Here is a 277,633-nt window from a genome sequence, read left to right on the forward strand (position 1 = left end):
CAGCAGTACAGAAATGGGGATGAAGCAATTTCAGCTTCCTCTAAGTTCCATGTGATGGTGATTTACCCACATTATTTAACAAATGCGTGTGTTTGAAAGGAAGAGAAGAGTCTCTCTAGGGATTGATAGGAAGCCTTTAGCTGTCTTCAAATTAACATCCCCCACAGTCTTAGTCTTGAGGCTTGTCAGAGTAATCTCATCCTTAGTGCAAGCCAACATCTTCCTGGGCTTCCCTCAGCCTCCTCCTCCTCCTCCTGTCCATGACTGGAATCTCTGCCCTGCTGGGGTGTTGTGGTGTAGGATTACAGAGGGGTGGGAGTTGGAAATGACCTTAAAGATCCTCATTCCCATTCCATCCATGCCCTTGTGGGCAGTGGTTTTGTCTGAGAGTCTCTAGATTCTCACCACTGGGCCTGAACTTCTTCCTTGCACGTGTTGTGGGTCACCCCTGACGGAATTCCTGGGAATTCTGGAGCAGTGGAGAGAATTTTCCCTGCCCAGGTATTGGCAGCAGCAGCTGCTCAACACCCCGAGTCCCAACGCTGTCCATGGTGGAAGATTTTGGAGACTCTCAGCCAACACTGGGGCCGTGGTTGGAATGGGAATGATGATCTTTAAAATCTCCTCAAAGCACTCTGTGATTCTACACCACAGAGACCGCAGCAGGGCAGAGATTCCAGACACGGACACAGCGCTGGGGAGGCTGAGGGGAGCACAGGAGGAGGTTGACCATGGACTTGCCCTAAAGATCAGATGACCCTGACAGCCTCAAGTCAAGAATAGACAGGGGGAGATGCACTTTGAAAAGAACCAAAGGCTTCCAAGTCTTTAATCCCTCGAGAGGGTTGGGGTTTCTCCCACCCACTTCCTCCTGCTGCTCCTACCAGGAAGTTTTTTCCATCAGCCTTTGCCTTACACAAAGAGTACACACCCGCTGCTCTGTACAAAAGGTAGGAAAACCCAATGTTTGGTGATTCCAGTGGATTTTTCCACCCAACTTGTGTCGGGGAAAAACATTTCAGGAAAATAAAACCACAACAAATCAAGGTCACAGGACAGCTCGCCAATTCAAACTGCTCACTGGCCTGGATTTATGATTTTTTTTTTTTTTCTTTTCCAATTAACTTCACCTTCCCTAAGTGGGGATTTCACACCCCTCGTGTTAAGTAAATTGGTGTCTGGATTTTTATGAGCTTTGGCAGGAAAAAGTAGTCAGTCAACCAAGAAAAATCCCGAGCTTTTGGATGTGGGGGTACCCACGATTTCAGGCTCACGTCTGAACCAAAGGAATGCTTGTGAGACGCCCTTTGATGAGTAAAGACAATCATTTTGATGCAATTTATAATTAAATATTGTTGTGTATCTCCGTTCTTCCAGAACCTCCCCCTGCCACTGGAGTTTCATGGGGGTTATTTATGCATCGGTGATATATTCTGAATGCCTCGCTAACATTGACGGATATTACACTTGATGTTTTTCCTTATGTCCCTTTGGTGGTGCAAATGTGAGAAAGGGCAATGAACTTTCGATGACTCTCTTGTAAAAAAAAAAAAAAAAAAAAAGATTTTTTCCATCGGGTTCAAAAGTTCAGCGCGTCAAGAGAAATCATCTTCTTGGCGCCATTGCGCGGGGGGCGGGCGAATTTTGGGGAGGTTTTTATCTTACAGTGAGAGATAATTATTCTGGGGTGCAAGTTTGGGGTAATTGCCACCCCCAATTGGCTTTCACGGGACCGTGTTGATAAATTATTTGTCGTGTTTTTATCGTTCTCCATCGCCCCGCGGGATGGGTTTGCCACGCTCGGGAGTCGCTCGCGTTGAAGGACAAAGAGCTCTTGGTGCGCCATTCATTGCGGTAAGAGCGCCTCGGGGTCCCTCAGTCTGAGCTTTGCTGAGGTTGGTAGAGTCATAAAAACAAGATCTTTGCCTTGACAGCAGCGGGTACGATGGGATGGAAGCGTGGAGAAGGAGCAGAGCGAAAAATCCCAACAATTCCGTCCCTCCGCGAATTCTCGCTGAACTCGGGGCTTGGGCCTTTCCAAAGGCAGCGTTTCCTCAAAGCACGCTCATCTTCATCAACTGAAGAGCAATTATGGCTAAAAATAAATGTGTTGGCAGGAAAAGTCCATTCTGGATAAAAGCCATCATTTTGGGTTGCCAAATAAAACCCCAACCAGGTTCTGTGCATGGGGAGGGGAAAAAAACCAACAGAAAACCCAAATGCCAACTGTGGTGTAGTTAATAGGATCAGCTTTTCATAGGAGGTGGCTTCTCTGGACGATGGGCCACAGATTTTAACAGAATCATAGAATCCCAGACCAGTTTGAGTTGGAAAGGGAGGTTAAAACCCATCTTGTTCCAGCCCAGGTTGCTCCGACCACCGTCGTTCTTAGCTGGCACTTCCACTCCACCTGCACCATTCCACCTGCCCACAAATCCTCACAGCCCCTGTGTTCTTTGCAGTGTAGGAAAACCTTGATCTTCTCCACCACACCACCAGTCAAATCACTCATCTAGGACTGCATGAACTCGGTGGAAAAATTTAGATGGGAATTTTTTGGCTTCAGGAGACGAGATTTCTCTGGGATGTTCTCTGTTGTGGCTGAGCAAGACATTTCACAAGTGTGTCGACAAGTGGTGTGTGGGGACAGCTGTCTGCTGGCATCCCTGGCACATTTGGGAAAGCTTTTCCTTGGAGAGAGGTTCAGCTGCTGGTGGTACCGCGCTGGCTCGGCAGAGCAGCAGATTGCCTCTGTTTGGAAAGTGGGAAAGTCGCTCCCAACACTTGCTGAGACATTTGCAAAACGATTGTGCTCGTCTTCATAAACTGAGCTTTGAAGGGTTTTTGGCTGGAACGAGCCAGTTGCAAGGGAATGTGAGAGCCAGTGAGGGAGATGGAGTTTAAAATTCGAGCAGCAGAGTGATTGGGCTAAAAAAAAAAACAAACCAAAAAAAAAAATCAAAACAAAACAAAAATATTGTGAAGACTGCATTTGCCATCACCCAAGTTTAGCAGTTTCAGAGCAACCTTTGTTGGTTGCTGTTCAGGGGCTAGCTCTGTCCCTGGTCATTTTTTTTTTTTCTTCTTGGTTAGTGCTCCGTGACTGATGAGGATCTCAGTAAAACACAAATTGATTTGCTTGGCTTTCATGGTCACCTCTGGACTGTAATTACTCAGGCAGGAAAAATTAATTAGTCCAGTGTGGGCCGACTGCTGCTCTCCAAGCGCTGCTGAATCTTAATTGGAGAGCTCCAGAGAAAGGTGCTGATTCACACCCTGGCATGATGGGGTGGGGATTTTTCCAGGGATAGAGGGTGGAGGGGTGAAGGGGGATGAAGGTCAAGAGGAGATATGTTGTCTGTTCCACCATCAGCAGCTGGACTTTCTTTCCTCTCCTCAACTGTGGTAATGAGCCTGTTAAAGCAAATTTTTCTCTTTCAAGCAACAGCTGAAACAAGAGACTGTGGATTTGGTCATAAAATATCTAAATGGATCTTTCTGGAGAATGCAAAGCTCACTAGCAGAAAAATAAAAACCCAGGACAACTCAGTGGGAGTTGATCTCTGAGACACAGCAGTGATTAATCTCTTACCAGTTTCCATGATGATGCCATTTGTGAGGATGGTGTAGCACTGACATCTCTTAAAATCACAGAATGATTTGTGCACCTTAAAGCTTACCCAGTCCCAGCCCCTGCCATGGCCAGGGACACCTTCCACTGTCCCAGGTTCCTCCAAGCCACATCCAGCCTGGCCTTGGGCACCTCCAGGGATCCAGGGGCAGCCACAGCTTCTCTGGGCAGCTGTGCCAGCACCTCCCCACCCTCACAGGGAATAATTCCTCCCCAATATCCCATTTAACCCTGTCCTTTCTCAGCACAAAGCCATTTCCCCTTGAATGGGCTTTTGAGGCTCACTCTGCTGTGGTTGGGGCTGTGCAGACACGAGCTGCTGGCACAAACTCCCAGTGGTTCACAACGAGCTCACAGCAATGGGAATGCCTTTGCTGTTGCTGAATTATTTTCATTTTAGCTCCTGCCTGCTCCTCCTCTCTATTCCACGATTGTTGGGTGCAATCTGATGCAGCAAGGTCGCCTTTAGCTGTGCACTGAAAAGAATCCTGAAGGAATGCTGGTTTGTGGAGGATCAGTGGAACTTTGCTCAGCCCTCACCTGAAAAGGGGCGTGGGAGACTGCCTGAGAAACAGATGGGGAAATGAAATCCAGCAAAGACAGTTTTCCAGACAGTTTTCAGCGATTACTGCAGCTTGGCTGTGGGCTTGCTTCACTTCCCTGGTGTTCCTACCCAACAGCAAACATCAGCAAAGCGAGAGCCAAACGGGATTTTCTCATAGCAGATCAGCCCTGCTCACAGATTTGCTAATTAAATGAAGTCTCGTTAGCAAAAAAATCCTTTACTAAGCTCTAAATATTTCCACTTTGGGTTTTGTTTAGGAGGATCTGAAGTTGGCTGGGCTGAATCTCTAGTGAGGATGTGGAGCACCCCTGCCTGGGTTCATGATCATGTTGCTCATTAGTGCAGCAGACACCTACATCACCTTTACTGCTCCTGTTCACTCAGAAATTTATTGTCTCAGAAGCACAGTTTTATTGAGAAAAGATAGAAATCCTGTTCTTCTGGCCAGCTCCACATCTAATTTACTGCTCCCAGGCTGACTGCTCGGGCTGCAATAGATAACAGGGCTTGTGTCCCTCTGCATTAAAGTAATTGCCAGGTGGGAGGAAGGGGTCACTCCTGGTTTGTCATTCACAACATTTCTGAAGTTCAAATCGTAATTGTTTTAATCCAGAGACCAAATCTACCCCTGGCTGCCCGTTTGCAGTTCAAATCTCCCACCAATGTCTTGCATTTTCCAAATGAGAATTTATCTTCAGCTAACCGGTGTCACCGTATCTTCCTCCACTGCCCACTCCTCTTGAAAAAAGGTGGGGAAAAAAGCTTAAAATTCAGCAAAACCCTGAAGAAATGAGAAAAGGCCCTGAAGAATGTAGGTGTGGTTTGATACACATCAATCCAACATCCTGTTCTTGCCAGGTAAGAATCAATATTCCAGAAAATGTTGGGCAGGACAAATGAAGCTTGGTGACAACACTCTAGAAGAGACCTGGGAAGCAGTGATGGGTCCTAAGGTGCATGAACACATTGCTGCTGGGAGACAACCCAGGGGAAAAACACATTTATATATCACAGAATCATGAAATCATAGAATCCCACAGTGCTTTGGCTTGGGTAAGAACTTGAAATCCATCTCATTCCACCTCCAGCCAGGGGCAGGGACACCTTCCACCATCCCAGGTGGGACAAACCCCATCCAGGCTGGCCTTGGACAATTCCAGGGCTGGAATTGTCTCATTCAATGCCCAGGGTAAATCTCTCTCTGCCTTTCTTTCAGTGAGTGCAGTGATCATCGTGTTGTGCTCAGAAAGGGCAGGATTGCAGTGGGAATGATATTGCCAGTTTAGAGAGCTGGGGAAGAGGCAGAGCAGTTGGATCGAGAGCTACAAGTGGGGAAAAAAGGATTTGAGGGGTTTATCCAGGGGAAGAGCTGATTTACACAAATAGCCTTGGTTCCAAACCCATTATGGAGAGGACAGAAGCGACTCAGTTTCATTTGCATAACAGGATTTAGGTCAGAGTCAGCAGGGAGATCGTGGAATATTTTGAAGTAGAGATTAGATGAATATTTATCCGGGGAGATGAATGTGCAGAGCTGGAACAACAGGCTACAGATCCCCACAGATTCCTGATCCCAGGGCTCTCCAATCCCTCGTAGGCTGGAACAGGAGCCCTGGGGTGGCTCAGCTCCTGTGGATGTGTTGGTTTGGCTTTGCCTTTCGCCAGTGACCTTCAGCTTCTCCCCCCAGCAAAGTCTGTCAGTCCTACAGGAGAATTTTCCAGGCAAGTTGGTGTTACTTGGGCATCACCCACATCATAAAACCCTCCTCGTGTGGAGGGGGATCCAGCCATATTTCATCTGGCAGAGATGGGCCCCTTTTCTGTCTTATAATGATCCAGCTGGGTCACCAGATTGACCTCAGTTCTGCTCTGGTTCCATTGTTTGAGTGCCTGAAATTTTTATATGAAAAGGGCTTTTCATTCCAAATCATTTGTGCAGAATGAAACTATTTCTTGAAGAAAAATTCATTATCATTTAAACACTCTGCTTTTCACAAACTTACTGGTATCTAAAATTGATATTTTAATCAAAGCATTACTAAACATCTATCAAACTAATTTAAATAATTACTGCTTTGCTGTCTTTACAGTAGACACAATTTTCTGTAAGCAAATGCAAATGAGCAAAGAGTGAATATTTCAAAAATGGTTTTATTAGCTTTAGAAGAAATCTTCCTTAAAATCTGATAGATTGTGTAGAACAAGGAGCATATGTTGGATCCAGTTAATGGAAAGCATTTGATAATCTTGATAAAGAGTAATTTTCCAATTTTTGCCAGTTTCCCTCTATCTAAAGCATTTTTTACATTAAGGATTTGATAATGGCCTAACCACCTTGTACCTCTTTCTAGTAGATAAAATGCCTCTCTATTATTGTGAGCATTTTCACTCAAACATTTGCTCCTGCTTCGTGACACCGAATGTGACTCAGGAGGGAAAAGCATTTTCTCCAGGTTGATGGGCTGAGCAGAACAGCTCCTGTAGCAGTTCCATAGCGATAATGAATTATAAAAGCTTCAGAAAATGCTCCAGTATCAAAATGAATGTTTTTTTTATTCCATCTTTGCTCTGCCAGGAGTTCTGCTTCCCTCGTATCGTGTGTGTCACAGAGGACGACTGAGCCACGCAATCTTAATGTGATTCATTAGGAAAAGGCACTAATTGTTCCACACGAGGCAGGTGGGGCAGAAGGACGAAGAGATGCTGAGGGAAGGGACAACCAAACCATCTGGGCCCCACAAGACACAGGGATTGCAGGATTCCTGCCAGGTTCCCTCCAGGAGGAGCTCACAGAGTCGTTAAGGTTGGAAAGGACCTCTAAGATCATCGAGCACTGCCCCCACAAAACCGTGTCCCCAAGTGCCACACACCACATTTCCAGGGGTGGTGACTCCAGAATGGTCCTGGGCAGCCTGTGCCAATGCCTGGCAGCCTTTTCCTGTGAAAAAAATTTCCCTAATATTCGATATAAACCTCCCCTGGCACAGCTTGAGGCCGTTCCCTCTCCTCCTGTCCCTGTTCCCTGGGAGAAATCCCGATCCCCCTGGCTGTCCCCTCCTGTCACGGAGCTGTGCAGACCCACAAGGTCCCACCTGAGCTCCTTTTCTCCAGGATCTCCCCCAGCTCCTCCTGGTTCCCCAGCTCCATTCCCTTCTCTGGACACCCTCCATCCCCTCAATGTCTTTCCTGTCATGAGGAGCCCAGAATTGACCCAGGATTTGAGGTGGGACCACCCAGCTGCCCTCCCTTGGCCTCCTTGGCTGTAATATTTTAGCCCTGTGATGAAGACCATGCTGCAAGAACACCCAAGTGCTTCACTGCCTGCCCCGAGACCTCTGCAGCTGCTCAGGGAGTTGGGAGATTCTTTGTGACTCTGACCCCAACCTTTGCCACTGGGGTGTGATGGACTGGCCACTGGATTTTAGGTAAATTTTAGGCTGAGTTGACGCCCTTGGTCTAATTTATTCTTGAAATGAGAAGGTTCTCCTAATTCCAGTCCAAACTGGCTCGTGATCTACCTCCAGCCATCGCTGCAGACCCAGCTCTCAGTTCCTACTGATGCACACGTGGGATTTATGTTCTGGCACATGAGCATTTCCCCCTGGAGGAATTCTGAACACAAGGGACAGAACAGCCTGGTGGAAGGTGTCTCTCTCTGTGGAAGGGGATGGAACAAGATGGGGTTTAAGGTCCCTCCAACCCAAACCATTCTGGGATTCTTTAACTGTACAAGAAGTCTCGGGTGAGTGTCAGAGCTGGTTGGTCCAGTGTTAAAAATAAAAAGACGTATGCAACCTATAAATGCTTAGAACTTTTCTACCTTCCTTATGCCTGTAGTTCATGTATTTTCATTTCTTAACTCCTGGCAGCCTATTTTACAGCGAGTATCAAAAAAGACAGCCTTGGTTGAGATGCTCTAAGGACACAGGTCTGCTTTGGGCTCCTGAATGTCTCCTCACTCAAAAGGTGACCCATTTCAAAGAGTGAGATCCAGCTCTTCTGCCAGTCTTGGTAGCAGTTCCCAGCTTGGTGTCACACTCCAGTCATGAAGCTCAGATCTAATCCTCAGTCCTTGCTCACCATCTCATACTAAAGAGATTTCCCTTTTTCTCTCCAGAGATCTCTCCCAGGAGACTTTTCCCCACAAGTCCATGTCCTGTTGGATTCTGAGCTGTCTCTGAGCACCACCATTTCTTTCTGTGGTAATTCCCCCTTCAGTGGGAACACTTGCAGCCTCCTTTTATTCACTTTCAGCTCCAGAGCCCAAATCCATGGCTAATTTATTAGGATCTCACAGAAAGTGAGAGGGATTTAGTCCATGTATGTCCTATGCATGGCAGCACTGATCCTGCCAGGAAATGCTGCTAAATTATCCAGAAACAATTTAGCTTTGTTCAATTGTCTTCTACTTTATGCATTTCTCCCTGCTGCCCTGGCTTTATCTGTTCTTCTTCCATAACTTTGACATCCAACCAAGAGCCCACACTTGTCTGAACAATGCTTCACCCTCCTCTTGACAGAAGAGTTTTACCTGTTACCCCATTATGGGGACTGTCCCCAGTTTCCATAATCATTATCCATAATGATAATAATAATCATTATCAATCTGTTGTTCTGACAGTGTTGTTGCTGGTCCAGGTGGAAATCACTGCTTTATTTTTCACTTGAATCAGGCCAATTTGTGGCTTCTCCTCAGATGACATCAGGCCTCGTGACCCACCCTAATTTACCCTGGGATTTCTGTTAATGCCCTTAATATCACCTTGATGCTGCTGTTAGTTGTGGTAAATAAGATTTTCAGGCTTGGCAACAGGTAACTTCTGATCTATTTTAGTCTCAAGTGTGCAACTGTCCTAATTTTCTCTTGGCTCCCCTTGGTTTCTATGGCTTAAGTGCCATTTACTATTATTAATTTTAATTTCCTATGTGAGGTGGGGTTTTGGTCATTCTAACTTTCTTTTTCAGTTTGTAACCTCTCACACATTCCTCTTCTCACTGCTCTCTCTCCCTTTTGAATTTTGAATTTTAAGTACCTGTGCCTTCTCTGCTCACAGATCCCAGAGCTGCTTAGTCAGACTCAATAATTCATTTCCTAAGATTTCAAAGTTTGCCTTTCTAAGCTTCCAAACCTCCATTCTAGACCTACTTTTTCCCATTTTGAAAGTTAAAGCGAGAGAAGGCAGCTCAAGATCACACTTTATTCAAATTTTACTACTTTTATAACCACACAGGAACGAGGTTTAAAGCAGTGTTATACTTGACTTTTGCGAAGAAATTCATCACCTAAAATATCTGAGCCAATATAAGCAGTAATTACCTTTCAATCCATTTTTGAAACGCTAAAGGCTCCCAGAATTCCCACCAATGCCCATGTATTTGATAACTGTAGGGGACTAATCATGATTAGGTTGGAGCTGGAGGTGCAGAGGAGGCTGTTGAGACTTTCCTGCCCTGTCCAGCCTTTCCCCCCTGGCCCTTTTCGCTCAATATTTCATTTTCCCACCTTCTTCTTGTTGGAGTCTGGAATACAGAGTGTGTGCCCTTGTTTCTGATACTTAGTTATAAGATCTAGAAAAACACTGAATTTCATATAACATGAAATTCATGATCATGTTTTCATGGTGATATGTGAGAACAAATGTTAAAGTTAGATAGAAAAAGCTAAAAGTGTAAGTGTGTAGATTAGAAAGTTTTTTAAATCGCTGGGTGAAAAAGATAGTTTAGAGAACAAGAGACAATATGAAGGATTTAGGGTGTTGTCCCTTGTCCCTTCTTCTTTCTTCTTCATCTTCTTCTCCTAGAGGTTTTTGGGTAATAGTCAGTGATTGGATAGAAAATGCCACAGTGCATCACAGAGGTGATGGGTCATTGGGTCATTAAGAAAAATAATATACATGTCTATTGTTAATTGGGTAAAAATAAGTATAAAGATAAAATAACTGCATGGTTTGGGGCCATTTTGTGCATCAGACATGAAGTGAGCCACAAGGCCTTGTTTGTACCATCAGAAGAAAGAAATGTTCCAAATTGCAAAGATTAACCTTGTAACCAGCCTGGTTAAGTTTTGTAAAGATCCTTCAATAAACACAAGAAACAAGATTCTAACGAGCTCGGGAGTTTTGTTCCAATCATAAAAACTGAGATAAGTGGAACTCCCCACGAGAGAGGACCCCAGAAGAATTCAGCCCAAAGGAGGCTGAGAGACCAGAGAAAAGTTGTATCCACAGAGAACTGAGCCCAAAGGAGGCAAGGAGAGAGAAATTACACTTCTGGCTGACACAAGGCACCACCTCCCTGCATCCACTGGTTTCCATCATCCCTGAGGTTCCTGTGACCTGTGAGCCTCCCGTGGCTCTGTCCCAGCCTTTCACCTGCCACAATCCCGTGCCAGGTGCTGTAGGATGACCCTGCTCAGAGGGAGGTTGGCCCAGAGGACCCCGCTGTGGTCCCTTCCAAAATGAGCCTCTCAGCAGTGACTGCCGCAAAGTCCTGAGCAGGAGCAGCTCAAAGTGTCCCTCAGGGTTGGGTCTTCCTTGTGTTGTGTCACTTTTAACAGTCAGGAGGTGCTGGGTTCACTTCTCGGCTTCTTTTTCGTGCTGGGGGTGCAACATCTCCTCAGTCCACACCATGGCCACCACCTGAGGCCTCGTTCTGCCCATTTACCCTCCCGGCAATCACAGAAACCTACAAGTCATTAAATGGTTTGGGTTGGAGGGGTCTTTGGGTCATCCAGTGCCACCCCCTGCCATGGCAGGGACACCTGCCACCATCCCAGGGTGCTCCAAGCTCCATCCAACCTGGTCTTGGACATTTCCAGGGATCCAGGGGCAGCCACAGCTGCTCTGGGCAGCAGCAGGGCCTCATGGGGCCCAGGAGACCACTTGGAGGCCTCATGGAACCTCATGGACCCAAGGCTCTGAGGAGACCTCGAGACCTCGAGGAGGTCATGGAGACCTCGAGGAGGTTGTGGAAGCTCCTGGAGCTGAGGCTGGAATCTGAAAGAGCGGCAGGAGACCACTGTGAGGTCATGGAACCCGACGGACGCAAGGCTCTGAGGTGACACATGGAGACCTCAAGGAGGTTATGGAGACCTCGAGGAGGTTATGGAACCTCCTGAAGCTGAGGCTGGAATCTGAAAGAGCAGCAGGAGACCACTGTGAGGTCATGGAACCCGACGGAACCAAGGCTCTGAGGTGACACATGGAGACCTCGAGGAGGTTGTGGAACCTCCTGAAGCTGAGGCTGGAATCTGAAAGAGCAGCAGGAGACCACTGTGAGGTCATGGAACCCGACGGAACCGAGGCTCAGATGTGACACATGGAGACCTCGAGGAGGTTATGGAAGCTCCTGGAGCTGAGGCTGGAATCTGAAAGAGCGGCAGGAGACCACTGTGAGGTCATGGAACCCGACGGAACCGAGGCTCAGATGTGACACAGAGAGGCCTCGCGGAACACAGGAGGCCACATGGAGACACGGTGGGATCTCATGGAACCAAAATGCTCAAGTGAGACCTCGGGGGCCCTGTGGAACCCAAAACCATAGTGAGGGTTGGGGATTGCAAGGAACCGAGGCTCCAAATGGACACAGCTCATGGAACCCAGGAGATGCTGTGGGGTTCTGCTCTCTCGGGGAACCAAGGCTCTTCTGTGTCACAGGGAGGCCTTGTGGAACCCAGAACTGTTGTGAGGCCGTGAAATCTCCTGGAACAAAGGCTCCAACGCGACACAGAGCGGCCTCTTGGGACCCAGGAGGCCACGGTGGGGTTTTGGAACCCACCTAAGGTGACTCAGAGAAGCCTCACTGAACCAAAGATACCACAGCGAGGGTGTGGAACCTCAGGGAACCAACACTCCAGGGTGAGGCAGTGCGGCCTCCTGAGCTCAGGAGACCCTGCTGAGGTACTGGAACCTCATGAAAGCAAGGCTCAGATGTGTGCTGCTCTCATGAGGGCCTCCCCACCCTCAGAGGGGAGGATTTCTCCCCACTATCCCATCTAACTCTGCCCTCTGGCAGTGGGAAGCCATTCCCCCTTGTCCTTGTCATTCCATCCCTTCTCCCAAGTCCCTCTCCTGCTCTGTTGGAGCCTCTTTAGGCTCTGGAAGGGGATCTAAAGCCTCCCTTCACTTCTCCACTCTGGACACCCCCAGAATTCCTCACAGGAGGGGTGTTCCATCTCTCCAACCATCCATCCTCTCCAAAAGACAACTTCCGTACCTTAAATTGCCACTGGCTTTAGAACATCATACAAAATTAAAGAACTTTTATCTTCTCATGCTCTTCTCGCTTGGAACAGGGAAGGATTTTCCTCAGCTTTCTAGCAAAGCTCTGAAATCCTGTGCGATCTTTCGCAATTTCATGGTCTGTTATATTCTTATTTCCAGTGCAGAAGTCACCATAGTGAATAGTGTCAAAGAACCAGAAACATGACCATGAAAATGGTATTTTGATGTAGAATGGATATAAGAAATGTTCACCTTTTCCAGTCAGAACAAGCAAAAAAAAAAAATATCTAAGCCATAAAATGTTAGAACCATGGCCAAAGACTTAGGAGAATTGGGGGGGAAAAAAAAAAAGATGGGATGTTGTCCATTCTCCCAGCTTGGTGGGCAGAGCTCTGGAGACCTGGATGGTTTCAGCTCACAGCTGACAGGAAGCTCTTCTTCCCTCTGTGCCTCGGTTTCTCCTCCCACTCTCCCTGTCCCCCTGTCCCTTTACATCCCAGTCTCTCAAAGAGGTTTGGACGTCACAGTGTGGTTCCAGGCTCCTCCAAGGCATGCCCACCCCTCAAACAATGAGCAGTGAGTGTAATTCCTCCAGTCAAGCTGCTGCAGCCCTGCATTTTTAGCTGATCCCTGAGAAAAAAAAACCTTTTAATCAGTCTGATGTATTCCCTCACTGTCACTGGAGATGTGACAAACCCCTCCTTTGTGCTGCTTGATCAGAAGCACCATGGCAGGCGCTGTGACTCGTGGCTCTAGGTCAGCAGGGAAGTGTCTCAGCAGCTCTCCTGTGGTCCATCCCTCAAGAGCAGAACGTCTGAAAATGTGTGAAATGCTTCGTTCCCTCATTGCTGGCTCCCAGGTTGCTCCATTCTCTTGGTGAACTCAGCTGAAGCTTAGTTTGGTGTGGGTTTAGTTCCAAAATTGTGTTACTTCTCCAGAGGGAGCACTTGAGGAAGTCACCAGTCTCTTTATCCTACTTAAAGTCCTCTTTGTCATCTAATATTGGGATCGTTCTGGTATCAATCACACTGCAGACGAAGTTTAGACATGAGATTTGCTGTAAAAAACATCACTGGAAAGGGGCTGGAGCTGCAGGTACTTCCTGAAATCACATCAACTCCTGGTTTCTCTAAATCCCTGTCATTTCAGCCTGCCAGGACCAGTGGGGAAGCAAAATCTGGCACCAGCACGGGGCTGTGGGATCTCTGTCACTGGGGGTGGCCAAAACATGACTGGACAAGACTTGAACAGCAGGATGGGTCTTTAAAGACCTGCTCAGACTGTGGGGTGACCACGAGATCTCCTGGAGCCCATTCCAACCCAGGATTTGTCTTTTATTATAAGAAATGAAAATAGATTGACCATTTGTCATTATTCCTGTCTCAGGAAACATCTGACACCTGGGAATTGTTATTACAGTGCTGACAACCTTCGCAGAGAAGGCAGGGGCCTCACATTTAAACCATTTCTACTGAAACATTTCTCAGATACATCTGTCATTTCCTAATTCTCCCCTGGGAGGGTGGGGAGGGCTGGAACAGGGTGTCCAGAGAAGCTGTGGCTGCTCCTGGATCCCTGGAAGTGTCCAAAACCAGGCTGGATGGAGCTTGGAGCAACCTGAGAGTGGAAGATGTCCCTGCCCATGGCAGGGGCTGGGAATGGGATGAACTTTATGGTCCCAACCCAAACCATTATGGGATTCTTTTCTTTTGTTTTGGTTTTGTCGCATTTTTTCCCCCCAGGAATTCCAAAAGTTGCACAACACCCCCCTGGATGGGATAGCTGAAATAATTCAGGTTCCTTGAGCTTTTGTTGTTTGCTATAAAAGATGCTGTGATTCAACATCTCCCCATCTTCAGTGAAGGTAAAAGGAAATTCACATACCAGCTCCTCTTTGAATCCTGCTTTTCTCCATGAGTGACCAGAGTTCAGACAATCACACATTTTCTTCCTTCTTTTCCCAATATTCAGAATATTCTGTTTGCTAAGTTGAACCCATGAGAAACTGCAGTACCCAGGACATTTTTGTGTGTGTCTTTCAATTTTCTTTAATGTGTGAATTCATGGACAGCCAGAGCTCCAGAAGCCAGAAGGGGACATCAAATTTAGTGGCTGCCATGACTTTTCCTGAGCAGGGATATTCCAGCCCAGAATAGCATCAGGTTGTTGGATCTGGCAGGCAGACTGGAAAAAAAAAATCCTCCTTGTTCTTATCCTTTTTCAGATAAAATCTCTGTGGTTTGTTGTTGGTTTTGATTTTAGGAGAAGTTTCTTTGGTTGTTTATGGAAAAGGACCAAGGAAATTAATTTGGAAGTTATGGAGAGTTCAGAGCATTGTTACAAAAGACAGTTGGATGTTTGGTGTTTCCTATATTTTAAATTAATGTTTTCCACTGACAATATAATTAACATTAGTTTTAATATTTAATAATTAATAATTAATATTCAAGTAAAGACTATAAAAACAATACTGAGAAAACCCTTTTCTTACCTCTCCTCCTCTGGGGAAAAAACTTCCATTGCATTTTTTTGATTTGTATCTTTTAATGAAATCAGTTATTATGACTCATTTCCTTCTTTACCTATTTATTTTTCCTTATGTCTTTTATGAGGGACCTTATAAAAAAATGTTTTCAAAATCCAAGGGAATGACACACACTTGGGTCACCTTGCTCTCGGATTTTATTAACTTTTCCAGGTTAACAAGACACGCTTCTCCCTTCAGCAGCTCTGATGGTTTGACCCAATCAAGCCACTCTGCATTTATCTAAATGCTGGATTATTTGATTCTTAATTAGACTGTTTCTCTGGGACTGCTGCTCCTGACACCAATGGGCAACTTTCTAATCTTCTTGGTAATTGCTGCTGCTTCGGATGCAAGGACTGATGCAAAGTCCATTGGAAAAGCAGCCCCAGGAACTACTTGAAAAATATATTTTGCTCCTTTCGCAGCTCCATAGCTTTGGCTTTAGTTGTTGAAAGTTTTTTCAAGGTCAGATTCGTTTTATTGGGAAAAAAATTTCCAAAATTTAAAAAAAAAAAACAACCAATAAACAGGACAAGAGCAACAAAAAAGCCCCAAACCAATCAACCAAAAACCCCCACAAAAATACCTGAAACAATCAAAACAGATCTCAAAAAACCCAGAAAGTTCTGCTTGCAAAGGACAATTACATTTTTTTTATTCCCCCTACAGACTGGGTGACTGTTTTTATGTTCCTTTCCCTCTCTCCAGGTGCACCTTTTGTTTGCAGAAGTCTCTTCCTTGTCCTACTTTTCAAAATGCACAGGGATTTTGGGGCTAAATATCCAAAGAAAGGAGACCAAACCCCCTGCACACCCAACCACACAGGGGATGGATGCAGCTTTCTGTGCGTGGTTTTCCCACCTGGAAGTTTTGCTGTCCTTGCATTTGCTGCCTTCTGGAATGTGCAGAATCATGGAATCACTGAGGTTGGAAAAGCCCTCTGAGATCAAGTCCATTTCCCCAGCACTGCCATGGTCACTGTTAGAGGTTCCCAAGTGCCACAGTTAATTTTTTGCACCATCCCAGTGACTCCACCACTGCCCTGGGCAGATTGTGTCAATTCCTGACCACTCTTAACCATGAAAATAATTTCCTGTTATCCAATCTGAACCTCCTCTGGCACAACCTGGGGCCACTTCCTCTTGTCCTGCCCCTTGTTATCTGGTGTGGTTCCTCATCCTAAAAAACGAGGTTTCAATGAACCAAATGAAACTTTTCCATTTCCCATTTCCACAATCTTATGCTTAAAGCTGTGGATAAACAGTCAGAAAACACAGAAAATAAGTAGCTGAAGGTGTTATTTGCATAACTCACTGTCTGGAGCTGTGCAGAACCAGGCACAAGGGGCAGCAGGGGCAGCTGGAACAACTCTGAACCCCCAGGCTTTGGCCACAGGTTGCAGTTTCTGGCTCAGTTCCACAAGTGCCACATTCCAAGCAGGATTTCCTGGCCAGAGGTGTCTGTCTGTGACAGGTTGTTTGGCTGGATCAGGGGCTCACCACCCTGGTGTTCCTCCCATCATCTCTCGTAAGGAAAATTGCAGGGGGATGTTTGGTCGCGGTGGAAAAGGGTGAGGAACATTGGTTGACCAAGGAAGGGGATTTGTGCAGGAGAGAGGAGCACCACAAGAATGTTCAGAGAAGTTGTTGCTGCTCCATCCCTGGAAGTTCCAAGGCCAAATTGGGCCAACCAACTCTGGAGCAAGCTGGGGTGGTGGAAGGTGTCCCTGCCCACAGCAGGGGATGGAATGAGATGAGCTTTGCTGTCCCTTCCAACCCAAACCAGTCTGGGGTTCTGTGGCTCTAAAGAGGAGAAGACATTAGGGAAGAAAACAGCCACTGGCCTCAGAGCATAAATTCCATCTTCCAGTGTGGGAAGAGGGGGATTGGAGTTCTGGGATCCACAGGGATGTGTTCCACATTTCGCTCAAAGTGCTGCAGTGGCTTCTCTGGCTTTGGGCTGAGGCTTTCCATCGTCTACGATGGCTGCAAAGACAATTTCTTTGTGGGGCAGGGAAAGGGAATGTGCTCCAGGAACCCAGAGAGGGGATTGTACAGGAGTTGCCCACCTCAGTCTCTCATTAGACGGGGGCATTAATTATTTTCAATTTGAAGAATGTTTTGTGGGCTGGGAAGGACACCATCGCTGGAGCAGTGTTTTCTCCCAGCCACCTCATGCTCCTCATGCTTCACTTCACTTTCTTTAACCTCTGGATAGCTCTCCTCTTTATGAGTCTTTCGTGGTTTTCTGTCTCCTTTCCTTGTGTCCAACACTGATTTTATTGCTCCTTGAGCATCTTTCTCCCTTCCCTCTCGTCCTTCCCCGTGCTTTCCTCCCTCCCCTGCACTGCCTTGATGGCTGAAGTGACAACGTGTCACCAAGCCCACAAACTGCTGAGCTCCAGAGTGGCCAGAGCAGCTGCAGACCAAGGGGAGACCACCCATGGCTCACATTTGTAAACTGCTTGTCACAGCTCCTCGCTCCCCAGCCTGTGATGCTGCCAAGAGCAATCTCATCTCTCAGGCACCCATCCATTTCCTCTCCTCCCAGACCCTCAAGGTATCCGAGTCAAACCACCCCCCTCCGTCCTGCCCCATCTGCCTGTCCCACATTCCGCTTTCCTCGGGGCCCATCTTTCCTTTCCAGCTCCTGCTGCTCGAGTCCCCCACCTCCCATGGTCCTGGGCTGAGCTATTGGAAAAGAAAAGCTCTAAATAACAGGTGGAGGGGGGTGAAACCTGACAATCTCCGAGAAGGAGACGCTTAAGGGAACAGAAAATTGATAAAGGGGTTTAAGGTCCTCAGTGGAAAATCCACAGCTGCAATCAATAGAGAAAAGAACTTTTTCAAGCACATTGGAAACCAAAATTCTGATAATGACACAGATCCAATGTGAGGTGAGAGCTGCTTAATAAGGGTGAAAAAAATGTGTGTGTGTGTACGTGCGTGTTTTGTGCTGTAATTTCAGGGAAAAAGCAGCTTGAAGAACACTCTGTCATTGATGAGATTATTGTTGGCAAAGAGGATTGTTTGTCTTTAATAGAGAGTTCTTAGAGAACTCTGATTTTGAATGAATAGCCTTGGTGGTAGAAAAGCTGCCTTTTTGTGATATTACTGGAATCTTCATAACTTTAGATTTTGGCCAGGTTGGGTGGGGCTTGAAACAACCTGGGACAGGGGAGGGTGTCCCTGCCCATGGCAGGGGTGGAAGAGGATGAGCTGTGATGCCCCTTCCGACCCAAACCAATCTGGGATTTTATGATTTAAACCAAGTTGGCATTTCCAAGTTTAATTCTCCAATAAAAACTGTGTAGGATTTTCTGCTGGACACCCTTGTGGTCAGCTCTGTGACCAGACAACTGAAGCCAAGCTGGGTGTTACAGCTCAGAGCTGTGGTGGTCTGTAGTGGTAATTAATTAATTACACATTGATGAGCAGATACAGGCAGAAAGGTGCAAATAACTCTTGACAAAGTCTAGTGAAAATTTTTTTTATGTTCTTACACCTCTGATAAGAAGGAGTGGACAAACAAGTGGCCAAACTCCTGCCCAGCTTCTCCCTCCTGCAGCGGGAGGGGAGAGGGTTTGGAAGATCAGGAATGAGAAAACTCATAGGTGAGATAAAGATGGAAGACCTCTTACCAAATATAATTGATATCATCCTAGAAATCATGGAATGGTTTGGGTTGGAAGGGACCTCAAAGATCATCAAGGAGGGATGGTCCCCACTAGATCTGATTTCTCAGGGCCCCATTGTTGTGGACTAAACAGACAGCTTGGGGAAATTAATTTAGTGCCAAATTATATATTAAAACATATAAATATACATATTTTAAACATTTAAAATGATTTATTCAGGCAGTGGGAATCAGAAAGACAATTATTAACCCACAAACGACCTTTCCTCCCTCCTTTCCTTGGCTGACCTCATTCCAAGTCCTGCTCTGCCCCTGCTGTTGCCACCAAAGGTCACACCCAAGCCCTTCACTACAGAACAGGCAGTGCAGGACTGGGCTGCAGTCAGGATTCAGAGGCTCCTTCCTCTCTCATTCTCTTCCTCTGCGCTGGCCTGGCTCCTCCACAGGCTGTGCTTCCTGCCAGGACCTTCCATCTGCTCCAGGGCAGGTCCTGCATGCACTGCAGGGAGCCCCTGCTCTGCCGTGGAGTTCTCTCCATCAAAACCTCGTCACAAACACCCCACACACACCTGTTCAAATGGGTTCTGTCTTTTGAAACAGCCATTTGGGATCCCAGTGAGGGAAAAGAGGTTTCTTTTTATGTTTCTGCAATGCTGCTTTGAGGGCAGGGAGAAACAAAAAGGTTCTCGTGGGTTCATTTGCTTCGGCCCAGTTCGCAAATTATCCCAAGTCCAGTCTAAATCTGTTTTGATTTCCTGGTACTAGAACCATCCATCAATGCAGACAAGTCTTGTCCAGTGTTATTAATGTTCAACTCCTTCTTCCTCCGCGTTCATCCCTCATCATGACAACGTTCTTCTGGCTGAGATTCGTGATGGACTCTGTGGTGTGCAGCAGCTCCCAAACTGAGGAGCAGCAGCCCAGCTCCAGGGATGGAATTTGCAGTTCTGAGCTGGGAACACACACTGGAGTGAAAATGGAAGAGCGGGGTTTGTGACGAGGATGATGCTGAGCACAGGGATGTCGGCGGCCCCGCGCTGGAGATGACAATGACACAGGTTGTGTGGAGTTTCTTCCACATGAGTTCACCTGTCTATCCAAGAGCAGCACTTAGGCAACTTGTGAAATTGGGATTTGGAGCATGAAACTTATTCCTGTGTTTAGACACTTAGAGCTCTGTCTTCTCATAAAACACGTACGGCTGTGTCGTACCCGGCAATGAGAGCACCTGCCCGGGAGAAAAAGGGCAAATCCTACATCCCTGCTGGGATCTGGAGGGATCACTGCAATTATTTGGGAAAGGGAGAGCTGAAGTACCTCCCCCACCACCCTCACTCCCTGTGAGCATTTGAAGTTGGAAAAGGAGCATCAATACGTTGTGTGTGTGTTTTGAAACTGAGCATAAAACCCACAGGTTGTGGAAAAAGCAGCTGGGAAATCTCTGATGTGGGACTTGCTGAAAAAAACCTTGTGCCTTGAGGTTCTGCTCTGACTGTTTAGGTGTTTTACATCTGACATTTGCTGGGTAAGGAAAAAAAAAACCCATAAAATCCAAAGGGCAGAGGCTTGACAAGAGATCTCTGGGCGAGCTCGGCTCGGTTCTGTGCTGTAGGGTGAGAGCAAGACACGTTCTGCATTCCCAGATCCCTGCCCAGCAGCACCAGCTCCCAGTTTGGGTCCAGGGAAGCTGGGAGTGGAGGATGTGCCACGGGATCTCTGTGTGGGGCTGCTCTCTTGCCCAGGGCTGGGCTCTGCTGTGGCTCAGAGAGGATCTGGGCTGCGTGCAGTGAATGAAACCAGGGCTCCAGGGAGCCAACAGCCCAACCCTCCAGGAGTGGAGGAGAAACACAAACATGGTGAGTACATTAAAGTATCATTTCAGCTCTTAGAGAGTGTCCAAAGGAGGCCACGAGGATGGGGAAGGGTGTAGGAGAAGCCTTGTAAGGAGGAGCTGGGGACACTTGGTCTGTTCAGCTGGAGGAGACTCATTCCAGTTACAGCTTCCTCGTGAGGGGAAGAGGAGAGACAGGCACTGATCTCTGCTCTGGTGACAGTGACAGCACCAAGGGAAGGGCTGGAGCTCTGTCAGGGGGGTTGAGGTTGGATTTCAGGAAAGGTTCTTCATCCAGAGGTGCTGGCACTGCCCCGAGGCTGCTCCAGGAGGGTTTGGAGAACACCCCCAGGCACAGGGTGGGATTGTTGGGGTGTCTGTGCAGGGCCAGGAGTTAGACTCAATGATCCCAGTGGATCCTTTCCATTTCAGGCCATTCCACGATTCTATCACCTCCTGTTAACAGAAGAAAATGCCTCTGCTCAGCTGTTTTCAGGGAAGGTTTATCCTAAAGGTTAATCTTGAGCGAGGTCATGGCATGAATGTAAAACAGGACATTGTGGTTTGCATCCATCTGTTTTGAACTCCCCCACCTCTCCACATGCCACAGTGTGGAATAACAATGGGAATGGCCAGCTTTCATGTGGGAGGAGGTTAGCTGAGAACACCTCTGCCCAGAAATAAACACCATCAGAGTCAGCAGCCCCAGCTCCAGCTCCAGCTCCAGCCTGAGCTCAGGCCCCTGTCACAGGTCTACTCTCAGTCCCAGTCCTAATCCAGTCCCAATCCCAGCCCCAGTCCCAGTCCCAGTCCCAGCCCCAGTCCCAGTCCCAGTCCCAGTCCCAGTCCCAGTCCCAGTCCTAATCCAGTCCCAATCCCAGCCCCATTTCCAGTCCCAGCCCCAATCCCAATCCCAATCCCAGTCCCAGTCCCAGTCCCAGTCCCAGCCCCAGTCCCAGCCCCAGCCCCAATCCCAGTCCCAATCCCAGTCCCAGTCCCAGTCCCAGTCCCAGCCCCAGTCCCAGCCCCAGTCCCAGCCCCAGCCCCAATCCCAGTCCCAATCCCAGTCCCAGTCCCAGCCCCAATCCCAGTCCCAGCCCCAATCCCAGTCCCAGTCCCAGTCCCAATCCCAGCCCCAGTCCCAGCCCCAGTCCCAGCCCCAGTCCCAGCCCCAGCCCCAATCCCAGTCCCAATCCCAGTCCCAGTCCCAGCCCCAATCCCAGTCCCAGCCCCAATCCCAGTCCCAGTCCCAGTCCCAATCCCAGTCCCAGTCCCAGCCCCAGCCCCAATCCCAATCCCAGTCCCAGCCCCAGCCCCAGTCCCAGTCCCAGCCCCAGTCCCAGTCCCAGCCCCAATCCCAGTCCCAGTCCCAGTCCCAGCCCCAGCCCCAATCCCAATCCCAGTCCCAGCCCCAGCCCCAGCCCCAGTCCCAGCCCCAGCCCCAGTCCCAGTCCCAGCCCCAGTCCCAGTCCCAGCCCCAATCCCAGTCCCAATCCCAGTCCCAGTCCCAGCCCCAATCCCAGTCCCAGTCCCAATCCCAGTCCCAGCCCCAGCCCCAGCCCCAGCCCCAGTCCCAGTCCCAGTCCCAGTCCCAGTCCCAGTCCCAGCCCCAGTCCCAGTCCCAGCCCCAGTCCCAGTCCCAATCCCAGTCCCAGCCCCAATCCCAGTCCCAGCCCCAGTCCCAGTCCCAATCCCAGTCCCAGCCCCAATCCCAGTCCCAGTCCCAGTCCCAGTCCCAGTCCCAGTCCCAGTCCCAGTCCCAGCCCCAGCCCTGGCTCTCTCTGCTCCATCCTGGGCTGCTCCAAAGGCTCCTCGGAGGCGCAGCCTCAGCGCCGTGACTTTATGGATGTGACACATCACTCAATATCATCAACCAAAAGCCACTCTGTTGCCATGGCGACTGCATCCTTAGCCCAATTCCTGGGGCTCCTCAGGACCGTTTGATATTCACCTTGGCACCTTGGGGAAGCACAGTGAGTGTGAGAACCCCTCGTGTTCCTGGGCCAAGCTGATTCCTCCCCAGCCACGGCCACGGTCCTGGGGGAGCAGAGGGGCTCCCACCCCTGCCTCCCATCCATCCTCCCCTTCCCTCTCTCCCTCCGTGGCTGATGAGCTGCAAATCCCAACCTGGGAAGAGCCTGGGCTCCTTTCTTATCAGAAATGCTGAATTCTCAGAGCTCTGCCCAGGCTCCTGCTGGAATATTGACCCCAGCCAAGATGATTTCCCTGGATTTTGAGCCCTGCATGTGACTGGCTCTCTTTACTTTGAACATTCCTCCTTTCTTGTCAATTATTCTTTTTTTCCTAATTTTCTGGGCTAGGCATTAAGTGTCTGATTCTCCATCCTTCCCAGGGAATTCTTCTGGTAACTTTTCCTCACACATTCCTTCACTCTGCTCCTGTATGTGTCTCTCCACTGCCCACAGTGTCCCAGTTTCCTAATTCCTGCCATTTTATGGGATTGGCAATTCCACACCCTGCTGCTGGATCCTGTTCCTGGCTCCTTACACCCATCGTGGGGAATCATAAAGGTAAAAAAAAAAGAGCTTTATAACAGGCAAGATGCTCAGTCAGGCAAATTGTGGCTGTCCTGTGCAGGGACTTGATGATCCCTGGGAGTTCCTTTCCAGCTCAGGATATTCCAAATTTGATGATTCTAAACTTTCAGGAGACATGGTCGGTGGGAATGAAGAATAAATTTGTTTACAGTCATTCCCCAGCCTTTTCCAGCAGCTATTACTGACAGGACCTGTGTCCTCCTGCTCCATCTCACCCTGCCAGGTGTCTCTCCAGCACTCCTGGATAATTTGTATTTCCCTAATGCTGTGCCCCCACTGGAGATTTCCAGAGATCTGCTTCAAAAACCAGTCCCAGAGTGAGAGAGAGCCAGAGCTTTGCTGCAAAGCAGAGATATTCTGGATAGAGGAAGGTTTTGTGTTGCTAGGAATGTTTTCTTTCCTTAGAGGTGGCCCTGGCAGTGCTGGGATAATGGCTGGGCTCAGTGGTCTTAGAGGGCTTTTCCCACCTAAGTGATTCTGTGATTCAAGATCTCATCCTGTTCCCTGTTTCCTCTTCATTTGGATGAGAGATCTCCATAAAAAGGCTCATGGAATCTAAATGGATCGTGAATCTGGATCTAAAAACCTCATGGGATCTACAGCAGGTGCCAGGGGGCTGCAGAAGGTGGGGTAAGGTTGAGTATTAGAGAAAAATTCATCACAGAAAGGGTGGCATTAGCACAGGCTGCCCAGAGCAGTGGAGAAGTGTTCAAAAATGTGGGGGTGGCACTTGGGGACATCATCTGGTGATGGCCTCTGCAGATCATCATCTTCAAGGACTTTTCCAACTTTCCTGGATTCTGTGAAAGGCAGAGGAGTTTCTGTCCCCAGGTTTGGAGCGCAGCACTGAGGCCAAACAAGGGTTTTGATTATTTTTGGGAGATCTGGAGTCCTCTGCGTGCCCAGCAGCCACTCCTGGTTATCTCCTGGAGCAGAAGGATCTTATCCTTATCCACTTGTTCCTCAGCCTGCAGGAAATTGGGAAACTGAGGCACAGGACACGTGAATAGCACAAAACGCTGCTGTGGAGGAGCTGGATCAGGTGGGGGACCATGGATGGAGGGCAGGGGGTGTTTGATGATTCCCAAATGCCCCCTCGTGCTCTGGGCTGCTGCTGGGAGAGGAACAATTGAAGCTCAGCACCGAGGAGATGGGGCTGCCCTGAGCTGGCCTCACAGCCAGTCCCACACTCTCCTCCTGTGATGTTTGGGCTTCTGCAAAGGTTTGCAGTTTGCTGGGAAATAATCAAGGAAACCTTTTTTTTTTTTTTTTATTTTTTTTTTTTTTTGATAGGAAATGCTATTTGAGCACAAAAACCCCGTGCTTTTGATGGTGCTCTCCCCAGGAAGGTGTCCAAGGGCAGGAGATCCTCCTCTGCTCTGTGGCTGTGTCTGCTGAAGCAGCAGGGGTGGCCAGGCTGGAGCTTGTTTTCCAGCTCTGGAGAAGGGAATATACATGAGCTTCCCTCCACCCTCCCATCCTGCTGCCAGCCCACTGCTGTTTCCTCTGCTTTCTGCTTCTGAGAGGTTCCCAGCCATGCTGGAGTTGTTTACTCATATTTCACCCATCCCAGGACAGTGTTTCTATATCCTCCTGTGTGTGGGACTCCCAAATTCCCAATTCCCAATTCCCAAAGCACTTTCAAGGGAGCTCTGCACCCTCCTTGGAGCTGGGGCTCTGTCCTGGGGAAGGGCAGCTCTGGATTTGGGGATCACACACAGCTTTTTTTGCTGTTCTTTCACACATTCTCCCCACTGGGCTTTTCTACAAGGCACTGGGTGCTGTCCCCACCTCTGGATCGACTTAAGTGAATCCCAGAGCCAAGCCCCGGCACCAGAGAACTCCAGCTCCAGGGGGATGTCTTAAATCCAGGCAGACAAGGATTTGAGCCCTGCCTGTGCTTACAGCTGGCAGGTTGTGCCACCCCCACACTCCCCATGAGGCTGCTGTGCCTCCCATCCCACACAACTCGCTTTTCCTGGCTGTGTGGAGCACAGAATTGTGGAATGGTTTGTGTTGGAAGGGACCTTAAAGCTCATTTTGTTCTGCTCCACCTGCCATGGGCAGGGACAGCTGTCACTGTCCCAGGCTGCTCCAAACCCCATCCTTGGGCACTTCCAGGGATCCACAGCTTCTCTGGGCACCCAGGGGCTCCCCACCCTCACAGGGAAGAATTTCTCCCCAGATTTCCATCAATTCCTTCCCTGTGGCAGTGGGAAACCATTCCCCCTTGTCCCAAGTCTCTCTCCAGATCTCTTGTTCCTTCCCAGACCCTGAGGACAGGGAAGTGCCTTGTCCGTGGCAGCCTGGGGACGGGCACAGAGCCTTGCAGGGATCATCCTGAGGAAACCCTTTGGTGCCTGGACTCTGGAAACTGCCCCCACAGGCTGAGAGCACTGGGAATGCCAAAATTCCAACAGCAGGACTACAGCAGGATGGGGAGATCACTGCTCAGCTTCTGCCCGGGGTGAGCTGGGAAATTCCTGCCAAAGCCTTTCTCCAGTGGTTGCTGGTGTTTGAAATGCTCCCTGTCCCTCTGAGAAGGTTTGATCTCTGGTAGCAGCAGGTTTTCAGGAGACACTGGGTGGAGCAGGGAGGGAAGCAGGCTGTGGGCACCGAGGTGTCTCTGCTGCCAGGACCGGTTTGGGCTGTGGTGAGATGTGAGATTGGGGAAGTGCTGGCGCTGGATCCCCGGCCAAGACAAGTTTTGAGCAATTGCTCAAGGGCATGTTTGAGCAAACAGAGGCAGTCTGGATCCAGAGCAGGCTCTGGGGCTGTACTTGCACAGCCAGAGGCAGTGTTCCTGCAGGTGGGAACACCGGCATGCTGGAGGCAGTTTGTGACCAGCAAAGGAGGTGGTAACACCCACCACACACCCCCTGAAAGCTTCTGGATGCTTCTGCTCTCACACCACATCCAGCAATGCCTCATGACCTTGGAGACAGCTGATTTTAAACCCAGACTCTGAGGATCCCCACCCCTGAGCTCCCAGCTTGGTGTGTGCAGGCACAAGAACTGACCCAAGACGGCACAGAAAAACAGAATATTCTTGTCACCTCCCCTTCCAACCTCTGCCTTCAGTCCATCTGCTCCCTCTTTTGGAGGAGGACTCCAAACTGTTGGAACCAGAGGGAGACAGGGATGTTCTTCCCAGCACTCCTCTCCTCTCAGGTGGGAAAACAGGGTCAGGCAAAGGTGTGGTGTGTAGGCAGAGCTCAGGATGGTCCCTGCAGGATCTGGCAGTTCCTGCTGGCACAGGAACCTTGGCAGGAACCGCTGGGAGAGTTGAGGAGAGGAATGCAAACAGCACATCTTGTAGGAAACAGGGAGACTCGTTCCCAGAGGGTGATCACCTGGCGCCTTCCTTTGGCTGAACTTGTCTGAGAAATGACAAATTGGTGCAATCCTCCCGCTCCTGCCAGCCCAGGGCTGTACACCTGAACTGAAACAGGAGCTCTGGAGCAGTGCTGGGTCACATCTCACACTCAGGGGGACAGATGGTGCTGGACCAGCTGTGAGCAAGCTCTGGGAAGGTGCATTTGCAGGGGCTGAGGAGTGCAGCGTGCCCTAAACATTGACTTTGACTTTCTTGGAGTCACAGAAAGGTGGGAAAACCCTCTGGGGACCTTGACCATCCCCAGGGCTAACTCCAAAGTCAAAGCAGGTTGCCCAGAGGAGCTGTGGTTGCTCCATCCCTGGAAGTGTCCGAGGTAGGGTTGGACAGAGCTTGAAGCAACCTTGGTGTAGGGGGTGCCATGACAAGTGGCTTGGATCTGCATAACCTTTCAGGTCCCTTCCAGCACAAGCTTTTCTCTGATTCTGTGATTTCTCACTATTTTTTCCAGTCGAGTTTTGAGAATTCCCAGGGCCAGAGATTTTTTGATCAAACCCACAGACCCTCCCCAGCCAGGCCAAGCAGCCCCAGTTCCCTCCCACACCCCACACTCAGCACTTTGTGACCCTCCAGTGGACTTTGCAGGCTTTTCTGACCTCCCAGAGTGTCCCCAAAGCGCCCACATCCCTCCAGATGCAGCCCCAGGAGTGGGAAGAACAGAACCCCTCCAGCTGTGCTCCTGCTGACACAGCTGGGGCATCTTTGTCACACATAAATCTGATTTTTTGTCATCTGCACCAGTGCAGGTGAGGATATCTCCAGCTCATCAGCATTCCCAGTGCATCTCCCACCTCGGAGACATCCCTTGGGAGGGCTGGAGGACACTGCCCAGAAACAAAACAGTGATCTGAAGGAGATCAGATCACTCTCTGTAAATATTTTGGGGGACTCAGACTGTCTGGAGAGGAGATGTTTCCAGCAATTGGATGGTTGTGGTGCAAGGAAACATAGAGGTGGATTCACAGACTAAGTTTGGACTGGAAACTTGAGGTGGTGGAAGGTGCAGTGGTAGCAACAGCTTAGAGAAAAACTCAAGTTTCGTGTCAGGAGGGAGAAAAATTCTGAGAAAGTTAAAAAAAAAAGGATGGCAAATTCCAAAGAGATCTGCCTGGAAGCAGGTGATTTTGGAAAAATCACAATTTTGGAAAATTGGAGATTTTGGGCTGGGTTGTCATGGGTGAGTGGGAGCTGGCAGGATTTATGGACAGACACCCAGGTGATTTAACAGAACCCAATGTGCCCCATTTGGCCCAAATTCCACCTCTCACACCAGAAGTGTGAGCCCCTGGGTTATTTGGTCTTTTTGGAGCTGCATGTGCAGGTTCCTGCAGGCTCAAGGGACCCAGCACAAATGTGGGAATTTGGGGTTTAATGGTTTTCTCTGATCCTGTAAGGCAGGAGTTTAAGGCAAGAAAAATGAAAGGGATATTCCATGGGTCACTGGGGTGACTCTGGCCAGTTCCCCAGCTGAAATTTGTAGATTCAAACTGGGGGGGAAATAGGAGAAGAATGAGAAAATCAAAGGCACATCTCCAAAGCTACATGAAAAAAAAAATATATATAGAAAGGGAAAGCATTTCATCCATCTGCTTGCATTTTCCTTGGTGCTTCTTTTGCAGTGCTTTGATAAGCAAGACTCTTAAAGAAATGCTATGGAAGAAATTTCCTTCCCCCAACAACCACTTCACCTTATCAATTCCCCCCAAATGAAAAGATTATTTAAAAAAAATAATAAAATAATGCTAGAGAAAGGAAGGTACGAAAGGAGAAAAGCCACGAAGGTTTCTGTGATTTAACCAGGCCATTGTGGGATATATGAAAAGAAACTGAGGAACCCACGGGCTGACTTTGATGTGGAGCCTTTGAAAAGCGGAGCAGGGAGAAACAGCCCTGACCCTGATGAAAGGGGGGAGCAGGACTCGTCACACCAGAGCCAGGACTGCGGAGCTGCCAGCTCCACACCAGCCTTTGCTGGCTCCATCCCAGGGGCTGGGATCGCCTCCCCTGCTCACAGCCCGGCCGGGGAGCGGGGAGAGGCTCCCGGGGCTGGAGGGACCTGCTGGGCTTGGCTGGGCTGAGGAGCCTCTGCTGGAGGAGCAGAATTCCCTGCGGGAATGATCCTGTCCCATCTGCAATGATCCCATCCCAGCTGCAATGATCCTGTCCCAGCTGCAATGATCCCATCCCAGCTGCGGGAATGATCCTGTCCCAGCTGCGGGAATGATCCTGTCCCAGCGGGAATGATCCTGTCCCAGCTGCGGGAATGATCCTGTCCCAGCTGCGGGAATGATCCTGTCCCAGCTGCGGGAATGATCCTGTCCCAGCTGCGGGAATGATCCTGTCCCAGCTGCAATGATCCTGTCCCAGCTGCGGGAATGATCCTGTCCCAGCTGCGGGAATGATCCCATCCCAGATCCAGGAATGATCCCATCCCAGCTGCAATGATCCCATCCCAGCTGCAATGATCCCATCCCAGCTGCAATGATCCCATCCCAGATCCAGGAATGATCCCATCCCACCTGCTGGAATGATCCCATCCCAGCTGCAGGAATGATCCCATCCCACCTGCAGGAATGATCCCATCCCAGCTGCGGGAATGATCCCATCCCACCTGCAGGAATGATCCCATCCCAGCTCCAGGAATGATCCCATCCCAGCTGCAGGAATGATCCCATCCCATCTGTGGGAATGATCCCATCCCATCTGCAGGAATGATCCCATCCCATCTGCTGGAATGATCCCATCCCATCTGCAGGAATGATCCCGTCCCAGCTGCGGGAATGATCCCATCCCAGATCCAGGAATGATCCCATCCCTGCTGCAATGATCCCATCCCTGCTGCAATGATCCCATCCCAGCTGCAATGATCCCATCCCACCTACAGGAATGATCCCATCCCAGCTGCAATGATCCCATCCCAGCTGCAGGAATGATCCCATCCCAGCTGCAATGATCCCATCCCAGCTGCAATGATCCCATCCCAGCTGCTGGAATGATCCCATCCCATCTGCAGGAATGATCCCATCCCTGCTGGAATTATCCCATCCCAGCTGCAATGATCCCATCCCAGCTGCAGGAATGATCCCATCCCAGCTGCAGGAATGATCCCATCCCATCTGCAATGATCCCATCCCAGCTGCAGGAATGATCCCATCCCAGCTGCAGGAATGATCCCATCCCATCTGCAATGATCCCATCCCAGCTGCGGGAATGATCCCATCCCAGCTGCAATGATCCTGTCCCAGCTGCAGGAATGATCCCGTCCCAGCTGCAATGATCCCATCCCAGATCCAGGAATGATCCCATCCCAGCTGCGGGAATGATCCCATCCCAGCTGCCAGGGGTGCCCTTTGGGGATGGAAGTCCCCCAGCTGCAGGTCTGTCTCCAGGGGAAGAGCTGGAGTAGCAAAGGCTTTGCATGGAAAATGTGTCAGGGAAACAGGGGGATGGAGGATTCCACCGGCAGAGCACGAGCAGGAAGCCACAGGGGAAATTTGTTGAGATAAGTGCCTGATTTTCAGGTACTTACACAGAATTTCTGTGGTGCCTCTAGCAGTGACTTTAACTCACAGATTGATTATGTGAGAGACAGCAAGGCTGGAAATATCACATTCACAGAAACACAGAATGGTTTGGGTTGGAAGGGACCTTAAAGCCCATCCAGTGCCATGGGCAGGGACATCTTCACCTCTCCCAGGTTGCTCCAAGCCCATCCAGCCTTGCCTTGGACACTTCCAGGGCAGCCACAGCTTCTCTGGGTAGAAATAAACCAAAGAAATCATCAGTGCCAAGTGCAGTCCCCTCCTGAGCCTCAGCAGAGAACAACCAGCTGTGGGAAATGTCAGGATCTGCACCAGCCAGGGCATGAGAAGGAGCCCTGTGCACTCCCAGAGAGCTCCAGTAAACATTAATATCGATTATCAATTTACAAACCACCCCAGGACACGGGATGAAACCCAGTGCTGGCAAAATCTCTGCTTCTCTGCAGCTCTCAGAGCTCCCTCATCTTCCCCACATCGCTTCCCACCCCTCACCCTCGGCACCCCTGGGTGTGCTGGGCAGCTCCAGGCTCTGTGTGTGAATTATTTGTCCACATCCTCACCCAGTCCCCCTGCAGAAAATAAAATAATAATTTAATAATTTTAATTTTAAAAAAAATAATAAAATAATATTTATTTATTTATTTATAAATAAATTAACTCCTTGCAGTTCTGAGGCATCCAACAGCATCCTCCCCCCTTTTTGCACCTTGTCTAGGGTTTGGTAAGCCAGTATAAAACTTTATTTCCTTAACAAATGATTTTGCATGATCTAAGGTGCCCTGGGTCTGAAATTCACCTGTCACAAGAAGAAAACCCACAATTATGTCACCCTCCTGCCTGCAGCGTGCAATTTATCCAGCAAATTGATCTCCTTTTGTCTTAGGCTGCTGCTTGCCAACGTGCCTTTGGAACTGGTTTCCTGTGGGAAATGGCTTGATGAGTTTGTTAGGAGAACAGTTTCCTCTGCTGAGTGAGCTGATTCCTGTCTAAATCTTTTCCCTTGACTGAGACAGATTTTATTAAGCCATAAGGCACTCCTGAGCTCCGTGATGAATATTAGAATTTGTGCAAGGCAGGGAGGGGTGGGAGGGACTGGATGCAAGAAACACAGTGGGGTCTGGGGGGATATTTAATAATATTTATTTTAGGGTTAAACAGAGGTTTAAAGGGTCTGTAGAGCAGGGAGGGGATCTTGAAGCTCTGTGCAAGCACCCAGAAAGGGTCAGAAGGAGCAGCAGCACTCACAGACAGGCTCCAGCCCCTCTGCTGCCATCAGTGGTGCTCTTTAAATTCCCAAAGGCCTCGTCCATTGACTCCAAAAGCGATTGAGAGCACGTCCAAATGATTCTCAGCAACTTTTCTGGGAAACAAACGGCCTGAGCAATCAGCTGGGCATTTGGGTAAGCCCAGGTGTGAATGGATGCAGTTCCATACTCAGCACCCATCTCTTTATTGCTGTAAACAGGAATTATTTGTCTCCCCTGTTCCCTGGTGCTGGCAGGTGAGATATTCACCTGTTCCCATTGTTCTGAGCCTCCTGGTCTTGGCTAACAGCTGAATTTTGATCTGGTGACCCCCCATCCTCAAGGGATTTGTTCTCCCGTGGTCTCACAGTGGTGGTGAGCAGCAGCATTTCTCATCTCACCTCTGGAGGAAATGCTATCTTTTATTTTTCACTCTTGCTGAACCCAGGATCAGGATTTGTGATGGGAACTTGTTTAGACAAACTCTTTTACACCCTGTTTTTTCCTCGGTGTTTTCCCTGGCTCTTGCATGATCCTTTTGGCCAGGACTGCAGTGTTGGGAAAGAGGGAAGAGTTTCACAACAAGGAGCTTCTGAGTCAGTGGGAAAGGCTGAGGTGGCCTTTATCAGAGTGCTCTGACCTGTCCTGAAAATGCAGTTCCTGGATGCCTCAAGCCCAGGTGAAAGCACCGTGTGACAGGTCAGTGTTTTCCCACTCCAGGGGTGAGGCTCAGCACAGAGACAAAATCCAGAGTTGGTTCTCATTAAACTGGGTGAGCAGCTGGTGACCAACTGTGGTCACCCATGGCTGTGTGACAAAAATCACCCAGCAGGGAGAAAGTGGCTGTTTGGGGCTCAAGCACAGAATCATAAAAATCACAGAATCCCAGACTGGTTTGGGTCAGAAGGGACCTCAAATTAATCCCATCCCACTGTCCCAGGCTGCTCCAAGCTTGGCCTTGGACACTTCCAGGGGATCAGCTGCTCTGGGCACCCTGTGCCATGATGGGAACATTCCAGGGGACATTCCCAGGGTGCAGCCAGGCTGATAATATAATATAATATAATATAATATAATATAATATAATATAATATAATATAATATAATATAATATAATATAATATAATATAATATAATATAATATAATATAATATAATATAATATAATATAATATAATATAATATAATATAATATAATATAATATAATATAATATAATATAATATAATATAATATAATATAATATAATATAATATAATATAATATAATATAATATAATATAATATAATATAATATAATATAATATAATATAATATAATATAATATAATATAATATAATATAATAATGTAATGTAATGTAATGTAATGTAATGTAATGTAATGTAATGTAATGTAATATAATATAATGTAATATAATATAATGTAATATAATGTAATAAAATGTAATATAATATAATATAATATAATATAATATAATATAATATAATATAATATAATATAATATAATATAATATAATATAATATAATATAATATAATATAATATAATATAATATAATATAATATAATATAATATAATGTAATAAAATGTAATGTAATAAAATGTAATATAATATAATGTAATATAATATAATGTAATATAATATAATATAATATAATATAATATAATATAATATAATATAATATAATATAATATAATATAATATAATATAATATAATATAATATAATATAATATAATATAATATAATATAATATAATATAATATAATATAATATAATATAATATAATATAATATAATATAATATAATATAATATAATGTAATATAATGTAATGTAATATAATGTAATGTAATGTAATGTAATGTAATATAATGTAATGTAATATAATGTAATATAATATAATGTAATATAATATAATATAATATAATATAATATAATATAATATAATATAATAACATTAACATAACATAATATAACATTAACATAATATAACATAATATAACATTAACATAATATAACATAATATAACATAACATAACATTAACATAATATAACATAATATAACTTCTATTCTATTCTATTCTATTCTATTCTATTCTATTCTATTCTATTCTATTCTATTGTATATATTATATAATACATTATATATATTTATATATCATGTATATTATATAATATAACATAATTATATATTATATATTTTATATTATATAATATTATGTATATATAATTAATATATATAAATATATATATATTAATATATATATATAATTAATTCTATATTATCCTGTGATGAAATCCTCCAGCCCCCTCTGTGCACCACTGTGGGAGGCTTTAGGGACACAACTGGGGCTCAGCTCTCTGGATTGCCCCCACTGAGGCCTTCCCACAGCAGCTTCTTCTTCCTCCCAGAGCATGCTGCTCCTTGTTGTGGCTCCTGGCGTTATTCCATGAGGAAGGAGGGAGTGCAGGAGGGAAGGGGACATGAGGTGAGAGCTGGGACACCTCTCCTGTGAGGAAAGGCTGGGAGAGCTGGGGGTGCTCACCTGGAGAAGGCTCCAGGGAGAGCTCAGAGCCCCTTGCAGTGCCTAAAAGAGCTCCAGGAGAGCTGGAGAGGGACTGGGGACAAGGGATGGAGGGACAGGACACAGGGAATGGCTTTAAGTGGACAGAGAGAAGGGTTAGGTGGGATATTGGGAAGGAATTCCTGGCTGTGAGGGTGGGCAGGCCCTGGCACAGGGTGCCCAGAGCAGCTGTGGCTGCCCCTGGATCCCTGGAAGTGCCCAAGGCCAGGTTGGACAGGGCTTGGAGCAGCCTGGGACAGTGGGATGGGATTAATTTGAGGTCCCTTCTGACCCAAACCAGTCTGGGATTCTGTGATTTTCATGATCCTGTGCTTTTGGAGTCAATGGACAGGCTGCCCCTGGATCCCTGGCAGTGTCCAGGGCCAGGTTGGACGTGGCTCTGAGCTCTCCCTGGAGCTTTGGGAAGCACAATTCAACACCTCCAGGTCTGTGACTTACAGCCTTTGGCCCCTTCACCACCTGCCAACTTATCACAGAAAATGATGTGTCATTCTCAGGTCTCAGCTTGTCCCTCCCTGCTGCCTGCAGACACAGCTTTTTGGCAGTGATTCCCTCCTCCCCAATCCCTCTGTCTCTCTCCCTGCTCCCCAACTCCTTGTCTCTCCCATAAGGCATCTGCTGTCTGCAGAGAAAGGCAAATAGGAGTTTGGAATTGGGATTTTTCTTTCCTTTTCATTTTTTTTCCCCCCCTAGGGATTGAGTTCTTCCCCCTGTGCTGCCAGGGTCCTGCAGAACATCCAGCCAGGCCTTTCCCCAACCCCTGTGAGGCTGCTCACCCCTCACTGTGCACAGAAAACACAAATCCATCCTCCCTGAGAGCCACATGCAAGCTGGGACAGGCACCCTGAGGTTCAGGGAAGAGGGACTGAGCTCTTTATTCAGGAAATCTCTCCATTCAGCCATGTAAAGGAGCCTCAGAATGCAGGAGAAAAGTTCCGTCCCACAAGGACTGACTGTGGAGAGTGGACCAAAACTCTGTGAGAAACTGTCAGGAAGCAGAAAAGGGTTTGATTTGATTTAATTTAACTTTCCAGGCAGGCTGATCCTGCATCCTCACATGCACAAACACCAGGATGTGGCTCACGGATGAGGCACACTGCAATAAATTGTTATCCAAAATCCATTTTTCACACCAATCCTGAGCATCCAGGGAGGGATGGGAAGGACACAACTTTTCCAAACACAGCCCAGAAAAGGTGCCAGCTGCTGTGTCCTTCCAATCCCTCCCTGGGTGCTCGTGATTGTCAAGGATAAGAGGTTTTTGGGCAGTAGCTTTGACCCAGAAGTCAACATTTATTGCAGTGTGATCTTTTGCTTTAGACTTTTTTCCTTGCCTCACCCTCAGTAAGCCTGAAGTGAGATTGATTTCTCTTGCCTGTGTTTGCTTGTTTGGTGGATCTGGGATAAGACGATGAGAAATAGCACAGGCACCGAGGTTTGGCTGCCAGAGCTGCTGGGGGACAGGTTTGTGCTGCCAAATCCCTCGGGTTTTGTACAAGGAACATTCTTTTTGTCACCCACGTTCCTTCAGCCGGCCTGGGCTCACCTGGAGACAGCTCTGTGAGCCAAGGCAGCACCAACAGCACGGATGGTGCTGGATCCTCATGGAATCAGGGAGTTATTAAGGCTCTAAAAAGACCTCCAAGATCATCAACCTTCACGTGATTTAACTCCCACGGCCACCAAACCACAGCACAAAGGCCTGCTGGTTTTTTTGAACACTTCCAGGGATGATGACTCCACCCTGGGCACCCTTTCAGTGAAGGATTTTTCCTTAATATCCAACCATTTCCTCTTGTTCCCTGGGAACAGAGCCCCACCAGCTGCTCCCTCCTGCCAGGGACACCCAGAAGATCCTCCTTGACCCCAGAAGGAAACAATTTGAAAATCAGCCTCTCATTTTCTGGGAGGGAAATGATGATTCTGGCAGGGAATCCCTGCTCCTGCCTGGAGTTTGGTGGCTGCTGGAGTATTTTTCCCCATGAGATGCTTTTGGTTCTCTGTGACTTTCGGGAGGAAGTTTGACAAAGGCTTTTGAAAGACTCGGTAAATTGCATCCTTCACAACGCCTTTGCTGACACACTTAAAGCAGGCAGAGGAACACAATTTTCCTTTAAAGAGGACATGCTGGGTTCTCTGTCTCGTGTGCCATAACCAGTAATGAAAGTCAAGCACGTCCCCTGCACACTCCCAGGCTCGTTTAACCCTTCTTGCTGCACTGCCTGCTGCGAGATGCACGAGAAAAGACAGCAAAATACTCAAAACCTGAGCAAATCTGCAGGGGAAATGGGGAGAAAAAAAAGTCAAATCCAAAAATGTCTGATTCCAGAAAAGCAGGAGGAATTGGATTTTTTTTTTTTTTTTTTTTTTTTTCTTGGCTTAGAGATCATATTTACAGTTTGCCCTGCTGGAGTTTTAAAAACAGCAGAACAAATTTCTAATTAAAAGATATAGCTTGACAAACTAACTCCAAACATCTGTTCTGTAGTGTTTGTAGCTGAAACTTGTGTAGTTAACAATAGGATGAGTAGATAACTGATCCATCAGGATCATCCCCTGTCCATCTGTGGCCGTGGAATAACTCAGCTTCTCCTGAGCTCCTCAGGTGAGTCCTTGCTCAGAATTCCCTGGGTTAAATCCCCTGGCTCAGAGGGAAATCCTGGCTCAGAGGGAAATTCTGGCTCAGAGGGCCTCAGCTCTTTCTGCTGGCATTGATTTATACGCCAAGTTTGGAGCAATGCTCAGGTTTTCCTCAGGTACAACTCAGGTACTTGATTAGATTTGTGGTTTGCAGTTAATAGTGAGCACAGCTACAAATAATGAAGTATTTCACCTGTGACTTAAAAAAATCAGGAGAAGAGCAACTCCTGGCGTGGCAGCGATGTTGTGTAAGGGGAAAAATGAGAGAAGCTCCCCATCTGTGTCCCCACTGGCTCTGAACAGTCCTGTCCTGGTCACTGAAGGAGATTTTCCCTCTCAGGTTGTCATGAACAAGCTGTGTGCATGTGCTTGGAAAGGCTCCTGCACGTAAATCGGTGTAAGGACGTCCTGCCCTGGCAAAGAACTGGGATGACACCACCAGAGAGAACAGATCCACACAGGAATGCAGCCCAGCTTCCCAAACACTGCCAGGGCTGGGCAAAAAACATCCCCCAGACCTGAGTGTGCCTGGGGACACCCAGGAGGGGAGGGAAGGGAAAGGGAAAGGGAAAGGGAAAGGGAAAGGGAAAGGGAAAGGGAAAGGGAAAGGGAAAGGGAAAGGGAAAGGGAAAGGGAAAGGGAAAGGGAAAGGGAAAGGGAAAGGGAAAGGGGAAGGGGAAGGGGAAGGGGAAGGGGAAGGGAAAGGGAAAGGGAAAGGGAAGCTTGGCAAACCCATCTCCTGCCAGGACAAACCATTCCAAAGCATTGGAATTAAAAAAATGATGAAGAGGCAGGGAGCCCAGAGGCACAGACCACATTCCAGTGATGCCAGGAGAGTCAGGCTCCAACCAGGAAGGGTCTCCAAAAGGTGGGAACTCGGTGAAGTGGAAGGAACTGGAGGTGGTAGAACAGAAGATTAATTTCAGGAAAGACGTGGAGTCATGGAATATATAATCATGGAATGTCCTGAGCTGGAAAGGACCTGCAAGGACCATCCAGTCCAACTCCTGGCCCTGCACAGACACCCCAACAACCCCACCCTGTGCCTGGGAGCGTTGTCTGAAGCCTCCTGGAGCAGCCTCAGGGCTGTGCCCATTCCCTGGGGAGCCTGGGCAGTGTCTGCACCCTCAGGGGGAAGAACCTTTCCTGAAATCCAAACCCCCTGGCACAGCCTGGACAGCAGTGAGTTAATACATGGAAAATCTTGGATTCAAGACCGTGGCAATGGAGCTTCCCTAAGGAAGGGTGGTGGGTGCAGTGGGACTGGAGCTTGACTAACTCCAGGTGACAATCTGAGCACCCCAGGGCCAAGCAGTGTCCTGGGGCAGCTCAACACCTCCATGTGCTCTCAGGGTGACAACTGAGGTGCAGCCTCATTGTGTTTGTAGGCAACACCAGAGATGAGGAAGAGGCTGGCAGGGGAATGGCAGAGATTTATCCCACAGGAACCTCAACAAACTTCAGATCTGGGCCAACAGGAACCTCTCAAACTGCTGGGGGCCAGGGCAGGGTGACTCTGGTCAGCGTGGGATGGGATGGGATGGATCAGGCTGCTGGGAAAGGAGCGGGAGGACAGATGGAACATGAGTCAACAGTGCACTCTGATGGCAAATCAGGGAATCCACAAACTGGCCTTCAGAAGGACCGGGAGCAGGAGGGAGGAGTTCACAGTTCCCTCTGTTTGTCCCTCTGTTCTTGTCCATCCTCCAAAGCCCCTTCCCCACCCAGAACCAGAGGGGGTGACAGAAACACACGGGGGATGTGGCAGGGGCTGGCTGAGGTGGCCCCAGGATGGGTGGAAAGAGTTGGTTTTGATGGTTTTGATTGGAAAGATGATGCTGAGGGGCTGGAGATCACAGCCCACAGCTGGAGAGCACTTAGGGAATGGCACCAAAGGGACAACAAGGCTCCAGGTGGGATATTGGGGGAAAAAAAAGCCAACAAAGCATTATCCCTCACTCCATCAGGTCCCCAGAGTGACCACATTACCCAAAATATCTGCTGCTCCCTGCAGGATGAGCATTCCCAGTCCATGATCTCCCACTCAGCTCCCTCATCTGCACAGCAAAGAGGCACCAGGATAATTGTTAATTATTAACTCAAGAGTTCATCGTGTGCAATTCTATTTACCCAAAACTTCTCAGCGAGCAGATGTCAGTGTTGAGACCTGTTCCTCCAGGAAAGGAAAGGAAAAGTGGAGGATATTAAAATCAATCTGTGAGCCACCGGTGTTGTGCAAATTGGACAGTCAGTGCCACAGTTTTGGATATTTCCTGCTTTGTGCACAACTGAGGGAATAATTTATGATAACAATTTTCATATAATGTAGAGATAAAAAAAAAAAAAAGAAGAATAGATCACTGTGGTAGCTGGAGGTGAGGAAAGCAAAAGAAATGGAAGAAAATAAATTAACCAGTAGCTGAATTTTTCACATTTGTGTATCAGCAAAAAACTAAACTAGAAAATTTGACTCATTCAGAGCAGACAATGTTTTACTTGTTCTTAAAGGCATCGCTGGGAATGAATGCAAACTGAGAGGGAGATGTATGCAAATTCATGCAAATTCATCTGCAAATCAGCACATACCATCAGTCTCTTGGCACATTCCCAGCGTCTCTGTGCCGGAGGGATTGAAGAGGATGAGGGGCAGTGGAAGTGTTGTGGTCCCTCCCAGCAGGACCCACAGCCCTGGCCTGGGGTTGGCTGCCCTGGGGCTGTTTTCCTGTTTTCCTTCCCTTTTCCTGCCCTTTTCCTGCCCTTTTCCTGCTCTTTTCCTGCTCTTTTCCTGATTTTTCCTGCTGTTTTCCTACTGTTTGTTTTCCTGCTCTTTTCCTGCCCTTTTCCTGCCCTTTTCCTGCTCTTTTCCTGCCCTTTTCCTGCTCTTTTCCTGATTTTTCCTGCTGTTTTCCTACTGTTTGTTTTCCTGCCCTTTTCCTGCCCTTTCCCTGCTCCTTTCCTGCCCTTTTCCTGCTCTTTTCCTGCCCTTTTCCTGCTCTTTTCCTGCCCTTTTCCTGCCCTTTTCCTGATTTTTCCTGCTCTTTTCCTGCTCTTTTCCTGCTCTTTTCCTGCTCTTTTCCTGCCCTTTTCCTGCCCTTTTCCTGCCCTTTTTCTGCCCTTTTCCTGCCCTTTTCCTGCCCTTTTCCTGCTCTTTTCCTGCTCTTTTCCTGCTGTCTTTTCCTCCCTCCTGCACTCCTGCATCTCCTCCTTCTGTCCAGGGAAAGCTCAGGAACAAGGCAGGGACTGACACCTGCAGTTCAATTTTCTGCCCATCATCCTTCTTCCTCCAATAATTTTCCCAAATTCTGTCTTGGCTTTTCCAAAAGAAGTGTGTGCATTCTCACACTCGTATTTCTTTGTACTTTGGATTTCTCTGTATTTAAGGATTCACCTCTTCTGTTTGCCGGCATCGTTCCTCACGCCCACGCGAAGAAACGCTCATCGTCGTTTATTCTCTGCTTTCCTTTCCAGATCACCTTTTTTTATTTAAAAAAAAATATTCTGTCAGAATGAAACATTTATGAGTGTTCTTCATTATAGGATTCATCCTTATCTCCTGGGACCAGTGGTCCTTACTGACATCCAAACAGTTGGACTAAATTATTTCTCTTTTTTCCAAAGGAAAATAGCAATTTATTGTGAGCTTTTGGGGTATTTTGTAGGGGATTATTTCTTTTTTCCCTTCTGTTTTGTTGAAACAGCTTTGTATGAATTGTTCAGGACACGAATAGTTCTGTGAAAGTATTAAAATGCATTAAGTTACTCATCATTTAACATTAAATCAAATCCACCAAGAGACATTTTTTGGGCAGTGTCAGTACCAACACCCAGCTTTGAACGTCTTCCCAATTCTTTCCACCATCCCAGCCTTACCTGTTGTGCTCCTCACCTGCAGAATTTTGTCTATTAGGACTGGAAATAGCACAGGGAAAAAAAACAGGATTTATAGTTGGACTATATTTATAGTTTAGATTTATATTATTTAGATTTTATTATTTTTTTATTATTTTTTTATTATTATTATTTAGATTTATAGTTGAAAAAATCAGTCAAATGTTGGACTTGACAGCCTTGGAGCTCTTTTCAAACCTTAATAATTCTGTGGTTCTATAAAATAATAATTACATTTTTAAGGCTATGTTTTTATATAGCCCCATACACATATATTTTATATATGTATTTTATATTTTTAGGGCTGTATTTTTAATAAATATGCTGTCACGCATTTAGGAGCCCCACAAATAAAGGAATAATGTGCAGCTGGGTTTATGTGTAGAATTAAATATCAGAAGAGTTTTTCCAGAGAGGCTGCTTGTGGAGGCCAAGGGAAGGTGTCAGCCAGGCTCTCCTGGTGGCCAAATTGGACCAAATTATTTTTAAGTCTTTAAAATTATTTTTAAGTCTTTTCCCCATCTTTGGAAATGCCTGTGAGTTCCCAGGTCAAGAGCCACAATCCTCTTTTTTCTCCATGTTTTTCTCTGATTCCAAATTAATTATGCCATGCTCAAACCCACCAAAACAAATGCTACGTGCTCACAATAGTAAAAATCACCACTAATATATCATTAAAATAAATAATAATGTAATATATATAATGTAATAATATTATTAATAGAATAGAATGGAATAAAATAGAATAATTATAAATAATGTAAATAATGTAATATGATATAATATAATAGAAATAATAGAAATACTATAATATAAAAATAAAATGTAATAAAATATAATGAATATAATATAATATATATAATATATAATATATAATAAATATAATAAATATACTATAATATATATAATATATATACTATAATAAATATAATATAATAAATATAATATAATAAATATACTATAATATACTATAATATACTATAATATACTATACTATAATATACTATACTATAATATACTATAATATAATATACTATAATATACTATAATATAATATACTATAATATACTATAATATACTATAATATACTATACTATAATATACTATAATATAATATAATATAATATAATATAATATAATATAATATACTATAATATAATATAATATAATATAATATAATATAATATAATATAATATAATATAATATAATATAATATAATATAATATAATATAATATAATATAATATAATATAATATAATATAATATAATATAATATAATATAATATAATATAATATAATATAATATAATATAATATAATATAATATAATATAATATAATATAATATAATATAATATAATATATCCCAGGGTCTGCTTGAGCAGCCTGCAGTGGAGCTGCTGCTGCTCAGAGCTTTTGGTGTTTGTGCCACCTGCATCGGGCAGGGATCTCTGGGCACCCAGCCTGCTCCTGGCCCATGGAAAACCTCCTGGAAAAGCAAATTTGTGTCACTGGAGCCCCATCCATGCCCCAGGGGGAGGGGGGAATCCTCCTGTCCCTGCCTCAGTTTCACCCAATGTGTCCAGCAGGATGGGTGTGGGACAGTGGTGCTCCCCCTCTTCCCGAGCTGGGAGCCAGGAGATGTCACTGCTTGAAGTGCTTAATTAGCAGATTTGTCTTGTCCTGGACCTGGACAAGACAATAAGATTCAAATATTTGAATATTTAAATGAGATTTTAAGTCCCTGAAGGCCAGATCAATGGGACACGGTGGTCATTGGCTCTCATTCACAATTCATCTTCCTTAAGGAACCTTCCAAAGAGCCAGAGTGACACAAAACCAGTTCACAGAGCCATAGAACGCCCTGAAATTCATCCCTGGAAGGGATCCACAAGGATCATTGAGCTCAACTCCTGCCCTGCAGGACAATCCCAGCAATCTCACCATGCTGGACTTTGTGGGTTTCCAACCATGACCTGACAGGAAAGAGCCTGGTGTGACCCCAGAGCTGATCTTTGTTTGAGTTGTAGCTTGGACTAAATCACCTCCTGACCTCAGGACATCCTTCCATTCTGAAGGGCATCCTTGGGAAAAATAAATGCAAAAATAAAAATAAAATCCCAAGCACAGCTGGTGGAGATGGAGTGTCTCTCCCACGCTGTCCCAGGACACGAGCAAGTTCATCCAACCTTTTGAACCAAAAGGAGTTTTCTTCTCTGGACTTAGAAGACCATTATTTGAATAATCTCACACCTGCAGCGTTTGTCCAGAGCTGCAGCTGTAAATCTGCTGTGACAGCTCAGCACAAGGGGGAGGTCTTGTCTTACCTTCCAGTGCTCCAGAGGTGCTCAGCACACACCTCAGAGGGGCTGGGATCTCCTGGCATGGCTCTGGGAGATGAAATCCCTTGCAGAAAGGTGAACAAACACAGGAGATCTGGAATGGCTCTGGGAGCTGAAACCCCTTGTAGAGAGGTGAACAAACACAGGAGATCTCCTGGAATGGCTCTGGGAGATGAAACCCCTTGCAGAAAGGTGAACAAGCACAGGAGATCTCCAGGCATGGGTCTGGGAGCTGAAACCCCTTGCAGAAAAGTGAACACAGAAGATCTCCTGGAATGGCTCTGGGAGCTGAAACCCCTTGTAGAAAGGTGAACAAACACAGGAGATCTCCTGGAATGGTTCTGGGAGATGAAACCCCTTGCAGAAAGGTGAACAAACACAGGAGATCTCCTGGAATGGCTCTGGGAGATGAAACCCCTTGTAGAAAGCTGGACAAGCACAGGAGATCTCCTGGAATGGGTCTGGGAGCTGAAACCCCTTGCAGAAAGGTGAACAAACACAGGAGATCTCCTGGAATGGGTCTGGGAGCTGAAACCCCTTGCAGAAAGGTGAACAAACACAGGAGATCTGGAATGGCTCTGGGAGATGAAACCCCTTGTAGAAAGGTGAACAAACACAGGAGATCTCCTGGAATGGCTCTGGGAGCTGAAACCCCTTGTAGAAAAGTGGACAAGCACAGGAGATACTGGGAGGACTGAGATTGGGGTCAAGGAAGAGTGGGGAAGGTGGGAAGAGGAACAAGGGGAGAGGATTGTCAGTGGCAGGAGCTGCTCCACCAGCTCAGTGATCCTTGTTTCATCCTCTGTCCTCTCTGCTTCGTGCCACTGTTGGCACCTGGAGTGTCCCAGCTCCAGGGACAGTGGATCAGCCCAGCTGCACTCACGGTCTGCTCTGGCACTGGGACCATCTCAGCACCATCACTGGCCCTGGTTCCAGCACAAACTGGGCTGCCCCACACTGTCCCTGCACTGTCCCTGCTTTGTTCTCCACAGCAGAGAGGAAAAAGCAGCTGCCTGTGTCAGCCCTGCCTCTCCAAAGGGAGACTGGGGGAAAGAGCAGGCGGATTTAACATCAGAACTCGGGCCAGAAACACAACTTGGCCTCTTTCAGTCCCACTGTGATGATTCACTGTCCTGCCCACTCCCTGAGCACCTGACACCACAAGCCAGCTCCAGCTCTGGGCTCCTTCTGAGCCCTCAAGCTGCTTTTTTTCCCCGTTGGAACAGCCCTGGACTCGTGTTCACCCAAGATCTGACATAATTTTTTCCACCACTCCATCCCCACCCCTGCCATGTCCCAAGTCCATACCCTGATGCTCAAGTCATGTCCTTTACCCTCTGACAAATAAAAGTCAGTTTATACCCAGTGACACGTGAAGAGCTGCGTTATTCTCTGTTCACCTCCAGAAATGGAGAGATTTTGTTCCCTGGGCTAAACTGGCACTTTGCTGTCACAGAGCTCCCCGTTGCTGACCCAGGGGAGCACAGAGAGAGAATTTGGGCTGTACACCAAGTCCCCAGAGATGTGTTTGTCCCACAGCAGTGTCTGGGACGTGTCCCTGTGCACGTTTAGAGCAGAGAAATCATCCCCCCGACCCGGCTGGCGCACGAGGAGTTAATGGAAACTGCTGGATTAAAATCATTACATTGTCCCTGGCAATCCCCGCTGTTAGCCACGGGGAAGGGCCTCGTCTGCAGCTCCCTTACAATAAAATGAAGGGTAATTTCATCCAGTCACCTGCTGCTGACCTATTTAAAGTCCCCGGAGCAGGGCAGAGCAGGTCGATGTCACCTCAGCCCAGGGCAGCCGGGTCACCCTGCAGGTGACACGTCCTGAGGTCACCTCTTGTGGGGCACAGGGCACCCACAGCACCCTCCCAGCGTGGGCAGGCAGAATACAAAACCAGTCCACAGAGCCAGAGAACCCCTGAGTTGGGATCCACACGGATCATTGAGTCCAGCTCCTGCAGGACAATCCTGGGAATCTCACCGTGCTGGACTTTGTGGGTTTCCAAGACCTGACAGGAAAGAGCCTGGAGTGACCCCAGAGCTGACCCTTGTTTGAGTTGTAGGTTGCACCAAATCTCTGGGTCCTTGGGCAGGCTCTGGGGTGGAGAAAATGATGTCAGATTTCAGTGAACATGAGTCCAGAGGTGCCTGGGGAGGGAAGGGGCTGCACAAACCCAGCTGAGCCCCAGCCCAGGGGTCACAGAGCCCATCCTGGGCTCTTGGGGAGCCCTGTGCCTCCCTCCTCCTGCTGCCCAAATCCCCCCATCCTCCTGTGGGCTGAGGAAAGGGAAGTTTCCCTGCACTCATTGCCACTGGAGCTGCAGCTTTCCAAACTTTGAAGACTCCACTCTTCCTTCTTGCAGCGATTTGGTTTGCACAGCCAAGGCAGTGCAGTGGATGCAGGGGAGAACTGCAGGCTGCTGGTTTGGAGGTCAGACAGCAGCTCCAACATCCTGGGACATGCCAGAGGATATCCCTGAGAGGCACAGACCCCCTCCCTGGGGTCACCCTGGTCCCCAGCAGGGATTGCCTGCCTTGGCTGGGTCACTCTACAGAGCTCAACCCTCCCATCCTACAGAGGATGTACAATAATATTAGAAAGTTTTTATATCTCTTATCATATTCTGTCTTTTCCAGCTCTTGGAATCCCTTGGTGACTATGAGAGAAATGCTGCTTTCATCAAAAAAATAAAATCAGAAAGTTTTGCAGCCCCACTGGCACAGAAAAAAAGCAGTGGATGCGATCCCAAGGGCTCCAAAAGGCAGCTTCAGGGGGTAAAAAATCCTAAAACCTTCATGGCCAGGCATGAATCCACCAGTATCTTCTCTGCTGGTTGCCCTCTCCAGGGTTTCTCTTATTCCTGCACACCTTCCCCTCAGGCTCCCATCTCCCTCCCACCCTGGAGCCTCTCTAACCATTTTCTCCCCACTCAAGCAAAGTGATATTCCCCTTTTCCCCGGGGGGAAATCCCAGGAGTTCCACAGCTCCAAACTATTCTGGTGTCAGAAAAACACCTGTCTGGTGGCAGGAAAAAGGAGAAACGGGGTGGGTGATGCTGGGATGGGCAGGGTGATGCCACCACCTGTCACTGGGACACCTGGGACCACCTCCAGTGTCAACTCATCCTGCAGATGGTCAGGGTCCCACCAAGCTCCTGCCCAAGGAAGCTCAAAGAAACCCACTCCTGGGTGGCAGGGGTGATGGAGGTGCTGGGTGGGTAGAAATCATGGGCTTAATTAATTAACTAATTAATAATTCCAATCATTAAGGTTGGGGAAGCTTGACCATCAACCCAGCACTGCCAGGTCTGCTCCTAAGCCACTGCTGCAGGCCATGTGAAGTGAGTCCTGTCCTTGAAAACAGGTTTCCCTTTTTTTTTTTTCCTTGTGAGGGAGATTAATACCTTTCAATTTTTAAAACACATAAAGGTTTCCTGTATGTTCACTGGACCCCATGAAAAAGAATAAAAAAAAAAAAAAACATGTAAAAACTCCATTATTTTGAAATGTTAAAAACTACTCTGCCAGGCCAGGCCGTGTCATTTTAATACCCTTGTGATTGTGTGTGTTTCCCTGCCTTACCTGCAAGGGGAAATCATCATTTCCAAGGGCCTTTGCTGGAGGCACGAGGTGGATTATCAGACCTGTGTCCTTCGTTTAGCAATAATAGCCATTAAACTCCTTGTTGCTATGGGGCTGCAATTTCCAGAGGCGATCCCCATTATGGGAGAGCTGGCTGCTGGCAAGCAGTTAATGAGAGAGCTTTGAAACAGCTCAGTGAAAACCCAGCTCCCTGCAGGCTTCAGAGCAGCTCTGAAAGAGGAGAGGGAGCCAAATCTGGCTCCAGCTGGGACAGCCCCGGTGTGGGGTGGTGGTGGATTTGCTGTTGCTGCACAGGCTGAGGGAAGCTCCTGTTGGAGGCACCAGAGAGAATTTTCTGCAGAGATTGGTCATAGAATTGTAGAATTCCAGACTGGTTTGGGTTGGAAGGGATTTTAGAGCTCATAAAGTCCCAGCCCTGACGTGGCAGGGACACCTTGGTGGCTCCAAGCCCTGTCCAACTTGGGCATTGGCCTTGGGCATTTCCAGGGATTCAGGAACAGCCACAGCTTCTCTGGGTACCTTCACAGCCAGGAATTCCTTCCCAAAATCCCACCCATCCCTGCCCTCTGGCAGTGGGAACTCATTCTCCCTTGTCCTGGCACTCCATCCCTTGTCCCAAATGCTTCTCCAGCTCTCCTGGAGCCACCCCATGGCATAGATATAGATATAAATATGAATAAATGAGAAATTAAAAACAAATGCACATGCTCTAAAAAGGCAGACCTGGGCTATGCAAACTAGTTCTTAGAAAAGTTGGAATACACATTAAAACCCCACAGCAAAATGGGATAAAAGGGGTGTTCCAAAGATACCAGGTGTGCTCCTGGCAGTGCTCTTGGCCATTTTAACCCTTTGCTTTATTATCTTTGTCTCCCAATTGTCTTTTTGTTTATATTAAACTTTTTATAATTTATTAAGGGAGTGAAGCTCATTTTTCACATTTCCTCTCAGGCTTCTGACTCTTGTTTTGTGATTCCCTGAGCTGGGCAGTGACAGCAATGGCACTGCTGGCCACCCCCTGCTCTGCCACCTGAGCCACTGCCACTAATCCTGGACACAGGAACGTGCAGCTGGAGCCCCTCTGGAACTCTGCTCCATCTTTTGACTTCCAAATCTCACTTCAACTGCACAAAAACCGTGGATAAAATGAGCCAGCTGGTAACGGGACACAAAGGCTGACAATGGTGCCTGGGAGGACACAAAGGACACCCAGGGGGACAACAAAGTCCTGGCTGGGCTCTGCAGTGTGGGGCCCTGGGAGGGGGAGATCCCCCCTCATCCTCATCATGGTTCAAAGGAGAGAAGGGCAATTAGAGCTGGAAATTGCCTTGCTGTGCCACTGTGAGAGCCTGAGAGCCCAAGGAGGAGGGGACAGCGCAGCCCAGCTTGTCCCTGGGATGTGTCACTGCTCTGCTGGCATCAGACAGTGCCTGGAACACTGAGAGCCTCCCTTGTTCATTTTCTAATTCCTTCTTTAACTGATTCATCTGCTCAGACTGTTTGGTTTGAGGTGCTTTTGCTTCCTGCCAATAAGAAAAATCTGAGCAGAAAATATCCCCATGGGTCCCCTCCAGCCAGCAAAACCAGACCTTGTTCCCTGTGTCCCCACCTGTGACCTGCTCTGAACCAGGGGCTGAGCAGCAGCTGGGGCCTTCCTGAAGATCTGTAAATGCATCTTTTTGGCAGGAAAATAGCAGGGATACCCTTCAGGGCAGAGAGATTGAGGATCAATACTGAGAGAAAGCTGTAGGGGAGAGTTTTTTCCTGTGTGATCATGGAATCACAGAATCCCAGAATTATTGGGGGTAGAAAGGACCTTAAAGATAATTTCATTTCAACCCTCTGTCATGGTTGTGGTGATGAGAGAGCCTTAGCTGGCAGCAGAACTCCCACCCAGCTGCCCACTTCCTCAAAAAATTGGGGAAAAAAGGGGGAAAGAAAACTGATGGGCTGGGATAAGATGGGGAAGTCACCAATTACTGTCACAGGTAAAAACAGACACAGTTTGGGGAAAGGTAAATTAATTTATTGCCTTAAAATTTGAGTAGTGGGAAACAAAAAGACATCAAACCAACATGTTTCCTCCTCACTCCCCAGTCCTTTCTCATATTCAGTTTTGCTTCTTCACTCCGAAATCAGCCCCCTCCAAGAAAAAATGGTGCAAGGGACATTGAGGGCAGCAGGTCAAGGTCAGCATAAAGTGATTTCTTCGTTTTTCTCCTTCCTCCTCACCTTTCCTGTGCTCCAGCACGGGAACCCCCCAGGCTGCAGGAAAACCTCCTGCAGTGTGGTCCTTCCTGGGCTGTGTTTTCTTCAGGAATATCCATTTGCCCTGGAGCGGTTCTCCATGGGATGCTGTGTGAGGATCTGCCATGGCATGGTCCCCTCCACACTGCAGGGGACATCTGCCCTGCTCTGAGTCCTCCTTGGGCTGCAGGGAAAATCTTCATCCCCATGGAGCCCCTCCTGCTCCTCTTTTCCCTTCCCACTTCACTTTTCCCTTCTCCTCCCATCTGGCATTTTCTCCCACACGTTTTCTTCACACATTTGCACGGTGAGGCTTCACTGGGGGGCTCAGCCTTGGGCTGGGAGCTGACTGGGACCAGCCCCCCACTGCACCCCACAAATCCTTCCTGTGCAAGCCCATGTGGGATGGCAAGCTGCATCCCCAAATTCAGCCAGGGAAATGGGCTGGGAGAGGGAGCCAAGGAGAAGGAGGAGTTCCTGGAAGCAGGAGAAGAGGGGTGAGGGTCCCAGCAGGTGCCACAGGAGGGAAGGGGCTCTGTGTGGGAGGAATTTCCCACACTGCTGATTTCCAAAGTGTCTGCATTAGTCACCTTCGTGCCAAAGGTTGCTTCTGGGCAGGGATGGAAAAATAATTCAGCTGGAGAGAGCCTGATGGGCATTCTGGCTCTCTGCTCCAGGACAAGCTGTGTAAAATACCTGGTGAGGCAGTGGAGACAGATGCAGCCAGCCTGGGCAGATTTTTTTGCTGATCTGCAGCTGAGGCAGGGGAGAAGCCTGAAAAGCCCTCAGCCAGCTGTTTGTTTTGGTCATATCCCACTGATTCCTGGTCAGAGCTATCCCACGGATTGACCTTTGGTGTTATGAAACACAAAATCCTCTGGCTGCAGTCCCTGTTTGATGTTCCCTCCTGGCTGTGGCTCCCTGGGTCACAGGGATGCCCTGGGAGCAGGAGGGAGAAGCTGCCCTGGGAACCACAACATCTTCTGAGGTTTCTCTAAGCTGGGACCCAGTGTAAAACCATTCAGTGGAGGCCACTCTCAGTCCCCCCCCTCAAAGGATGGGTTGAGAAATATCAGTTAATAAGTGAGTTTTAAATCAGAATAGGTCACTCAGAGTTCTAACATTGTGTGGTTTAGCTGCTTGCTTAGCTTTCCTTTCTTGGTCTGAGTAGCTGGATTTGCAGAAGCCTCAAGTCACAAGCTCTGAACTCTCACCCAGATGTGCTTTTGGGTGGAATGGAGTTCATTTTCCCAGTCTTTTCCCTCGTAGCTGGTAGAGAGCAGTGTTTTGAATGCAGGAGGAGAATAACACTGACAACACACTGATGTTTGAGCTGCTGTCCAGTGCTTTCCCTAAATCAGGAAGGCTTTGGGCTCCCGAGCTCTGCTGGCTCAGCGAGGGCTCAATAAACACAGAGCAGGAGATAAGGAACCTCCAGCCATCAGTGGCATCAGCTCCACAAGATAAGTCAATGTCCCGTGTGCATGGAGACAGAAAGAGTCCAGAAAGGTGTCAGAGGAGCCCAGACCAAAAATCACCACTGGAGGCACAAAGAGCACCAGCAGGGACAGAAGGAAATCAGAGCTCCCAGAAATGGGGGGGGACAAAACCGGCACAAAGAGCACCAGCAGGGACAGAAGGAAATCAGAGCTCCCAGAAATGGGGGGTGACAAAACCAACACAAGGAGCACCAGCAGGGACAGAAGGAAATCAGAGCTCCCAGAAATGGGGGGTAACAAAACCAACACAAGGAGCACCAGCAGGGACAGAAGGAAATCAGAGCTCCCAGAAATGGGGGGTAACAAAACCAACACAAGGAGCACCAGCAGGGACAGAAGGAAATCAGAGCTCCCAGAAATGGGGGGTAACAAAACCAACACAAGGAGCACCAGCAGGGACAGAAGGAAATCAGAGCTCCCAGAAATGGGGGGTAACAAAACCGGCACAAAGAGCACCAGCAGGGACAGAAGGAAATCAGAGCTCCCAGAAATGGGGGGTAACAAAACCGGCACAAAGAGCACCAGCAGGGGCAGAAGGAAATCAGAGCTCCCAGAAATGGGGGGTGACAAAACCGTGAGAAGCCTGAGCTGATCTAATTAGAGAGAAGGTCGTCAGCAGCTCCATTCACCAAAATTTGGGAACAGCTCTGGGGGCACAGGCTCCACTGGGTATTTTGGGCACTGGCAGGTTCTGGGATGCTGTTGGAGATACTGGAATGAGGGGATGGAACTAGAATGTCCCTGCCTATGAAGATGTGAAGGAATAGGATGGAAGGGCCCCTGAGGTGCATAATCCCCCTGGATCTGGAATGTGACTGGGTGCACAACCACACCTTCCTCTTTGGAGAGCATTTAGGATGTACTTTATAAATAATATAATATAATAAATTATAATGTAATGTAATGTAATATAATGTAATATAATGTAATGTAATGTAATACAATATAATATAATACAATATCATATCATATCATATCATATCATATCATATCATATCATATCATATCATATCTACAATAGATTTAATATAATATAGTAATAATATAGTACATATTATATAGTAAATATAATGTAAGTAATACATTCTATTATGTAAAGTATTATGTAATTAATATAAAATAGATAATATATAATTATATTATATTATATTATATTATATTATATTATATTATATTATATTATATTATATTATATTATATTATATTATATTATATTATATTATATTATATTATATTATATTATATTATATTATATTATATTATTAATATAATATAGTATAATATAACATAATATAATATAGTAAATACAATGTAATTATATAATATAGTAAACATAATGTCATTAATATAATATAGACTATATATATATTGATATGATATGATATGATATGATATGATATGATATGATATGATATGATATATAATATAATATAATATAATATAATATAATATAATATAATATAATATAATATAATATAATATAATATAATATAATATAATATAATATAATATAATATAATATAATATAATATAATATAATATAATATAATATAATATACAATATAATACAATATAATACAATATAATACAATATAATACAATATAATACAATACAATATAATACAATACAATACAATACAACACCATAGCATTTTATTATCAAGATTTCCAGCTCTCAGCATGTTATGCATGCCCACCCCACAGCTCCCCATCTCCCACTCTGCAGCTCTCCTGGAGCCAGGAGATCACCTCCAATCCTCCCTCTGGCTGCATCCCTGGCCAGATGCTGAGCTGTTTGTGGAGGGGTGAGGCCTGGCCCGTTAATCTGTGCTCAGAGAGGCTGGCAGCTGGATTAGTGCTTCAGCTGCTCTCAACATCTGCAGCTGCAGGACAGCCCCAAATTCCTCAGCTGGAAGCCGGAGGTAGCAGCAAGGCTGGTAAGAGCTCCTCTTGGGGGGTTGGGGGATTGGATTGCTGCTGCCAGGTAGATGGATGAGGGAGATTTTATGGGAGATTTTGTGGGGAAGATGGTGGTGATGTTATTATCCTGGCTCTTCCAGTCCTGTCACACAGTCCCTTGGCTGTGGGGGTGATTCCCGGGGGTAAGGGGGTGTTGTTGGCTGTGGAGAGGGAACAAGGAGAAGGAGCCTTGAAGGACCCTGTGGAGAAGCCACAGTGAAAATGTGTCAGCTCTGAAGGGCTCAAAGCTTCAGTTTCTTGTGTTTGGAGGTGAAAGGGAAATGGGAAGCTTGGGAGTAAACACAAGATGCTGCCAGACCAGAGGCAGACAGAGGCGAGGTGTTGCTGAGGACTTTTGTGGTTACTGTGGTTTATCTCATGGAATGGTTTGGGTTGGAAGGGACCTTAAAGACCACCTCATTCCAGCCCCCATGTCCCTGTCTCATTCCTGTCCCCATGTCTGTCCCTGCAGCCCTGCTTACCTGAGCTGGGCTTTGTTAACTGGGGCTTCATTACCTCTTTGCTCTGCTTTTTTCCTGCACCAACTCTGTTCTCTCCATCACAGGGCTTTACAAACCCTTGATTTGTGGGGAGCAGCAGCACAGGGGATGAGAAGAGCCTCCTGAGCAGCCATGGAGGGGTTACAGCTGCGGGTAAGCATCCCCTCCTGCACCTCCCACCATTCTCCAGGGCACCTGGCAGATCAGGGGGAAGAAATCCCAGCTCCATCTTCATCCTGGGAGCTGGGAATGACTGCCTTGTCTGTCACTGAGAGGGAACTCCAGGAGGCTTGCAGGATTAAGCCCAGAGAGTGCCTGAGCTCCCAGCTTAGCTCCCCACATCCCCTCCCCTTGAGCAGCTCCCAGGGCTGGCTGGAGGCACTCAGGGACTGTCCCTGTCCTGCTTAATCGCCTCCTGTTCAGATGTCAGGAGGAGATGAAGCTGCTATAAATAGATGGTGAAGCCCTCCTGGTTTCAGCTGTGATTCACACACATGGCACAGAAGCATTAGGAAGAATTAACATCCAATCTCTCGGGCACTTTCCTGTGCAAACGCCATCCTGTCCCTGTCACTTAAGCTCCTTTCCCGGGGGAGATCAGCAGCACTCTCTGGATGGGCCAAATGGATGGGGAAACCCAGAGCAGGACTCCTGGGGAGATACACCTGGAGCAGAACCCTTGTGGATAAACCTGGAGCAGGACCCTTGGGGAGATAAACCTGGAGCAGGACCCTCAGGGAGATAAACCTGGAGCAGGACCCTCAGGGAGATAAACCTGGAGCAGGATCCTTGTGGAGATAAACCTGGAGCAGAACCCTTGTGGATAAACCTGGAGCAGGACCCTCGGGGAGATAAACCTGGAGCAGGATCCTCAGAGAGATAAACCCAGAGCAGGACCCTTGGGGAGATAAACCTGGAGCAGGACCCTTGTGGAGATAAACCTGGAGCAGGAACCTTGTGGAGATAAACCTGGAGCAGGATCCTCAGGGAGATAAACCTGGAGCAGGACCCTCAGAGAGATAAACCTGGAGCAGGACCCTTGGGGAGATAAACCCAGAGCAGGACTCCTGGGGAGATAAACCTGGAGCAGGACCCTTGTGGATAAACCTGGAGCAGGACCCTCAGAGAGATAAACCTGGAGCAGAACCCTCAGGGAGATAAACCTGGACCAGGACCCTCAGGGAGATACACCTGGAGCAGGATCCTCTGGGAGATAAACCTGGAGCAGGAACCTTGTGGAGATAAACCTGGAGCAGGACCCTTGGGGAGATAAACCTGGAGCAGGATCCTTGGGGAGATAAACCCCAAGTCCAGTGAGGGAGCAGCACCTGCCCGTGACACGGAGCTGCCTTGGGGAAATGCTGAGGGCTCCTGCTCGCCCCTGCCCGAGGCTCAGGCTGGCCAGGATGAGGTTGTTGAGGTGCCCACACGCCTGGATGAGGGACGACAGCCTTTGGGACTGAGGCAGCTCCTGGATGTGGTAGGTGAGGGGCTGGGGGGTCTTCCTGGCTGTCCCCAATCCCTGCTGAGCTGTGCCTTGTGGGGCAGGGCAGTGGCCTGGGTGGTCCATGGGGAATCCCCGAGTTTTCTCCCCATCCCAATTTTGCAGATCTCAGTGGGGGGAAAGAGAAAGGTATCCTACTGCTAAGCTGTCCCCACGGGGAAGCCGCGTGCGCTCATTCCTGCATGCGTTTGCATTCATTTGCATGTGATTAAGTGCTCCCCCTCCCCCTGCCTTGCTGTGTCTGTGCTGTGAGCAGCGACAGTCACAGAGGCACGGAGTGAGGGGGAAACCATGGGAAGGTGAGAGCAGACAGGTCCTGGAGTGGGAATTGTGATGTGTGTTTGTAGGGATTTATCCATCTGCTCGCCTGACGGCCTCCCAGGTGCCGGGGAAAAGTGGTGTTTTCCCTGAAAAGTGGTTTGGAGGGCGTGGATGAATATTTCTCACACCTTTGGGTATCTGGTGTCCCATCAACGAAGGAGAGATCCGTATCTCTAGTCCGTGGTACTGCCAGGGTTTCTTTGCATTCCCACTGGATCACAGGGAAGGAAAAAGAGCCATTCAGAGCACTCAGGATCCACACGAAGTAAATGAGTGAAGGATGAGTTTGGGCTAAAAGATGAGCTCAGAGTCGGTATTTCTGTGTCCTCTGTTAGTGGCCCAGTGAGTCTGGAGTCTGTGAGGTGAGGAATGCACCAGAAAATAATCTTGTCACCTTGTTCTTTGGGACTCAGGAACCAGGGCTTCTCAGTGAGGCAGAAAAATGTCCAGAGGAACTGAAAATTGGTGGAGAAGTCAATGTTATTAAGATGTGGCTAAATCCAAGAAATCCCATGACCACTCCAGGGCAGAGGGCCCCGTCCCACCCCTCACTGCAGGAAAACCTCCTTGAACACACACTGAGCCCTGCCAGTGTGAGGGGATTAAAGAGATCTCAGCACAGGCTTTTCCTTGAGTGATGGAATCTCCTGCCAAGCTAATGCCCTGAAAGAGGTTGGTATATCCAAACAAAAGTGGGATTGCTGTCAGGATGGCATTCCCCTATTTAGAAACACGTCAGGAATATGGATCTGCAGCACCCAGACAGGCTCAGGTGTGACTGGGGTCTGCAGGCACCTGCACAGTCTTCAGCCATCCCTGAATTTTAATTATGTTATGGAAGAACCTGACATAAGCTGCTTTCAGAAATGCCTGGCCAGGCTGAGGGCCTTCAGGAAAAATTATGATGTATTTCTGTTATTATGCAGAAAGTGGAGCTGCAACCCAGAGTTCCAGTGAAGGCTGGAAAACCCAGCTGGATCCACAAGTCTGGGAGAGGCTCTGCAGATTCCCTGGCTGTGAGTGACAAGGCTCAGTTGATTTGCAGAAGCTTTTGCGTGAACTATCCTGTATCTCAAAAACGGGGGGGGGGGGGAGGAAAAAAAGAAGGCTGTGTGGAAATCTAAAGGGAATATTTCAATCTGTCTGTCCTACAAGTGAGTCCAGACAACCTGAAACAGCTTAGGAATGTGGAGCATATTGGATGCAAATGGCAGGCCATATGTTTTATAACATTAATTGCCAAACTTTCAAAAGCACCCTCCTGACCTCCTGCAGGCAGTGAAGGAGCACAGCTCAGGCTCAGGCACCTCCTCATTTGTCATCTGTTCCTTGTTTTTCTTCAACATTGATCTGGTTCTCTCACCAACCTGGATGGTCTCCAGTGTTTTGAGAGCTGCACACACTCAAATATCAGCCAGTTTCCTAAAACATGGCATCTGTAAATGCCAAGCTTACAGATGGTACGTGATGGAATGGGATTTACAGGCACAACAGAGAAGGGTAAGGGCAGCACGGAGTGAAAAATTCCATCATTCATCTAGAAAAGCTGGATCTGCTCAGATGGTCTGGCTGGTGGCTGCCATGAACAGATGCTGGACTCTGGAAAAGGGGGCTGGAAAGATATCCAGGGATAAGTGGTGGTGGTGAGAAGGGAGGAAGTGAGAGCTGTAACTGACACTCCTGCCAGGCTGGGATGATGAGCTTCACCCGCAGGGAGGGGAGAAAGCAAAAGGAGTGAGCAGGGTGCCACAAGAACCAACAAGGAAAGGTGAGTTAGCGGCTCAGAGAGCTCACTGAAAGCCAGAAGTCATTTCTGGTTCCATGGGCTGCTTTACCCTGCCCTGGTGCAGCAGTGGGACCGAAATCACCCCAGAATCCCAGAACAGTTTGAAGACACCTTCAAGCTCATCCCACTCCACCCCCTGCCATGGGCAAGGACACTTCCACCAGTCCTGTCTCTGCTTTATTCCCCAGCACAGGGGCCTCTCTCCCAGCTGACACACACACAGGTGTTTTCTCTCTCTCATAACCCATTCCTCTTCCATTCCCAGCAGGCGCCCTGCAGCCGGAGCTTCCTCAAACTCACTGCCATGGAGGTGAAGTGGATCCACGTCCTGGTCATCCTCCTCTTCCTCCTCTCCGTGGCCATGACCGGCTGCTTCCTGTGGCAGTACAGCCTCCCCAAGGTGGAGCCCGGTGAGTAGGGGGGTTTTAACCTTGCCCAGGGTGTGGCACAGAGATTTGGATGAGCAGTAAAAGCTTTCTTCCCCTTTCTCCCCTGAGGAGAGCTTCCCCAAACATCTTTCCAGGGGGGCTAAACCCACTGCCAGAGTCTTGTGCAGCCCCAGTTCTTCACTCTCCCAGGCTGCAGAGTTGGTTGAAGCCCATCCCGTGTCCATCCCACGTTGGAATGAGCAATAACAGGGCACCAGAAATAATTCAGCGTTGTCCCTTTCCCATGCAAAGCATCCCTTAGGCCAAGAAAGCTTGTGGTGGCTGCTGAGTGAGGTTCAGGCTTCTCCATGTGTCTGTTGGAGTCACCTGTGTCACCCTGAACTGTTTTCCAGGTCCATCCGTGATGGAAGTGAGGTCAGAAGCCGTGCAGATGTGTCCCCGCTATCCTGAGCCGGTCCCGCTGGACCACCCCCTCCCCATCCTGAAGGAAGCACTGGAGAAGGTCTGTGGGGCTGGAGGGACCAGAGGGACACACAGCTCTTGGCTGCTTTTCTCCAAGAGTGCAGGGGAGATGGAGGATTTTACTGTCAGCCTTCAGGAACACACATAACCACCAATGGTTCTATGAAGGTGCTTTATTTAAAGAGCTCTGGGTGTCAGGGGTTCACAGACCCAAATCTGACCCGATTTGGGTTTTCGAGTTGAACATATTTTATACTCTATCGTTATGCAACTTATATATTAATTATTAAACTTACATTGTTCTATTGTATGCATTGTTTTTACCCAAGCACGAATTTCTCGTGATTCCCCCTTAGCCCCCTAACATTGTTCCTCATGTTCTTTAAACAATAATTATATCTAATCACTTCTAACAATTGTATCATTTATCATATACTGACTACACAGGTGCAGCTTGACCTGGTCTTTAGCAAGCACAATGCCTAACATTTCCCAGGGCTTGCTTTTCCCAGGGCTTTCCAAACCTAATTTTCTTCCTAAGTCCCTGAATTTTCTAAGATTTTACGACCTTTTACTATCATTACCACTGAGCATCCCTGGGGAAGGAGGTGGGGAATTGAGAAGAACACGTGAAGCTAGAAATGGATGTGTAAAAGTCCTCCAGTGAGCAGTTCCCTTGCCCAGAGGGTGAGCTGGTTCATTCTTCTTCACAGTGAGTGAAGAGCACCTCATTCTTCTACACAGTGGTCATGTAGACTGAAAAAGGATAATTCAACAGCAGCAATTCTAGAAGAAACAGATAAACAAATATAAAAAAATACCTTTTTTTTTGCCAGAACACCGTTCATAGGATCACTCCTGAGTGATTTGGGGTGGATGATTCTATTGCTTGGTAGAGACTGGATGCGTTGTAAAACCTTTCTTTTGGAAGCCCATGGTTTCCCTTCCCTCCCCAGGTGGATCAGATGCTGCGGCAGAAGATGCACAGCTCCGGCCTCCCGGCCATGTCGGCCATCGTCATCTACAACGACACCGTGCTCTGGACGGGCAATTTCGGGAAGAAGAACGGCTCTGACCCCGCCTCAGGGCTGCCCAACGAATACACCATCTACAGGTGAGACACCTGGCACAGGTGGGAGAGCCAGGAAAGGAAAAACACACCAAGGGAGAGCTGATACCCGGGAACGCCGTCACGACCTGCAGGTCCATGCAGGGAGCTCTGCTGGATCATGCTGGAACTTTGTGAGGAAAAAGAGAATTCCCAGATTGCATGCTGGGGGTTTACTGAGTTACTTTGGGTTAATTTATGTATTATTTTCATTTCATCCTGGCAATATTTTGAATTGGAATAGCAGTGACCCTAAAGAACCTGAAAATTCCTTACATGGGAATGGCTGCATGTCCAGGGCACAAACCTGAAGACCAAGAGCTGGCACAGATTTGGAGATCAGGGAGGAAACAATGTCACAGGGTTCAAAAAATAACACTAAATGTCAGTTTAGGAAAAAACTGATTTTTGGGATTAATATAATATTCTTATATTTAATAATATAATATTATTTAATATAATATAATATAATATAATAATAATATAATAATAATATAATATAATATAATAATATTATAACATAACATAACATAATATAATATAATATAATATAATATAATATAATATAATATAATATAATATAATATAATATAATATAATATAATATAATATAATATAATATAATATAATATAATATAATATAATATAATATAATATAATATAATATATCATATCATAATAAAATTATATAATTATATCATATCATATCATATCATAATAAAATAATATCATAATAAAATTATATAATAATATAATATTATTATAATTAATAATACTGAACATGTAAAGTAGACCCATAAGCTTATTCATCGTTCCAGTGAGGTCAAATTCATATTGGCTGTTATTTTTTTAGGTTAAGACAGAATAAAGGTGTTAATTGTTGTGCTAAAAACCAAAAAGAAAGATGAAGGAAGTGCTTCCTCCCTCAGTCTTCAGTGAATTGTAACTGTGCTAAGAAACATGGGCTGCATTCTGACTATAAAATTTTCTCAGAGTGAACGATTTTGGACAGTTTCAGCAGCTGTGATTTTTTCCAAAATGTGTTCCTTCCCCATCTGTATAACAGTAAAATAACCTCGTGCTGTTTCTCCTCCAGAACCACGGAATTATTTGGATTGGAAGGGACAACCCAAGGGGGTTCCAAGCCCCCAGCAGGGTGCAGGAGTCAGGGCCACGTCCCTGGGTGGGCTCGAACCACCAACCTTTCGGTTAACAGCCGAACGCGCTAACCCATTGCGCCACGGGGACGGGCGGGGTGGCCACAAAAGTGGGAAAATCTGGAATTTTGGGACAGTTTGGTAGTGCTGGGTGAATGCTCCAGCTTGATGATCTGGAAGGTCTTTTCTGACCCAAATGGTTCTGTGATTTTAACCTTAAAATTCCAATGAACTGCTGGAGGGGTTTTATGGTGTTTGCTAAGCGGTAATTTACAATTTGTGTTGTTTTATGAATGCCAAGTGAATGGAAAGAGATCAGCAGCCCACTGCACTCCTGGGGACAGACAGAGGTTATGTTGCAGCTTATAAAGATTCAGATTTAAGGATATTAATCCAGACTTCCTACCTGTATTTTAGCAATTCCCTCTGGAATGGGCAAAAAATAAAATATAAATTATTTTAAATAATAAACATAAATAAATGTAAATATAAATGTAAATATAAATATAAATGTAAATATAAATGTAAATATAAATATAAATATAAATATAAATATAAATGTAAATATAAATGTAAATATAAATATAAATGTAAATATAAATATAAATATAAATATAAATATAAATATAAATATAAATATAAATATAAATATAAATATAAATATAAATATAAATGTAAATATAAATATAAATATAAATATAAAATGAAAATTAAAAATAAAATATAAAATAAAATATAAAATAAAATATGAATTATATTAATTAAAGATATAATATATAATATATAAATAAAATATAAATTTAAATATAAAATATAAATATAAATAAATCAAAACCAAAATCAAAATTAAAATTAAAATATAAAAATAAAATATTAAATAAAATATAAAATATATTAATTAAATATAAATATAAATATAAATATAAATATAAATATAAATATAAATATAAATATAAATATAAATATAAATATAAATATAAATATAAATATAAATATAAAATAAGATTAAAATAAAATATAAAATATAAAATATAAAATATAAAATATAAAATATAAAATATAAAATATAAAATAAAATACATAAATATATAATATATAAATAAAATATAAAATAAAATATAAAAAATATATATAAATAAATAAAATTAAAATTAACATATAAAATAAACTATTAAATAAAATATAAAATATAAAAATTAAATATAAAAATAAAATCACGGTGATCTTTTCTTTCCTCTTGATTCATGAGCTTCTTGAAGCTAAATTTCTCCAAATGTTTTTTTCCCTAACAGAATTGCCAGCGTCTCCAAGATCTTCCCCACCATCATGTTGTACAAGATGTGGGAGGAAGGAAAAGTGACATCCCTGGATGACCCACTGGAGCGTTACGCCCAGAACTTTGTCATTAAGAACCCCCTGGGGAGGCTGAAGGACTCGGAGCAGAGATACCCAGCGGACGGGCTGGTGTTTTTGGAAAAAGGCTCGATGCCACTGAAGCCATCCCCGGTCACCCTGCGCAGAATGGCCAGCCAGCTCTCAGGTGAGCTCCCTGAGTGTCCCTCTCTGCCCTGGAGACACCAAAGAGGGGGCAGAGCATATTGCAGCAGTTAAAAAATGCTGCTGGGAGGCTGTTCCCCAGTCTGGAGCCCGGGAAATTCCCAGGGAACAGGCAGGGCTCTTGGAAACAGGGAGTCAGCAACTTCAGGGGTGCTCAAAGGGAACCCTTCTCCAGGACACCTGCCAGGAAAGGGGCTGAGCTGAGGAGGTTTCTTTCCCCTGCAAGGTGAGCACAGGCTCCTTTCAGGTGAGCTCAGATTCCTTTCAGGTGAGCACAGATTCCTTTCAGGTGAGCTCAGATTCCTTTCAGGTGAGCACAGATTCCTTTCAGGTGAGCTCAGATTCCTTTCAGGTGAGCACAGATTCCTTTCAGGTGAGCACAGATTCCTTTCAGGTGAGCACAGGTTCCTTTCAGGTGAGCACAGGTTCCTTTCAGGTGAACACAGATTCCTTTCAGGTGAGCACAGATTCCTTTCAGGTGAACACAGATTCCTTTCAGGTGAGCACAGATTCCTTTCAGGTGAACACAGATTCCTTTCAGGTGAGCAGATTCCTTTCAGGTGAACAGATTCCTTTCAGATGAGCAGATTCCTTTCAGGTGAGCACAGATCCCTTTCAGGTGAGCACAGATCCCTTTCAGGTGAGCACAGATCCCTTTCAGGTGAGCACAGATCCCTTTCAGGTGAGCACAGATCTCTTTCAGGTGAGCACAGATTCCTTTCAGGTGAGCACAGATTCCTTTCAGGTGAGCAGATTCCTTTCAGGTGAGCAGATTCCTTTCAGGTGAACAGATTCCTTTCAGATGAGCAGATTCCTTTCAGGTGAGCACAGATCCCTTTCAGGTGAGCACAGATCCCTTTCAGGTGAGCACAGATCCCTTTCAGGTGAGCACAGATCTCTTTCAGGTGAGCACAGATTCCTTTCAGGTGAGCAGATTCCTTTCAGGTGAGCACAGATTCCTTTCAGGTGAACAGATTCCTTTCAGGTGAGCACAGATCCTTTTCAGGTGAGCAGATTCCTTTCAGGTGAGCACAGATTCCTTTCAGGTGAGCAGATTCCTTTCAGGTGAACAGATTCCTTTCAGGTGAGCACAGATTCCTTTCAGGTGAGCACAGATTCCTTTCTCCACGGTACCATGACCTGAAACCAGGCTCCAATTGCACAGCAATGTTTTGTACTCCAGCCCCGAGTGCTCTCATTTTGCTGAGATGTGGAGTTGAGGGTCAAACCTCTTTGCTTTGAATAGAAAGACTTGGATTGCTGAGCTAAATTTAGCTGTCAGTGTGGTTCCTGATCCGGGATTCCTGGGCTATTAATAGCTTGGCACTTGTCAGAGAAGTGTTAATCTGCTGCTACCTTCAGAATTGGGGAACTCCTACATGAAGGGAGAAGGGGCTCACAGGACTAAGAACTTTAACCTTCCTCAGAAACAAAGCTGCTAAGACTTGACTGAGGGATTACAAAATGTGGTGGCCAAAGACACAGTGCTGATATCACAGCTGTGGTATTTTGGTTAATCTCTGTAACACTTGCATTTTTCCAGATTGGGATAAATGCCCTAAAATTAGGATTTAAAGTCAAAATAGCATGTCTGCAACTTACAGGACCTCAGGATGGGGTATTGCACCATTTGAAGCAAGCCAATATGAAAATGAGGGCTCCCCAAGATGAAGTGAAACCTGGAAAGAAGCAGATGAACAACCCAAAGTGGCCAGTGGCCACATCCCTGCCCAGCCCCTCTCCCTGCAGTCAAGGTGTGGCTCTACCCAGCCTGATGAAGCAATTCTGCCTGGTAAAGCTGCTCTGACTGCTCCTGTCACCCAGGGAGGTGTGAAACGCACCCCAGAAATGTTGTAAGGAGCATAAATCGAAAGAGTAGCTGGTCATGGCATAATTTCTTGTACTGTGCAGCCCTTCCACTGCTCCCATCACCGTGCTGGACTTGTGCCCCTGCTCAGCTCCTTTTTATGCTTCTATGTATTTTTGGATTTTAGAATGTGGCCCAAATTTCCCAGAGCACCCCCACAGGACACACCAACCCTTGGACCTTGACAATTCAGCAGAAGGAGATGCACAGTTTCAACATCCCAGCTGCAAATCAAAGGAATATTCCAGTTCTGCTTTCAGTTTCCTGCGTGTCAAACCCCAAAAAAGGAAAAAGTTCTGCTCAGCACTGGGATCAAAGGCCCTGCATGACACGTTGTAAAGCAGGTTTCATCTAAATTCTTCCTGTGGAAACTGATCTGTAATAGATCCTCATTATCTGGTCTCTCCACTGCACATTACAAAAGTAACTCCAAAGGTTTTTCTCCTCAGCACTCGATGGGCCCATTGCTGGAGGGAAGCTCCAGCTTGTTAAGACCGTGATTTCCAAATCCACAGGAATGACAGGATGGGATGCGATTGTAAATTATTAACAACGTGCTTGTCACTTCAATTAGCAGCCCACGGGGTAGAAATCAATGGCTCTGGATTATATTATGCTCTGGTTTATCATTTCCAATGAACCTCAAGGAGACTGGTGAACTCTCCCACTGCTCCAGCGTTTTCTTTGCTGCCAATGGGGCAAGTATGAAATGAAGGAGCCCATTGTCCACGGGAAGATGTCAGTGCATCTTTTCTCTGCTCCTGCAGCTGCACAAATAACCCCAGAGCAGGGGCAGAAGCAGTGCTGTCACTCCAACTCAAACACCAAGCTCAGCTGAGGAAAACGAGTGTTGCTGCCAGAAAAAGAAATGGGCCTCGTTCAGCTTTGCCAGGATGCAGGACAAGAGCAGAAGGCCTCAAGCTGCACCAGGGGATGCTCAGATCCCATATCAGCAATCAGATTTTCAGAGGAAGATTTGTAAAGCGTTGGCAAAGATTGGGAAGAAAGGGAAGTGGTGGAGTCACCACCCAGGGAGGCATTAAAAAAATGTGAGGAGTGGCACTTGGGGACATGGGTTGATGGTTGGATTCCGTGATCTTGGAGGGCTTTTCCAACCTTAGTGAATCCATAATTAAGACACGCAATTGTGAGTCGTTTTTCTGTCAGAAACATTTCCCAATTCCCTGCCAAAACTCCGCATCAAAGCAAGTTGCAAATTGGCAGCAAGGATTCCATTCCAAAAGTGATCCAAGTTCTGGCCTAGGCAAGCCATAGATCCTGTGAAGAGGAGCTGAGGTGATTCAAAAATTAGGATTTTATCACAAAACTTGGCAGGTCTCTCCAGACTTTCTGCACAAGTTCAATTCACTGCAGTCTGGCTCATTTCTTTCTGATGGTACAGAATGGCCCTGTGGCTCACTTTGGCTTTTGAAGGCACAAAATGGCCCTGAACTACGCAGTTCTTTTATTTTTATACTTATTTTTATCCAATTAACAATAGACACGTATATTATTTTCCTTAATGACCCAATGACCCATCACCTGTGTGCTGCACTGTGGCATTTTCTATCCAATCACCTACTACTGCCCAAAAACCTTTAGAAGAAGAAAATGAAGAAGAAAGAAGAAGGAGAATAAACATTCTAAATCCTCCATCTTGCCTTCTGCTTTCTAAACTGTTTTAAACTCTAAACTTCAACTTTTTCACCCAGTGACTTAAGACTTTTCATCTGTCACCATGAAAACACGCTCATAAATTTCACATCATATGAAATTCAGTGTTCTCCTGGATCTCAGGTATCAGAAACGAGTGCACACGCTCCGTGTCTCAGGCTCCAGCCCACCACTGGGCGCTCCCATTTTGCCATTGAAGCTTTCCTTTGTTCTCTCTTCCCCAGAGCCATCATTTCCATGATTTCTCCCTCTCTTTGCCACAGGTCTGCCCAGGAGGCTGCGATCCACCAGCCTGCTCTGGAAGGGCAACACGCAGGACGCCCTTGCGCTGCTCAAGGACGACGTCCTGGTGGCTGACCCAGGAACCAGGTCAGATAATTTTATTTAGGAGCTTTTGGTCTGGATGTCTTCTCCACCCTCATCCCCAGCCCCCGTGGGCAGTGGGTAAAAGGCAGCCATTCCCAAAGAAACCTCCCAAATGACTGTCAGAGGCTGGAAAAAAAAAAAGACTGTTGGAGGTTGGATTAATTTTTTAAGCCCAGATGAGCCAAATTAAACTGCTGAAGTTCACTTAATGAGCCTAAAGTGATGCAAGTTTTCAAAAGTGGAGAGGCACTTTAATTTAAACGGTTTAAATCATCACAGGTTTCAGTTAAAATCATATCTGTGGTGAGCTGTGTGTCGCTAAATTATCTAAAAGGTCTGTGAATGCTTGTTTTAATTCCTGTAGCCTGTTAAAAGTCTGTTACCTGGGTTGCAAACACTCAAAATATCATGGAATCACAGAATCCCAGACTGATTTGGGTTGGAAGGGACCTTAAAAGGATCTTTTTCCACCCCTCTGCCATGGGCAGGGACACTTTCCACTATCCCAGGTTGCTCCAAACCCTGTCCAACCTGGCCTTGGACACTTCCCCACAGCCTTCAAAAGGATCCAGTGCTCAGCAGACGAGGGAAAGGATTCAAACTAACTGGGAAGAAACTTTCTAAGACTGCAAAACTGTTTGGTCATTAATTACAGTCTGAGATAATTTACCCAGGGTGGCTGAGGATCTGCCAGTCACTTATGTTAGTTCTGTCCCACGTCATTACAACAGATATTCCTTAAATGAGTTTAGGATTTTTAATACCATCATCTTCTTCGGGTTTTTTTTTAAATTTATTTATTATATTTATTTTATTTATATTTATTGTAACTTATCTCTAATGGTACCTTTATTTTATGATCCCCATAAAGATAAATAAAGATATCCCCTCAAAGTCTCCCAACACCTTATTAATTGATATGTTGGGAGTTTTCACTCTCTGTCCTTGTTCCTGGTTTTATTTCCCAGCTAACAGATCATTCTCCCCAAAAGAAGTTCCAATTCACTGATATAGATGTTTTAACACATTTTTCTCTGTTAAAATTCAGCTCCATTTCAGATGCAAGGTTTTACATACAGAATGTGCTCAGTCTTAGGGTAAGAATATATCTGCTCACCAAGCTTTTATTCAATTAAATGGGCTGGAAAAGGTTGAAGTGGTACCAAATTTATGATCTAAATAGGTCTCAATGAGATGTGTGGCTTCACACAATTAAAAAAACCAACAGGGTTGAAAATATAACGAATTTTGAAAACGTATTTTAAAAACATGACCCTTCATGTCTTCATGCCATTAAACTTCACTCAAGTGTGAAGACTTAAATCACTTCATGGTTATTAAAGACTGGAGTACTCGGGTTTCTTTAATGACTCCACGTTGCTGGATGCTGCTTTGTGGGCTTTTAAGTGCTTTTTAAGTGCTTTTACCATCTTAAGTTAGCTTAGGTATCTAAGTGATTATCCCATGGCAAATCCCCAAAGAGGTTTACCCGGGATTTTGAGACCTTTAAGGTGAGCACCTGGAACTCTCCATGCTGCTCTTAAAAAGAATGGATGGTGAACAATTATAAACAGCAAGTCAGGTTATGCAAATATAGAGGGGTTTTTCCATCTTCAGCTCTCTCTGTGCACCAGGGCTGAACAGCTCTGCTGATATTCCTGTAAAACATTTCTTTTCCTTGACTGAACAACAAATCATGGCAACAACACACGGCTTTTCTCTGTCTCCCTTTCATCTGCCATTCCATAAAATGTGAATTTTCCCCCTGAAGAAGAGAGACCCGGCCACTCGGTATCGTACCACCGGTGAAAAGCTGATCCCAATATATTCCTCTTCCTCCCCAGATGCCACTACAGCAACCTGGCCTTCTCCCTGATGGCTCACGTGCTGGCTGACCACGCTGCCGACGGGCAGTACCAGCGCTGGGTCTCGGAGAACATTCTGGACCGCCTGGGCATGGAGGACACCGGCTTCGACATCACGGCGCCCATCCGCTCCCAGATGGCCGTGGGCTTCTACGGCAGCCAGCAGCCGGCCCCGCTCTACGACCTGGGCTGGTACCGGCCCTCTGGCCAGATGTACTCCACGGCTGCCGACCTGGCCAAGCTGGCCATGGTCTTCTTGGGCACTTACCACCGCCGGCTGCTGGAGCCCGACACGGTGAAGACGATGCTGACGCCCCTGTTGAAGTGCTCCACTGAATACTTCGCTAACAAGACGGGCACACCTTGGGAGATCAACGAGCAGCTGGGGTATGATGTTGTCAGGAAGGATGGGGACCTTGATGGTTACTCAGCGACCTTCTCTCTCATCCCCAAGCTCCGCCTGAGCTTCATCGTGCTGATGGCGGGGCCCAGACCTCAGGGTGGGGACATTGTGACTCAGACATACGAGTATCTCATCCCTGCCATGGAGACAGCCTTCAGAGAGGCCGACAAAAGCTTGGTTCCTCCTCCAAACCCAATCCCTTATGTTGGCTACTACACCTATTCCAACCTGACTTTCTATGAGATCAAAGTTGGAATTGGTGGGGTGCTGGTCATGCAGCAGTTCGGGCCTCACGTGGAAGAGCTGATCCCTGAGAAGTATCGGACAATCAAGCTCCACCACCTGGAAGATCGTGTTTTCCAAGTCGTTTTCGACAAGGAATTCCCGTGTGTTCTGCACCTGGGCTCTGCCTCCATCTCACTGGAGACGCAGAACGGGCAGCTCTTTAACTTCTACCCCTTCGACCGCAAGGGTTTGTCCCCCGGCTTTGACGCCCCGGGGCTGAACACCTACAACGTGGTGCGTGTCCTGCGCAAGCCCGTGTTCTACAGCTAAACATTCCCTGCTCCTCCCTCCCCTCCTGGGAGCTGCCTCCAAATCTGTGTCTTACCAGACTCTCCTGCCCGCGTGGCTTTGTGGATGCCATTCCAAAGGGAAGGGTGGAGGCAAATGACTCTTTTGCCGAACAAATCCTCCCCCTTTTTAAGACTGCTTTTAATGACTTGTCACTGGACACCAGCAGTGCACGACAGGCCTGATGGCAGCTGGAGATACCTGCAGGAAAAAGAGGTGGGAATGTGCTGGATGGATATGTTTGTATGCCATTAAAAAAAAAAAGCCAAGCACTGAAGTGTCCACTCTTATATTGTCTGTTTGATGAGCACTGTGGTGATCAGCTGCTATCATCCAAGGGCTGAGAATTCCCTGGGTCTCTCAGAAAATGTCTCTTCATCAGCCCAAGGATTTTTCCAGGGCTTTTTTTTTTTATTTCCTGACTTGCAGCAAAGCTTATCTCAACAAAGCCTGGCTCACCCTGGGAAGGGGAACCCTTCCCTGATACAGGGGGGAAAAGGGGACCTTGAAAGATCTGTACAGAGGATTTGGGAGAGGTCATGCAGGGCAGACAGGACAAGGTGGAGTTCTGGGGTGGTCCAGTCAGTCATGGAAAGCAGCCAGCCACAATCCTGAGTCCAAACTTCTTTTTGTCACTCTGTGCCAAAGCAGCATCCTGAGAAGATCAGAACCAGCTCTGATCACCAGGAGGGGAGGGGGAACGGGTGACCTGATTAAATTAGCAGCTGTTTTACACCAGCTTTAACAGCATTTTGTGAATTTGCCTTTTTTTTTTTTCCTTTCCTATTTGAACTTTTATAGAATCTAAGTTACCGCTATGAATAATGTTTAAGCTTTTGTGTACGCTTGCTGTTCTGTTGAATTTAAAAATATCCCACTGTTATTTCACCCATGTCAGAGACTGGCTCCACAATCCGTACAACAAACATGCAAAATCTGCCCATCTGCTCACTTTTCACTGAATCTGTGCTTTAAAAAGTGACTCAATGTGTCTGCAACAGCCTATAGAAACACAGTGCTTAAAAATGTTTTTAGAATTACTCATCAGGGAACCAAACAAATAGAAAATGCTTCATTAACATTCCCAGCATCAAAAACAGACAAGAACAAAACTTACTTTATTGGTTTAAGAGACCAAATTCTGCCCCAAGGAGCACTAATGAAACCACATAATATTGCAATAGTGCCCCTTAAACTGTAGTTATTCTACATGTTAAAAGACTCTGGACCACTAAGAGTGAGAATAATCTGGAAAAATATAAACACCTACACCTCAGAACCCTTTGAACTCCTTTCTCAGTGAGTTTTAATGACTGCAGTCAGTGGTGTGGATTCATCTCACATCAAAGAGTATAATTGGAATAAATTGATGAATCACACTCCACAAATCCCCAGCTCCCAGCTTTCTGGGATGGACCCAGGTCACGAGCATCTCTTCAGTTGGAAGGGAAACACTTCCAGAATCTCCTCTCAGGTAAGGACAAGTTCTCAACTTGCTCATCACCTTTGCCCTGAAGACATGAAGTTCACAGATTAATAGCTGAAAACAAAACAAGGTGGTGCTTGTCGGGGTCCCATTCTAACATGACACTGGTGATGACAAATTCTTCTCCTTTGGAAGGACTCTGCCTCCAGGATCAGCCCAGGTGAGGATCACACTGATTTCTGACGTGCAGAAAGGGATGGCTGTGCTCCCATCCCACCTCATTTATGAGGACTTTGCTGCCATTCTCTTTTGCAGTTGTGTCCCATTTATCCCCAGCCCTCACTGCTCCAAGCTCCCTGTCTCTGATCACTCCCTCACCTCTCATCCCTCTGCTCTCAGAGCCTAAGGTGGAGCATTTCCCCCAAATTCACATTATCCACTCAAAAGTGCTTTTTCCTCAACATGCACACTCACCCAGCCCCTCATGGCTAATGAAAAAACGTTATTTAAATGGTCCAGGTAGAATTATAGCACAGACAGAGCTGAAATACAGTTATGTTACAGTCTCCAGCACTAGCAAAGTTGACCAAAAAAAATATGAAAATATAATAAAAATAAATTGATGTTTCATGCCCAAAATCACTCAAAGACATAAAAACAGAAAGAAAAAGAAAATCCCTTTTCCCTCTGGGCAGGATTCAAGGCCCTTTTGCAGATACAAACAGGAATTGTGGGGATACAGCATAGCTGTAGTCACCAGCTATCATTGAGATGGTGTGTGCAACCTGTAATTAAGGGTCTAATTAATCACCACAGACACTTGGGGTTCTCCCAGACCATTGCACAAAGATTCCTGGCTTCATGGCATTTTCAGAACTCTGGGCATTCACCCCAAGCCCAGACACAAAGATTGTCACAAGACAGAACACTTACACACCAGTGTAAGCTCCTGCAAACTTTTTTGGAAGGAATTTGGGTGGAGCTTGCAAGTCTGAAGTGCCCTGTGCCATGCAGCCTCTCACAGGGATGTCTCACAGCCCTTCTCGGTGCCATGGCCTGGGTGACAAGGTGGTGGCAGCTCCTTGGTTGGACTCAATGATCTCCGAGGTCTTTCCCAACCTATTTGATTCTGGGATCCTCGGAGTGTCTGTCTCTCACAATTCCTGCACTTCCCCCTCATTCCCACTCAGTTCTCTTCAGCCCAGGTGTTTCCCAGTGTCCCAGCATGGGGTAAGAGTCTTCTCCCCCTCCTTCCCACTCATGGTCTGGCTGTAACAGCTCCAGGCAGGTGCTGAGCCTCCCCTGGCAGCCATTCCCATTCCAACCCAATTATCGGGATTGTGGGCTGGTGCCAGCTCTGCCTGGCAGCAGCTCCTGTTCAGTTCCCAATTTATTCCTCCAAGGAGTGATATTTCTGCTAGGGATGGGCAGGCACATTTCATTTCATTTCAGCTCCACCTGAGCACCGTGGGTGAGATGTGAGAGCATCCTGCTGACAAAAGGTTGTGGGAAAACATGGGAAGAGAGGAGTCAGCAGGAGGATGGAATGAGCACGAGAGGGAGCCGAATATAAAAATGTCCAGCCTCAATTTCCAATCACTTCCAGCTAATTACCGGGTATACTGATGAAGATGTAAGAAAAGCAGTTGGTTAAATCGAAAATCTGAAAGATGGGAGCAAAGTGCTCCCGAAGAGGCAATTGGAAAATATTGTGCCCTGCAGCCCCCAAACTGGAAGAAACGTGGGAGAAACGAGCTCTGCTGGGAAGAGCAGCTCAGTTCCAGGGTGACAAATAGGCAACCTCTGAAATTCCTCAGCTGTGCAACACAGACCCTGGGCCAGGTCTCCACTCAGCCCCACAGACTCTCTTTCACCCAACAAGACACTGAAGACTGATTTTTTTTCCTCAGACTCTTTCTCATTTCCATCTCGTCCTCGAAAAATGTCCAGCACTAAATTCCCTCTCTATTTTTTGTGGTAAGAGACCACAGGAACTCCCAACCCTCTGCTTGTTGAGAGGGTTTCTCCACCCAGCTTTGGTGCAGACATTGAAATCATCTAGAGAGAGACACAGAATCGTTCTTCTCACCCAGCAGTTGAAGACTGGGATGGGGATTTCAGCCCTGCACAGCTTTCTGCAGTTTCTCCCTAAGAAATTCCCTCCTATTCCAGTTTCTGTGAGGAAATCCTCACACCTCACAATGCTCTGACTGATTATTTCGTAATCTTTGCATATCAGCACTGAAGTGCTACATCAGGGGATCCGTTGGGCCCAGTAGTTATAATTTTACAGCCCTTTTCCCGACAAATAACGTAACTCAGAATCCCAGGAAAGCACTAAGCAAATTAAAATCCGATGCACAATAAACAATTCAGCTTTAAAAAATACACAGTGCAATAAATGAACCAGAACTGGCCCCGTTCCCATCCACAGAAGAAGATTAGTGGGAGCAGTGTGACCTTTGCAAAGCACCAAAATATCCAGGAGTGCTTTATAAAAGCGTCCACCCCCTTTAATTGCTGGTTTGCCTTGATTGAAAAATATCAGATATTTCCTGAAAGGGACCATAAACCTCCTATAAATTTTGTTTCAGAGAAATGCAAATCCCTCCCCTGTCAGTAACCCAGCACCCAAAGTGTGCCCTGTGCAGAGCAGCTGAGTTCTTGTGGAGAAGAGATCAAGGCCACAAGATCTGACCTGGATTCATCCTCCTGCTCAGGACTGAGGGGTGCTTGGGCCAAGTTTTTCAGGAGAACACAGCCATAACTTCTCAGCTCTTTGAGAAAAACCTCTCATTGCCTCACCCCGTGTCCGCTGTGGCTTCTCTCCCTCTAGCCAGGAAGATCCTGAGATGCTGGAGGATGACCAAGACCATGGAATCATGGAATGGTTTGGGCTGCATCACAAAGCTCTTCTTGTTCCAAACACTTTCCGCTGTCCCAGGCTGCTCCAAGACCTCTCCAGCCTGGCCTTGGATGTCTGTTTTGGGACTTTTTGATTTGGGTTCTTTTTCCCTTTGAACTGAAGATTGATGAGAGGGAGGCGGTTTTTTCTCTCGTTCGGTCTCAGTTGTTTATTTTTTCTTATCAGCATTACAGGGTACAAGGAGCTGTGTGCACTATGATAGAAAAGGGGTAAAATGGCTCACAAAGATCTTCTTCAAGGTCTTTTTTATGTCCATTTACCCAATTAACAGGTGCCAACTAAATTATTTTTCTTAGTGACCCAATGACCCAACACCTGTGAGCTGCACTGTGACATTTTTTACCCAATCACTTAAAACCACCCAAAAACCCCCAGGAGAAGAAGATGAAGAAGAAAGAAGAAGGACAAGAGACAACACCCTGAATCCTCCACCTTGTCTCCTGTTCTCTAAACTACTTTTTCACCCAGTGATTTAAGAAACTTTCTAATCTACACACCCTACACATTTCCTATCTAATTTTAACATTTGTTTTCATGTATCACCATGAAACATGCTCGTGAATTTCATATTATATGAAATTCAGTGTTTCTTTGAATCTTGGAATTAAATATTAAAAGCAAGGGCACACAGTCTGTATCTCAGACTCCAACACCTGGACACTTCCAGGGATGAAGCACTTCCATGGTCATGCCTGGATCACAGGGAGGATGAGGAGAAGTGGTGGGATCTTGCTGGAGTGTGAGACACAGAGTGTGTGTCCTTATCTCTGATATTTAGCTCTGAGATCCAGGAGAACACTGAATTTCACAGAACATGAAATTTATGGGCGTGTTTTCGTGGTGATACAGGAAAACAACTATTAAAATTAGATAAAAAAACTAAAAGTGTGTGTAAATTTGAGTTTTCTTGAGTCAGCGAGTGAAAAAGTTAAAGTTCAGAGTTTAAACTAGTTTAGAAAACAGAAGACAAGATAGAAGATTTAAGGTGTTGTCTTTTCCTTCTTCTTTCATCATCTTCTAGAAGTTTTTGGGTAATAGTAGGTGATTAGACAGACAATGCCACAGTGCAGCTCACAGGTGATGGGTCATTGGGTCATTAAAAAAAATAATTTACGTGTCTATTGTTAATTGAATAAAAATAAGTATAAAAATAAAAGAACAGCGTAGTTCAGGGCCATTTTGTGCCTTTTGAGACGAAGTGAGCTGTGCAGTGGAGGGTTGAACTTGAACAAAAAAGTCTGGGGAAGACTTGCCAAGTCTTTGAATAAACATGAATAAACATGAGAGAAACAAGAAACTAACATGATTTTAGAGCATCCTTCCTGAAACAGAACTGAAATAAAAGGATGAGCTTAAAGGTCCCTTCCAACCAAAATCATTCTCCAATTCTGTGCAATTCTATTTATTATCCCTATTATTCATCATGAATCCAGGATAAACTTCGACATTTCTGGCAAAGGCATGCGTTTCCCTAAAAATTCTTAATTTTTATAAATATAAAAATATATTATATATAATATATTATATAAAAAAATATAGAAGAGCAGGAAAACCACAGAATTCGGGGCAGCCACAGCTCCCTCAGAGAGACAATTTGGATGGTGAAACCCCAAACAAATTACAGGAGATTGGTGAATTATGAGGAGTCCTTTGACTGTGTGTCCAGCAAGGCTGGATTTTTTCTGTTTTGCACATGGAAAAATCTATCACAGAAGTGTTTACAGTTTTTTCCCTGATTTATTACAATGGAAATTCAGGTGCCATCTGTGCCTATTTTTTTGGAATATTAGAAAAGAGCAGGTACTGAGGCAACAGAGCCAAACTTACTAAAATGGGAAATTTCAATTACCTTGCGTAAGGATGTATTTTTCTTTTTTTTGTTTAGGCTGTATCTTGCTAATGCTTATTTTATTTGAACAACTGGAAAGCATTTTCTGATCCTTATTTTTCATTTGGAAGCTGGGAACAAACTCAATTTTTTTCCCCTACACCGTGAGGTACTGTAGTAAATATATTTTTAAAATATTTTGTTTGTGGAGATAAATGCCTATAAAAACTGTAAATTCATGTAAATATATGCAAATATAGTCTCTTGAAGACAAAGAAAATGCTGTTTCAGGTGTTTGGGTGGTTTGGATGAACGGTGACATTCCCCAGGAGCTCCAGGAGGGTGTGGACACCAGCCAGGGTGGGGTTTTTGGGGTGTCTGTGCAGGGCTGGGGTGGGATTGAGGATCCCTGTGGTTCCCCAAGGAAGGTGTTGATACACCTGAGGGCAGGGAGTGGGAATGAGAGGATCTTTAAGGTCTTTTCTGTTGGAGTCTGAAATACAGACTGTGTGCCCTTGTTTTTAATATTTAGTTCTGGGATCCAAGAAAACGCTGAATTTCATATAACATGAAATTCATGATCATGTTTTCATGGTGATACATGAAAACAAATGATAAAGTTAGATAAGAAAAGCTAAAAGTGTAGGTGTGTAGATTAGAAAGTTTCTTAAATCACTGGGTGAAAAAAAATTAGTTTAGAGAACAGGAGACAAGATGGAGGATTTAGGGTGTTGTCCCTTGTCCCTTCTTCTTTCTTCTTCATCTTCTTCTCCTGGAGGTTTTTGGGTAATAGTCAGTGATTGGATAGAAAATGCCACAGTGCATCACAGAGGTGATGGGTCATTGGGTCATTAAGAAAAATAATATACGTGTCTATTGTTAATTGGATAAAAATAGGTATAAAGATAAAAGAACTGCATGGTTTGGGGTCATTTTGTGTATCAGACACGAAGTGAGCCACAAGGCCTTGTTTGTACCATCAGAAGAAAGAAATGTGCCAAATTGCAAAGATTAACCTTGTGACCAGCCTGGTTAAGTTTTGTAAGGATCCTTCAATAAACACGAGAAACAAGATTCTAACGAGCTCGGGAGTTTTCTTCCAATCATAAAAACTGAGATAAGTGGAACTCCCCACGAGGGAGGACCCCAGAAGAATTCAGCCCAAAGGAGGCTGAGAGACCAGAGAAAAGTTACATCCACAGAGAATTGAACCCAAAGGAGGCAAAGAAAAGAAAGAGAAATTACATTTTCCACCCAAACCATTCTGTGACCCTCTGGTTCCTCCTCCAGGGTGTGCAGTGACCCACCCTGACCCACAGTGACCTGCTCTGAGCTGAGGCTGTGACAGCCCCAGGGCTCTTCCTTCTCCCAAAGGTCACTTTTCTGCTCCTTTCTACCTTATCCCAAGAGCTGAACCCACCCTCACATCCCTGCTGGCCTCAAAAAGGGATGAACACTTCTGCTGAGCACCTTACGTAACCTCACAAAGGATTAAATTAGAATTTCAACCCTCACGGAGGAAGAGCTTTGCAGACCCTGCACCTGAAGCAGACCGTGGTGACCATATCTCACAGGGGTTGGGTGGATGGAAAAAAAAAAAACAACATAAAATCAAAGTTTAAAGCCCAAAACTGCTGAGTGCACTTTAGAGGATCAGGCAAGGGAGCACTGAAGGGGATGTGAAGGAATTTCAGCTCCTGGGATTAGGATTTGTGGGAGGGGGATTGTTGGAGTCTGAGATCCAGAGTGTGTGCCCTTGTTTTTAATATTTAGTTCTAGGATTCAAGGAAACACTGAATTTCATAGAATATGAAATTCATGTGCATGTTTTCATGGTGATACATGAAAACAAATGTTAAAGTTAGATAGGAAAAGTGTAAATGTGTAGATTAGAAAGTTTCTTAAATCACTGGGTGAATGGGTTGAGGTTTAGAGTTTAAAGTAGTTTAGAGAACAGGAGACAAGGTGGAGGATTTAGGGTGTTGTCTCTTGTCCTTCTTCTTTCTTCTTCATCTTCTTCTCCTGGGGGTTTTTTGGGTGGTTTTAAGTGATTGGGTAAAAAATGCCACAGTGCAGCTCACAGGTGTTGGGTCACTAAGAAAAATAATTTAGTTGGCACCTGTTAATTGGGTAAATGGACATAAAAAAGACCTTGAAGAGGATCTTTGTGAGCCATTTTACCCCTTTTCTATCTTAGTGCACTCAGCTCCTTGTACCCTGTAATGCTGATAAGAAAAAATAAACAACTGAGACAGAACAAGAGAAAACTTCCTCCCTCTGGTCAATCTTCAGTTCAAAGGGAAAAAGAACCCAAATCTAAAAGTCCAGTAAAGAGACAGGGGATGTTATCCCAAGCATCTCCCTCCGAGGGTTTTATTTACATCAGAACATTTGTGGGTGCAGATTCCTCTGGGAATTAGCAGGGCTTCCCACAGGGTGACAGAAGGTGACACAAATCACTGTGTGGAGCTGGATTTGGAGCTGTGTCCCCGTTAATCCCGGGGATTTTCACAAACAAGCCCAGCACAAGCGCTGTGCTCATCCTGGGAGCTCTGTGCTACAGGTGGAGCCACGGGGAGAGCAAAGAACACAGAGAACAGAACCCAGAAATCTTCCATTTCAGGTTTGTGGCAAATGTCATCTGCTGCTGGGTCAACATTATTTATAATTGTATATCTGCTGCTGGGTCAACATTATTTATAATTGTATATCTGCTGCTGGGTCAACATTATTTATAATTTTATATCTGCTACTGGGTCAACATTATTTATAATTGTATATCTGCTGCTGGGTCAACATTATTTATAATTTTATATCTGCTACTGGGTCAACATTATTTATAATTTTATATTTATATCATTTTTGGGTGGTTCCCCAGAGTGTAAATTGGGTTTTTTGTGCTTTGAATGAAGGTCTGAATCCTTCTGTTCCTTATGAGCTATTTGGGTACATTCTCCAAATATTCCTGCAGCGAATTCCCATGAAGTCTTGGAAGCTGGGTAACTTTTGTTATCATTTTTTATGTGTTTTTTGTTATAAAATGATAATTTTTTAAAATTATAAAAATTATGGTTTTGTGGTTTATGTTTTAAAAATTATAAATATATATATAAATATATAAATATATTTATATATATACATTTATATATAAATATATAAATATATAAATATATAAATATAAACATATTTATATATTTAACATCTAATTTAAATTTATAAATTTATATTATATAAATATATGAATATATAAATATAAAATATATAAAATATATAAAATATAAAAAATAAATATAAATATATTAAAAAATAAAATAAAAATAAAAATAAAAATAAAAATAAAAATAAAAATAAATATAAATATAAATATAAATATAAATATAAATATAAATATAAATATAAATATAAATATAAATATAAATATAAATATAAATATAAATATAAATATAAATATAAATATAAATATAAATATAAATATGTTTGTGGGGGTTTTTTTGCTATAAATCTGCCAGAGGGCAGGGTTAGATGGGATTTTGGGAAGAAATTCCTCCCTGTGAGGGTGGGCAGGCCCTGGCACAGGGTGTCCAGAGAAGCTGTGGCTGCCCCTGGATTTCTGAAAGTTCCCAAGGCCAGGCTGGACAGGGCTTGGAGCCACCTGGGATAAGTGGAAAGTTCCCCTGCCCATTTTTATTTTCAATTTCATATCCCACATCAAAATGTAATCCATAATAATCCCCAGGTTTTTGCAAAGCTGCTGCACTCCTGCTGCATTACCTGACATGTACCTGCTCGTGTTTATTCCTTAAAAAAAATACAGGACTGCACCTCCAGGCTCCAGAAGAGATTCTTCCTCTGAAACATCTCCCCGTACAAATCATCTCTCACAGCCTGGTTTCCTCTGCAAATGTCAGCAAAGTCTGCTCAATACAAGGTGTTAAATGGAAATATTGGATCGTGCTGGCTCCCACAGATTCCTGAAGAATCACACTTGATGCAACACCCTGCTTTGACAGGGAACAATTCCTAACTCCTCACTGAACGTGCCTTTCTCCAATCAGCTTTACAAGGATGTTGTGATTGCTCTGTGATGAGATAATTTTCTCAAAACAAGCACAATAAACTCAAATTATTCAGTTAAGGTTACACTTGAAAGACATTCAAATATGGATAAGTGGGAAGTACGCAATCCACACAGCCAGATCTGGCTTTTTTCACAGCTGAGTTACTTTTTTAGGCTCAAAATATTGCAGAACATGTGGGTTTGTTTTTAAAGATAGCACGAGTTGGCAGTAGAGCCACAAAAACACTTCTCATCACTTTTGGTAGGATTTAGGGCAATCTGAAGAGCTTGAACATCTTTCCTTCCCTAACTATGAGTGGATTATTTTGATGTGTAGTATTCCCTTGGAATTTCTTGAATTTATCACACACACACAACAATATCCCTGTGGTGGTTTTTAACCCTCCCCAACTGGTCTTTTCCTTCAGTCTGAACTCTGCTTAAATATAGGTTTAACAAATCTTTTGGAAGAGCTGCTCGTTCTCTCAGCGAGCAGATTTCAGATTTTAATTATTTAAGATTCCCCTTTCAGAAAGGCTCGTGGCCCTGGAGGAGCTGGGGAAGCAGGGCCTTGAATCCTGAACCTGGAATGGCTTCTTGCCCTTCTCCATCTTCACAAAAAAAAAAATTCACATTCTCTTCCCCATCTCTATTTTATGTCACCCTTCTTCAGAACAAAAATGCACCTTTCATCTCTCTTTCTACTCTTTAATAGCCCCGTGTTGAAATGACCCCACCATGGAGATGTAAATTATAATGTTGTCATCTGGAACAATTTTCTGCAAACCCCACCACAGGCCTGAGCCAAAGCTCCCTGGGATGCTCTTCCCAATTTCCCTTCGATTTTCTACCTTTAGTGAAATAAAGAGAATGAAAACAGCTACATCTCCAATATTTGTCAGCCTTTTTAAATTATTTTTTTGTTTTTTAATACAAGATCTTTGTCTTTTGAGAGGTCATCTCAGGGACCTGGTGAGGAGATGTGATGATATTCATTATCTCAGTAGACAGCAGCACAGGTGAAATCTCAGCTGGGGATTTTAACAGAAAAATAAAAACCCCCAACCTTGCAGATGAGCAGATCCTGGGTTTCTCCTTCCCTGGATGGTCTTGCAAGACCAAGACGTGGAAGGTGGGGTCAGCAGTGAGCACTGATGAGATATTTTGGAATAAATCTCCATTAGGAGAGAGAGAATTGTCAATATCCATCACCTGGAGGAGGGGGAAGGAGGAGGGTGAGGAAGACAAACCCCCAAACCAGATGTTATCTTGGTTTGTGCTAAAAGGTTCTGAAGGTTGCTGCTTGATTTTCCACACATTTGCTTGTGCAGGTGTTTCCCTCAGATCCCAGACAGGTTTTATCCCAGATTCCTGCTGGGGGGAGAAAGAAAAAGAAAGAAAGAAAAGAAAGAAAAGAACGAAAAGAAAGAAAAGAAAGAAAAGAAAGAGAGAAAGAGAGAAAGAGAGAAAGAGAGAAAGAGAGAAAGAGAGAAAGAGAGAGAGAGAGAAAGAGAGAGAGAAAGAAAGAGAGAAAGAGAGAAAGAAAGAAAGAGAGGAAGAGAAAGAAAGAGAGAAAGAAAGAAAGAGAGAAAGAAAGAAAGAGAGAAAGAGAGAAAGAGAGAAAGAGAGAAAGAGAGAAAGAGAGAAAGAGAGAAAGAGAGAAAGAGAGAAAGAGAGAAAGAGAAAGAGAGGGAGAAAGAGAGAAAGAGAGAAAGAGAGAAAGAGAGAAAGAAAGAAAGAAAGAAAGAAAGAAAGAAAGAAAGAAAGAAAGAAAGAAAGAAAGAAAGAAGAAAGAAAGAAAGAAAGAAAAGAAAAGAAAAGAAAGAAAAGAAAGAAAGAAAGAAAGAAAGAAAGAAAGAAAGAAAGAATAGAAATCTCCAAATTAAATCTAGAAATATATTTTTTCTAAGCAGAAAAGCCAAATGACTGGTGCAGCAAGAGAGTGCAGGGTTTACAGGGGAAAGATTGGACAAAATACTTTGATTCTGGTTTCTGAACACCCCTTTCTGCTCCCCACTGAGCTGTTTCCAGTGAAAGTCTCCCCTAACTGGGACAGAAGCCAGGAAAAGAAATAGCACAAATTAATCAAAACATGTTTTAAAAAGGCTCTATAAGTATATACAGAGAAGAGGTTTTCACTTCTAAGAGAAAACTATATTTTTTATATACTAAGCAGTTTATATTTCAGTTGTCCTTTTTACCCACTCAAAGATTCTCTTCATTGAGGTCTTTGGTTGATTGTTTCTTAGTGGGAGATGAACACAATTTTAAATTTCTTTAAACTTAAGAACTTTTTAGCAGAGATCGATCCAGGCTTTGTTAAATTTGTGCCTGTGGGTGCCAATCGTGTTCTGGCAGAAATATTCCCATGCAAAAGCCACACTCAATTGCACCTGAATCATGCAAATGCAGCTTGAAAATACCAAAAAATCTCTTTCTTCTCTTAGTTTTGGGCATTGCTTTGATCTGGGAGAGGGTTTGTGGAGGTAACTTCATGGCTTATTCACCCGCACAGGCAATTAATGGTGAATTCCTAAATGCTTGAAGAAATTCCTGGGCAGAGCTAATGGGTAACAACAAAAATCCTTCACTACAGCATTTTCAGGGTCAGAGACAGATTAATGTCCTTTTAGTAGTAATTTGGTTTCCACGGTAATCTTGGAAACAGTTACATAGTTTAGATTCTTGATCCTGGCAAGTGAGATTTTTTTTTTCCACACATGATCTTTATTTGCAGTGGTGTTATACTTCTCTATGACAAATGAGATGGAAGGTCTTTGTTAAAAATGAAAGGGCAGCTGTTTAGATACCTTGAAAGAAAAGATTTTTGTGCCATTCAGTACGTGCCTTTGCCTCTGATGTTCTGGAAAACTCTTGAATTCATTAAATTTAGACTCCAAGCAGAGTAAGGTGTGCAAAGACCTCAGGGATAAAACAAAATAAACATTTTTTAAAAAATAATGGGGCAGATAAGGCAACCTGGTTAAACCTTTTTTTAACAACCACACAGCAGCTCCTGGGAGTGCAGATTTTATAGTTTGGGATGAAGAAGGTTGGGTTGGCTCCTCCTCATCACAGGCCTCATTGGAGGGCAGGGTTAAGGTCCACTGATGAACTCTGCACTTGTCTAAAACATCCCTCGATATTTGGGGTCCTTATTTTGTTGGGAACTTCTCAAAAATCTCTAAGATCTGTAACACCAGTTCTGAACTGACTTTGGAAACTGCAGAAGACAATTAAGTTGTTCAGATTCAATCTTTGCTCCCCTGCACAAACCCCCTTGAACAGAAGATCTAAGACCTCTTACCATGAGCCTTTTCCTCTCCTGCCTCTTCAAGTTCTTCAGCTTCCTATGAAGTAAAGTTAAATATTCATGGAGCTAAAGGCTGTTCAGGCTGGTAGATCAAGAGCAACTTGCTGGAAAACAGCCTTTAAGTTGCAGAGGTGTGTGTGAGCAGGAGGAGGGACAGCTGGCTGAGGACACAGAGGGGGTTGAAGGAGTCTCTTGCAGAAGAAAAAGCTGCAGAAAAACAGCCCAGAAAAGGGAGATGTCCCTGCTCTTGTCATCTCAAATGCATTTGGGTTGTTGGTCATGTCATGTCTGGTGCCCACCTCAGCTCCATGGGCTGGGCACGATGCGCTGCCACGGCTCCTGGGTGGATGAAGGAGGGTTAGATGGGATTTTGGGAAGGAATTCTTCCCTGGGAAGGTGGGGAAGCCCTGGCACAGAGAAGTTGTGGCTGCTCCTGGATCCCTGGAAGTGTCCAAGACAGGCTGGACAGGGCCTGAAGCAATCTGGGAGAGTGGAAGGTGTCTCTGCCCATGGCTGGGGGTGGAAGGGAGATGAGCTTTAAGGTCCCTTCCAACCCAAACCATTCTGGCATCTGTGACCTTGCCTGATGCCTTCAAGGTACCTCCACATCACATTCCAGGTGTCATTCCCAAGCTGGAGCAGCTCCAGGTGGTTCTCAGCCAGTCCAACACACTCTGCCAGTGCTAAAACCCCTGTTCTCTGCTCCACAGCCCCACTCCACACACACACAGCCAGCTGCAGGAGCTTGGTGGCTCTCTCAGTCCCGGTTTCCATCCTCTCCCACACACAGATTTATAAAATTATGATTATGGTGATCTCATTTTGAGGAATTCAGCCCTCCAGTCCCAGTCCTAACCTCAAACCTGACACTGTCATCCCATCACTCCTGGCCCAACATCTCCCCAGCAGCTAACACAGCCCTTTCCACCTTGAAAAAAAGATGATTTTTCCCTTTGCTTCAGCCACAGTGACACGAAACTCAGAGCTGACACATCACTGTGTGCAGAGCAGGAGAATTTACAGACACCAGAAAAGGCCGTGGCTGTAAATCTGTAAGATTTTGATCATTTGGATCAGAGCTCAACAGCTCCCAGATTCTTTTTCCCGGTGTTTAAACATCCATCACCCAGCAGTGACTGTCCTTGACCATCATTGGGGCTCTTCTGCCATCTCCTGGGAGAGGTGGATTTTTACCTCTGTAAACCCAGAGTTACAGAAGGGAATTTGAATGTTTATTTCTGCCCTTTCCTTGAAAAGAAATAAATAAATAGCCCCAAAAACCCACCAATAACAAAACAGGCAAGGTGCTCCTCAGTCTCTCTTCAAAGGGGTTCTAACATTTAAATAATTTATTTGTGCTTCTTGGGTTCAAGGAGTTTGTTAGGTTATGGTACTTTTAAACAAAAATTAACGCCCAGATGTGCATGAAGTCCAGTCCAAATGTGTGAGCCACTCAGAAAGACATGGAAGTAAAATATTCTGGGAATTTTGTGGTTTTTTTCTTTACCCCAAACCTGTGCTAACACCATGCCCATCACTGGCATAATGACTGCCAGGATGTCTTTAAGAAAATGAGTGGATTTCTCACAAATGAGTGGATCTCTCACAAATTAATGGATTTCTCACAAATGAGTGGATTTCTCACAAATGAATGGATTTCCCACATTTGATTCAATCTAGACTGAGAGCACAGAGGCTTTCTTGGGCTCTCACCTCCAGGTTCCCAGCCTGCCCAATGAGGAGAAAGATTTGCAAAGCTATTAACCAGAAATAAGTGTTTGTTCCCAGACAGCTCCTCCAGCTCTTGCTCAGGCACTGTGAGAAATTTGTTGCTGAGATGAAATTTCACATTCATGCTGTAGAATGGTATCAGAGAATTATAGAGTGGAATTTGGGTTGGGAGAGACCTTAAAGCTCACCCAGTCTCACCCCCTGCCATGGGCAGGGACATCTCCCACTGTCCCAGGTTGCTCCAAGCCCTGTCTGACCTGCCCTTGGACACTTCCAGGAATAAAGTTTTTCTTGTTTCTGCCTTTCTGGCCAACACAGCAGTGAGCAAACCCCACCTGCTGATCTTTAAGGTCCCTCCCAACCTGAATTATTTGATGATTCCAAAGGTCATTGACTGACACCTCATTTCCTGGACCTTCCTTAGCTCTGTGATGCCCAAAAGGGATCCCTTCCTGTAGGGATTGATGCCTCACTTCCCATCTCCTGCTTCAGGCAAGGAAAAGTGAGGGAAAAATCCCTGATCCAGCAAGTTAAAGGCAGGTCCTGCTAAGCCAGGCTGTTCTCCAGGGATGTCTCTGCATTCCCAGGACATTTTTGGCTTGGTGTCCATTAGATTGACCACTGATTGTCCATTGATTGTCCAAACAGGGAATACACATCCATGGATCCACGGGAGATAAATGTGGTGATCATGGCAGAGCAGCACTTGCACACTTGAGGATTTTGGGATGCGTTTCCATCTTTATGAAGTGCAAAAGGGAAATAAAAAGGCTGGTGAAAGTGGAGTTTATTTAAGCCAAAGGGATTTGATCACAGATATCCCAGTCTGGGAGTTTGTGAGCTCAGGGGCTGCCACAGCAAAGAAAACTCCATCATACCCAGTCCCCAAACTTCAGTCAATCCCATAAAGAGAGGTGCAAATATTCCTTACCCAGCAGGGACACACATCAGGAATGTCTGGGACATCCTGAGCACAGCACTTTTAATTTCTAACAGCTGTAAATTGCATTTGTTTTATTAATCTGACTTCCTGATTAACTGCAGCCTCAAATCCATCTGGGGTGAGGATCCCACAGATAAAATCCTGCCTGGTCATGGGGTGTAATTATCCAGAGGTGTTTCAACCACATGCACATTCCCAAAGGAGCATTGCCCTGGGATTTTCCAGCCCTTGACAAAATCAGAGCTTTCCAGCAGGGACTGGACAATTTCACAGTTAATGCAGCAACTTGTAACTGTAGGTCAGAGCTTACCCAAAGGTTTTGAAGAGTTATGGAATTCAACATTTAACCCTCTTCCATTAGGCACAGGAAGAGATCGTTAAAAAGTCTAAATATCTCTTCCCATCTGCTTCTGTCTTTCCTTAGACTTTCTTCAGCAAAACCCATAATTAATGTGTGGAAAGGGAGTTTCTTCGTGGATTCACAGTGAAGCATCTTGTAGCACTCCCAGAGCTTCTCCAAGCTCCAGAAAATCTTCTGGAGCCCAGGATAAATTCAGCAGAGATGCTCTTTTCAGAGCATGGAAAATTCCCTTGGGATGGAAGTGAAAGGAAGAGTGGGAAAGAGCTGCTGATGGGCAATGGATCCCCAAGGTCAATTTGGAGCTGATTCAGAGATTAATCAGGTAATTCTGGATTCCCACTGTTTGCTCCTGGCTCCAGCAATATCTTTTACCCCACAATAATTATCACGCTCCACATTTTCACCAACCATCCTTTAATTCCAAACTGATTTAAAAAATTAAGTGAAACTCAGCACAGCTATTTTCAGCCAGAACTTGGCAAGAAATTTGCAGTTTCTGGTTAAGACTCAAAGAAGATTGTGAATTTCCAAAGCATTTCTCTTCTTTTTTTTTTTTTCCAGTTTTATCAGTTGGTTTAATAAAATTACCTCACTCTGCAAATCTTCACTTGCTGGCATGGGAATAGAGAAAGTGTAAAACTTCTCAGGGTATATGATATTTTTCCAAATACCATTAATCATTAAACACCTTCTATATGATCCATTGCTAAATATTATTGAATGCCAGAGGGTCTGTGAAGGAATTCTGGGGCAGCTGAGCTTGCAGGGGGAAGAGTCAGGTGCGAGCACCCATTTATGGAATCAGAGATTCATGGAATATCCTGAGCTGAAGGGGCCCACATGGATTGGGTTCCACTCCTGGATGCTGCAATTGCATTGAAAAAAAAGCAGGGAAATTGAGTCAAATTGGGGTGGGGAAAGGGAAATGATTAATGCAGAGCTCAAGACAGCATCTGGAAAGCTCTGAACAAAGTCACAGGACCCTCCTTTCTGGCACATCCACGGGGCTGTCTGGGGAATGTTGTTAAAATGGGCTAAAATAACATTTCAGGGGTTGTTTGGCATTCATTTGCATTGTGATAGGAAATCTTTAGCCTGGGCCCAGATAAGAAGATGTTTAATGGTTTATTAAATAATAATACTCTTAACCCTAATTTGTCATCCCAAAGGGTTTAAGTTTGCTCAGTTCAAAGCTCAGGTTACACTGAGAAATCCTCTGAGGGACATGTCAACAAAAATCCACTGAGGTGCCCATTAACCTCAAAGTCAGAGGGGGAAAAAAGAATATCCAGTCAGAATATTAAAATCTGCTGTGATGGGATGGATCACTGTGCTATGAACCCTAAAATAAATGCTTCATCTCATGAAACAGAAGGAAAAAAAAATTATAAATTTAACAATTGGAATAAGGCAAAGAAATTTAAGGTGTGGACTAGGTTAGACAAACCCAAAGCAGGTTTTGGGATCACTGAGATGCAATTGCTGGGCTTTTTATACCAAGCACAAAATAAGGAATACTAATAATGACCTTGGGCTAAAATTACATTTCACTTTTATTTAGAAAGATGTTCCACTCTGGGCACATGAATAAATCAACGTGCAGCACATCTGCTGCACGTAAGTGTAACCTGACAGTTTGGAGTGGCAGCTCCCCCCAAATTAAGAGTTACTCCAAGCCCTGGTAATGGGTTCATCAACAGCCCATCGCCAGGTTGTGCATATTCAACCCACTGATTTTATGACAAACCATTTGTCAAGGTCCCCGAAGGTGAGAACAGATTCTGAGTTCTCAGCATTTCTGAAAATGTACACAGATGTCTTTTTTATTTTAATTTATTTTTTATTTTTTTTTTAATAAGAGTCTACTGGGGATGATAATGATGTCACGGAAGTCAAAAAGCAGTGAGCTGACAAGAGATGCTTTAAATTATTTTATCATGTGAATAACAACAAGCTCTGCCTCCAGAACTGGCAGCTGTGGACTGGGTAAGCAGAGCAGACTCCCCAGGTGACTGGGGCAGCCAGCAGGGCTTTGTTAAGGAAAGATGCAAGGAAAAATGTAAAAAAAAAAACAACTTGTGTTATTATTTTCCTTCCAATTCTGAGTTCTGTTCTGCCCTTTAAGGCATCTCCAGTCCAAGAGGAGTGTTTCCCTTTGCACTCTCTGGTGGGAAATAGCTCTTGAGAGCCTCTTCAACCTTTATCAGGGAATTTGAGCTCATTTCCCACAAATGACAGGGTAAGATCGCCCTCATGAGGCTTAAAAGAAAAATAAAGGCAGGAAAAATAAATAAATAAGCAGAGATTGGAGCTGTCCCTTTAATCTCACTGTACAAATCTCTTCCTTCACTTTCCTCTGCCTCAGGTGCCTCTGTCACCAAGCCAGGGATTTTTTCTCTCTCCCAAGGATCTTTTTTTTTGCTGTTCTGATCCTCCCCTGACTCGTGTCCTGCAGTGACCCAGGTGTGGGATGTGCCCTTCCAGAGGATCCCCAAGGGGAGGGAAGGTGTCCATGGGCTGCTGAGTGCTGTGACACACCTGGACACAGCTCCTGTGACACACCTGAGCACAGCTCCTGTGACACATCTGGACACAGCTCCTGTGACACACCTGGGCACAGCTCCTGTGACATCTGGGCAAAGCTCCTGTGACACATCTGGGCAGGCACAGCTCCTGTGACACACCTGGACACAGCTCCTGTGACACACCTGGGCACAGCTCCTGTGACATCTGGGCAAAGCTCCTGTGACACATCTGGGCAGGCACAGCTCCTGTGACACACCTGGACACAGCTCCTGTGACACATCTGGGCACAGCTCCTGTGACACACCTGGGCACAGCTCCTGTGACACATCTGGACACAGCTCCTGTGACACACCTGGGCACAGCTCCTGTGACACACCTGGGCACAGCTCCTGTGACACACCTGGGCACAGCTCCTGCAACAGCCAGAGGTGATGGCACAGCCCTGTGCAGAGCTTTATCGGGCAATAAACATTAACAATGCTCAGCCCAACTGCCAGAGTGCTGCTGGAATGGATTTGTTGTTTTTATGAAGAAGTTTAAAGGTAGGAGAGAAGGCCCCAATGACCTGGATAGCACCTGAGTGAACACCCACATCCTCCCATAAAACTTCACCTTAAACAAAAGATGTTTTATACCCAGCCCTTTGTCGGGTTTGAGTGATCCAGCCTTGGGAACCAGGATCTGCAGCTGCCCCTATTTCACATGGAACAAACATTACTCCTGCCATAAACTCCTCTCCTGTTTTATTGGCATTCATTTGTCCAGACTCTTTTCCAAGCCAGCTCCTGACATCCTGTACTCACAAACCCCACAAATGACTCTCAGAGACAGTCCCTGTTATAGACACATTTTATATTGTTTGCCTTTTGCAAATATTAAAATGAATGTTATGTGTATAAGAATGAGAAATTTTGTTGTATTAATATAGTTTTCTTTATTTCTGTTATTGATGAAATTTAGAAATAGTAGTATAATACATATATGTTAGGCTATGGCATAGTATTAAAATAAAAACTGCTTTTGTTTGTATAACCCAAAGACTGAAAAAGATAGCTGGAGATCTTTTTTTTTCTTTTTTAAACTATCTTATCCAGATGAAGACAGCAGTGACCAGAACTCTGGCGGGGGGAATTTATTGCATTTCTGGTATCAGAGAATGTAAATCTCGATGGTGCCAAGAAGATTCATCTATTGGGAAGGGGACAAGAGAAAACTAAACAGAAGAACACCAAAGATCCTAAGAAGAATGGATGAATATGTATGAGAATTTATGGATATGTAGCAGGGTTCTGCTTTTAAGAGACAATCCTTTTTTAGTAAGGTGAATGCAGAGACACCCAGCTGTATCTGTATACTTAATTTTTTTCTCCTAATTGTATTTTTATTAAACTTTTAAACTCTATAAAAATTATGCGAACCTCGTTTTTCACAGTCCCTAATTTAATTGAGGGCTCTTTTTTGATGCTGCTTCTCGTGGGGAGCTGCAGAATGTGGGACCCCAAGAGAGGCGAGGCTGGGGCCGGATCTTCAGTAGCTGCTCATCAACCCCTGGATCCTCCCTGTTGACCCTTCCAGACTCCAAGATCTCTCTGAAACTCCGGCAGCCAAATCCTTTGGTTTTCTCAGCCTCACACACATGCAGACTCCTGGCACAGGGAATAAACAGCCCCTGACCCAGGAAAGGATTTAGGAATGGAAGTTCATGAGGAGCCACATCAGTGTGCTCATCAGGATCACACTGGACAGTAAATTCCTTACACTGGCCACTCTTGTCCCCTCAGCCTTATTTTTTTTCCCCCCCTGTTTGTCTCTCTCCAAATTCCATCTGTTGGAGTCTGAAATACAGACTGCGTGCCCTTGTTTTTAATTTTTAGTTCTGGGATTCAAGAGAACACTGAATTTCATATAATATGAAATTCATGAGCATGTTTTCATGGTGATACATGAAAACAAATGCTAAAGTTAGATAAGAAAGGTAGGTGTGTAGATTAGAAAGTTTCTTAAATCACTGGGTGAAAAAGTAGTTTAGAGAACAGGAGACAAGCTGGAGGATTTAGGGTGTTGTTCCTTGTCCCTTCTTCTTTCTTCTTCATGTTCTTCTCCTGGAGGTTTTTGGGTAATAGTCAGTGATTGGATAGAAAATACCACAGTGCATCACAGAGGTGATGGGTCATTGGGTCTTTAAGAAAAATAATATACGTGTCTATTGTTAATTGGGCAAAAATAGGTATAAAGATAAAAGAACTGCGTAGTTCGGGGCCATTTTGTGTATCAAACATGAAGTGTGCCACAAGGCCTTGTTTGTACCATCAGAAGAAAGAAATGTGCCAAATTGCAAAGATTAACCTTGTAACCAGCCTGGAGAGACCTGGTAAGTTCTGTAAGGATCCTGCAATAAACACAAGAAACAAGATTCTAACGAGCTTGAGAGTTTACTTCAAATAATGAGAACTGAGATAAGTAGAACTCCCCACGAGGGAGGATCCCAGGAGAATTCAGCCCAGAGAAGGCTGGGAAACTATAGAAAAGATGTATCTACAGAAAATACAGCCCAGAGGAGGCTGGGAGACTAGAGAAAAGATATATCCACAGAGAACAGAGCCCAAAGGAGGCAAAGAAAAGAGAGACAGAGGTAACACCATCGACCCCCTCAATTTCCCCACCTTTGCTTCCTCCCCTGAACATCCTATAGAAAATAATAGAATCTAGTATCTAGATTCTATAATCTAGATAATAATACTGAATAAATTGTACTAAATAATAGCAAATCTAGAATCTAAATATAATGTAATGTAAATCTATAATGGGATCCTGAACTTGCCTTCCCATGAGCTTTATAATGTTTCCTACATCCCTATACAGGGAATGAGAAAAGAGAGAAAATTCTGTTGGATTTGTGGCGATGGATTTCACACCTGGACTACAGAATTATGGAATATTCTGAACTGGAAAGGATCCACAGGGATGATCCATCCCACACAGACACCCCAACAACCCCACCCTGTGCCTAAGAGCATTGTCCAAAGGATTTTAAAGCTTATTTTGTTCCACCCCTGCCATGGAGCAGGGACACCTTCCACTCTCCCAGGCTGTTCCAAGCCCTGTCCAACCTGGCCTTGGGCACTTCCAGGGATCCAGGGATCTCCCCACTGGGCTGGGCTCGCTTTGGGCCGAGCTCGGGGTGAAGACGCCTTTGTGAGGGGAGCGCCTTCCACCATGGCTCCCCCACAGCGCATGCGCACCCTGCCGCCATCTTGGGAAGGACGGCCTGGTTCGCGCGCTCGCGCCGCCATCTTGAGAGTGGCGTGACGTCATTGCCCGCGCGTTGCCACCATCTTGAGTGCGGCGCCGCGAGTTTCCTCCCGATCCGCCATCTTGAGTGTTGTGACACGTCAGTTCCTGCCTCCGCCGCCATCTCCGCGTGTCTTGTCACGTGGTTTCCCCGCAATCCTCACCCGACAGTGCCACCACAGCCGGGACCCGCGCCTGGGGGTGCTCCCAGCGGTGTTCTGGGCACCGGGAGGGGGCGGCAGGCACGGAAAGCGGCGGCGCTCGGGCAATTCACTCTTGCGGTACCGCCTTGGGTGTGCGGGTGGGGCCGCGGAGCCGTTTGAGGCACTGCGCATGCGCGCCGGTACCGCCGCCAGGGGTCGCCCCTCCATCGGCCGCGCATGCGCAGTGCCCGCCCTCGGTGCAGGAGGCAGCAGCGCTTCCAGGCCCAGCCGAAATCTCTGATTTTGTGTTCCAGTGATGCACAAAAAACTTCTGAGCACACAAAGATGCTTTTGTTGCCTTCATAGCGGTCATCTTTTCTCTCCTTTTCAGCCCCTTTATTCTTTAGTTTATATATGCAAAGGTTATATTTATATTTTCAAGCCTTATATATCCATATTTTGAGTTCCTTATGCACTAAGATCTTTCACATAAAACAGTAGATATGGGGTTGCACCTTGAAATAAATTTTTATATATTTTTTCTACATACGTATAAAGAGGTAAGTTACAACTTTTAGTGTTTTTTGCACACAGTTCGAGACAAACACCCAGACGAACGCACTGCACACAGACAAAACCAATTTTATGAGCCAGAGATATAAAAACCTGTCTGAACTGTGAGGACAGCACCAGAGATGTCACTGGGGGCCGTCACCCCCTGCCCACGGCGAAGGGAGGGAAAGGGTGGTCAGGAAGGAATTATTCTGTCAGAGGATAGATAATTAATAAATAATAAATAATAAAGATAATAAAGAGGGAGAGAGAAGGAAAGAGAGAAAGAGAGAGAAAGGAAGTGAAAGAGAAGGAAAGAGAAAGAGAAGGAAAGAGAGAAAGGAAGAGAAAGAGAAGGAAAGAGAAGAAAAGAGAGAAAGAGAAGAAAACAGAGAGAGAGAGAGAAGGAAAGAGAAGAGAGGGAAACAGAAGGAAAGAGAAAGAGAAGGAAAGAAGGAAAGAAGAAAAGAGAGAGAAGAGGGAAAGAGGAGGAAAGAGAAGAAGGAATGAGAGAAAAAGAAGAGAAAGAGAAGGAAAAGGAAACAAAGAAAGAGAAGGAAAGAGAGAAAAAGAGAAAGAGAAGGAAAGATAAAGAGAAGGAAAGAGAAAGAAAAGGAAAGAGAAGAGAGGGAAAGAGAAGGAAAGAGAAAAAGAAGAGAAGAGAAAGAAGGAAAAAGAGAAAGAAAAGGAAGGAGAGAGAAGAGAGGGAGAGAGGAGAGAGGAGGAAAGAGAAAGAGAAGCAAAGAGAGAAAGAGAAGGAATGAGAAAGGAAAGAGAGAAAGAGAAGAGGGAGAGAGGAGAAAGAAAGAGGAGGAAAGAGAAGCAAAGAGAGAAGGAAAGAGGGAGAAAAGAAGAAAAAAGGAAAAGGAAAAGGAAAAGGAAGAAAAGGAAAAGGAAAGGAAAGGAAAGGAAAGGAAAGGAAAGGAAAGGAAAGGAAAGGAAAGGAAAGGAAAGGAAAGGAAAGGAAAGGAAAGGAAAGGAAAGGAAAGGAAAGGAAAGGAAAGGAAAGGAAAGGAAAGGAAAGGAAAGGAAAGGAAAGGAAAGGAAAGGAAAGGAAAGGGAAAAAAGAAAAAAGAGAAAAGAAAAGAAAAGAAAAGAAAAGAAAAGAAAAGAAAAGAAAAGAAAAGAAAAGAAAAGAAAAGAAAAGAAAAGAAAAGAAAAGAAAAGAAAAGAAAAGAAAAGAAAAGAAAAAAGAAAAGAGAAAAGAAAAGAAAAGAAAAGAAAAGAAAAGAAAAGAAAAGAAAAGAAAAGAAAAGAAAAGAAAAGAAAGAAAAGAAAAGAAAAGAAAAGAAAAGAAAAGAAAAGAAAAGAAAAGAAAAGAAAAGAAAAGAAAAGAAAAGAAAAGAAAAGAAAAGAAAAGAAAAGAAAAGAAAAGAAAAGAAGAAAGAAATAAGGAAAGAGAGAACAAGGAGAAGATGCCAGCTTGGTGAGAGGGTGCAGCGATAAAGCACAAGTCTGGGAATAGGACAGAGAAAAGACAGGGACAAGAAAAAGGAGAGAGGAAGAGCAGTGGAAGGGAGCAGGAGAGAGATAAAGAACCATAGAACCATTTAGGCTGGGAAAGAACTCTGAGATGTTTCCATTGACCAAAAACTGTTATGCAGATGAAATTCACCTCATCTTGTTTCTAAGTGCAGCCAATTTTGTAAGGAAGAGAGCTTAAATAAAGATATCTTTTCTATATCTGTAGTTTTTCATAAAAGGTGGTAAAAAAAACAGCTAATTGCACCTTCAGCTTTTTTCATTTATTTTTCACTTCCTCCTCCTGAAGAGGAAGGAGTTTGCCCACATGTTTTAGCAGGTTCTTTTGCTTCTTCTGCCTCCTTTTCCTGTGCATCACATGCCTGGGAGAAAGACCTCCAGAATACAAGAAATAATTATTTTTTTTAGTTAACAGCAGAAAAGCAAATTCAAATGCTTTAACGATGCAGATAATCTCTAATTTTAGACATAACAATGCATTCACTGTCAATTTAAATCTTCTCCCTACTTATCCTACCCTCTAATTAACAACTGATTGGAGAAATGCTGAGGGGTGACAGCATCCATCTGATAGCAATGTTTATCCCTTTGCCTGAGGTTGCAAGACCTGTTTCTGTGCGTGAACCTGATATGAAATAAAAAGTAAAATGAGGGGGAAAAAAGGTTCTTTGGCAGTGCTGGCGGGTGACACAGCCCCCGTGAGGTTTGGGATATTCATTCCCACGTGTGTCCCCAGCTGACGGGATCGCTGTGGCGGAGCTGTGTTGTGCTGCCAGGACAGTTGCTTGGAAAAAGGAAGGGAAAAAAAAAAAACAAAACCTAAACAAATCAAAGAGGAAAAACTCACCCAGGCAGGCAGCAGCAGGCTCTGGCGTGGCTGAGGTTTCCAAGGCTACTGCAGCCACACTTCCAGCTGGGACACGGCCGCTTTTGGGGCCATTTTGTAGAATTTTTAGTGTTTGGTAAAGCCACTCATGGCTCAGGTTGTGTGGTGGGGGGTGGGAAATTGAGGAATTATTTGGCACAAGCCTTGCAGGTGGCGGGGTTTGGGAAATGCGAGCTTTCCTAAAGAATTCAGAGCGGTGTTTCCAGCTGAAATCCGACACCACGACCATCGGGAGCCACAGAGGGGCCGACATCGTCCTGCAGGTAGGAACGAGGCAGCTGAGCATCCTAAAACAGGTGGAGGATGGAGGGAAGGGAGGAGGATGCACCGGAGGTCCCGCTTTGTGCTGGGATTGAGCACCAGAAAAGGGGTTTGGCAAAGCAGGGACCAACCTGGAGCCACCTCCAGCAGCGTCCCCTGCCTGCTCCCAGGCCGCAGGTGTGGCAGAACTTCACGCAGCCCTGGAATTCTCCGCCTCAGACAACAGCTTCATCCTTCAGGACTTCAACTCTCCCCACGGCACCTTTGTCAACAGCTGCCAGGTCCAAAACGCGGCCGTCAGGGTGAGCCCGGGGGATATCCTGAGCTTCGGCACGGCGGGAGCGTCCTTGGAGCTGGTGCTGGATGGGGCTGCCCAGGTAGGGCTGGGGATGCCCAGGGAAGGTGCCCAGGGAAGGGTTGGATGCTCTGGCCCATGGAAGGTGCCCAGGGAAGGGTTGGATGCTCTGGACCATGGAAGGATGTCCAGGGAAGGGTTGGATGCTCTGGCCCATGGAAGGATGCCCAGGGAAGGTGCCCAGGGAAGGGTTGGATGCTCTGGACCAGGGAAGGGTTGGATGCTCTGGTCCAGGGAAGGATGCCCAGGGAAGGGTTGGATGCTCTGGACCATGGAAGGATGCCCAAGGAAGGGTTGGATGCTCTGGCCCATGGAAGGATGCCCAGGGAAGGGTTGGATGCTCTGGCCCATGGAAGGATGCCCAGGGAAGGGTTGGATGCTCTGGCCCATGGAAGGATGCCCAGGGAAGTTGCCCAGGGATGGGTTGGATGCTCTGGCCCATGGAAGGGTTGGATGCTCTGGCCCATGGAAGGATGTCCAGGGAAGGGTTGGATGCTCTGGCCCATGGAAGGATGCCCAGGGAAGGTGCCCAGGGAAGGGTTGGATGCTCTGGTCCATGGAAGGTGCCCAGGGAAGGGTTGGATGTTCTGGCCCATGGAAGGATGTCCAGGGAATGTGGGTGGGTGGGTGCTGCTGCCCAGGGAAGGCTCCAGAAGCAGAAATTCACTCCTGGTTCATCTGGGAGATCCTGAGGAAAGGTGCCGAAGGTGGGTGTCAGGAAAATCCACAAACGCCAGAGGTTATGTCCAAAAAGGAGACAGAAGAGTCTGTCATCTTTAGTTAAATAAGCAGAACCCGTGGGGTTTTCTATCTCTCAGGGTTTTGGAGGGTGCAGCCTCCTTTTATCCCAAACTCCCATCCACATGGTGCCCTCTTCCTTTCCCCCTGGCCGAGGCACTAGGGAGGTACAGCCTTCCCAAAGCAGCACCTGTCCCTCCTTGAACCGTCTGTTTTACCCCAAAGCTCAGAAATTCAGCCTTGTCTTTTCAGGAGCCAGGCTGTCTGGGGTCTGTAACAAAGAGAACCATTTCAAAGGGTCTTAATTAACACCCACACCTTCACCCATCAAATTATTTGTAAAGACATTAGAACACATCGTTCCTGACACGGGGGAGGAGGAAATGAGAAGCTGGAGCTCCCTCTGCCGAAGAAACTCCTGCAGTTCGGTAGGAAAATGGAAAAGCACGGGACAGAGGTGCATTAGCAAAGGAAGACCTGGAAAATCTGCATTTTATAGACCTCTATTTGCATTTTATGTTTCCTCCCAAGCCACTTAACAAGAGAGAAGCTGAGTTTCGAATAAAACATAGAGGAACTGATAATCCCCAGCAGTATTTTTATTATTCTGGCTCTTGAAGAATGCTGCCTAGCTGAAGCTAGCTGGTGCTGGAGCAGTGAGAATTCCCAAAGGCAGGATGTGCACACAATCGAGCCTGTCCATGGGGTGCCTTTTCCCCACTCCAGGCTCTGTGATGCTCCTCTGGAGGGGCAGCTTTGAAGCCTGGGCTGCAATGTCTGACAAGGGTGGGGATCGCTCCTCTGGAGTCTTGGGGGAGCAGTTGTACAGAGGAGCAGCACCCAGGGGCACCAGAAGGTTTTTGGGCAATCCCAGCTCCACATGAGCAAAAGCAGCAGGGTTGGGATGTGCCCCAGGAGAAGGGAAGGTGCTGAATAATCCCTGGATTAGCAGGGAGCCTGCACTGGGGCTGGGGCTCTGTTAACAGCCGGGTGTTGAAGGACCCACAGCCAGGTCCCACCCACGCTGGCAGGTGTTTAATGCAGCCCTTGGAACTGAGACCTTGCTGGTGGCTTGTCCCCACTGTCCTGGAAGGCTCTGCTCATCAGGAGAACAGCAGGCTGTGCCTTAATTCCCATTCTGACAGCTGATGGGAAAACAGGAGCACAGTGAGAGGCTTTGGTTTGCCTGGGAGAAACGATGGGGTAGGACCTTGTGTGAGCTGTGAAAGGAGGGCTGCTGGATCGTGTGAATGATGTGCAGAATTGGGGCAGTCAGGTGGAGAGGAAAAAGCTCAAAAAGCAGAAAACCCCAATAATTCTCTTTGTTTCAGCAAAGAATCTGGATGCCCTGATTAAAATCTGATCCTTGAGTAATGGAAATGAGAAAAAACTAAAATTGTGCTTCTGCTGAGATCCGTGCCTGGGTTTTGTACAACACAGTGGGTGTGAATCCAGGGCTAAAATCCTTCCTAAAATCTTGAAGATAACATGGTGTTTTCTCACCACAGATGTCCTGTCCCCCCTTGAAGCGTCGCATAGGGTGGAGCAGGCAGCTCCAGGTGGGTGCAGAGCCCAAAGCCTGGACTCCTTCATCACCTCTGGGCCTGCCCTCGCTGCAGTGGCAGCTTCCCCCCAGCTCCCTGGGCAGGGGGACCCCCAGAGCCCACGGCCACGAGCCCCATCTGCCTGTGCCAAGGCGACCTGCGAGTGCCCGGGGCAGGAGCACGGCCGGTGCCACCTCTCTGGACACCTTCAGCAGGAGCTCTGCAGCCAGGCCAGGTACTCCACGATGCCAAACCCAGCCATTTGTGTCCTGCTGTCCTCACTCGGTGCTGAGTGGAGTTGATTGGAGCTGAAAAGTGATGAGTGTTGAGCGAGTTGTTGTCCCCTGGAGCTGATCAAAGTCCGTGGGTGGTCCTGGGTGGGTTTGGGTTGGGAGGAAACGAGCTGGCACATCCCAAGGGGAGGGAATGCTGTTGGCTTTGCAGAGGGACATTTCACCTTCCTTTCTCCTGGTGTGGGACTCAGAAGGGCCAGGACTGACTTTATCTGCCCCAGTGGCCCCTGTGCCTGTTCCTGACCCCTGTGTGGTGTTTTTCCCTCCTTTGGTGTGGCTGCCTCGAGTGAAGGCACCTGAAAATAGATCTGATGCACCTCTGGGAGCAAACTGTGATGGAGCAGGGCAGAGGTGAGGGTTTGGGCCAGCTGGAGAATGTGACATTTGCCATGAATGTTGTGGCCTGGTGCACAGTGCTGTGGTTTTCCTGCTGTGGGATTTTTGGGCTGTCATAAGCAACAAACTCCTCCTTTTGGGAACAGCCCAAAGGATCCCCATGCCCTAAAGGCAGCGAGCAGAGCTATTCCCATGTGGGAAGACAAAAAAGCACAGCTTTCTGAAGGGCTGGGCAGTGCTGGAAAATAAGGGCAGCCTCTCTCCTCTGTGTCTCTGCTGCTTTTAGGCTGTTTTGGTTCCCTGAGGTGAATTAACTCTCTCTTCTGTGCAGACTGTTTGCACTCTAAATGTAATTTTTTTTATTTTTCTGCTGGTTGTGAAGCAAACTCCCACCCTGAGTAGCGGCCACTGCCTTGGAGTAGTTTTGGGCCAAGGGAAAAGGATGCTGCAGGGAGCACTTCTGCTGCCTGCACCCACCTCTCCTGCTGATAATTTGCTTTCTTCCAGTCTCAGCCAGCTTCCCAGGGGATGGTGCAAAGGGGGGACCCCCTTCCCTGGGCACTCACCAGGCGAATCTCCTCCTGCAGGAGAAGGTAATGCTGGGGTGGGGGTGAGGAATTCCATCCCTGTCCTGGCCCTTGGCAGAGCAGCTGAATCCTCCCAAATGTCTGTGTCCCACCAGGAGTCCCAGCAGGGCGTGGGGGCCACCACCAAAGCGGGTGGATGGGGACAGGGGTGGCTGGAGGGTGTGGGAAGCCAAGGGACAGCGGGTTCCTTGCTGATGGCCATGAGCTGGAAGCCCTGGGCAGGTGGTGTGGAGTTTCTGTGGCTGCAGACTGAGCAGTGGCACCTGAATCTGCCAGCAGGGTGAGAAGCTGCTGGAGAAGGAGATGGGTCACCTTTTTGGTTTGGATACAAAGGGGAGGGATGTGGTGACAAGAGACCTGCAGGAGGAGATCGCAGCCATGGCAAAGAAACTGGCCCAGGCAGCAGTGAGGAGCGAGGCTGAGCTGACCCAGAAGCTTCTCACCTTCAACCGAGAGCTGGGAGCCCAAACAGAGGAGATCAAAGCCCTGAGGGAACAGGTACTGGGGGCTTTCATGGGCAGGGAAAACCTCTCAGGTACAGGTGTGCTTGTGGTGGAACAGCCAGGCTGGGGCAGGAGCAGTTTGTGTGGCTGAAATCAAGGGAAATGGGGGAGGGAATGTTTTTCCTTCCCATCCTTTTCCATCCTTTCCCATCCCTTCCTTCCTTCTTTCTCTAATGCCTCTGGCATTAGGATTTCAGCAGGAATAGCCAGAGGACATTTTAAAATGTCCTATATGGAATTCCTAGGTGGAATTTGAAGATGCTGAACAGTCCCACCAAGCCAGAAGTGCCAGATGTCCCTTTCCAAAGGGGCTGTAGCAGTCAGTGAATGTTCTGGTGAGGAGCATGGGTAAATCTGTGTTTTGCAGATCAGTGACCTGCAGAAAGGCTCAAACCAGGTTTTCAGCCATTCCCTTCATGAGAGAGACCTGGAGATCGGGAGGCTGCAGAGAGAAAGTGAGAAGTTGAAGAAGGAGCAGGCTTTGACTGCAGGTATTGACCCTGGAGCTCTGGGTCAGGGCATGAAGCAATTTGGGACTGGCTTTGGATGAGGAGGAAGTGTTGGTCAAATTGTACAGGCAAAAAATTATTCCTAGTGGCTTGTAGGAATCAAATCACAGAATGGTTTGGGTGGGAAGGGACCCTAAAGACCACCTCATTCCACCCCTGACATGGCAGGGACACTTTCCACTGTCCCAGACTGCTCCAAACCCCGTCCAGCCTGGCCTTGGACACTGCCAGGGATCCAGGGGCAGCCACAGCTGCTCTGGGCACCCTGTGGGAAGAATTTCTTCCCAATATCCCATCTAAATGTCACTCCTGGGTGACCTCTGATCAGAGTTGTTTTCCTCAGGTCTGATGAGCAACATGAAAAGGGAGCTGGTGCAAAAGGAGCAGAAAATCCAGCAACTCCAGCAAGGGACAGAAAAACTGATTAAGGAAAACCAAGAGAAGGACAATCAGCTGGCTGTGGCTTCAGCCAAGGTTGGCAGCACTAATGAGGGGCTCAGTGATTTATGATGTGGGGATTAAGGTGGAAAAACAGGTGAGAAGGGTCATGATTCTGAGGATGGCAGCAGCTGTATCACAGGGAGGTGATCCCATGACCATGGTGGTCCCATGGCCATGTCTGGGTGTGCCATGATGCCCACAGATCAGGGTCTCCTTCCCCAGCTGGATCTCCCTCCTCGCTCTGCATCAGGTACTGTGTTCCCCGGACTTCTGGGAGCACAGCAGCTGTTTGTACACACAAAATAATCCTGCCAAGGTCCTCCTGAGGAGCCACTGAAACCCTATCACTGTGCTGTGGGTCCAGCCCCACCAAGATCACCACTAAACCACATCCCCAAGTGTCTTTTAAATCCCTACAGGGATGGCACTCAACCCCTGTCCTGGGCAGCCTGTGCCAGTGTCCCATTCACAGCAGGTTTCACTGCCCTGCTGTTTTTTTCCTTGGTTGCCATTCTTTCTAGTGCTTGAGAATTAAAGAAGAAGCAAAGCATGAACTTGGAGAGGAGGAACTAATCTCCTGCAGAAATGTGAGTCAAAAGTCATTTTTGGGGTAGGCAGTGGCTGCAGGAGCACATCAGTGAGGGAATCATTAACTGGGCACTGTAAGGGAGTGGTTTGGAACTCAGCTCCTGTCCTGAAAGGCACAAAGTGGCCATCAGAGCTGGGGAAGTGGATCAGTCACTCTGATAATCAGTAACTCTGTTGGATCAGTAACTCTGAGTTCTGGTGTGAAGGGGAGGGCAGGGGAAAGGGGGCTTGGGGAGGTGTGATCAGAAATCAGATTGAGTTCCACTTGTAAGCTGATATAACCAAGGTAAATACAGGTTAGAAGAGAATTCCAGGGTAAACAAAGTGAGTTAGATGGGAAGAAAATCCTGCTGATCTGTGGAGGTCATCCAGAGGGGCGATGCCCAGCTGCCCTGGTGAGACCCCCGCCCTCCCTGGGCTCTTGCAGCGCATTGAGGAGCTGGAGCAGGACCTGGAGGGGCTGCAGGGGGAGATCCAAAAGCACGAGAGTGTCCAAAAGCAACTGGCTGAGAAAGCCAAGGTAGGCTGATGGTTGCAGGGGACACACAGAGGGCAGATCCCATCATCCCAGAGGGGTGGGACAGGGACCAGCAATCCCTGGGAGCACAGGCTGGATGGGCAGGGGCATCCAACTGTCCTGAGCTCGATCATGGACCCTGATGGAAGAGGAAAAAGAGATGGCAGAGTGCCCTGTGTGGGTGTTGGGTGAGGAAAGCAGGGATGGACACAATATTTCAGGGATCAAACAGACAAAAAGTGCCGTGAAGGGTCGATGCTGCAACCCCACTCCCTACAACAGGATTGCTGTCTGTCTCCTGGTATTCCAAAGGCACATTTGGACTTGTCTGATGGGAAGAGTGGTTGGAATGCCCATGGCATGGTGTTGGACGTTGCTGTGAGATGCCAAGGCTCTCGTTGCAGGCAGAGGAGGAGCTGAAGGCAGCCTGGTCCCAGCAGCTGCGGGAGATGGGGCACAGGGAGCGCCTGCTGAGGTCTGAGCTGCAGCGAGCTGGGGAGCAGGTAGGGAATGGCAGGGATGGGAACATCCCCACTGGGGCTGTGGGCAGGGATGCAGCTTCCCACGGGGAAGGATGTGCTGTGGAAATAGAAGTCCTGGCACGGTCATGGGTGAAGAATAAAAGGCTTATCCACAGGATTTGTGTGGGCAGCATGGACAACAGAGCAGTTTATTAGCATACAGAAAAGGAATCTGTAACCTTAGTTATGCTGTCTGGGAGCCACACCAGCCCTCCTCAGTGCCTGGGTAATTCTGCTCTGGGCAGGGGCAGCCCTTTGCAGATAACATCATGCCAGATATGGATTATCAGTGATCAGCAGAGCGGCTGTCAATGCTCGGTGGTGTTTGTTTCCATGTGTTGATGATCCCTGCTGCAGCTGGAGTCCTTCAAGACCCGAGTGATGCAAGTCTGTTCTCCATCAGCAGCTGGCAGCACAGGGAAAGCTGTAACGGAGCAGCAGGTGAGTTTGGACACCAGCTCACAGGGATGTTCAGAGCCACCAAAGCTGCAGGCAGCGGCTGCAGAGGTGCCTGCTCCATGTGCAGCAGGGCTGCAGCATCCAGGCTTCCCCAGATTTGTGCTGTGGCTGTCCCAGGGTGATGGCACTGCTCCATGACATGAAGGAGACACGGTCCTTTAAGCTTGGAGCGAGTCAGTGTCTGCAGCAGGGACAAGCCCAGGGGTCTGACGTGGCTGCCAGTCTGCAGCAAGTCTCAGCTGTGGCTCTCTGAGACCATCCCTGGCCCCTCAAAACAGTGTGAGCCTTATCCTCCTTCTTCACTCACTTTTGCCAGGTGATAGAGAAGGTCAGGCAGATCTCTGATGAGAACCAACAGAGTCACGAGAGAGAGAGGAGTCTGCAGAAGGAATTAAGCTCCAAGCTCGCAAAGGAGGAGGAGGTGTCTGCAAACATCGAGGTGTTCAAGAACTCCCTGCAGAAGCTCCAGGTCAGCCCTTTAAATACTGAGGACCAAGGGTGTTTTGTTGGCCTGAGGAAAGGTCAGAATAAAGATACAACCCTGAAACAAAGCATCATCCCTAAGTGTTCATGTGGTCCTTCAATGAGGAAGGAATCTCCTGGGAATTCTCCATAAAGCCCACCCTGTTCCACTCCATGACACCTTCCACTGGACCAGCTTGCTCCAAGCCCCATCCAACCTGGCCTGAGATGTTCAGAAATGTTGTTTTCATTTGCCAGTCCCTGAAGGCCACTGACAGTGGAGATTGGCTTGTTCCCCACTGCTTCCATTTGTTCCAGGCCTGCCTGAGGAGCTCCTGCAGCAGCTCCAGCCTGAGAGAGGAGCTGGGGCAGCTGGAGGTGTTGTGCCTGGATCCCTCTGTCTCAGCCATCAGGACAGCAGTGGTGGACATGGCACGTGGTCCCCTGGCCTGGCTGGAGGGTGCAGAGCAGCTCCTGGACAGCCTGGGGATGGACCTGCACACCTCTGGCAAAGGTCTGTGTCCTGCTGGGCATCCCTGGGAGTGTGGGGTGTCCCAGCAAGCCAGATGTAGAGGAGAAAGTCCAGCATGAGCCACTCCTGGGGGAGAAAATCACAGAGTCATGGAAATTTTAAGGAAAATACCTCCAAGATCACCGAATCCAACCATTAAGCCAACACTGTTCCCAAGTGCTCACACTTTTTGAACACTTCCAGGGATGGTGGCCCATTCCAATGCCTGAGCATCCTTTCCATGAAGAGATTTTTCCAGAAATCCATGATATGGTGTGTGAGCACCCCACACAGCGAGGCTCCGTTGACTTTTGCAGGGCTGTTGGCTGCTCTCGAGAGCTTGTCGGAGAAGATGCAGGAGATGGCCCAGAGCAATCAGATGTTGCAGGTACAGAAATATTTATGCACATAAAGCAGGTGGATTTGGACTCTTCCTATGGGTGAATATGATGGCAAACAAGCCAGAGTGGCACCTGGATTGGGGATGTGGCTGAGATCCCTGAGTGCAGGAAATGCAAGGTCAGACAGAGCCACTGTCAGTGTGTCCATATCCCCAACACAGCAAGGGTGGAGAGGAGATCTCTTGTGAATGTTTTTGTGAGTGAGTGTACACAGGAGGTTTATTTCTTGCCCTGCTGCTGACACAGTTCCTTTAATACCCCCGTGTCTCCCTGTAGGAGCAATTAAAGAAGCTCCAGGAGCTGCAGGCAGAGCTGCTGCAGGAGCACACTGAGGAGCTGGAAGCTAAACATGAGCAAGACTTAGAGATAAAAATCCAGCAAATCGTCCTGGAAAAGGACAAGGAGCTCAAACAGGTACAGTGACGTGGCTGGTGTTTCAAAAGAGGAATGTTATTCAGGAAAAATGGATAATAGTGTTGGATAACGAGAGGAGGAACCTCTAGCCCCGAGCTAAATGCAGTCCCAAGGGACTGGATATCCTCCCATATGGATCCAGGTGATGCAAACTCCCAAAAGTATCCGTGGTGGAACGGGGAAACACCTGCAGGTAACGTCAGGAGTTAACATCCCAGCCACTGGGAGAAAGGACAACACAAGGAGCATCCTCCATGAGCTGAGGGAAACACTGCATTGCTTCCTCTCAAACCTTCTCCCCCTCCCTCCCTCCCTCCCTGTGCTGGGCTCCAGTTGGCTCCTTTTTGGCTGGAAAAGGAAATCCCTGTGGAGCAGGGAAGGCCAGAGAAGCCCAGGCCATCCCCCCAGCAGCTCTGGTGTGGGATGCAGGGTCAGTCAGGGTGGGTGTGTCGTGATCATGGTGGCCTTGTAGGACAGTTTCCAGTCTGCCTGTGTGTCTGGCACCTTGGGAATGGTGTTTTTCCTGCTGTTCAGTTTTCTAAGGATTCAGGCAAGGAGCAGCCAAGCAGCTCCTACCCAGTCTCTCAGCTGTTCCTTTCCCCAGGTGCTCCCATCCTCTCCTTCACTGAGTTATTTCATGTCCTGCCAAGCTTTTCTCCCATCACCCACCCCTGCTCCAGAGAAATGACCCTTCCTGCTGCTTTTCTCCTTGGAGGTCTTTTTTTTTTCCCTGAAGTGAATCTGTGGGCTGTTGATTCACAGATTCTGGAAAGCGCTGTTGCTGAGGAGAAGGACAAGTGCAAGAAATCTGTGGAGGAAGAACAGAAGAAGATCCAGGAGTTGGAAAGCCACCTAAGAAGCATGGCTGAGGTGGGCATGGGGGGGTGAAGCAGAACAGCTCACTCCTGGAATGAAGAAAAGGGAAAATGTGCTGCAGTGTGGTGCTCCAGGGGCTCAAATCAGTGAACAGAGGGGTCCCCCTCTCCCCAAAACACACAGCTCTGCAGAAAGAAAGGTGGGTTCATGGCTAATCTAATTACTGCTAATTTCCTCTGGTAGGCAACAGCAAAGAAGGCAGAGGAGCAAGAAGTGACAGAGGGAAAGCTGAGAGAAGCTTTGCATGAGCTGAAGAAAATCACTGCACAAGAGGTATTTGCACTAACCCACGCAGGTGGAGGATCAGTGCTGGAGGAGAAGGCTTCCCCCACCCCTGAAACCCTTCCCTCCACCTTTGTGACCGCCATCCAGGAGAGATGAGGCCAGTGGTGATCCCAGAAGAAACCCCCAGCACTTCCAACCCAGCTGCCACCTCTTGTTTCCCAGGTGGTGCTACAGCAGCAGGTGCTTCAGCAGGACCAGCAGCTCAGGGCTGTCCAGGAGGAAAATGAGTCACAGAGACAGAAACTGCTAGAAGATGTAGCAGGATACAGGGAGCAAAGCAAGCAGCACTCCCTGACCATCCTGGCTTTAGAGGACAGGCTGCTGGAGGCCACTCAGCAGCAGAAGGTGCTGGAGGAGGAAAAGGCAGCACTTGTGGGAGAAATAGAAGGTAGGTAAGGGTTGTTTGGGATGCACCTGAACCAGCTGGGTTGACATGAAATGCGTGTGGAGATGGAACAGTGAATTTGCTGCTGTAGAAAACGTGGGGAAGATGTTGAGTGAAGGTTATTCCACCTGCAGGACGAGCTCTCTGTGAGGCCCTGCAGAAGCTGTTTCATTGTTTGGTGGTTTTGGAGAACAGACAGGGCTTTGCCACTGGAGAAGGGCTCTTTGCACTCTAAAATTACAAGTTTGGTGTGCTTTGGGCTGCTCTGAGACAGAAGCAAGTCTGGATGTCAAGATCTGTCCAGCTGGCCCTGGAACTGGGCTCTCAGGGACGTGGGTTTCCCAAAGAGACAGTCCTCAGCCCTCAGGAGGAGATGATTTGTGTAGAAAAAGCAACAAGAATGTGTTACCAAGAAGTGATTGGCCTTTTTCCTCGTGTCCTGTAGGGCTTCAGTGTGCTGCCCACAGGTCAGCACCGGGAGCTTGGCCGGGGATTTGTCCTGCCATGGAGTCTCACGTTTGTCTGAGGTGAGCAGCACTCGCTGATGGTGGTCAGAGAAGCTTGGAGAAGGGCAGGGACCACTTGGGACAGCCTAAGGAAGTCCAACACCACTTGCCCCAAGACCTTATGAGTCCTTTTAGGGTGGGACTCAAGTCCCTTTGCTAGGCTGAAGTGATCCTAAGGACATGGAGCATCAAAGTGATGCCAAATAGCACGTGAGGCTCTGCCATCCCACCTGGATGGCTCCAGGTAAGATCAATGGTGTGGCCAATCCCCACAGGGGACCAAAAGGCAGGTGAAAAAAGGAAATGTGTGGATTAACCAGGAATGCAGTACAGGAAGGTGTTCATGGGCGCCCTGCCACGAGGTTTCCCTCTGGCTGTGAGACCTGCACTGATCTTCCCCAGGAAACTGCGGGAGGAGCTGGCAGTGGCCCAGGGCACGCTCCTGGAGAAGAGGGCAGTCATCAGCAGGCTCAGCAGGGAGCTGTCAGAAACCAGAGCCAGGATGTCGGACATGAGAGGTGGGTGATGTGCGGCTGCCATCGTCCCCAGCCTCCTCCACGCGGTGGGGAGCACACAGATCACAGGAGAGGGGTGTCACCATTCTCAGGAAATGAGAATGGTGACACCCATTTGTCACCTGTCCTGCTTGGGGCAAAGCAGGCAGTCTGTTCTCTTTGGGAAGGTGAATTTCTCCCCATCCTTGGCTAGGTAGTAGCAGTGACAATGAGAGGGCAGAGTAATCACGGGGAGAGCAGGTAGACAAAACTCAGAATCACTCTGGTGAACTTCTTGGAGCTGGAGATGTTCCAAGGCTGGGAGGACTGGGAGAACCTTGCCTGGGATTCCTCCATGGGCTGTGAACATGGGGACAGAGCCCCTGAGGAGTGTGTGGAGTCAAAAGATGCAAGTCAGGAAATGCTGGTGACCTGTCCTTCTTCAATCTGAAGGAAAATTGCCACAGCAAGGAATTGCCCTGGCTTATACCTCCACAAAGAGACTGGGATGTCCTGTTGGCATGGCCCAGGACCTGAGGGCAGCTGTCAAGGGCAGGGATGAGCCCCGTTGGTGCTTCCATGAGGCTGCCCCAGCTGCAGATCCCCCAGGACTGGGTGATGAGCCAGCCAGCAATCCCACGGGGCTGTTCTGTGCTTAGGGGAGCTGAGTGAAGAGCAGAAGGTGGAGCTGGAGCACAGCCAGAGGCAGCTGAAACACCGGGAGTGGGAGGTGAACCAGCTCAGGGAGAAGCTATCCGAGATGTCCAGCCTTGTGGAGGAGAAGGATGGGGCCCTGAAAGCAGCAGCTCAGGAGTTAAGGTACACCCTGACATCACCCAAGGATTCACAGACCTGTGTGTCCCCAGCAGCTGATGGTGTTTAGGGTTCTCCCCAGAGCAAAGGGCTCTGAGAGAATCAGGATGGAGCTCAGCTCTGAATCCACAACACAGGATTCAAAAATGGGGCTTTAATGGAGCTCATGCCAGTAGATGTGTAACTCAGGATCCAAGCCAGTGTTGCCACCCACACCATGGTAGTCATCAGTGGGTGCCTGGGGTGCTGCTCTCCAAAAGCTGTTTGGGTCAGCTTCACCCATCAGGGGGTCCCACAGCATCTTGTCCCTCCACACAGCCAAGCCCAAACGCGCTGCCGGGTGCTGAGGGACGCTTCCCAACAAACCCTGGAGAGCCCAGAGGATGCTCCCAGGACACCCCTGCAGGTGGGTGAAGCCTCTCAGAGGGGGAATCATCACGGGGAGCACCGAGGTGTGGGATTGCCAAGAGCACCCGTGGTGTGCGTGGTGTTTGTTGGTGAGAGCCTGGAGCTGCTCCACGCTGGCCCAAGGGTGGGATGCTTGGAGCCCCTTCCCAAGCCCAGGGCCACCTCTGATCCAGGGAACCACAGCCCCACCAGGCTGCTGCTGGCTAAGGAGCTGATGCCTTGGAGTCTTGTTCGTGCTAATGGCTGTGTTAATTGCCAATTAGAGGGAACAGCACCGTGTAAGCATTCCTTCCTTCTCCCAGCCTGCCGAGCTGTGGGTGCTGGCTGTGCAGAGCAGGACCAGCTCTGGGGTTGTATGCTCAGAAACAGCGGCAGCTCATTGCACAGGACGAGAAGAAACGCTCCTCCTTCTCCTGTGCCAAATCCCTGCTTGATTTCCCCGAGGCTGGAAAAGGGAAGAGCTGGCAGGTGGTGGCAGCAGCAGATGGAGGGACTGTAGGAATTGTACATTCCGTACAGCCAGCAGCGTGCCAGCGAGGCCGGCTGGCTGCGGGGGCCGGCCACTGACTCACAGCCAGCTGATGAGCGGGTGGGAGGTACTGCCCGTCCTGTTCCACCTTCTGAGATGGGGAGGGGGAGATCCCAGCGCTGGGGAGCGGGATGGGCGGAGATGGGGGTGGTGAGAGCAGCCAGATCGGAGCTGGGGGTCTGCAGCCATGGTGGCTCTAGCCCCATCACAGATTTTTGGGTGTTGTTGGGTGTTTTGATCTGGATGCGGTGGACATGTAGAGAGTGATGTCCAGGTTTGTGCAGGGACACAGGTGTTTGTGTGACGGTGCAGAGGACAAGGGAAAAACGCCAATGTGGCTGTTCAGAGCTGTGCACCAACCCTCTCGTGGGTCTCCAGAGCATTTGCAGGGTTCACATCCTGACCATGGCACAGCAGAGCAGGAAGGAGGGCTCTGACAAGTCTCTTGTACCCCCCCAAAATCCATGGAGATGCTCCCCAGGCTTTGTTCTTGTGCCAAGTGCCCGGTGTCTGGCAGCAAGGCTGTGTTTACCAGACTGGGCAAGAACCTGACTTCTTCCAGGAGCCACCCTCAGACTTGGCTGAGCTTGGTGCAAAATGCCGAGGCCTCAGGCACGAGGAAACCATCCAGCGCCAAAAGGAAGGTTTGGCTGAGCTCCGGGAGAGAGTGAAGATGCTGGAGAAGAGGCAGTGCTCAGGTGAGCAGGGCTCTCCTAGAATTATGGAATGGTTGGGGTTGGAAGAGGCTTTAAACAACATCTTGTTCCACTCCCTGCCATGGGACACCTGCCACTGTTCCAGGTGGCTCCAAACCCTGTCCAGCCTGGCCTTGGACACTTCCAGGGATCCAGGAACAGCCACAGCTTCTCTGGACACCTGTGCCAGCACCTCCCCACCCTCACAGGGAGGCTGGGAAAGCTGGGCAGCCTCAAAGTTGTGTGGAGAGTGGAACCATTTGACACCTGCTTGTTTGCCTGCAGGTGTCATGAAGAGCAATTTCGAGCCACTGGTGGTCCAGATGAGAGACTTGAAAGAGAAAAGAATTCAACAAAGAGGTCTTGAGCTGGAACCTGCACCTGTGTTGGGAGAAAAACTGAAGGCTGGCAAGGCAGGGAGGCAGTGTGAGGTTTGTAATTTGGAAATGACAAACTTTGACTTTGGAAAGCACGCCCTGGGAAAGAAGAAATAGGTTTTTAGAGATAAGAAAGTCAGGGTGGGAAATGCAGCCTGATGGGTGGCAGGCAGTGCTCCTGCAGAGGGTGGCAGCTCCATCAGGACCAGCACATGGCCTGGGGCTGGTGGGATTGCAGCAGGGATGGATGGGCTGAGCAGGGTGGGAGGCTTGGGACCGCAGCAATGCTGGGGTGGATTTCCCATGAGGTGAAAAGGAGGCTCAAGGCCATTTGACCAAAAAAAAACCTGTCCCAAAGTGGTCTCCATGAGTGTTTCCCTGTCTGTGCAGGTTCCTGAGCATGTTCCTCATGGGGGCTCGTTCAGGATCAGCAGCTGGGAAGTGGCTGAGGCGACAGACTTGGGTGAGAAGATGGTATGTCAGGGTTAGGTGTGGTAAATCATGTGTAGAGTGTGTGCACGTGCCCCATGTGTAGAGTTTAGGTGTTTCTTGAACACATTCCAGAGGTATCACACCAGGAATGTTGAAGATGAGCTGCTCTGCGGCCCAGTTGAAGACATCCCTATCCATGGCTGGGGGGGTTGGTTTGATGACCTTTAAATTTCCCTTCCAAACTAAACTATTCTATGATTCCATGGCCCAGAGCACATTGTGTGTCTGCCAGGACATCCTGGGACCCCAAAACATGTCATGGTGCATCAGAGAGGCTGGGGAGCAATGGAGGGAGCTGCAAGGGAAGGTGTCCAAGGGTAGCACAGCTGGTGGGTTGGACAAAGGGGGTCTTTTCCCTCCAAAAAAGGCAGGGAAACACCCAGCAGGGAAAACAATCATCTCAGGGAAAGCAATCCCATCCCAGTAATCTGTGCAGCTGGGGATGGAATGCAAACCTGCTTTCCTCAGGACACTGTCGTCTCCTCAGGAGAGCAGACAGAAAGCAGATGGCTGAGCAGCGTGATGGAATGCAGCAGACCTGGTAAATAATGCATTGCCTCTTCTTCCCACAGTACCTTGATGTAATTGGTGCTCTGGGAAGCCTGGTGGAGATGAAGGAGCTGTCAGGAATGCAGCCTCTGCAGCACCTGCCTCAGGAGAGAAGGGCAGAAGTGGGACTGCAGAGACAGAAGGCCCTGGAGCTGTTGTACAAAAAGATCAGGAACCTCCAGGTTCGCCTGGAAAGGAAAGAAGAAATGCTGAAAGGTTATGAGGGAAGTGTGGAGCAGCTCAGGTATGGAAAGCCAGGGTTCTGAACATGCCCTGGTCCTTGGATGCCAGGTGACAGAGAGCTTGGGGCAAGGAGTGACACTGCTGAGTCCTGTGTCTGTCTGGGGCCAGTCTGTGTCTGTGGCCACGGTACAAAAGTCAGATGTCAAGAGGAGTGGGGAAAGGTGCTCCCAGTTTTCTGCAGTGGTACCTTCTGCAGCCTCACATGGTTGAGCAGTGTCAGAGCCTTGTCAGGTTCCTTGTCCTGGGTGGCTGGAGCCTGGGACAGCAGCAGCATCAGCTGGAGCAGAGGGAGGTGTCAGTCCTGTGTCAGCAGGAGCAAGGGAGAGCACAGCTGAGGGTCAGGGGGTTGATAAGGAAAAAAAACCAACAGAATCTTCCCCTCCTGTTTTGCACAGGCAGAGCCAAGCTTCCCTGAGAAGGTGCCAGGAGGAGATGTCCAGCCTGGAAGATGAAGCCCACAGGGAGGCAGAAGAGAAGGCTCTGCTGCGAGAGGCTCTGGAGAGGATGCAGCTCCAGCTGGACCAGGAGAAGAGGCTGCGGCAAGCGGCCAAGAGACACAAGGTGAGGAGACAACACCCAACTGCTGCTCTTTGTACAACAGCCAGCTCCACCTGTTGGGAACCATCCTCAGAGTGGTCACTTGGACCATCCCAAGAGGCTGGAGGCTCCAGGCTCAGCCACAGCATCCCTTGATGAAGCTGGAGGAGGTGCAAACACCTGTAGCGATGGGTTTGCGTCGTGTGTGAGGGCGAGGGAGAAGAGCAGGTCATGCTGAGCTCAGGTGGAGAGGACCAGGTCATGCTGAGCTCTCTGGAGAGGACCAGGTCATGCTGAGCTCTCCTGGAGAGGACCAGGTCATGCTGAGCTCTCCTGGAGAGGACCAGGTCATGCTGAGCTCTCTGGAGAGGACCAGGTCATGCTGAGCTCTCTGGAGAGGACCAGGTCATGCTGAGCTCTCCTGGAGAGGACCAGGTCATGCTGAGCTCTCCTGGAGAGGACCAGGTCATGCTGAGCTCTGGTGGAGAGGACCAGGTCATGCTGAGCTCTCTGGAGAGGACCAGGTCATACTGAGGTCTCTGGAGAGGACCAGGTCATGCTGAGCTCTCCTGGAGAGGACCAGGTCATGCTGAGCTCTCTGGAGAGAACAGAACCAGGTCATGCTGAGCTCTGGTGGAGAGGACCAGGTCATGCTGAGCTCTCTGGAGAGGACCAGGTCATGCTGAGCTCTCGTGGAGAGGACCAGGTCATGCTGAGCTCTCTGGAGAGGACCAGGTCATGCTGAGCTCTCTGGAGAGGACCAGGTCATGCTGAGCTCTCCTGGAGAGAACAGAACCAGGTCATGCTGAGCTCTCTGGAGAGGACCAGGTCATGCTGAGCTCTCTGGAGAGGAGCAGGTCATGCTGAGCTCTGGTGGAGAGAACAGAACCAGGTCATGCTGAGCTCTCCTGGAGAGGACCAGGTCATGCTGAGCTCTGGTGCTCAAGGCTGTATCTCTTGTCTCTGTTCTGCAGCCTGGAGCCACAAAGCCTCTCTGCTCAGGCAAGCCAAAGGCCAAGGAGCTGATGCTGTCAAATCAGGAAGCTCACGGGAGCAGCACCACGGGGACCTTCACCAGGTGTTGGTCTGCAGGAGGAACAGGTCATCACTCTGGACTCTGAGGGTGGAGCTGGCATGAGGTCTGGGTGCATTTTGAGGAGCTCCAGTTTGTATCCTGTAGCTCCTTGGGCCAGTGGACAATGCTGGACCTTATTTTCCACGTCCCACAGAATGTGGTGGGATTTGTGGCAGTGGAGAAGGTGGCGAGGACATTGTCCAGTGTACATGTGTGGATATTTGTGTGTGTGAACACAGCCCAGTGATGTGTGAAGTCACTTGTGGGGGATGTGTCCTGTCCTTGCTGAAGTGGCCTCAAGCACACAGAGCCAGCATGGCTTGAAATATCCCTCACAGCTCCTGTGTCCTGGAGTCCCCATCGTGTCAGGGGGAAACTGGAACGTCAGGCACGATGTGGAAGGGAATTCTGGAGTTCCTGGAACACCCCAGGGATGGGGGGAGAATGGGACCTGTGTCAGCCACACCAGTACAGCAGCATGAGGACAATGGGGAGATGAGAGCCGTGTGCTGGTGGCTTGGGGTGATGGCACAGCCTCACTCACTGATTCCTGTCATGAGCAAGGGTGAGAGCAGACCCTGGATTTTGGGGAGCAGCAGTGATGTGGGGAGGGGGTCCCTGCAGGCAGTGGCAGCTCCAGCACATCATCCCTGCATCCTCTCCACCTCAGCACCGCTCGGAGCAGTCCCTGTGCCAAGTCCCCTGCAGAGTGAGGATAATTTGGATGTGAGCAGAGCCCCACTGGGGTTGTTTGATCTTTATTTTTTAATGGGATAAAAAAAGGTCTGGCAGCACTGCAGAGGCTGCAGGCTGATGCAGGGCTGCATCGTCTCTGGCCATGCAAAGCACCCACGTGTGCACAGCAGTGCTGTGGGGCTCTGCTAATTGGTGTGGCCTGGTTTTCCTGCTCCCTGTGCTGGGAGAAGCTGGATGCTTCCCTGTCTGAATGCCTGGGTTTACTTTGGGCCAAGGCATGACCTTGTTTGCCTGTGTAGGTTGGAGGTTCTGCCGTGGGCATCCTCTGCAGGTGTATCTGGAGGTGTTGGGGTGCTCCATGGCTGTGTCCTCCCACACCACCCTCGGCAAACTCTGGGTCAGGAACGGATGGAGACAGCAAGAGCAGAGGTGGCTGCGAGTGCACCAGACTCCCGCTTCGATCCCATAGATTCACAGAATAATCACGGCTCGCTTTGGGTTGAAAGGAACTCTAAAGATGGTCCGGGGGGATCCCACCGGGATATGGAACCCACAGGTGATGCCGGACCCTAAGGACCATCCCACGTGGATCCCGCCGGGGGATGGACGATGGAAGGGAGGGGGTCTGAAGGGACGGCGATAACTGATGGAGGGACGGCGATAACTGATGGAGGGACGGCGATAACTGCTGCAGGGACGGCGATAACTGATGCAGGGACGGCGATAACTGATGGAGGGACGGCGATAACTGATGGAGGGACGGCGATAACTGCTGCAGGGACGGCGATACCTGATGCAGGGTGCGGGACCCCTCGGGGGGCCGGCGCTGCGCTGGCGGGGGTGGGCAGCCGGAGCCCCCCGGGGAGGGCGGTGGGAGCCGGGGGGCCGCAGCCCGGCCCCGGGGAGGGCGGTGGGAGCCGGGGGGCCGCAGCCCGGCCCCGGGGCGGAGCGGGGCGGAGCGGCGCGGCCATCCGGGCACCGCACCATGGCGGCGGCGGCGGAGGAGCCCGAGGGGCGGCGGGGCCGGGGGCCGCGGCCGGGACCCGCACCGGGCAGCCCCGCGGGGCGGGCGGTGGGCGAGGGCTCGCCCGGGGGCGGTGGCCGCCGAGTCTTCAGCCCCGCTGGGGAGTTCCGCGAGTTCTCCCGGAGGCAGCTCCGAGACATGGAAAGGCTCTTCCGACAGTGAGTGTGGGGCTCGGGGAGAGGGGGTCCCCCGGGAGAGGAGGGTCCCCCGGGAGAGGGGGGGTCCCCGGGGAGAAGGGGTCCCCGGGGCGGACAGAGAGCCCCGGGCATCCGCGGATCGCGGTTCCTGCATCCCCCGCTATCCCGGCTTCTGGCAGAGAAGATGCCCCAGCGCCTCCCGCCCCGTTCCTGCGGGCGAGACCCCCCGTTCCTTGTGAGAGGGACCCCCCCATGCACCCCAGCCTCTTGCGGGAGGGATCCCCGGCTCCTTGTGGGAGTCTCCCCCCGCCCCAGCTGCGTGCAGCAGGGATGCCGAGACACCTCCAGCTCCTTGCAGGAGGGATCCCCCGCCTGCCTCTCTCAGGAGGGATGCCAGGGACACCCCTCTCCTCCCACAGCCCCTCACAAGATTGGTGCCGGGGACACCTTCCCCCAGCTCCTTGCCGGGGGCGTTCCGGTGCGCCCCTAAATCCTTGCAGAAGGAACCTCCTGTCCCCCATGAGTGGGGTACGCTGCTGCTGAGGCCAGAGAAAGGGGTCTGGAAAAGGGGGAGCCGGGGACCCCCACATTCCCTCTGCCGCATCACCAAGGGATCCCACATCCTGCAGCTGCCGGGGCCGCAGAGGCCAGGCTGGCGCATCCTCAGCATCCCTGCCCGCGCTGCCTGCCACCACGCGTGACTCGGAGCACGAGCTCGGCCCCCGGCCCCTGGGAACGGGGGGGAGCTGGCAGCCAGCCTCCAGCCCTGGAAATTTCCAGGGGGAGCCAGAAATCGGGGTGACTCCAAGCGGGAGTAGCCGGGGGTAGAACGGGACGGCCCGGAGCATCCCCATGGATCCCGAGCTGGGTGCTTTGTGCGGGAGGCGTGGGGACAGACTCCGGGAGAGCGCGGAGAGAGGGAACAGGCGGAGGCATGGCTGCGATGTGCCAATGCCCTCATCCCGTCTGGCACCGGGGGAGGATCCGCATCGCCCTCCGGGCTGGTCTCGCTCGGGGTTGGAGCGCGGTGACGGCCGAAACACGAGGTTTGGGGTGCAGGCACACCCTGGTGCTGCACGGATGTCCCCGTGTCCTGCTGGGGGCTGTCACCCACCGGCAGAGCATGGCAGAGGGGCAGGGGCAGCAGGAGCTGCGGCGGGGACAGCTCCTGGGGACAGCGGTGGCCGTGCCGGGGACAGCGGTGGCTGTGCCGGGGGACCTTGGTGGCCGTGCCGGGGGACCTTGGTGGCCCTGCCGGCGATCGCGGTGGCCGTGCCGGGAACCGAGGTGACCCTGCCGGGGACCGAGGTGGCCCTGCCGGGGATCGTGGTGGCCGTGCCGGGGACAGCGGTGGCCGTGCCGGGGATCGCGGTGGCCGTCGTGGCGGGTGACAGCGGTGGCCGTGCCGGGGACAGCGGTGCCGGGGACCGAGGTGACCGTTCCGGGGGACCGAGGTGGCCGTGCCGGGGGACCGAGGTGACCGTTCCGGGGGACCGAGGTGGCCGTGCCGGATGACAGCGGTGCCGGGGACCGAGGTGACCGTTCCGGGGGATCGCGGTGACCGTGCCGGGGATGCTCCGGGAGCAGATGGCAAGGCAGGGTGTGGGCGCCGTGTGTTTGCCCTGGCAGCTGCGGCGTCTCGCTGCAGCGAAAGGAGCAGCGCCCGGGCTGCGAGCACCGGGAGCACCCGAGGGAGGGATGCTCTGCCCCGCTGTCCTCGCTGCTGCCGGCCTCGGGGTGTGAAAATGCCGCTGGAGAGGGTAAAGTGATGCCAGGAAGGATTTTGGCTCGCCACAGAGGAGATGGGGCCCTTTGGGAGGTGAAAAACGAGGTTCATGTAATTTTTATATAGAATTTAAAAGTTTAATAGACAATTAGGAGGTAAAAATAAATATACAGATCCGGCTGGGTGTCTCTGCATTCCCCTCACTAACTAAGGATTGTCCCTTAAAAACAGAACCCTGCTACATATCCATAAATTCTCACACATATTCAGACATTCTTCTTAAGTTTTTTTATGTTCTTTTGTTTAGTTTTTACCTTGCCCCCTTCTCAGAAGATCAATCTTCTTGGTGCCACTGGATTTTATATCCTCCAATAACAGATGTGATATTTTTTTTTCTTGGAGGACAAAATAATCTTAATAATTCAGGGGGGTCTCTGATTATCTTTTCAGTCTCTGGGTTATATAAACAAAAAGTAGTTTGTGCTTTAATATCATGTTATAGCCTAACATATATATGTATTATACCACTATTTCTAAATTTCATCAATAACAGAAATAAAAGAAGCTATATTAGTACAACAAAGTTTTCTAACCTTTTGCATATAACATTCATTATAATATTTGTGAAAAGCCAGTAATATAATATGCACTTGTAACACTGGTAATCCCAAAAAATCAGAGGAGGGGATTGAGAGAAGGGAGGTGCCCTGCACCTGGAGAGGTTCCTTGCATGGGATGAGGTGGCAAAGTCAGGCCAGGCAGAGAAACTCTGAGGGATGCAGGATGGAGAAGGACTTCTGGCAAGGGCATGGAGTGACAGGACAAGGAGGAAAGTCTTCAAAAGTGACAGAGGGCAGGGTTAGTTTGGGTGCTGGGAGAAAGTTCATCCCTGTGAGGGTGGGTAGGCCCTGGCACAGGGTGCTCAGAGCAGCTGTGGCTGCCCCTGGGTCCATGGAAGTGTCCAAATCCAGGTTGGACAGGGCTTGGAGCAGCCTGGGATGGTGGAAGGTGTCCCTGCCCATGGGTTGGAATGAGGTGATGTTCACAGTCTGTTCCAAACCATTCTATGCTCCAAGAGGGGTACTGGAGGTAAAAACCATGTGTGATCTGTGCCCACAGCCCCACTCTGAAGGTGCTGGCACTCAGTAGGCAGCGATGAGCAGGAGCAGCCCCTCTCAGAGTCCCTGGCAGATGAGGAAGGTGCTGCTGGAGACACAGACAGAGCAGACAGCAGCAGGGGAGGTACAGATGAGTCACGGCCCTGCAGCATGGGGAGCCGGGGCTCTGCGTGGCTGCTGCAGTGACAGGATCCCAAAAAAAGGAGCCCTGTCACCACGGGTGCAGCGTGTGGCTGCCCACCTACAACGTGTGCAGCTGTGCCAAGCGAGGCTCCCCGTGGAGATCCCGCTGTGCCACAGCCCACACAGGGGAGCAGACAGCAGTGGGGTGGCTGTGGGGTGGCTGTGGGGTGGCTGTGGGGACTGTGGCACTGTCACAGGTCTCAGGAGGGGAGTTCCTGACCGGTCTGTGAGTAGCATCAGTGAGCAGAGCTGTGCCCAAAGCTCTCAGCCGAGCCCAGGCACCTGGCCAGGGGTGGAGCACGGATGGCACAGGCTCTGGGCAGTGAGGGTGGGGCACCTGGAGGTGTCACAGTGAGGAGGAGGTGGTGACAGAGCAGTGCCCGGTGGCCTTAGCCCCATGGGCTGTTATCCCATGCTCAGGCTGCTGGCACAGGGAGCTGGCAGCAGGCTTGGCAGCGTCCTGGCAGGTTCTCCTGCCAAGCACAGCAAGGAAACAGGAGCGATCCTGGATAATGCTCCGGGGGGTTGTTAGCGGTTCACAGCTTCCCCGTGGTCTGGAGAGCTGCCGGAGACCATCAGTGCACAAATCCTTGCTGTTCCCTCTTTGCTTCCCAGGCAAAAGAGAGCTGGGTGTGCTGCTGGGGGGCACTGTGGGGGGCTGTGTGGGCTGCTGGGGGGCACTGTGGGGGGCTGTGTGGGCTCTGCACCCCGTGCTGATGTGTCAGGATCATCCTGTGTGCAGGTACGACGCAGGGAAAGACGGCTTCATTGACCTGATGGAGCTGAAGCTGATGATGGAGAAACTGGGGGCTCCACAGACGCACCTGGGACTGAAGAACATGATCAAGGAGGTGGATGAAGACCTGGACAGCAAGCTCAGCTTTCGAGAGGTGAGGGGATAGGAGGCACCACGCTGGCAGGGAGATGTCCCCAGCCGCTCTTCGGGCTGGTGAGACGGTGGGCAGTGGCCGTGGTGGCTTTGGGGTCTTCAGGGAGCCAATGCTACCATCTCCCCTCACAGTTCCTGCTGATTTTCCGGAAGGCAGCAGCGGGTGAGCTGCAGGAGGACAGTGGGCTGCACGCCCTGGCCCGGCTCTCCGAGATCGATGTCTCCACAGAGGGGGTGAAAGGCGCCAAGAACTTCTTTGAGGCCAAGGTGAGGCTCAGGAGGTCCCACTGCAGGATGGTGATGCCCCAGGGCAGTTTGGTGCCGGGTAGGCAGGAGGTGGAGATGTTGGGGTGGGCAGGAGAGCTCGGCAGAGGTCCCAGCTGGACATTTCCATCCACAGGCACAAGCCATCAACGAAGCCAGCAGGTTCGAGGAGGAGATCAAGGCAGAGCAGGAGGAGAAGAAGAAGCAGGCAGAGGAGCTGAAGCAGAGGAAGGCAGCCTTCAAGGAGCTGCAGTCCACCTTCACGCAGTGACAGGGCCGGGCAGGACTGGTCAGCGGTGCCCAGACTGGCAGCGCTGCCCGTGCCAGCCGTGCCGGGAGCGATGCCGGAGCCGCGTCGGCACAGCGCCCACCTCTCCGGCAGAGCCCAGCCCGCCCCAGCTCCCCCTCCCCTCTTGCTGTGGTGTCTGTAGGTGTTGTTTGTGCCCCCCTCACCTCCCCAGCGTGCCCCCCACCCTGAGCAGCGCCCTGAGTCCCAGGGGAGCTGTGTCCCGAGTGTCCCTCCCTGGGACAGCCGTGCCCAGCCTGTTGTGTGTTGTGAGTGCACTGGGAGGTTTGCAGGATGGGGGCTTGTGCAGGTGCTGGGTGTTGGTGTTGCTGTGTGTGACACCAGTGACAAAAGCCATGGCAAGGGCCAGGTGCTGTTAGAGGGGCTCTGTGTGTGTGTGTGTGTGTGTGTGTGTGGTGCTGGGGGGTGGGTGGGTGCCCACCGTGCCCACCCCACTGACTTGGAGCCCTCCAGGAGCTGTGTCTCTCTTTATTTTGGTCAAAAGACGTACAGAAAGGCAGCTGCTGGCTCGTGGGGCTGTGTTATGTTTCTTTTCATGTTGTGTTCAGCCTGGCAGGATGAGCGTGGTGGCCACAAGTGGCTGCCACTGGTCACTGAGGCTCTCGTGTTTGTGGGTGGCTGTAAAAACCCACATCTGTGTCCCCCGAGTGGCGGCATAGGGGGTGTGTTATGGTTTTTTTTTTAATTTAATCCCAAATAAATATTATATTTCTTAAATGCTGGTTGCTGGGGTGCAGCTGTGGGATGGGCACGTCTGTGGTGGGGGTTTGGGTGGGGGGAAGGAGTTTGGGGAGTGGGGTGTGACCCTGGGGACGCGGTTCCCACCGGAGATGGAAATTCCACTGAACAGGAATGAGCCACGTTGGCGTGGGAAGCAGCAGGGGCCTGATCCAGGTGTGGGGACCTGGCACTACCAAATGCCATCAGCTGATGCCTGCACTGGTCCCAGCCTTTGGGGTTTTGGCTGGCCTTGAGCACATCAAGAGTGAGATAAGGGGACCGTGTGCCCGGCGGGGTGGGGGTGTGAGCAGGCAGTGTCCTGGGGGAATGGGTGCTCAGGGCTGGGGGGCACCAGGGCTCCCCAGCACCCCAGTGGCAGCACCGTGGCTGGGGGGCTACCCAGCAGCTGTGCCCCACGAGGGACCCTGCCCGTTCCCGGAGCAGGGCCAGGTGTCCCCACCATGTCCCAGCACGGTGCCAGCACAGGCCGGGCACACGTGGCCGTTCCCAGGCGGGATGGAGAGTGCGATAAGAGGGGCTGAGCAGCCCCACAGCGTGGGACAGTCCCCACATGGCAGTGGCAGGCGGGGCCACCCCAAGGTCGCCGGCAGTGGGGACACCATAAGAGGGGTGAGCAGCCCCGTTGTGGCACTTTTGAGCAGCGCAGCCATGCTGGGAGCCGTGTGTCTCGTCCTGCTGCTGGGCTACGGTGAGTGCAGGGCTTGGGGAAGGCTGGGGGCAGGGGGGACAGCACTGTGGGGCCTGTCACAGCCCCAGCCACGGGCACAGGCAGCCTCTGATGTCCCTTTGTCACACAGCCTACGGATGCGGCCAGCCGGCCGTGCCACCACAGCTGGGCGCCCGCGTGGTGGGCGGTGAAGACGCCGTCGCCCACAGCTGGCCATGGCAGGTGAGGGGGCACATGGGGACAGGGATGGGGACAGGGATGGGGACAGGGATGGGGACATTCCTGCTGTGACCCTGTGCCCCTTGCAGATCTCACTGCAGTACAGTAGATATGGATCTTGGTACCACACTTGCGGCGGGACCCTCATCGCTCCCCAGTGGGTGCTGACAGCTGCCCACTGCATCAGGTGGGTGTTGGGGTGCTGGGGGGACCTGTGCCATGGAGGAGAGGTATCTGTGGGGACTGACACCCCCTCTCTCTCTGGCAGCAACTCCATGACCTACCGTGTGGTGCTGGGCAAGCAGGACCTGTCAGTGGATGATGAGCCCGGTTCTGTGGCCGTGGGTGTGGAGAAGATAATCGTCCATGAGAAGTGGAACTCCTTCCTCATCATGTAGGGGATGAGATGTATCAGGGGTGGGTCGTGGGTGGCCACAGACTCCTGTCCCCATGGCCAGGAGCCCTGTTCTCACGGCCAGGGACCATGGTTTGTGTCTCCTTGCAGCAACGACATTGCCCTGATCAAGCTGGCCGAGGAGGTGCAGGAGAGTGACACCATCCGCGCCTCCTGCCTGCCTGACGCCGGCAAGATCCTGCCCAACAACTACCCCTGCTATGTCACCGGCTGGGGACGCATCAGGAGTAAGTGGGGTGTCCCCAGGAGGGTCCCCAGCGAGTCCCTGGGGTGTGCAGGGTGTGAGATGTGCCTGTCCTTGCAGCCAACGGGCCCCTGGCTGATGCCCTGCAGCAGGCTCTGCTGCCCGTGGTGGACTATGAGACCTGCTCCAAGTGGGACTGGTGGGGCAGCCTTGTCCTGGAGACCATGGTGTGCGCCGGTGGCGACGGCGTCGTCTCCGGATGCAACGTGAGCGTGGGCGCTGCTGGGAGGAGAGGGGATGGAGCCACGGATGGCCAGGAGGGATGAGGGGAGTTGCTGGGGTGCCCAGGACCCACAGGCTGGAGTGTTTGTGCACACAGGGCGATTCTGGCGGCCCCCTGAACTGCCAGCGCGATGATGGCATCTGGGAGGTGGACGGCATCGTCAGCTTCGGCTCCGGCCTGGGCTGCAACGTGGCCAAGAAGCCGACGGTCTTCACCCGGGTGTCCGCCTACATCGACTGGATCAACGAGGTGGGTGCCCCTTCCTCTGCCCCCGCACAGGGAGCTGGCCCTGCCCTGGCAGTGCTCTCACCCTGAGCCTCCCCGTGGCTTGTCTTTGGCAGAAAATGGGAGAGAACTGAGGACACGGCCTGCAGCACAAGTACTGAGCGTGATGAAGGCAGTAGTGACGGTCACTGGGTGTGATAAAGGCAGTAGTGGCAGTCACTGAGTGTGATAAAGGCAATAATGCTGAGCTGGTCTCGTGTGGTTCTTTTGAGGGGACATGGTGGAGCAGAACCTGTGTCTTGTGGTCCTGGGCTTCTGCCCAGGAGCTGGGGAGAGCCCTCACATCGTGCAGGGAGGCTGGGAAGGTCCTGGGGAGCCTAAGGTGGGCAGACTTCCCACAAGGTACTCCCAGCTCAGAGCAGAACCATTGCCGAGCCAAAGGGTTCAAGGCTTGACCAGTGGTTTGATGGGAAAGTGGCTGGAATCTGGCCTGGAGGTCCTGGGGGGAACTTTGGGGTGGCTGTAGGGCCCCTGGTTGGCCCAAGGAGGTGTTGGGTGTCTTGGCTGGTGCTGGGATGTCTCAGGGGATCTCGCTGGTACTTGATGGCAGCAGATTTATAATGGGGGTCTCGAGGTAACTGGGTTGGACCTGGGGGTCATCCTGCAGCCCCACCACATTCCCCTCACCACCTGTGCTGCCAGAGTGCTCCCAGTCTGTTTTCACCTCTGGATGCTCTGGGGAAGGAGCAGCCACTGCAGTCCATGTCATGGAAAGGAGCCATCTCCATCCATGTGTGTCACTCTATCACCAGCCATCTCCATCTTCTTGTGTCACTCTATCACCAGCCATCTCCATCTTCTTGTGTCACTCTATCACGAGCCATCTCCATCCCTGTGTCACTCTATCACCAGCCATCTCCATCCCTGTGTGTCACTCTATCACCAGCCATCTCCATCCCTGTGTGTCACTCTATCACCAGCCATCTCCATCCCTGTGTCACTCTATCACCAGCCATCTCCATCCCTGTGTCACTCTATCACCAGCCATCTCCATCCCTGTGTCACTCTATCACCAGCCATCTCCATCCCTGTGTCACTCTATCACGAGCCATCTCCATCCACGAGTGTCACTCTATCACCAGCCATCTCCATCCCTGTGTCACTCTATCACGAGCCATCTCCATCTTCTTGTGTCACTCTATCACCAGCCATCTCCATCCCTGTGTCACTCTATCACCAGCCATCTCCATCCCTGTGTCACTCTATCACGAGCCATCTCCATCTTCTTGTGTCACTCTATCACCAGCCATCTCCATCCCTGTGTCACTCTATCACCAGCCATCTCCATCCCTGTGTCACTCTATCACCAGCCATCTCCATCCACGAGTGTCACTCTATCACCAGCCATCTCCATCCCTGTGTGTCACTCTATCCCCAGCCATCTCCATCCCTGTGTGTCACTCTATCACCAGCCATCTCCAGCCCTGTGTGTCACTCTATCACCAGCCATCTCCATCCACGAGTGTCACTCTATCACCAGCCATCTCCATCCCTGTGTCACTCTATCACCAGCCATCTCCATCCCTGTGTGTCACTCTATCACCAGCCATCTCCATCCTCTTGTGTCACTCTATCACGAGCCATCTCCATCCCTGTGTGTCACTCTATCACCAGCCATCTCCATCCCTGTGTCACTCTATCACGAGCCATCTCCATCCCTGTGTCACTCTATCACCAGCCATCTCCATCCCTGTGTCACTCTATCACCAGCCATCTCCATCCACGAGTGTCACTCTATCACCAGCCATCTCCATCCCTGTGTCACTCTATCACCAGCCATCTCCATCCCTGTGTGTCACTCTATCACCAGCCATCTCCATCCTCTTGTGTCACTCTATCACGAGCCATCTCCATCCCTGTGTGTCACTCTATCACCAGCCATCTCCATCCCTGTGTCACTCTATCACGAGCCATCTCCATCCCTGTGTCACTCTATCACCAGCCATCTCCAGCCCCTGTCACCCCCACCCCAGCCCCAATGCACCCCTAGGGAGAGAAGGGGAAGAGTGCAGGGTCACCTTTCCCAAAGGGGAACAGGTCCAGGGGAGGTGGGATCAGCCCTGGGATCACACCCAGAAGCTCTGGACAAAACTGGACAGCAACAGGACGGGGCAGCCCAGAGCCCTGCTCCCCTTGGGGATGGAGAAGGGGAACAGAGAAGGAGACAACCACGAGCTCTCACAAACACCTGAGCACAGGCAAGGCCATCACAGTCACACCCTCCTTGGGGTGCTCAGGGCAGCCCTGGCTCCCTCCTGCAGCACCTTCAAAGCACCTGAAATGCTCCCAAAGGAGCACAGAGACACTCAGTGGCTGCAAATGCAGACTGGATATTCCCAGGCTCCCTGGGAATCCCCAAGCACCCCCCCAGCACAGACCTACCCCAAGGCCTCTGCACCTCCCAAGGGTGGCTCCAAGGATGCTTCCCCCCCTCAAAATCCAACACAGATGCAGGATTTCTGAGCCAAGGCCAGCACCACAGCAGCTCCTTAAGCACTTTACCTCAGCACTGGTATTTGATTGAATCCTCACCAGTTTCCTGCTCTAACTCCTGACTGGCTCCTCAAAAGGAGCAGGGTGTCTTCTCCATAGGCTGGCACAGCCACATTGTAAATGACAAATGTAAATGTAACAGCAGACTTGAGTGAAGGTTTCTACTCTTCCCACTTCAGAGGAGCCTTCAGGAGGTGCTGAATTGGCAGTGAGGAGATGGAACAGACAAGGGAATACAGCTAAAGATTTGCTCTTTAATTGGATTTATTAGAAATGTTGACTGCAAAACTCATCCTGTTTTACTAGAACATCAGACCCTGGTCCCCTCAATCAAAACACAGGACACAAATAGCACCATCAGCAAAGGAAAACACTCTGAGACTGAGCATGGCCATGTCAGGACGAGCCAGAAGTGCTCTCCTTGGCTCTGCTCTCCAGCAAAGGGATTTCCTGCTCCATCCACATCATTTCCCATCGGCACAGCACCATCTCCATCTCCACTCCACGGCAAAGGCAGCGCTGGCAGATCACATTTCTCCAGACAAACATCTGGACACACAGACAAAACCCACGGGGAGCACTGACACCACATCGTGGTGGGCACGGATTTCATTCAGCCACAGGAAGAACCTCCAGCCTTTGGCAGGGGGCTCCAAGCCCAGGTGTCAGTCACACACGAAGAAGAATTTTTTACGGAGGAAATTGAAACATCCTGGGATCTGCTTGTACCTCCCCTTGGCAGAGACAGCACGTGCCACCTGGCAACAGGAGAGAGGCTGAGGAACAGGATGCTCTCCCCATCCCTTGAAACCCATGGCTGCCACACCAAGGTGGCCAAAGAAGCACCTCAACGACCACGAAACAACAAGGTGATTCTGTAAGTCCTCTCTCCCTCCACCTTGGACTTGTCTCCTACCCATGGAGAACAGAAAAAGTATCTGGGGCACCTACACCTGTAGGCAGCTTTGGCAATGTTGTGTCAGCAAGGCACACAAAGGAAGACTTTGATCAGGCAGACTCATTGTACTGTGCTCCTCCACCCCCAGGACAAGCTTACAGGAGCACCCAAATCCCCTCAGCCTGGATAGGACAAGCCACAACATTTTTTCAGCAATTTCTTCAGAAGGATTAAAGCCTGTATTGCCAGGATTACTCCTCACTGGAAAAACCTCCAGTGATTTTTGGCAGATTGAGGCCAGACACTTTCTTTGTAATTCAACCTCACTGCAGTACCTCAAATTAGCCCATCCCTAAACTCAACACTCAATATCCTCACTCCTTTTTTGAGTGTAGGCTTCCAACTGATCACACCCCTGCCTATTTCCTTCATCAAGAAAAAGCAGAAAACAAAGACATTTACCCTCACTAACATGTTGAGCAGGTCTTCTGAACGGGCATATTGCTCCAGCACACTGTCCAGCATTTCCACATACCACGAGCCTGTCAACTTCTCCCTCCAGGAGACAAAACCTTCATAGAAAGAAGGAGAATGTTATGCCAAAACCCATCTGCTGTTCTCATCCCAACAAGCTCCTGCTCCTCCAACAGAGCCAGGTTGTCCTGAACTGCCCCCATCTTTGTCTGTGAAGCTCTGACTGTTTTGCTAATTCCCCCATGACCAGAAAAGGATTTGCACAGGCTGTTTCACCTGGAAAAGTGGAGTAGGAAACCAAGATGTCGCTGGGTGTGGGCAAACTGGCAACAGCATCGGGCTCATCCACGTTACCCGACGGAACCCGAATCGGGGTCGCGTCCGATTCCAAAGAACCCCCAGGAGTTTCCTCTTCAGGTGAATCACAATCCACCACAAAGCCTTGATCCCTTTGCTCTGAAAAAAGCAGCAACAAGACAGCTCCTGATGCTCATCCCACCCAAGAGATTCACGGTTGTACATCCAATGTCAATAAAAGATGGGGAAAGAAAAGGACAAAGGCCCTAGAACAAAATAAGGCTTTTTTGGCCATTCAGCTGCACTGGTTGAGTCAAAGTCATTGGTGGATTATACAAAACTCCTCACTGTGTTTGAAGAGCTGGAGCAGCTCCCAGCACATGGAAAGAGAAGAGGCAGCTGGTGTGAGGAGACAGCTGGAGAGAGGGGCAGTCAATGAACACAAAGTGAGCCAAAGCCACAGCCTGACCACATCTCCGCAGCCAACACAAAGATTCACCTCCACCACAGGCCTGGATGAAGAACAGTTTGGGTTTTCCTCTCAAACTCGGGCAATTGGAGCCATTGAAATAGTTCACAATCTTTTCTATGGGAATGGGTTTTCCATCCGTTCCGTAAACGCCTCCAGGAAACTGAATGTGGCTCGTCTGCAAGAGGAAAACACAGGAGCTAGTGACACAGCAGTTCTGAGGGAACCCATTTCCCACCAGGTGCTCCACAGCCTAAAGGTACCAGAACAAATCCTGCTGTTTGTGGGAATCCAAGTCAGGGTGAGGGGACATCCAGGAGACATTTGAAATGCACTAAAACCCAGCAATCCAACTTCTGTTATCCATATCTCATATTCTCATATCTCATATTCTCATATCTCATATTCTCATATCCCACACCCTCCAGCAGAGGAGTTCTTTATCCTCTGCTACAACAGGCACATACCCTACACCACTTTCCTAAGGATGCCTCTCCTCACCCTTCAAGAACTGACCTGGAACAAAAAGGCTTTATTGCTAAAAGCATTTCCCTGTCAGAGCTGGAGAGCAGCAAGGACTGAATGACCACAGGCTGAGTGGGACCTCCCTTCAGCTCCAAATTATTAACCCCAACTTCCAAAACGTTAAACACTTGTCCACTGGCACCACTGGATCAGACTACACCAGAGAAGCTCCTGTTTTCTTTAACTCAGAGTAAGGGTGGAACTCTTTGAAACATACTGCAGTGGCAGAACAAGGTTTTTGACAGAGCATTTCCCTCTCAGCCTGTGTGAGACCAGAGGACAGGGAATTAACCCCTTCCTGAAGAAACAAAGATGGGACAAACCCACCTGACAGCCGTGGGAGAGGATGACCACGATGCAGCAGTCCAAAGCACTGTGGTCCTGCTGTGACAGCTTCAGCAGCTCCAGCACCATTTCCTGTGTGGAAAAGATCACAGTGAAGAGTTTTTTGAACCATATCTCAGCCACAGGTTACTGCCAGGCCCTGCTCCAGTTGCACTGCCCTGGATCTGGTCAATCTCTGCCACAGGGTAATGTGAGCCCCAAGTACAGCTGGCAAAAGCAGAGTATTTCTGTGTCTCTCCCCGTATTTAACACTGGCTGCTCTGACACACAGATTTCTCACCTCTCTGCACTCTTTACAACACAGCACCACAAACTAAAGCACATTTCCATGTGATTTATCTGCTGAAATCCGCTGCTTCTGACTGGGAGCTGGTGGGTGAGCAGAGAACCAATTTTTACCTCCAGATGATCAAGTTCCCCCTGACACTTCCAGCAACAGCCAAGGATGGCACAGACAGACATGACACAGCTGTCAGCTATCCCAAAAACCCCTACAAATCACAACCAGGATTCAACATCCATGCAGAGGGATCAAAGTGTGCAAAGTCCTCTCTCCTCCTGCAACTGCAGCACAATAAAGTAGGAGGATGTAAGTGGTTCACTGTTTCTTTGTGGGAGGTTTTTGGTGTGCTGCCAACACGAGACACATCCCCTGAAGCGTTCCCATCACTTCCAGGGGCTCAGCTCTCATCCCTGGTGTCAGCAGGACACAAGCAGCCTCACCTGAGCTTTCAGATTCCGCCGGGTCAGGACGGTGAAATGCAAGGCCTTGAAGCGCCTCTCCAGCTTCTCACAGTCGATGTCAGAGCCTTCTCTGGTGGAGAGACCCGAGTCTCTGGAGAAATTGACGTTATTGAGGATCAGGCAGTGTCCGCAGGGATCCGCTTTCATCTCATAATCCTGGCAGGGACGTGTCACAATTAAATTCCCTCTTATTCCAAGCTGGCTAATCCAGCAGGACACAATGCCAGCGAGGAATGGGAGTCCTTAAAGTGGTTCAATTTCACAGGTTTTCATTTCTCTAGTCCTAGGGGATGGGTAGGAGCATCGATTCTCCACACACATCTTCTCACCAGTAGCTGGGAACTGCTGATGATTTAGAAACAACCCACTAAAATGGGGAAAACCTTTGTGGAAAACCGGCTGTTGCTTTATCTGTAGCACCTCTGACAGCAAGTTGAAAGTTCTGGGAAATTCTTTTAGGCATTGTCATCAAACCTCACCAAAAGGAGCCAAGAATTTGTGTTATCATTGTGGTATTCTTAAGGAGGATCTGACTAATGACTGACCCACTCTGAGACCATTGTGCCTGTTACAGCCTCGGAGCAATTGCTCAGGTAAGACAAAGCGAGAAGTAGATCTTCCAGAAATATTTTCTGGAGCCACCCATGAGCTTTTGCCCAGTAGGGAACACTTTCAGCCTTCTCAAATACTAACCTGGTCACGGCTCCTCTTGTCAACAGCTGAACCTACAACACAAAACAGACACAGCATTCAGCTCACCACACTCCACAACACCGCACTCCTCGAGTTCACCTCTTTCCTAACACATCTGAATTTCCCCTTCCCACCACACTGGAAATGAGCTCTGGCTCTTGGAGCTCACCCTGGGCTGGCACAGGAGGTACCCGAGGTCTTTCACTCTCAGCTTGCACTGGGATAGACAAACGTTCGTGAGGGGTCCCATCTGTAATGACAAGGCACAAAAATACAGAGGATTACCAAGCTCAAAAGGTTCCACTGCTGAAAAGCAGGAGGTACAGGCTGCCCTGAGCTGTGTTGTGTTGTTCAAAACCAGGTTGGACAGCACTTGGAGCAACCTGGGATAGTGGAATCCCATGGCAGGGATTGAGATGAGCTTTAAGGTCCCTTCCAACCCAAACCATTCTGGGATTCCATGATTCTCCCTACAGTCACCTCTACCAGGATAATATAAATCATGACTTCCTGGACTCTTGCCCACAGGGAGAGGGATCCCAGCTGCCACCCCCCATGCTGCTGTTTGCCAAAAACACCCCACACCCTCAACACTGACTTTTACGCTGCTTTTCTTCCCTCAGCTCCAGCTCCACGGGCCGCAGGTCTGGCAGCTGTGGTGGCACCGGCCGGGATTCGCACTCCTGGAGCAGCATCTCAGCGAGGTCACCCTGCCCAGTGTCCTTCAGGATGGAGAGGAAGGCAGGGAAAGCCTGCTTCCCTCGAGTCTCCAGATCAATGATCAGCTGTCGGGCTTGTTCTCCTCGGCTGCCAGCGCTCTGCAGAGGAGAAGAACACAGAACGGGTGAACTGGGCAGCTCTTCCAACTGCTCTGAGCAGGGGAATGTGGGATTTGCACCCAGGACATGGGGAAAACAATAGCAAATCCCAGTGGAAATAGTCACAGAGACCCCCAGCCCTGATCTTCCTCCAACAACAATGGTCACCACTGGGACACCCAGCCCTCCGAGGGGTCTAGAGGGAAAGGGGGAGAGGGAGCACCCCAAGTCTGGTCCCTGGGGACAAACAGGAACCCCTGGGCTGTCACCAGTGTGAAAGATGAGGTAAAAACACCCCCAGGCCTGTCACCTGTAACCAAGGGGGGAAACAAGAACACCTCAAGGTTCTTGGGGTTCAATGGGGACACAAAAAGAAACCCCTAAACCTGGCACTGCCTGGGGCTGGGGACAAGAAGGGACAAGTCGGGGGGTGGTTCTCAAACATCTTATCTGCACAAGGAGCAACCCCAGACCTTGGCATCAGACTGAGGGGACACAGGGCCATGCCATCCCTTTGGGCTTGTCACCAGGGCTAAAAGGACATGGAGTTCCACTATGTCACCAGAGTGAGAGGACCTGGAGTCTCGCTTGTTCTTGAGAGGACACAGGACAATCCCTCCCACCTCTGTCACTAGAGTGAGGGGATCTGGGGGCCACCCCCCAGATCCGTCACCAGGCTCAGGGGACATCGGTTCCCTCTTTGGGCCCAAGAGGACATGGAGCCACCCCTCTCAGGCCTGTCCCCAGGGCAAGGAGACCCTTCAGGCCTGTCCCCAGGGCTCCAGGGACACAGGACCCTCCCTTGGGCCCATCACCAGGTTTCAGGGGATGCAGGAGCTATCCCCCGGCTCTCAGGGAACCCTCCCCAGGGCACCCCCGGAGCTCAGTGCCCCGCTCCCCGACGCACCTGCAGCTCCTCCAGCATGGGCCGGGTGAAGAGGCCGCGCTGCTCCAGCGGCTCCCAGAGCGGCTCCACCCGCAGCGCCGCCACCAGCCGGGCCCGCCCGCGCCGCAGCGCCCGCCGCTGCTGCTCCTCCATGGCCCGGGGCTCCGGGATGAGGGGCTCAGAGCCCGGGGCTCAGTGCCGGGGCTGCGAGGCTCAGTGCCCGGGGCTCAGTGCCCGGGGCTCAGTGCCGGGGCTGCGGGGCTCAGTGCCCGGGGCTCAGTGCCCGGGGCTCAGTGATCGGGGCTCAGTGCCGGGGCTGCGGGGCTCAGTGCTCGGGGCTGCGGGGCTCAGTGCCCGGGGCTCAGTGCCGGGGCTGCGGGGCTCAGTGATCGGGGCTGCGGGGCTCAGTGCCCGGGGCTCAGTGCCGGGGCTGCGGGGCTCAGTGCCCGAGACCGCCGCCGGTCCCTTCCCGGAGCCGCCGCTCGCTGCCCGGAACCGCCGCTGAGCCTCGGAGCCACCGCTCAGTGCCTGGAACCGCTGCTCGGTCCCTTCTCAGAGCCGCCGTTCAGTGCCCGGAACCGCCGCTGGAGCCCCGGAGCCACCGCTGAGCCCCGGAACCGCTCCTCAACCCTGGAACCGCTGCCCTGCCCCGGTACCGCTGCTCAGCCCCGGAACCACTGCTCAGTGCCTGGAGCCACTGCCGGTCCCTTCCCGGAGCCACCGCTCAGTGTCCAGACCCACCGCTGAGCCCCGGAGCCGCTCCTCAACCCCGGAACCGCCGCTGAGCCCCGGAACCGCCGCTCCTCAACCCCGGAACCGCTGCTGAGCCCCGGAACCGCTGCTGAGCCCCGGCACCGCCGCTCAGCCCCGGCACCGCCGCCCTGCCCCGGTACCGCCGCCCTGCCCCGGAACCGCCGCTCAGCCCCGGCACCGCTGCCCTGCCCCGGTACCGCTGCCCTGCCCCGGTACCGCCGCTCAGCCCCGGTACCGCTGCCCTGCCCCGGTACCGCCGCTCAGCCCCGGTACCGCCGCCCTGCCCCGGAACCGCCGCTCAGCCCCGGCACCGCTGCCCTGCCCCGGTACCGCTGCCCTGCCCCGGTACCGCCGCTCAGCCCCGGTACCGCTGCCCTGCCCCGGCACCGCTGCCCTGCCCCGGAACCGCCGCTCAGCCCCGGCACCGCCGCTCAGCCCCGGCACCGCCGCTCAGCCCCGGTACCGCCGCCCTGCCCCGGAACCGCCGCTCAGCCCCGGCACCGCTGCCCTGCCCCGGTACCGCCGCTCGCTGCCCGGAAGCGCCCCCGCCTCGCAGTCCCAGAATCACACGCTGGAGTCAGGCTGGAAGAGCCCCGGTGTGCTCCGGAAGGGTCATCCCAGAGCAAACGAAACAGGATTCCGTCCTTTTGTGTTTTGTTGGGTTTTTAAAAAATACCTCCAGGGATGGACACTCCACACCCTCTCAGTTTAATAATTGAAAGTAAAGTAAAATACAGTAGTAATGGTAAATTATAACACCACCACCACAACAAAACAACAACAATAGTAAGAATAATAGTGGGGAAAACAAGTGATGCACAATGCAGTTGCTCACCATCCACTCACTGATGTCAGATCTTCCTGAACCCAGATCAGCTCTCCCAATCACACCCTCAAATTTATTTACTGGACATTCTGTGGGGTGGAATATCCCTTTGGGAATATCCCACTTCAGGTCACCTGTCCCATCTGTTTCCTTTGGGAACCTCCTCACTGCCAGAGCACAAGACAAGAAAGAAGTGTTTGATTTTGGATAAACACGACTTAGCAAAAAACCAGAAAAGAATCACAGAACACACAGAGTTGTGTGAAAAACGAGGTTCACATAATTTTTATAGAATTTAAAAGTTTTATTAAAAAAAAAAAAGACAATTAGGAGAAAAAAAATAAAGTATACAAATACGGCTGGGTGTCTCTGCATTCACCTTACTAACAAAGGATTGTCTCTTAAAAACAGAGAGACTGCTACATATCCATAAATTCTCATACATATTCATCCATTCTTCTTAGGATCTTTGGTGTTCTTCTGTTTAGTTTTCTCTTGCCCCCTTCCCAATAGATCAATCTTCTTGGCGCCATTGAGATTTACATTCTCTGATACCAGAAATGCAATAAATTCCTCCCCCCAGAGTTCTGGTCACTGCTGTCTTCATCTGGATAAGAGAGTTTACAAATTCAGGAGTTCTCTGGCTATTTTTTTTTTTTCCTCAGTCTTTGGGTTATACAAACAAAAGCAGTTTTTGTTTTAATACTATGCCATAGCCTAACATATATGTATTATACTACTATTTCTAAATAACATCAGTAACAGAAATAAAGAAAACTATATTAATACAACAAAATTTCTCATTCTTATACACATAACATTCATTTTAATATTTGCGAAAAGCCAGTAACAGTTGGAAGGGACCCACATGGATCATGGAGCCCAAGTCCTGCTCCTGCACAGGACACCCCAAGAGTCACATCATGTACCCAAAAGTGTCCAAACGCTTCTTGAAGTCAGGTTCAGGACTGTGCCCATTCCCTGGGGAGCCTGGGCAGTGCCAGCACCCTCTGGGGGATGAACTTTTGCTGAAATCCAACCTAAACCCCCGTGACAGAGCTCCAGCCCTTCCCTGGGTGCTGTCACTGTCACTGAGCAGAGATCAGTGCCCGTCTCTCCTCTTCCCTCATGAGGAAGCTGTAACTGGAATGAGCCTCCTCCAGCTGAACAGACCAAGTGTCCCCAGCCGCTCCTCTTCCCCTCAAGACCCTTCACCAACTTCACTGCCCTCCTCTGGACGCTTTATAACACCTTAATATCTTCCTTATATCACGGCCTTATTGCGGTCCTATATTATTTTTACAGGCCCGCACCTGCCCTCAGCACCGCAGGCGAGGCCGCCCCAGCGCCGCTCCGGGGCCGAGGACACGCCTGGCACTGCCGGCTGCCGGCACCCTCATTCCAGGGCACTGCCACATCTCCGGGACCCTCATTCCATGGCACTGCCACATCTCCGGGACCCTCATTCCATGGCACTGCCACATCTCCGGGACCGACAGCACCCTCATTCCAGGGTCACATCTCCGGGACCGACAGCCCAGGGCACTGCCACATCCCCGGGACCCTCATTCCAGGGCACTGCCACATCTCCGGGACCGCCAGCACCCTCATTCCAGGGTCACATCTCCCGGACCCTCATTCCAGGGCACTGCCACATTTCCCGGACCGCCAGCACCCTCATTCCAGGGTCACATCTCCCGGACCGACAGCCCAGGGCACTGCCACATCTCCGGGACCGAGAGCAGCCCAGGGCACTGCCACATCTCCCGGACCGAGAGCCCAGGGCACTGCCACATCTCCCGGACCCACAGCCCAGGGCACTGGCACATCTCCGGGACCGAGAGCACCCTCATTCCAGGGTCACATTTCCCGGACCGACAGCCCAGGGCACTGCCACATCTCCCGGACCCTCATTCCAGGGCACTGCCACATCTCCGGGACCGAGAGCACCCTCATTCCAGGGTCACATTTCCCGGACCGACAGCCCAGGGCACTGCCACATCTCCCGAAGGACCCAGAGCCCAGGGCACTGCCACATCCCCGGACCGAGAGCAGCGCTCCCTCAGGCCCCGCGCAGGGCGCTCCCCGGAAGCGCTCGCTGTCTCCATGGGGACGGCGGGCGGGCGCGCCGGAAGCGGCGGCGCTCGGTGCGGGAGGGCGGCCCCGTCCGCTCCCTCAGCCCGCGGGCCCCGCCGGACCATGGAGCCGGCCCGGGCCGCCTGCCTCCTGCTCCTGCTGCTGCTGCCGCCGCTGGCAGCGCCCGCGCCGGGAGAATTCGACCCGTACCGCGTGCTGGGGGTCGGCCGGAGCTCCAGCCAGGCCGATATCAAGAAGGCCTACAAGCGGCTCGCCCGGGAATGGTACGTGCTGCCCTTGCACCCCGTCCGCCCGGCTCCGGGAGAGCATCCCGGAGGTTCGGTGACAGCGCCAGGCCCCGTGGTGGCATGAGCCGCCTCGCCTGGCTGTGTGCCCCGGCTTCCTCGCAAGGCCGGGAGCCGGCCTGGCACACGTAGATGCTCCATGGCAGCGATGCGTGCTGGAAAACCCTCTGGAGCCTGGCTGCGGGGCGAGGACATCGCTCAGGGGCTGCTCGCGAGGGGGAAAAGTTCTCCCACAGTCAGGCAACAGGGGGAAAAGTTCACTCAGAGTCTGGTTAGGGTGGGAGAATTCTCACAGAGTCTGGTTACGAGGGGTAGAGTTCTCCTGGAATCTGGCTATGGAGGGAAAAGTTCTCCTGGAGTGTGGCTGTGGTGGGAGAATTATCTCAGAGTCTGGCTACAGGAAAAAGCTCTTCCAGAGCCTTGTTACAAAGGAAGAAAGTTCTCCCAGAATTGGGCTATGGGGGAAAAGTTCTCCCAGAGTCTGGCTAGGGTGGGAGAATTCTCCTGGAGTCTGGCTGCAAGGGGAAAAAAGTCCTTCCAGAGGCAAGTGATGGGGGGGAAAGTTCTCTTAGAGTCTGCCTGTGTGGAGAAAAATATCTCTGGGAACTTCTAATACACGAGGCTGGAAGTCTCAGCTTGATACCTTGATGTCCAAGGGCCGTTCAGTCCCTGTGCTGTGGAAGGGAAATGTGTTGGATGTGCAAACATCACACCCCTCATGCAGGTGGTGTGTGGTGATGGGCAGGCTATGGAAATAAAATGAATAAAGTAGGGTTACCTGCAGCTTTTAGAGCCCTTGTTGCTCTGTGTGAGACATCCCTGAGGCCGTGGCAGGAGGTGATTCAAGGAAGAACTCGGTAGTTATGTAGGGCAGCAGGCAAGGGAGGCGTTTTTGGGGAGGAGACACGCTCTGTGTCCTGGGCTCAGGCTGCTGGGGATGGAGCAGACAGAGGGACAGGTCCAGGGACACACAGCCCCCATCCCAGTGCTTTGGGATGGTTTTTTGGGACAGCACGTGCTGGGTATAAACCTGATCTCAGCCTCGGGGGTGTCACTGCAGGCCCTCACTGCCCCATGTCCTCCTCATCTCCAACAGCTTCCACACTGACCCCTTTTCCTCTGCTTCTGCCCCACAGGCACCCTGACAAAAACAAGGACCCGGGAGCAGAGGACAAATTCATCCAGATTAGCAAGGCCTACGAGGTAACACATGCTTGCTGTAAACTCCTGCTACTCTTTAACATTAAGTGACCTTATTTTTCCATACATGGCTTTGTGTTTTTCCAGTGTATTTTTGTGTGGGAAAAGTGCTTGACTCTGTGGAGGTGGATATTACCCACACAAAAAGTTTGCTCAGCTTTGTTGATAGAGCCACTGGAGTCACCAGCATGGTTTCTGCTGCAAAAACTTTGCTACAGGTCTGCCCTGTTCTGCCTAAAAAGCCTCAAAGGATGAAGGAGTGGGTATTCCCCAAGCCCTGCCTGGCTGGGCAGCGTCTTGACTGTGTCACACATACATAAAAGCATTTTGGAGTGATGTAAGCAACGTTCATCATCACCACAGGGATTTGGTCACCTCACATTATTCTTAGCAGTAGTTATTTGCATGTTCTGGAAATTGGTCGCTTCGGTTTGTGGCAGCCAAGCCCATGGAAATCAAAATAAATCCTGATTTCCCTGCTAAAAAATGCAGTTTCTCTGCAGGGATTCTGGCTGCTCAGTGAAACTTTTGGCACTTGCTGAACCCTCCAGATTCAAAGAGACACCAGCAAAAGCCACACAGAAAAGAGTGTTTGTGCTCAGAACACAGGATGTTCAGACCCAAGGAGCTGTTGGTGACACAAGTGGGTACAGCAGTCTGGATTTAAGGGCTCCTTTTCTTCAGGCTTTGAGGGTTATTTTTACCCTGATTTCCTACAGTGAGCCTAGAAGGATGTGATGCTTCCTTTTCCCAAAATATTTATCCTCTGATGTGCAGCAAAGGCTGCACATTCCTTACGTTATTTACTGAGGGATTACAGTCAGGCCACTTCCCCCTCATGGGTTCAGACAATCATTTCTCCATCATTTGCTTCACAGATTCTCTCCAACGAGGAAAAGAGGGCAAACTTTGATCGCTACGGAGATGCTGGGGAAAGCCAGGGCTTCTCTCAGCAGCAGCATCGCCAGTTCCACCGCTTCCACGATGGTTTCTATTTTGATGAGTCCTTCTTCCATTTCCCTTTCAATTCCGAGAGGCGCGACACCTCCGACGAGAAGTATTTGCTCCACTTTTCCCACTACGTCAATGAAATCGTGCCAGATAGTTTCAAGAAGCCTTACCTCATTAAAATCACCTCAGACTGGTGCTTCAGCTGCATCCACATCGAGCCTGTGTGGAAGGAAGTTGCTCAGGAATTGGAGGCGCTGGGTGAGGATGAGGTTGTTGGGGTTGGGTGTGTGTCCCTCGCCCGGTGAGGCTGCAGTGGTTTGCCTTCAGGTCTGTGACCCAGTTTAGATTTCCTCAGGGTTTTATCCTAATGCTCTCCCAAACATTCCTGACTCCAAAGCAGGGTGCTGGGTGAAGGTCATCGGTTTTCCACTGGGTGTTTGGGTTGCTGGGGATGTCAGAGGTGAAGCGGGTGCTCTCCTTTTGCAGGAGCAGGAATCGGCGTCGTCCACGCGGGGTACGAACGGCGCCTCGCCCATCACCTGGGTGCCCACAGCACTCCAACCCTGCTGGGGCTCATTAATGGGAAAATAACCTTCTTCCACAACGCTGTGGTTCGGGAAAACCTGCGGCAGTTCGTGGAGAACCTTCTGCCAGGGAATCTTGTTGAAAAGGTAGGGTCTAGCAGGGGTGTCAGGTGCTGCTGCTCCTCTCTGCCTGGAGAGCCCTCTCTCCTTGGCTGTTTTGGTGGCTAATCTGTTTAATTCGGGCTCCAAGCTGATCTGTCTCACAAAGCTCCAAACCCTGGAGCTGTCAGAAGCGTTCCCACCCCACAGCTCTGTAACACTTGTCCTTGAAAAGATCCTGTCACCACTGCATGGTCCCACCAGTGATTCTAGTGGCAGCTGACCCCAGCTGGGACACCCCACAGCTGCCAGGGCTCTACCCAAGCTATCCCTGGGACAGGAACCTGCTGGATTTCACTTCTCTCCTGCTTTCTCCTGGTATTTCATCCAGCAAATTAGGGACCACTCACTACCTCAGAGGTCACATCACTAAAACTCACTGACACAGGGTCCCATTTGTTTTGTCCAGTTTTCCTTCAGAGCTTTGAAACAAGCTGGCAGCATGAGCCCCTTCAAAGTCATAAGTAAAACCTCCTAACTGATAAAATATTCCTGTATTTCGGCCTTCTGGTGATTTTTGACAGAGTTCTAAAAAACCCACTGTCCCTGTATGTGGCACTCTCACCTGCCTGACCTCTGCCTGTGGCCTTGTTCACCTCACCTCATTTTCCCTTGGGATCTTTACCAAGGGTCACCTTCCCCAACAAGCTCTTGACTCAGCTTCTGGGTATTGGAGTTATTCTTCCCCCAAAAAGAGGGATCATTTCCCCTTCTACAGTAACTGCAGCCATTTAAGTCCATTCTGAGAGGCATCATACCTGAAACAGAGCAGGTTTCATCGAGCTCTCAGGTGCCTTTTAACCCTTGGCTTCCCATTTTATATCTCAAGAATATGGTCCCAACAAACAGGAGAATAACAGTGCTGTTGGCAATGACTTGGAATGGCATCAACAGAGGCTGCAATAACTAAGAGGGCTGAGGAAGGTCAAGAGTGATGGTTTTAATTCACTCATTAATCAGGAATATATCTTGGAAAGACCATCCCACAGTCTGCTTCCTGCAGCAGCTGGACAGCTCTTTCAGGCTCAGAGGTTAAACTAAAGTTCTTTTTCTGTCTAAAGATTACAGATAAAAACTACATCCGCTTTCTGTCCGACTGGAGGAAAGACAACAAGCCCCACGTGCTGCTGTTTGATCACATGCCAGTTGTGCCCTTGTTATACAAGGTAATGTCACTTCTCTCACTGCATTGTTGACTTGCTTATAAACGTTCCAAATAAAAACACGCCACTGCTGTGAGCAGAGGTGGACTGATGCCTCCAGACACCACTGACTGGTTTGAGGAGAGCAAGGTGATTTGTGCAGGTTGTAAATGCTGTGGCCAGGTGAGCAGCTTTGTTAGGAGTCTGTTTCTTTGTCCTGCCACACTTACCCTTGGGTGTGAAGGTGCAGGTGTGTTTAGAGGTAGCAGCGACACAGGTGCACAGCTTTTGTTGGGAGATGTTTGTGGCACATCTAATTGGAGTTGCTGAAAACCCCATTTCCTAAGAAGCCCCTGCTACCCTACAACACATCAGGCTGTAAATAAAGCTGTGGATCCATAGAGGCTCCTGCCACAATGACTAAGAGGACACAAAATTGGCTTCAGTGAGGGAGAGGAAGGGTGTTGCTGCTGGAGATGAATAGATCACACGGACACAGGTCGAGGTGTGGTGAAAAGAAGAGAGAGTTTATTTTTCCTCCCAGGATTTTTAGGTTTCTGACCACAGCCAGGGATTGGATGGTCAGGATAACACTTTCTCACTGCACTGGCCATGAAAGATGCCCATCACAAGACGTGGAACAGAAAGAATGTACACATATCTATGTTTACAGTTACTGTCCCGGGAAAGTCTTTAGAAAACCATGTCAGCAAGCTCAGAAGCTGAGTTTTCAGGGCGACAGAAGGGCTGGTACTTCTCACAGCACATCTGATGGCATTCAAACAGCAAGATGTGTTCTTGGAGCAAAGCCACCACAAGCACCTGGGGGAGAAAGTGCTTACACTGTAACATAACCACGTGCTGGGGATTTCCTCCCACCCAGCTGACGGCCTTTGCCTACCGCGATTACCTGTCCTTTGGGTACGTGTACGTCGGACTCCGGGGCACTGAAGAGTTGTCCAGCCAGTACAACATCAATGTCTACACTCCCACCATGATGATCTTCAAGGAGCACATCGACAGGCCCGCTGATGTTGTGCAGGTATCACTCCAAGCCCTCTCTGAGAGCTTAGGGAAAATGGGAGTGGAGATTTCTGACCGAGCTGGCAGTGAGGGGGTGGTCAGTGGTGCAGTTTGGAGGAAGAGTGTTTGAGCTCAGCTTAAACTCAAGCTTTGGAGGAGGAAAGGGAATGTTAGCACAGGGGAAGCTTGGGTCACCCCAGCCTGCTGGGGAGGAGGGACACATGTAACTTCTCAGTCTTGGGGCCTCAGAACATCTTGGGAGGACCACAGAGGCTGGCAGCCTTCTCCAGGAACATCCAACATCTTTCCCCTCCTCTTCCTGCTCATCTCTGACTTCTGCTTTCTTGGTCCTTGCCAGGCACGAGAAATGAAGAAGCAGCTCATTGATGACTTCCTTTCCCAGAATAAGTTCCTCATGGTGGCCAGACTGACCAGCCAGAGGCTGTTCCAGGAGCTGTGTCCTGTGAAGAAGAGTCACCGTCAGCGGAAGTAAGTGACGCGTCCCCGTTTTGTTTCCCAAGGCTCTGGGGCTGCTCCTAGAGTCTCTTTTGGTTTGATTCTGAGGGAAAAGAGCAATTACTGCATTGGATCATGTTCAATATCCACACTGTCAGAGAGGTTTCTGGCTTACCAGGATTATTCTGGCAAGAGGACAGGGGTTGGTCATTCCCTCTCACCTCCAGACTGGCTCTTAATCCCACATCTCCTTGTGTCACCCAGGCACTGCGTGGTCTTGCTTACCGGGGAAGGAGAGAAGTTTGCTGAGGCTTATGAGGCCTTTTTGACTTTTGCTGTGGCCAACACAAAAGACACACTGAAGTTTGTGCACATCTACAGCGATCGGCAGCCGGAATTTGCAGACGCCTTGCTGATGGATGAGGAGAAATACCACGGAAAATCAGCTGTGAGGGTTTCCTTTTATTTTTTTAATCCCTTCTTCTCTTAGCCTGTCATTTAATTGATGCTGTACCTACATCTGACAGCTGATTCTGGGCAGTGGTTTGAGATGAATCATCTGTCTAGAAGAAAACAAAAGCCCCTTGCTGTCTGACATCTGCCATGCTCTTGGCTCATCCAGGTGGTCATTCTGGAGAGGCGCAATAACGCAGGGAAGATCGCCTATAAAGCCTTGGAGGACGCCTGGCAAGGCAGCAAAGAGGACAACTTCATCCTCCTGGATCTCCTGGACCAGCTGAGGACAGACCCTGGCCTTCTCTCATCAGAGACTGTCGTGGCAGACCTGAATGATGAGCTCGCTCCTGTAAGTGCACAGCCTTTCCAGACATCCCTGTTACCTCTGTGGACAGTCCCACGATGGCTCTTCAGAGGCATTGTTTATATTTTAAAATAACAAGGCAAAACTCCTAGAAGATTTCTTGCATACAGAAGGAAGCTCATGGCATGCTTTGAACCCGTTGGAGCTCTTTATAGCAGTTTTGTCATTTAGTTTTTTGCTTTTCATTCTTTTTGAACAGATGTTCCTCATCCGATGGTTCTACTCCACGCTGGACTACATCTCAGACTGCTGGGACAGTTTGTTTCACAGTAACTGGTATGGATTGGGCACCCATTGTTGGTGTTCACTGCTTCCCTCTCCCCTTATTTTAAAACAGATCCAATTTTAGCCTCTTTTTGGGTGGGAGTAGGACAACACTCAAAAACACGATGGTCTTTAAGACCCAAGGAACAAGCTGAGTTTCTGGGGAAAGCACACAGTGTTACCTGATGTAGGCAGGAACTGAAATTGAGGCAGAAAATGTGAACTCACAGACCTGACTGCTGCTTGCACATCTTCCCCTCAGGCGAGAAATGATGCCACTCCTGTCCTTGCTCTTCTCTGCGCTCTTCATTCTCTTTGGCACCGTCATTGTTCAGGCTTTCAGGTGAGTGCACAGCAAAATGCCCTCAGGGACAGCTCCTCAGTCCAACCCCAAGGCCTTAAAGACACAAAATCCCCTTCCTCTGCAGTGATTCGAGTGACTCAAGGGACGCTCCACCCTCGGGGAAAGAAGAAACGGCCACAAAGACAGAGAAGAACGACGCGAGCTTCAGCAAAGAGAGTAACAGGTTCCCTCTCTAACTTCTCCAGAATGTTTTCTGCAGAAGCATTGCTCAGGCAGCACCTGTGCAGGGAGGGTTAGTGAGGAGCAGAGAAGGGCTGAAGGTGCTCTTAGTGCAGTTGTTGTGCAGGGCAGTGCAGGCACAGCAAGGAACAGTGTGCAGCCAGCAAGGACAGGGGGACACTTATCTGTTTATTAAACAATTCCCACCAAATTTGCCCAAGAGAGCATCCTCAGGGGATAGGTAAAGGTCAGACCCACTCATTGAGGGAGGTGCAAACCTCCAGTTTACACCAGTTTGCACCAGTTACACTGGCTTTTGCTGCAGGGCACAGGGATGGATTGGCATAACGGGCTCACAGTTTCTCTATCCTCAGTTGCTCCCAGTCCCTTGCCCACCTTTCACTTGGTTTTTTGTTGCAGCAGGGTTCCCAAAAAGGGCTTTGTTGAGGTGACTGAGCTGACGGACATCAACTACACCAGTAACCTGGTGCGCCTGAGGCCAGGGCACATGAACGTCGTCTTGATCCTGTCCAACTCCACCAAAACCCCCCTTCTCCAGAAGTTTGCCCTGGAAGTCTACTCGTTCACAGGGTAGGCTGGGCCCTCTCCTGGGCTTCTGTTGTTGTGTTAACCACTTGTGTGATGCTGCTCTGGTGACACGTGAGGAGCGGGGTTGGCTCCATTGCCAGGAGTGAACACTGCTGGCGAGCGAAGTGACCTCTGCCCTCCCCAGTGGCAATGAGCCACCAAAAACCCGGCTGTTCCCAGCCAGACTGGGTGATGGTGGCCACAAGGGTCAGCTGCTGGTGCCACTTTGGCTGTACCTGTGTTTTGACAGAGAGAGAGCATGACAGGGCTGCATACACTGAGCTGAAAAAGGAGCTGTGGCATTGCAGCACTGCCCTGCCCTTGCTGACGATTCCTGTCCAGCAGGAATCCAGCCAGACCCAGGACAACATGTGCTAATCCCACTGTCTTCTCTGCTCTTCCCCCAGGAGCAGCTCTCTTCACTTCTCCTTCCTCAGCCTGGACAAGCACCGAGAGTGGCTGGAGTATCTGTTGGAGTTTGCCCAGGATGCAGCCCCCATCCCAAACCAGTATGACAAGCATTTCCTCGAGCGTGACTACACGGGCTACGTCCTGGCTCTGAACGGCCACAAGAAATACTTCTGCCTCTTTAAACCTCACAGATCAGGGGATGAGGGGGGAACCCTGGGAGCGTGCGAGGATTACGATGCTTTACAACATGCGGAAGCCAGAGGGAAATCCTCCTGCAGCCCGGGATCTAGATCCATTAAAAACAAATTACACAAATTATCCTTTTGGATGGAACGCCTTCTAGAGGGTTCCTTACAGAGGTTCTATATCCCCTCGTGGCCCGCACTAGACTGAGGGACTTCACAGAGATTCTAAGGGGACAAACTTTTTATGAAGATGACAAGGGACAGCTCTTTCCAGGAATACTCAAACAAGCGTGATGATGAATGGACCTTAGGTTTTAGATGAACTCTCCTGGGGCCGGCAACCAGAACACACCTCCCGCGTCCGGAGCCCGGGAGCGCAGCCAAGCGCACCCCTGCGCCCGCCACCGCCCCGCCGTGCGTTTGGACGCCGTACAACCCAAGAGCCAAGAAATCTGTTTTGCCTCTCTTGTCCAGTCACCCCCGTCCCACCTCTTGTTTTACCTCGGTTGAAGAAATCCGTGACTTCCCTGGCTCCGCGCCAGCCGCGGCCGGTGGCGCAGGCCAGATCGCGGTTCTCCCTCCCCGTCCCCGTGTGCTTAGCCCATGGTGCATGGTGTAACTCTGGCAAGACCCTGCAGACCCTCCAGGCCCTGCCCTTCTGAAAGGCCTCCTCCCACCAGGCAGTCGTACTCTCTCGGCTTTCCCCATGGTAAGTGATGCAGAATCTGGTCAGGAGCATCTCCCTCGTAGCAAAAATTAGCTGGGACTCCCCCGTGGTGCGGGCTCGTGGGCGATCTGCATGTTTCATGCTCCTCGTGTCATGGTTCCACCTGCAGCTTCACTGGCTGAACCATAACAGGGAGGGAAAGGGCACAGCCGTAAAATACTGTCCAAGTGTTGAGCCATTTAAATGTCACGTTGATTTTTCAGATGCCTTTTCTGCTTCTGTCGATTTTAGACGATGTATCCTAGAGCCATAACTTTACCTGCGTCCTCAGATTGTAGGCGTGAGCTGCTATGAGCCAGTAGATGTGTAAAAAACCTCTACGTAGCTGCCAGGGAGCCACCTGGGCTCCTTGCAAACACCTTTCCAGCTGTAGTACAAACCAACCAACCTTCCTTTGTATCGAGGAACCTCATCCTCCAACGATTGTATTCTTGAAACGTTGCCCCAGAAGTGCTGTATCATCAGAGCGTTGCGTGCGTGTGAAGCTCCTTTGGTTTAGTCAGGGGTTGAGATGTTGGGTTTCAGCCTCTCACCCGTTTCCTTCTTGCCCCAAACCTCCACTTCTCCACGCTCAGGCTGCTCTCGTGGCTTTGTGTTTGTTTGCTTGGGTATTTCTTTAGGAAGTGGTGGGGGTGTGGGAGGTTAGAGCAGATGCACAGCCCTGGGTTTGGACGATGCTTTGCTGTAGCAGTGCCCCAACAGCTGCTTCCAACACCACAGGGAAAGGGTGGCCCTGGGAAAGGCACAGGGAGGACAAGCAGCAGCCTCGTGGCTGCTTACCACTCCTCAAGTGACTGAGCGAGGCAGCAGGGCTTCTCCTTGTGGCCAGGACTGAAATCCTGTGAGGTTTGTTCTTTGTTTTCACTGCTCCGGGGCTGACAGTGGCACCCAGGCCTCCTCCTTCCATGGATCTGGAGCCCTGTGGCACCGTCAGGCACTGCCAAAGCACAGGGATGAGAGCCAGTGGCCTTTGCCACAGGGCTTGGAACACAGAGCACTCGGTGAACACGTGCTGTTCATTCCAGACTCAGTCCTTGCCACCTTAGTTGCCATCTTAGCAGAGCAGCCAGTCAGTAGGAATAACTGCCAAGCCCTGCTAGCTGCTGATCCCGCACAGAAGCCGGGAATGCTCCAGTCATTGCGCTCCCTACATGCCCTAATTGCTCCCAAAGCCTTGCCTGATGGCATTTCCCCATCCTGGGAGCAGACTGGCATGCTCCAACCCCCACAGGTACCTCAGATCCCCTGTAAAACGTGCTTCAAATAAAGGCTGTGATGCCACAAACAATCCCCACGTGAGGTTAGTCAACCTCTGGGCTGCAGAATGAGGCACCAAAGTAGAGGGAAGGAAGGAAAGTGAGGTTTTCTCCTTGCCCAGGAGCTCCTGTGAAGCTCCTGTGAGCGTGCACAGGTAATGCTGACAGACAGCAGAGACAGAGTGAAACATCAGCCTGATGCTTCTAGATGTGATTTCCACCTGGCTGAAGCAATCACCACAGCACTCCTGCACTTTTCCCACAGCTTGCCATGCAGGATGTGGCTGGAATAGGTTTTAGCCCAGCAAAAGGCTCCACATAATGTCTTAAACATTTGCAGTAGAGGAAGAATGCTCTCTGGATCTCTGCTGTCTCTTCAGCTGATCAGAAACAAGGAGAAAACCCTCAACTCATGAAAAAAAAGTGCCTAGTTATGCTACAGTGAGGCAATTCAGCCCAACCCTGAGGAAGGGGAGAAGGCTTTATGGCCTTCACATCCATTGTGTGTGTTGCACGCTGCCAGAATCCTTGGGTTTATTTTCTTTTCAGCACAGGTAACCTCCCCTTTCAGCCAGGGTTGAGCTGAGGGAGTGCTTCCATCAATCCACCTGTGCTGGCTGCGGCTGGACCAGGAGCACAGCTCCTGGATTTTAATGGAAACTTTTGCCTGGGTTGAAACAAAAGCCAAGCTGCTCTGCCCCTTGGTTTAGCTGGCTGCAGTGCCAGCGTGGCACTCTGGGTGTTTGCTGTCTCGAGACCACGGTCAGAGCTGCTTATCCTGGGATCTGCCCTCTCCCAGCAGCCGTGAGCCGTCACCCCCGTCGTTTTCTAAACACTCGCGATTCTGTTCCACACGTGGCGATTCCTAATCCAAAGATTGAGGAGATTGGGACCTAGTGCACTTTCCTAGTGAGATCTGAGTGATGGCACAGTGCTCGGAGCTGAGGCAAAGCCCCAGAGTGGAGGTTGTTCCCAAACTCCTCCCTGTCCCTGCCTCTGCCCTTCACCCACAGGAGCCAGGACACGAGCGCAGCCTGACAAGTAGGACTGAGAACTAGGTACCTATTTTGCACTTTTGATACTGGGAGGGGGGGGAATTAACTTATTTGGCAAACTTGTCTTTTTTATTTTGGGGGGTTTTTTGTTTTGTTTTGTTTTTGTTTTTGTATTTGTGAACAGGCACTGATGTCATTTTGATTTAAGACAATTACAGGTTCGCAACCAAAATAAACTATTTTAATGTGTGATGAGGTGGCTCTGTGTCTCCATGTACAAACTAACCTCACCTCCATGTCCTCTCAGAAATTTCAGGAGCATGAAACTGTTCCTTCCATAGGAAACTTCTGATTATTCCACCAGCAGGAAATCCAGTCAAATATCTCCCTACTCAGCAGGAGGCTCAGGTCTCCTTCATGTCCTCCCTTCTACATTCATTGCCCTGCTGTGACATCCTAATGGGACAAACCTTTTATCAGTGGCAGTTTTCCCAGGAGCCCTGTGAGCTGAGTGAATCATTCCAGAGGCAAAATGGCATTAGCCTCATCTGTCCCTTTCCCAGGCCAACTCCAAAGCTCCAGACCCCAGTTAAATGGGGTGTCTAGCCTGTTCCCTACCTTTTCCCAGCCTAAAAGTACCTTTTCTAGTGGTAAATGGCATTTATTTCATGGTGCAAAGCCCATGCTGGCTGAAGGAAGGGGACATGGAAAGCCTGGCTGAGGACACGGAGTAGCATTGCCCCAGGGCAGGTGGGAATTGTCCTCACAGTGTCTTCACTCCTGGGAGGACACACAGCATCTCAAACAGTAGGTTTGCCCCCAGGAGGGCTGTATTGCCTAAAAAAACAAGACAAAAAACAGGAAAAAATCTGTATATCCATTGGCTTTCACCCCCAGCCTGTGCCAGGCACTTCTCTTGCCCTAAGGCATCTTCAGACTCACCAGAGACATCGTACATCGGTGCCACTTCCACGAGGTCACACCCCACTATGTTCAGGCCTTTGCAGCCACGAATAATCTCCAAACCCTAGGGGGAAAAAAATGGATTTGGGATCAAGAAACACATGTGACCTAGCAGACCACCCCAGGCTCTGCTTTCCCCATATTCCAGTAAGGAAACCCAACCTCTACAGACCAAAGCATATCAGTCCCACATTTCCCTTCTTCATCGCCATGAGGAAACACCTCCTGGCCTCTCTAAACTTCCACTTTGCTGTGCTGGTGAAATAACCTCCTTTAAAGGGAGTAAAACATCCCTTTCCCATGGGAAGGGCAGCGGTGTCCCCCTCACCTGTGCAGGTGTGAGCCCGGCTATCTCCGGGGTGCCGGTGCCCGGGGCGTACGCGGGGTCCAGCCCATCGATATCGAAGCTGATGTAGATGGGCTTGTCCCCCATCTGTGCCCTCACCTCCCTCATCAGAGGCTCCAGGGACTTCATCCAGCACTCCTCAACCGGGACCACCCGGAAACCCTGTGGGAACACACACAGGCACCTGCTTAGGGAAAAAGGGGGAGATGAGGAGCATCCCCTGCCCTGCTGGGGAATATCTACCAGGAGCAGTCCTCATTGCTGCAGAAGTGCACCTGGAAACACCTTCCACTCCCCACACACACTTTTTAACTCAGCACTCAGCGAGCTGTGAGTGCCTGTCCTGCAGACAAACCGCTGGCATGGAACGAGAGGCCACAAATGCATTTATTTCCCTCCTAAAGCCAAGCACTGAGGTGATATTTACAGCAGGGAGAGCCCACAGCGCTGGGTGTGGATCGTTTTACCTGTTCCCGGCTGTACTTGTGGGGATCGGGGTCGTAGGAAGAGCCTCGGATGCCGATCTGCACCACGCGGCCGCGGTCCAGCAGCCCTTCCTCCAGGCAGCGCCGGAACGGGCTCCCGTGGTAGATGCGCTCCCCCAGAGCCGTGTCTCCGGTGTCTGTGTGGGCATCCACGTGCACCAGCCCCAGGGGACCGTGCCTGGTCCAGACAAGGTGGCCACGTTAGTCCTGTCAGCAAACCAGGAGCCCTCCTGAGGGCTCTTTGCCAGGTCCTTTCTCTCCATCTCCAGATTAGAAACTTACTTTGCCGCCAGGGCCTGCAGGATTGGATATGTTATGGTGTGATCTCCACCTGCAAGAGGACACAGGGAAGAGGGAGAATAAACTATGAGAGCTGCTCAGCGCTCATTACTTTCATTCCTAAGTAATTTTTTCCTTCTTTGCATTTATCCTGCACTTATTTATGCAGGGCTTTGTTGCCAAAGGAAAACTAACGCTCCCAGGTGCAGGTTGCTTCCTCTCACTTCTCCTGAGTCCTCTCTTCTGGTCTTCCTTCTAGAGAGGACCAGATATGCAGGACTGCCAGCAGGGACAGCCTGTGGAGCAGAGTCCTTGACTGGGCTTATAAATAGACATTTGATCAGCTCCTGAGGATGCTGTAACTGGTGACTTGCCCCTCGTTATCCACACACTCACTGCCTTCAGCCATGCCAAGCAGTAACAGCTGTCAACTTGAACGTGCACCCAGATCAGGCTTTGTGCAAAGCCTGCTGCTCGCTCAGCTGGAGGGACACAAAGGACAAAACCTGCTCAACAGGACACCAAAACCACGCCACTGGTTGTATTTACTCACTGAGCCATCCTCCTCATTTTTGACCCAAAGGAAGAGGCATCACAGAACACTCTGACAGCAGAGAGCCCGTGAGTTTACCCACGACACAGCACAACAGCCCAGGCAGGGGATGGATTCATCGCTCCCCTTCTGCCATGCCTGCCTTGAATGACTGAGTTTGACAGAGCCAGGACGCAGTGGCAGGACAGGGAGAGCCGGGCTCCTTACCCAAGGTGAGGGGCACACAGCCCGAGGCCACGATCTCCTGGTAGGACTCACGGATGAGGCGGCAGCTGTCGGGCAGGTTGTAGAGGTTCACGTTCACGTCCCCGATGTCGGCCACCCGCAGGGAGTCGAACGGTGCCGCGCCGGTGCTGCCGTTGTACCTCCGCACCATGGCGGACTCGGCGCGGATCTGGCGCGGGCCGAACCTGGGCGATGGCACGGCTGGCATCGCTCCCAGCGCTCCTCTCACCGCAGGAGAGCCGTGCCCCATGGCCAGAGGGAAGCAGCAGCTCCTCTGGCTGGCACTTACCTGGCTCCCGGCCGGTTGGACGTGCCCGTGTCCAGCGGAACGCCGACAAACGCCACGTCCAGCCCCTCTGCTGATGCCTGCACGGGAAGCCTCATCATGGAGCAGACCCCCACGGGCCTGGCCACCAGCAGGGCACTGGGGGGCACGTTGAACCGGGAGCTCCAGCAGCTGGGGGCTCTGCTCCCTGGAACCAGGGCCTGGAGGAACCCTGCAGGCGCACTGGCTGCAGAGCTGGAGGTGGCCAGAAGGGCTGGGGGCCGCAGGCTGTGGTGTGAGGCGGTCACCATAGCGGTCACAGCTGGTTTAGGAGAGCAGAGCTGGCTGCAGGCAGCCCAGAGCAGAGGCCTCATCCTGACCCACACACTCCCACCCTGGGAAGGCAGCAAGGGGTGCTGCAGAGCCCGTTCCCAGCTCGGGCAGAGCGCCGGCTGCCTCTGCCAAGCCTCCCTCCAGGGATCAAAGTGCACCGAACACTCCACTGCCTGGGGAAGGGCAGAAATCCAGCCCAGCCACCCCCTTTCCCAATGGCATAGTCCTGGCAAACTCTGGGAACAAACACGGCAGTGAGGGGCAAGAGCCTGCGCAGGGATTAGCGGGACTGGGAGGGAGGGATGTGCTGGGAGATGTCCCAGTTTGCTCCCCACGGGCATTTGCAGACAGCACGGCAGCTTTTGTTACATTAACAGCCTGTACTTTTAACCTGCACTCCACAAAAGCACCCAAAATGCTGAAGAATCATAAAAACGTCTCGTTGGCGGAAGGTAGAAGGGAGAGAAAACAAAAGGGAAGTCTGACCTCAGCAGAACCATGGGGGGGGACAACAAAATGCAAGCACAAGGGAAGCATTAAGAGGGATTTAAGGACCAGAGGGACAAGCTGCAGGACAAGCATTCCAGGCCATTTTTGAGGATGGAATTGAAACCAGGGGAAGCAAGTTTCCAACCAGTGGAGTTGATCAGCGCAGATAAAACCCTGGTTGGGCAAATACAAACACACTGGATGGCTCCAGCCCCTAATTCTGATCCCTACTGGTATAGAGACTGGACCCAGGAGAGAAAGGGAAAGGCATGGGAATTGTATTCATGGCAGAAAGAGAGCTCAGATTAGAGATCCACCACACAGCAACAGCATTTACTCCTCAAAAGGCTCCAGAGTGTCCAGGGCATGGGACTCAGTGCCAGACCCAAGCACACACAAAGCAAAGGCAGCAGAAACACACTGCAAGAGCTCAGCAATGGAAGAAACAGCAGCACACACTTTGGCTGGGTCAGATCAATGTTACAAAGGTCGTTTTTTGCAGCTTTTCCCCCCAAGAGCTCATTTCCCCCGATTCCCCAGGCTCTTTGCTGCACCAGAATAATGTGCAGAACCCTGAGTGCAGGTTACCCTGTGATGATTAGGGGTATCAGCCATTGTCATCCACCTGGAAAGTGCAGGAGCAGTTTACCATGCAGGAGAGTACAAAACACATCCCCAAGGCAAGGTCTGTTCCTCTTCAGGAAATTCCACTTGGAGTCCAACACCATTTTTCCACAGTTAGCACTGAGAAGAGCTGAATTCTCATTTAAGACACCCCAGAACCAATGCTCCACAGCCCAAATTGGATTGAGAGAACCCACACAGGCACAGAGCTTCATCTTTAATTTATTGTGCGACAAGCATAAATAACTTTGCCCCCGAGTTCCTCTAAACACAATTATAGCCATGAAATTCAATGCTGTTTCATAACCATGGCTGTTGTTACTTAAAGATTGATTTCTCCCGTCCTCCCCACCAAAGGATATTATTTCACTGAAGGAAACACAGGCAGGTAAAAGAGCAGAGCATCACACTAAGCTCTTCAAGCAGGGGCTGCTGCCCAACTTCACTTTGTTTGGAGAATTATCCCTAACTGGAGAGTCTGACTCAGCCTTGGAGCCTGGGGCAGCTGCCACCACAGAGCTACAAGAGTTAAAAACAACGATAAGCGGGATTTGAGGATGATGTGCTTCCACTCTCCTGCGTACAACTGCGAGGTTTTTAGTGCTGCTGACGCTCACGTTACCAGGCAGCACCTCATCAGGAAGTTTTCAGGCTGTCATTTCACAGCTCAGAAGAAAATGAGTTTCAAGCCAGCCTGGTTACCCCAAGAACAGAGACTGCAGGTCCCTTTGCCAGCTTGGATTTCTGGGTGCTGTTTAAATTGTGATGTTCCTATGCAAAATGCAGCCAGACGCTGCCTCCTCCCAGCCACCCCTCTGAAAGGAATCTGCTCCACTCAACACACAACTCACAAGTCACTGAATTCCCAAACGGGAGCAAAACCAACCACGCACCTCTGGACACCTGCAAGCTCCACACAACCTCCCCCCAGAGGGTAAGGAAGCAAGGGCATCTCCTCTAGCAGGGACACAAAAGCAGCATGGTTAACACTTGCTTGAGAGAAACTCAAGCTCCTAAACACAGGCCTGCAGCTTGTTCCCTAAAGCACTACAGGATTCCAGACAGACAGAAAGGACAGGTTCCTATGTGCCTTTAGAAAGTGCCATTTATGTGGGATGCTCGTGTTCCAGGGGGTTCCTTCACCCAGAGTGGCTTCTCCAGGCCAACAACAGGAATATTGCTGCCCAGAGGTCTTCAAATTCGAGGTTTGCCAAGAAGCACATCTTCATTTTGGTTTCTACCTGGCTCGTCTCTGCCAGCCTGTTGGTGAGCAGGGTGGCTGCAGACTGGCAGAGCAGCCAGGCAATCATCTGGTCAGGTTTCAGGCTCCTGGATGCTACAACACTGTCACCCCAGAGGCTCAGGTGCAGCACATTCGCAGCCACTCTCGCAGACAGCCTCTGCAAAAGGGGAAGGGAGATTAGCTGATCCTGCTGCACTCAGCCACATCACCAGCACGGAGCACTGGCACCTCCAAAACTCCCTGAGCTCCCCCTAAGGCACCACCCTGTGAATCAGAAAGCTCTTTGAGACTGTTATTGTATATATATATATCTATAATGTTGTGTGTAACCCTCCAATGTGAGGTCTGGTCCCGACACAAACATCTCCTGAAATCCCTGAAATGATTCAGCACCACTCAGCAAAGACATTTTTAGCTTTGATCCTTATGTTGTCCTTTGATCCTGCAGTGAGATCTGGATTAACCCCTGTACCTGCTCCAAGGCAAAGTGATCCAGCAGAGATATTCCCAAAGAAGACATCTTGAAGGCAACAGCTTCTTACCTTGTTGGGATCTCTCTGAAGCAGCATCTTTATCACCTGCTTCACCTCGAGGGGCACATGGTCGGGCAGGCTTGGCAGCTGCTCCTCCTGGTAACTTCTGCTTTCCAGAGTCGAGTCCCCATGGCCATAGAAAGGATTGGCCAGGCCCAGGATTTCGTAGGCAATTGCTCCAACAGCCCAGGCATCAGCTTTACTGTAGTTGATCACTGTGCCTGGACCAGGTGATGCTGTGATCACCTGCCACAGAGAGGGGGCTACTCAAATAAACAGCTCGAGTGCAGCCTCTGTGCTGAAATTCCATTTCTAATGCTCAAAACAGCATTTTCCCTCTAATAAACTTAGACACTGAGTCCAAAGGTGGGTTGAATCTGAATCTGAGGTGTAAATATTCCCTATTGGCATGCTCTAAGCCCCTGGCACTGCTCAGCCCACTGGGATGCTGGGAGGAGTCTGAACATTGCACTGAGGCTTTAGCTGTTGCCCATGACCAGGGCTCTCTCCTGCTGGAATCACGGAGACAGGAGACCTGTAGGTGAACAACCAACACCATGGCAAGGTGCTCCAGGTCCAGCAGACAGTTAAGGATGTTAAAGTTAATGGCTTTAATTGGGCTTATCATCAGAGAAATAAAATGGAACTTTAAATAATTTCACAACCGCCCTGAACTTCAGCCAAATGCTACTGTTGCAACACAAGGACTTCTGCATTAAATTCTTAACAGCTACGTGGAAAGAGGGCTGAATAAAGACTAAATTTGTTGGGGGGGAAGGCTGATTCTGCCTCTTAACACCAACTGATTATGTTTCACCTGTTAGAGCTCAAGGTGTCTATTTGACATAGCTCAGCACAGATGTTTCACCAAGCCTAACCCAAGGTGAGACACAAACCTTCTGTGCCACCAAAACTTCTAGTCCTGACAGCAGGACAAGCAGAAAACCAGCCCCAGAAAGCAGTGCTGCAGAGGGATTTACCTCAGGTGCCATAAGGCAGCCGTTGCCACCCCGATCCACGTAGGAGCTGGTGAAGGGCAGCCTCAGGCCAATGCTCTCATCTGCCAAACAGCAGCCAAAGTCAGTGATGACCAGCCAGGGGCAGCCAGCTGTGAACAACAGCATTCAGTTTGTGAGGACCTGGCAGCACCAAACACATCACAAACAGCCAGCTTGGTGTCCTCTGCAAACTGACTCAGGGGGCATTCCATCCCCTCACCAAGACTGTGGGTGAAGATGTTCAGTAGAGTAACCTGGTTTAGTGGGAGGTGTCCCTGTCCAGCTTTAAGATCCCTTCCAACCCAGGGAAGGTTGGAATCATTCCATGATTTTATGATTATAAATCCTGAGCCCCAGGAACAGAGAATCCTCTGTGTTGCCCACCTCTTGGGTCAGTCTCCAGGAAGGCAGGGTGGATTCCAGTGGTCTGTCTCTCTCTCCCTAATACTCCTCAACCAAATTCTTCCACTCCTAATTACACAAACCTGCCTGCCTCCTATTGCTTCCTGCTGATCTGACTCTCAATCACACCAAAAAAGAGCTCAGGTAATTAGAACTGCTGTTAGAGGCTGACACATCGATGAAAATGCTGCATCCCTTCCCTCCCAACTCATGTTTCATCATCCCAGGGTGCAGCACTATTAACCTGGCCATGGGGTGGGAATTTAAGAGGCTCCCTGCACTCTCTGGCTTGGGAAAGATGACAGAACCAAGAGCGTGAAGCAAAGGCTCCTGCAGCATTCCAAATGTGGTGTTCCAGGATGCTCCAGTCAATGCTGGCTGTGCTCATGCAATCCATCACCTCAGCAATACACTGTTTCCATGTCAATGATCCAAAACCTCAGGCACAGACAGGATCAATGACTTGCTGCAGTGACAGCAAACACTAAGCCAAAAACTAAACCTGAGATTATTCAAAAGGTTTGATGCCTCTTTTCCCCAAACACACAGCTGGGTGGGATTTCCCCGAATACCAACATGACCAAAACACTTCTGTGAATTAACTGGCATTTATCCTCAGGGATCTACGTACCAGAATCAAATTCAACCAGGATGTTGTCAGATTTGAGGTCTCTGTGTGCTATTCCATGTCGAACAAGGTGGTCCACGCCTTCCAAGAGCTGCAGAATCATCACTGTGGAGAGGCGAACATCCGGAGTGTTCTCCTGCAGATACTGGCGCAGCGTGCAGGGGTAACTAGGCAGAACAAGGGGAAAAAAAAAACAGGAATTATCATCCTGGAGGTTTATCACTGGCAGTTCAACCTCAGTGTTGGCTCATTTCATTACAGATTCTACTCCATCTCTAGCACTGTGCTCAGACTATGGGTGAAGTTCAGGCTCAGAAGGGCAGACAAATGGGGACAAACTCCACATTTCTCACTTTAATTTGGGGTAATTATTAAAAAGAACGGTTTGTCTTCATTGTGGAAGCACAGTCAGAACCTCAAGGACTTGGAACAGGTCCTGGAAGGCGTTTCCAAGAGCATACTCTGCTCTTTGGCAGCAGCCCAGAGCCAAGCTTTGCGGGGACAGAGTACCCAAGTCACGTTAACCAGCTTCTCTCCACCTACTTCTTCATCACCAAGAAGAGGGTGCGGCTGTGCCCGATCCCTCTGGGGTTCAGGCTCAAAGGGAGGACATCAGGATAGTCAGCAAAGGCTCCAGGCAGCAAAGGGACGGAGGATGTGAACGCTCGGATCACCTGGATTATATTCGGGTGAGGCTGCAGCTTCTTCCTCCCAAGGACAGGTTTTCTGTGCAGAGGAAAGACACCACAGATTGCACCAACCCCTCAACTGGTTCTGGTGGAACACTGGCACGTTGCTGTTATTGCTGGAATTATTTTTCATTATTATGGCCTGTCCTCCACACCAAAGGGATCCCCAGCAGTGAGCAAACACGTTTGTTCTGCACTGGAAGCCTCATCAGAGGGAGATTAAAGCTGCACAGGGTGAATTACAGGACGGCACGTTAAATAAACAGACACATCCTGGAATCCATTCACTGAGCAAGAACATGGGCAGCAGTTTCATGGCCCATTTCCCAACCAGCATCTCAGCCCAGCGTTTCCCAGGTGGATGCAGAGCACCCACAGCAGCAATGGGTGTCTTCCAGCACTTTCTCCAGAGCTCAGAATCCAGCCTGGTGCCTCCCAGAGCAAACTGAGCCAACCAAGGCCTCCCTGGGGCTCTGCTGTAACTGCATTTCCCTATTCACAATGGCCAAACAGGAAATAAGGTGCTTTACCTGCACTACAAACAAAGCTTTGATAAAAACCCTCACACAAAACATTCAGCTTTCATTTTACTCAAGCCCCACTAACCCTTCCATGCTGCTAACAAAGGCAGAGCCAGGCACAGGCTGCTTCTCCATTCAAAAAGAGCTACAGCTGCTCTAGAGAATAACACCCAAATGCAATTACTTTGTTAGACATATAATAAAGGTCAACTTCACGCTGGGAGTATCAATTTAGACCCTCTATTTTATGGCACAGGCAGGAAGTTCTCCCTGCCCTGAAAAGCAGGTTACCTATTTGTCTGCAAGACAGATCTCTCATCCCCTGAATGTCAAATATCCCTTTGGCTGCTCTACTGCATTCCCAGCCAGCCACGGGCACAGCATTCATTATGCATTTGTATTGGCAGCCAGGATGGATTTGAAATTTAAATCAGACAATCTGGTCTGTGGACTCCATTGTTTCAAATGGAACAAAAAGATGCATTTCTGAACAAAAAGATAGCTAACTTGAGGTAATTTAGAAGTTTCCATGAAGTTTTCCACCTTCATGCTGTTTGCTCAGGTCAAAGAGTAGGAACTGAGTAATTTCCATTTTCCTTCTCACCAGTTTTCCTGCACTAAAACAGTTTCAAGCTCCCTGTCCAGCACCCATTTTACACCAAACCAGCTCTCAAACCTCACAGTCAAAGTGTATTAGTGAAATCATTCCATGTTTAATGCACTCAAACTGTCACCAATTGCAGCGGTGCAATTAAAAAAGCATCACAATACAAATTTAAATGGTGTTTAACCTGTGGCTCCTCCAGCCTTTACCTCAGCAAATGCCAACACTTTTCAACACAGGGAAGCTAAAACAGCCACAGACACCCACCACACCCTGGTGGGACCTCAAACGCTCCCAAATTATTGGTGCACCCTTCCAAACCCCTCTGACCCACACAGTTTAACAATGCAATTTGTTGCACGCCAACAAATTTAACAATCCCCAGCTTTACCTGCTTTCAGCAGCTATTCTAGAAAGCCCTAATTGCTGCAAAAATTAATCAAGGGGTAAAATGAGCACCTTGCCACCTCCATACCTGCGGCCAGAGATGGCCCCGTACTCCCCGGACAAGGCAGCGCCTGTGGCTGGGACGAGCTCTCGGCCCATGGCATCGAGGATGGCTTCACTTGAGGAACCAGCCTGCAACAATAATCACACCCCACGTTGGTTTCAGCTCCAAAATCATCTGGCCACAACACAAGCTGAAAGCAGATAATCCTGATGCTGGCACTGTGTCTGGAGTTGGATTGACTGAGACCAGATTCCAGAATTCCGTCCCTTGAAAATCAGGGAAGGCAATTAATCACTTAAAGAGTTCACCTAGGGAAGCTGCAAGGCCTTTATTTGTAGAAAGAAATCTATTTGTCACTTCAAATGCATCCTTGACCATAAAGCAATCCAAACTACACCTCAGCACTCACTTTCAACTTCCAAACCCAAGTGGAAGAGCCCACAGCTAAATGCCAGGGTACTTCTGGAGTCCAAGGGACTGCAGATGTTGGCATTTTGGAAGATTCTCTTGAAATACTCACTTGTCACATGGGGAAAGCCACATGGACTTTTTTAAACAGGGAAGAGTCACACTGAGGAACTGGATCCTCAGTTACCCGGGCTGGGAAACACTGGAGCAGATCTTGGACAGCCACCTCATGGCAAGGGGACACAGCAGGCAGGTTACTGTGCACCCTGAGACCACTGACTCTTCAGGAAGAAAACCCACCTGACAAGACACCAATTCCTAAATCACTGGCAAAGGAAAGCAGTGGCTTTCCCCTTCTCAGACCTTTCTAATAGAACCAGCCTCAGAAAAACCTTTTCTTCCCAAAACATCACCTCCATACCCACCAGCTCCAGCAGCAGCTCTCAGTGCCGATTCCAGAGGATGATGAATGCTAATTACCTCGCTCTGGGACTCTTCACTAACACTCCAGTGTCACCTACCCATAGCTTTGTTGTGACACATCATCCTGCGCTCCATAATTAGCGCTTTCAACACTTCAGCATTAAACATTCCAGCCAGAACTCCCCGGCGACAGACACGGGGGATTCGGCGCCGACTCCTTACCGAAATGTTCCACATCATTTTGATAGCTAAGGGAAAAGCCCCTTTTGGCTGCTGCTTCACTACAGGCTCCTCTTCAGCCCCCTGGGAAGCTGAGCCACGTTCCTGCTGCGTGGCTGGGAGCTGGCTGCTCTCCACACCATCTCGAGGACCGGGACAGAAGGGAATAGCTGCTTCGTACACAGCAGCACTGCAGCCCTTCCCGAGGGGTTGGCCGATGAGATATTCCTCCAGCTTGAAGCCCTGCCAGCGGAAGGAGCTCAGGGGATCTTTCTGCGGCTTGTTCTTCCCAACAAACACGGTCTGAAAGGAATAGGAAGAGAAAAACCCGCTCAGTTATCCCACACCTCCCAGGGAAGGAGAAGCTGGTGTTTCAGTGGTATTGCACGTCCTGGTGGGTTGGTCCAACCTGAAAGTCTCAATCAGACTCTAACCTCGGGGCTCAAATCACTGTAACCACATGAAAGATCATCTGCAGGCCATATATTTTTGTCAGATACGATTTACCCCTAATCCAGTCTTTTCTACAGGTGCCCTTTGCAAGGAAAGAAGAGGAACCAGGAGGGGGAGTCATTTGCCAATCTAGAATATAAATATATTTTGCCCAAAGAAGCTGTGGCTGCCCCTGGATCCCTGGAAGTGTCCCAAGGCCAGGTTGGAGCAACCTGGGATAGTGGAAGGTGTCCTTGCCCATGGCAGGGGTGAAAGAGATGGGCCTTAAAGTCCCTACCAGCCCATTCCATGATTCTATGGTTGTGTAAAGAAAAATTTAACTGAACACTTCTGAAGACAAGATGCATTATTACACTTTTCTCCCTCTCCATAAATAAACCAGGCAAACAGCATTTAAAAGAAAATCCAATTAAAAGCAGCAACAGGAAAAACAATTGCCTTTTTGTGGCAGTCAACTGAGAGGGCTGGTTAATTTGAGGAAGAGTGAATCCATGATAGGAGGGAGCTGGGGGAAGGAAATCAAGAGATGTGGGAAAATAACACTCAGGAGGCTGTTTTGGAGTTTCATCACACTTTATGATCCTACAGGTCTGGTGGTGTCCCAGTCACCTGGACTGATACAAACGAGTGGCCTCAGCAGCCCAAAGCACCGGTGACACCCTAGGGATGTGTCACTGGACACAGGGACAGCAAATGGAACAACCCAGCAAGGACAGGAGAGAAAGCACCCTGAGAAACTTCAGGGAATGTGTCTGCTGGTTGGTGGAGCGGGTGACAGCTGGCTCAGAGCACCAAAGGTCTATTTTTACCCAGGAAATATGTCCAGCACCATCCATTACGGCCTGGCCCAGCACCACAGGGTCGCTTGTCTGTCTCAGGCAGAGGGGATGGACCTGGGGATCAACATCAGTGGCCTGGGACATGACAGCAGGGCCCTGACCCCATCCCTCTGTGGGGAAACAGGGAGAGTCCCCTGCTTTTGAAAGTACCCCCTTTAGGGTGATGAGAGGCTGCTGAGAGCGAGGTCTCCCCAGGACCCTATTTCTGGGGAGAAAGAGGTGCCTGAGGGCTGCTCATTGCAGCACCCCCCCCTTTCCTTGGGGAGAGATGAAGAGATGTCTGGGGGCTCCCCACAGTAGCGATCCCTTCCCTTCATGAGGGGGTCCATAAAACAAGGCTCTCCCCTTCACCATGGGTGTCTGGGGAGCAGTGACCTCCCCCTCCCCTCTGAGGGGCTCCTCACAAGAATCCCCCTCCCCTTTGTGGCTGATGTCTAAAGGCTTCTCCAGAGCAATGATCCCCCCAGTGCTGTTAATGGGGGGTATCTGAGGGACTCCCCAAAGCAAGGACCCCCCTTCCCTTCATGGGGGAGCGTGTTTAAATGGCTCCCCACAGCACTGACACTCTGTGATGTTCATGGCGGGGTTAAAGAGGCTCCACACATCAAGGACCACCCTCTCCTTCATGAAGAATATCTGGAGGGCTACGACCCCCTGTGCCCTTCTTGGTGAGGGTGACTGAAGGTTTCCCCCCCATCAAGTTCCCCCCCCTTCCCCTCACGGAGCGAGGCGCTGCCCAGCGGGATCCCAGGGCCGCTTCCCACCTGGATGTGGCGACACGCCGCCTCAGCTCGGCGCTGCTCCTCCAGCCGCGGCTCCACCAGGCCCAGCGCCATGGCCAGCGCCAGGCAGACACCGCCGCCGCGGCCCCGCCGCGCAACGGCCGCCAGCCCGCCCGCCGGGCCCCGCAGGAACAGGCGGCGGGCGGCCGGCAGCCAGGCCAGCCAGGGCCGCCATGGCGCGGCGGGCGCGGGGCCGGGGTCGCGGCTGGGACCGGGACCGGGGCCGGGGCCGGGGCCGGGGCGGGGGGCGCGGGGAGCGCAGGGCGGGCGGCACCGCGGGAAGAGCCGCAGGGCCCGGGCCAGCAGCAGCCGCACCGCCATGGCCGCCGCGGCTGCGCCAGGGGCGGGGCACAGAGCGGGCCAATGGGGAGCGGGCACGACGATAAACACGGTCACGTGACCGAGAGACCACGCCCCCAGCACGGGAGAGGGAGAGGGAAGGGGAAGGGAGAGGGACGGGGAGAGGGAATGGGAGAGGGAATGGGACATGGAGAGGGACGGGGAGAGGGGCAGGGAATGGGAGAGGGAATGGGACATGGAGAGGGGCAGGGAATGGGGCACGGAATGGGACATGGAGAGGGACATGGAGGGGGGCAGGGAATGGGACAGGGAATGGGACATGGAGAGGGGCAGGGAATGGGACATGGAGAGGGACAGGGAATGGGACATGAAATGAGGCACGGAATGGGACACGGAGAGGGGCCGGGAATGGGACATGGAGAGGGGCAGGGAATGGGACAGGGAATGGGACACGGAGAGGGACTGGGAATGGGACATGGAGAGGGACAGGGAATGGGACACTAAATGAGGCACGGAATGGGATATGGAGAAGGGCACAGGATGGGGCATAGAGCAAGCCATGGAGCAGGCGTGGAGTGGGGTACTGAACAGAGCATGGAATGGGACACAGAGTATGACATGGAATGGGACATGGAGTGAGGCATGGAGCTGGACAGGGAAGGGGGGACATGGAGTGGGGCATCAGGCAGGGCATGGAATGGGTCATGGAGCAGGGCACAGAGCAGGGTGCAGCCAAGATGAAGCCTTGTGCAATGCAGGGCATGGAGGACACGGCTGGGAGTGCCTTGGCGTGGAGCACGGCACTGCCCTGGGAAGAGCCAGAGCACAGCCCAGTGTGTGGAATCGTCAAATCACAGAATCACAGACTGGTTTGTGCTAGAGGGAACCTCAAAGCCCACCTTGTTCCACCCCTGCCATGAGCAGGGACACCTTCCACTATCCCAGCTTGCTCCCAGCCCCATCCAAACCTGGCCTTGGACAGGGCCAGGGATGGGGCAGCCACAGCTTCTCTGGGCACCCTGTGCCAGAATCCCTCCCTCCCATGCTGTGGGATCAGCCCCACAGCCGAGGCACATCAGCTTCTCATCCACCAGCATCTCCAAGAGCTTCCCAGCAGGAGTCTTCTTCATCCTCCAGCCTGTATGGATCCTGGGGACTGCCCTGACACCACCCTGCACTCGGCTTTGTTGAACCTCACGAGGTTCCCAGGGCACATCCAGCACTCCCCAGCCCTTCCTGGGCTGCAGAACAGCCCCAGGACCCCTCTCCCTGTGTTTCACCACTGCAGAAGATAAACCAGAACTGCTTTTATTTCATTTGGGCATGGCAGAAATGCTCAACCCAGCGCTGGTTGGGAAATGGAATGAATTCATTCATCATTGTATCGTAAATCAGTAGTACAATCAACAAATGGCATTACCCTGGAGGCACAAAACCCTCCAGAAGTCCCCAGAAACTCCCTGTCCTCTTCTTCACCCCAAACAGAATAAAAGCAAGGAAAACAAGCTTGCAAGAAACGAGCAAAGGCCACGCTGAGTGCGATAACCATCCTGTTCCAGCAATCCACCTAATCTGGATTGGCTCACTAATTACTTCTGGCGCTGATGGACCTTTTCCTTCTTGCTTTCCCTTCTCTTTAGAGCTGAAGGTCCCAGCACTTTCCCAAGCAATGATTTTACATTATTCAGGACTGGTTTCTGTACCAAAGCCTGTTTGAGCTGTGCATCAAACCCATGTCCTCCCTTGCCTACAGGGATGTCTGGGTGCCTTTTTTACTTATAACAGGGAATTTCTATGAATTGATTTTGCCATTTCCTCAGGGTAAGGTGGAGCTGGAATCTGTGAATCAACACTGAATCAGAAAATGAGCCAGAGGAACAGGCAACTTAACAGTATAAACACATTTCCCACTGTGTTGTTCCCAAAAAGTTGCTTACAGGCTGAGGAAATCGGGGGAAAAACCATTGTCCCCTGTGCCTAAGGGCAAAGGCTGGTGGTGGCCACACTGCTCAGACCTTCTTCAGGTCCTCAGGGCCAAAGGAGAGCGGCAGCAGCTCCTCCAGCTTCTTGACAATGTAGGTGCCATCTGCTTTGGTCAGGTAGACATCCCAGTCTGTGCCAAACTGAAGGAGGAGAGGAGAAAGAAGAGCCTTATGAGGAAGAAGAAGAAGAACCTGCATTTTTTCCCCAAATTACTAATATACCCCTTTTTTTTCCCAGGTTCACAGGGAGCATCCTCCTCTCTTGCATGTCTTTTGGATTGGCTTGCCAGCATTCCCTCTCCCAGAGGATATTTTGGGCTCAGATCCTGATTTTTTTACCCCACCAGCATGAGCCCCAGTGCCTCTGAACCTGCTGAATCTGACCCTCGAGCAGAGCCCCGCCACCCATTAAATATTAACAACCCAAAAACGGGCTGTGGGTGCTGGGATTCCTGTGGAGGAGGGAGATGAGAGCAGGACAGAATCTGTGGAAAGCTCAGTTTTTGCAGAAAAACCCGCATTTCCAGGCTGGCCAGAGCCTGAGCAAAGACTTGAGGGCAAAACCCTGCACCTGGAGAAATAAAACACCCTGGGGAGGGCGAGCTAATGGATTCCCACTGAACACCCACCCAGCGTCGGAATGCCCCTTTCCCAGCAGATAATGCAATTTGAGGAGCCTGGAGCCAGCCCTGAGGCTGAGGATGGAGGTTTGCACCCTCCTTGGTACCTCCAGGTGTTTTAGGGGGAGATGCCTGGGGTCAGGGGATGGTGTTTGGGGTCAGGGAATGAGCCCCACACGAGCTGTCACCTCTCTCATCAGTTGTCTGCAGGCACCACAGGGCACGATGAAGTGGTCCCCCATGTCACTGCCAAAAGAGAAGGGCACAAAGCTCAGCCCTGAGGTCAGAGGAGGGGAGAACACCTACAGAACACCTTCATGCCCCGATAAATACAGAGCAACAACAGATTTACCCCCCAGTTCCTCCAAAATCACCACGCAAAAAACTTTATTTCCCTCCCCAAAAGATGGGGCTGCTGCAAAAGAAGCTGTCCCTGAGGAGCACCGGGGGTTCTCCTGCTGGTTCCCCTGCCATCCCTCACCATTCCAGCTCCCAGAGCACCCTCACCTGGCGATGGCCATGGCCTTGAAGCTGGTGTGCCCCTCGGAAATGGCTTTTTGGATGGCACCGCGCTCGGCGCACATCCCCAGGCTGTAGCAGGCGTTCTCCACATTGCACCCTGCAGGGACAACCCCATCATCAGCCACCCCAAAACCTCATTTCTTCTTAGGGAATTTACAAATAAAAACCATTTTCCCCTCTTGCCCTTATTTAGTTTCCCATCCGTTGTGATCTTTGGCTCGGTCAGGGATGGCAACTTGCCAAGAGGCAGCGGGGGAGGACACACAACACCAACACCCCGGGATGACCCCACTACACCCTCAAACCTTGCTGGGGTCACCTCAAAATCCCTGGAGGGGGGTCTCAGATCCAAATCTTACCCGAGAAGATCTCCCCACCGGTGGTGAGCAGCGCAGCTCCCACGGGGAAGCGGCTGTAGGGGCAATAAGCGCGGTTTTTGGCCTCGTGGCTGCGGCGCAGCAGGAGCTGGAGATGGTCACCCTGAGGCTGGCCTGAGGGGACAGCAGGGACAGGGTGCTGCCTGTCTCCCTCCATTCCTGCACCCGCCTGCCCTGCCTGCTGACGCTGCAGTTAAATATTTCCTTGCCTGCTGCCTCATTCTTTCCAATTTCTCCTCCTTTCATTATTTACTTCCTCCTTTCTTTGTCCCTGCACAGCATTTTTCCGCCGCTGGCCCGGAGTTGTTTGTTTGTTTTTTTCCTCCTCAGTTCAAAACTGGTTCTGTGGCTCCACAGGTAAATTTCATTAAATCATTCCTGGAAGGGAAGGAACAACAGCTCCTGATCAGTGAGATCAAAATAAATAGATTAATATGATTGAAAGCATAAAAATTAATATCTGTGTATATCATGTTTTCCCAGGTGTTCTAAATACAGGCAGCAAGGGAAACTGGCTGAAGACACAGGTGGTCAAAAGCCCAATTTGAGATGCCCTCATGCTGGAGCCCAAATTCAGTTTGCTCCCACAGGAGTCAGCCCACACAAGGCAAAGGGCTCTCCTGTGATCATCAAATTGCTTTTTAATTAAAGATTTCTCTATTTTCCCCCTTGCCCGAGGAGCTTCCTGCCCCATTTTCGAGCTGTAAGGACGGGTGTCACAGCCCCCAGGGATTTATCACTGGGATTTTTGGCCAGTTTGTTAGATTTTGGAGGATTTTGACCTTACCTGGTGGTTTTGCCACCAAATCTTGCTGCTGGAGGAGCCACAAGAGGCTGGGAAGCAGCGTCCAAATTGGCAGTGGCTTCTTATGGGGCTGAAACTCCAGGAGCTGAAACAGAGCATGGGACAGTGAGATCATCAAAGGCACCCCAAGAATCCAAAGCTGGGATGCTGAGGTTGGTATTCTCCAAGAGATAACCAGGAAACACAATGTTGACAGCTCACTATTTGCCAGGGCAGTGAGGGAGAAGAGGGATTATCAGCCCACAACCCTTTTGTTTTTCAGTTTTTAAGTGCTAATCCAGGTTGTTTTCCTCTATATAAAATGCAGTGCAGTCTCCTTTGTCCCCAAAAATCTGGGGGCAAAAAGGAAAACCAGTCCTAGGGCAACTTGGGGGTGGCACTGTGGGATCAAACCAGTGAAAAGGCCCCACCCCGACCCCAATAATGTGGGGTCTGTAAATAAAGAAGCTTTCACGGTGGGTTCACACCTGCCCTCTCAATATGAATACCAAGCAAATAAACACAGTCCTCACCTCAGTCAATGAGGGTGAGAATAGAAATTATGAAAGACAGAGGCTAGCATGGATAGAAATCTTCCTCATCAGCGCTAATCCCCTAATTGCCGTCCCCCCAAAACCATCCCTGCACCTGCAGCAAACCACACAGCCCATGTTTGCATCAAAAAAGCTGAAAAACAGACAAATTCATGCATTTTTTATTATTTTGGCTGCAAAAACCTATGAGGCTGTCAAGGCCGCGGCAGTGAGAGAGTGGGGTTGGTGCTGTCTGCCTGTGAAGCTGCTATTTTAAGGTTGTATTTGCTTCAGTCAAACAGCAGAAAATCTGGGAAGCTGCTGGGAAATGGCTTCCTGTTCCCTGCAACACCCCACTCTGGTTTTCTTCGCCAAATGGATTAAAAGTGGGGGCACATGGTGTTATTTTACCCCTTCCTCCTCCCCATTTTTCAATCCCAAGGCAAACAGAGCGTCCCCAAGCCCAGGGGTCTCCCTGCTTTATGTCCAGATGGTAAAAAAAAAATAAAAATAAAGTGGAAATCAGGGTTTGAGCCAAAGGCTCTGAATCCTGAGCAGCCTTAGAGTCCACTGTAGCGCTGAAACCTCGCAGTGCTCCCCAAAAATCCCCCCTGAGCTGTGCCACGGGGAAATAACATTCCATTTCTCCTGGAGAGAAGCTGTCCTAGGGCTTTGGCCAGAGATAAAAGCAACAGGTTAAAAGCCAGCTCAGCCCAAAAGGAGAGGAGCAGCGAGGAGGTCTGACTGCCTCGAAAATAACAGGGGGAAATGGGAGGTTTGTAGGGAAAAAAGAAGCCAGCAAACCTGCAGGATCTGCAAATCCCGGCACACACCTTAGTGCAACGCACCGATTTGGGGAGGAAAAACCCCTTTTTGTCTTTCCAGCGTCAGAAGCCTCCCAAAATCATTCCCCCGGGGTGGCAAATGAGGCAAATCTCCCCTCACTCCGCTGGGTTTCGGCGCTGGGAAGGGGGAGAGGGGGTGGGTTTGCCTGCCGCATAGCGATGGAGGGCTTGATTCCCCCATCACCCCCCGGTCATCCTTTTCCTGATTTTGTGTTTATTTCTTGCTCGGGGGGCCGGCGGGGGCCGCTCGGCGGCGGCTCCCCGCGTGCTCGGGGAGGTGGAGCAGCCCACGGAGCGCCGCGTCCCCGCAGCATCAGCCGCAGGCGGCACCCGGAACGCGGCCAGCCTCCCGCAAAAGCCTCCGTGGGCATCCCCGCATCGCATCCCCGCTGCCCGGCTAGGGGGGCTTCACCCCGGGACACCCCCCCCCTCTAAAAAGAGGTTTAGGGTTTTGGGGGGGTGTGGGGGGGTGGGGGGGTGGTCGCGCTGCGGGAGAGAAGAGGCCGGGATTTAGCGGAGCGGAGATGCTGCCCTGGCGCCGGAGCAAGTTCGTGCTGGTGGAAAATGAACGTAAGTGCAAAGGCAAGAGCCTGGGGCCGGGGCTGAGCTACGCGGCGCTGCTGGCCGGGTTCCTCCGCTCCTGCCCGGACCTGCTGCCCGAGTGCCCGCTGGAGCGCCTGGGCAGCGTTTTCCGCGGCAAGCGGCAGAAAGTGGAGCTCAACAAGGAGGACCCGACGTACACGGTGAGGTACCTGGGCAACGCCGTCACCCTGCACGCCAAGGGCGAGGGCTGCACGGAGGAGGCGGTGGGCAAGATCTGGGCCAAGAGCGAGGCGGGCGCCGGCGGGGCCAAGATGAAGCTGACGCTGGGCCCTCAGGGCATCCGCATGACGCCCTGCGAGAAGGGAGCCCGCCGGCCGGGCCACGCGTACCTGCTGCACCGCATCACCTACTGCGCCGCCGACCGCCGCCACCCCAAGGTGTTCGCCTGGGTGTACCGGCACCAGGTGAAGAACAAGGCGGTGGTGCTGCGCTGCCACGCCGTGCTGGTCTCCAAGGCCGACAAGGCTCGCGCCATGGCCTTGCTGCTCTACCAGACCTCGGCGTCGGCCTTCAACGAGTTCAAGCGCCTCAAGAGACAGAGCGATTTCCGCCATGTGCAGCAGCAGCTCCTCGGCGACGCCTTCGTGCCCTTGGTGCCGCTGCGCCGGCTGCTCAACGCCAAGTGTCCCTACCGCCCGCCGGCCGAGCGGGCCCGCTGCGCCCCTCGCCTCAGCTCCATCCTGGAGGAGGAGGAGGAGGAGGCCTTCGGTGCCGCCACCACGCCTTTGGGGGACGCCGAGCGAGCGGCCGTGCTGCGGCTGGCCAGCGACATGAGGGGCTGCAGCCTGCGCGGGCCGCGGGCCGCCGTGTGCTGAGGCGATCTCCCCGCGCCCCCAAAGCGCTGCTGGACCCTCGGCGGGGATCGGGCTGGACAAGACGGCGGCGCCCTTTGCGGGAAGAGCCGTGCTGAGGGTGGCTTTGCACCCCAGGGATCCCCCCCCAAGCCTGCACATGAAGCTGCTCTCGTGCCTCCTCCGCAGCGGCCGTGATAATAAAATTAATGTGTGTTTTCTGCGGTGTGACGGCGCCTGTGTCTCACCCTCGGCGGATGGCGGAGTTCAGCTGGGCACTGAGGAGGTTTGGGGGGGTTTTTATTGCGTTTACCCCTCCAAAGGCGAGCCCAGGAGGGGGGCTGCAGGGTCCACAGCGCTTTCCTGCGGCACCGAGGGCTGGGGAGAGCTGCTCCGCTCTCAAGTAGCCATGGCAACTTGATTTTTTAAATATAGAGCTGGGGGGGCGGCTGTGCCGCCCACATTGGGGGAGCAGTGATGGGGTTTGGCCCCTTGGACCCCACTGGAGCGCAGAATTTGCCTGCAAACCCCCCTCCCCAAATTAGCACCAAGGGCCTGCAGATCAATCATTTATGAAAAATTTCTATTTTGTTTTTTTTTTTCTTCCCTTTTTTGCTGCTTTCCCAGAATAAGCAACGGTAAGGAGATGGGGGGTGGGGGGTTTGGGGGGTCGTGTGTCCCCGCCAGCAGGGACCTGCCACCCTGCCATGGCCCTTTGTGGGGCTGGGGGCTGTGTCCTGAGGCTGAGCCCTTGCACTGGGGGCTCCACGTGGTGCTGCTGCCCCACAGCCCAGTGAGGGGTTGTAACCCCTTCCCCAGGGTGCTGTAGGGCTGGGATTTGGGGAGATATCCCCTCCCAGCCACGGGGGGACACGCTTTGGTCTGACCACTGCCCCCCAGATTTAGCAGGAGGGTGAAATTTGGGGTGCTCCCCACCCCCAAGGTGGGAGGGAGGTGCAAGGGATGCTCCCCCCCCCGCACCCGGGGGCATTAGGATTTGGGGCCAGCTGCCAAAATCCTAAGGGATGGCTGGGATTTGAGCTAATCCCCCCTCAGATACTGCTGAGGCTGGAGCTCCATGTTCTCCCCAGGACCCCAGGGTGGAGATGGGGGTAAAGGGGTGCGACCCGTCCCTCCCCCCAAAATCCCAAGATGAGGTTTATCCCCCTAAAGCTCCTTGGGCCGGTCCCTGACCCGCAGCCTCTTTTGGGGGATAATTTGTGTTACTCCCGCACCCCAACCTGGCTTTGAGGGGTCCCCCCCGGCCTTGGAGGACTCCCCGTCTCGATGGTGGCGCTGCGGCTGCCAGAGCGCCGCTCGTGACGTCATCACCACGCGCCGGCGCGGCGGGCGGTTGCCGTGGTAACGGCGGGCCTGGCGGCCATGGAGGGCGGCGGGCGGCCCTCGGCCGCGCAGGCCGTGCTCTTGGCCGCCAGCACCGCCATCACCGCCCTGCTCTACTCCGTCTACCGGCAGAAGGCTCGCGTGGCCCGCGGGCTCGAGGTGGGTGCGAGGGGTGCGACGGGGGAAGGCATGGGCCCGGCCCCCGGGGCGCGGCCTGGTCGCGCCGGCTGAGCCGCGGCCTCTGTTTGCTCCCCCCGCAGGGCGCCAGGAAAGTCCGGCTGGACGGGGACCTGCGGGCCGTGCTGCTGGAGGCGCCTGGACGCTGCGTGCCCTATGCGGTCATAGAAGGTAGGGTCGTGTCAGGAGGATTAATCCACAAACACCAGAGGTTTATGTCCAACAGGGAGGCAGAAGAGTCCTGTAACTTTATTCGAATAAAGGTCTTGGGCATTTCCCATGAGGTCTCTCAAATTGCTAGAGGGCACAGCCTCTTTTTAATCTTCATTTCCCTCTCTTTCCCCACTGGCTGAGTTACTTGAGAGGTGCAGACTTCCCAAAACGCCTCATACCCCCTTCTAATGTACAACTGCACCGCCCCTTTTCCTTTCCTGGTGTCAGGCAGTGGAATTCCTTTGCAATTTATGGTTCTTCCCATTGTTTCTTTCCTCTCTCAGTGTCTATTTTTATCTCCCAGCAGACCCACAGTTTGTAAAGACAAATCCCTCATTCCTTTCAAACAGGACCTGAAGGGGTGCCCCAGACAGGGGTGAGGGAATTTCATCCCCAGCTCCTCCTTCTGTGCCCATCGGGTCATTTCCCCCTGTCAGACTCCTGACAGCAGCAAACACCAGCTCCTGTCCCTTTTTCCCCCCATTTTAGAATCCCAGAATAGTTTTGGTTGAAAGAGACCATAAAGCCCATCCCATTCCACCCCTGCCATGGGCAGGGACACCTTCCACATTCCCAGGCTGCTCCAAGCCCTGTCCAGCCTGGCCTTGGACACTTCCAGGGATCCAGGGGCAGCCTCAGCTGCTCTGGGCACCCTGTGCCAGCCCTCCCCACCCTCACAGGGAAGGATTTCTTCCCCAGCAGCCCATCCAAACCTGTCAGTATGAAGCTGTTCCCCACAGTCCTGTCACTCCAAGCCCTTTTCCAAGCTTTGTTCAAACCTCACATTGGATTCCCGTTTCAGGTGTGGTGCGGTCGGTGAAGGAGACCCTGAGCAGTCAGTTTGTGGAGAACTGCAAGGGGGTGGTTCAGAGGCTGACACTGCAGGAGCACAAGATGGTGTGGAACAGAACCACCCACCTCTGGTACGTGCCTGCCACCCCCAAACACCCGTGGGGCACCTGAAATGGCCTCAGAGCCGGATCCCAAAGCAGCCCCCACAGTGACAGCTGCCATAATGGGGAGTGTTTGGCTGATTTTAGGGTTTTCACTAAAACCCTAATGTCCACTAAACCAGCACAGGCTGAACATTGATCAGCTCCACCTTGTTACAGAGGTGGCCAGAGAATGGCATTTCCAAAAAAAAAACCTACTTGCAGAACAGAAATTAATTGGATTTGGGTGATCCCTACAGCCAGGGGACTCGAGGAGGATCCCAGAACTGCTGAAACAGAGCCCAGTGATGCTGTTTGATAAGCATTACCAAACTGGGGTGGGTGACACCATTGGGATGGTTTGTGACAGCTGGGAATGCCACAGGCAGGTGAGGAGGGAGTGGGTGGGGATGGGAGAAGCCCCCAATACTTGTGGAACACTGAGGGTGGAGTGGCCTCGTGCACACCTGGACAGTGCCACGAGCAGAAAGAAACTCCACTCTGGCAGTCCCCAAAACCAGCAGCTCATGCCAGGCTGTGTTTCCCACCAGCAGAAATCATTTCACTTCCCCTCTCCTCCCTCCCCAGGAACGACTACGAGAAGATCATCCACCAGAGAACCAACACCACCCCCTTCGACCTGGTCCCCGCCGAGGACGGCGCCGGCGTCACCGTGCGGGTGGTGAAGCCTCTGGAGGCCGCTGAGCTCAGCCTGGAGACGGTGTATGAGAAATTCCACCCCTCTGTCCAATCCTTCACCGATGTCATCGGCCACTACATCAGCGGGGAGCGTCCCAAGGGCATCCAGGAGACGGAGCAGATGCTGAAGGTGGGCACGGCCCTGACTGGGGTGGGAGAGCTGGTGCTGGACAACGCCACCATCAAGCTGCAGCCCCCGAAGCAGGGCATGCCTTACTACCTGAGCTCCCTGGATTTCGAGTCCTTGCTGCAGAAACAAGAGTCCAGCGTCCGGTTTTGGAAAATCCTGACGGTCGTTTTCGGCTTTGCCACCTGCGCCGTGCTCTTCTTCCTGCTGCGGAAGCAATACCGGCACCACCGCGAGAGGCAGCACCTGCGGCAGATGCAGGAGGAATTCCGGCAAGCCCAGGAGCGCCTGATGAACACGGAGGGCGGGGAGATTCTCAAAAACGCCTGCGTGGTCTGCTTGAGCAGCACCAAATCCTGCGTTTTCCTGGAGTGTGGCCACGTCTGCTCCTGCCACCAGTGCTACCAGGCACTTCCCGAGCCCAAAAAGTGCCCGATCTGCAGGCAGGGCATCACCAGGGTGGTTCCCTTGTACAACAGTTAATTTTTGCTGATTCTCGGGCGGGGAGATTCTGGATTTAAAGCTGCTGCTGCTGGCAAAGGGGTTTTGTCACCTTGGATTTTGGGGAAGGGGAGGGAGCTTGAAGAAGGGGGTGCTTCAGCAGGGGGGCAGAGCTGAGGCTGAAAAGGTGACTCTGCAGCTGCTCAGAGGTGTTTTTGGGAGATGATTCCTTGCAAAGGGTGAGGTGCTCGGGGAGAGATGCAGGTTCGAGGCTCTTCTGTTAAGGTTTGGACTCCCAGGCTTTGTGTCATGGTTACAGAGCCTGTGGCCCCTTACCCAGGTGATAAAAACGTGGGGGAAACAAAAATAAAATATATGAAGGGTTCTGAGAGGCTGCAGGATTCCTGTGAGGCTGCCAGAGGGGGCTGCAAGGCCTAGCAGAGCAGGAGGGGCTGTCAGAGAGCTCGTCCCAGGGGTTGTGAACTCAGGTAATTCTGTGATCCCCCCGAAATGGCTCTGTCACAGCAGGATGTGGGGATGTGAGGATGCTGTGGCTGATGGCTGTGCTTGGCTTGGGACAGCAAACAGGGTGTGAAGTAATAAAATAGGATGAAAAGCGTGTCTGTGTTGGATTATTCCATGGGAGTGGTGATATTTGTCCTCCCTGAGGTGGACACGACCAACCTGGATCATCCCAAGCCATGATGGAGGATGGCTGAGCAGGGGAACCTGTCCCCCCTGCACTGGACATGTCACTGCTGTCCCCTCATGACACCCAGACTGACACAAAACAGGAAAATTCCCTTCCCTGACACCCCCATTTATTTTGCCATAAATCCCATGTGCACCCAGGAGGGTTAATGGACCCAAAATGCTGCTGCAATTAACATTTGCTGGGGAGGACAATTAGTGAAACATTCCTGGGGAATGAGGGAGCAGTTAAAAATCCCAGGGCTGAGGCAGCCCCTGGGCACCCCTGCTCCATCCCATGCCTGTGGGCAATCAGAGCCTTTCACATCCCCCAGGCACATTTAAAAACAAACATTCCCCATCGACAGGCATTTAAAACCCCCTGAATTTCACAGTGAAAATGCCGGGTTGTTTCCTCATTAAACATTAACCAGAGCAGTCCGAAGGCCGGTCTGGCTGTGAGGAACAAACCCACAAAGGCTGGATTTTGAGGATCTTTTTGATTTTTCCCTGGCTGTCCCAGTGCTGGAAAAGGACCGGCTGTAGATGGCGGTGGCTGCCTGCAGGGCGAGGAACAAAATCCCGGAGGGAACCGCCGGAGCACGGCTCAAAAAGCCACACCGCAGCCCAAAAACCCAGAATACAGATTGAAACAACAGAATGCCATCTGCTGGAACCCAAAAAATGCCTCATCCCCTCACTGGGGACAGCGGGGAGGTCAATCCCCTTCAGACCAGCACAGGACACGGCCCACCCAGGAATGGAGCATCAATCAAAGGCTAAAAATACACCTTGGAGGGGCTGTGCTTCCCCGTCACCCTTCTCCTCCTGTCTCCGAGCTTTCCCTGTGATATCTCGGGCGTAGCCGCAACCTTATGTAAGGAGCTGACAGCTCGGGGGCGGGCGGGGGTGCAGGGGAGAGGGGCTTGTGCAGCTCCGGGGGCTGAGGATTTCAGCAAACGAAGGGTTTGGAGATGGGAGCAGCCCCGGGACAGCGCAGCCCAGCCCTGGCACCCTGCTCAGCCCTAAAATGAGCCAGAAATCCCCTTAACCCAGCCTCGCACAAACGGGTTCTTTGCTGCTGTGGCTGCTGTCCCCCTGCTCCACTTTGTGGGAGATGCACCACAGATGCCTGAACACCATGCCTGAACACCGGCTCCCTGCAGGATGTCCGGCATCACGTCCCAGGGACTTTCACCAGGGTGTTGGGACCTTCCCTGGGGACAGGATCGGGTATAGAGCAGCAGGGACCTTCCTCAGGGGCCGGGCATCATTCCCTGGTGACCACAGAGGCGAGGGGACATTCCTTGGGGACATTCCCCATGCCTGAACACCCCAGCATAGCTGTGGTCTGTCCCAAAATGTTATCCCCGTGTCTCACTTTGTGCTGGAGGCCCACAGCCAAGCACAGCCAGCCCCCGGGAAGTGCCAGAGCCCCCCGGATGGTTCCTTTCTGCTGGGCTCTGTGTGGGGCTGTGCCCAGCGCTCCCGGGAACAGGCGCTGAGCTCTCCGGGGATTTGGGATGTGGGATGTTCGTTCCAGACTTTCCAGGAGCCCACTGGGAACTCCCTAAAGGTGTCTGTGGGGTAGTCTAGGCTCCCCAGATGTGGCTGTGGGGCAGCTCTGGGCTCCCCAAAAGTGCTGTGGGGCCGCCTGAGCTCTCCGAGGGTCCTTGTAGGGAAGCTCCAGACTCCTCAGGGATGCTGAGGGGCAGGTTGGGAATAGTGAGGATGAAGCGGGGCAGCTCCGCAGCGTGTCTGCTAGGGAGCTCTGGGATCTCCAGGGATGCTGCGGGACACCCGGAGGATGCTCCGGGACAGCCCCGTGCTCCGCGGGGACCCTGCGGGGCAGCTCCGCTCTCCTTGAGGATGCTCCGCTCTCCCCGAGGACTCTGCGGGACAAGCGGCGGGGGCAGTCCCGGGGATCCCCGGGGTGCGGCAATCAACCCTGCGGGGCGGTACCGCCAACGGTGCCGGGGGGGCCGAACCGGTCCCGCCCCACCCCGCCCGGTCCCGCCTCCCGCTCCTCTATCGCCGCCGCCGCCGGAGCCGCCGCCGCAGCCGCGGAGCCGCGAGCAGCGCCGGCCGGGCCGGGATGTGAGGGGCGGCTGCCCCGCGCCCGCTGCGCCGCTGCCCCGGGCCCGCGGGCCCCGCGCCCCGGGAGGCTGTCGGGGGGCGGCGGCGGCGGCGGGTCCCCCCCCGCCGCCCCCATGTCGGAGGGGCCGCCCTACGGCGAGGGGCAGCTGGCGGGGGACGCGGCCGTGGGGCAGCTGCCCTTCCCCGTTCGCCTCCGCGGCGGAGATGGGCTCCTGGCCGGAGGGCAGGGCAAGCGGCCGCCCAAGCTGGGGCAGATCGGCCGCAGCAAGAGAGGTGGGTGCCCGGGGAAGGGAGCGGGGGGCAGCGGGAGCCGCCCGGGATGCGGGGTACGGTCCCGGGGATGCGGCGGGGATCCCGCGGGGTGTTGGGGTTCGTGCGTCGGGATCTTTCCCCGGGGATGAAGAATAGCGGGGACCGTCCTCAGGGACCGGGCGTGATGAGCGGGATCCCTGAGGATGTCGGGCATCGTGTCCCGAGGACCTTCTCCAGGGATGGAGAGCGCTGGGGACCGTCCCCAGGGGCAGGGAATGGTGCAGCGGGCTCCCTGAGGGATGTTTGGGTATCGTGTTTCGTGGATCTTCCCCAGGGATTGGGTATCAAGCATCTTTCGGGGATTCAGGGCAGCGGGAAGCGTCCCTGGGGACGGGGCAGGATGCACCAGGCTCCCTGCAGGATGTCCGGCATCACCTCCCAAGGACTTTCACCAGGGTGTTGGGACCTTCCCTGGGGACAGGATCGGGTATAGAGCAGCAGGGACCTTCCTCAGGGGCCGAGCATCATTCCCTGGTGACCACAGAGGCGAGGGGACATTCCTTGGGGACATTCCCCATGCCAGGTGTCCCCAGGGACACCGTGCCGGGGATGGCACACGGGGCACCCAGCAGCAGCACCCCAGGGATGTGGGACCCCTCCAACACCCCCCAGGGTCACCTTGGGCGAGGGGAGCGGCAGCAAATTCATCTCCCTTCTGTTTCTTTCTGCTTTCTAGTGGTTATTGAAGACGACAGAATTGACGATGTGCTGCAAAACCTCTCCGAAAAGGCCCCTCCCGGTGTTTAAAGCCTCCCCGGGGACGCTGAGCTGAAGGCCGGGGTGGGGTTCGGTTTACAATGGCACAGGTGATCGGCAAAAAATAAATCCCCCCCCAAAAAAACACCGCAGCGACCACCCGAGCTCCAGGAACACCGATCCAGCCGCAGTCCCGCAGCCCTGCCCTCCGGAGCAGGAGGGGAGGGCGGCGAGCGAGCCACAGCCCAGCCGAGAATCCAAAAATAATCATAAATTCAAATATATATATATATATATATATGTGTAACCGGGGGAAAATAAGTCACCTGCTTCAAACCACCCCGAGGGATGGACGGAGGAGTCACGCCGCGGCTGGGAATTACTCGGGATGGTTTTTTTCTCGGGCTGATGAACCTTGTGCCGAGCTAGATCGGGGGGTAAGAGGAAAAAAAAAAAATAAAGGGGCAGCGGGAGATGGGAGGGGAACAGCCCCTGGGGTCTCCCTCCGGTCAGGGTTGTTCCCAGAGGGCACCTTGTTTACATTATTTAATCTTGCAAAAATGAATCCGTGCACTTGGATGTACCACGCTATCCCCTTCTGTACGAGTTTCTTTTTTTTTTTCTCTTATTTATTTTATTTTAATTATTTTTTTTTTTATGTTGATGTCTTTGGATGTTGGGAAATTATATAAAATAGATATATATATATATATATATATTTAATTTTAGTCACGTTTTAAGGTTCTAGAGGGGGGAAAACCAAAACTTTTATAAAGGAAAGGCCTGAAGGAAGAATTGCTGGTTTATTTTTTAAAGCTTGTACTTCTTGGTTGCTGTGAGCAAAGGGACAGATTTTATATGTACAGGGGGGTGGGGGGAACGCTCAGCTTTTCTAACTACCATGCAGTCTGTAGTGTGGGTGATCTTGGTTTTGTTTTGGGTTTTTTTTTTCCCTTATATTGTGGCAGTTTCCTCTCTTTAATAGACTGTATTAAAACATATATATAAAAGAAATTATTTAATGTAATCACAAGAGTGCCAAACACTTGGAGATGCTGGAGGGCAGCGATTCCCTCCCCGAGACGAGCAGCACTCGGAGCTTTCTGCTCTTTCTAGGGCTCGGTCGATCTCTCGTGGGGTTTTCTCTGACTTCTCTTTTCTAATCTTTCTTTTTAACTATTTTGCATGACGTGCATAAAAGAAAAAAAAAGGGGAAAAAAAAGAAAAAGGTGTGGGGTGGGGGGAAAAAAAAAAAAGCGCTTCTGGCGCCCGGGCTTGGTTCTTGTTTCTGTTTGCGATTGACTGACAGACCTCAAGGCAGGTTTTTCTTTCCTCCTTTTCTTAAATATTGTGTATGTTGCACTTTTATCCACTACACAGGGCTATTTCTGCAATGTCCGAATAAAAAGGAAAATGAAACAAAACGGAAAAAAAAAATAATCATAATAATTCGAAATGCGGATCTGCCGTGTTTTCCCGTGATCTGCTGTGAGAATCCCTCCCTGTCCACCCAAAAAAAACCCCAAAATAACCGAGGGAAAACTTCCCCACTCTCTGGCACAGCCCCCTGTTCGTGCTGAATAAGTAATTGTAATTAATATTTATTTGTGGGATATTTTTGTTGTTGTTGTTGTTTAATGGGAAAACGCTCCGGGGACACCAATTTAATGGAAAAATTCAACATTGGGTCCTGAGGATGGGGAATAAAAGGTGGCTTCCCCTTCACTGATGGGAAAAGCTGTGGAAAATGGGAATTTTCATTTTTGTATTGCCTCCCTTCCACCCCAAACCCCAAATCCTGGTGTTAAAAAAGTCCATTATCCCTTCTGCCCACTTTGTGCCCGGGGAACAAGAACATAACCACGGGAAACAGGTCCAGGGGTGGGATTTTATTGCAAAGAAAATCATATATTGCAATAAAAGCAGGATGCTGCTGAGCTGGGATTTATACAGGATGACCTGGGCTGGATTTATTTGGGGTGGCAAAGGGAGCTGGTACCGCATTTTTTGGGGTGTGAAGGCTGCACAACGCTCCCCTCCCCTCCACCTTTGCTATTTATTGCTCCTTTTTTAACCCACACAGTCTCTCCCACATCCAGGATACGATGAGGAGCTTTGCTAAATCGCTCCCTTGGAAGAAAATCCCCAATTATTTCCATTTTTTCCCCCCCAGCAAGTTCAGCTCCGGGGTTGTGGATGCGTGGGTCGGACTCTGCACTCGCGGTTTTGCCCCCAGGATTTTCTGTGCTGCACTTCCAAAGCACGGGGTGACCCCAAAAGGGAGGATTTTTATTCCCACAGCAATATCTGGGAATCTGAGGGTGAGGCCAAGGCTCTGGGAGAGCAGAGGGGAGCAGAGCATCCCCCATGTGCCGAGGACAAAGCGCTGGGGAGCTCCTTAGACACAAAATGCAGCGCTGGGTTGATGAAGTTGACCAAAAAAACCACTTTTTTATGTGTAAAAACCTGATTTATGGGTCTGCCAAACCGAATTTCCCACTTTATTCCACTCATTAAAAGATCTCTGAGACCACCCTGAGACCCAGACCCGTCTATGGGTGATCCAAGGATGGGGCACAGACACAACCCCGGGATCCTCCCCCCAAAAAAAAACCACCGGGAGAGGCCGGGAATGAAGCAGAGAAATCCTGAATCCAGAGGGGGAAGGGAAGCTGAAAGAAGAGGAGATTCTGCTAAATTATAAAGCGCTCTTTAAAATGCATCTTTCATGCACGGCACATAAATAATGGAGCAGGAGAGCCCGGCGAGCCGGAGTACGGGAGGATGCGGGATGGAGAGAGGGATTCACCAGGGATGCTGGGGAAAGGATGAGCCCAGGAGACGGAGCTGGGCATCCTGCAGGACCGGGAGATGCTGTTCTGAAGGAGGATTTAAGGATTAAACTGGCCCCGGGGCAGGAGTTTATTGCATATATTATTTAACAGATGGCCCAACGCAGGCGGCGGCTGCCTACGGTCTCCCCGGTGACCTTGGCTGGGAGATGCCGGAGCTGGGAAAGGAGCCTGGTGCCATCACCACTCTCAGATTACAGGGATCAGAAAGGGAAAAAAAAAATAAAAAACCCAAACTAAACTCCAGGAGCCAGCACCCAGCAGCTCCAGAGCCAAATCCCCATGGAAACTGCAAAAATCCCCACCCAACCCTGTCCATATGGGCTGCTTGTTTTGGCAGGGGTGGGAAAAAAAATTAAAAAAAAAAAGGAAAAAATAAAATGTATAGAAAATTAGAAAAGAGCTGTTTGCAGGTTTATTTACTGGAGGAAACTTGGTGCCTTTGGAAAAGCAGCGATGAGCGAGGTGTAAAGGTCCCGGTGACACCCAAGGCATTGTGAAATTCCACTTTAATCCCATTTTCCCAGGGATTTTGGCCTCGGGGGAAGGTGCTAACACAGTTGCTCCTGCAGCAAAGCCAGCCCTGACCGCTCACACCCAGAACCAGGGTGTAACTTTATTCACCCCTAAAGATGTTTTCCACAGGATTTAAAGCATCAACCCTTGGGATCCCCCAGTCCTGGAGGTGCTCAGAGCAATGGAAAAATACAATATAAAAATACAAATATAAAAATACAAAGATTTTGGGGCTGGATCAGTGTCCCCACCACTCATTTCCCACATCACCCAGGCAGTGACTCAGAAAAAGAAATCAAAATTGAGGGCAGTGTGTTACAGCCAGGGCAAAACAGAGCAGGGGGAGTGGGTGAGTCCCCCAAAGCTCTTCCCATAAAACAACTGCCCAAAATAAATATTCTCTCTTTATTTTCCTTTTTTTTTCTCTTTTTTTTTTTTTTCTTTTCTTTCTTTCCCCTCCTCCATCAAAACTAGGCCATGTTAAACTAGGCCAGCACTCCTAAAGTAATTTATTTATCGTGGGGGGGAGAGAGGAGGGACAGCATGGGCTGCAGAAGGGGATGCTCCATCCTGCCCCCGAATGCTGTGGGTTTGGAGAATAAAATGGGTCAGTTCTTCCCTCTTCCCTTGTTGGAAAATCACAATTACTCAGAAGGAAGCAGCTTTAGTGACCTTTGGTGGAGAAGACACAAAAAATGGTCGTTTGAAGGGTATCAAACCCTTTTTGATCCCTTCACTGCTGGGGTTTGTGTTTTGTGTTGTGGCATCGAACAGAAAACACTCCTAAAAAAAACAAAAAATGGAAAAAGACGTGAAAGAAATTTTATTCTCCTTAAAAACTTGGGGTTTTTTTCCCCTGCTTTTTAACACAAAAATGAAGAAAATAAATCCAGTGGCTGCCCAAAATCTCTCCATCCACGGAGATGGGGCTTGGCCAGGAGGGATTTGGGAAGCAGCACCACCCTGCTGGGTGCTCCCCCATCACTCACAAAGCCCTTGGAGCTCTTTTGGGGGCTTCACCTTTGGGTTTCCCCATGGGAAGAGTGGCTTGTGGTGGGATGGAGCCCCGGTGCTGCTGGTTTGGGGGCTCTGGGGGGCTGTGGGTCCCCTTCCCTGGGATCTTTGTGTCGCTGGAGCCACTAGAGGCCACTGAGGCTCTGTGCTCCCGGCTGCTCTGCTCGGCCAGGACATTCGGACACACAAAAATCCACACGGGCACCAAAACTGGGGACAGGCAGGGCAGGGCTGTCCCTGAGCTCTGCTGGTGTCCCCAGGGGTGTCCCCACGCTGGGGGGGACAGGGACACTTTTCCCAAATCCGGGCTCAGCTGCCCAGACTTGTGATGTGGGGACACTGGGAGGGACTGGGAAGGAACTGGGAGCACTGGGGACACTGGGAGGGACTGGGAAGGAACTGGGAGCACTGGGGACACTGGGAGGGACTGGGAAGGAACTGGGAGCACTGGGACACTGGGAGGGACTGGGAAGGAACTGGGAGCACTGGGACACCGATCCCCCCTTTCTCCTCCAGGAACACCATCACCAAGTGAGGGGCGTGGGGACACCTGGGGACACCCCTGGACATCGGGGGCACCCTGGGGACATCCCTGGACATCGGGGACACCCTGGGGACATCCCTGGACATCGGGGACACCCTGGGGACACCCCTGGACATCGGGGACACCCTGGGGACATCCCTGCACACCTGGGAATTCTGTGTGTCCTACCCCAAGCTGAACATCTCCACAGGACAGGGAAATGCTGCCCCAAGCTCTGCAGCCTTTCTGGACTCACCAGGAATTTTATGGAGGGGTCAAGAAGACATTCCCGTGATGTGACATTCCTTATTTTGGGAATTTTCTGCAAGAAAATCCCTAAATCCCCGCTGCTGCTGCCTCGGGGAGCCTGGGAGTGGAGCTGCCTGCCTCCCCTGGCTCCTCATTTTCATTTTGCCTGGAGTTAAAATTTTCTAGGATATTCTAAAGAGCCGTTCCCACTTAGCAGGGAAACATCAGACATCTTCATTTACACACCGCTCCAGGTGTCAAACTGTTGCATGACAATAACAAGTGGGAGACACCTCACCCAAAAAAAAAACCCCGAGAGATGTTCCAGGGAGCAAAAACGCAGCAGCAGATGCTCAGATAAAACTCAAACAGCACCGGGCTCTGCGACCCGGCCAAAGCTTTCCCAGAGAAACAATGTTTGGGAAGGGGATTGTGATTTTTTGGGAGGTTGGGATGGCTGTGCTGCCTCACTTTTGGGTGTTTCCAGAGCCTCGGTGAGGTGAGGATGGGCACTGCCTTCTCAGGGCTGCCCCAGTTCCCAGCCTCACCGCTTTTGGAAGAAGATTCCCTGCCACAGATTTTTTTCCAAGACAATTCCTCCCCTGAGTTTCAGCAGGATGTGCCTGTGATAGCGATTGCCCTGTTAAATTCGTGTTGGTGATGCAACACCAGGAACACGAAGGAATAGGAAGAAAACCAGAGGAATTTGGTCTCCCCTCCATGCTCCAACACCTCAATTATTAATATATATAGTATTACATTACATAATACCATATAATATTATGTAATATATATATATATATGGCGTTATATAATACATACAATAGTATATATATAATTTTTTGCAGAGATAAATGTGACAAGAGCCCTTCCCTTTGCAGGGATCTCACCCTGCTCACCCTTTCCCACGGGCAAAGGGGACAAAAAGTGGGAACATCTCAGATTCCCTTTGTGTGCACAACTCCAAGCATCAGCCCCTTCTCAGGGATGGGGGGAAAGAGGAGAAAACAAAGGGAAAAAAGAACCAAAGCACAAAAATAAATCCCCAAAGAGGCCATGTGACACAAGAGTCCGAAATACCCGGCGGTGAGTCACGGGTGTGGAGATGGGGCTGATCCAGCTCTGACTCAGCCCGGGCAGCCGGTGCAGCCTGTTTGTGTCCCCCCCCTCCTCCACCACAACTCCTGTTTCCCATTTTTGCTCCAAACCTGCTCAAATATAAATAAATACTCTGACTAAGAGCCACGTGGTGAAGTTTCAGCAGCCCCTTCAAGCCCCCCGAATTCCTGATGGTTCCACAAGGCCAATATCCCACAAAAGCCAGGTCTGGGGACCTTTGAAGTATTTAAAGTGGTTTTTTAAATATGTATTTTTGGAGGGGGTCACACACACACACATAGGATGTTCTTGCTGATGCCACGGCAAGGAAGCACTCGGGATTTTCCAGCTAATTCTAATTAATTAGTATTTTCTCAGCTTAGCATCATTTTAAACACAAAGCACCAATTCCCATCGGTCACGGACAGGGGAAACCAACCCAGAGCAGAGCCCAGGGTGGGGTGAAGCCTCCTGGGACACCACATTTGGGGGGCAGTGGGTGCTGAGGCTCAGTTCCCACCAGCCCCAGGCCTTTCCAATCCCCATCATCCTACAGCATCCCCAGAGGGGTGGAAAACTGCAAGAGAAGGCTGGAATTTGGGGAGGTGCCTTAGGAAAGCTGCCCTGGGTTTATTCCCACTGGATCTGGACACAAGCAGAGGGTGGAACCCACCCCAAAGTTGGGTTTAACCCCCCCAGGTGTTCAACCCCCGGGATTCTCAGGTTGGGCTCGATCCCAGCCTCATCCCAGGTTAAAGCAGGAAAGGCAGGATCAGGATGAGACCCCAGCAGCATCCTCAGCATCCATAAGCAGTTTCCATAGCAACAGCTCCGGCCCCAGATCGGCAGCAGGGAGGGAGGAATGAGGAGGGAGCTCAGGGGGACCCCAGGAGCAGCAAAACCCAGGGTTTGGTACAGAAATTCACCCTGCACCAGCTGAGGTTGGGCTCTGGGAGCTGTGACCCAACCCAAACCCTCCAGGACAGCCCTTCCAGGGGAGCTGCCCCCATCCCAGCACCCCTGCTCCCCATTCCAGCTGGACCAGCATCCCCAGTTTAATTCCCAGCTGGGAATTCAGGAGCTCTGCTACACCATTCCCTGGCTCCAACCAGGAGCAAACAGCCCTGAGGCCCCAGAGCATCCATCCCACAGTCCTGAACACCGGGAAAACACACGCTGGGGAATGATCCAGGGGGATTGGGATGTTCTGGGATGCTCTGGGATGCTCTGGGATGCTCTGGAATGTTCTGGGATGCTCTGGGATGCTCTGGGATGCTCCATGATTCTCTGGGATGTTCTGGAATGCTCTGGGATGTTCTGGGATCCTCCAGGATGCTCCAGGATGCTCTGGGATGTTCTGGGATGCTCTGGGATGCTCTGGGATGTTTTGGGATGCTCTGGGATGCTCTGGGATGCTCTGGGATATTTTGGGATGTTCTGGGATGCTCTGGGATGCTCTGGGATGCTCCAGGATGCTCCATGATTCTCTGGGATGTTCTGGGATGCTCTGGGATGCTCTGGGATGTTCTGGGATGCTCTGGGATGCTCTGGGATGTTCTGGGATGTTCTGGGATGCTCTGGGATGCTCTGGGATGCTCTGGGATGTTCTGGGATGCTCTGGGATATTCTGGGATGCTCTGGGATGCTTTGGGATGTTCTGGGATCTTTTGGGATGCTCTGGGATGTTCTGGGACGTTTTGGGATGTTTTGGGATGCTCTGGGATGCACTGGGATGTTCTGGGATGTTCTGGGATGCTCTGGGATGCTCCGGGATGTTCTGGGATGCTCTGGGATGTTTTGGGATGCTCTGGGATGTTCTGGGATGTTCTGAGATGCTCTGGGATGCTCTGGGATGTCCTGGGATGCTCTGGGATGCTCTGGGATGTTTTGGAATGCTCTGGGATGCTCTGGGATGTTCTGGGATGTTCTGGGATGCTCTGGGATGTTTTGGGATGCTCTGGGATGCTCTGGGATGCTCTGGGATGTTCTGGGATGTTCTGGGATGCTCTGGGATATTCTGGGATGCTCTGGGATGCTCTGGGATGGTCCAGGATGCTCCGGGATGCTCTGGGATGCTCTGGGATGTTCTGGGATGCTCTGGGATGCTCTGGGATGGTCCAGGATGCTCCATGATGCTCCGGGATGCTCTGGGATGTTTTGGGATGCTCTGAGATGCTCTGGGATGCTCTGGGATGCTCTGGGATGCTCTGGGATGTTCTGGGATGTTTTGGGATGCTCTGGGATGTTCTGGGGTGCTCTGGGATGCTCTGGGATGCTCTGGGATGTTCTGGGATGCTCTGGGGTTCCCAGGTGCTGTGTCCTCTGCACTGGGGCTGATATTTTGATGTTTTGTTTTGATTCCCACCCCACAAAGCCACTCTCACTGCCCACACCCCTCATTTTCCTGCCTTGTACAACGAAAGGATTAAAAACCACAACAAAAAGCTAAGAAATCCTCAAATTTAATGAACAGAGAAGCCCACAGACCTCTAGCTTGGCTTTTTAAATACCAGCGATATCATATCCACATCTTGAGGAGATTTAATGGCTTTAACAATTTAATTATTTAACAATTTAACAAGAGGAAGGCACAAGCACCTGCAGGACTCGTGAATCACAAACTTCTCGTGGCAAAGGGAACTTTACAGGTGGCACAGAAAAAGCCATTGCACGAGGGGGGTTGATCCTCATGATTTAAATACAACAAATAAAATCAAATAAAATTTAAATAGGTGCTTCACAGGTGAAGCAAACACTCAGCAGTGACCCTTGGGCAGTGATGATGGCAAAGGGAGAAATTTCCATCCTCCTTCTTTATCCAGGGAATGGCTCTGTGGGGACAGCAGCCACCCCAAAGGCACAGCACTGGGACACTGGCAGGGTCAGGCAGCCCAGCTGTGCTCCCATCCCTCTCTGAGACACCCCAAAACCTCATCCTCAAGCTTTATATCACCTTCAGGACAAACAAACCCCAAAATCCCAGTGCAGCTTCCCTGGGAGGAGAAACAACACAAAAAGGACACAAAGCCCAGGTGCTCAGAGAGCTCCCAGCCCCAAGGTGAGCACCTGTTATAAATTTGTATTGTGATATTGGCTTTCACGGATGAATCTTATATGTTAAATACTTTTAGCTATGTATGTACTTTTTTCTTACTAACAAGTCTTAAGCTTAAAAGAATTTCCTAGGTACAAGGCAAGGAAACCCCAGAGGGCAAGGACAGTGGGGCCCAAGCTGTTATCAAGAGAACAATAGAGCCCAAACTGTTATCAGCGAAAGACAGGAAGACCAGCTACCCTCAAAAGAAGGATGAGGGGCCTATACCCTTATCGAACATTTCCAGAGGAAAGGAAACCAAATTCCAAAGTAATGCTGATCAGCAAGAATCATGATGACCAGCAAAAATAGTACTGACCAGCAGAGAATAAAATTGTGCAAGAACATATTCTAAGAAGGCGGAACCAGGGAGGGGACACCCTCTGAATATGCATTAACCCCTCACAGCAGGGGGAGATAAAAGGAAGAGTCTTTGAGATACCAGGTGTGTTCCTGGCAACTGGCCAGGGCACCCGGCCGTTTTAACCCTTTGCTTTATTTCTTTTGTCTCCTAATTGTCTTTTTATTTATATTAAATTCTTTTTATAATTTATTAAGTGAATCTCGTTTTTAAGACACCCAACCATCTGATTGCCACTAAAAGCCGTGGCTGAGGTGATTCTCAGCACAGGGGATGTGTGGGACCCCCAGAGCCCCCCTGGATGCTGGGCTGTGCCGGGGTGAGGCAGAGCAGCGGGAGGCAGCGAGGGCGATGTGTGAAATCGTGGGGCGGCCGGCAGCTATTTCTGCTCCGTGTCAGCACCCACTGACAGCACCACCCTGGGAACACACAGAAGCTCCAGGAATCTTTTTCCCCGTTTTTTTTTTTTCCCCATGAAATTCACCTGTACACGAGTGAACCTCATCAACTCTCAGCATTGTGAGGTGTGGAGCTGGTTCTGGGGTGTGGGGTCCAAGCCAGCTGCTGGCACCTTTAGAATCTCCATTTAGGCTCAAAATTCCCCCAAATCTGATGGGCAGAAGCTTCTACAAATCCCTTCTCCTTCCTTCTGCTCAGGGTCACTCTTTTCCCTCTTGATTTCTTGGGACTTGGAGCGAGACCCAGGAAAATGTAACTGATTGTGTAACGTTTTGCTCAAAAAGCTTCTTAAACAGCCACATATTTCTATTGGATTTCCCTTGCCCTTCACTGCTGATTACTGGAGTATTTATATATAAATAGAAGCTGTCTTCCCCATAATCTGCTTGTTTCTCTTAATTAACTCAGGGCTGCTCTCCTTGGGCTGCTCAGCCCTTGGGTTTTGGGGGTGCCAGCACCCAGAGGCGCTCAGCGAACCCAAATCCACCAAAATTTCTGCTGAAATTGCTTTTTTTTTCAGTTGGTTTTGAGGAAGCAAACCCCTCCTTCCCAAACTTTATGTGCTCAGTATCTGCCCCATCCTCCCAACCCCTCAGCTCGAACGTGATTTCTTCATCTTCCTCCCTCCTCACAAAACTTTCCCCTAATTCAAGGAACGTCTCCATTTGATAATTATTTTAATCATTATTACTCATCTTTCCCCTTTCTTCCCCCCCCCCCCCAAAATAAAAAAAAAAAACTTCATCCTGGGCCTGTCAATCACTTTAATAGCTGTTTACAACCTATCATCAAGTCTTGCATAACATCCACATGACTTCACTCAGATGCCTCCGACACCCAAAATCTGCCCCTGGGCTCTATTTCAGGAGTGATGGAGCCCACGGCACCAACTGGCTGCATCCCCCGCCGGCGTGCCCGGGGTCCTGGGATGGGGAAAATCAAAGAGAAAGACAAAGCCAAGCTGTTTTGTGGTTAACACAAGAGATCCCCACGCTGATTTGGGTGGGCTCAAACCCCCTCCCCAATATTTCGGGGAGGATGTCGCATCATCCATGGGGAGCCCAAAGCGTCCTGGAGCATCCCCCGGGATGGCAGCGGCTGCAGCTCCGCTCTGTGCCCCGCTCTCCTCACAGCGCTGGGAGGCAGCAATTTGGTGATTTTTTTGTTTAAAATGCCGATTTCTAGCAAAGTTCTCCACCCCGGCGGGCTGGCGGGGGCCGGGGCAGAGGCGCAATCTGTGCTGGAGCTGCTGCCAGCCCTTTTCCTCCGGCAGCCTCGTGGGGCGGTGCAGGGAGGGGGACACGACGGCTCTTTTTTAAGCTCTCTCGTCCTCCCCCTCTCCCTCGGGTTTCATAACCCTTCAAAGCACGAAAAGGCTCCTCCGATTCCCGGCTAATGAGCCCCTGCGGAGGAGGAAGAGGAGGAGGAGGAGGAGGAGGGAAGTTCAGCAGCAAAATCTCCCCATGCTGGCGGTGGTGGGGGACACGGAGGGGTCTGGCCATGACCCCAATTTGGCCACTTTTCTCCCCAAAACTCCCCTCGGCACGAGGCTGCCCCGGGATGGGACGTCTCTCCCTCCCCTGAGTGCAAATATTTATTTACACAGCATAAAGGGGGTTATTTATTAAGCCACAGCTGGCAATTGTATTCAAACTAATTTCTCTTAATAAAGGCGCTTGTTGTCACCCCGGCAACAGCACAGGAGCGCCCTTCTTTAAGGAAAATACTTCATTAATGGGGTGAAAATCGCCGTGGATGCAAAGAGGGGGATCTGAGACACCAATCCCTGTCTTGGGAGATCGGCTCCATCCCCGGAGATGGGCTCCAGAGGGAGGAAATTGGGCCAAAATGTCTGTTTTTTGTGATTTATGTACAGATACAGAGGTCACCAAATGCAGGAGGGCACCTGAGGGGGTCCTGCTCGCCAAGGGGAAGATGAGGGATGGCAGAGCTCCTGGGTGCTGCTTTGGACTGGAAAACACAATGGCTGCTTTATTAATAGATGTAATTACAACACTGATTAAGGAAGGTGTGGGATGAAGGATTTCTGACCAGGGTGACAGGTTAAACTGTGCAGAGAAAGACAGGAGATGATTTCTCAGCTCCATCTCTGCCTCAGAGAACAACCAAACCCAATTTCCCCTATTTTTGAAAATCCTGGATCCATCATTTTACCAAATGCTGCCCAATCCAGGGCTTGCAAAACAAAACACCCCAAAACCTGAAGGCAGCTCCTCATCCCCTCTGAAACCCAGACCTAAACTCACACACTAAATCATGATGGGGTTTTTTTGGGGGGGGATATTTTACTGAACAGCCACACAATGCTCCCAACCAGCTTGGGGAAAAGCCCACCCCAAAATAAAGGACTCACACTGGGAAGTAGAGCAGGCTGTGATTTACTGGGACAACAACAACAGAGAACACGACTGTGCCGAGGCAAAGCTGCAGCACCTGCAGCACCACGGAGCATTGGGACACTGGGGACCTGGAGAGGTGACACCAGAGCAGAGACCAGAGAGGTTCTCATGGTCCTGGGGACCTGGAGAGGTGACACCAGAGCAGAGATCAGAGAGGTTCTCATGGTCCTGGGGACCTGGAGAGGTGACACCAGAGCAGAGACCAGAGGGGTTCTCATGGTCCTGGGGACCTGGAGAGGTGACATCAAAGCAGAGACCAGAGGGGTTCTCATGGTCCTGGGGACCTGGAGAGGTGACACCAGAGCAGACCAGAGGGGTGCTCGTGGTTCTGGGGACCTGGAGAGGTGACATCAGAGCAGAGATCAGAGAGGTTCTCATGGTCCTGGGGACCTGGAGACGTGACACCAGAGCAGAGACCAGAGGGGTTCTCATGGTCCTGGGGACCTGGAGAGGTGACACCAGAGCAGACCAGAGGGATGCTCAAGGTTCTGAGAACCCAGAGAGTTGACACTGAGAGCAGAGACCAGAGGGAAGCTCCTGGAGACCCGAGAGAGGTGAAACCAGAGCAGAGACCAGAAGGATGATCCTGGGGCCACACAGGGACTGGAGACCAGAGGGATGCTCATGGTCCTGGGGACCTGGAGAGATGACACGAAAGCAGAGACCAGAGGGGTGCTCATGGTCCTGGGGACCTGGAGAGGTGACATCAAAGCAGAGACCGGAGGGATGCTCAAGGTTCTGAGAACCCAGAGAGCTGACACTGAGAGCAGAGACCAGAGGGATGCTCATGGTCCTGAGGACCTGGAGAGGTGACACCGGAGCAGAGGGCAGAGACCCCTCATGGTCCTGGGGACCTCAGAGAGGTGACACCGGAGCAGAGAGCAGAGACCCCTCATGGTCCTGGGGACCTGGAGAGGTGACACCAGAGCAGAGAGCAGAGACCCTTCATGGTCCTGAGGACCTCAGAGAGGTGACACCAGAGCAGAGATCAGAGGGATGCCCATGGTCCTGAGGACCTTGGTGAGGTGACACCAGACCAGAGAGCAGAGAAGTTCTCGTGGTCCTGGGGACCTCAGAGAGGTGACACCGGAGCAGAGAGCAGAGACCCCTCATGGTCCCCAGCACTGGTTTCCCTCCTGTGTCACCCCCAGACACACAGACACGAGACAGAAGCCTGCTGGGACAGGCAAGGCTGCTACATGCCAAGGGAGGGAGCAAAAGGCAGCGGGTTCCAGAAGCCCCTCTGTAGGCACTTGATCCCTCAATCCTGGGCACCCTGGCTCTGCCTGTGAAGCTCCAAAGGCACACGTTGGCTGCAAGGGATCTCACAAACTCCTGCTGGGATTGCAGAGGGCCTGAGGGAGCCCAGCACCGTGTGGATGTGACGGGGTTTGGTCCCAGCCTCCAACTGGCTCGGTTTGTTTGTGCGTGGCTGGGCTCAATCCGCCTGGCTGGGACAGAGGGGCTGCTCTTCACGTGCTCATTGCCAGCCCAGATTCCCTTTGATCCATGAGATGAGCGTTTTGTCAGACCTTTGCCTTCTCTGAAAGCCATCTGAGATGGCAGGAGCCAGGCAGGAGCCTCAGGAAAGCAGAGATCCTGGGCTGAGGGGCTGCAGTGGGGGCTTGGCAGTGATTCAGGGCTGGGAAGAGGCATCTAAACAAGGACAGAGCAAGTGGAGCAGGGCAGAAGATCTGCTCTGGAAATTGGGCTGAGACCAGAAGAAACCAGGATCAGAGGGAACTGCTGTAGCTGGAAGTGCTGCTCCAGTTGAAAATAAAAAGCATCTACTGCAGGCAGTGGAAGGTTCCCTCCCAGGGCAAAATCCCGACTGCTGAGTGCAGGATTTTGGCCAGGCTGCTCTGTTTGCAGAGTTTGCTCTGATAAACACACACATCCCTGCAGCAGAGGAGTTCAGCTCCTTGGAGACATTCCCTTAAGGATAAATCCCTGCTCCTGTGCCCTCACTAACCCACCCAAGCTTCCTCCTCCTCCTCCTCCTGCTCTTACACGCTGCCTGGGTTGTAGCACAGCAGGTTGAACTCCAGCTTTTCATCCCAGTGCCGGAGCAGCACAAAGAGCTGCTGGGCTGCGGCTTTCACGGCGGCCAGGCTGGATCCCTGCGGGAAGTCCTGCCTGCTCAGCCACAGGCTGGCTTTGGCAGCCACCAGCTCCCACTCGATGAAATAGGAAGCTGAGCTGTGCTCCAGCCAGGCCAGAGCCACAGCCGTGGCCCAGAGCATCCCCTCGGGCTCCGTCTGCTGCTGCAGCTGCGCCTCGCAGAGCAGATCCTGCAGCTCGGAGCCGCCGCTGTCCCAGCCCCAGGCAGCGGCAGCCTGGCACTCGGCAGGGGAGGAGAAGCTGCGGATGGTGATGGCAGGAGGGGACAGATCCCTCTGGGCTCTCAGGGCTCTGGAGATGCTCTCGGCCGCGCTGCCCGACGAGTGCCGAGGGCGGCCGGTGCTCCCCAGCGCTGCTCCCCGAGTGTCTGCGGCAGTGGGACCCTTCCCCTGGCCCTTGGGGAGCTGCAGCTGCTGGCTGGAGTTCAGGGCTTTGTGCTCCGAGGAGGGATTGCTCCTCTTGCTGCTGTAGGAGCCCGAGGGGCTGAGGGACAGGCGGTGGCAGGCGAAGGGCGATGTCCACTTCAGCTTCTCCATGGGGATGCTGACGGCGTCGCAGAAGGATGAATTCAGGAGGAAGGCACCGCAGGCCAGCTGCAGGGACACCTGCAAGGGAGGGTGGGCACAAAGGGAAGCTCTGGCACACCAACCACTTGTGGGTAGCTCAGGAAAAAGGCATGTGTGGATGAAACAGCTCTCCATCTCTGAGCAGGGCACTGGACATTGTCAGAGACAGCAGGAGGAAGATTTGGGGGATCCTCCTCTGCTCCCACACAACCCCAGCGAGACCCAGGGAGGAGCTGCTCACCAGGGGAAGGTAGTCCATGCTCTCATTGTCACCCTCAGAGCTGGCTTCGCTCCCTCTGCTCGGAGATTTACTCATGAAGCCTTTGGCAGCTCGAACCAGCAGCATGGTTTTATTGAGGGTCAGCCTGTCAAAGGATGGAAAGGTGTCTGTGACCTCTGTGCCCATCCTGACACCCACCCTTCTCCTCCAAAACCATCCCTGCTCCCCAGACACTGGCACCAGGCTCAGTCCCAGCTCCAGCTGCTGTCCTTGGGGGTCCCTCCTCTCCCCCTGGCTCGTGTTCACATCACACCCACGCAGGTGAAAGGCACCTGCTGAGGTCAGAGGAAGGTCGAGCTGGCTCCTACCTGGCAGCAAAGAGCCTCTCGATGGATTTTTGGGCTTGGGCAGAGGAAGCAGACAGGCTGTGGAGCGGCCCTGGGAAGAAACACAGTGCTGGGGTTACAAGATGCTACAGGGGAGCAAAAGGGAGCAGAGTCAAGGTGTTGAAACATGGGCTTGTTTGGCTGCTGAATCTTTGGCACAACCCTTCCTCTCCCCTTGCCTCATTTTTCCTACATGGATAATAAAATTCCCACAGCTCTTAAAAATGAACCTGGGGGAGATTTATACCAAAAGCCACATCAGGTTCCATCCTTTGCACCTCAGAATGAGTCAGGCCCTGTGCTCACAAGCCTAGTTTTAGGTCATGAATTTTAAAAAAAATTCCCCAAAACTCAGCAGAAGCCCAAATCACTCAATGAATGGAGCAGCACCAAGTGCCAGCAGCTCTTTCCCTACCTTCAGGGCCACGGCAGCGCTCCCAGGCAGATGAGGAAGGGGTGCTGGAGGGTGAGGGGCTTCTCTCCTCAGCATCTGCAACCGAGGAACCACATCAGCATCAGCACCCAGCCAAAAGCAGCACCCTCCTCCCACGGCACCATGGGGTTAATGAGCCTCTCTGTTAACTCAGCTCCGGCTCTGACAGCGCCAGACAAGGTCCCATCCAACTCGTCTTCATTAGTGGAGGATTTGGTGACAAGCGAGTGTCTCACATCCCCCCTGCCTCTAATTACAGCCGTTTCATCCCTCGTGTTATCCGCGGCACGGCTGCCAATTAACTCCCAGGCATTGTCAGCAGCACCACCTGCCGTTTCAGGCTTTGGGGGGAAATTGAAGCTTCCTCACCATTTAAGGAGATGAGCCCCAGCCTGACACATGTCTGGTGAGCACCTTATGCAAAGGGGAAGGTAGAATTTAAAAAGATCAGAGAAGTTGTCCCAAAGCACTGAGATCTCTAACACCAGGGAGGAGATAAATCTTACTCATGCTGTAAAATCTGTAGTCTCCATTCTGGCCACAGGCTGACTGAGGATGTCCAGGGGAACAGCCACGATGCCTTCTGTTTCCTGAACTCTTCTGTTTCCCCTGGTTGCCCTGCTTGGATGTTGCCCCTTGGCATGAGAGAAGAGAATGGCCAGTGTTAGAGAGGGATTGGCACATGCACAATGGCAATGAAACCACAGAGTGAGCTTGGTCAGGAACTGGAGTGACAGGAATGGCTTCAAACTGCAAGAGAGTAGGTTCAGATGGGCTACAGCAAAGAAATTCTTTGATATGAGGGTGGTGAGGCCCTGGCACAAGTTGCCCAGAGAAGCTGTGGCTGATTTATCTCTGGAAGTGTCCAAAGCCAGGCTGGAGCAGCCTGGGATAGTGGAGGTGGTGGCAGGGGGTGGAATGGGATGAGCTTTAAGGTCTCCTCCAACCCAAAACATGATGTGATTCTGTGATCACCTCTGGGCATCCAGACCTCAGAGGAGACTTTTTCCCTGGATGTGGGAAGAGATTCTTGCCACCAAGAGCTTGGCTGTGAGTATGGATCTGGTGCCAAATTGTGCTGAGGTTTCATAGGGTTTGCCCTGAGAGAAGTTCCCCAGTGACACCTTCCCTGCCAGGAGAAGGTTCCATTACCTGTGTGTGTGTACTGGAGCAGGGTGGGCAGGTAGGAGCTGGTGCTGAGGTCCACAGGCACGAAGGCTGTGTACTTGCTGATGACATTACAGGCCTTGCTGGTGTGGACAGCGTTGAGCTGGAAGCGGCGCCCAGACCCTGCCATGGGAGGGACAGCGGGGTCAGGGTCCTTGGGCCACGTGGGATCCCTCACACCCAGCTCCCAAACCCCCTCCATGCTTGGGGATCCATGGCCAGCAGGGGCTGTATCCCTGTATCCCTCTAAACTCTGCCTGCTGCTACTCCTGCTCTTATTTCACATGTGACAGGGGTGACACAGGACACGTGTGGCTGCTGCTGGAGCTGGATGTCACTTCCCAGCTCCAAGTGACCAGCTCCTTAAAAATAACCATGTTAAGCATGCAGGAAGCAGAGGAATCACAGAATTGTGGAGGATACAGAGTCAGAAGGGACCCTCAAGGATCATCAAGTCCAATCCCTGCTCCTGAGGAGTGGGGAGGAACATGAGCTCGGGAATAACCATGTGCAGCAAGGCTGCTGAAGCAGGAGAGCACAAGGCAGCTGAAGGGGGCTGTTATTTGGGAGCTGTGTGAGACATTCCCTAATATTTCACCAGCAGCAGCTTTTGTTTTCACTCCAGAGGCTGCTGAAACTGCTGGAAAGCCTTTCTGAGGCCAGGCAGGGTCTGCCTGAAGCCAGCTGTGCATTACCATGCTCGATTTCACACTCCCTCTCGGCGAGCTGCTCGAAATCCTGGATGAGTGACTTGGCTGCCAGGTGGTGGAAGGTCTCACTCCACAGGTCTGTGTCACCATCCTCCCGGCTCTCCCGCTCCCGGAACAGAGCGTGGATATCAAATGTGACCTCCCACTGCACGGGCTCGTTGTTCCTCAGCCCTTTCACCACTGCCTTGCAGAGGGTCCTGGGGGAGCTCGGGGAGCTGCAGGCAGCGCTGATATCCAGGTCCTGGGGCTCCCAGTCGGAGGAGGTCTCTGTCTCAAAGGTGAGGGATGGATGCTGGGCAGACTCTGCAGAGAGGGGACAGGCAGATCATTCATCACCTCCCTGGGAGCTGAATTCCCCACTGGCACCACAAAACAGTAATGAATCCTTCCCAATTTTCACAAGCTGGCACGGGGCACCACCAAACCCTGGCACGGACAGGTGAGGCTGGCCATGCCTCCCCCTCTTCCAGTTACCCAAATCCCCGGGGCTCCGGCTGTCCGATGAGGAGCGCAGGCTCGAGATGGCATCCAGGGCTTCCAATCCCCTTGCTGGGGCTTCCTGCAGCCCTTCTGGCAGTGCTGGGGAGTTGGGATCATGGCAGAAGGACACACAGCTGTGCTGGAGCAGGGCTGGGCGCCGGGCGCCTGCACCACGGATCCTGGAGGCAGAGCCATGAGGGATGGCCGGGAGGGGCTGTGAGAAGAGCAGATGTTAGGGCTGGATCCAGCTGCAGCCAATGGCACAGAGCTGCTCTGTGCCCTCTGATCCTGTTTGTTCTATGCATGGACCCGCTCTGTGCCCTCTGATCCATGCATGGACCCGCTCTGTGCCCTCTGATCCCATCTGATCCATGCATGGACCTGCTCTGTGCCTTCTGATCCTGTTTGTTCCATGCATGGACCTGTTCTGTCCCCTCTGATCCATGCATGGACCTGCTCTGTGCCCTCTAATCCCATCTGATCCATGCATGGACCTGCTCTGTGCCCTCTAATCCCATCTTTTCCATGCATGGACCTGCTCTGTGCCCTCTGATCCACGCATGGACCTGCTCTGTCCCATCTTTTCCATGCATGGACCTGCTCTGTCCCCTCTGATCCATGCATGGACCTGCTCTGTGCCCTCTAATCCCATCTGATCCATGCATGGACCTGTTCTGTGTGCTCTGATCCTGCCTGCTCCCTGCTCAGACCTGTTCTGTGCCCTCTGATCCTGTTTGTTCCATGCATGGACCTGCTCTGTGCCCTCTGATCCCATCTGATCCATGGATCTGCTCTGTGTGCTCTGTCTTCTCTGATCCATGCATGGACCTGCTCTGTGCCCTCTGATCCTGTCTACTCCCTGTTCAGACCTACTTTGTCCCCTCTGACCCATGCATGGACCTGCTCTGTCCCCTCTGATCCTGTTTGTTCCATGCATGGACCTGTTCTGTCCCCTCTGATCCCCTCTGCTCCCTGCTCAGACCTGTTCTGTCCCCTCTGATCCCCTCTGCTCCCTGCTCAGACCTGTTCTGTCCCCTCTGATCCCCTCTGCTCCCTGCTCAGACCTGTTCTGTCCCCTCTGACCCCATCTGCCCCACCCCAGTGAGGGATGCAATCACACAGGTCCTTCCCTCTGCCCATTCCTGGCTGGGATCCGTGCCCAAAGCCCTCCACCAGACCTTGGGGTGTCCCCAGGGGACCCTGGCCCCAGAGGCTCCTTCCCCAGACATCCAGAAGGTGAAATATGAGTTTCATCCCTCCAGATATTTTAATGACTTCACTTGGGAACCAAAGAAAAGAAGAGAGACAGAAAGATCAAGGACCAGTTGCTTAGTAACGAAAGGAGAGAGGCGCAGGGGATGGGAGAAAGGAATTTTTATCTTTTTATCTATTTTTTTTTTTTTTTGAGACTGTTTCACCACTTTCAGGAGACATGAATCCCCCACCTCTGGTGCCACATCCCACACAGATGCTCCCCTCTGCAAGGTCTGGGTTTCATCCCTGTCCCCAGGGCTATGGGAAGATCCGTGTAAAACAAACTCTGAATTCCTAGGACATCACCAGCAAAGAACAAAGGTGGCAGAAAGTGGTGCATAGAAGGATACTTTCTCAGAGTGACAGACAAGAATACAACCTCCACCACCACCACCACCACCTGAATTTTGTTGTTCTATAACAAAATTACCAGCAAAATAACCAGCAAAACTGGGAGCCAGGCGGCTCCAGGCACGATTTACCGAGCTAATATTGACACATCCTGCCAGACCCTTCCCGTTCCAAACCTGCTCCTTCTCCTGCCCAAGCTCTCCTCCCATCCAAAGGAAGCCAGCTGGGAATGGAGCTGGGGGTTTAAGCTGCCCGTGGCTGGCACTGACCTTTCCCTCCCAGCATGGCAAGCGTGGAGATGAGCTGAGGGCTCGGCTTCACACCCCTGAAAATGTCAAGCCCTGGCAGCAGGACTGGGAGAGCTGCTGGGAGCCCTGGCAGCAGGAGGGATAGCAAAAGCAGGCTGCATTTAATTAAGAGCAGGCTGCATGCTGTTAACCATTTAGTGCCCTCCAGGAGGGAGCCAGTTCTGCCCCTGCCCACATGCTGAGGATGCTCTGGGGACCTTCCCAATGCAGGGAGTGTTGCCAGTACCCCTAAAACCTGCTTGTTCTTGGTCACTCATGCTGTTCACCACCCTCACTGCTGTAGCCTGAGAACAGAGGTCTCATCCCTCCCTGTGGAGCCCTTTGCCCCCTCATCTTCCCTCCCAGCCCTCACCCAGTGATCTCTAACCCACAGCAGAGGGGAAATGAAAGTCCCTGACATCCCTGCTCCGAGTTTCCATGGGAACACAAGTGCTGCTGGTCCTCCCAGCCCTGCAGATGCTGACTGCAGAGCAGAGCATCCCAGCAATGCCAAGGATGAGAGAGAAAACTACCCCTATCCTTCCCACAGATCACTTGGAAAACCTGCCCAAAATTCCACCTGCTGCAGGCAGGGGACAAAACCCTGTTCAGCAGCTGTATCATCACACAGGTTCACATCTCATCCCAGTGCTGAGTAAGGCTGCAGATCCAGCTGGGACTCTGCTTTGGCACCGAATTCCTTTTCCCTGCCGGGCACAGAAGTGCCACAGCCATGAGAAGAGTTTGAATCCTAAATTGTAGGGGGATAGGAAGGACCAGAGGAGCGGGGAGGTGAAGCACAGGCCACTGAGGGGAAGTGGAACAGGGAAAAAGCAGGCTCCCATGAGGAGGAACTGCTATGGGATATCAGGATGGCACTCTGCTCCCTGCTTGGCTCGTTTCCCCAGCGTTTGTGATGTGCTGCAGAGCTCTATTATCTCAATTATCTGTATCTATTATCTATATCTATTATCTGTATCTCTATTATCTATACCTATTATCTATATTATCAGTATCTATTGTATATATCCATTATCTGTATCTCTATTATCTATTCCTATTATCTATATATCTTGTATATATCTCTATTATGTATTATCTATATTATCTATATCTATGGTATATATCTCTATTATCAATTATATATCTCTCTTATTTATATCTCTATTATGCATTATCTATATCTATGGTATATATCTCTGTTATCTATATCTGTGGTATATATCTCTATCTCTATTATATATTTCTATAATCTATATCTCTATTATATATCTCTATTATATATTTCTATAATCTATATCTCTATTATATATCTCTATTATCTATATCTCTATTATATATATCTATTATCTATATCTCTATTATCTATATCTCTATTATATATCTCTATTCTTTATATCTCTATTATATATCTCTATTATCTATATCTCTATTATCTATATCTCTATTATCTATATCTCTATTCCTATATCTCTATTATATATCTCTATTATCTATATCTCTATTCCTATATCTCTATTATATATCTCTATTCTTTATATCTCTATTATATATCTCTATTATATATTTCTATTATCTGTATCTCTGTTATCTATATCTCTATTATCTATATATATTATCTATATCTCTATTATATATCTCTATTATCTATATCTCTATTATATATCTCTATTCTTTATATCTCTATAATATATCTCTATTATCTATATCTCTATTATCTATATCTCTATTATATATCTCTATTCTTTATATCTCTATTATATGTCTCTATTCTTTATATCTCTATTATATATCTCTATTATCTATATCTCTATTATCTATATCTCTATTATATATCTCTATTATCTGTATCTCTATTATCTATATCTATTATCTGATAAATATTTTAGAATTAGTGTGAGTCAGGCCCTTTCCCTCAGGCCCTTATCCACCTGATATTTTCCTGCTTCTCCTCTCTGGTTTCCCCCTGCAGGCAAAGCCTCTCTGGGAATTTCACCTACCTGGAAATGCAGCTGCCAGGGCTCGGGGCTGAGCTGCTGCAGGTCCTGCAGGTGGCTTTTTCGGAGGGGGTTTTTCAGCAGGGCAGTGCCAGGATCGCTGGCTGTGGGCGCCTTCCTGCGAGGCTCACGGTCGGAGATTTGGGTGGTGCTGTACGCCCTTCTCCTGGCCAGAGCCTTCACATCCCTTCCTGAACCGTGGGAGAGAGGATCAGCTCCACTCCAGGGTGGGATCAGCCAGAAACACCCCCCTGGCTCAAGGTGGGAGGCAGGGAGCCCTCCCCAGGGTCCTGCCAAAGCTCAGGGGGACACACTCAGCCCTGAAAAGTTTTAAACAAAGCAACCAAACCACAAAAGGAAACAAGAAACACTCCAGATTCCTGGGGATGTCAAGAGAGCAGGTTGGGAAGGTTTTGTCTGAGGAGTTTTCAGCCAAAAAAAGCCTGACTGCATTTCCCCAAACCTCCCTGGAGAAGACAAAGGGTTTGCTAATGAAATTTAATTAGTGCAGACACGCTCCTGTCAGAGCAAGACTAAAATTTGCCTTGGAAAGACACGATTTCTCATTGCTTTTGACAAGTTTGAGGGGATGCACAGAACAGCTCCTCTTGGAATAAAAGGGAAGAACATCCCATGAGTAACAGAGGTTTCCCCAGCTCCAGGGTGCAACCAGCTGCTTTATGCCAAGTGCTGCTGACACAAACACCCAGCCAGGCCGTGCTGGGGAGGAGTGACACCCTGGGGAGAGGGATTTGGATCCATTCCCCCCTCTCCTGACTTCCCAGGAGAAATCAGGAGAGCTGACTTCTGTTTTGCAGGTACAGGGATGGTCTAGCAGAGCTAGACTCACTCCTCTCCTCCTCACACCGCTTGGGAAGCTTGTAAATAATTATGTGGTCAAAGCTAAAGCTGCTTTGAAAATCTCCAGGGAACCCAGCTCACCAGGGCTTCCCTTGATTTCCTGACAGGTTTGGATAAAACATCCAAACCAAACAGACTTGCTCAAGCCTCAGGAGATCTGTCATCTATCCTGCAAACTCCTCCAGCTCTTTGCAGCTGAAGACATGTATAAATCAGGCAAAAACAAAAAAAAAAATTGGGGGAGCAGTGACAGGAGCTTGATTAGAGAAAAATCTTGATTAGAGGAAAAGCTGACCCGTGTCCGTGTCCGACTCTCCCCCAGGATCTCTGCCCACGCCCAGGTGCTCGGGGGAGCGCTCCTCCGAGTCTCTGGAGTGATTCCAGCTCTCCAAGCCTGCTCCCTCCTCCTGGGAGTGAAAGAAAACAGAGCTGCCCGACTCCTGGGAATGCATCATGCTGTACCGCCGCCTCTTGTCCTGGGGGGAAGCACAGAGAGGGAACAGGTCCCAGCACCGTGTCTGTCCAGCGGCTCCCAGCTCAGACAGGCTGCACCAGCATCCTGAGCCACTGCTGCTCCCCAAAATCCCACCCATCACCTCCCTTAAGGACACAGCTGGGGAGCAGGAGACACCCCCTGACTGTGCACAGAGCCAAGACTCTCATGTACACCCCCCAATCCTGGGGCAGCCCCATGGACTCACAGATCTGGGGTTGGAGATGTACGGGGAGGTGTCGCAGATGACCCCGTAGCTGAGCAGGCGGTCACCAGGGAACAGGCAGCTGCTGCTGACAGGGGACACCAAGGCCTCAGTGCTCTCAGGAAAGACCCACTCCACAGACACATCACTCAGGACCGGTGCCATCGCCTTCTTCAGCGAGCTGATCATCTGCAGAGAGCAGGGGGAGAGCTTCAACACCAGCTGGACACGGTGTGAGCCGTGGTCCCCTTGGCAGGGAAGGGAAATGTTCCCTCAAACAAACCCATCAGCTGATTCCTACCCTCTCCTGACAGCCTGCTTCCTCTTACCCACTCTGAGACCCATCCCAGCACCCCCTTGGCACAGTTGTTCCTTACAGAGCTGGGTTAGTGGCTTTTCCATCCTAAATGAATCCATGATATTTTACCATGAGCAGATAGTGATGGAGCACAGGGCTGATCTCACACACCCTGCCAGCAAGGTGGGAGCTTATGGCCTGAGGGATCTTTCTCTGATGTGAGGCAGCATCTCTTGCTCCCCACCAGCGCCCAGGAAACGCTGTCAGCCTCCACTGGCCTGAGCCCCAGCCCCTGTCCCAAGCCTGGCACTCACACACTGATATTTTTGGAACAGCTCGTTGCTGGCACAAGCCACTGCCAGAGATCAGCAATGCTCTGCCAGTCACACATGTGGAGAAGACCAATATCTGTGAATACCTCATGGACAAACCTGCCAGGGAACCATCTACACAAGCTTCCCTGCATGCCAAGGGAACTGAACACCAGATTTAGAGATAGAACAGCTCAAATATTCCCTATTGTTCCCTGCTTTTTCACAGGCTCAGGAAGACACACCAGGCTGTGTTTTGTAAGGCCATTAATTGACGCCTGAGACTGCTGAAGGCACCGAGCTGCACAGCCTGCAAAGCTCTTATTAATAGCTCTTATTAAACACCTCTCTGCTCACTGTCTTTGCTTTTAATTTACATCAGAAATGTTGATGCCATTCTGTCTTAGACAGGTTTTTGTGTGCTCCTGGCTCCTGCAGAGGGTGGAGTTGCTGAACTCCTTGAGAGATCAAGAAGGTAGGAGCCGGATTTTTTGGAGATATTTAGGAACTAAAGACCCAATTCTCTCTGGGTTTAGCCAAGCAGCAGGTGACAGGCTGGGCTCTGTGCATTCACCAGGGGACAGAGCCATCCCTACGCCGGATTTGAAGCGCACGGTTTTACTCCTCACGGGGAGAGAGGGAATGGAGAGGCTTTAAAGTCAGCTTAATAAGCAAAGCCATCACAGCACATTCCTCTCGCTCTAACCCCGAGCCCTTCTCGCCTGAGCAATGCCAGGGCTGAGCCCAGCTTCAAAACTAATTGGCTGCTTTGATGGCAGTGCCTCTGCCCTCGCCCCATCTGAGGCAGAGCTGCCTTTGAAGGCAGAGCTGCTGCATGGGGCTCAAACACACAAACCCCGAGGTGCTCCTTCATCCCCTCGCTCCCCACCTGCCAGGGGGGCTGGGAAGGCAGGGCCAGGCTGGGGAATGAACCTGCTGGGAGCTGTGGCCTCCAGGACCAGGGCATGGTTACAGCCCCATCCCCAGGGAGTGGGGCTGTACCTTGGGCTGCAGCCTCTCTCCCTCCGCCAGGAACTCGGAGACACCCCTGGACACGGCAGCCAGGCCCTGGACCAGCCTCCTGCAGGCATTTGGCCCAACACCGAAGCTGTAGCACCTGCAAAGGGACAGGGAGAATCAGGATCCAAAGGAAAAGCTTCCCCCCCTCCCCAGCTCCATGTAGCTCACACACTCCCACAGGCAGAAACTCCCTCTGGCTTTATCCCACTGCTGTGTCCAGTGGAATAAACCAGCCCCGCTTTTAGGTGGGTTGGGAATCTCCCAGTGCCTAAAGGGGCTCCAAGAGAGCTGGAGAAGGACTTTGGACATGGTCATGGAGTGATGTGGGGAATGGCTTCCCACTGCCAGAGGGCTAGACTGGATATTGGGAAGGAATCCTTCCCTGTGAGGGTGGCCCTGGCACAGGGTGCCCAGAGCAGCTGTGGCTGCCCCTGAATCCCTGGAAATGTCCCAAGGCCAGGCTGGACAGGGTTTGGAGCAGCCTGGGCTATGGAAGGAGGGTGGAAGGAGATGAGCTTTGAGGTCCCTTCCAGTCCAAACCATTCTGGGGTTCTGTGAACTGCCAGCCCCCTCCTCTCAGCAGACCCCAAACCTTGTCCCCAAAGGCCAGCCTTCAGCAGTGACACACAGGGGTTCCCAGCAGCCTTCCCCTCCTCTGCAAAAACAAACAAGCTGCTTTGCTCTCAGTTCCACTCTTTTCCCTGCTGCCTGTGGTCAATAACAGTGAATATCCAGTAATTATCTCTGCTTGCAATGAAAACAAATGTTTTCTCAAGGAAGGAGGATCAAGCCAGGTTAGGCTGCTCCCCCAGGTCTGTGAATCAGGATTTGGTTTGGGCTGGAGGCTGGAAGTGGAGCCCAGGCAGGGAGTGGGGGATGGATGTGCCAGGAAGCCAGGAGGATGGGAATGGGTGGGATATGGCATTTGGGCAGGGCAGTGGATTGCTGAGAAAGAAAGCACCTTCAGCAGCAGACTGCATCTGCACAAGGAGCTTTTCTCTTGCAGGGTTTTAATCCTCAGCTGGCTGCAAATCCTAGCCCAGTCTCACACCCCTCCTAAATAAGGCTCTGATCTTCTTTTAAGATGGGCCATGCCCAGGACTCTCCCTTCCAGAGTCACCCCAGACCACGCTCCAGCTCTGACTGCATTTAACCCTCCCCTCCAGCCCTGCAAGAGCCAGGGCTGGGATGGTGGGATGCCCTCTACACTGGGAAACAACCAGACCTCTGTGCACTTACAAACCCACAGAGCAGCTTCCCTGATAACCCCAAAGTCTGAGAGATGGAAGAGGAATCAGGATTTCTCACATTTTTCTCATGTTTTGTGCCCCTTAAAGAGGCAGAGGAGAAAGCAGAACAGTCTGTGATCAGGGCTGGGGAGCCAGGCTGGGAGCTCATGCACAAATTAGCTGCTTTTTACATTGCTCCCTTTCAGCATATTCAATTCTGCACAGCCCCATCCTGGAAGCAGCTGGGGCCAGTCCCAGATGTGCTTTAAAAAAAAAAAAAAAAATTTGAAAAAAAAAGCAAGGAAGATTGTTGGCGTGTCAATCTCTCCTAGCAGGAAGCATCAGCCGAGAGCTGTGAAGTTGTCAGCTCAATTATCCTGCTTTTGATTGTTTAAAAAGCATCTGAACTTCTGGGATCCGTTCCAAACCCTTTGAGGTTCTCCCATGGCTCATAGCAGCAATCTCTCCTGCCTCTGTCTCTGAAGTGGGGATGTCTGTGAGATGGAGCTGTGCTCAAGGGGAGCCACATCCCAGCCTGTGCCAGGATTCTGGCCCTGCAGGGCTGAGCCTGTACCTGGTGGAGCAGGAGTGGTCCCGCAGCAGCTCCAGAACCTTCCCCGGGTTGCTGATGGCCCCGGCCGTCAGCAGGAAGAGCAGCCGGGGGTGGCCCCTGTGGATGGGCTGGCGAGTGACCCATTTCAGTGGGGAGAAGAGGTTGGTGCTGCCCATATCAGCCTGGATCCTCCTGATGCTCTGGCAGGCCATGGCCAGGCTCTCCTGCCCAAAGGAACGGTGGAATCATCAGCACCAGAACCCTCTGAGCACCAAGGAGAACCAGAGGAGAGGCTGAGGAGTTGAGGCTGTTCATCCTGGTGAAGGGAAGGCTCTGAGGAGACCTTAAAGCCCCTTCCAGTGCCTAAAGGGGCTCCAAGAGAGCTGGAGAAGGACTTTGGACAAGGGCATGGAGTGACAGGACAAGGCAGAAGAGCTTTAAGCTGGAAAAGACCAGGGTTAGATTTGGTTTTATAAGGAAATTGTTTACTGTGAGGGTGGCACAGGGTGCCCAGAGCAGCTGTGGCTGCCCCTGGATCCCTGGAAGTGCCCAAGGCCAGGTTGGACGGGGTCTGGAGCACCCAGGGATAGTGGAAGGTGTCCCTGCCCATGGCAGATCCCTCCCCACACAAACCAGTCTGTGATTCTGTGCCCTGTGGGCTCACCCACCTCACAGTAGGCCTGGCTGACAGGAAAGAGGGTCTTGAAGGTGGATCCAAACCCAATGATGTTGAAGAGGCACGCTGGCATCAGGCTCTTGAGAATGACCAACAGGGCATCCTGAAAGCAAACAGGCATCAGAACACTTGGACTCTGCCTGGCTGCCCCAACTTCACCAGTAAAAGCTCTGCCCAGAGCCATCCCATCTTATTCCCACCTTCATCTGACAACAAACCAACTGCTTCTTTCCCCTGCCTCCTTTTCAAAGTCCCCTGATGATATTTGGGACCCGAAGCAGTGAGGAAAATGGGGAGCCTTTGGGGAAAAAAAAAAAAAAAAAAAAAAAAAAGACAACAAAGAACTGAACAATTTTTTTCTGTTTGTTTTTAAGGGATTCAATTTGTGCTGGCAACTCAGTGCTGCAGCACAGAGCTGGTGGGTGAGAAGCAGAGTGTGAAATTGAGAAGTGCGACACGCAATGCATCTCAATGCCTAAACTTGCAGAAAATAAACAAACAGCTTAAAGTTACACAAAAGGAAAAGCCTCCCCCATCCCCAATTCTCTTGTATTCATAACTGGCTTCAATTAAAATAACTGGGAGACGACAGTTTTAAGCTATTTTCTTTACCAGAGGTGGTTATCTAATGTGCCTATTCCTGGGTTTTACATAAGGCAGAGCAACTTGAATTGTCACAGTGATATTGTGGACAAGTCCAGGGCAGAGCTTGTGATCACAGCAACTGGGCAAGAGCAGCCTAAGGAGCTCTTGAGCTTGTAGCAGCAATTATGTGGCAGGAGAGGAGGCCCATTTAAAGCAAAGTGTTTATTTAAAGCAAAATGTAAAGCAAAGTGTTCAGGAGCAGCTCAGTTCTATTTAAATGCTGATCAAGGCAGACTCCTGCCAGTCTGCCGAGGGCAGCAGAAACCCTCGAGCCAGCCCCTGGAGGAGCTGCCAAGGTCAAATGAGCAAGAACATCCTCCTTGAGTTGTCCTACCAGTGGCAAAGACACAGCAAAGCCCCTGTCTGGGTCCAGCAGGGATGTGGTGCCAGATCAACCCAGCTCCCAAAGCCTTGTAACACTCAGCAACAAACCAGAGCTGGAGCACTAAAAATCAGTGGAATGATGTACGAGAACAGGGCTGCCCTTTAACAGGCTCTGGAGTACTTGAATCCAAGCTGTTATCTCAAACCTACGAGGATATATTTATACCACTGCTCCCAGATGGCTCCTGGGATGCTGGCTCTTCCAGATCTCAGTGCTGACATCCCATCTTGGAACTCATTACAAGGGAAAAAATACAAATTTCCAAATATTTCTCTTAAAGCACTTCCCAAAATGGGCAACTGATGCCTGCTTGCTATTTCAGCAAGCAGAAAGATTTATTGCTTCTTATGGTAAATATTGATCTTGATCCTGTTGCACTCCATAGCTATATGGCAACTCAATAAGGAGGGATGTTTGCTTCTAGAAAAGTCAATTTCCAGTTATTAATGCAGTTTTGCCAGCGAGCACCATCACAGCCTGGCTCTCCTCCCTGGCTGCATCGGGGTGGGAAAGGAACTGGCTGCAGGAAATTTAAATCCCTGAATTTTCCACTCCAGCTGCTTTGGACGGGTGCCCTCCTGCTCCACACAGGCTCTTCCACGCCATCCCTGAGTTCATCCTGAGGCTGCACAGCTCCAAGACCTGTCATGCCATATATCCAGGCAGCTGAGGATGATGCAGAAGGTTCCACCAAGCAAAACCCACCCAAACCCTCTCAGAACAGCCCCTGCTATGAGGTCCCTGGTGTCTGTGAGTAACAAACAAGGACAGGATACTCAAAAGCAGGACAGTGGGTTTCTCCCTTGAGGTATCTCCTCCAAAATCTCCCTCAAAATATTTTTTCCTGAAGGGGAACAGCCTTTTCCCTGTTTTTCCATTTCAGGAGCTCTCAGAGAAGGGCTCTGATCCTGCAGGTGCCCATCCTTGGGGGACAATCCTGCCCCCACAGAGTCTGCAGAGACTGTGCTGCCCAAAGCCAGCCATGCCAGGAGTTGGAAAGCAAAAATCCACCCTGGGACAAGATTCCCAGACTCCTAAAGATGCTGGGGGAAGGGGACACAACCCCAGAGATATCCTGTCCCCCTTGGGAACAGCCTCCCTATCCCAGGGGATGTGCAGCAGCCATCTGCAGGCTCCCCAGCATCCCAATCCTTGCTGCTGAAGGTGTCTGTCCTTCTTTGGCAGTTCCCATGGAAACTGGAGACAGATGGGAAAAGAGATGTGTTAGGAGATGGACAAGCTCAGGATTGGGTCTGTGGGAACCTCATGAGGTTCAACAGAACAAGTGTAGGGTCCTGCACCAGGGCTGGCTCTGGGTAAGAGCCACATCTGAGAGGGGAACCTCAGACCCACAAAATAATCCTGACAATGCTATTTTTTATTCAGAGGACTCTGAATAGCTCCCATAACCATCCACCAGGCTGCTGGTGTTCATTTGTGTTTGGAAAAGGGATGTCTTGTGTTTCAATCATTTCTGTGGGTTCACAGAGGTGCCCATCAGCAAAACCTCTCCTAATTCATGGTCAGCACCTCACTCCCCTTGGAGCTCTCTGGAGGTTTCCTCCTAGGCAGCCATCACCCAAAGCCCTCCTGGAGACAGGGAGAACTGGAAAAGGGATGCACAAAACATGCCAGCAAGAGAGGGAAAGAAAACAATTTTGCATTTTATGTGCTGATAGGAAGAAGGGGAAGAGAACAGGGGAGAGTCACCTTTGTTGCAGGTACCAAAGAAGCATTATGGTAGAGATGACTAAAATACAGCCCATAATTAACCCTCCATCCCCTGATAATGAACTTTTATGCTCTCAGCACCCCCCCTGCTCTCTCTCATTCATCTCTGTTGACAGGCAGGTACCTTGGCACGGCTGATGCTCACACCACTCATGCTGCTGCTGCGCTCTACCAGGAAGATAAACTCTCCCTGGCCTTTCCGGAGGCCTGGCTGCACAGCCCTCAAGTCAGGGCAGAAGTTGAGCATGATGACAGGGTGGTGTGGGATGTCCTTGTTCAGCCTCTTCCTGATGATTTCCGTCTGAAAGGAAGCAGGAGAGAGCTCAAGATGTTGATTTTTTCCAACGCGTTTCGATTTGAGTGGAATCGGAGCAGGGCTGAAAATGTGAGTGTGTGGCATTCTGTGGGCCAGAATCTGCTTCTTCTGGCCCCAGAGGTGACAACACCAGGGTGGGGCAATGTCCAGGTGTCCTGTTCTGTCCATAGCCATGGTATTCACCACCCCTGCAAGTGTCCAAGGCCAGGCTGGATGGGGCTTGGAGCAAGCTGGGATAATGAAAGGTGTCCCTGCCCAGGGGACAAATGGGACAAGATAAGCTTTAAGGTCTTTTCCACCAAACTATTCTGGGATTATATGGAGCAACTGCACACTCAGATAAAAGCCTGGGGAAGAAATCAAAAGACCTGGCCCTACTCAGCACCTTGCAAAACTGATTCTCCAAACATTTCATTAGATCCTTCCCCTGGTTCATTAGCACAGCTTAGCATCCCACCGAGGCACACCAGAGGTTTTCTCTGTGGTCACTCACTAATGAAGTGTGAGATGCAGCCCTTGATCTGCTGCATTCAGCACTCCAATTCATTCCTGCCACCTCAGGTTTGCTGCTTTTTCTGCCCATTTCTTTTATCTTTTTTTTTTGTAGGGATTGAAAGGCTTTGGAAAGCTGAACTGTCTGCTCCAGCCACGGTTCGATAGGAACCTGCATGATCTGTGCACTGCACACAGCTCCAAGGACTCTGTGCATTTTCTCTCCTTCTATTTCAAGTATTCATTACAAATGGGATAAAATTAAACTGATAAAAACCTCTTGTGATGGGTTTCTGACGTGTGTATCAAGCAGGAATGGATTCACGGCCTCAGCTGCTTTGGAGGGAGCTCCAGAACCCAAAATCAGCCCAGCCATGGCCTTTCACCCCTGGGTCTGAGTGTGGAAACTCCACCCTCAGGGGCTTTGTTTGCCTCTTTTCTCCTCTTTCTGACTTCTTTGCTTGTTGGTTTCAGAGGGAGTAAAGCAGACCCCAGATAACTCGGTCTGTTCTCTCCACCTATGAGTCACATTCCTGTGAGCTGATGACCAACCTTGGTTTTCTAAAACTCACTAATTCCCTGTGGCTCAACACACACACACACACATGAGCTCTGCTTTCAGCTCTGCCTGAGTGCTGCTTCTCTGACCCAGTGAAAAGACAGGTCCCACTCACAGGAATGAGCCAAGCTCCCACTCATCCTCCTCCCTTTCTATGTTATGGGGTATAAATTAATCAGCTGCTGAGAAATCAAAGGGTTTCTCCCATTTACATTTCCCTCCAGCCATATGACATTATTTTCTTTAACAACTTTTCCAGTTTATCACACTCCAGACTAGAGTGTTCCTTGCTGCCTCTGTCCAAATACTGAATCATGGCCCTGGACCTATCCACAGAACTCTCTGGAATGTTCTTGGGTATCCATGACATAAATTTCCCTTGTGATCAGGATGTGCCCATATTTTGGGATTTCTCACTGACTGGAGGGAATTTTACAGGCAAATCTTCAGTAAACAGCTTCAGAAGGGCTGCTACAGGTCAGCCAGAAAAGAAAATATCTCCTCACCCCCCTTCCGTTCCCCTTCACCCATTATCCAATTACAGGAAAATAATCAGATTTTGTTGAGGAAAGTTGATTCCAGTGTGCATCCATCCCCACCAACCTGCAGCTGACAGCATCCAAGCCTTTTGCATAACAGACTGAGGGAGGAGAATTAATTATCATTTACTGCTGGAATTTCTGGGCTAATTTAATTTAGGCCAAGAAGTGACCAGTGTCCTGCTCTGAGCAGCACCAATTCCATCCCATCATCTACCCCAGGTATTCCAGGCATTTTCTCTGCTCCCTGCAGTTGTTTCCCATCCTCCTGGGGCACAGGTGGCTTTCCTGCAGGGAAATGTCTCCAGAATGATCCTCCCTTAGATAATTTGACATGCTAAAGACGCAGGAATAATTAGGGAGCCATCCGAGGCGTAGCGTGGGTGTTTCATCTCGTTCCACCTGCCACACGTTGAACACAATTAGAGGAGACGCCTGCAGAGTCCCAGCCCTGCCAGAGAGAGCAGAGGGCAAAGGGAAGGGAGAAGAGGAAGGGTTGACAAGTCTCTGGTGAAAGGAGAAATCTTAACAGCATGGGGAGACACCCCTGCAGCAGGTCTGGGATGTCTGCCAAGAGGGACCCAGGATCAGAGACGTGGAGAAGGAGTTTAGGGGAAATGAGCACACAGGAGAGCCCTGGCTGTGTAAAACAGGAGCTGACATTGTCAGCCCCAGCTGTGGCCACACAAGTACAACCTGTCCCTTAGGGGAAGACGCCCACCCTGGAAATCCAGAGGGCTCTGAGCTGTCTGCTCCTCTCCACTGATCCCAGACACGCCAAAGTGCTGGGCTGTCACTCATTCCTTCAGAACTGCTGGAAGACGAGGCACAAATCCCAGCACAGATATTTTTCTCTTTGCTGCTCAGCAGAACAAAGAGAAGTCTCTCCTACCTTGTCTTCAGTTCAGCTCATTATTCCCAGGAAAATCACTTCTTTCTCTCTGACAGCTACCCAGAAACAGTAAACATTTACTAAGCAATTAAAAGAATACTTTATTCTATGTCATTGCAATAATTATAATACCCTTAATGCTATCACAATGCACCTCTCTAATTATGCTATGCTAGACTAGCACTAATTATACACACAATAACCATCTCAGATCTCCTTCCCCTCTCAGTTTATCAGCAGCACTGCTGAATTTTCCCCTCTTCTTCCACATAAGCCCCTCTCTGAGGGAGGATGCCGCAGGTCTCATTGGGACAGTGTAACATCTGATGCTGGAAACAAGGAATCATCTTCTAGCTCAGCTCCAGTCCATGGAAAGCCCCAGCTAACACCTGCAGCTTGTGTTTCTCACCTTTTTCTTGGCACTGGGGTCTTTCTTAGTGCCTTTAATGAAATCGTTCTTCCCCTTCAGGTGTCGCTCGTACTCTGCAGGGGTCATGTCACCTTCTTCCATTAAGATGTGGGGCATGTGGGGCTCTGGAAATGTAGAGAATTGTGTGAAGAACAGCTGTGGTTACACTTTGGGTCTGGCAGAAATGCAGGTACCCTTGGATGGGAAAATCTGTGAGCTTGGGGAGCTCAGAAAACCCTGAGAGGGGCCAGGATTAGCTCCTGGGAAGTTTAACCTTGACAATATTTGCAAAACCAGCATTAATCTGCAGATGAGGATCCCAGGAAGGGGCAGGACCAGCAGAGGGGAAGCAGAGCCCACCTACCACTTGGATGGATCAGGATCTCCACAGGTCTGTCGAAGGTGTGTTTGTTGGCCAGCGTGATCACGATGCTCCTGGCAGAGCGAGCCGCGGGGTCGGCGTCAGCTCGGATCTCGTGTGTGGGGCTCTCAACTCCTGCCCAGGGAAAACAAGGAGGGGATTGAGGATGGGGGAGAGCAGGGAGAAGAGATGACAATGTGGCAGAGGACAGGAATCCACGTTAGCATCAACCCTGTACTGGTAAATCCACCCCAGCACGGTGAAGTTGCCAACACAGATTTACATTGAGGAGGAGTGTGGACATTGCCTTGGGGAGGTGATAAATCAGCCTTAGTGCAGCAGTTCAGCCCCAGTGCTCCTACCTGCCAGCAAACACGGCCCCCGGATCTCCAGGTGGAAGCTGAACTCGTACTCAAAGGGGTTGGTGGCCTCACTCTCCAGCAGCTGAGCCAGGCAGAACCTGCTCCCTTGCTCTGGGCTCCCTGATCCACAGAGGTGCTTGTCCCTGCCAGTGAGATAAATCCAAATAAACCCTGTGAAGGTGTCCTATAGCCGCAGGAAATGCAGGTCTGCCAGAGGTAAAGCCTGCAGCCACTCTCCAGCCTCCTGCAGCTGCTGCTCAGCCAGCCCTGCATTCCCCAGGATCAATCCCAGACAGAGGATTGTCCACCCCGTGGTTTTCCGTACGTTCGGAGCTGGTGGCTGGAAAAGCTGCTGGTGTTCTCCAGGCTGGGCTGGGGGACCCTGGGGACACACACAGCTGGCAGAAGGACCCTCACAACCCCGCTGGGCAGTGTCTGAAGCTCAGAGGAGGTGCTGATGAAGATGGAGACACTTTCCAGGGGAGGAATCATGCCCAGGTTGGCCACAAAAACAATCCTCTCCAGGTCCTCATCCATCATAATCCTTCCTGCACAGAGATTGGAGCATGCCAGGTATTGCAGCCATGGAAAATGCTCCTTTCCAGGCCTCCCACACCCCACAGCCCTGGATCAAACACCCAAAGCCGCCCCCACTGCACACATCAGCTTCCTCTAAAGAGCCCCAGGTTCTGCATCACTCCAGAAGCAGCAGTGCTTTCCAAGAAGGATAAAACTGACACCTTTGGCATGAGCACCACAACCCCTCAGCCTCCCAAAAGGAGCCCCCTTGGTGCCATACACCAGCCAGTCACCCTCAGTCACCTCCCCACTCCTCTTCCCCTCCTTTTCTCCCCACATTCCCCTAAAAACACCCTCAACCCCCTCACCATTTCCATCAGCAGCTCTTCCAGGAGGGAGGCTGCAGCTGTCCAAGTAGGTGTCATCTATCTTGGCTTTGTCTTTGATCTGCACTGTCACGGTGCGCCGGGACACGGCCGCCTCGAAGCCCACCACAGTCGTGCCCTCATCCAAGGGGTACACAAAGAGACCTGCCAGCCAGGAGAGGTGTTAGCAACACCCACCTCTTCCCTGGACCCACCAGCCAGGTCCCTCTTGGCACTTCCCATAGTGGGGAAAAAAAAAAAAATCCCACTTGTGGGATTTTTCACAGCTAAAAAGTTGCAGATTTGGACACAACGCACTTGGTTGTGCTTCCCAGCAGCATCTAAAAGGTTGAAGGCATGCACAGAAACCCAGCACTGCCATATCCTGACTTTTAAGTTCCCATTCCAAGTGTCACTCCTTAAAACTTGCCTTCCAAAGCCTGGGGGTCTGGGTTGTGGTAGGTGAGCAGGGCTGTCATCCCAAAGGCGTAGCCGCTGACGCAGGATGTCACCTCGGACGCGATGAGGGGCAGCCGGGAGAGGGTGACCCGGTTAATCAGCCCTGGCATCTTCCCAAGGGGCTCTGGGTGATGCTGGGGAGCTGGAGAGAGAAAGGTGAGAATGAATTCTGGAGGCCTGAGTGCCCAAAATGTTTGCATGGTTCTGCCACCTGATTCTGATTCTGAAGCTTTGAGGACAGGAAGGTGAGAGACCTGGGATGGGATCAGACCTGGGTTTGATGACTGCAGTGATGGGGATGGAGATGGAGCAAGACCCCGGTGGAAAGCCACAAGGAAAACCCAAAATCCCCATTGCACAAGGGAGGAGGTTCAGATAAAACCTCCCTGGCTGGGGACAGACAGCCCCAGAGGTCCACAGTCCCCAGCTCCCACTGCTGGAGTCTGGGCAGGACACGTCAACATCTTTTCCTGTCCCTCTTTCTCCTCATTATCCTCCAAACCAACAACTTTCCAAACCAAGACTGTGATCATGAGAGTTTTCCTTTCTCCTGGGGAAGGAAGAGTAAGCAGGCAGAGCCAGACATCCTCCTGCCTTCCCATGCCCTTGCCCATCCTCATCCTCGAGGATTTAGGGGAAGTGCCACTGCTCTGCTGTCCTGCATCTCCAGATCCTTCCTGCATGGGCTGACTCATCCCTCAGCCGACACATTCAGATGCAAAGTGACTCCTTCTCTCAATTACATTCCAACTCTTTTCCCCTAAGCAGGTTTTCCTCCCTTACAGCTCCTCTCCCCCAAGCCTCAGGGTTTTAAAGGAGACTTTTCAGGTGGATTTTAGGGCCACATCCTGCTCCCCCGGGGAAGCAGGAGAAGTTGCTAGGCAGCAGTTCTCCCTGGCTGGCTCTGCAATGCTTTATGCCGTGATTTACGAGGCCCAGGAGAAGCCAGCAGTACTGAAATACATCAGCTTCTCATTCCCTACCAGTCCTGCGTTATTAAAACCCACCTTTATATGCAAATGCCACAGAAGACATCAAGGCCACGAGCTCAATGAGTGCTTGGCCATTCAGAAAGGTAAAAAAAGAGAGCTAGGGAGAGCAAGAAGGGCTGTCCGGGATGGGAGAGGAAACTGAGCACAGGAAAGAGCAGTGAAGATGATGATGGAGGGCAGTAACCCAAAGGATTACAAAGGAAACCCTGAACCCCACCAGAAACCTCAGCCATTCCCAATTTAATCCACCCCTCCTTCCACCACAACTGCTGCTCACGCCAGGAGCTGCCCAGGGAGGTCAGGATGCATCCATGGGGATGCAGCCCCCACAGTCAGGAGAGGAATGTGAGTCCTGCCTGAGCCAAGGGAGGCCATCCCACACTGGGATGCTCCAAGCTGTGCCAGCAGGGCTTGGGAAGTCGGGAACTGGCAAGAATTCACCTGAGATAACACAGGTCCCATCACTCTGAGATGTGGCAGAGGCCATCAAGGTATTGGGAAGTGATTAAATGCCAGGTGCCAGGGAGGAGGGAGGGGGAATGATTTTACCTTGTAGGGAAGAAATAATGACGGGAAGAAGCTCTCTACCAGCTTGGCACAACAGGAATTCATTATGGGATTGCCAGAGGGGTGAATTTGGGCTGCAAGAGTGTGACTTCAGCTTGGAAGCAGGGACTTAGTGCAGAGCCATGGGTAAGATCCAAACCCCTCATATCTCCTGCACCCATGGAAGACTGGGGACAAAACTCCCATGGGAACCACCCTGCCAGCAGGGATTTCTGCATCACCTGGGCCAGGACAACACTAAGGGAACTCTGCTGAGATGCAGAACCCTGTGCCCTGTCCTGTTTAGGAGAGCCAGGAGAGTTGCACCTCTTGTGCAGCTCCCAGGTGGCTCAGAGGAGCCTGGCACCAGCCCTCACTGCTGTGCCAGCCAAAAAATCGTCCCCACAAGGACAGTGAGAGCTCAGAGGGCTCTTCCCGGTAAAAACCCTTTGACAGGGGATGCTGCCAGCAGAGCCATGGGGCTGCTCCACACAGCTCGTGTCACCAACGCCATCAAGTGACTGCAGCGTGGAAAGGGAGAGCAGCAGAGAGGCTGCAGTGATGGAGAGCAGTGGGAAGGCTGGAATTTCTCCCCTGTGCTCCCCAAGGAACTCAGCACCAGCCCCTTGCCTGCTCCCCATCCTGCCTTTGCTGCTCTGGGATGTGCACTCAGTCTTCATTCAGGCTGGACTCTCAGGATGCAGGATCCTGGTGGGACCCTGCATCCCCCAAAAAAATTACCAACACCTTGATGCTGCACAGGGTGCCCCTAGACCCACCCAGTCCTCAGCGTGTCCCCTCACTGCCACCAAACGTGTCCTGCCTCCCACACACAGCAGGTGCAGGGCCATCCCACCCCAGACCTGGCCAGGTGCCTCCCCACCTCACACTGCATCTGGCACGCCAGGAAAAAGGGAAATACTTCAAATACATCTCCAAACACCTCAAAATACACCTCAAAATACACCTATAATCCCACCAACTAGGGAGCACCTCAGGGATGGGGACAGATGTTGTCCCTTGGCCAGCTGTGCTCTGGACCTGCCACACCAGGCTGATGCTGGATTGATCTTTTTTTCCCCCCCTCCTTCCTTTGTAAGCATCCTTTCCATGCCAATCCACTGCTCCTCCTGGCCACAGAGGGGAGGGAGACACGGAAACGTGATCACCCCACTCCAGGCAATACCCTCGGCCAATTCCTGTGCCCGACTGACGGGGAAGGCGCTGATGCTGCTGCCACGTCTGTGGATGGTCCCTGTGACCTCAGCACAGGCTCCAGCCCCTGCGTCTGTCCCAGCACTCCTGAGCACCTGGAGATGGGTTTTATGGGATGGGAAAAGGTGTTTATGTGCCTGGAAAACCGGGGTGGTGCCTGGAGCGCTGCTTGGAGCTTCCTGGGTGTCCAGCTGTGTCTCTAAGAGGTGATGTGCCCTTGAAAAATCTGTCTGAGCACGTGGAGAAAAGAATAATGCTCCTCTGAGGTGTATTTTTGTGTATTGAAAAGGAAAATTGAGCAAAACGGTGAGCACACAGCCTGGCTTCTGGCAGGACCCCATTCCTAGGAGTGGGTTGGGGTCCCATCTGTAACACACCACAGGATCTGTGGCTTCCACAACCATAAACAGGATTGGGAGAACCAAAGCAGGAGCTGGGATAAAACCTGACACAGCTCCCCCCGGCCTGAAGGGCAGGAATCAGGGCCAGCCCAGTTATTTCTGCCCCCCAGGACAGCAAGGCAGCCGTGTAAAGCCCAGCCCTGGTGCCACACCTTGTGTCAGACGCATTTTTGAGCAATCACTGCCCCGCCCTGACCGGCCACAAACGGGTTCCCTTGGAGATCTGGGCTGCAGGTCCGAGCTGGACCTGGGCCACATCCCCACTGCTCAGTGGTTTTTCTGCGGCTGGGTAAAATATTCCTTCCACGTCGTCTGTCTCAATCAACACTGACATCCAGTGGCTCGCAGGGATGACGACAGCCGGAGCGCCCTGTGGAGATGTACAGGTGGACAGAGCTGGCCAAGGATGCCTGTTGCACCACAGCTTTCCCATCAGCATTCCTGGGCCATCACCACGGGAAAATAAACTTCCTCCTGCTTGTAAATCCCAGACAGGAGAAGCCCTGTGTTTTCCAGACTTTCAGGGCTCTCAAGTGGAGTCACCCTTGGGAATTCTCCCTGGTTTTCAGGGGCAGCAAGGCTCAGGGAGCTGCTGAGGGACCCCTGACTTCACCTACCTGACCCACATCACTGCAGGTCATGACTAAGACATGCAGGAGTCCTCCAGCTGCTTTCTCCCAAAGCACAAGGCTCAAACCTGGCCAGGAAACTGGGATCACCCCCCAAAATATCTGTAGGAAGCCACAGGAGGAGATGAGGTTTGAAAGGGCACCCATAGCACTGTCCTGTCTGGAAAAGCCATGGATCCACCATGGCAGAGCTGTGAGACACTCTCAGGAAAAGCTACAGGAACTGTTCTCCCATCTCCAGCCTCTAACTGCAAGCAGAATATCCCACTTGGAGAAAACCAGGAAGGAGAACAGCCACTGCAGGCCCCCAGAGGGTGACAACATGTCCCCCCACTGCCACAGCAGTGACAAGGCTTGCTGGCCCCAAGGGCACCCTGAGGCCTCAGATGTGGAAATTGGGGAAAGGTTGGGAAGCAGCTGCTCCTGCCAGAGCCCAGTGGAAGCAACCAGGTCCCCCCTCCCGAGGTGATGCAGTGCCAGGATGGGACATGGTTGACAGCCCTGGTAGGGACAGATTTTGGGGACTGCCAGCCATAAATAACCCTGGCAGGTGTCCTGGACCATCAACCTGGCCCCAGAGTTAGGTCTCACAGACCTGGGTTTATGTCCCAAGCCCCTTCCTAGAGCTGTTAATCACACATTTCTGACACGGGGGTTTAGTTAACCCCCAGCTCTCTGGGCTCACAGCTGGGGGATGATCCCTGGGCAGAGCCAGAGGGGGGATGTTGGCCCAGACAGGCTCTAAACCCACCAGGCAGCCTGATTCCTGCTGGGGGTGCATCCACATCCAAGGAGACACACAGGACCCCCAGGAGCAGCACAGCCCTTCTCCATCCACCCCTGTCCTGCCCTGCCCCAGCCAGTGTGGTGGATTCCAGCCAGATCTCAGTGTTTTGACCCTTTAATGGGGGGATCAGCCCCCCTCACCCTGCCAAGGTCACTCCTCCTTCCCCTGACACTGTGTCCACAGACAGGTTATCCCACTTGGCTGCCTGGGACAGCAAGAACCTGTCACCCCCAGCATCATCCCCCCGTCCATCCCTGTCCTCTGCCTGCACAGAGATGGACACAGTCACTACTAATGTCTGTACAATTTTTGGGGAGGGATGGGATGTTCTGGGACTCACCATCCAGCTGGGAAAAAGCAAGGCTGGCAAGCAGCAGCTTGCAAAGTGTGGGCTTGTGCCTGCACAAATATTATGACAGGGATCTCTTCAGTGAGCGGCTTTGTGCTGGGATGGTGCACAGCCTTGGGAAGTGACACACACACACACCCCTCACACCCACCCCTGCGGAGCTAAAAAGGTGCAGGAGCAACTGGAGAGTAGCCACTGCTTCTCTTACCTTTCCTGGGAGAGAGGAGGAGGAGAAGGAAGAAGGGGATGGGGGGGTTGGAGCAACTTCACCCACTCTTCCAGCCCCTCTGCGGCTGGGCTGGGGAGGGCAGGAGGGGCAGGAGGAATCCCGAAGGCGGCAGGCACGGCTGCGGAGCGCTGTCTCTGGAAGACAGGGAGAGAGGGAGATGAGGAGAGAGGGGAAGGGAGGGAGAGAGGGAGAGGAGCAAGCGCCGGGGCTTGGGGTGGGGGAGCGCTGCACCACCAGCCACCTCAGCAACCGGTGCCTTCACCCCCCGGGACCCTCCCCACCGAGCAGCGGGGCTGGGGGATCCCGGGGAGTCCTGGGGGTCCCGGGAGGGAGAGGAAGGCTCTTACCGAAGCGGCTGCAGCAACATGTGCTCCGGCGGGGAGGCTCTGCCCGGAGCCGGCGGGGTGTCTGGCTCCCCTGGGATGGGGGGCTTCTGGATCCCCAGGGTGGGTCTGTCGCCCCCCACCGCTGACTCAGAGTGTCCGGAGCTGTCTGGGTGACCCTCACCATCATCACCATCATCATCATCACCCAGTGGAGCCATTTGTTTTGCCAGGGAGGTAACCATGACAATGCCCCCGAACACCCTGGCGGTTCTCCCTCCCCTCGCTCCCCTCCTGAGCCCGGGGGCTGCAGGGGAGGGAAAGGGCGAGGGGCGGAGGAGATGCCCCCGAGCTGGGCAGGCTGCTGGAAAAAAAGAAGCTGCGAACTCCCCTTACCCATCCCCACGATTTGTCTCCCCGGGATTTTCCGCAGCAGCTGCCGGGAGGGGAAGAACCCACCGCATTCACCTTTGTCATCCTCTTCCTCTTTCGAAGGAAGGAAAGCACACTAAAGCCCCCCAAAATCAGGGTGCATCACCTCTCACTGGCCTCCTCTGCAGCCCTAGGCTGTGTCTCTCTTCCACCCTTGCTGTTGCCCCCATTCCCATCTCAGCTCATGCCCAAAGCCCCTCAAGCCCATCCATGGGGGTCTACAAGGACCCTCCCCACAGGAGAAATGAGGGATATCCCTGGTGGGATATCCCTGAGCAAATTACACTTAAACCCAGGGAAAACAAATTGTAGAAAGGGGAAACTGAGGCAGCTGGAGGAGCACACACTTGGACATTTCTCAAAGCACCAAGCCTGGCTCAGAGCACACTGAGGGTAAAGCTCCTCTTTCTCCTCCTGGCCTCCAAGGACACATTCATGTCACAGGATGGGGGTGACCAGACATGGCATCCCCAATGACCCATCTTGCTCCCCAAGAACAATGTGGTTTACAGGAAATAGCAAGAAAATCCACAAACAAATGCCTGTCCAAGTTAATTTTTTCCTAAGCCCAGCTCTTACAGCTGACTTCAGCCCTGAACCTCCAGAATTTATGATTTTTGCCAGACAAATAAGTCAGCCATGGAAAAACCCATGTCCCATGTTCCCAGTGCCTGTAAATGTTTGTTTACCACGGCTCGTGGTTTCTAGGAAGAAAATAACATATGTCAGGAGAAATCCTGGGATTCAAACCAACAAATGTGGTAGCACTGGGGTATTTGTTTAGAAGACAAAGCAGCATCTGACCTGGTGGATGATGCAAGTGTGAGACCACAGGAGGACACACATGGAGTTGTTTTGGGGGGAATTAATATTTAGTGCTGATGCTGAAGCTGCATCACCACGGCCATCAATGATGTGGTCAAAAGTGCTGCCCAGAACAGCTCACAGGGCTTTGTTCCTCCTCATCTTCTCCGGGTTGGCTTTGCCCAGGACACTCCACCATCAATGAGGGCCTGCCCCTGCCAGGGAGTAGCAGAGGGGAATGGGATGGGTATAAATGAGATTAAACTGGGGAGGGGACAAGCTAAAAGTAGAATTTGAGGTCACCTAAGTGCCATCTCTCAGCATGTGGCTTTACCCACCTGGGGCCAGGTAACAGCAGCATCTCTAAGCAGCACAGAGGAGTATTTCCAGTCGTGGTTCATGCCTGGGTGGGTTCTGGGACTGGCCAAGCACAGGACAGGCTTTCCAGGCTCATTATCCAGCTCACTCAAGTGTGCAAGAGCGGTGTTCTTGTGCTGGGAGACTCAGACAGGCTCAAAACTGGGAAAAAAAAACCCAAACAAAACAGAAAAAAACCCAGTATTAAACCAAATCTCCTGCTGGATGGACAGCAACAAGCACTTCCCATGACCTCCATGTGTGCTCTGTATGTAAATGTCATTTTCCTTAGCCTGGAATGCTCTGAAGAAACAAATAATCACCCTGTGGGGAGACTGTGATAATTGAAAAGTGATGACACAGGGCAGGGACTTCCTCCTCCTCCTTCTTTTCCTCCTTTTCTTCCTCCTCTTCTTCCTCCTTGCAGCAGTTTGTGTGTGGGCAAGGAAGACTCTGACCTGTTTGGTGTGTCAGGACCAGAGGAAATTCCACTGTCCAGCCTCCACCATTGTGAGATCTCTCATTCCAGCACAGTCAAAGTCTGCTGGTGAGGGGAATTATGCATTTATTTAAAGTTATCTGGATATTTATCTCACATCTAAATGAATAAATATGAAATTATATGACAGCAGAGTCTCCAGCAGAATCAAGGACCTTGCATTGAACCTACAGGAAACCTAACACCTCCAGGAGCCCATCCCTGCTCCAGAGATTGAGGAGAAAATTCCTTCCTCATGGGCAGAACACAGAAACACCCACCACAGTCACTCCTCACTGACAGGCTGCACAGCCCTGAAAATCCCAAGGAATTATTGTAGCCAAGGTCAAGGAGGAAAAAGGAGGTGTTGGAAGGATCTGCCCCCAGCCAGTGTTTCCTGATCACAGTTTTCTTCTCAATGCCTGTTTTCTCCTCTCTACAATGGGACTAATCCAAATTAAATGTGTTTATGGGAGGTGTGTCTGCAAGAAAATATTAAATTGGAAGCATGAGCCCGTCAGCCTCTGGGATTTCCCACATTTATCTTTATTTTTACCCTAATTAACTAATTAATGTCTCAGACTTGCCTTTGAGTTCCCATTGAAAATCTCCTTGTTCAGCTCCTGTGTTCAGCATCCTCCTGTTGCCATGGAAAAAAAAATGCTGTGACATCACCTCCACAAATAAAGCTGCCAGACCCCAAAATTCACATGTGGGGCTGGGGAGGGATCCTGATAAATTGAGGGACAAAGGGCTACCACATCCAAACAGGAAACTGAATTAGATGGGAAAGCATCAGATGATAATATTCTATTATTTGATAATTATTTGATAATGATATTTTAAGGAAGAAACTGCCACAGTTGGTGTGAAGAGCAATAGTGAAGGGTCCAGCTCTGCCTGGGATGAGATTTCTCAGCACAGAAAGAAATAAGCTCAGATGGAGGTTTTAGGCTGTGGGAACAAATGAAGTGTCTCCATTAATGGGGAGGGGGAATATTGAGTCAGGGAAATAATCCTGAGTTTGGGAAATTGTGGCTGATGCCTGCAGGCTTGGCCATTTTACTGGTAAAAACACAAATTTGGACCCTCCTTGAGAGCTGCTCTGTCAAACAAGGCTCAAGGAAGGGAACAGCAGCCCAGCGAGGAAATCTCACAGGCTCTTCCCACACTTCTTTCATTTCTACTTTTCCTTTTACTCCTCTTTATTCCAGGACCTTTAAAGAACAGGTTTGATACCGGGTCTAAGCCAGCTCCTGTCCTACAGCAGGAGACAGGACAGAAATGATTCCTGCAGCTCCTGTCAGTTCTACACCTCCATGACTCATCCCAGTACTTTGTTTTCACCTCCATCCCTGTTCCAGAGACGGAGCTGCTGTTCCCTTGAAAATGTCACAATGTCTGCAGGATTTTCCCCAGGCCCTGGCTGCCAAAGGGACTCCATGCCATGGGAAACAGAAGCTCCAGCCCCACACCAGATGGCACAGCAGGGTCTGACCCCCAGCCCCAAACGGGACAGGAGGCACAGCCCCAGCCCCACATGGGGACCTGGTCATGTCACACAGGGGACTGAGCCCCACATCATGTGGGATACAGGCTGTATCTCAGCCCAGATCACAGCGGGGTTCTGATCTCAGCCCAGATCACAGCGGGGTTCTGATCTCAGCCCAGATCACACCGGGGTTCTGATCTCAGCCCAGATCACAGCGGGGTTCTGATCTTAGCCCAGATCACAGCGGGGTTCTGATCTTAGCCCAGATCACACCGGGGTTCTGATCTTAGCCCAGATCACACCGGGGTTCTGATCTCAGCCCAGATCACACTGGGGTTCTGATCTCAGCCCAGATCACACCGGGGTTCTGATCTCAGCCCAGATCACACCGGGGTTCTGATCTCAGCCCAGATCACAGTGGGGTTCTGATCTCAGCCCAGATCACAGCGGGGTTCTGATCTCAGCCCAGATCACACCGGGGTTCTGATCTCAGCCCAGATCACAGCGGGGTTCTGATCTCACCCCAGATCACACCGGGGTTCTGATCTCAGCCCAGATCACACCGGGGTTCTGATCTCAGCCCAGATCACACCGGGGTTCTGATCTCACCCCAGATCACACCGGGGTTCTGATCTCAGCCCCACAGCGTTCAGGGCACCAGGCCCCTGACTGCCGGCCCCCTCAACATACAGGGGATCTGAGTGCCCAGCCCCACAGAGCTCACAGCCCCATAGAGCTCACAGCCCCACACAGAGCTCACAGCCCCATAGAGCTCACAGCCCCACACACAGAGCTCACAGCCCCACACAGAGCTCACAGCCCCACAGAGCTCACAGCCCCATAGAGCTCACAGCCCCACACACAGAGCTCACAGCCCCACAGAGCACACAGAGCTCACAGCCCCACAGAGCTCACAGAGCTCACAGCCCCACAGGGCTCACAGCCCCACACACAGAACTCACAGCCCCACACAAGGCTCACAGCCCCACACACAGAGCTCACAGCCCCATAGAGCTCACAGCCCCACAGGTCTCACAGCCCCACATACAGGTCTCACAGCCCCACAGAGCTCACAGCCCCACATACAGGTCTCACAGCCCCACACAGAGCTCACAGCCCCACAGAGCTCACAGCCCCACACAAGGCTCACAGCCCCACACAGAGCTCACAGCCCCATAGAGCTCACAGCCCCGCAGAGCTCACAGCCCCACATACAGAGCTCACAGCCCCACACACAGAGCTCACAGCCCCACACAGAGCTCACAGCCCCACAGAGCTCACAGCCCCACACACAGAACTCACAGCCCCACACAGAGCTCACAGCCCCACACAGAGCTCACAGCCCCACAGAGCTCACAGCCCCACACAGAGCTCACAGCCCCATAGAGCTCACAGCCCCACATACAGGGCTCACAGCCCCACAGAGCTCACAGCCCCACACACAGAGCTCACAGCCCCACACAGAGCTCACAGCCCCACACAGAGCTCACAGCCCCACACAGTGCTCACAGCCCCACAGAGCACACAGAGCTCACAGCCCCACATACAGAGCTCACAGCCCCACAGGGCTCACAGCCCCACACAAGGCTCACAGCCCCACAGAGCTCACAGCCCCACAGAACTCACAGCCCCACAGAGCTCACAGCCCCACACACAGAGCTCACAGCCCCACAGAACTCACAGCCCCACAGAGCTCACAGCCCCACACACAGAGCTCACAGCCCCACAGAGCTCACAGCCCCACACAAGGCTCACAGCCCCACAGAGCTCACAGCCCCACAAAAGGCTCACAGCCCCACAGCACCCCTCACCCCCATGCCGTGTCCCCTCCACCCCCGGAACGCGCTGCCCCCGGAACGCCGGTGCGCGGCCGCGGTGCGCGGGGGCCGGGCGGTGCCGGGGCGGTGCCGCGGGCGCGCAGGCGCCGCTCCCGCCTGGCGCCATCGCGGCTGCTGCGGCCACCCCGGGCCGGCCATGGCCACCGACTCGTGGGCCCTGGCCGTGGACGAGCAGGAGGCGGCGGCCGAGTCGGTGAGTGCGCGCCGGGGCCCGCGGGGGCTCGGGATGGCCCGGCCCGGCCCGGCCCGGTCCAGCCGTGCGGGGTCCCCCGGGCCGCGCGGCCTCCGCCTCCTCCTGACAGAAAACAGCGATGGCAGAAAGCCTTTTTCTCCTCATTTTCTACCGTGGGGGCAGGGTAATCTGATTGTCCCTTTATAAGCAAAACCCCCGATTTTATTTATATATTTACTTACTTATTTACTTAGCGTTATTTTTAATTTTTTTTTCTCCTTCATCCATTTTTTTGCGCATCCAAAGGGCAAAGACGTCCCTGGTGTCCCCCTCACCCTCCATCCAGACACTGCACCGCTTCAGCCTCGGCTCTGTCTTCCAGCATCCAAAAAAATCCCTCTTTCTTTCATAGATTTTTCAATGAAAAGATGTAACTTCGTACCTCAGAAAAATTGTTTTCTGTTTTTTTTCTGTTCTTGAGCAGAGAACACTCACTGAGCTGAGGATGTGGGGAAGACCCTCGGGGCTGCTCTTCCTGCACATCTCGGGTGGTGAAACAGAATCTTGTTCTTGTGCCGGCCAGGACGGTGCATGGATCCTGTTTCCATCCTGGAATGCTGATTTTTGTCCCTTTTTCCATCAGCACAGCTATTAGGGAGTGGAGGCTGCAGCACAGAAAACAACCCCTTCCCTGTGTTGTCATTACAGCTTAGAAAAACTTGTATTTCTGTTAAAAGCTCCTGCTTAGAAATAGCCATATTAAAACTCTTGAAATCAAGTTCCTTTTGTATCTTCATCCCTTCCAGTTGAGCAGGGTTTGTGCAATACTTGATAAATCCAAAGCTCAGGTTTTCCTGGCTGCAGTTAGAATAGAGGGAGCTATATTTGAATTTCTCTGATTTTGTGTTTTTCCTCGTTTCTAGCTGAGCACTTTACACCTGAAGGATGAAAAAACCAAACCAGATGCCAATGGTGAGTTCCAGCTGCTCAGATGGGTTTGGAAAGGGTGGAATGTTTCCCTGTGGGGGTTCAGAGCGCTGCTGCCAAAGTAAATTCCTGATAAATCATGAGATTCCAGAAGAGCTGAGATTAAGCAGCAGCACAAACTAAATATTTTGGTGTCTCGGGGTGTGGTTGCTAAACTCCACTTGGAGCTCATGTTTCCTCTGCACTGCAAGGCAGTTCTCCTCAGGAAAATGAGCTGTTTTTTAGCTTTTCCCAGGATTTTCCAAAGTTCTGGGGTTGTGGGCTGTCCCTGAGGCCTGGCCTCACCTGTGCCCCCTTAAACTGTTCCAATTCAGGTGCCGTTGTCAAGGCAGATGACAATGTGGAGAAGACGGAGGATGAGGAGAAGGGTGAGTGCCTTTCTGAAAAAAACCTTTGGCAAGGAAATTAATTTAATTTAATTATAATTCTATTGATTTAATATATACTTAAAGTAAGTCTGCCTTATGTCTCAGGACAGCTGATCTTGTATCCTGCCCCAAGGACTTAATTGTAAGACATGTCCTTCCTCCATAACACTTTTAAAGGCATTGTGTCCTGTAATAACTTGGGAGACTCCTGGATTAGAGTGGAGAGAAATAAGGGGATAGCAGTATCCTCAAGGCAGGACTGGATACAGGAGCAGTTGGATAACCTGGAGCTGGGATTGCTGTAGCAACCAACAAGTTGCGTTTATGCAGTGGCTGTTCAGAGGTGGGTAACGGCTCGAAATCTTTCAGAAGGTGGTTTGAGGAAACAGATTTAGTAGCAAAACCCCAAAGTGCAGTAGTTTAACCTCGTTTGGATCTCCCTTATCCTCAGCCCTTGTGATTCAGCTCTGAAATCTTTTAAAGCACTGTTTATTCTCAGAGTTTCCTTAAAAATAAAACTCTTAAGAGGTGTCTGCCCACGTGTCAGAGTGGGGGTTGAGGAGGCCTGACCCTGCCCCAGGTAGATGCTAAGCTGAAATAATCTTAAATAAGCAGAGATCTGGATCTGTTAAAAAGTCCCTCTTAGAACACTGCTTGCTTGATTTGTCTTCCTGGGTATTAAATGGGGGAATCTCTGGGATCTCTCAATGTCTCATCCAGGAGGTTTGGGCTCTTCAAGCCATTACACTCCACTGAAGAATTTCACTATTTGGAGGGATTTTGTCCCTTTTAAGTGGCTCAGGATTTCAGTGGGAGCAAGACCTGGAACAGGCTGTAACTGATGGATTTCTGTTTTCCACCTCCTTTCCCAGAGGACAGAGCTGCCCAGTCCTTACTGAACAAGCTGATCCGCAGTAACCTGGTTGACACCACAAATCAGGTGGAGGTGCTGCAGAGGGATCCCACATCACCCCTCTACTCTGTCAAGTCTTTTGAGGAGCTGCGCCTGTAAGTGCCTGCTGGGATGAGCCAGAGCTGTTAAATCCTGCCATCAGATATATTTAATAGGCTCCCTTATAACTGGATTTTTCAGTTTGTCATGGGGAGCCTTATTCTTAAACTCAGGGAGAGAGAGCAGTTTTGCTAAAACTGCCAGAGCAGATGGGAGTTTGGAGTCCATAGGATAATTGGAACCTCTCCTCATGTCCTGAAAAATTCCCTGGTTGCTTGGGACATATCACTTAAAAGTACATGGGTTTGTGTTTGAGGTTACTGCAGACCTGTCATTAATAAGTGAGTGTATCATTTGTATTATTTAAATGCAAGGAGAGTTGGTTTATCTGGGTGCCTGCTGGGGGTTTCCATCTGGAACAACAGCAGTGAACAGCACAAAGGGAAAAGCTTATCTTTTCCAGCATACTGGATTTAGGTACTGGACAGACCAGGATTTTCTGACTTCCTCTCCTCTGAAAAGCTCCACCAGTGCAGCTTTCAAGGGATGATAACTGAATTTAAGGCATGATTGATGGGTATATTTATTAATATGCTGAAGAGTGCATCTTGTTGGGATTGTCATGCTTGCATTGATCTCAGGTTTGTTGCTCTACAAGCTCTGCAGGAAAATGGGAGCTAAAGAGCCTTCTCCCCATGAAATGCCAGGATGTTTTGCTTTGTTAGTGTTTGTGCTTGAATATCTACAAAAAGAAGCTGAGGTCCTGCAGTGCCTGTTAGACTAATTCATTCCTGTGTTTCAAAAGGCAAACAATCCCAGGGAGTTAATGACAGGGACAGGCAGCCTAATTGAGTCTTCATTTTGTTATGATTCGGGGTATCCTTGGCAACTGGTGCAGAGCTGGGCTTCGTCTGTCCTTGCTTGGAGCAGCACAAGGTTACATTTTCAAAGAGCTTTTGTTCTGGCCATGGCTGGAAAGTCATAGAGGATTTTTGCAAAAGCATGTTGTGCTGAATAGGAAGTTACTGCAGTGGGAAATGTGGGCACAAGACCTGTAACCTGCTTTGAAAGGAGAGCCCTTCTGAGAGCACTCACAGCATCCAGAGAGCACTTGGGGGTCATCAGCTGAGAGTTTCCAGCACCATTTCATGGATTTAGGTTGTTCTGGGTTCTCCTTGTCTGCACAAGTGTCTGCTGAGAGTGGAAAGCTCCCTCAGAGAAAGCAGCAGATGAGAGTTTGCCGACCTGCAGTGTCACCACACAGTTGTGGGTCTGAGGGTTGGTTTGCAGATCACAAAGTGTAGTGACAGCAAACCGAGCTAATGATCAGTCATTTACCTGAGCCAGCATCACTCAGCTGGATTACAGAATCCACACAACTTCCTCAAGTCCTTGCAAAGAGCTCATGATCCCTTCATCCTGTTCCTCACGCTTTGTCCCGTGTTTGAGTCATCGAGGAGTGATAATTTTGGCACCAAGATTAGACATGGCTGAGCAAATGGGATTGGCCTGAAGGACAGGATTAATGCTTTCTGCTCTGGGATTCCTGGATTGTCTGAAAAGCTGCTTTGGAACAAGCAGTGCTGGCCCCAGACACAGGCTTTGCCCTCAAGCTGGGACAGGCAGGCTGAGTTATTAAATCCAGGGGTTTTTGTAAAGCTTCCTGTGTCCAGACTTCCTGCTGTCACTTGTAGCTTCCAGATTCTAACCACAGTTCTTTCATGGGTGGGATTGTAGCAGGGACAGCCCTAGGATGTCTTCTTGAGGGTTTTTTTCACCTTTTTGTACAAATATGGAAACTAAATGAATTTAAATAGGTCATGATATAAAAATTTCCCTTTTCAGGAAACCACAGCTCCTGCAAGGAGTCTATGCCATGGGCTTCAACAGACCATCTAAGATCCAAGAGAATGCCCTGCCCATGATGCTTGCTGAACCGTACGTACACTTCCTTCCTACTCTCTACCAGAATAGAAAGATTTGAAAGGTTCAGTGTGCTGCTCCTGAATTTTGGATGAGAGGAGGGTGATGGAGAAACTCTCAGGGTATGGAGAAAGGGTTCCCATGCCATGGTGTTTCTGTGGTTATTAACTATGTGACACTGGATTTAACTGTGTGAGCCCTGGATTTGTCCTTTTCCTAGGGTTGGTACTGAGCATTCAGTGCTGTGGGGTTTGGGAGGTCGTTGCCATTTTCCTCATTAGTTTGGGAAGAAATAATCCAAAATAGCTCAGAAATCCTGGGTGGGTAGGAGTAGCTTTGGTTCTGATTTTCCTCTCCACAACCCTGAGCTGGAATGTGTGAAGTTCTGGGGAATGTCTGAGCCACTGGGGAAGGTGTGTGAAATGGGAAATTACTACGAGATAACCACAGTTCTCCTTCCAAAATCTCCATTATTGAGAAACGTTGGGCAGGAAGTAATAATGGAGCATAGCTGGTTGGGCTGGCCATGGATCCAGAGCAGGGCTAAATGTGACAGGATTCAAATGCCACCGTGGTGCTTCACCCTCTGAGCTGTGCCTGCTGTGCCCCCAGCCCGCAGAACCTCATCGCGCAGTCGCAGTCCGGTACTGGCAAGACAGCTGCCTTCGTCCTGGCCATGCTCAGCAGGGTTGAGCCTGGGAACAAGTATCCACAGGTAAAGTTTGTGGGATGTGGCTGTTTTGGGGTGTTCCCTGGTGGTGCAGTGCCATCTAGTGAAGAGCCTGAGCTGCTGGGAGGACTTCAGATGTAAATTCATGGCTTGGTGGAGCCATGGTGTTATTTCTTTTAAATTGCTTAAAGGGCATGGTTGTTTAGGGATTCATCAAAAGTGCCTTCAGTGCAAAAGATGTGGATTTTGCTCAAAGCTCAAAGTCAGTCCTTCCTGTGAATCACACAGGGTGCCATTGCTCTGTGAGGAGTTAAATCTTTCTGGGAGGACTTAAATCAGAGAAATAGTGCAGACTGAAGGGGGCTGGATCAGTGGGTTTGGTGTAGAAGAGAAGGAACTGTGACAACAGAGCAGACAGTGCCTGGAAAGGGACTTTTTAAATCAGATTTCCTCATGGGATGATTGAGAAACTGTTCAGCCACTTGGATGTTTGTCTTGAAGAAAACTTCAACAAAGATTTTAAAAACCAAGTGTGATAGTGTTGCCCTGGATGTTGATCACCTCATTTGTTATCCTTCTCTTTCTCCAGTGTTTGTGCCTTTCCCCAACATATGAGCTGGCACTTCAGACAGGAAAAGTGATTGAACAGATGGGAAACTTCTACCCAGAGCTGAAACTTGCGTACGCTGTCCGAGGCAACAAACGTGAGTAAGGGGAAACAGCACAAACAGGAGGAGGGAGTGATGCTCCTCAGAGCAGTCAGGTGGTGAAATAGCTGGGTCAGAGAGGGATGGAGCATTTCCCTGCCTGCACAGCCACCCTAGAGCAGCCCTTCCTTCTGTCTCGGCAGTGGAGAGGGGGCAGAAGATCTCGGAGCAGATCGTCATCGGCACGCCCGGCACCGTGCTGGACTGGTGCTCCAAACTGAAATTCATAGACCCCAAGAAGATCAAGGTGTTTGTGTTGGATGAAGCAGATGTGATGATCGCCACCCAGGGCCACCAGGACCAGAGCATCCGCATTCAGAGGTACAGAGCAGTGCCACAGGGACAGCAGGGCTGAAACAAGACTGAAATGATACCTTAGCTCTAGTCCAGGGTGAGGCACTGACACAGAGGCACAATATCAGGGGATGACAAGCAGTTTCATTTCCTTACAGAATAAAAATCCTGTCCCTGGAGCAGGGTTTATTCCTTTTAAAGATGGTAAGTCTGGATGCCTGTGGTCCCATGAGGGAGCGATCATGGGTGGGTAAGATTGGTTTTAGTCTTTCCAGGCACTGAAATTACTGGTTCCAGGCTTGTTCTCCTTTGAATTCCATCAGGATATCAGGAGATGACAGTGTTGTGTGGGAACCCTCCCTATTTCTCTCTCTTTCAGAATGCTCCCCAGGGACTGCCAGATGCTCCTGTTTTCAGCCACTTTCGAGGATTCTGTGTGGAAGTTTGCTCAAAAAGTTGTTCCTGACCCAAACATTATCAAACTGAAGCGTGAGGAGGAGACCCTGGACACCATCAAGCAGTATTATGTTCTGTGCAACAACAGAGATGAGAAATTCCGGGCTCTGTGTAACATCTACGGTGCCATCACCATTGCCCAGGCCATGATCTTCTGCCATGTGAGTGCTTCCAGGGAATGTTACTCCTAGAGTGACCCCCTCAGACTGCAAGTGCTGAAACCAAGACAGGTTTCCACAAAGGAACTGAGTACAGAATTGCCCTTTTTGGCTTCTGTGGCTCCCATTTTGAGTGAAATCCTAAAAGCCACATTAGTGCTGGCTGGTTTGATTCTCTGGGTTTGTCCATCCAGGAGACAACACAACACTGGGGTTTTTTATTGCTGAGTGGTCACTGTTATCCCTGAAGTCCTCTGAAGGAAAGCTCTGAGTAATGCACATTTTTCCAAAATTCTGAACTACTGAAAAAAGAAAAAAAAAAAAAGTGGGGTTGGAAAATGCATGAAAATAGGGCAGAATGAAGGATTGGGAAGTCTTGTGCTTCTCTAGCTGATACAGAGCTGTTCCTGGGACTTCATTTCCCTCAGGTAATTGAGGATACACCTCTGGGATCTCACTGTGAATCATACTGAGACTTGGTTTTCATTTTCTGGAAGCCACCATAATAATTTTCAAGGGAAAATCAGTGTTGACAGCACAGAACAGCAAGTCACAGTGAGCTCAGACAGGATGAAAGTGTTTGGAGTCTGTTGCAGCAGTTTGCTTTTAGGCTTTTTTGTTGGAGCTCAAAAAACTGTTTAGTTCAAGGCTGTGCAGAGCCTCTGTGGGATTTCACAACTGCATTCAGGTCTGACCCTGCTATTTTCCAAGCTGAGTAGTTGTGGTTTTGTGACAGTTTTTATGAGTTTTCAGTGTACATGTGTAGTGTCACTCTCCAGCAGAGTGAAACCCAAGGAGCAGAGCCCAAAGAAAACGTGTCCTTTATTAATCAAGGGCTGAGGTGTATTTTCCTCCTGATACAGTTTGTAAGGGAGACAAAAACTGAGCAGCCACAGAGCTTCCAGTGAGCCCCCAGAGAGGTTTACTGGTGCTTTCCAGCATTAAATCTCTCTCCCAAATGTGTGGCTGGCTGTGTTTTGCAGACCAGGAAGACGGCAGGGTGGCTGGCGGCAGAGCTGTCCAGGGAGGGCCATCAGGTGGCCTTGCTCAGCGGGGAGATGATGGTGGAGCAGAGAGCTGCTGTGATCGAGCGCTTCCGAGAGGGCAAGGAGAAGGTGCTGGTGACCACAAATGTCTGTGCCAGAGGTAGGACATGGTGGAATGGGGCCAGGTGATGCTTTAGGAATTTAGTTTTCATATTTTACGTGGATTTGTAATCCTGGAGTTCTTTAGGGCTCTGAACTCCACACACGGTGTCGGCTGCTGCTCTCCCGCTTTGGGCAGACAAAATTCCTCTCCAGGCCTGGCAGTCAAGGACACCTCACTGCCTCAGAGCCCCAGAAATGGAAACAAAAGGGACTTGGGGACAGCAAACTTGGGTTAAATGACTTCATTACCTGCAGCTGGAATTGCAGGATTAACCCCCAATGGACCAAACTTACACAAGTGTGAGAAGCCAAAGTGAGCCGTGGAACATTTTGGGTGCAGCCCCTGGGGGGCTTCATCTGCCCAAAACGCACCTGAGGCCCTTCAGTAAATACAAGCACTTTTTATGCCTTTAGTTTTGTCTGGCCTCTTTCTAGGTAACCCCAAAAGGGATCACAGGGAGGGGAAGCAGCACTTGCTGAGGTAACACATGCCCCTGGCCAGCTCACAGGAAGAATTCACATCCTTGGGTGTTCCAGCTGGGAGAAATTGGTGTCCTTGCGCTGGATGCCTGTGAGCAAACACAGGATTCCTTGTTGGATTCTTGCTGCTGGAACTGGAAAAGTCCATGCTGTGGATGACCAAGCCTGCTTTGTGCTGCTGACCTTCAGGGTTTGCAGTGAACATGTGTCCAAGGATGGAAAACTGAAAAATACTGAAATCCAGTTCACTGTCCCAGTAGGAATTTGTGGTGTAATTTGACATCCTAGAACAGTTAAGACAGGTTTGTACTTGGTAAAAAACAGTGGTCTTTAGAGCTTTGCAGGGAAGGAAAGAGATTCTGAAATATTTAAGTGCTGGTAGAATTTCCAAAATATTGAAGTGCCTTTGGCTGTTTCAGTGGGACTCTCTGCCCTAACAGCTCAATAGTTTTTATTTCCAATATTCCCTGCGAGGATATTGTAGAAAAGCAGCATTTCAGAGTCTGAGGAGGCTGTTCCTACTCTAAAAAGAGTCAAGTTTGTAACCTGATGTTTTCTTTTTGTCAGGGATCGATGTAGAGCAGGTCTCTGTTGTTATCAATTTTGATCTGCCTGTGGATAAGGATGGGAACCCAGACAACGAGACCTACCTGCACCGGATCGGCCGCACCGGCCGCTTCGGCAAGCGAGGGCTGGCCATTAACATGGTGGACAGCAAGCACAGCATGAACATTCTCAACAGAATCCAGGAACATTTCAGTACGTACCCTCAGCCTTCCTCCTGCCCCTCAACTGTTGAGTGGCTGCAGAATTTGACTTGCTGGATGCTGAGCAGGTCAGAGGGTGGTTGTTGAGCCTTAAACGGGTGGCAGAGGAGCACAGCAGGAGGGTTTGGTGGAGTGTCACTTGGGACTGTGCCCTGCTGCCTGTGACAGGAGAATAAGTCAGGCTGTGTAACTTTTTGATCTGTTTTTTCTCTGATTCTGCTGCACCACTTCTCACATGTGGATTTCTCAGTCTCTTCTGAGCTCCTTTGGGATACTCCCTCACAGGGAGTTCTGTTTATTTCAGTTCTCCAGGTCAGGAAGAAAACTCCAAAGCTCGTTAGGATCTTGTTTCTCGTGTTTATTAGGATGTTATCACAAAACTTGGCAGGTCTCTCCAGACTTTCTGCACAGGTTTAAATCACTACAACCTGGCTCATTTTGGCTCTGATGGTACAAAATGGCCCTGAACTATGCAGTTCTTTTATCTTTATACTTATTCTTATCCAATTAACAGTTGACATGTATATTATTTTTCTTAATGACCCAATGACCCAACACCTCTGTGCTGCACTGTGGCATTTTCTATCCAATCACCTACTACTACACAAAAACCTTTAGAAGAAGAAAATGAAGAAGGAAAATAGACAACATTCTAAATCCTCCATCTTGTCTTCTGCTTTCTAAACTGTTTTAAACTCTAAACTTTAACTTTTTCACCCAGTGACTTAAGAAAAGTTTCTAATTTACACACTCACACTTTTAGCTTTTCTAACTTTAACAGTTGTTTTCATGTAACACCATGAAAACACGCTCATAAATTTCATGTTCTGTGAAATTCAGTGTTCTCCTGGATGTCAGAGACAAGGGCTCACACTCTGTCTCACACTCCAACAAGGCTGTGTTTGCTGGCTGCCTTGAAGTCCTTGAAGTTGATTTTCCAGGGGTGGGTAGCACTGGAGTACCCAGATTGATAAAATGAAACAGTTTTAATTCGTATTTTTAAAACCTGACTGAACATTCCCTGGTAAACCAAAACTCGAGTCCAGCTGAGGAGAGCAGTGTTCCCTTCTCTGCTCTGTGTTACAAAATCTGACCTCTTTCTCTTCTTTCCCAGACAAAAAGATAAACAAATTGGATACTGACGACTTGGATGAAATTGAGAAGATAAATAACTGAAATAGCTGCTGGAACTGGTGTGTGCCCTGCTGTGGAAGCTCTCCCACTACAATTGGATCAGCGTTTGGATTGGCACAGCCTCTCAAAAGGACTCTTCAAGATATGAGTACACAAAAATTACCTCATTTTCAAAATTGCAGTTGGACTTCAAATTGTGCAACTATGGGGAGGAAGAGGAAATGTTTACAGAAGCTTTTAACATTTCTTAGTTTAGCCTTAAAATGGGATGATTGTTGGAATTCTGAGAAATACACTTGCCAAAAGAGAGGCAATAGGGAATTATCTAAAATTTTAAAAGGAAAAAAAAAAATAAAAATATTGCCTTTAATTGGAATAATTTGCAGCATTAACCTGATCAGTTTAAATTCAACAGCTGAATATATAATGGACATAAGGAAAGGAAAAAAAAAACTAAAACCCCCAAACAAGGCAGCTGGTTTTTGGCTAAATACTCAACTTGTACAAACTAGGATGTCATTCTCTTTGGCGCGCTCCCCTGAGCTCTTTAAGACTCATTTCTGGCTTTCTGATGGATTTGCCCTGCTTTTCCTTGCATAAATTGTCCTGAGGATGTCTCCAGTAGCTCCTTCTCGCAAACACAGGTGCCGTGTGGCTTTGCTGGGCAGTGTTTTCTTTTCCTTTGTCCTGGATTTGTTGGGATGGCCGCTCTCCGTGCCCTGGGTGGTGGTGGTGACACTACAGAAGTTCATGCCAAGGTTAAGGTGTGGGTGGGTGGGGTGGGAGGGGCAGTATGAAGGGAACTGTACTAATGAATTGCCTGATTAAATTCACCTCTGAATGGAATTCACCATGTGGTTAAATGCACCATGCTGTGAAGCTCAGCATGGATAATGTACAGAGCTGTTTGGCTTCACCCATCAGATAGAGGAATAAAAGAACAACAAAAAAAAAACCCATGATAGCCTGGATTGACCAAAACAATTTACCCTTAGAACACCAAATTTACCTGTTGCAGTATGTTTCAGTACCAGAGTTTTGAGTTCAATTGCTCAGCCAAATTACAGGTGGGAAGTGCTCCATAGTGCAAAATAGGTTGTTGGTCCCTGCCCCGGGGTGTTCCGTGGAAAAGGAAAGATTCTCAGCTCCTGGAGAAGGAAGGATGATGCCTGCTGTGTGTTGGGACCACTCTTGTGCACACAGCTGGATGCTGTGGGCTGTTCCCCCAGCCCAGTCTCCAGGAGAAGGAGGCTCCTGAACAGAATTTAGGGTGCACAGCTCTGTGTTTGGGGGAAATGGGACATGCATGAGCAGCCATGGGCCTGCTACTCAGTGTGGGAATCATGTCAAAACAAATGTATAAATTGTAAATTTAAACTGAATTGTTTTCTTTGCAATTTTGGCCATCATATTCTGTTCAAAGACAGGAATATGGATCCTTTTACCAAGTAAAAAAAGGCTCATTTAAAATGTACCTAAAATTTTAGGAAATTGTGCACCCTTTTATCAATTTGTATAAAGGCTTTAGTGAAGAAAAAAAAAAAAAACAGCTTAAAATTAAACTTTTTTGTATTCTGGGGTGTATCTATTTTTATTCTGTTGGAATCCTATTTAAAGTGGCAGGTGAGTGAGTGCTTGTGTGTGGAGTGGAAGACTTGATTTAATCACCTACTTTCCTAGTACAGCTGAATGACCTGGTGACAGCAGAGTATTGGGTTGAATTGTCATGGAAGCTGCTGCTGGTCCTGTGTGCTGTTTCTAATGTACTTTTAATTGGAATTAAAGAACACATACTGAACAATCCCTTTGCTGACTTCTTGCTTGAATGGTTTGTTGGTGTTTAAAAACCTCAGTAAGGATATTCTCAGCCAGAAGTCCTGAGAAGTTTTATATTTGTGACAGAATGAATTTTAATGCTGAAATTCTTAAAAGATTCCCACAAAGAAGTTTCTTAAATGATGCTACACAATAAATGAGGTCAGATAAATATTCTTCCCCTTGTGCTGGGCTTAGAGTTGCTGCTAAAATCTCCCCAGAACAGTTCTGAAGGGAAGAGAAGGAGAACTGAGGGAGAAAAGAGGTGTTTTCTGCATTGTGTGTGCCTAGATCAAGATTTGGTATTTTTTTACCCATCTTTGGAGATGCTGTGGCCTGGGTGAGGTGATTAGGACTAAACTCATCCAGCTTTATCTTAGATATCCAGGAGGAACATCCTCCAGCATGAGAAGTCCACTGTGAGCCAAGTTGCAGAACTGTGTGATTGTTCTTGCTCTCTCACAGGTACAAACTTCAGGAAGGTTCTTGGAGGGCAGCTGACCTTCCAAAAACCCCTTTGGGCAGCCCCTGAGGTATTTGCCATCAAATGAAAGGTTTAAGAGCAGGTGTGATGGATAAACCTCAGCTCATGTAAATCATTTCATGTTCAAGTTTCAGCCTAAAAGGTTTTATTTAACACAGGATGGAAACACTCTGAAATGAAGGAGTTAACAGCACACACAACAGGCAGAAATAGGGAATTAACTACCTACCACTGAAGGAAACATGGAAAATGGTCCTTTTTCCTGAAACCAAGTGAAATACTTCATGGTTCTGTTGAAGGCATCCATATATTTCAATATCTGGGGCTGCTGCTGAGTGATTCCCATCACCAACAGCAGCAGGGACCACTGCTCCATCACATAGTGATTTTATAAAGCTGCTGAACACTTGATTTAGCATCAGGTACCACACTCACAGCCAGCACCAGCAATCAGCTTTCTGCTCCTGTTGTGTTTGTGCTCCTGTGCTGTTTTAGCAGTTACACTGAGCTTCAAAATAAACTGGGTTTGCCTCAAAACATTTAAAGTCAGTCCATCTGTGTGGCAAGTGCTCCATTTTTAAAGGAGATTAAAAATCACTGCTTTTGAAATTCCATTAGAAACTAGAAGATATTTCTCATATTTTAGCACAAGCACATTGTGTTAGCCTAAACCTGGTTAGTCACACAACCAGCCTTTTAATGATGGTTTAGTAAAAGATGGCTTAGTCCTTGAGCCAATTCCCAGTCAAATCCCATTAATACCTTATTTAAAAATTCCCAAAGCAGCACTTGCTCCTTGGACTAACTCCCTGTAGTGTAGAGGGGTTAAATGGAATTATCTTTTAACATCTCTTCTTAACTATCCATCTCTTCTTACCTGTGGATCACATGAGCTGAATAAGAGGAGGAAAACTCAAGAGAAAATCCTGCTGCTCCTCAAGACAACCAGAATAATAATTATTTGTTCTTAAAAAGATTATTTAGTCAAAGTTAAGAGCTGGACTGAGGTTACACCTGAGCCCTCACAGGTATTTTATGATCAGTGTTGCAATTTAATACTTCACAATAACTCATTAATGTGTTAATATTGCTATTTCCAGATGGTTTTGGGGTTTGATCTCCTTTTCAGTCTCTTGAGAAGAAGTTTAGGATAAAGATAAGCTACTGAAGGTGCTCCTGTAGCTAAACCAGCTCTGCTTCTACCTTCCCAAATGGTGCTTCTGCATTCAGAGAACTGATACCTTCCCAAAACACAGAAAAGGACAAGGGGAGAGGACTTGGAAACCTGAGTTTTCAAAGAACATCAGCAACTTCAACAAACCAGAAGGGCTGAAGGTTGGTGGTGCTGAGGCAGAAATTTGTGATGGCACAGATGACACAAGCTGCTCTGTATGAATCAGGTTTATGCACCTGAAATGCTATTTTCTGAAATATTATTTCAAATACTATTACATATCCATAACTGCTTCACCGGTATTTGGTGGGAGTTGGAAGATAAAGAAGTAGGTTGCAGGAAGAATCAGACTCTCAGTTTTTTGGAAGAAGAAGGACCCACAGCATCTTTGTGTGCCTAAAGATCTGCTGCATCGTGCTGCTCGTCCTGTCGGATGCACAGCACAGACTTGGGGAGGATCCCGCACTCCTGAAGGGACTTTGTAAGGTCAGAGAAGCTCCTCCGGGGCACCTCCATGGTTTCAACGCTGCACTGTTGGTAGTTGGCCAACAATTTCTGTCCTGCCACGGCAAGAACCGTCTGGAGACTGTCAGAGGGCTTGAAGTGGTGCTCAAACCTCTGCCCAGAGGGAGATCGGACAGCGAGCAGCACGTGCGGCTCTTCCAGGCTTCCAGGGAACACCCGAGGGCTCTCCTGCCTCGCTCGCCTTCCCCACTGCTCAGGGGCACAGTGCATGTGGGAGCTCTCTTCAGTGGGAATGTCACTTCCTGACGATGTGCTGGCAGATCCCTGTTCTCCAGAAAAAGTCTTGATGGTTTTTGGAGCATCCCCCTGCCCCTCAGTCACCTCCAGCCGGTCGGTCCGTTCAGCCAACGCTTCCACGGCGTCGCTCCCCACACCCTTCCGGATGATGGAGGGGAGCACCCGGTACTTGTTCAGGGACGAGGAGCTCTTCAAAGGCACTTGCTGCAGGAGCTTTGGGATTTTCTCAGGAGACACCTGGACAGGTGGGAATGCTGGTTTTGTGAGTGGTGCTCTCCAGCTGTTCAGCAATTCCCGAGGGGAGGCTGCCGGTGAGGAAGATGGCACACGGCACGGACAGGCTTCCATTCCCTGATGGTGGCTCAGGCTTGGCCTCTGTCCCTTGGCAGATTTGGGCCTGGTGACGTGCATGGTGCACAGCAGAGTGGCTGTGCCTGGAGGGAAGAGGAGCTGAGCTGGTGCTGAGTCCCAGAAAGCCGCTGTGGCCATCGCACCTGCGGGCTGGGAGCAGAGAGAAAAGTTACAGGAACTGGCCAGGAGAGTTCAACCTCCCTGAGGCTCCCACACTGTGCAATGTGTCAGGTAATGACAGAATAAATCTGGGGTATCACTGCATGGGCAGGCAGAAACCCTGCAGAAACCCTTCATTGCCTTCCTTTGGATACTCTCTAACAGTTTAATGTCTTTTTAATACTGTGGTGCCCAAAACTGAACACAGTGTTCAAGGTGAGGCTGCCCAAGAGAAGGACAATCCCCTCCCTTGACCAGATGTCTCCACAACAGTGTTCAAAAAAGTTTAACTATCATGGCCAGGGTGAGCAAGGACTAAAATCAAAGAAAAAGCTCTCTCACCCCAGCCCAAAGTGGATAGCAAGTAGATGTAATTTCATGAGGTCCGTTCTCAACTTAGCTAGGTGTTATTTTTTTTTTAAGAACAAAGGGCTGAGTCACAGAGGGTGGGAGATGCATTATTTATTTGTAGGGACTGGTTTTGGCAGGAATTGTGTAAAGTTTGACCCAGAGCTTCTGCCACTGAATGTAAGTTTTTGATGAAAAGAACAACTTTCTTCTGAAGCTGGAAACTTCAGCAGGGTTAGATGGGATCTTGGGAAAGAATTCTTCCCTGTGAGGGTGGGGAGAAGCTGTGGCTGCCCCTGGATCCCTGGCAGTGCCCAAGGCCAGGCTGGATGGAGCTGGGAGCAGCCTGGGACAGTGGAAGGTGTCCCTGCCCATGGCAGGGGTGGAACAAGATGGTCTTTAAGTTCCCTTCCAACCCAAACCCTTCTGGGATTCTATTCTAAACCAAACAGAGCAAACAGCCCCTGTGGTGCTTTGCCAGCGATGTGTTTGTTATTTAACATTTCACTTCTCCTCCAGCTCAGCACAGCCAAGGCAGAGTCCCAGCACACCGTGCCCAGCCTGAGCTGACAGAGCTGTCCCTCCTGAGCCTCCAGCGGAGGGGACAGGGACACTCGCCCTGGTGACTCATCCCGGCTTCCCAGGAGCCTGTGGGAGGGACAGGGGCTGTACCTTACCGCTAACAAATAAACTCCAAGGCAACAACGCACCGAGGCACAACTAACTCCCAAGTGCACGGGAGCACTTACAGATAGTCTCAGTGACGCTGCCACTTCCAAGAATAAATCCCCAACCACCCAACCAACCTGGTGGGACCCTCCGCGAGTGTCTGCACTGCCCCAGCACGGCGTATGTTAGAGGGGACAGGCTGAAAACGTGGGCTGTGGTGAGGGCTGGGATGGGGAACCACAGCCAGGGAGGGCTGTGCCCACAGGTGCCCCCAGGGCTTGAGAGGCTGGCACTTCACAGCCCTGACACACAGCACGGCATCCCAGGCTGGGTCAGGCTGGAAGGGACAATGGAAACTCATCTGGTGTCCCCTCCGAGCTCCAGCAGGGCCAGCACAGGGCACAGGACTGTCTGCGGATGGGTCTGGAATATCCCCGCTACTCCACACCCTCTCTGGGCAGTTCCAGGTGTTTAAAGAAGTCCTTCCTCATGTTCAAGTGGAACTTCCCGCACATCAGTCCCTGCCCACTGTCCCTTGTCCTGCTGAGGGCTGGCGCAGCCCCAGGCAGAGCCTTCAGTGCCGGGCCCCGGGGCAGGAGCGCAGCCCCGCTGGCTGAGCCCGGCTCCGCAGCCCCAGAAACAGGTCCCGGTCCCGGTCCCTCACCGGTCCCGCTCTCCCCTCACCTGCCCCGCTCCCCTTTCACCGGCCCCGCTCTCCCCTCACCGGCCCCGCTCTCCCCTCACGGGCCCCGCTCTCCCCTCACGGGTCCCGCTCTCCCCTCACGGGCCCCGCTCTCCCCTCACGGGTCCCGCTCTCCCCTCACCGGCCCCGCTCTCCCCTCACGGGCCCCGCTCTCCCCTCACGGGCCCCGCTCTCCCCTCACCGGCCCCGCTCTCCCCTCACCGGCCCCGTTCTCCCCTCACCGGCCCCGCTCTCCCCTCACCGGCCCCGCTCTCCCCTCACCGGTCCCGCTCTCCCCTCACCGGCCCCGCTCTCCCCTCACAGGTCCCGCTTCGCCCTCACCGGCCCCGCTCTCCCCTCACCGGCCCCGCTCTCCCCTCACCGGCCCCGCTCTCCCCTCACCGGCCCCGCTCTCCCCTCACCGGTCCCGCGCCCGCCGCGTGGCGCCGTTGCCGTGGCGACAGCGGCACTTCCGGGCGCGCGCCCCGGCCCCGCCCCCGTCAGACCCCGCCCCCCGCAGCGCGCGGGAACGGGAATGGGAATGGGAAACGGGAATTGGGAATGGGAATTGGGAATGGGAATTGGGAAAGGGGAATGGGGAATGGGGAATGGGAATTGGAAATTGGGACAGATGGAGACGGGGATGGTGATGGGAATGGGAAAGGGAAACAAGAACCGGGATGGGAATGGGAACGGGAACGGCAATGGGAACCAGGATGGATGGGAATGGGAGCAGGGACAGGAATGGGAAAGGGAACAGGGATAGGAATGGGAAAGGGAGCAGGGACAGGAATGCAGAAGGGAACAGGGATGGGAATGCAGAAGGGAGCAGGGATGGGAACAGGGATGGATGGGAGTGGAGATGGGAACAGGCAGGAGTGGGACAGTTGGCATGTCCCAGGATGGATCTGGGGATGTTCCAGGGTGGACCCAGGGCTAGAAGCAGGGCTGGGAATAGCTGGGATGTCCTGGTGTGATCCCGGGGGCCATCCCCAGGCTCAGGGACAGCCGTGACCCTCTGTGGGCTCTGTGACAGCCTCAGGTGGCACAGGAGCAGCCCCGGGACATTGGGAAGGTTCCAGAAGGAGTGGTGGGAGCAGGGGGTGGCTCAGAGGTCTCTCACCAATTCCACCCATCGGTGACCGTGGTACCTGGGCTGTCCCAGCAGGAATTCCCATTCCTCCAACCCACCCAAAGCAAAACCACGGTGGTGTCACCCTGCTTAAATACCCAAATCTTTGGGGTTCAGCCCTAATGGTTTAAAAACCAAGGCACTGCAGCCCGTCCTGAGCAAAGGCAGCAGGATGGGAGCACAAGACAGGGTTTAACCCTCCTGTGACATTGTTCAGTGAGCACTGAATCAGATAAACCCCAGATTGTGATGAAAACACCTTTTTAAAATTCCACATTACACACAAGATCACACAGGGACCTAAAACAACTCTTTAGGGGGAATTTCTTTGTGCTGGGAAAGCTGCAGCTGGGAGGGAGGGGGAGTCCTCTGATCCCCCCAGCTACAAATCATCCCTGGGTCAGTTTTCCTTCTGGGAACACCCCACACAACACCAACCTCTTCCATCTCTCCTCATTAATCCCTTTCTAAACCCACTCCTAATTAAGCAGCTGCTGCTCCCACTAACAGAGCCCATCCAAGCAATAAATACCCACCATAAACTTGGGGGTCTCCACCCTGCAGGGTGGGAGGATCAAGGCAAACCTGTGCACTGAAAATAAATCAAATAAGTGGGGAAATAGTTTCCTATCAGCTCAGCCCAGCCCAGGATGTTTAGCAAGGCTGCAGATCAAAGCACAGCAGGTATTTACACTCCAGTAAGGCCCTGAGCAAACAGAAGGGTGGATGATACCTGGCTCTCCTTGTTCCATGGAAGGCTGAAATGTTCCACATTTCCAATGGGATAATAACTTCCACAGGTGGTTTTTAAGCCCTCGAGTTGGTGGGTTAGTTAAAGACAGGGTTTAGCTTTGTGTGGAAACTCCCCTGAGTGGATCCTCCACTGAGAGGGAGGGCTTAAAATGAGGGGATTTGGTTAAAACCATGTGTGGATCCCAAATCCACATGATCCCAGCCCTCTGCTCTCCATTAATGTCTCTGGACAATGCTTTTCATACAGATTTATCCAAACTCTACAGCAAAACCCAAATTTTTCCCCTAAATCCAAGTGCCTGCAATGCCAAAGCAGGAGCAGCACAGACAAGAACTACCACAGTGGGGGGAACCTCTTGAAATGGCTTTGTGGAGGAGATGGGAAAGGGATTAATTAGTTAATTATTAGGGATGCCCTGGTTTTAAAAGTCAGGTGGGGAAAGCAGGGGTTGGGGCTGTCACTGTGGTGTTGTGGAGAGGTTCCTTGTGCAGATGGTGAGTGGGGAGGAAGGTGAGATGTAACTCCCCATCCTTAACAGGCTTGGATGGGGTTTTATTCCACTTACAGCAGGAAATAAAAGGTTAGAGGGAAGGAAAACCCTGGGACAGAGCAGCTGAGAGGTGACATCCCTTCCAGTGTCAGCTTTGGGGGCTCTCAGGAATTTCAACAAAGGTTTCTCCTCTTGTCTCCACACCAGTCAGACATTTCTTCACAATTCCCAACCCAAATTCCCTTCTCTGGGAGCGTGGTTAATCCCTGAGGGTGGGGCCCTGCCTATCTCCTGATACCTGCATTGGTGTCTGTGTTTGTTCTTGGCCCCATGCTTTCAAAGAAGCAGCTTTTGTTCTTTATCTCCTCTGATTTTGTGTCTCCCACGTGTCTCTGTATCATGTTTGGGTTATTGTAATTAAATAAACTCTATTCCCAAAGCATTCCAAGCCATTTCATGGCTTTTCCAGCCTTTGCTGCTGGCAGTTTAATTTCACAGACCCCTTTCCCCCTGGGCAGGACAGGAAAACTGCAGACCCCAGGAATTGCAATCCTGCTGTTTGCTGCTCTCCCTTGCAATTTGGCACAGCTGGATTGGGATGCAGCCATGGATTTGGGGGGGCAGCTGCAAGGAAGGAGCCAAGGGAAATCATTTTTGAAGCTTCAGAGAGTGAGTTGGCAAAACTGAGGAAACACTGAGCCCAAAGTGCTGCCTCTATACCTGCAACAAGGATTTGCCATCCTCTGAGGTGCCATCCTGGGTGAAAATCACTTTTATCCCATTTCCCATGGATTTTAAAACCATGGCCAAGGCCTTGACTGGCCTCATGCAGGGATGGAGCTGGCCTCGTGCCCAGTGAGATGATGGAGGAATGGATGATGATGAGATGATGCTGTGAGAAAACCCATGTTTTTTGGGGGGAAAAGGATGGGAATTGTCTCCTTTTTCAGGCAATCCTGGTTTAGGGTGACTGACAGCATCAGCACAGATAGAGGAGGGGGTGGGCCTGGCAGGGATATAAACCCACCCCACTGAGCCAGCAGCGTTGGAGCTGCAGGTCCTGGTGGGGTAAGGAGAGGGGATTTCAGTGCCCTGCTGCTCCCCAGGGCATGGAGGGAGAGCTGCAGGTCCTGGTGGGGTAAAGAGAGGGGATTTCAGTGCCCTGCTGCTCCCCAGGGCACTGAGGGAGAGCTGCAGGTCCTGGTGGGGTAAGGAGAGGGGATTTCAGTGCCCTGCTGCTCCCCAGGGAATGGAGGGAGAGCTGCAGGTCCTGGTGGGGTGAGGAGAGGGGATTTCAGTGCCCTGCTGCTCCCCAGGGAATGGAGGGAGAGCTGCAGGTCCTGGTGGGGTAAAGAGAGGGGATTTCAGTGCCCTGCTGCTCCCCAGGGAATGGAGGGAGAGCTGCAGGTCCCAGGCAGGACAAACCACCCTGCTCCACGTCCCCAAACTGGGGTACAGAACCTTGGGGGGGTTCACTGGGTGATGCCCTGCAGAGCTGGGTGCCCACAGGGACACAAATGTCACCTGAAGCACTGCCCTGGCTCCCTGTCCCTGCTGGGACACTCCTGGATCATCACCCATCCTTGTTCCCTCTCCAGGGCAGCCCCAGGATGAGGAATCTCCTCCTTGCCGTGCTCCTGGCTTGTGGTAAGTGTCCTGCTGTCCCCGGCCAGGAATCCACCTACAAACCCTGACTCTCTGTGCACAATTCAGGTTTTGGTTTAAGCCTGGCAGGTTCTCTCCAGTGCTTTGTGTAGAAGTGCTGCAGTCCTGGAGGGTTGGGTGATGGGGATGCTGAGATCCATATTTATTTTGGGAGGCTCTGGAGCCCTGTTGTCACCTTTCCTACCTGTGCCAAGCCCATGGCTGATCCTGGCTGGTGATGGGTGATTGCAGTTTGCAAAATACCTTCTGTAAAAATATCTTTATTTTTACAGCCAGAGGCTGTAAAAGGCAGACTGGAAAATCCATCCTCCCCCTGGCACAGGGTGCCCAGAGAAGCTGTGGCTGCCCAAATCCTGCAAGTGTCCAAGGCCAGGTTGGGTCTTGGAGCAACCTGGGATAGTGGAAGGTGTCACCCATGGCAGGAGGTGGAACAAGACAGGCTTTGAGCTTCCTTCCAGCCTAAACCATCCCATGATTCTATAATTCCATCATTCTGGAGGTCCAAATCCTGCAAGTGCAGGTTTCCAGCAATGCCAGAGCAGTTTAATGCCCCTGCCTGGTGCAATCCCGGGTGAATCCTGGGTGAATCTCCTGAGCATCCCCCGGGTGGATCCTGGGTGAATCCCGGGTGAATCCAGGGTGAATCTCCTGAGCATCCCCCGGGTGGATCCTGGGTGAATCCCGGGTGAATCCAGGGTGAATCTCCTGAGTGAATCCAGGGTGAATCTCCTGAGTGAATCCAGGGTGAATCCCGGATGAATCTCCTGAGCATCCCCCGGGTGGATCCTGGGTGAATCCCGGGTGAATCCAGGGTGAATCTCCTGAGTAAATCCAGGGTGAATCCCGGGTGAATCTCCTGAGCATCCCCCGGGTGAATCTCCTGAGCGAATCCCGGGTGAATCCAGGGTGAATCTCCTGAGCATCCCCCAGGTGGATCCTGGGTGAATCTCCTGAGCATCCCCTGAGTAAATCCCGGGTAAATCTCCTGAGCATCCCCTGTTCCTGAGCCCATCCTGTGCCCCCCAGGGCTGCTCCCAGCTGGCACCAGCGTCCTGGAGCTGGAGAGGATGATCAGGGTGGCCACGGGCAGGAGTGCCCTGCTGTCCTACAGCTGGTACGGCTGTTTCTGCGGCATCGGGGGCTCCGGGACCCCCGTGGATCCCACTGACAGGTGAGTCCCCACAGCACTAAAGCCCCTCACTGCCTGCCTTGCAGCTCTGGGGGGCTTTGTACCCCTCCCCAGCTGTTGTCTCGCTCCCTCCTCTTCCCTTGAATTTGAGGCTGGACCTTCCCCTGCGCTCCGGCTGTGGTGAGGGAGGGTTTGGGGCCGGGGTTTGATGTGGTGTCCCCGCAGGTGCTGCCAAGCCCACGATTGCTGCTACAGGAGGCTGAGGGAGGGCAGGTGCAGCCCCCTGCTCACCCCCTACAGCTTCACCTCCTCCAACGGGAGCATCACCTGCAGTGAGTACCGAGAGGGCAGGGGGAGCATCCCCGAGACAGGGGAGCATCCCCCGGGTGGATCCTGGGTGAATCCCGGGTGAATCCAGGGTGAATCTCCTGAGCATCCCCTGAGTAAATCCCGGGTGAATCTCCTGAGCATCCCCTGGGTAGATCCCGGGTGAATCCTGGGTGAATCCCGGGTGAATCTCCTGAGCATCCCCTGAGTAAATCCCGGGTGAATCTCCTGAGCATCCCCCGGGTGAATCCCGGGTGAATCTCCTGAGCATCCCCTGGGTAGATCCCGGGTGAATCCTGGGTGAATCCCGAGTGAATCTCCTGAGCATTCCCCGGGGAAATCCAGGGTGATTCCCGGGTGAATCCAGGGTGGATCCCGGGTGAATCTCCTGAGCATCCCCCGGGTGAATCCTGGGTGAATCCCGGGTGAATCTCCTGAGCATCCCCTGGGTAAATCCTGAGTAAATCCCGGGTGAATCTCCTGAGCATCCCCCAGATGAATCCCGGGTGAATCTCCTGAGCATCCCCCGGGTGAATCCTGAGTAAATCCCGGGTGAATCTCCTGCACATCCCCCGGGTGAATCCAGCCCCATTCCCGACGGGCTGGGATAATGAAACACGCCCTGAGGTTGGGGAAAGGGAGCACCAGGAGCTCTCTGTCCTTTCCCCGGTGGCTCCGGGCACGAAAGGCACGGCAGGGCTCCGTGTTTTCCCCCCGCAGGTGATGAGCAGAGCTGGTGTGAGAGAGAGACCTGTCTGTGTGACAGCAGCGTGGCCTCGTGCTTCGCCAGCACCCTGCACTCCTACAACAATTCCTACCGCTTCTACTTCAAACTCAAATGCCAAGGGAGCAAACTCCAGTGCTGAGGAGGAGGAATCTGCACACACAGTTCCAGATTTGGGCTGGTTTCCCTCAGGAAAGGTAGAGCTGCCTGTGAGGTGCTGCTCAGAACGAACACAGATGGAGACCCAGCAGTTCCTGGAAAGCCACAGCAGCTTCCTCTTTTTGTCCCTTCCTCCTCTCTTGATTTCATTTCCCAGCAGATAATAATAACACAATAAAAGGGATGTAAATTGGTTCTCCGTGGTGGTTTTTTTTTCTGTAAGGGATGTTGAGATTGAGGCATTGCAACAGTGGCTGATGAGTTTGGGGAGAACTTCTGCATCCCACACCTCAGCCACGTCATTTGCCTGACCCCCCAGCATTTTCCATGGTCCCAACAGGGCTGTAATTCACATTTCTATCTCCATGTGGAGCAATAAGTTTGGGGAACAGGGTGCCCAGAGAAGCTGTGGCTGCCCCTGGATCCCTGGAAGTGTCCAAGGCCAGGTTGGAGGGGGCTTTGAGCAACCTGGGACAGTGGAAAGTGTCCTTGCCATGGCAGGGAGTGGAACAAGATGAGTTTTAAAGTCCCTTCCAGCCCAAACCCATCTGGGATTCTGCCATTCTATGAATTTTGAGTCCACAGCTTCCTGAGGAACACAACAAAACAGTCCCAGAAATACAGTAAGAGGCTTCACATCACAGTGATTTTTAAGTTGTAGATCATTTTTCTGTTCCTCTCCTGAGTCAGGACAAGCTGAACCACAGCTCAGCACAGGGAGAAGCTCACAGGAGTATCCCCAGCATCTCCTGGGGTGTTTTGGCTTCTGAGGATTTCACTAGGAATGACACAACTGCTCTTTTACATCTCTTTCCTGCTATAAACAATTCCATACAAAGCCTTTCATAGAACACACTAAAAACAGGAAAACAGTGTCAGTACAGAAAGTGATTGGAAATGATTAATGAGGCAGTAATTAGGCTGAGGAGCTGTGAGCAATTCAGATAAGCACAAGGCACGTGCCAGCCAGGGAGCATCACTCGTGACAGCAGAGACAAAGCACAGCCAGGATCAGGGCTTGGCTGAAAACTTTCTCAGTGGGGAGGACAACAAAAATTTATTTTTCCATCACAAAAAACACAGACAAATCACCTCCACCCACTGGTAGAACAGAGAGCAGATAGACATGGAGCATAAATTCATTCCCACTAGCTTTAAACTTTTTATGTTAGGAGTATAGTTGTCCCTCTTGGTGTCTGTTCCATCTTCTGCAAGGTGTCATAATCAGGAATCAGGAAAATCTAAGACATTTTGGACATGGGAACTCACAGAGCAAATTTGAAGCTTCTAAACTACTGTAATACAGCAAGTCTGTTTTCTACTTTCCTGAATCTTTTTAACAGCATGAACTTGCTGACAAAGAGTTATGTGAAATGCAAAAGAAAACGGTCTTTTTAAAGATAAATGAGACTTCAGTCTGGCTGGCAGTTCACCAGCCTTCTTCCAGATATTCCTGCACTTTGATACCAACTTCTGCAACTGAGAGATACTCAAGCTCCTAAAATTTGGGGTCATCCAAAAGTCCATCAAGCACCACCACATGCCACATCAGCAGAAACACAGCAGTGCTCGGGCACTTTGACGAAGCTTGCTTACGACAAACCCTCTATTTCTCAGCAATAAGTTCTCACCTCACCCCTTCCTCCAGAGAGTTCATGAGATTAGAGCCTTCCTGAACTCCCTGCCCTCGACATCTGCAGTTGTTTCGTTTCTTTCTGCTGCTCCTCTCCAGGAGGGAGAGGCTGGGACATGGAGGCACAGGCAGTGTGAGCATTCAGGGGCACTTGAGGCTACCAGCGTGGTACTGTGTGTCTTCTGCTGGTAACACTGACCTCATCTGGCTTTTTGGGATTAGTGATCCTTCCTTTCATTCCTTCCTTCCATAGGATTCTTGCTGAGAAACCATCTGTATTTTACTCCTCAAATAAAAAGGCACAAAGAAATTAGAGACTGAGGCATTTTGTTTAGGCATTCTTTTTCAGACAAGATGAATGTTCACAAAACCACTCAGGAAGGGCATTCCCAAGTGCACGAGGTTGTTTGGTGAACACCACAGCAAAGAAGATGGTCCCACCATCTAGGACACTGCTCTTGCTTTAATTTCCAGATCTCATGGACTCTGAGAGACCCTGTTTGGGCCTCAGTCATGCTTGGGTTTGTACTCAAAAGAGTTATCCTAGGATGAAAAAGGAGGTACCCTAGCATAAAAGAGTTAATAACAATTAGACATTCAACAGTCAAATTTATAATTTCAATCTCATTCTTCACTGGGTGCTGTAGGGTAATAAGTATTTCTAAACCAAGAGCAAACTTCCTACCCAAAGAGCTCCAAACTGGTGATAATTATGCTCTAATCAAAGCAGTGCATTCAGCACACCAGTGTTAGAAATGGGTAATTCCCCCAAGCCTGTCACTGTCCAGCAAAGCACTGTTTAGAGAACAATGAAATTGCTTTCAACTAACAGAGTTCTAATTTAATAATAATGGTAGTGTCTGGCTGTCAGTGGTCTGCTAATGCCATGGAGTCTGCTTCCAGACAGGAATTGCCCACTGATATTATCAGTCCTTGTAAACTGTCTTGGCTGGGAAGTCAATCATTAACTCTGGTCCTCATGCCATAAAAACATCGTATTGTAAGAGCATGACTCGCTTAAGGCTCTCACCAATCAACCAGGCACACAACAGGAATACAGCAGCACATAAAAGGAGCCAGAGACTCGGGAAATCCTTCAGCTAAGGGGAGACAAGCTGCACCGAGGTTTATCTCCATGGAGAAATCCACTGACAAGCCAAACAGATGGTCAGCTCCTGGAGTAGAGCAGGCTGAGGCAGACGGTCCCGCGCCCGTGGCAGGAGGTGCTGCAGAAATGAGCGGAACAGGATCCGTAACACAAAACTCCAAACGCGAGAAGAGAGTGAGATTCACTGAAGAGTGTGCTGAAGAAATGGAGAGACCTTCAGGAACGGAGAGAGACTGTCCTGCTGCCTTTAAACCAGCAGTTTTGGAAGGAGACTCTCCAAGCTCAAGGCCACTTGCTGTGCTAAGGGACACAAACTCTCCCGAAATGAGCACGCTGGAACTGAACCAGCAGCGCTCAGACACAGCCACCCTGGATATGGACTGCATGATCTGCTTCAACAAGTACAGCATCTACAGAGTCCCAAAGCTCCTGGACTGCCAGCATGCCTTCTGTGCTGTTTGCTTGAAGCTGATCCTCAGGAAAGAGGAGAACACCTGGATAATCACCTGCCCTCTTTGCAGAAAAGCCACCTTCGTGTCAGAAGGGCTCATCCGCACGCTCCAGAATAAAGAAGACATCCTGGAGCGCTTGGAAAACCTTGATTCAAACCCTGAGGTGTACATCTGTGCCATGGGGCTGGATGGCAATAGCTGGACTCAGAGCAGCCAAGACATTTTAAACACAGAGGAAAACAGCCCAGCACACACCAGCCTGGTTGTGCAGAGACTCGTGCTGCTCCTGCTGCTCGGGGTGATCCTTGCCATCCTCATCCTCCCCTTTATGTACTCAGGGAGGCTGAAATGGGTAATTTGTCTGCTGCTTACTTTGGGGTTGCTCATGTCTATGGTGCTTTGCTGCACTCCTAAATTCCACTGCAGGTGCAAGAAGGACTCCTCCACCTCCTGTGACAAGGAGATCCACGTTGTTACTGTTGCCTGAAACAATTAATCTGCGAATCCCAGAGATCAGGGACTGGGCCAACAGGCACGCTGGGCACACCAGTGAGTTATGGACTTAAAAACAATCTCTCAGAGAATAAATTCAACAGTTGGCTGAGCTGGCTCAATGCCAATGCCCAGTGTTCTTAAATCTCATTACTGCAAACAAAATGAACTATTTATATGGTGATATTTATGTGTTTTCCACACATTTTTTTTTAATCCCAGAGTAGTAATTGTGTTGTTTTGCTTTTGCCATTTTGTTCATGTCTGTGTCCCCTCCTGATCAGCCCTGCAGGATGTTACCTGGAACACCCAGGAGGTGATGTCCTGCAAAACCCCACGGCTGCTGTTCCCACTCTCTGAACACACAGACACCTTTCCTTGGGACTGGCTGGGAAATAAGGCTGCTAAATCAAGGAGTGGGTGTTTGGAAGAGAGTTGTTTTAGCCCAGATTACCACTTTAATCCCTGGCAAGGATGGGAAAGGGATTGGGGAGAGAGATGTCAGTTGATGCCATTTGAAGTTACACACAAAATTGGAGAGGAAGAGGCAAAACCAACACTCCTAATCTTGAGCCTGCAAAGGGCAAGGCTCAAAAACCTCATGACCCTCCAAATTCCCCACGTTATTTAGCACAGAACTAGTTCCTCTCACCTGCATTCATCTGGCACCCTTCAGGACCTCCCTTCCTGCCCTTTTTATGCTGCCCTTGGAGATGCTCACAGAGGTAAACAGAAATCAACTGCTGCGCCAAACCATGTGTGATATTTTTAAATGGAATGTCTCCATTAAATTTAAATAGTATTAATTGCTCATTGACTTCTTTGTATCAATTCCTCATGGTCAGTTAATGTCAAAACAATTCCTAATTTCCTTTTTGACAGGAATTGCAGCTGAGAAAGTGTATTAGGGGGTCTGGAGAGCTGAGCTGGTGAGTAAAGCAAAGCAGTAATGTGTTGGAGTGTTCCTTCATTTAAAAAAAATACCTAGTTGCTAAGAAAATTCCCTTAAACCCAACTAAAACTGAGGAAAAAGATGGATTTCTCTAGTTAAACTGCATGTTTAAAGAGTGTCAAGGAGCTCAGGAGACCTTGGATCAGGTAAATATTTGTGTTTGATAAGGATGGAAACTGATGTCCTGTAGTTGCTCAGTACATAAATATACAGTGTCTCACAGCAGATACAACAGATTAGACTACAAGGGTAGGAGCTCTTGTGCTCCTAAAGTCTTGGAAAACACAGGCTTGTTTTCTGTCAGGAATGGGAGTCTTTAGTGGAAATAAATCCTTTGGGTTTTCTCATCTCTTTGGACAGCAACAGGTTTACTGCAGAATACATATAACATTTGCTAATAACCAACTAGAAAAAAAAAGCTTTCCAGTTGTGAAAAAGGCAGGTAGTTTTAAACCCAAATACTATATTATTTCAAATGTAAAGACTGGACCACATATTTAGCTGCTCTGAAAATAATTTCAGAAACACTGGGCAAGTCGTTCAGCTCCCAGACAGTATTTTTTTTGAGTTCCCTTCACCAACACCAGTGGGTGACTGGTACTGTAAAGATCTGTAACAAATGTATTAATATTGGCCTGAACAGATCATTTACAAGGGATCCTGCCAGCCCATGTATGTTTTCAGCACATGGGTGTGAAGAAATGAAAACAGAATGAACACGATCAGTAAAATCTGCTATTATGCTTCAACCTGTCCTTCCAAAATAATTGTTTTATTACACTACTTTCTACAGAGCCAAAAAAAAGGGGGCAGCAGGAAAGGGCAGCATACAGAAGTGTGATTTCCAGGGAAAGACTGTCCCTCTGGAAGAATCCCTATGAATCCATAGAATTATGAAGCAGCACCTTTTAAGTTTTCCTTCAGCAGTTCCACTGAAATATTTTCAGCCTGAGAGCTGCTAACACCCAGGTGATTCAGAGTTCACAGATGCTGGTGGCAGTCATGAGGCTCTGGAACCTGGTATCTTTTGAACAGATTCCCATCTGACAACATAAAGCTCGATAACCATGCAAGACTTGGAAGCAGCAATTAGGTTTACAGAGAAAAGGCTAATGGGATTATATTCCTGCTCCAAAATGTGAAGGATTTGCTTGCACTCAAGTTTAATTCATGCTTGTCATTTTGTTAAGAAAGTTTTAGCTCGGAAGTCCTGCTTACCTTACCCGGCTAGCTCCTGATTTTGGATAGTGACTGGGTAGTACACTATCTACTAGATATATTAGATATATCATACTATCTATGGCCCAAGAGAGGCGGGATTATAATGAGAAATGGGGCTAGGCAGCATTACCTCATCCTCACCATCTCCTCAGAAGATCCCGGGGTCAGCTCGGTTCATTGGATCATGGTGCTGACAACACCAAGATCGCGGTTTTGATCCCTTCTCTGGGCCATTCACTAGAGGAATTGGACTTCACTATCTCTGTGAGTCCCTTCCAACTCAGAATATTCCAACTCAGCACCCTCCATCCAACTCAGAATATTCCAACTCAGCGCCCTCCATCCCCTCAGCCCAGCGCGGTTCCCGCCCTCACTGCGCACTGGGCCGCGCCGATGGCGCAGTGCCGGCGGGGAGGCCGGGCAGGAAGGGGCGGGCATCGGCGGCCGCAGTCCGTGCTCGGTTCCCGGTACGCGGTGCTTGGCTGGTGGCGCTGGGTTCCCGGTGCTCGGTGCTCGGTGCTCGGCCGGGCCGGCGGCAGGTCTGGGCCGGGCCGGGAAGGTGGGAGAGGGGCTGGCCGGGGTCACACCGCGGGCTGAGGGGAGAGCGGGCGGCACCGTCCCCTCAGGCCGCTCGCTCGGGACGCTCCCCTCAGGCCGCTCCCTTGCTCTGCCCGCTGCCTCCCTCCCCTCAGCGTGGCCAGAAGCGCCGCTTTCCGTAAATAAGTGCCTGTGCTGGATCAGCGGAGACTTCGGACGTGAAGGATTTGTGGTAAAAGTGAACACGGGCAGCTGTGGCGGTGTCCGCCCTCACAGCTTCCCCAGCTGAGCTGGTGCCCTCACGCTTCTCGATGTGCTGTTCCCTCTCCGCAGCTTTGCTCACTTCACTGTGAGGACATCGCTTCTCAGCCGCTGCTGTGCAAACTTTAGGATTAACTGAATTAAATACGCTCACTTTCCCAACTTCTTAAGCCCTTGGGCTTCTCCATGTCCCTCTCCCCTCGGGCTCTGATCCCTGTGGCCCGTTCATATTGCATTTATACCTTCTTGCATTGAGACAATTGAATTAACGGCATTTCGTGTTCATACCTCGTATCTACGGATTAAAAGCAGAGGCCGTGGTGCTCCCAGCATCTCTGGAGCCATGTGCAGGTCCCCAAAAAATCTCTTTTGCCCAAATGTTTCCACAGTCACAGCATTGTGTGCGATGCGTAACCACAATTGGGCTCTGCTGTCTCCACTGTGCCTCACACGGAACTCTTTGAATATCTGAACATCTGAATAATTACCTACAACTGCTTCTCTGAAGTTAATAAGATGCCTCATTAACTTTGGAGGGTTGTGGAGATGATGGTTTGGTCGTTTTTGTCACATTTTAGGACAAATGTGACGCCACCTTGTCTCTATTTCCTCTTTCAGCTGCACGGAACATGTGTATTGTACAGCTTTAGATCCCCAAAGGAATTATCTTTCTGCTTTCCAAACAGGATTGCATGAGCTGCTGTATAAAATACACCATCTCTCAAGAAAACAAAGGGTTTTGTGTGAAAAATGAGAGCTGGAAGTGATAAAAATTTCTCTTTCAAGTGACAGTTCAGATTATGGCAATGCTGTTGATTGCTGAACCACACTGTTCAAGGCAGGGATGGGAATTCCACTTTTGGAATAAATAACTTTTGAAATATGCTTCTAACTCTCGCTTCCCTCATCTTGGATTTGTGGCCAAACTTCTTGGCCCAAATTTTATGTAGTAAATCACACATTGCCCTTTTTTTACTGCCCTGAAAATCCCAATCCCATTTTTTTCCTATGTGTTTATAAGGAAAAAGATACCTGTGTAGAGGGAACTACATGGAATCTGAGCATCTTCAGAGCAAAGTCTTCCAGAAACTTTCTCTGGGTATTTTAGCTGCTCAGCACTCTGAATTGTTTGTTGAGTGTCAGGAGCCACCATCATGTTGCTCCATTATTGCTCCATATTTCATGTTATTAGGAAATTAGGTTAAAGAGTTGTACTGCTCATGAATCTTTTTCGGCTGCTTCACTTTTCTTATGAGCCCAAGTTAAGAAATAATAAATCTATCAGGGAAGGAGGTTTTATTTTTGGTGCTGTCTCCCCATAATGTGTCCAGAGGTGAGCAGACATGACAAATAATTGTAAAATTATTGAAATTATTGGTCTGGAAATTTGGATGTTTAGGGTTTCTGAGTGGGAAGGCAGGACAGACACTTTCCTAAAGGACCATGACAGATGGCATGCAGACAATAAAATCCCTTTAAAAAGAGCAGCTCCTGTTGCAGTTCTTTCTTTTAGGGCTCTAAAACAATCCATAAATGGTGTCTGCATCCCCTGGGAATCATTTGTAGTGTCATGGGCTCTTAATTCCTATTTATCCAGGGTGTGGAAGAAAGGAAAGATTTCAATTAGAACAATGAAATGAAATGAAATGAAATGAAATGAAATGAAATGAAATGAAATGAAATGAAATGAAATGAAATGAAATGAAATGGGTGATTTTGAGCCCCTTGGATTGGATCTTAAGGAAATCAGTAGAAATTCCAGGTGATGGAAGTGAGCCCTGGAGCAGGTTGTTACCTTTGAATTTGAATTTGAATTTGAAACGAGCTGTTGTCACCTCTGCCTGCAGTCTCAGTTTGCTGCTGGAAGCCCTTCACTTGGAAGTGTGCACAGCTACACTCTAAAAAATAATGTCTTGGCCCAGCTCAAGGTCCACGTGGTGCAGGGATCTTATTTTTAGGGAAAGAGCAGTGGCAGGTTGTATAGAAGAGGAATATTACAAACAAAGCACAGCAATGACCATGGGACACATCAAAGTCCTTCTCAGAGGCTGCAGCTGGACTCAACTTTCTTAGTGCTGTCAGCAAAACAAACAGGAGCAATTTGGGATGAGGATAAGAGAGGAAAATTATTTCCCAGGCAGCTGTACTGGTCCCTGCACCAGGTGCAGAGCTTCTATTTTCATGTTATTTTTGCAGTAAATATGAGACTGATAGACCTGAATGGGGTCCAGTCCTTTTGCATCCCCAAGGAAACTTGTCCTTTTGCAGGTTGAAATATTTATTGTCAGCTAATTTTGTGCAAAACTTTTGAGAACTGGTGAACTGCTCATCTGTGTCCTGTTCCTTTGTCTTCTTTGGTCACAGCAGTGTGTTGGGGGCAATAGACAAGCTGGACCTGGTTAGACTTGACTTAATTCCAGCAGTAAATGTGGCAGTAAAAACAAAAGCGATTTTTCTCCTCACTTCCTGCTTTCCAACTGTTTGCTGTTGGGTTTTTTATTCTGTTGCTTTTTCCTCCTTGAACTTGCAGGTGAAAATGGCTGCGGAGGAGAGGTGGAAACAGCAAAAGGAGGCTGAGCATGGAGGGGAGAGGGAGCCGTGTGTGCTCCTGGGCCGGCAGCTGGGTGAAGCCGGGAGATTCGCCTACGCGGCGCTTTGTGGGATTTCCCTCGCCTGGCTGTTCCCTGAAAACGAGCAAAGGTACGAGTGGAGTGAGGGCTGAGGAGGGCAGGTGGATTTTGGGTGCTGGCTCTGCCAGAGCTGCTATCAGACTCTATGTGGGGTCTTCTGAAGTTGTGGGAATGGAAGATCCTTTCTCTCTTGCACCTGTAAGAATTTTAAAATTCAGCACAAAACACATCTGTTGACACTGCAGACATCAAAGCATGTTCTGAAGCAAGGTCTAGCCCCACTCTGATTGTTTCCTTGTTTGTTTAGCCAGTTTGTTTAGCAATTCACCTTCTGCTGACTCCTGAGGCTTTGATTTTTGTGTGAAACAATGTTTGAAATCAAGAACTGCTCAAAGCTTCCAAAAATACCGAGTTGTGGAGCCTTGAAATACCCACTTGTGAAGCCTTAACTGCTTCTGTTGCCTTACAGCTCCTTCAGAACAGAATTCATCAAGGGCTTTGTGAAGTGGCTGGACCTGCCTGATGCTGTCTTACCTGCCATGACAGCCTTTGCTGATGGCTTAGGAGGTGAGGGCACAGAAACTTTCACTGAAATTTTGCTGAAGGATCCCATCTTGAAAGAAAATCCACTTCTTATTACCCAGGTAAGTCCATGTGCTCCCCTTGCCCTTGTTTGCTTTGCAAAAGAGGTTTGTCATATCTGTCTGTTTGCAGCTGAAGTGCTGTTTGTGCAGTCAGGGAGATAAAGTCAGTATTTCTGATGGGCATTTATTTATAAACAGCTGTGGGGAGACTGGCAGTCTGTCCATAAAGAGCTCATGGAAATGATGAACATGTAGCATGGTCACTGTCTGCCGAGTTGTGTCTTTGATGGTTTCACTCCACAGAACAGAGAACTGACAGAGTTTTTACTTGGATTATGTTACTGCAGTGGTTTCCATTCATACACGTGTTGTACAGATTTTAGTGATACCCTGAACACAGTAGACCTGATTTTCACTTTAAAAGCCCCTTCACTATATGTGTATCACAAACCACTTCCACATACATGCTCCAAGGAGCATAATTTCCAAAGTGTTCTTCCCAGAGTACGCTTTGACCAGAAGGAAGTTATTGTGACTGGATTTTCTTTCACTGAGGAAGTGAAATTTGGGCTGCTCCATAATGTTCTGCTGTAAAAGCTGTTGGAAAGATAAAAGAGGTGAAGCATTTTGGCAGCATTTGCTTTTGCTGGGGAAGATCTCTCATCCAAGCTCATGTTATGCCATGCAGGGTGAAGAGAGCTGCTGGTGGTGGTGCACAGAACATGGGCACTGTCACCCTGTGCTGTGTCACCCTGTGCTGTGTCACCCTGTGCCAAACACCCTGCATGAGCCAGTGCTCTGCTATTGATTGATTAAGGGCTATCACACACCTTGAGCAATGGCCTGGCAGAGCAGCAGATGTGAGAACCTGGCTGTGTTAGGGGAGATAAGAGAGCAGTGAACTTCTCTGGTCACCATCAGCAGCTCCCATTTCCTCAGCCACCTTTTTCTGTCTCCTGTCAGTTCATGAAATGCCTCAGAGGATCTGTTCCTATTCCAAAAGTGCTCAAAGTCCTACAACAGTACAAGGGCAGCAACAAAGACCTTAATTAATAATTTAGAGCAGATCTTCTAAAATAAAAGTGGCTCTTTGGATGCTGTTTCCTCAAATTCAATACATCCACACTCATTCTTTTTGCCTTGACGTGCTTCCTGTGTCATTTCCCTCATTCTTTCTGCCTCAGGATGGATTCTCTGCATTGAGGCCAGTTTTCCTGCACTGCTGCTGAGTTTATTCAGGCTGGAATTTGACTTGTGTTTGCTCTGAGCTTATGCTGCATGAGGGCTCCATGTGCTTGTACAAAAGTGGCTGTGGATCAGTGGGAGCACACGGGATTTTGCTCTGACAGGAAACTGAGGATATCCCCTGGATCTGGGAATTCTGGATTTGGAATTGGATTTCTGGAATACAGAAACCATAGACAACTTTGATCAGTTGAAAGCAAAGATGAGGGGTAACTATCAGACTAATGCCACAGCAGCAACCCCTTACACAGTCATGTGCATGTGGGCAAGGTGATTTATTTTGTCTGAGGAGAGGCAGAATGAAGGACTTGAGCAGAGCAAGGCAGCAGAGCTGTGTCAGGTAAAAACACTGGTGTGTAGGAAACATCAGCAATAACCTGGGTTCACCTTCTTCCTTCTTAACTGGAAATAAACAAGCTTGGGGACAAAGCTTTATGAATTATTGATCTTTTGCTTTATGGTGCTTGTGCTCCTTTGTATGCAGCTGCTGCTGACGCAATATTTACTGTTTATTAAGTATCTGCTTTAATTGCTCAGCCTGTTCAGTGGCAGGGCCTTGCTGGCACTATTGCTGCATTTTTGAAGGCAGTTCATCTCAGAGGAGCTGAAGGGATGATCCATGAAGTCTGGAGATTAGATGTGAGCTCACCATTGATTCAATGAGCATCTGAGGATTAGGGATTGTTATCTTTGTGTTCATTGCAGATGACTAATACAGGCAGATGGTGGTAACTGAATCCTTTAAAGACAGTAGTCATAGCAGGCTGTGGGTGTGGTATGGGAAGGCAATGCAATAAAAGAGGTGTAGAAGTGGTGATAGGTGATAAAACGTTGAAAATTCTTACAATGAATATGTTTTTGCTCTCAGCATACTTAGAATGCCCATTTTCCAGTGGTTTTCTACCCACATTCAGTGCAATGTGGATTTGGGGCTCTCTGTTGTTAAGGAAATGAGTTTTGAACTTGCATCAACTTGGAAAAAGCTGGCAAAGACTGAATAAAGAGTCCCTTCTTTTGAAAGGCTTCTCAGTCATATGGGTGGTTGTCTTGTCATAGAGTTTTCATGGAGATTCAAAACACTGACTTCAAAATAAGGCTGCAATATAACAACTGCTGCTTGGGGAGGAAAACAAACCAGTTGTGAACTAATCTAATCACTGCTGGTTGGATTCCAGCTGCCTGCATGTGCAGTTCATGCACAGCCTAAACTATAGCCTAAATGTGAGAGTGCTAACTGGTATGGATGCCATAAAAACAGTTGTTTCAGTTTATCACCTGATTACCTACGTGCATCCCTGACCTTTTGAAAGGCACGTGTGTACATGCTTAGGCCAGGTTTGTCTGGGGTGGTTCCATATGAGGTGCCACAGGTGATACTGGACAGACAGGATGGGACCTGAGCCTCACTGAGGAAGAGTACCCTGCCCACAAACCATCACCCTCTTGCAGAGGCTGCTCACATCAGTCTGTGGAAAATTGTGGCAACAAGGTCACAAGCTTCACTTTATTCTAGACTCGAGGTCCTTTGTTTGGTTGGCTTTTTGCTCCACCTTGTGACCCCTTTGTGCCAACCCATCCCTCAGAAATGAACCCAGAGGTGGTGGTGCCTGTGTAGCTGATCCCTGGGCACCCCCAGGACTCAGGCTTTGGGAAACCAGTTACATCCCTCCCTCTGGACTGGTGTCTCCAATTCCCACATCCTGCCAGCCAGCCTGGGGAGCAGTCTGCAGTTTGTCCCTCTTCTGTTTGGTTCAGGGTGGTTTGTTCTGCATTCTCCATTTCTCATGTGTAGCACTCTCAGATTAGAGACGTTACAAACTGTGCTTGGGAGCTTACAGGACTAATAATCATAAACTCTTTGGCAGCCTCCTACTTCTTTGGCTGCATTTTTTGTGTTCCCAGAGGGCTGAAAGGATTCCCTGTAAAATTCAGCTGTGCTGTATTTGTGTGTAGGAGAGGGAAGCAGCTCGAGTGAGCTGGTGCTTAATGTAGTCACATAAAGAGCTTAGAATTTGTCCAGTGGCAATAAAAGAGGAGAACACAGTTGTAAAAACACTGGCCTCTTTTTCATGGATTTATCCATAGAAACCATCTATTGAATTGATTTGTTTTTCCATTTTTTGTGGTAAAGAGCCAACACAGAAGTCAAGTCCCTCAATCTTGACAAGCCATAAATTCTGAGTTTTTTAACTCACTTAATCCAAAAGAACTTCATGCCAGTTCAGCCTTACTGCCTAGAGCTGTGAATTCCCAGAATGCCAAAGAAAACAGGGGCCATTAGAGGAACATTCAAACCTGTTAGTGATGTTGCATTTCTGAGTACAATATGACTGTAGGGAGCAGAAGGCATTAGAGTGGGAGGTTTAGAGCCCTGTTCCTCCAAACTTTGGAGTCTGGTCTAAGATCAGTATCATAACAAAATAGCAAAAAATGTGGGGTACCTCAGCATATACCAAGCATTATCTGCTTCTGTTCAGCCCTTTGGAGAATTTTGGACTGGTTTTGCTCTGTGCTGCCTCATTGAAATGTAACTTTCTGCTTCTCACTTATGAACTGAGCTGCTGTGGTAATTCAGTCAGTTTGATGGGTTTTTTGCCTCCATTTTGAATCCTTCAGACCTACATCATCAGTTTTAAATTGAATATTCTTTTTTTTCTCTCTCTTTAGAACCTTTTATCCTTCTCTCTTCAAGATGGTAAGTTTACTTAGCATTTGTTCTTTGTAAAAATAATACAGTTTAATTTCTATCTGATATTTTAAAGTGCTCAAAAAGGTACTATCCTGTTCATCTCAGCTTCCTCTCTGGCAAAACTGCACGCTCCTTCCCTGCATCTCCTTCAGGAAAAACAGCTCTTACACTAGGAATGGTTAATAATACCCACTGCAAACTGAATAGCTCTTCACCTCCTTACCTTCACACACCATGCATTGGCAAGCAGATGTAAATGGTGCTGGAGTGGGGTGGTTTTTCTCCAGTGTTTCCAGGGGAGCAGGTGACCTCTTCCTTTAGAAAGGCAGGAAAGCTGTTATGAAAATCTCAGCCTAAAGTATTTTCTGCTGATTGCCTAAAAAAAAAATAATAATAAGTTCAGGCTATAAATTGCAGAGTGTCATGTGAAGCCCATTATAAAGAAATGTGATTTTTCTCATATATTATATTACACATAAAACAGTTCTCTGGTTTGCAATCCATTACATGGATTAGTCTGATAAAATTAATGAAATAAAGACTGTCTGCTGAACAGAATGTTCATTTCTAAAAGAAGCCTGGATTCTATCACTACTTGCATTTTTGAAATCTGTGTGTTTTAACATGTTCTCACAGGAAAGAACTCACTGGTTGCTGATTAGCCTGTTGCACTGCAGAACAAAACAAGTTTTGTTCTTTATTTTTAATGGAAAATTGACAAGTCAGCTATTGCAAAACTGCTTATTCTGTGAGGCTGGAATTTAGGAAAAATATCTTTCCAAGCCTCCCTGCCTTCCCAGCAGGCTGGTGAGGAAGGAGCCCAGCAGTGTCAGCAGACAGAAAAAAGAAGGGGGCTTGTTACACCTGCCTGGACTTGTAGGACGTGCCACATTTCGGGAAGGAGTGAAGATAAATCCTGTCCTCATTTCTCAACTAAGCACAATCCTGATCAAGAGTGTCATTAAAGGCCACGTAATTAGTTTGGTATCTTGGTAATGATGGTAATAAATAAACAATCTTAATAGATTGCCCAATGCCATATTCGATCTACGTGCAGCAGGGATCACAAACATTCTTTGTAATTGGGTCTTGCTGGTATCTTCACCCACCCTGAGGAAAGCAATTGTGTTTTTCATCCCAGAGTGCACCAAAAACCCTTTGTAAAAGCCAAACATCAGGAAGCAGCACATGTTGCTGAGAGAAATACATTAAAAAAAGCAAGAGTTGGCACAAATGATTTAAAACCTATTACATTTATTAAAGATGTTCTTTCTTCTAAGATATCTCTTCTTCAAGAACATCTGCTTACAAAACCAGGAGTGATCAGTTCTGTTGTTTGGTGTTGTCTGAGTGCACTGTCCACTCCTGCATCTCCAGCAGGGAGTGTAAAAGCAGAGATTTGTCCGTGGTGCTGCTGGGGGAGCTGGTGTGCAGCTTTACACTCCTGAGTAAAGCTTCTCTTATTGCCACAAAAGAAGAAGATAAAGCTTTTGCATGGAGGTGCATTTTTACAAAATGCCACCTTCCTGTACTGGTGCAGTCAAGGTGGGCTGTGCCCAGTTACCCACAGAGACATGTTTGATATTTCCAGCTAGCAGTGGTCCTGCTGCAGCATTTCTCTGTTGAAAAGTTTGCCTCTACCACAGGGGATGACCAAAGGATCTGAGATCCTTTTCTTGCCACAGAGGCATTACCTGGTGTGGTGGCTTTGTTCACAGGGAAGAAGGATTTGCCATTTATCAGTCTCTTCTCATGTTCCTGGAGGAAAAAGAGGGCCTGGGGGAAGGAGCTGCTCTGTGACACGTTCCTTGAGTACTCTGCTCCTTAATTCAACTCTGTCATCAGACTGATCAGACTGATTTCCTGGGCTTTTCTCTCTTCAAGGATCCTATGATGCTCGAGCCAGGGTGTTGATCTGCCGTGTCAGCTGGCTGCTGAGAATTCCCTTGGAAGATCTGGAAGTCCTGGAGGAATCTCTGCTTGAGAGCCTGAAGGAACAAAAAGAGGAAGAGTCAGAGTAAGAACATTTGGGTTGATATGGGATCAAAAAACGCTGCCAGCACTCAAAAACTTAGCAGTAATTACTTGTGCCTAAGTCCAGTCTCTGATTATTCCCCACATGGCTCTTACTGTAATCATTTATGGCTTGATTAGGGTTGCAGAGCCCTCACACCACTGACAAGCAGAAAAGTTCAGCATTCTTAAAATCAGAGCTGAGACCTGGCCTTGCACACTGCTAAAAGCTGTTCTGCACTGAGCTGCCTTCTTTCCTCTTTCCAGTTGCCTCTCAGAGATTGTAGATTTTGCATAAATACATCACAAAGATCTTGTTTTCTCTTGGTCCAGTATCCTTCAGCTAGAACTGCCTCTTGCAGAATGAAGTCCCTCCAGATAATCAGGGTGAGATCCTCAGCTGTTCATTGTTTCTGGATCTGTCTTTAAGCATCTTTAAGAGAGAGCTGGATAACTCCTATTGAAGGGAGATTTCTGAGGGCAACAGGCTGAATCTTCAGATATGTACAGACCTGGCTCATAATTCTATGTTATTAACATAGGATCCATTCTTGGTATCTGTAAGAAATTTAGTATCTTTGTATTCCTCTCATCAGGCAGGAATTGCGTGACAGTTTAGTGATATTTAAGGCAGTAAATATGTCCATAGTGGACTTTCTAGGGAAATAATTTCATCTGTCTACTCAGCAAATGGGTTATGAGATTACCCTGAATGCTAATAAAGGCTTTAATTGACACCTTTGCCATGGTTCAGCTCAGATGTTACCATGGGGTCCAGCATGTGATGGGTATCTTCCAGTAACAGCTGTATTTAAATAACACTTAACTTTATAGCACACTGTAAAAAGGAAAAGTCAGAATAATCTCAAAGATCGTGGACTGCTAAACGTTTGGTGTGCAGGAGCAAGGGTTGGTATTAATGGGGACTGGTTTGCTGTAATTTGTTGAAACAAACTCAGTGCTGGGCCTTTAAGCTGTGTCTGATAACGGTGAAAGAACATTGTGGATTTCAAATCCTGCTGCCAGCCCAGTGGGGTTCCTGTGGAGAAACCCAGGGATTCTTATCTTGTCCTTTACCCAAATTGCAGCCATGGGAGTAAATGTATATTGGAGAACAGGAAAAAGAAAAATCCTTATGGTGAGAGGAGCCCAAGCCCAGTGTGAACACATTGTTATTGCTGTGCTCAAACAAGGCTGAGATTTGTGGGGCAATGACCCTTTCTTTGGTTTGAAATCAGGAGTCAGTGGGGAAAGGAAGCTAAATATAAACCTGTCACCACCTTGACCTCACAGATTTTGGGGCTGGGAACACCATCATGTGCTTGGGATGCTTCCAGCTTTGACCATCAAGAAGTTTTGGAGCAGAAATAACCAACCAGGGGTTTGACAGCTCCTGCACAGGTGTTTTTACTGATATTTGTTAACAGGAGGTTTTGCTCCTGCCTTTGCTGCTATGGATATGTTGGATTGAGGCCCAGAACCTACAAGGTTAAATGTACAGTCATCTAAAGAATAATGCTCCAACCACTTAAATCCATGTTAGTTGCACCATTATTAGGTGAGAACCTTTCTTTTGTACACAGTTCTGTAAGAAACTAGAAAACATCACAACATTTGCTTGCTAATGCGTTCTCCTGCCACTTTTCCTTTTTGGGAAATGACCTGAAATTCCCCATAACTATATCTCTGAACATAATTTGTGGTTCAGGCAAGAAGCTGCACATCTGAGCTCAGTGAGGGTAGAGAAATACCAGAAGCAGCAGTTAATTACCAGAGTGGATAAAAGCAGTCTGGTAATCCAGTGATAATGGTAATGGAGGAGCCATTTAACAGCTGCTGGCAGCTCCAGAAGGGAATCAGTGACAGGTAAAACTTCTCCTTTTATTTACTGCGTCAGCAGGCAGGATTTAGCTGCCACTCTCCTTCTCCTCACATAACTCAAGCTGCTCATTATTCCAGCTGACTCCAGGTTAGACATGTTCCAGCTCTCTTGTCATTATTTGCAGCCTGAGACACAGTGCAGCGACTGTAAAAGCTGATGAACCTCTTGTAGAACAGAAATTGCTGGGTATTGCCAGCTTAGGTATGAACAGCCTGGCTGCAGCACTCGTGTAAAGAACTCCAGGAGCAATTTTATCCAAAGCCAAGCATTCAGACTGGTGACTAAGCCACAAAGGAGAGCATTTTGAAAGGATGAGAGGAAACAGCCTTAAACTGCACCAGAGGAGGTTCAGGTTAAATCAGGAGGAATTTCTTCATGGAAAAGGCTGTCAGGCATTGGAAGGGGTTTCCCATGGAGGTGGTGGAGTCCCCATCCCTGGAGGTGTCCAAGGAACAGCTGGACATGGCACCCTGGGCTGGGTGGCAAGATGGGGATCAGGCACAGCTTTGACTTGATATGGTCCTGGAGATCCTTTCCAGCCTCAAAGATTCCATGATTCTCTGATAGCCAAACACTTCTTTGTCCGTGGGGCTGTAGAAGTGGCTGTGGTTATGCAGAATTTGGAGAGGTGTTGCTCTCTGCAGACACCACATTTGCAGCTGGATGAGGTAATGAGCAGTGGTTTTTGGAGGGTCTCTGTGACGTGCAGGTCTGTGGGAGTTCTGCCAGTGACTCAGGGATTTCACCCACTGAGCTCCATTCTCCTCCTGCTGCGCCTCACAAAGCTGCATATTGTTTGGGACTCGTGTAAAATTGTCCTAATCAAAATTACACTCTGCTTAGGGGGTTCCAGGAAGGATTAAGCAATTATATGGATAATGAAAATCCAAAATTAGGCTAGGATTAACAGGGAAAATATCCAAGTTTGGAAGCAAGATAACTTGTCACGTTTCAAGGCCTGGATTAAGTGCTGTATAAACAGGCCAGAAGGAACCTTCCTCTAGAAACAACTTGTGCCTCTGTTTCTCCCACTTCCCACTGAAGCTGAAGCACTTCTTGTAAGAGAGAAAGCAAAGACACAGGAGAGAAGTCAAAAGTAGTGGTTAATAATTGGTATTTGTTCCTTTTAGGTTTATTTAGCTCTTTCTGATAAGCTTGTTAAAATACAGCTTAAGTGCACACTGATGACTGTTTAATTCCTATTATTATATTGTGATGTGCAATTAGAAAGCAGCTCAAAGTAAACACTGCTGTTGGAAAACAGTTTAATTGCATCTCTGTTTGTTAGCACAAATTATCCATATTCCCTTTTATTCCAAACACTTTTCCCTGTTTCTTCTTAGCTTTCTTGTGGTTTTTTAAGACACTTAGGCAGCATATAGTTAATGAAATGCTTTTGACTTTTTGTTTCTTTCTTTTTTGTTTTTTTTTTTACAAGCTTCAGCCCTATTAGGAAGGGTTTTCTGAGTAAGTAATATCTGTTGGCTTTTGTCAGCAATTAAATCGTTTCAATTTAAATCTGTGGTCCATTTAATCCATTCAATTTAAATCTCTAAATCCATGCTCATAAATCTCAGTGTGCTGTCACAGTCCACACCTGCATGTTCCATTTTACTGTTCCCGGGAGGGAAGTTACACCAAGGAGAATAAAAGCAGATTCTGATGCAGCATTGTTACCCATTGGGCTTTTCCCTTAGTTTTTGTACTTTTAATCCCCCACAGAACTGCAGAAGTCTCAAGAAAAAAGAAGGAAAGAAGGAGAAAGCTGAAGAGATACCTGCTGATCGGTCTGGCAACTGTTGGGGGTGGAACAGCGATTGGTGAGGCTGCCCTTGGCATTCTGGGAACACAGCACCAGGGACAGAGAGGGGTCTGACTCCAAGAAAAGTATTTACAGCCCCACAAAAATAAACATGAAAGAGTTAGCTGGAAAATCTATTCCTTCACTAGCTGGGGGAAGTATTAAACTGAGGTTGTCACCCTTAAAAACTAGGAGAAAACTCCTTCTTTGCTCTTATGTTACAAGAGGATCAGATCTTCAGCTCTGAAATCAAAAGTGTGAGATTAGATCAGTGTTTCCTGAGCAAACAGAATACAGCTCACCCCAAGTCACCACATTGTCTTCCTTTGACTTTGAAATTATTCTTCATTTTTCTGAAGTCATTCAGAGAATTTGGGCAGAGATTCAGGGTCTGGAGAGGGTCTCAGGAAGCCCCTTTATTGGACATGCAAAAAGCTCTTCCAGCAGCAGTAGCAGCACTCTCCCAGCACAGGGAAATACCTGCCTGGGGTTTTTAAGGAGTAATAGTTTGGTGATATCCCTTTCTGCATCCTCAGGTCTGACAGGAGGCCTGGCTGCCCCTCTGGTGGCTGCAGGAGCTGCCACGATCATCGGGAGTGCTGGAGCAGCTGCTTTAGGATCAACTGCTGGCATTGCTGTCATGGCATCCCTGTTTGGAGCAGCAGGAGCTGGTCTTACTGGTGAGAGAGTGACCACACCATTCTCAGCCCCTGGGACACAGGATCATGTCTATAAACACAGTTAATGACCCCACTGAACTCTCTGCAGAGTGAGGGAAGTGATTTGAGGTGTAATCCATGAGATTTTTGTCTAAGTGCTGATTAAGGTACTGTGTAGCCCCTGGTGACCAAATAGGGAAAAAATATTCGGAGTGTGGTTAATGTAGGAAATGAAAACTTGCTGTTTTGGGTTAGAAAGATGCTGCCATGGAGAAAAGCAGCTGTTAGAGCAAAAAAAAAAACCACCTTTTGCTGGATTCCCTCAGATCACACAAGCTCAGAAAGATCATGTTGGCTCCTTACCAAGCTATAAGTAATGCATGGGCTGACTGAGGGTTTTGGAAAGGAAAAAAACCCTCTCCAGATTACCCAATTATTTTCTTAACAAACTCCTACTGTTGGCAGAGGGTGTCCTTTCTGTGCCATCTCTGAGCCGTGTTTCTTCCTGGCTGTGTGTAGGATACAAAATGAAGAAACGTGTGGGAGCCATAGAAGAGTTTGAATTCCTCCCACTTACTGAAGGGAGGCAGCTCCACATCACCATAGCAATCACTGGATGGCTGTGCACTGGCAAATATGGTAAGAACATGATGAAGAAGCTGAGAGGAGCTCCAAGAGCTGTGCCTGTGTCCCAGTCCAGGCTGTGTTGTGCTCACAAATGTCTGCCCCACATTTCCACAGCATCTTAACTGAACCACATCAATTCTCAGAAAAAAGGCATTAAATTGGTGGTGATAGCAGGAGTGGGAGCAGCCATAGCAGGATTGTTTCTGTTAGGAACTGTTGCATGGTTTTGCCAGAAAAGGCCTGTTTGGGAGATGACTGCCAGCACTAGTACAAAGTGTCTCTGAGACCTTATGTTTATCCTCCAGGAATTAACAGAAAATAGTGTGTTTTTGCTCTCTGTATCTGCCAGCTAATGAGGTTTATTGGCAAGAAAGTTCTGTCAAGTAAATCCTGTTAAGCACAGCACTCCAGAGATGACTTACAGGGGAAACCTTGAAAGGTCTGTAGTTCTTATTTTCCAGTGTAGCTTGTCATATAAAATATGTCACCTGTCTGCTAATGTGCTCAGCAACCTGACTGAACAGCTGCCAGCTTATTGAGAAGCACCATAATTAACTCTGGCTACCATTAATGCAGAAGGATGTCTCGCCCTGTCACTTGCCAGGCTGCAGTTTGCTGTCACAGGGAAGTTCTTCTCAATTTGCAGTGCTGTGCTTTGGCTTCTCTCTTTGTCTGCTTGCCAGAGGTCCAAATCCTCAGGGCTGGAGGGCTCCCAGGCACAGTTAGAGAGGCAAGTGTGTCCCTCCAGGAACCTTTTTGTGTCTGTTTGCCCTTAAAAGGGAGTTACAGATGACACACATTCTTCTTCCATAACTAGCAATCTGCTAGAATGTTTTAAAGAGCAAAACTAGGGTTGTCATCCATTTTCCTCCTTACAGCAGTGTCTGTCTGTGTACACACTCCCTCAAACAGAGGGACTGAGGACAGGAGTTTTATGGAATTTGCCACTTTGTGATTTTGGAGCTGCCAAATAAGACAGACCATTGTGGGGATCTTGTGTCAGCTCAGCAGCTGCCTCAACCTGACCTGCATTGTTTGGGGAAGGAAGTGTGGGTAGGGTTTTAATTAATTAATTAAGGTGAATTAAGTTCTGCTCTGCCCTTCAGTGTTGATCTGCCATTAATAGCATTGCTAGAATATTCCAGTGTCCTGCAGGTTCTGTTCTGGTCCTCTGTTGGGTTTCTCTTGCCAGGAATCAGCCATTGTGTTCTCTCCAAACATTAATTCCATCTTTCCAACCTTTCCAGGGAGCTTCACAGCCCCGTGGAGCAGCATGCTGCACTCGAGTGAGCAGTACTGCCTGGCCTGGGAATCCAAGTACTTGATGGAGCTTGGAAACGCCTTGGATTCCCTTCTGAATGGTTTTGTGAACATGATGGCTCAAGAAGCCCTAAAATTCACTGTCTTGTCAGGTAAGAAACTAAATCCTATTGGATCTGCTTGAGTGGCTCTTGTGCAGTTTCAGTGTTAAAGGAGCTTTCCTAAAGAGGGAATGTTTTGGAGGAGTCAGTGCTGGCATTGCCCAGCAGAAGTGACCTGAGAACCTCCTCTACCACACTTAGAATTGAGCTGTGCTTTCCTGGACTGCTGAGCCACTGTGTCATTGTGTCACTCTGTTAAAGTTACAGCTGGAAACACCTTCCTTCACGTGTGACTGTTCATTTCCCCCTGTTATTGCACATTTACTGCTGTCCAGAAACATCCCAACACACAGGTTACACTCACCCCCCCATGCCAGAGCATCAGATTCTTTCTTATCTGTAGTCCAGCAAAACATTTCTCAGCACAGCTATTGGGAAAGAAGAACTGGAAATGACATAAACTCCTAGGCTTAGCCTTTAACTTCAGTGAACTCTCTTGGTTTTGATGTTTTCTAAGATATCTCTGTGTGTTGCAGGGATTGTGACAGCTTTGACTTGGCCAGCATCACTCCTGACTGTTGCCAGTGTCATTGACAACCCCTGGGGAGTGTGTCTGCATCGCTCTGCCGAGGTGGGCAAACACCTTGCACACATCCTGCTCAGCAGACAGCAGGTAACTGGCCACAGTTATCCAGGAAAAACAGCTGGAAGGGAATTGGCCCAGGGAGGTGAAGTTTTACAGTCATACTGGTTAAATGGTATCTTTCTAGGGAGAAAAAATTTATAAAACAATAACTCAGAGGGTGCTGCATGAAGGTGACCAGTAGATATCTGGCTCTCTGGGGAAAAGGATGAGGTCCCAAGTGGATCAGAGAAATCCTGCTGGGATTTGTTCCATTTAACCTAAAGGTTTTCTCAGTGAGGAAGAAGAGATCCAGATCATAAATGGATTAACCATGTCACAACAGCCAGGCCCACTCACCTAGTGAAAGTCAGAGAGCAGGTGAGAATGGGTGAGAAGGAAAGGAGAATACAAAGTGTTAAAAATATTTATTGATCATTAAGAGGCACCAGCAAAACAACCTGAGAGAACAGTGGGCAGCAGCCAATGCCCAGTGAGCTGTGGCTTTGCCTACAGAGAAGGGGAACGGGCTGGTACCTGACAGAAGTGACAGAAGTCTCTCTGAAAAGGCTTGAAAAAAGACATTTCTGAGCCCCTGCCATCATTTGCTGGGCCAGCACTAGTTTTTGCTGGCCATGTGTTTGTCTCACACCAGTCACTGCAGATTATAGAGGAGCCTGAGGGGAACTGTAACCCCAGACAGGTGGAACAAACTTTTATTTCTCATCAAAACCCAATCCTAGAAAACTCAATAAAGTTTAATTTCATACAAGCCCTTTCTTTTGCTATGGGGCATTTGTTCCTGTCTGTTAAGCATTTGCTGTTGTGAAAACACACATTCCAGTGTGCTGGAGAGTCTAAAACTAGTTAATGAGATGTCTGGGGTATCCATCACACACCTGCTCCCTGGATATTACAAAAAACATTTTTCATTGATGTTGGGATTAGGCTCCCTTTAATCTTACAGAAAATCTTATTAAGCTGTCCAAAATAAAAGCTTAGAGCTTAAAAGCCACATCATTTTTTATAACCATTGCATGCTGCTGCTGTCACTCAGCAGTCAGTATTTTGTGTTATGGCTTCTTCTTCTGTGTATTGAAACATTTCTAGGGAAATTTTGTTCCTTGAATAAGGTTTTCATTTGGAAATTTCAAACCAACTACAGCATCTGTTTTGGTTCTGCTTGAAACATCAGCTTTGTTGTAACTTCTGATCCTTAGATTATTTTTTTTCAGTTGATTTTCTGAAAATCAAAACATACTCAGATATGTAGAAGTCTCCAAAGTGAACTGGGCATAACTATGAGGAGACCTGATCCCTTTGAAACCAATCTAATTGCTCCAGTATTTCAAAAGTGATGCACAGGCAGGTGCTCTGTGTCTCAGGCTCTCGAGGATCCCAAGCCCAGTCTCTCTTTCCAGAGAAAACACAATTTGGTGGCATTTTTTCCTCTCTTTCCTTCTCAGGGCCAGAGACCTGTCACACTGATTGGCTTCAGTCTGGGTGCCAGAGTCATTTACTTCTGCCTGCAGGAGATGGCTCAGGAAAAAGGTAACATTCACTTTCTAACTATTATTTTGCTTTATTTCCCTTACTCCTGGTGGAGAAATTTTTCTTCCAAGAGGAAGAACAGAGCTTGGCTCTTTTAGGACAGGACAAAACCAAAAAACCCCAAGGTTTAAATGCCTTTGGAGCCAAATTCTGCTGTCATTTCCCCCAGTCCAGCAGAAAAAAATCCGTAGTCTTCAGTTGAGGGGTTTCAGTGAATCATTTGGTCTGTAAACAACAACATGACATTTGTGATCAGTCTGGAGCTGCCCATGCACTGCCTGATCCCAGCAGAGAATGCTTTGCCTTTCTTGGGAGCTCTCTGCAGCTCTTCTATCTGATTCCCTGAGTCCTGCCTTCCATTTAAGTCACTGAAATGCCACTGTCATCTGCTATTTTCATGGTAATTTTCCCCCAAAGTCAAGTAGAAAACCATCTGTCAATTTATTACCCATTGTGGTTCTGTTTATTAATAGATTTCTATTTTTAATTTAGGGGGGAAAAGAAAGAGTAATATCATTATGATCAGTTGATGGAAATTGTATCTTGGAGTTGAGTCAGCAGTGAGTGTGTGCAGCCTGCCTTCCCCCCACGCAGCAATTTAACTCATTAACTTTAGCTTCACAATAAATCATAAATAGGGAATTTTATAAAGGAAAATGTCTAGTAAAGTCCAAGAAGGTGGATATAGAGTCAATTGAGGATGGAGAAGTTCAGGACTGACAGCTGTGTGCCAGAACTTCACTTCTGATTTAAGACAGAAATCCTCAAATGCAGGAATTCTGTTCTCAAAATAAATCTAATCAAATCCAGAATAATCTTTACAGAGTTACACTGGAGCCAGAACCCAGATCCTAATCTGGCCCAAGATCTACACATTTTGTGTTGTGAGAATTCCAAGGGCTGAGGTATTTCCAGGTTTTATTTCAGTCTGCAGGCTCTGGAATGACACGAGCCCATAGCTTAGGGAGGAAATCCTTAGGGGTCTGGAAGGTTGGCTGCCACTCCAAAGAAATCGTGGTGATGTATCAGAACAGCTCCCACCATACACTGATTTTTCAGTTCCTTAATTGAATTCTGAAAGCTGAGCTGTTTGTGAGATGAAAAGCAGCATGTTTAGCACAGATTGCCAAGGCATTCTCACAGGAACATTCCAGAGCAAGCCACAGAAGGAACAGAGCTGGGACCTGGGACAGCTGAGACTGATTTGGGTTTGGGTTTGGATGTCTCACACGAAAGGAACACACGGCCTCGTCATGCAGGGCTCTGTATCCAGATGGCAGTGGCATTTCTGAGGACAAATAGCTAATGATGGATTGGCCAGTGAAACACCATGGCAGGAACTCAGAGTGTTCAAATGCTTCCCTGCAAAGCAATGGAATAACCTTTGGATACTTCATCACGGATCGCTTCGGCAGCCAGAGCTCAGCAGGTTTCCAGAAAATGACATTATGGCAGAATGTGAATATGGAATCAGTGAGACATCAGAGACATGTTACTGCATGGGAAGATCATTGCTCTGGTTTCTTCATCGTGATTCCCATGCATTTTAATAAATAATTAGCAAATTAACACAAATTGATAATGGCTGTTACCAGCAGAGACCGCACCTTGAAACCCAGCTGTGTGTCACAGGAGTGAGGTGTCACACACGGGGTGTTGGGTACTGGTCACAGTTCATGTCACCAGGATCCCACTGGGCTGTGATCCCTGCTGTGCTCAGTGTTGGGAATGCTGCTGCCAACTCTGCCCTGGAACATCTGGAGCTGAATTCCAGCCCTGTTCTCCCTCCAGCCAGGACTGATGTGCTGAGGTGCTTTCCCTTTCCCAGTCAGTTTCATCCCTAGGGCACAGCAAAGCCCAGCTCCCAGGATTGGTTATGGTGGCTGGGACAGCTTCTTTCTTCCACACCTTTTCTGAAGAAATCATCTTAATCAGGGTTGAATTTTGGCCTCTCATTCTCACTCTGTTCTCACCTGCTTGGACTTGATTGGAATTTTTCCTTTATAAAACTCCTTATTCATTAACCACTCTCTATGAGGCTAAATGGTTAATGAAATATATTTTTTTTTCACTCCTTTTGCAGACTTTACTGTTCTTCATCATCTAAAAGATTTACAAACTGTGAAATACATTTCATTTATCTCTAGCCTCAGCTGCTCTGCAGGCCAGTAATCTGTTCCCAGGTTTCTATATTGTCAACATTCAAAGAAAATGAGCATTTTTCAGCCAAGACTAAACATTTTTTTTGTTCTAAGCAAGCAATAAGCTAGACAAAAGACTAGAGAAACAAAAGCTTGCCCAAATATTCAGGATCCTGATGAATTAGCTGCTTGTTTATTCAGTTGGCTCACACCATGGAGGTGGAATTTAGAACCTTGGTTGGAACGTGCTTCCCGTTAGCATGGCTCTGGGTTTCCTTTTGATTGCCCATGATTATGGGAACAAGGCTTTATTGCTCACAGATTACACTCACAGAATTGAATTGCTCTTTGCTCTTTTTGATTGGTGCAAAATTTGCTCTGTGATAAGAAATAATTCCAGGAGAGCTCATTTGGATTTGTCAGGCACGGGGATTTACGGCAGAGAAGGATGCAGGCACTGCAGGCAGCTCCAATCCTTTACTGCTAAGTGATTTACATCTGAAAATTACCCAGGCAGCACCTCTCCCTCAAAAGTTTGGTTTAGCTGTGGAGCTTGGTGTCCCACAGGTGCAGAGTATGAATTTGGAATATTTTGCTCATGAGTCTTCCATTTAACTGCTGTGGCATCAGAGGCTTCATCTCTCTTTACAAAGATTTATGGAAGATACTGAGATATTGTTCAGGAGTTTAGGAAAGCAGCAGAGCTGCCCAGTATTCCTCATTCCCTCATTATTCCTCCTGAAATTGCCCAGCTGCAGCTCTCTGATAAGTGAGGAAGATTTATTGTGCTTAAAAATCAAGATTGCTGTTCAGCAAATCAGGCCCTGGGCATTCAGGTTACAGCAGAAGGAAATCAAACCAGTTTGATAGATCTTCACTGGGTATTGACAACTGCCTCTGTTGTTGCTACTTCCAAATCAATATTAAGAATTTGTGATTTCCTCTTGCATGTTCAGGTCATGTTTTTCAAAGTATCAGCTGTGGGAAGAGTTCCTCATGCTTCATGTATGACATTTGCTCACTCTGTGGGATCTCAGACCCCTTCACCTGTTCTGAAGCTCTGTGTAAACCCACATCAGTGAGTCTGCAGAAAGACCTTTCCAGAGGTTTCCAAACCTTCCCAGAGATTTGCTGCTTGAACAGCATCTTTCTGGGCAGAGGCCACTTCTCTCTCCTGCACCATCTGAGGATCTCAATTTTTCACATTTACTAACTCCAGGTGAATTGTGGACACTTAAGATGTATGCCAAGTTTTATTTATGATCCTCCTTTCCACTGTTTCTGCCTTTCAAATCAAAGCCATCTCAATGATGATTTTTCTGTAGTGCACATCCAAACACACTTCATACAAGAATATTTTCTGATCCATCTTCTAAACCTGAACTGTTCTGCTTTCACCTCGACAGACTCACAAGGCATCATTGAAGATGTTGTCTTACTGGGAGCTCCAGTGGAAGGAGAAGCCAAGCACTGGAAAGCTCTCACCAGAGTGGTGTCAGGCAGGATCATCAATGGCTTCTGCAGGTCAGTGTGTGCTCTTGTGAGCCTGGGAGTGGTTTGGGGGATTTATCCCCAAAATTGATTCAGCAGTGCCAGAGCCTCGTCCCTCCAGGCTTCTCCCTCAGATCCTTTGGGGATGGCAGCTCCAGGAGGCACTTGGAGGCTGTTGGATGCAGCTCTTGGCTCTTTGTGCCACTGGAAGGCCATAGAGGGACAGTGTTCTTGCAGCCTAAAGCTGGGTCAGTGTGTTTGTGGTGTAATCTGATATATTCTAAAGCCCCTTGAAATCTCAGCTTTGTGTGAAGGACCATAAATACAGCAGGTAAATTCACTGACTTAAAGAATGGGAATTAGAATCTGTAAAAGCTTTAAGATGCAGTTGTGGAAAAGATGTGAAAATCACAATGGAAGGGAAGGAGCTCAAGCAAATTGAAGGGTTTCATATCTGGAGTGGGTTTCTGGTCAAGATAGTCCACATGAACAAGATATTTAACTTGCAAAGGAAGAATAGCTGGAATAGCTGTAGCAAATTTAGTAAGGATGTGAATGAATACAAAGCTTGCCTTCAAAACAAATACCAGCTTTTTAAAACCACATTTAAAAACATTTTAGAAATAAAAGCAGACAACTGTTGTGCAGTTATGGGAGCTGCTGGGTGAGAAGGGGGAGATTCAGAAACCTGAAACAATCTCAGAAAAGCTATTAAGTATTCAAGTGACAGCTTCAAACCTAATGACTGTGTCTTAGAAGATAATTGTGGCAGGAGCACTGCTTACCAGCACAATTAGATAAGGGGAAATTAAAACCAAGGAATGAAGCAGGGAAAACTAAGAGCATGGGGAAATAAATTGAGAAATAATCAGGCAAGAAAATTAACACAGAACCTGCAAGTCAGGACAGTTTATAAAGCTGTGAGCCCTCAGGTCAAGGAGAGGTGAAAATGCTGCTGGTGTTTTCCATGCTTGCATCCATATGGATGCCTACACACGTATGTGGAAGGTGGGGAAGTATTGTGTTACTGAGATTCTAACAGAGTGTTTTCACTTAGAAAGAATAACTAAATAAATGAATTAAAAGTATTCAAGCTTAAAACAATAAATTATCAATCCTATCTCTCAGCTAGGCTGGAAAGTGTTGCTTTTGTCCTCTTTGGATCCCAGGATTTTCAGGGATGCTGGATGTAAACACCACTTGCAGTGTTTCTTCCTGTGCCATAAGGAAAAGCTGCCTCCCTGGGAGTGCTCTGAGTTCCTCCAAGAAACCATAAATTATAGAAATCATTGCATTTAACTGAGTTTACCCAGAAAATATTGTTCCTCTCTGTGTTCTACAAAAAGAAATTTCACTGTAAATAGCTCGGTGTATCCATTTCCTATAACACACAGATACAAAAAAAAAAGATCTTGTTATGGTTTCTAAGCCTGCCTTGTGCTGTTGAAATAAAATACAGAGTGTGTGTGTCTAGAGGGTTATTCAGGTAACATGGGGGCAGCTAGAGGAGGGAACTGAGAGATTTGGGGAATTTCTGTGAGGATTGAGGTGGAAAGAAAGATTATATAAACATTTTGTGGTAAGGCCTCACCTGATTCTGATTCCTCTGGTCTCTTGCTTGTACAAAGGGTGGCCTCATTCTGTCACTTCAGGAGTAACTATTTAGGTTGGATGAATTACACTGAACAGAATTCCTGTGAGATCAGATTTGAGCCCAATTGTTGAGCTTCAGTTCTTATTCTCCTGTGGCTTTGGAATATGAGGGGACAGGGCAAGTGAGAGCCCTCTCAGCTGTCAGAGCTGTCCCCTCCCACTTAACAGCAGAGTTGCAAATTCCCAGTGGGAAACCTCACCCAAATCAATTGCACTGGCTCAGCTTTTGAAAGAACCCACACCTGAGAAGTGTGAATGTGTTGTAAAGGTTTTGCAGGGCTCTGCTTAGATTTACAACTCCTAGTGTGGATTATTTGGGAGTAGCCAGGAATGGGCACCTGTGCCAGGAGCATTTCACCTGCTGCCATCACAGAGCACAAATCCCACTCGTGTCCCACTTCAATCTGCTCTGTACAGTGGTGTTTCAGTGCCCAGATTTTATGCTGTTGCTCAGGTCAGAAAAGTTTTGTATTTCCTTCTCTCCTCATGCCACAGTTGACCCTGAAGCTGTCACAGTGACTTATGGCACTGCTTTGGAGTGGGAACGAACTCTTCCTACTTCTGTCACTGAAGCCATGTATTTCTACAGTACCTATCAACCAGCAGCACTCCCAGGAGCTTCACAGTCCATATTTATGTCACAACATCAGTGTTGTAGGTCTCATCACCAATCCATATTTATGTCACAACATCAGTGTTGTAGGTCTCATCACCTTTTACAGCTTTATGGGCTGGAGAACCTATCAGTACATGAAAAAGATGAAATACGTCAATGTGCAATCCCTGAGCAAACACAAACATAAACAGAAAGGTCAGATTTTTGAACTCACTGAAGATAAAGAGATGACAGCTATGGATCAGGATTCAGTTCAGATTTACACCCTCGTGTCCCAGGAACCTGCCCTGAATCCAGCATGTGATTGAATCCTGGTGTGATTGCTGCATCTCTTGGTCCAGATATCACTGTGCTTCCCAGCACTTCACCCTCCTCACAGTCTGAGTAGTAACACATTGGAAGTGTTCCAGATCAGCTTGGAGCAACCTGCTCTAGTGGAAGCTGCCCCTGCCCATGGTAGGGGGTGCAACAGGATAAGTTTTAAGGTCCCTTCTAACCCAAACTGTTCTGGAACTCTTTGATTCCACATGGCAACAGGATTTATTCCCACTCTTTGTCTCCAGGGGGGACTGGCTGCTGAGCTTTGTTTACAGAACCTCCTCTGTCCAGCTCAACGTGGCAGGCCTCCAGCCAGTCGACCTGGATGACAGGAGGATGGTGAACGTGGACCTTTCCTCTGTGGTAAGTTCTCATATTCTCAGTTTTTGTCCATCATTCTTTGCCTGCAGCACTGTAACCCCACACTCACTGTGCTGGGGAAGCTGGGGACTGAAGAGAGCACCTCTAGGTACACTGTCCCTCTTTCCTGTCTTTGGGAGAACTCTTTTCCACACTTCCCTCCGGATTTTGTTGGCCCAGCTAGCACTCAACACTGAGCAAATCTGGTAGAGACAATCTACCTCTCCTGTTGGATATGTTTGGGGTTTTTTGGTTCTGACATATCTCATGGTGGAAATACAATTACTCCTCTAGAAGGGCCTTGCTGTCACAGGATGATGGAATGGTTTGGGTTGGAAAGAGCCCAGTCCCGAGCCCTGTGAGTGTGGATCACCATGTGAGGTGGGATCAGCAGCTGGGAAACGTGGATCTCAAACACGCGCCCGCACAACCCATTATCTTATCTTGGTGGAGCCTTCCACACTGCTCAGGTTCAGCCAGGGGCAGGCTCCTGGCCCTTGTACCTTGGTCCCCAGGGCTGCAGGAGCCGGAACTGGTTTGGAATTACAGAAGCTCTGTGATAGCAGTGGTTGGTTTGCCAGGTCCTGCTGCCTTTTTGGAGTGTGTGTCTCCAGGAAACAGGGAGAGATTGGCTGGTATAGCTGGAAAACATTCAGCTTCCTCAAAGCTGTCATTAGTGATAAGCCACTGTTAGAACAGCTGGCAATATATCTAAGCAATATTCAACTCAATTATCTTAAACTCATCACCACATTGCTGTTTCTTCCACAGAAAACTTATCTTGTATGTCCATATCCACAGAAATCTTGGACATGCCTTTGTGTTTTTTCCATATCTTAATGTTTTAATTTATTGTTTGCTCTCTGCAAACTGGAAGATGCCCAGCACAAAGCTCAGGATTCTTCCATGGTCGGCATTGCTGCTGTGATTCTTCCTCCCAAGTGTCCCCACAAGCTGGCAGGGACTGTCAGTGTTGCTCTGGAGCTAAAGGCACTTTTGAAGAGCTTTTAGATTTTCTGGAGCACCAGCTTGCTGATCCTATAAATACCCAAGTGTTCTCAGCTCATTTCATTCATGCTAGCTGAGCTCTGCACAGCCCTTGGCAGCACACACAGGGCTTGGTGCTGAGCAGAGAGAACAGACACTTGGAGAAACAAAACAGGAGCTTCCCAGGAGGAAGGGCTTTAGTGGAGGTTTTTAAACATGGTCCATGCATCTTTGCATCTCTTTGGGTTGTCAGCATTTCCACACACTCCCACATCTATTTTCTCACCGGCCCAGAGCTGCCAGTACTCATTTGCTCTCTGACATCTGTTGCTGGAATGAAAATGCTCCAAGATGCCAAGTGGCAGCACGGGGGTGACATTTCCTGTCAGTCCATGTCACCCCTCTCTTTCTGAGCTCTCTTCAGAGACCCTCCTTCTCATGTCCCTCTGCTTCCTGGAAGCATGAAACCCCCCCCAGAAAAACCCTGCACTCTTTATCCTGCCTGGATCACAGCAGCCTCTCCCCTCCCCTCAGAGGAGCAGCATTTACATTTCAGCTGAATGAATAAGGTTTGCAGAGCTGCTCTCTGCACATCTCCCAAGGCTGTGTGTCTGCATCCTGCCTGCCTGCTGCCAGCAGTCAGTCCCAGTGCTGCTCTCCTTCAGAAGGAATTGACACTTCCTTCATCTCACTGCAAAGCTTTGGGGAGGAAAAATGTATGTTAAGTAGGTGTCATTGCCTTGATCCATTTTGCAGACCACGGGAAGAAATACAGTGCATTCTGGTGAACATTTTAGAAATGAAAGGAGCAAGAATGGGGAAGGAAATATCATGGGGCAATATTTTTTAAAGTGGCAAGAAAGCAAAGATGGATTTTTCTGCAAGTACAGTGCAGCAGCATAACAGAAAAATGCACAGTGATATTTAGAGATATATAGAGCTACAGGTATTTACTTTATGGAGACCAACTCCACCCCTGCAGATGCCCTTGTTGGAGATCCCTGTGAGTGTCCTGCCAGGAGAAGGACAAGCTGTGATAGAAGAATAAAGTATAGCTGATGCAAAGGTGCTCAGCATGAAAATACTACAAAGGCACCCATCAGTATTTTTGGCATCTCCTGGTCCATCCATAATGACAGCTGGTCTGGATCCAAACAGCTTGGTTCTCTTTGCTGTGGTAACACCAGAATCCTCAGATGAGTGGAGGATTAGGAGCCCTCAGTATAAACAGGAGTTCACCTCTGAGGCCTCTGTCTCATGTCTCTCTCGATTAGTGTGTTTTTTATCTGACTGTCAGTGAAAAAGCAGAGAGAAAAACGTCCTCCCACTCAGCAAACGCAGTTATAAAATCCTTCCTCATGGTTACAAAGAGGCTGATTTATTCTGTGGATTTATTTGACAGCACCTGTTAGAGACCAAGGAAGTCGTGGAGCTGCAGGGGATTATCCTGATTGCTGTTTGTTCCCCAGGGGAATTTGTTCAGTGCAGTCTGAATTAATATTTGAATATTGCAGAACCGCTCAAGGAGCACCATCAGGGAAGCTCAGGAGTCAGCAACAGGTCAGGAATGGGCAGTTTCACAGCAGCAGAAATCAGGGATGAATTTGCAGGGCTAGAGGCAAAAAAGTCCAGTGGCTGAAAGTCCAGTGGAGAGCAGGGATGGATCTTAAAATCATGGAATTGGTGAGGGGGGAAAAGCTCTCAAGAGACCATTGAGGGCCAATTGTTCCCCCAGCACTGCCAAGGCCACCTCTAACCCATGTCCCCAAGGGCCACATCCACACAGCTTTTAAATCCCTCCCAGGAAGGGAGTTCCATCCTTGCCCTGTGCCAGGGCTGAGCAGCCCTTTCCATGGAGAAATTTTCCCTCATATCCAATCTAAATGTCCTCTTAGACCTCCAGAATTTGATTCCTCCATTTGCTTCCTGGGTTTTCTTGTTATATTCTGTATTTTACTCCTCTCCATCTTCCTCTTGGAATTGCTGGAGGTAAATTGAGTGTAAAGCTGGCAGAGGTTTTCAGCAGTGGATGAATCCAGCAAAAGCCAGTGATTACTCAGAATTTTCAACACAAAACATATCAAAGTTTGATGGAAAAAAAAAAGTCTTGGAAAAAGCTCTTTCCTTGGTGTGGAATTGCCCGAGGGTGTCTGAGGGGAACATCCCTCAATTACCACCCCAGAGGTGACAATGACTGGATCAATCTGTTGTGGCTGAAAGATGATTGCAGGAAAAAAAATTACAGTCTGGCTCAAAAAATATCACTGCAATGAAAAGAGATCTTTTACCAGTCAAGTGAGTTTTGAAATGAGCAGAAAAATAAGAATTGAGTGCTTTATTCTGTCCACGAGGATTGTGATTGTGCAAAGGGATGATGTGAAAGCAAAGCCTCTGAGCCTCAGCAGAATAAATCTATTCCCTCAATTTGTCAGAGCAGAAATAGAAACATTAAAGAGGAATAATGCAAATGGCATTGTCAGGATTTCCAAAATAAATTCAACTCTATCAATTTTTCCTCATATATATTTTTATTGGTTTCTCAAGGACTTTGTGATGCCCAGGATTCACCACTGCTGCAGGTGCAAAATTCAAATTGATGAATCCATTCAGTTGATGAACGGAATCAATTTTTTAATAAATCCATTTAAATTGCAAGTTGTGAATTAGTGGATGCATTCACTGTCCTCACTTTGAGAAAAGGGACAGGACACAGGGAATGGCTTCCAATGCTGGAGATCAGGGATGGATGGGATATTGGGAAGGAATTCCTGGCTGTGAGGGTGGGGAGGGCTGGCACAGGGTGCTGTGGCTGCCCCTGGATCCCTGGAAGTGCCCAAGGCCAGGTTGGACAGAGCTTGGAGCAACTTGGGAATGTGGAAAGTGTCCCTGCCATGGCAGGGATGGAATTGGATCTTCAAACTCCCTTCCAGCCCAAACCATTCTGGGATTCTGTGGATGCTCTCTGTCATGCAGGATGTAGCCAGACTCAGAATTAAGGCTTTCACTGACATGTGGGAATATCTGTGACTGGAGGAGCCTGCCAGCTTGGCAGAGCTGAGTGGATTTTGAGGGATAGCCTGGCAGAGTTTGGGAGCCCTGCAATCCATCAGCTGTGCCACCTCTTGGGCTGTGTGGAGGCAGCATCCACAAGTGAGGAGTTTTTGGAGAGCAGCGA

The 277,633-nt window shown here is 49.6% G+C and overlaps 18 protein-coding genes and 1 non-coding gene across 24 annotated transcripts in view; 12 read left to right on the forward strand and 7 right to left on the reverse strand.

The window, feature by feature from the left end:
* Positions 1 to 52,525: 52,525 nt before the first annotated feature.
* Positions 52,526 to 67,431, forward strand: LACTBL1 (lactamase beta like 1). Its single transcript, XM_058854928.1, is given in 7 exon segments — positions 52,526 to 52,570; positions 56,294 to 56,438; positions 56,810 to 56,919; positions 57,836 to 57,993; positions 60,437 to 60,684; positions 64,506 to 64,611; positions 66,453 to 67,431. Coding segments are annotated over 7 exon segments (1,791 nt in total).
* TRNAN-GUU (transfer RNA asparagine (anticodon GUU)) lies at positions 59,162 to 59,235 on the reverse strand. The gene has a single exon. It is a non-coding gene; the product is annotated as a tRNA-Asn (tRNA).
* Positions 67,432 to 93,081: 25,650 nt separating the features above from the next.
* On the forward strand, positions 93,082 to 110,780 carry FHAD1 (forkhead associated phosphopeptide binding domain 1). The gene is given in 30 exon segments (XM_058855456.1): positions 93,082 to 93,177; positions 93,346 to 93,552; positions 95,777 to 96,047; positions 96,949 to 97,034; positions 97,308 to 97,526; positions 97,899 to 98,022; positions 98,384 to 98,514; positions 99,003 to 99,068; positions 99,497 to 99,589; positions 99,991 to 100,089; positions 100,465 to 100,548; positions 100,883 to 101,035; positions 101,347 to 101,542; positions 101,857 to 101,927; positions 102,217 to 102,354; positions 103,117 to 103,224; positions 103,414 to 103,503; positions 103,678 to 103,903; positions 104,727 to 104,924; positions 105,560 to 105,719; positions 106,032 to 106,165; positions 106,566 to 106,617; positions 106,619 to 106,672; positions 106,674 to 106,710; positions 107,213 to 107,348; positions 107,631 to 107,758; positions 108,113 to 108,196; positions 108,787 to 109,007; positions 109,402 to 109,567; positions 110,518 to 110,780. Coding segments are annotated over 30 exon segments (3,975 nt in total). The 3' UTR covers positions 110,665 to 110,780.
* A 1,513-nt stretch (positions 110,781 to 112,293) lies between these two features.
* Positions 112,294 to 117,649, forward strand: EFHD2 (EF-hand domain family member D2). Its single transcript, XM_058855169.1, has 4 exons — positions 112,294 to 112,496; positions 116,245 to 116,392; positions 116,524 to 116,658; positions 116,792 to 117,649. Exons 1-4 carry the CDS (start codon positions 112,300 to 112,302, stop codon positions 116,924 to 116,926), a joined length of 615 nt encoding a protein of 204 aa, XP_058711152.1. The 5' UTR covers positions 112,294 to 112,299; the 3' UTR covers positions 116,927 to 117,649.
* A 702-nt stretch (positions 117,650 to 118,351) lies between these two features.
* On the forward strand, positions 118,352 to 119,930 carry LOC131587369 (chymotrypsin-C-like). The gene is made up of 8 exons (XM_058855171.1): positions 118,352 to 118,391; positions 118,501 to 118,592; positions 118,679 to 118,776; positions 118,858 to 118,983; positions 119,095 to 119,231; positions 119,309 to 119,454; positions 119,568 to 119,720; positions 119,813 to 119,930. Exons 1-8 carry the CDS (start codon positions 118,352 to 118,354, stop codon positions 119,828 to 119,830), a joined length of 810 nt encoding a protein of 269 aa, XP_058711154.1. The 3' UTR covers positions 119,831 to 119,930.
* Positions 119,931 to 122,501: 2,571 nt separating this feature from the next.
* On the reverse strand, positions 122,502 to 128,689 carry CASP9 (caspase 9). Of its 2 annotated transcripts, none has more exons than XM_058855387.1 (10): positions 128,420 to 128,689; positions 127,293 to 127,512; positions 126,864 to 126,944; positions 126,695 to 126,726; positions 125,981 to 126,157; positions 125,240 to 125,329; positions 124,418 to 124,565; positions 123,898 to 124,077; positions 123,610 to 123,719; positions 122,502 to 123,025 (listed from the first exon to the last, which is right to left on the reverse strand). In XM_058855387.1, the coding sequence occupies exons 1-10, from the start codon at positions 128,549 to 128,551 to the stop codon at positions 122,915 to 122,917; spliced, it is 1,281 nt and encodes a 426-aa protein (XP_058711370.1). In that variant the 5' UTR covers positions 128,552 to 128,689; the 3' UTR covers positions 122,502 to 122,914. The 2 variants fall into 2 exon arrangements, with proteins under 2 accessions (XP_058711370.1, XP_058711372.1); XM_058855389.1 differs by having other exon boundaries at positions 122,502 to 123,007; positions 128,420 to 128,688.
* Positions 128,690 to 132,096: 3,407 nt separating this feature from the next.
* DNAJC16 (DnaJ heat shock protein family (Hsp40) member C16) lies at positions 132,097 to 143,834 on the forward strand. The gene is made up of 14 exons (XM_058855344.1): positions 132,097 to 132,337; positions 133,495 to 133,561; positions 134,437 to 134,767; positions 134,996 to 135,180; positions 136,254 to 136,358; positions 137,218 to 137,376; positions 137,716 to 137,846; positions 138,078 to 138,261; positions 138,436 to 138,618; positions 138,833 to 138,909; positions 139,160 to 139,240; positions 139,326 to 139,424; positions 139,841 to 140,011; positions 140,416 to 143,834. The coding sequence occupies exons 1-14, from the start codon at positions 132,177 to 132,179 to the stop codon at positions 140,810 to 140,812; spliced, it is 2,331 nt and encodes a 776-aa protein (XP_058711327.1). The 5' UTR covers positions 132,097 to 132,176; the 3' UTR covers positions 140,813 to 143,834.
* Positions 143,835 to 143,836: 2 nt separating this feature from the next.
* On the reverse strand, positions 143,837 to 147,247 carry AGMAT (agmatinase). Its single transcript, XM_058855354.1, has 7 exons — positions 146,723 to 147,247; positions 146,416 to 146,618; positions 145,659 to 145,707; positions 145,359 to 145,554; positions 144,874 to 145,053; positions 144,525 to 144,609; positions 143,837 to 144,419 (listed from the first exon to the last, which is right to left on the reverse strand). The coding sequence occupies exons 1-7, from the start codon at positions 147,070 to 147,072 to the stop codon at positions 144,346 to 144,348; spliced, it is 1,137 nt and encodes a 378-aa protein (XP_058711337.1). The 5' UTR covers positions 147,073 to 147,247; the 3' UTR covers positions 143,837 to 144,345.
* Positions 147,248 to 148,350: 1,103 nt separating this feature from the next.
* On the reverse strand, positions 148,351 to 157,673 carry PINK1 (PTEN induced kinase 1). Its single transcript, XM_058855350.1, has 8 exons — positions 157,320 to 157,673; positions 155,267 to 155,566; positions 154,238 to 154,341; positions 152,492 to 152,674; positions 151,952 to 152,115; positions 150,901 to 151,028; positions 149,930 to 150,166; positions 148,351 to 149,544 (listed from the first exon to the last, which is right to left on the reverse strand). The coding sequence occupies exons 1-8, from the start codon at positions 157,656 to 157,658 to the stop codon at positions 149,284 to 149,286; spliced, it is 1,716 nt and encodes a 571-aa protein (XP_058711333.1). The 5' UTR covers positions 157,659 to 157,673; the 3' UTR covers positions 148,351 to 149,283.
* A 1,256-nt stretch (positions 157,674 to 158,929) lies between these two features.
* Positions 158,930 to 161,336, reverse strand: CDA (cytidine deaminase). The gene is made up of 4 exons (XM_058855368.1): positions 161,121 to 161,336; positions 160,747 to 160,858; positions 160,428 to 160,485; positions 158,930 to 159,760 (listed from the first exon to the last, which is right to left on the reverse strand). The coding sequence occupies exons 1-4, from the start codon at positions 161,293 to 161,295 to the stop codon at positions 159,647 to 159,649; spliced, it is 459 nt and encodes a 152-aa protein (XP_058711351.1). The 5' UTR covers positions 161,296 to 161,336; the 3' UTR covers positions 158,930 to 159,646.
* Positions 161,337 to 163,647: 2,311 nt separating this feature from the next.
* FAM43B (family with sequence similarity 43 member B) lies at positions 163,648 to 164,897 on the forward strand. Its single transcript, XM_058855361.1, has one exon. It carries the CDS (start codon positions 163,825 to 163,827, stop codon positions 164,716 to 164,718), a length of 894 nt encoding a protein of 297 aa, XP_058711344.1. The 5' UTR covers positions 163,648 to 163,824; the 3' UTR covers positions 164,719 to 164,897.
* Positions 164,898 to 166,043: 1,146 nt separating this feature from the next.
* MUL1 (mitochondrial E3 ubiquitin protein ligase 1) lies at positions 166,044 to 169,246 on the forward strand. Its single transcript, XM_058855355.1, has 4 exons — positions 166,044 to 166,197; positions 166,299 to 166,386; positions 167,231 to 167,351; positions 167,949 to 169,246. The coding sequence occupies exons 1-4, from the start codon at positions 166,078 to 166,080 to the stop codon at positions 168,667 to 168,669; spliced, it is 1,050 nt and encodes a 349-aa protein (XP_058711338.1). The 5' UTR covers positions 166,044 to 166,077; the 3' UTR covers positions 168,670 to 169,246.
* A 2,122-nt stretch (positions 169,247 to 171,368) lies between these two features.
* CAMK2N1 (calcium/calmodulin dependent protein kinase II inhibitor 1) lies at positions 171,369 to 173,847 on the forward strand. The gene is made up of 2 exons (XM_058855371.1): positions 171,369 to 171,687; positions 172,403 to 173,847. The coding sequence occupies exons 1-2, from the start codon at positions 171,528 to 171,530 to the stop codon at positions 172,471 to 172,473; spliced, it is 231 nt and encodes a 76-aa protein (XP_058711354.1). The 5' UTR covers positions 171,369 to 171,527; the 3' UTR covers positions 172,474 to 173,847.
* Positions 173,848 to 186,078: 12,231 nt separating this feature from the next.
* VWA5B1 (von Willebrand factor A domain containing 5B1) lies at positions 186,079 to 208,770 on the reverse strand. The gene is made up of 21 exons (XM_058855342.1): positions 208,632 to 208,770; positions 208,188 to 208,366; positions 207,643 to 207,911; positions 207,318 to 207,460; positions 206,959 to 207,090; positions 206,595 to 206,719; positions 203,512 to 203,688; positions 200,619 to 200,729; positions 199,972 to 200,174; positions 198,151 to 198,265; positions 196,543 to 196,728; positions 196,137 to 196,317; positions 194,984 to 195,171; positions 191,086 to 191,305; positions 190,597 to 190,914; positions 189,887 to 190,024; positions 189,241 to 189,369; positions 188,717 to 188,791; positions 188,284 to 188,353; positions 187,937 to 188,060; positions 186,079 to 187,734 (listed from the first exon to the last, which is right to left on the reverse strand). The coding sequence occupies exons 1-21, from the start codon at positions 208,768 to 208,770 to the stop codon at positions 187,015 to 187,017; spliced, it is 3,942 nt and encodes a 1,313-aa protein (XP_058711325.1). The 3' UTR covers positions 186,079 to 187,014.
* Positions 208,771 to 219,588: 10,818 nt separating this feature from the next.
* LOC131587450 (ATP-dependent RNA helicase DDX19B) lies at positions 219,589 to 231,549 on the forward strand. Of its 2 annotated transcripts, none has more exons than XM_058855352.1 (12): positions 219,589 to 219,725; positions 220,628 to 220,676; positions 221,006 to 221,059; positions 221,932 to 222,067; positions 223,857 to 223,949; positions 224,547 to 224,649; positions 225,194 to 225,308; positions 225,455 to 225,632; positions 225,985 to 226,222; positions 227,203 to 227,365; positions 228,415 to 228,606; positions 229,729 to 231,549. In XM_058855352.1, exons 1-12 carry the CDS (start codon positions 219,669 to 219,671, stop codon positions 229,788 to 229,790), a joined length of 1,440 nt encoding a protein of 479 aa, XP_058711335.1. In that variant the 5' UTR covers positions 219,589 to 219,668; the 3' UTR covers positions 229,791 to 231,549. The 2 variants fall into 2 exon arrangements, with proteins under 2 accessions (XP_058711335.1, XP_058711336.1); XM_058855353.1 differs by lacking the exon at positions 219,589 to 219,725 and adding an exon at positions 221,237 to 221,402.
* A 639-nt stretch (positions 231,550 to 232,188) lies between these two features.
* UBXN10 (UBX domain protein 10) lies at positions 232,189 to 234,503 on the reverse strand. Its single transcript, XM_058855362.1, has one exon. The coding sequence runs from the start codon at positions 234,470 to 234,472 to the stop codon at positions 233,618 to 233,620; it is 855 nt and encodes a 284-aa protein (XP_058711345.1). The 5' UTR covers positions 234,473 to 234,503; the 3' UTR covers positions 232,189 to 233,617.
* Positions 234,504 to 240,178: 5,675 nt separating this feature from the next.
* LOC131587463 (phospholipase A2, membrane associated-like) lies at positions 240,179 to 242,595 on the forward strand. The gene is made up of 4 exons (XM_058855369.1): positions 240,179 to 240,215; positions 241,260 to 241,404; positions 241,588 to 241,694; positions 242,410 to 242,595. The coding sequence occupies exons 1-4, from the start codon at positions 240,179 to 240,181 to the stop codon at positions 242,553 to 242,555; spliced, it is 435 nt and encodes a 144-aa protein (XP_058711352.1). The 3' UTR covers positions 242,556 to 242,595.
* Positions 242,596 to 244,754: 2,159 nt separating this feature from the next.
* Positions 244,755 to 247,266, forward strand: RNF186 (ring finger protein 186). Its single transcript, XM_058855360.1, has one exon. It carries the CDS (start codon positions 245,341 to 245,343, stop codon positions 246,250 to 246,252), a length of 912 nt encoding a protein of 303 aa, XP_058711343.1. The 5' UTR covers positions 244,755 to 245,340; the 3' UTR covers positions 246,253 to 247,266.
* A 1,365-nt stretch (positions 247,267 to 248,631) lies between these two features.
* The window catches only part of TMCO4 (transmembrane and coiled-coil domains 4), a 33,018-nt gene continuing 4,016 nt past the window's right edge, over positions 248,632 to 277,633 (forward strand). The window contains exons 1-14 of one of the 4 annotated variants that reach the window (XM_058855348.1): positions 248,714 to 248,969; positions 249,084 to 249,199; positions 251,759 to 251,928; positions 252,328 to 252,502; positions 256,355 to 256,382; positions 258,261 to 258,393; positions 261,994 to 262,091; positions 262,609 to 262,752; positions 263,251 to 263,370; positions 264,606 to 264,770; positions 265,256 to 265,392; positions 266,808 to 266,892; positions 270,440 to 270,557; positions 273,357 to 273,474. In XM_058855348.1, coding sequence (XP_058711331.1) covers positions 251,765 to 251,928; positions 252,328 to 252,502; positions 256,355 to 256,382; positions 258,261 to 258,393; positions 261,994 to 262,091; positions 262,609 to 262,752; positions 263,251 to 263,370; positions 264,606 to 264,770; positions 265,256 to 265,392; positions 266,808 to 266,892; positions 270,440 to 270,557; positions 273,357 to 273,474 — 1,485 coding nt within the window. In that variant the 5' untranslated portion in view covers positions 248,714 to 248,969; positions 249,084 to 249,199; positions 251,759 to 251,764. Of the gene's footprint in view, positions 248,970 to 249,083; positions 249,200 to 251,758; positions 251,929 to 252,327; positions 252,503 to 256,354; positions 256,383 to 258,260; positions 258,394 to 261,993; positions 262,092 to 262,608; positions 262,753 to 263,250; positions 263,371 to 264,605; positions 264,771 to 265,255; positions 265,393 to 266,807; positions 266,893 to 270,439; positions 270,558 to 273,356; positions 273,475 to 277,633 lie in introns of all 4 variants that reach the window. The other 3 variants (XM_058855345.1, XM_058855349.1, XM_058855347.1) reach the window with 3 other exon arrangements.

This window comes from Poecile atricapillus, chromosome 22 (genome assembly GCF_030490865.1).
Source record: "Poecile atricapillus isolate bPoeAtr1 chromosome 22, bPoeAtr1.hap1, whole genome shotgun sequence".
In the NCBI taxonomy this organism is placed as follows: Eukaryota; Metazoa; Chordata; class Aves; order Passeriformes; family Paridae; genus Poecile; species Poecile atricapillus.

Coding starts and splice junctions, on each gene's coding strand:
- LOC131587450 (XM_058855352.1), top strand. CDS start 219,669: ATGGCCACCGACTCGTGGGCCCTGGCCGTGGACGAGCAGGAGGCGGCG. Junction 221,060..221,931: donor GACGGAGGATGAGGAGAAGG/GTGAGTGCCTTT, acceptor CTCCTTTCCCAG/AGGACAGAGCTGCCCAGTCC. Junction 228,607..229,728: donor CAGAATCCAGGAACATTTCA/GTACGTACCCTC, acceptor CTTCTTTCCCAG/ACAAAAAGATAAACAAATTG.
- DNAJC16 (XM_058855344.1), top strand. CDS start 132,177: ATGGAGCCGGCCCGGGCCGCCTGCCTCCTGCTCCTGCTGCTGCTGCCG. Junction 133,562..134,436: donor AGATTAGCAAGGCCTACGAG/GTAACACATGCT, acceptor TTTGCTTCACAG/ATTCTCTCCAACGAGGAAAA. Junction 139,425..139,840: donor TTCAGCAAAGAGAGTAACAG/GTTCCCTCTCTA, acceptor TTTTTGTTGCAG/CAGGGTTCCCAAAAAGGGCT.
- CDA (XM_058855368.1), bottom strand. CDS start 161,295: ATGGAGGGAGACAGGCAGCACCCTGTCCCTGCTGTCCCCTCAGGCCAG. Junction 160,859..161,120: donor CGGTGGGGAGATCTTCTCGG/GTAAGATTTGGA, acceptor TTGTCCCTGCAG/GGTGCAATGTGGAGAACGCC. Junction 159,761..160,427: donor GCAGACAACTGATGAGAGAG/GTGACAGCTCGT, acceptor CTCCTCCTTCAG/TTTGGCACAGACTGGGATGT.
- CAMK2N1 (XM_058855371.1), top strand. CDS start 171,528: ATGTCGGAGGGGCCGCCCTACGGCGAGGGGCAGCTGGCGGGGGACGCG. Junction 171,688..172,402: donor GATCGGCCGCAGCAAGAGAG/GTGGGTGCCCGG, acceptor TCTGCTTTCTAG/TGGTTATTGAAGACGACAGA.
- CASP9 (XM_058855387.1), bottom strand. CDS start 128,551: ATGGAGGAGCAGCAGCGGCGGGCGCTGCGGCGCGGGCGGGCCCGGCTG. Junction 126,945..127,292: donor GGAAGAAAAGCAGCGTAAAA/GTCAGTGTTGAG, acceptor TTGTCATTACAG/ATGGGACCCCTCACGAACGT. Junction 126,727..126,863: donor ACCTCCTGTGCCAGCCCAGG/GTGAGCTCCAAG, acceptor TTTGTGTTGTAG/GTTCAGCTGTTGACAAGAGG.
- MUL1 (XM_058855355.1), top strand. CDS start 166,078: ATGGAGGGCGGCGGGCGGCCCTCGGCCGCGCAGGCCGTGCTCTTGGCC. Junction 166,198..166,298: donor GCGTGGCCCGCGGGCTCGAG/GTGGGTGCGAGG, acceptor CTCCCCCCGCAG/GGCGCCAGGAAAGTCCGGCT. Junction 166,387..167,230: donor GCCCTATGCGGTCATAGAAG/GTAGGGTCGTGT, acceptor TTCCCGTTTCAG/GTGTGGTGCGGTCGGTGAAG.
- PINK1 (XM_058855350.1), bottom strand. CDS start 157,658: ATGGCGGTGCGGCTGCTGCTGGCCCGGGCCCTGCGGCTCTTCCCGCGG. Junction 152,675..154,237: donor GGGGCCATCTCTGGCCGCAG/GTATGGAGGTGG, acceptor TCCTCTGCACAG/AAAACCTGTCCTTGGGAGGA. Junction 150,167..150,900: donor GCTGCCTTATGGCACCTGAG/GTAAATCCCTCT, acceptor TCTCTGTGGCAG/GTGATCACAGCATCACCTGG.
- AGMAT (XM_058855354.1), bottom strand. CDS start 147,072: ATGAGGCCTCTGCTCTGGGCTGCCTGCAGCCAGCTCTGCTCTCCTAAA. Junction 146,619..146,722: donor TCCAACCGGCCGGGAGCCAG/GTAAGTGCCAGC, acceptor GCCATCGCCCAG/GTTCGGCCCGCGCCAGATCC. Junction 145,555..145,658: donor CTGCAGGCCCTGGCGGCAAA/GTAAGTTTCTAA, acceptor TGTCTGGACCAG/GCACGGTCCCCTGGGGCTGG.
- VWA5B1 (XM_058855342.1), bottom strand. CDS start 208,770: ATGCCAGGGCTGATTAACCGGGTCACCCTCTCCCGGCTGCCCCTCATC. Junction 203,689..206,594: donor ACCCCAGTGCCAAGAAAAAG/GTGAGAAACACA, acceptor GCTTCCTTTCAG/ACGGAAATCATCAGGAAGAG. Junction 200,175..200,618: donor TCAGCCAGGCCTACTGTGAG/GTGGGTGAGCCC, acceptor TCCTTTGGGCAG/GAGAGCCTGGCCATGGCCTG.
- LOC131587463 (XM_058855369.1), top strand. CDS start 240,179: ATGAGGAATCTCCTCCTTGCCGTGCTCCTGGCTTGTG. Junction 240,216..241,259: donor TGCCGTGCTCCTGGCTTGTG/GTAAGTGTCCTG, acceptor TGTGCCCCCCAG/GGCTGCTCCCAGCTGGCACC. Junction 241,695..242,409: donor CAACGGGAGCATCACCTGCA/GTGAGTACCGAG, acceptor TTCCCCCCGCAG/GTGATGAGCAGAGCTGGTGT.
- UBXN10 (XM_058855362.1), bottom strand. CDS start 234,472: ATGGCCACAGCGGCTTTCTGGGACTCAGCACCAGCTCAGCTCCTCTTC.
- EFHD2 (XM_058855169.1), top strand. CDS start 112,300: ATGGCGGCGGCGGCGGAGGAGCCCGAGGGGCGGCGGGGCCGGGGGCCG. Junction 112,497..116,244: donor ATGGAAAGGCTCTTCCGACA/GTGAGTGTGGGG, acceptor TCCTGTGTGCAG/GTACGACGCAGGGAAAGACG. Junction 116,659..116,791: donor AGAACTTCTTTGAGGCCAAG/GTGAGGCTCAGG, acceptor TTCCATCCACAG/GCACAAGCCATCAACGAAGC.
- RNF186 (XM_058855360.1), top strand. CDS start 245,341: ATGGAGAAATCCACTGACAAGCCAAACAGATGGTCAGCTCCTGGAGTA.
- LOC131587369 (XM_058855171.1), top strand. CDS start 118,352: ATGCTGGGAGCCGTGTGTCTCGTCCTGCTGCTGGGCTACG. Junction 118,593..118,678: donor CCCACAGCTGGCCATGGCAG/GTGAGGGGGCAC, acceptor TGCCCCTTGCAG/ATCTCACTGCAGTACAGTAG. Junction 119,455..119,567: donor GCGTCGTCTCCGGATGCAAC/GTGAGCGTGGGC, acceptor TTGTGCACACAG/GGCGATTCTGGCGGCCCCCT.
- FAM43B (XM_058855361.1), top strand. CDS start 163,825: ATGCTGCCCTGGCGCCGGAGCAAGTTCGTGCTGGTGGAAAATGAACGT.